Raw genomic sequence first — 288,358 nt, forward strand, 5'->3', positions numbered from 1 at the left:
GCACATTTTAGGAGTGCGGCGGTGCGAAATGTTCCGTAGCGCAACGGAGCCATCTCCGTGACTTTGTGTGGCGCCCTTCGTCCGCTACTCGCAGGTAATGGGGCGAAGCGAGACTGTATTGCCGCCATTTTACAGCTCTGTCTGTCACCACGTACGGCTCGTATGAGCGTGCGGTCGCTTGTTCCTTGTTAACACCCCCTTGCGTGTGTAATTATAGCTTCATTATCTGCCCTCTGGATGTTTCTCAGGCGCGTTTGAAGCAGGATGATGACCCTATGCCGGCAAAGTATTTGTAAGGTCGCCATTTTGAGGACCTATTAATTTCCTCAGAAGTACTGCGAGATTGCCACCAAGCACCAGCTGCAAGCTTATTACACAAGGGGGTTCTCAATGGTTTTTCTTCATATCCGGAGCAGTTGTGTCTCTGTTCTACCCCACCGTTATTCAGTGGCTGAGTCATTGTGAGTGAAAGTAACATTTCGTGGTTTTTTTTTTTTTGTCACAACTTTCTTGGCAATATTAAAGGGAGAACCAATGTTGTTTTGCCTCTCTACGTGGGTCCATATGACTCATTAGGCTCAACTAGTTGTGTTTTTTGAATCCTTGACTCGGCCCTGTGGGTGAAGTGGTTATTATCCTGACGCTCTTCGGATGCCTCTCTCGGGTTGCTGATCGACTTGGCTATCCCCGTTCGCAGCTGGCCCTTACCTGAGTGTTGCACTTAATTATAATTTAATGAGGCGCGTGAAAGGATCTTCCTCTGTCAACTCGAAACCCAAGTGGATCTTCATCAAAAACTCTCAGATTTTTTCGGAATTCTCTAAGTTGCACAATCTGGAGGCTCTTCGAGTGGAGCAGGGCGGTACAGAAATGGAGCCTACACAGGTACCACCTGGGAAGGCAAATGTGAAGCATCTTAAAAAGGATCCGCCTACCCCTCCTAAACCATCTTCTCCAGTCTCCATGGAACTACTCTTACAGGAAATAGGAGCGCTTCGACCGTTTGTTGAGGAGACCAACGCCAAATTACAAGTCTTGTCCAATAATTGGTCGCAGTTGGATGTTAGACTTACAACCGTGGAACAAAATGTTTCTTCCTTCCAGGATACCACTAAGCATGTTTCCTCTTTACAATCCAAAGTGTCCGCCTTGCAAAAACAGACCGAGGATTTAGAAAATTGAAACAGACGGAATAACCTTCGTATTTACAATTTGGCAGAAGGACTTGAGGGTACCGATCCAATTGCTTTCTTTAAGTCCTTCCTTCCTAAGGTACTCCATCTTCCAGATGACCTTGTCCTGAATATACAGCGGGCTCACAGACTGGGGCGGATCACGTCTACCTCGTCTTCATCACAGAGACCACGGGGAGTCATCTTGTATTTCCTGGAATACACAGACTTACTTAGGGTTTTGTCTGCAGCCAAGTCTCTTCAAAAGGTATCCTGGTCTGGCGCTACATTATTTTTTGCTCAAGACTACTCCAGAGCCACTGCGTCACGCCATAAAACTTTCCTGGATATGAGGTCTGCCCTCCGATCTATGGGTGCTCGATATGGCCTGTTCCACCCTTGTTTGTTTAAAGTAACCTACAATAATAAGACCACTTCATATGAAGATCCCATTCGCTTGCAGAGCTTCATCAACGCTCATAAGACGGACCTTATGGACTTTGCGGGGCCATCCTCTTCGCATGGTTCTTGACTCTTCTCATTCTTTCATTCAATCTGTCGTTTTCCTGCTTGAAATGTAATTGCTGTTTTTCTATATCTTTAGGTATTAACTTCTCGTTTTTCATTTTTGCATTAGAGCTGTTACCATTGGCTTAGCAAGTTATGCTATACTTGTTGTGTCCTTATTGCCTGGATTAGAGTTTATCTAACTATGGTATTATTTCTATTTTTACAGTTCAATTTATGGTTGACGTGCCCTCTTTGCTCTCCAGCCTGGTCCTCGTTGGATGTGTCGTCTGTTGCCCATGTGGTTCCACCTTCCCCCATCCTCATTTCTCCTCGTTGTAGGTATGTCACTTGTTTTGTTTCTTGTTTTTTGTTTTACCCTACCGCTTCGATTGCTCTCTGTTCTTGGTGCCTTTTATAGCCTCTCCATCTCCTCTTTGTCATTGTGGTATACCCTTAGTTATTTCCATTCTCTATTTCTTTCATTCCTGGTCTTTTCGATTCTTCGTTCTTACCTTTCTATTTCCCTTTTTTCTTCTGCTTGCTTTAGCTTTATGGTCACTGCTGTTTCCATTGTATATTTTTATATTATTTAAGCTGAATATCTTTTTCACATTTTTTCTAATCTGTTTTAGTATTATATGGTGCTATTATAGTGACTCAGACTTCAGTCCCAGAACATTAATGTACTTTTTTATTGATTGCTTATGTCCCTGAAAATTGTCTCAAGGAACGTTAGGGGTCTGCACTCTCCTATCAAAAGACAAAGGGTAGTCACTCATTTGGCCAAATTAAATATCGATCTGGCGTTTTTGCAAGAGACTCATTTAGTGGATAGCGAGTCCTTAAAACTGAAAAAAGGTTGGGTAGGAGAGGTATTTTTTTCACCTGGGGATGGCAAGCGAAATGGAGTGATGATACTTTGCCGTAAAACACTTCCTATTTCACTTATCTCGCAAGAATCGGATAAGGATGGTAGATGGCTCAATGTTAAACTGCTTTTCAAAGATGTACCAGTCTCTCTCTTTAATGTTTATGGCCCCACATGTGGTGACTCCTCCTTTTGGTCTACGTTAGCCAAACAACTTACGCACTCCATGGAGTATAACTTTGTACTGGCTGGTGACTGCAATCAGGTTTTCGACCCTTTCATTGATAGGAACTCTACAGTTCCCTTTATCCCCAATAAACCTCATAAATCTTTTGTTCACACGATTTCTCAGCATAAACTTTTGGATGCTTGGCGCTTATGTAACCCTACCACCAAAGAATTCACTTTCTACTCTCCTACTCACCATACCCAGTCTAGACTTCATTATGTTTTTGTGTCGCATAACATATCCCAAACGCTCACTTTCGCTGAAATTGGCCCTATATTGATCTCTGATCACGCTCCTGTTCTGCTGGGTATCGAGATTTTACCCGTGTCCTCGGCCCCTAAACGCTGGCGCTTTAACAACACTCTACTCACAAACCCAGATTTTGTTGCCTCTTTTACTAGCTTCTTTAATGAGTATTTCGACCTAAATTATACGGATTGTTTACCATTTTCAACTATATGGGTTGCTTTTAAAGCGTCGGCAAGAGATTTCATTATTGGGTTTGTTGCCAAACAACGCCGAGCTGCACGCGCACACGCTAGGGCACTTCTTCAACACATCAAGAAGCTAGAACATTCCTATTACACTTTACATTCACCAGCTTCTCTAGAAGCTCTGGTTAGCGCTAAATTACAATTCAATAAAAAAATGACGCTTCACTTTTTTTATTAAAATCCAGCTCACGGTTTTACGGAGGCAAGTGTTACGATTCCGTTCCCCAGTTCAACTCTCCTCAGGATTCTGGCGATGCAATAGGGGTTCCACCTCTCGACACCCCCAACTCCTGCACTAATGGCACGGATGGTTAGGGTGATCAAGTGAGGGAAGGGAAGGAAGGGAACAGCAGGGAGTAGAACCTGTAAAGGAAAGACAATCTACTAACACGAAACAATAATAACGAAATTGCATGTAATTCTACTCTCTTACATTCTCACTAATGGCTACGCTCTGGAATTCTCACTGCCAAGAAATCCTTCTTGGAATATACGCACATACAACCATAAGTAACACCAAGAACACCAAACTGTATTCTTCTTCACATATATATACTGTCACTTAGCACCGCTCACTTCATCACACACATTCATTCATGGCATGACTGTAATTGAGGAAAAATAAATAGTGCCCCTTCTCCTGCGTGAATCATTAATGTCAGGAACATGTTGCCCAATAAACTTAGGATAAACGGTTTGCTGCGTTCATTGGCCTCACACAGCGTTTTTTGTACAGGTTCAGAAACAACACCCCCCTATCAGTCGTGAGTTCAAAACAAAAGACTTCGGAGCTATGGTTGCCTCAGCCTACACACTCCTATGAACAAAGTCTCAGACCAGGCGTGTAGGTAGATAAAAGTTCACTCCTACACCCTAGAACAACATGGGTGGAAACGGGAACCTCGGGAAAGGAACGTAATGTATACTGTCTCAGACCAGGCGTGTAGGTAGACAAAAGTTCACTCCTACACCCTAGAACGACATGGGTGGAAACGGGAACCTCGGGAAAGGAACGTAATGTATACTGTCTCAGACCAGGCGTGTAGGTAGACTAAAGTTCGCTCCTACCCCATAGAACCAAACGGGAGTCTTGCGAAAGGAATTTAATGGGTAACGGAACACTCCCCCGCCGAGTGCGAGAACACACTTATCTGCTTTGCTCTGCCGGGAGCTCCAGGACCCGGTTGGCTCAGACGTATCCTTATACTTCAGGAACGAGGCCTTGGAAGTGCACCGGCAAGGCAGCAGAGACCGGAACCAGCTTGGTCTCGCGCAGCAACGGAGAACCGGCGACGGGCTCTCTTTCCTCTCGGGAATCCCGGAACGGCTCGATTTCCTGAATTACGCACGACGTCCTGTGCGGGCGTCGGTCCTTATGAACACGCGACTCCGCCCCCATCCGGTCCTTGCGCATTCTGGGGGTTGTAGGCCACGCAGGCGCGCACAACCCGATCCCTTACAGCAAGAACAAGGCCGGCAAAATACTAGCTAATTACTTAAAGATTAAGCAGAACAAATAGAATATAGAATCTATCTACGATACCAAATGTAACTTATGTTTTAAGGATGCTGATATTCTAAATGAATTTTCCATCTTTTATAAGTCCTTATACTCGTCCGAGACACATCCCACTCCTGATATCCTTTCGAGTTTTTTCTCTGATTTACCAAGACCTCGCCTTTCTCCTGCAGATTTGTTGTCGTTAGACTCAGATATCACACAACAAGAGTTACTGTCTGCTCTCCAACTCCTTAAAAAAGATAAAGCTCCAGGTCCAGACAGTTTCACTGTTGAATTTTATCTGCACTTCTCTAAACTTATTTTATCTAAATTATTTTCCTTAATCAACTTTTTTATTTCTCACGGTCAATCCTTTGGCTCCTTTTCCGAGGCACATATATGTTTGATTCCCAAGGAAGGCAAAGACTCCAAATTTTGCAAGAATTATAGGCCCATTTCTCTAGTGAATATCGATTATAAAATCTTCTCAAAGGCATTAGCGATCAGATTGGATTCCTAACTACCAGGTTTACTGGGTAAGGAGCCATCGGGTTTTGTAAAAGGGCGCTTCATCACAGACAACACTCAGCTTCTTTTTAACATCTTATCCAAATCTTCCCGTATGGATTGCCCCCTGGCAGCAATCGCATTAGATGCGGAAAAAGCATTTGACAGGGTTGAATGGACTTACTTATTTCATACCCTTCATTGGTTTGGCTTCGGTCCTAAATTTCTCTCTCTGATTTCTCTCCTCTACTCCAACCACCGTGCGGCAGTCTGTGCCAATGGTTTAATCTCCCCCTTTTTTGATTTGGGTAGAGGTGTTCGTCAAGGGTGTCCTTTATCCCCTTTCTTATTTAATTTAGCTCTGGAACCCTTTCTGTCCAAGCTTCGTCAGAATTCCCGCATACATGGGTTCCAAATAATGGATCAACAAGTTAAATTCGCAGCTTATGCTGATGATATCCTGCTTTTCATTTCCAATCCAAATGACTCGCTTTCTGCTTTTCTGGCTGAAGTTCGGGCATACTCCCTAATCTCCGGTTATAAGTTAAATAATGACAAATGCAAAATGTTACCCCTGACGAAATACACTTTTAAATTAGATTTTGCCATTTCAAATTTCACGTGGAATCCTAATCACATTAAATATTTAGGATTATACATTACTCCTAGCATTTCAGATACAATTGCTCTATGCATGAAGAAGTGCACTCAAAAAATCTCAGATTTAACGACTAGATGGCACCCCCTCCATTTGTCATGGTGGGGTCGCTTAGACACTATTAAAATGATGTTGTCACCTATAGTGCTATATACTATATCTAATATACCAGCTCCAGTCCCGGTAAAATCAATTGATAAAATTAATTCTATCCTCTCTACATTTTTATGGAACAATAAAAAACCCAGAATGTCTCTAAAAAGATTAATTTGTTCCAAAGATGAAGGTGGAGTCAATTTTCCGGACTTTCGTGCTTATCAGAAAGCATTCCTTCACCGTCAGGCATCGTTTTGGCTCCTTGACCTCACAGATGCTTCCCCTCTTTGGCTCTCAATTGAACACCTTTTTCTATCTCCCTTTTCTTTTCAGGAATTTTGTCTTTTTCGCGCAAACCACAAGTCGCGTCTTCCCCTACAATTAAATCCACATCCAAACTCCTTCAGCCACTTATCCCCCCTCCGCTACATACTACAGACGCCTTCCTAGCCTCAACCATCTGGCACAATCAAAAAGTGCTCATTCAAAATAAACCTATTTACTGGAAGCCTTGGAGGCAGAGAGGATTGATCTGGATCCACCAGCTATTTCCCATTCCCTTTTCTTGTCCTTTGCCTCACTTTGTCGTACGTTTAATCTGCCTATTTCATTTGTTGCCAAGTATAACCTTTTAAAGGAGGCCGTGATGTCCACTTATCTTCATATATCCAATACTTCAGCTTCCTCCAACACCTCTGACCCTCCCTCACATTTGTATGTCATGTTAAAAAACACTCCTAAAGCTTCCACTATCTACAGTCTTCTACGTGCCACAGACACCATTAGGCAGAAATCTAAGGTAGAAACAGCGTGGGAGCATGACTTCCAAACCTCCTGGCCAGTTTCCTTATGGGAAAAATTGTGGGTTAAAGTACGTAAATCTTCTAGAGCAGCCAACACGACTCAAACACTCTTTTTCATATACAATAGATTGTTACTGTCACCGCATGTTTTAAGCAAGAGCTTACCAACTGTATCGGATGTTTGCTGGTCTTGTTCTTCCTCCAATGCTGATCTGTATCATATGCTGTTTTCTTGTAGTTATGTTTGCAAATTTTGGGAACAAGTATGGACTCAAATTAATTTGATTTTTGGTGTCAATTTTCCTTTTTCTTTTATCAATCTTTTTTTGGGAAGTGTCTCACCAGTCTGGGAAAGCATTACGTTAAATGTTAAAATTCTTGATCTGTTATTGGCTGTTGCTTTTCAACAAATCACTGCTAACTGGAAAGATTTTACGCAAATTTCTTGTAGAACCTGGTGGTATGCCGTCTGCCACAACCATAGGTGAGATACTGCTTTTGTTTTTCCGGTCACCCTGGCAATGAAACGTTTGGCCTTATGGTCACCTGTTACGACGTTTCTGGATATGCATGCTCACAGGTCCTCTCAGCCACAACCTTCCCAACAAAAAGTTCTCAAACCCTCCTGATCCCCTCCTTTCGTTCTTATATTTTACTCTTACTCATTGATTTTTCAACTATTTATGTACTAGTTACTTTTGTATTACATTACACTGTATTATTCATAAGTCTGATTCATGTATTTGTAAAATGTTTTTCTTGGATGCACTGTTATGAGGTCTTAATTTGGCTGTTTCTTGGCACCCTTATAATTATTAATAAAGCTTTTTGAACTAGAGGATGGATAAGAGATCTAAGGCTGAAAAGGACAAACCTATTGTTGCCCAGTAATAACTATTTGTCATACGTGACCAATGCCCATGACCTTTTTTGTGTTAATAAGATTAAGATGCAGCATTGTTCATCACCTTGTAGCTTTTCCTACAATGCGGTCTTATCCGCCTGAAGATATGTTATATCTGTGCGACAACAAAAGCAAGCAGATTATAACGCACTTTATGTTATTTTGTAATTTTTATAACAATTTTAGATGTTTTTATCTGAAGCCATTGTTTGTCACCCATAACATCAGGTCACATAAAGAAGGTATGACATTTTTGATGACATTAGGTGACCCCCTGACTTGTTATAGTGTTGCCTTGTTTATCTTGAAAGCAGTCAATATGAGAAAAACCTTGAGAATCTAGCAGATAGGAAATGACATGATTTTATAGGATTTTAGTATACTAGCATCAGATTTTTTACGAGTGATTATAATTTCCTGCTTTGCCAGTGATGTACTAATATGAGTTGCTATGGTTTAAATACTAGAAATGAAATGACTTTATCAATTTGATTGCACCCGTTTAAAAAATACGTTTTAATAATTTGAATGTACTTTTATGACCATCTTTTGATAGACAAATAAAGATTAAAACTGAACTGAAACACAGATCTCAGTTCAGCTTCATACCGACATCTATGTGAATATGTAGTGAAATGAATCATCTGCCAGTTCAACAAAACCTGCTGAGCTACCAAAGATAGATTGAACACCGTCTGGCTACTTCATTGATTTTGACACCTTTTCTCTGGATCCTAGTGAACCTGAGTCACCACGAGCTTCTATTTCCCTCAAAGAAAAAATATTTAAACTCTACTTTTGGCTTAAAAATACTTACTTTGTTTCTCCCTAGCTACAGCTCTGTATGGCAATTGATCTACTTTTCTCAGTCCTTTGGATAGGTGTAGTGACTGTCTTTTTCCTGCTCCCAAATGGACATTATCTCCCAGAACACTCCGCAGTACAACATGTGAACTTAATCCTGGAACCACATACATCTTCTCATCATGAATGAAGAGACCTGTCCTTTGTGAACATTAAAGCAGTCCTGATTCCTGAAATAATAGTTTGGGATAGAGTTTCATATGATGTATTTGCTCCCTCTGAACTTTTGAAAATACCATATGTAATTAAAATGTATTTGAATGATATTGTTACCTCCAGTAAATTCTCTGATGATTGGGACTTTGAAACTGTAGATAGTATGGTGTCTGATTTAGAAAAATCTATAGCATTCTCTAAAAATGAATCTGATTTTGATACAGTGTATTGTTACCAACATTATGGACATCATTTCTTGCACAAAACAAGTATCCCACGCAATGTTTTTACTTCCAATCAATAAGATCATCTCCCAACACCACCGAAAGGTAGTTCACAAACTTTTGCACAAAAGTTTGCTTATTTCTTTGGGTTTGACACTTCAGACCCGATCTCATAATATTATAGGATTGCACCTACACCTGCAAAGAAAAATTTGCTCACTAACACAAAACAGATATACTCTGCTTCCTTTATTCCCCAGCTGTCGTTGCAAGGTTTCGACTTTTGGAGGGACACCATAGACACAAAATCTGTCTGATGGACTAAAGATTGGCAAGTTCAGGGAAATGAGGCATTATTTAGAGCCTACATCATACCACAGCAAATTATCTTCCTGAACGACACAGTGCAACAGACTTCCTGTCTTGGACTAGCCAAGATCAAGGACTTGAACACACCTCTGATTCCCTCACTTTCACACTTTGAGGGATGGTAAAACTATACACACCATAGCGAGGATACACTAGATGATATTACACATGAGGGTTCATACAATTCCTCAGACCCCTATTGGAAGGGATGGTTGGTTTGACCTATCAACACAAATAGGTGTCAGTCAAGATTCAGGGGTACCACCGAAGGGATTTGTATCCATAGGCCTGACCAATGTTATGTACAATGAGAACATCCAGGGGTGGTAACATCCTACAGTGTTGGGAAGTTATGCCTAGAGTGGATGAGAACCTCAACACTGTACCAAGGGAAACAGCACTTGTCTTTACTTTCAGATGACATGGATCTAACAGATTTTTTGCTAGGTCCCCGGAAAACACGTAGCATGCGCTTCTTGTAAGCTATTTACAATGAAGTATGGAAAATCTCTCAACAAGAAGCTGCAGAGAGATTGATTGAAATTGACAGGGATAACTTAGAAAAGGCTTTGGCAGTGGTTGACAATGGCACCACCACACCAACATCCAGGATTTATTCACTGGGCAACATTGTTTTTTCTGCAATACATATCATGGATCAGGATCTGTCCATTCTTCAACATAGGCAATCGCAGTTGCAATCCATTCTATTTTTAAGCTGGACGCTACAATCATTGCACTCTGGTTACATGCCCTGGAGATATATCAATAGTACGTCTCTGTTTTCAGCTTATTATCTAAAAGAAAGGCAGACAACAATGGCACAAAGAGATGCAAAGTATTTAATGCTACACACTGAAAAATTGGACGAATTACCTTTCACCGTGGATGAGTCACTTTCCACAGAATGGTTAATCCATGGCTATATTACATTGCCAGTCACAACATTCCAATTTCAATATTGTTTACAGTACCGTAAAGTAAACAGGTATGAAACATTGGGTAGGGAATAGATACATGAATCTTGGGAACTACCTTACAGATTTTGATGCATGAATGGGGGCACTGAAGTCTTTCTCAGCAGTTCAGACTGTGATAATTCATTAAGTGTGTCTCTAATTTGTCAGGTTATTATGCTTCACGGAGCTTGTAATGTTTCAGTTGCGGACCTATCATGCCACTTGAAAGGATTCCTAGCTGCTGTGACTCATCCGGTGTTCAAACTACTCTTAAACACGAGTTATTTGATGTTGAATGATCAAGGTTGTTGTGGGATGCTACCAGGCATCGCCCACCTGGTTACGGCAAGTTCCAGGGTTACATGCTGCATGCAAGTATTGTTTTCACCGACCCACACTGTCAGGGAGGCACTGCTATGGCCTTTGTTGAATGTTTCCCTTATACTGTTTGATTCTCTGACCCGACTAAAAGCCATACTTTTACAGAAGGAGGTGGCCTTAACCTCAGCTCGAGAGACTTGTTATCTCCAGGTTGCAAGGTCTTCAGCTGAGATACAGGCACTAGTCTGAACTAACTTCCCACTCTATTTCGGGGAAATGGTACATCATATCTTTGACATGTTTGATACAAGTGGGATACTAAACCTATTTAAGAACTTGGGGCCCGATTCACAAAAGTAATCTGAGCCAAAATCCTAACTTTACGACTTTCTGTATTCTTTGTTGTATCACTTTATTCGATTAATAAAATATCAATCATAAAAGTTACAAAAATACATCACAAGTTAATATTTAAAAAGACCAGAAAATTCATATCAGCAATTGGTCAGTTTTCTTGTTCTCATAGCTGAATATAAAAATGAAGCAAAGCTAAAACAGGGCTAAAAATAGATCAAGCCAAAATACTACATAAAAACCACATGGCAGTATAGTTAAAAACCCATCCAGAACAAGGGAGCTCGGTAAACAAAGCTCACAACAGTTTATTAAGCTAGTTTTCCCTTGACAAGCCTTTGCCTTATCCTCCATGCATGTCCTAAAAACTTTGCTGTACCACAGGTAACACTTGGGATAAGCGTCTCATAAGTTAAAATGCGTAAGGCCACCCGGTGGGATGAACAGCCCAAATTAATGCAAACTGGTTTTAGCCACCTAGACCTCGCTTGGCTGTATGCCCTACAAGCAAAGATAAACTGTGCTATAGATTCCGTGGGGCAAGCACAGCCCGGGCAGCCCCCGTTGTTTCCAGACTGGCCGCTCCAACCATTCTGGAAATCACGGAGGGGAAGTGTGCCATACCTAAATTTTAGGTAGAGCACTCTGTCCCCCGGGGACTCGATGAGGTCAAGGAAGGATTCCAATCTTGGGGTAGGCTTAACATCCAAAAATCTCTCCGACAGAATACCATTATGATTTTTGATGGTAATAGCAGAAATCCAGTCCCACTAAAGCCTTTTCACTAAAGGTTTGGGCGGGGGCATCTGGCTCTCCCAAGCCTGGTCCAGACCAATTTCGACCACTAGTTTCTTCAGGTTGGACACCCAACCAACCTTGTGGCCTGCACCCAATCTTATCAGTTCATTTAGACCGGATGCATAGTGGCTTAGGTCAGAGGACCTCATAAGCCGGGTCCAGTATAACAGAGGGCGCAGCCTCGCCACTTCATTAATTGGGTGTCTCCCAAGGTCATGACGAAGAGGGATTAAAGGGGTGGATGGGGGGAGCGAAACTAAGTCACGAAAGAATTTATTTTCTGATTTTACTAATTCAGAGAGATTGTCAAACCCCCAAAGTTCCGCCCCGTATAGGCACCCAGGCAGAGCCTTGCCCTCATATACTTTGATAGCTGGGACTACAGGTCGACTGTAGGAGAGTCTCTGGTGCCTCGCTATGGCCCCGGAAATCCGTTTGTGGTTCAGGACCATTTTGGTCAGATGGGGTGACCATTTTAATTTGTTATTCATCCTTACCCCAAGGTAATCAAAGGCCTCTACTAGCTCCAGCGGGCTACCATTCAAATTGAATTTATTCCTAAAACTTTTAGATGGTGCCAGAGCCATTAGCTTGGTTTTAGCTATGTTAATAACCAAGCCTCTGGCTACGCAGAACGAGGTGAAACGATCGAGGAGTTTCTGCAGGCCCATAGGGCTCTTGGAGACCAGGAGGGTGTTGTCCGCAAATAGTAGAGTTGGTATTTTTTCCCCGCACAGGGTTGGGGCATCGGCCGAGTCCTCACTCAAATGGTCCGCCACCCCATTTATGTAGAGAGAGAACAAGGTCGGCGCCAAAACACAACCCTGGCGTACTCCTCTCTGGACAACTATTTTCTCGGTGAGCTGGCCCTGGCCCCCCCACCTTACTCTGGCAAAGTTGTCTTCATGCAGACGCTTAACAAGAGACAAGATCAAGGGAGGGATTCCTAAATCGAGCAAAACTTGCCAGAGCTTGGAACGGGGGACCAGATCGAAGGCTGTTTTTAAGTCTATAAAAGCCAAATACAGGCTACCCTTCTCGATGATTACAGTTTTCCAATGGATCAGGCAGAGTCTAAATACCTGATCCATTGTGCCAACACCACATCTAAATCCAGCCCGAAAGTGGGACAAAACACCCTCCTCATCCATCCATCCCTTCATCCGTGTAAGGAGGACCCTGCCAACTACTTTTTGAATGACATCGATTAGACTAATCGGTCTGTAGTTGGCAGGATCCTCTCTATCCCCCTTCTTGTAGATGGTCACCACCTCAGCCCCTTTCCAAGATTCGGGTACAGGGTGGCCTATTGCTATAAGGTTTAGGGATCTACAGATAAATTGAGCCCAAAGATTTTTTTCGTGGATCATGAGGTCACCCGGGAGGCCGTCGGGACCGGCTGCTTTACCGGGCGCAATTGAAGCAATATCTGTAAGAACCTCGTTGAGGCCGAAAAGCTCGTTCTCAGATGGGGCTACAGGGGGCTCTAATTCATGCCCTTGCTCATGCGGAATAAGCCCTGCATCACCCATGTATAGTTTCTGGAAATGCTCGAACCAGTCTCGCCCCGAGATATGGTTCGGTAATGGATCAGCCCCCCTCCTTGTGCCAACATTAATAAGATCCCAAAATAATGTTGCATCCTTCAGCAGGGCAGCAGATTTAAGTTCTTGCCAATGAGATTCTTCCCATGCTCGTTTGGCTAAAGCAATAGACCTGTAGTATAATTTTCTTGCAGACAAGATATTGCTCTGAACCTTGGATTTTAGGGCTTTCGAGAGGTCCTGCCTCCGTGTTCTGCACTCATTGGAGTACCACGGGTTTTCGCCCTTAGGAGGTGGACGCTTACCACCCCGAGATATTTTAGCCTGGAAGAACTCACTTATATTGTCCACGGTTGAAAGATATATTTCCTTGAGCTCTGAAGAATGCGCAGGAGAGGGGGGAGTGTCAGGAACATCATTGAGTAATAAGATGTTATCATTAATGATCTTCCTGATGCCCTCCAATGACAATTCGCTTTCGGCAACCTTATGCCATTTAAGGCGCCGATTGCAGTTGGAGGGGACAATTTCCCTCATCCGGGTAGTCTTAGTGCTAACAAGCTTGGTAGAAATAAGGGCAGGATTGCACAGAAAGTGCATGGACAGGGGGTTATGGTCGCTTTCGCATCTTTGGACCACTTCCATGTCAATAAGGTCCCCCCAGGAACCGACATCCAGCAATATGTAATCAATGCGCGAGGGCACCTTGGTTCTGGTGAAGGTAGGGGCTCCCATTAGATCAGATTTGGACCTGCCATTGGTTGCCCTCAGATTATGCTCAAGAGTCAGAGCATTGATTTGTATGGCTCTAGGAGACCATTTCTTAATTGGTGGGAGACCTAGGCAGGGGATTTCCCACTTGGCATCCAGATCCCTGGTGCCCTGGATGTCCTCATTACAGAGTGGCTCAAAGGTACAATTTAGGTCTCCTGCGACAATTATGCCTGCGGCAGAGGTGATGGCCGTAAGCTCAGTATCCAAAGTGGATATGATGGGGCTTGCTTGTCCGCCCGGGGTTCCTCTGGCATATACGTTGAAAATCTCCAGGCCAACTTTACAGTCTGGCCCAGCAATGGAAATATGGAAAATATCCTGGGAAGAAGTTGCAAGATTTCTAGCAGACCAATTCAAATGAATGTTGACCCAGTCAAGGAGTCCCCCCGATGGCCTGCCTCTGGGTGAACTGCTGGCAGGGGCATGAAAGGTAGTATAGCCTGTCCTATGAAAGGGGACTAGGCTCCATGTCTCCTGGAATAAGAGAATGTCAAATTTATTGATAAAGTCGTTCCAAAGGGGGTCAGCGAGATTTTTTTCCAGACCCGCAATGTTCCAGGATAAAAGATGGAGTGATCTTGGACAATTGGGGGGAGTATCTTTATTTACATCCACCACCTCACATGAGGGAATGGCTTCTCTTAATGGTTGAGGGGGAGCCAAACTAACACTACTAGCCCCACCCAAATCCATAAGCAAAGAGTGATCTAAAACAGTGCTGTCCACTTGGTGGAGGCATTCCGGGACAGGAGAAGGGTTATCTGGGTGGTTAAAAATCAGTCAATCGACCTGTCTGAGACCTGAATCACCGGACTCGTGCAAGTGTGATCAAGAAGGGGAGGAACGGATTTGGATCGAGGAAGACTCCGGCGGAGATGTCCTAAGTTCCAGTAATAGAAGATTTTCTGCTAGGGAAGGATCGCTGAGTTCGATCTCAAGGCAGTCCGCCTGAGCATCTACCCTGGTAATCCTATTTACTCTAAACAGATCGTCACGAATGATGGATCTACACCCCCTTACATAATGCAACCAATGAATGGCTTTATTGAGTAGTGAATCCCTACATTCATAACCCCCTTGGCTGGTTAGTTTGGGAACGTTGGTCATGTACACCTTGGTCCTAATAGATCGGTGGTGCGGACGAGGGCCAAAGGTGGTTCTATGAGGGGGTGGTACGATAGATGGTCGGGGCAGAGAGAATATGGTATGGATGTGATGATCCATTGACATAGATCTAGTGTCAGGTACCACATTCCGAGCCTCACCTCTCGTGATGTCAGCATAAGATCCAGCCTTAACATTAGTGGCCTTCTTCTTAGCAAGCCCCCTTATACTATGATCTTGGGATGGGGTTGAACAAGTATTTAGGGTATGATTTGTGTGCCCCTGTGTATCCCTCCCAATGGGTACAGAGGCCTCTCGTGATGGAAGTGCAGGGGAGGTCATGGTTGGGGAAACTTGACCCTGGGCTAGGCTGTCCAGCCTCACGGTCAGTAGTGCCACCATATCCTCCAACTTCTTTATCCTAGCCAACAGAATCGACTCGGAATGTCCCGCCTCAGGACCAATGGCTGTCCTTTCACTTGGAATTGATGCCATACATTCCTCTGGGGCCAATATAGTGGTAATGCTAGTGTGTGGATCGAGAGGAGAGAATCTGTTTGAGCATAGGATGGGAATGGGAATGGGAGATACCTGGGCTTGTTGTTGCACCAACCCTGATTCAGATGGTGGGGATAGAGGACTGGGCAAAACGGCATCCACAAGGTGGTCGTGTGTTACCGATAGGGGAACTAGCGTGGACTTGTTACTGCTAAGCTGGTTAGTAAACATTGTGGGGATGGTTTTCCTGCGTAGTTTATTACACGTTTTACCTTCCCTCTGTTCCCCATTTCCTGTATCTTTTTGGATGTCATCACCGAGTGCCTCCTCACAGTCGTTAACAATACCCTCAATTCTCTCCAAGACACAGTTGAGACCAGCATGTAAATTCTTTTTAGCTTTTTTCCCTTTTTTTGTGCCAACGACACCGCCTCCCTCCATGACTTTCCTCCTCCCCATAATCAACCCGCACAAAAATATTACAAGCTGGTATGACGCAAAATACAATATCTTGTGACTCTAATACACACAAACAATAAAACGGAAATTGCTAAAAGTTTAAATGCATAAAACCAAATACTCACAAGATATTTAAAAAGATTAGCGCTCAAGACAATATGAGAGTGTGGCAACAAAGGGCTAAGCCCCAATGAAGAACAATTGTGATGGTACAAGTAACCTAGATTACAACAAATAGGCCCATCCACGATTCAAGTTCAAAGTGCTGCAGTGATAACATCTCACACCGACCAGAGTACCTGTATCCGAGCACATGCGAGAGGGACGATGATAGGGAGGGGGCCCAGCCCAGCCTCATCCGGCCCCTGACGGCCCCAGACGGCCCGCCCTCTGCCCGGGCTCAGCCCGGCGTCGCCCGCGCGCGTCCCGCGACGCGGAGGCAGCGGCGTTCTTTTGAGCGCCTCGTGGCGCAAACAGGGCGTCTGTGGGTCCGGTGGCGCTTAGACTGCTGGGGGGTGTAGTCTCTGCTCTGTCCCCGCTCTGCGGTCGCTGGTGTGGATGGCGGCGGCGGGGGACTGCAGGACGGCAGGTAAGCTGCGCTGGTAGTAGCTGGTAGTGGCAGCGGCTGGTAACTCCTCACATTGGCCGGATTAGCACAAGGACTTTCTGTATTCACAGAGGGCATTCAGGAGTAGTAAAGTTAGGATTTGGTCTCAGTTAAACTTAAGTTTTGGTGTTGGGTTTAACTCAAGTAAAACTTAAGTTTAATTGAGACAAAATCCTAACTTAAATACTCCTAAATGCCCTTTGTGAATACCGAAAGTTGTAAAGTTAGGATTTTGTCTCAGTTAAACTTAATTTTTGGTCTTAAGTAAAGCTTAAGACTAAAACTTAAGTTTATCTGAGACAAAATGCTAACTTTACTACTCCTAAATCCCCTCTGTAAATACCGAAAGTCATGAAGTTAGGATTTTGTCAGATTACTTTTGTAAATCGGGCCAATAGGTTCTGGACAGTTAAGCACCTTTCAGACGATCTTCTGAGTTGTTCCATCATTGATCCTCTCTATATTGGGAAGCATTTTTGGAGGGCTTCCGCTGGACCTACTACTTGTAGTGGCTATCCTGGTTTTAATTATCCTGCTACGCAATAGACGTCCCAAATTCCAAAGTGATGGACGCTCTTGGAGCGACATTGCTGTGAACGCCTGGTACTCCATCTGGGCACACCTCGACTTCGGAGACTAATCGAGCATTGGTTTCTGTCATTCAGATCAGTCTGGGTTGACTGCTGTGTCCTGCCTGTACTCCGCTGCCTATTCTGTGGATATGAACGCATGTTGGACCACTGTCTAACACTTCCATCGGTTGCGCCTCCGGTCGTGGATGTGCTGCTGGACCCATTAAAGGCGCATGTAGTGCAGTGTCCTCAGCATATTCCAATTCTGATGTCGGCATTCTTAGAGCCACCATGAGATGCTTCAGCTCCAGTTGGAATGGACACCGGCTCTGTACAGGCATCAAGTGCTTCCTCAGCGGCATCTGTGGGTGCTGCAGATCGGCGCATATAAAATCTCCCTGCTTCCACGGATAGAGTAAGCCTACAGTCACACGCACAAACACACTTCATACGCTAGGGCCCATCACACTAAATTCACACTATTACTCTATCCACACCGAATATAGGAGAACCAATCTGCATCTACAATGAGGTCAATGCAACCTAAATGATATTGCCTTGAGTCATGATTTTAAACATAGGAAATACATCTGAAACTCAATAATTGACAAAGAATAAACACTCGACACTGAAATTCAAACAATGCTTGTTTATCTAAATTAATTCAAATGAAAAGTCAATCATTAGCAATATTGTCATTCTCATAGTTACCTATTCTAGCTAAAAGGGTCAGGACAGGTCTCTCGGTAAAGTCTCTCGAGTTGCCGTCCTTAGCATGGGTAACATCCAAACGCGATGATCACCAGGAAAGAATGAATGAACGAACGAACATGGACCCTCTCTAGTCTAACATATTTATAGGGAATGTTGCGAACTAAAGTTACAAACAAAAATTAGATATCCGTTGAGCCACTGAGCAGAGCGAGCAGGAAAGGAAGTCTCTCAGTTACATTTAGAAAACCTCCGCTCAGGAAAAATCACAAAAATAAAAAGACGGAAGAAGGAAACTCGAGTTTGCAAATGTTACTTTCGTAGATGTTCTTCCTTGATATCTTAGCAAAGTCACCGCAGACTGGACAATGTTCATTGTGCTTTATCCTTGTCCAAGGCCAGCTGGAATCGTTCCTAGAGCTACTGTCCTCACGGAAGATTTTCTAACCAGGCAAAGGCTGTGGTCTGGTGACTCTCGACCATATTCAGCAAGGCCTCCCATCAAAATTCATTCACTCGAGCGCAGGCTGTAAATGGCAGCCATCTTGTTTAGGCCAAAACAGACCATCTTAATTAAAAGAGACACAAAACAACGTTACCACAGCATAATGATAAAACAGTGTTAATCCCCACTAATACCCTTAAGTGTATGTAATTATCTAGCCTCTTGCAACACAATAAAGCATTAGTACACGTTATTTCAAAAGCGTTTTGTGCTTTAAACAAATAGCACTTTGCAACATTCATTTAATTAAAACCGCACATTATTATTAAGCAACATATATACATTCCCACATGTAGTTTTCTCTCATTAGTAATGTTGGTTAGTCCGACTTCAACAAAACAAACTATGAATTAATGATTTTAAATTAATAATTTTAGTCAAAACATATAAACGAAACTGGAGCTTAAAACTCGATAAATTTTCAACAGAAAACTCTGCTCCAGCAATCCCCCCTTTGGTGATATCTTATCACCACAAAAACCACAAAACCAACCCAAAAAACAAATTTAAGTCCCAATTTTTAGGAGAAATTGAAAATGTCTTTTATGACACAACATTAAACACCAGACTCCCTCACATCATCCCTCTTTGTCTCCAAGTAAACACTCTCCCTCAACTCTTCTAATTCTATTTCTTGTGGATCTCTCCTTGATCTCTTTTGTTTCTTTTCAGCCTTTTCTCTAATTATTCTCTTTTTCCCTCCCCTGTTTTTACAACACAAACACCCCAATCTTAGTAACAATAAAGCAACAATCACACAAGTCAATGGAAATAATATTTTACCTATAATGGTACTACCTATCTTAGCAATAAAACTCTTAACAGCAACTATTTTATTAGCTATTTTAGTCCAGATACTTTCAGCTTCCAGGGGTACTAATTCTTCATGCAAATCAGTAATATTTTTAATATAGACCTTTAGGTCTTTACTTTCATCAGGAATGTAAGTGCAACAATGTTGAACTTTCAGCATTCCACAGACCCCACCCTCCTTAGCCAATAGAATATCAAGGGCAAGTCGATTTTGCATAGACATGGCACGTACGGCAATCATCTCCGTATTTACCAAAAGAAACCCCCCAGCGGTACTTGTCGATAAGCGATCCACCACTGTTGACAGTTTCCGAATTCCATATGCATTTAAAGAAATTCCCACTGCTGGAATTAAAGCACCAAAAATATCACCCACTATCTCTGACCAAGTTTCTCTCTTAAAACGTGTTAGTAAATTAATGTGTTCTACATCTTCTATTCTATCTATATGAAAAATCTTTGGAAAAAGCAGGCCCACATAACACGTGCCATACCAATGGTCAGGCAACTTGTAATAAGCCTTGTTCCCACAAACATAATACACTCCTGGGAAAACTGGATCTTCTCCACCTTTAAAACCCCATCCTGTTGCAATGAAGTATGTATCATGACACTCACTAGTCCCAACAAAATATGTATCATATTGAGATTTCCTTCTGGTAATGCATAGTTTACCCTTCTGTGGTACATCCAAAGCCAAAGTTGGACTAACTCCATTCTTCAACTCCTTTCCCATCTCAATGTCCCAAATTGTTTCACTCACTTTATTTTTCCCTGCCTTTTCATGCATACTCATTCTCCTTTCCTCTACCATGTTTAGGAAAGCTTTCTCCTCTTCTTTCAAACTGCAAGTTAAATTGTTCTTAAAAATATAATCTAATGTTAATTCTTCTTTTTCAATAAAAATCTCACCAAAAATGTTAGCTTCTTTAGCTGGATTTAGCTTTTTATTTATAGGCAATTGCCCAAAAATGTTATCTTTGTTAGACATCTCATAATCTATTTTCCCTAACAAATAAAAAACACTACTCAACACACTACATGAAATTCCATACATAGCTGGTAAATGGTGACAAGTAACACCCTCTGAAACGGATGCAGGCAATTGCATACATACGTAGCAATCCCTAACTTCCATTGTCTTTACGTATTCGTACAACAATTTTGAAAAAACATTACTAGAAAAATCATTAATTGACCTATCTTTATGTATGTAAATGTTACTCATTCTAGTTGGAACTACTTTCTGTAAATTTTTCTCTACATTAGTCACATTGTCAGTATGTACTCCAAAAGTACCTATTGTAACTCTAAAAGTAACTAATAAAGCTAATACACCCCATAATAGCATTAATAATCCAGTACAGCAGCAGCACATTCTACACCATCTTTTCAGAAAGGCACATCTACTTTGATTAATTTCAGTGTTAGCCATTTTACTACTTTGACAGTGTCTTTTGACTTAGCCTCTTCTACGCCACTACTGAACTTTTAGAATTCTATATTATTCCAAACAGCCAGTTTCAGATTTTCTCTTTTCACTTTTTCCAAGTGACTCCTTTAGTTCACTCAGTTTGGATTTTCATCACTTTTCACTTCTTCTTCAGCAACATCAAATTGTATCAGATCATCAACAACATCCTGTGCATCTGACTCTTCTCCAATGTCAGTCAAGACTACTTTCAGGATTCCAACAGTCTTCTCCTCAACCACTTTACGTATGGTCCCCTCTGGATTTCCTTGACTTTCTGCCTCTTCACCTTCAGACAGTGCCACGTACGTCCATTCCGGTGACCTATACTTCTGGTTAGGTTTTCTGATTCTCTTGATTTCCTCTGGTTCTTTTGTGACCTTCTGTTTTTCACCTTTTGCTTGATTCTGACTCGACACCTCGTTCACCTGTTCAGCTTTTGATTAATTTACTCGTGTCAGTCTATACCTCAGTCTCTTTATCTTGTTGTTAGGCCAAAGATCTCCTCTTACAACTCTCTTCGGTCTCACTTCTTTATTATTCCTTTCTCCAATCCAAGTTCTCTTTCTCAGAACTCGACCCTCTGATTTCTCATTTTCACTCTCATCTGATTCTGTTTCATTTGCCTCTTGTTCGTCAACAGGTTTTTTTGCGCTCCACAGTCTTTACCACTACTGATTGAGATTTCCCTAATTCTGTCCCTCCTCGGGTCTCCGACACGCAATCTTCTTGCTGTCTACTTGTCCCTTCACCTAGCTCATCAGGAATGTTCCCTACACCTCCTCGGGGGTCTTCCGCAATCTGTCCCTCTCTATCTTCTTCTAACCCTGCTTCTTCAGGTGTAATCTCAAGTGGATTTTCAACCTCCTCATCTGATTCAAGAGTAGTCTCTGTGAAATTGCTCTTTTCTCTTCTGTTTTCCCCACTGCTTGTTGGAACTTCAGGCACTCTTACAGAATCCGATCTATCTGATCTCTCCTCTGAGACTCTCAATGTTTCCCCTGAGACCTCTCTTGGAAAGAAAGAATCACCTGACTCTCTTTCTCCTTCACCCCTTTCAGGATTCTTCTTTCTTCTCACTGGTTCAGTCTCTGCATCATCACTCGAATCTGACTCTTCAAAATACTCCTTACCAGTCCCTTCTTTTGGATTAGGAACTCTCAGAGTATGACTAGCATGCACCCAGTTTTTCACACCGGCACACATCACTGCAGTTGTCGTAGTCAGAATGACTTGTCTTGGCCTTCCCCACCTTGGAACCAAGCAATTTCTTCTTCTGTGCACCTTAATCCTTACCCAATCCCCTGGACTCAGATCATGGGCTTGTTTCTTCTCAAGTGTGGTAGCGTCTCCTCCAACCTGGTGAAACACAGAATGAACTGCGTCAGCCAGGCCTTTACAGTAATCCAAAATCATGTCATCAGTTATTGTCATCAACTTGTTGACAGGCGCAAATGCATGTCTCATCGCACGTCCCATTAAGATTTCGTGCGGACTCAAACCTGTGGTTCTATCTGGTGTAGACCTAATGGTCATCAGCACTAGAGGCAAGACATCAGGCCATTTCATTCCAGTGGCTAAACACATGTTACCAATTCGGTTTTTTATTGTGCCATTCATCTGCTCTACGACGCCAGAAGCCTCTGGCCTGTATGCACAATGTAGCTTCTGCTGTATGCTCAATGCTTCACAAATTAAACCCATGAGCTCATTGTAGAAGTGTCCACCTCTGTCTGACTCAATTGTCACTGGGAACCCGTACCTAGGAATCAACTCTCTCAACAGTAATTTTGCAACTGTTATTCCATCATTCCTCCTAGTCGGATAGGCCTCCACCCATCTTGAGAACAAACAGACTACCACTAGAACATACCTCAATTTGTTCACTTGGGGCATTTCAATGACATCTATTTTCATCCTGGTAAAAGGACCTCCTTCTCTGCCTATTTTTCCTAGACTCACCACTGTCTTTTTCCCAGTATTAAACTGTTGACAAATCAAACATCTTTGACAGATGCTTTCTGCAATCAACCTGAACTTTGCATTGTACCAGGTCTGTTTAAAAGACCTTATCATCGCATCCCTTCCCAAATGTCCCTGGCCATGATACATTCTTGCCATTGTCGACAGCATTGAGTATGGCATGACTGGTCTACCATCTCTATAGATCCAAACATGATCTGTCTCTCTTGGGGCACAACCTGCCTTGATCCAATCTCTCAATTCCTCATCTCCTGCCTCATCCTGCAACTGTTTCACTTCATCCCACGTTTCTAGGACATTAGTAAACATCACAGAACAAAAAGACATTTCCTTCTCTCGTGCCCTATTAATCGATTGATTTGTTTTCGCACAATACTGCGCAATATCATTGGCAAATCTATTACCAAGAGTAACAAAATCATCTCCTTGTCCATGAGCAGCACACTTCACAACTGCTAGTTCTTTAGGCAGCTGTATCGCCTCAAGCAATTTTCCAATCACTTCAGCATTCTTTATTGGAGTCCCACTCGACGTCAAGAAACCTCTCTGTAGCCAAAGCTGGCCAAAGTCATGAACGACTCCAAATCCGTACTGACTATCAGTCATCACAGTCACTCTCAAATTCTTCCCAATTTTGCAAGCTTTAGTCAATGCCACCAATTCAGCCACTTGAGCAGATCTCACTCCTTTCAAAGGCGAAGCTTCCATAACTTCTGAAACCTTGCACACTGCATATGCTGCACTCAGCACACCATCATCAGTCCTCAGACATGATCCATCCACAAACAACACATGATCACTCTCAGGCAATGGTAAATCTCTTATGTCTGGTCTTGGTTTTGTGCAGTAATCAAGCACATCCAAACAATCATGATCAACATCATCTCCAACATTCACATTTTCAGCATCCGGTAGAAGTGTCGCTGGATTCACATTCACACATCTCTCAAGAGTCACATTTGATGCTCCCAAAATGATTTTCTCATATTTAGTCAATCGACTATGTGACATGTACTGAGTCCTGCTTCTTGTCAAAAGAATAGCCACATCATGAGGTACGAATACCCTTACAAGATATCCCATTATTATACCCTCACTCTGTTCCAAGCTTCTGCATGTAGCAGCTACTGCTTTCAGACAACCTGGCAAACCCACAGCTACGGGGTCAAGTGTCGATGAGAAGTACGCAATCGGCCTTCTCAGTTGTCCATGCTTCTGAATCAATACTGAAAGTGCACACCCATTTCTCTCACTGCAGTACAACTCAAACTCTTTCTCATAGTCTGGCATTCCCAAAGCAGGGGCTTCACACATTCTGCTCTTCAGCTCTTCAAATGCTGCCATTTGTTCACCATCCAGTTCCAATGGGTCTCTCACCTCACTTTTAGTCAACTTAATCAGTGGCTTCGCTATCAGGGAGAAATTACTTATCCACTGACGACAATAACCCACCATCCCCAGAAACATACTCACTTCTCTCTGGGTCATTGGGGCTCTCATTCCTCTGATAATTTTGATCCTGTCATCAGTTACCTTTCTCAGACCCTTTTCAATATTGTGTCCAAGATAATGCACCTCTTTCTTGCAAAATTGCAATTTGGCTGGAGATACCTTTAACCCTCCATCTGCCAGATGATTCAGTAAAGCTAGGGTATCTACTTCACAAGCTTCACGTGTCTTCGATGCCACAAGTAAGTCATCGATATACTGCACTAGTACTGAGCTTTCAGGCATGATCAAACTCTCCAATGACTTCTTCAATAACTGATTGAATATCGAAGGACTCTCTGTATACCCCTGTGGGATACGACACCATGCTAAAATACGCTGGCCAAACCGGAATGCAAAAATCGGCTGGCTGTCATGATGCAATGGAATTGAAAAGAAAGCATGACACAAATCAATAACTGTGTACCACTCAGCATCATGAGGAATCTGATACAATATCACTGAAGGATTTGGCACAATGGGACAACATGCCACCACAATTTTGTTAACTTTTCTCAAATCCTGTACAATCCTGAACTTCCCATTAGGTTTCTTCAGCCCCATTATTGGTGAATTACACGGGCTACTCAGTATTTCTCTCAAAACACCCTGCTGAATCATTTTGTCAATTATAGGAGTAATTCCCTCAATTATTTCTGGTGTCAATCTGTATTGAGGAATATTAGGATAAACAATCCCCTCTTTCACTGAAATCTTCACTGGATCTACATTATTCATCAATCCCACATCTTCTCCAGTAAAATCCCACACTGCTGTTTTCACTGTGTGTCTCAACTCCTGAGGCAAATCATCTGGATTAAACACAGCATATGTACCAACAATCTCACTCTCTCTATTATCTAGAGTCATCCGGTACAAAACATCCTCATCTGGTGTCTCAAAAGCTATTCCATCTGGAGTACAAAAAATTGTACAATTCAACTTGCACAATAGGTCCCTACCTAATAAGTTCACTGGACTAGTGTCACAGACAACAAATCTGTGCATGTCTGAAAATGTCCCTATACTCACCCTTACTGGTTCAGTAAGACGAGTCTTAATCTGTGTATTAGCTACACCAACTACTTGGATTGCTTCGCCCGAGAGAGGAAGATTTCTAATATCTGCTGACCTGACAGTTGATCTCGTCGCTCCTGTGTCTACCAAAAAAGTAACACTCTCCCCATTTATTTTCCCATCTACAAATGGTCCTGCCTGGTCTATTTCTAGAGTTGCACCAAGTATGCACTCTTCCTCCTCTCTTCGGCACCGTCAATAGTCCCCTTCAGACTCACTCCCCTCATTCTTTAACCAGTACTGTTGTACCAGATTAGAACGTCTCGGTTTGTTTACCTGCTCATCATTGTAGAATCCTGAATCCTGGTTATACTTTTAGGACCCTCTATTCTGCGGCAAGGGCGGTTTTGGTTCTTGGCTCTGCTGTCTGACAACCTTCTGTTGTTGCTGCTGTTGATTACACCCCTCGTTCTGCACCTGTTGATTCAATGATTTATTCTCATTACTCACTAATGGTGGATTGGTACACTCGGATCTCCAATGCCCCAATTGTCCACAGTTGTGACAAGGGAACTTCTTTTTGGCCTCCTCTAAATTCCCCTTTCCTTTTCCCGCATATCTGGGTCTAATTCCTGGATTATTTGCCTGTTCCACCAACTGTGCTTCTTGTCTTTCAGCAACCTTCACCTGTGCCCACATTGCCTTTTCTTTCAGCTTTCTCTGTTTGGCTTCAATCTCATCACTGAAGTACTTTGCATGTCTCAGGATTTCATCAATCTTTTTACTCTGCCAATCCACTGTATGCTCACGTATCCTTTCACTTATTTCAGGTCTCAGGCCATATACAAATCTGTATACAAAATGACTCAAATCCTTGTCACCCAGGTGTTCATCTCCACTAAACTGTTTAAAAGCCAGTATCAGCCTTTCGTAAAAAGCATGAACTGATTCTTTTGCTTCTTGATGTGTTCGATCTATCTTAACCCAGTCTGTCTCTTTCGGTGGTACTTTATTTTTCAGGAACACAATAACCTGATCATACTTTCTCATAACCTCTGGATCTGGTGCTCCTGTTTTCGGATCTCTTGGATACTCCTTAGCAGGCCAATCTACAACTATTTTACACTCAGCCCACAAATCTGCTGGAACAATTATATCAAACAGACTATTCAGGTCAATCCACAGCACTTTTGACAATTTCACAAACCTATCTACCTGCCTATACCACTCGACGGGCTTTTCTCTCAGTCGAGGGAAATCATTCGTAAATGACAAAATATCCTGTCTAGTCCATGGGACATATACATATCCACCTCCAGGAATCTCTCTCATAGGATAAGCATCCACTGTTTTCTCTTTTTCTCTCATGGGAAAAGCTGAATAAGTCCTATCCACTGAATCTTCCCTTTTCTTGTACCATCTATCCTTCCACTTTTCTACATCACCCCATTTTCGCAATAAGGCAATCATTTCCTTAATCTGCCCTGTTCTACCAGCACCATTCAGATTCTCAATATCCTTGTCTGTAAAATCCATCCTGTAAGACTTCTGCAAAGCTTTCACCTTATCCATGTCAACTCCTTGTTCACTCGCTATTGTTCTTAACCTGTCATGTGTACTCTTAGCCCTCCAGGTGATACTCTTACACATGAATAACAACTCCCCATCATGATGGTTTTTTAGTATATCTGTAGGAATTGTCCCTGCAATAAGCTCCTCTAATTCCATGCGCAACCTGGCTACATCAATTGCTTGTGAATCTTTATCTTTCTTTTGAAGAACCTTCAACCAATCATTCAAATCCTCAGCTGTTATTTCAGTAGACTTTTTCACTGCACTCACTTGTTCTGTCATCCTCTGTGGTTCCAAAATCGTTCCTCCCAAACAACCAGTATTCATTCCTGAATTAGGCTGTACATCTAATCCTCCACAACAAGTATCTGACTGTCTCAAATTATTTCCTCCCGTTCTCGTTCCTGATTCCTCCAAAGAGCAAGTACCAACCAGACCATTTCCAACATAAGGAACTGTCAAACCATTTTCACCCATTCTTTCTTTATCAAAAATAGGCACAACCGGACCAATAGTTACAGGTACCGTCACTGCTTCAAGATTTTTCGTTAGCTCTCTAATTTTCTCAGTTAGTTCAGATGTCGTTCTGGCTAATTCTCTTGTTTTCTCATCACTGACTCCTCGATTCTCTTTCTCTCGCTCTCTCTCTCTTTCCCTTTCCGTGAAAGAGCTATCACTTTTCAGATCAGGTGTCACAACTTCAGTTTTAATAATTCACAAAGTATCTCTTATTGGAGTAGCAACTGGCGTGCTCTCTTCTGGTTCTGGTCTATACGGAGGTGGTCTCTTGTAAATCATGTCATCCAAGACCTCATCCTCGTAATCATTAGCTCCATATCTTCTCACTTCTGCATCAGACACCTTCGCTGCACCTTTCCTCCCTTCCGCTTCTTCAACTGTCCTCATAGGATATAATCCCTCTGACATACTAGCATCTCGCCATCTCCTCATGCGATCATGATGAGTTTCACGATCATATTTCCTCCCAAAAAAGTACCTATAATTATTTCCACTCCTCTGCTTTTCTCGCTCATGCACCTCATCTTCCCATTCCACCAACGCTTCGAACTGTGTCGGCCTTGGTCTAGGCTCTAGACACATCATCTTCTCCCGTAAATTTCTCAACACGGCCAAATTAAATGAACCATGTTCCGGGAACGCTAAGACACCATCTTCCTTAGTATACTTAGCCCAGTTATCTAACCAAATACAGGTATGATACCCATATTTCGCAACCATGAAGGATGCAGGAGTTCTGGTCGGAGGTAGCAATTCACCCTCTCTGGTTATTATGCTCTTATCCTTGTCGAACAACCTCTTTATTTTACCGAACAAGGATTTCTTCTTCTTTTCCTCCGGTTGGTAATACATTGTAATGTTTACCAATATTTTCTATTCCCTTCCTTGCAGTTGCGATCTTTTGTCCAATAACAGCGCGACTCACACCAACACACCAATCCTGGAGTGTCTACGTCACTCTGTACTTCTTCCAATCCCTGCGCGGCTCACACTAACGCACCAATCCTAGCGCGAGCACTGTTCTGATTCACTACCCAATCAGAGCGCGGTCTGTATGACGTCAGCAGTCGCTGCAGTCGCTTCTGCTCCTCTCTCCTGTCACTCGTCTACCCCTCCTTTACAAAGCCTTTTCAGTAGACTTCGTTTCAGATTCCACAAAATCTATTAGTTACAACACATAAACATCTCCATTGTCTGTTTCGCTAACCACAGAATAGTAAAAGAAATCTTTTTCACAAGAATCCCGCTTTCTCTAGAACAGCGCTTACCTCTGCTCCACTACGGAATAATTACTCTTGTTGACACAGTAGCACATCCCTCTACTCTGCCCTTCTAACATGCATCCATTAACTGTTTCCTCTAGGACTGCTCCAAAGAGTCTTACAATCAATTAAATGCTCATACATTCACGCACTTTCACACCAGAAAATGTAGCATATGCACACAGAATCCTGCCTTTCCCGAGAACAGCAAACAGTCTGTCCCACTACAGAATTATAACACACGTTAACCAAGCAGCGCTTACCTCTGCCCAGTCCTTCAGACAAGCTCAGAAAATACCTATTACTCCTCCCGTGATAAGCTTTAACGGCAAACGTTACGGATCTCTGGGACTTATGACCAGAGTTTCACAGATAACCTTCGCTACCATACGCACTCCTTTTATACTGAAATATCTCCAGTAGTAACACCCGACGATGTCACTGATTCCAAACCCAGACAATGTGACGCGCAACTTCAATTGTCACACGTTTTCCTGCATACATACAGGTAATCTCAACAATCCCGTTTTTCCCGAGAGCTTCACACACTTCCCTCTGCCCTACTACGGAACTGCCACCAGCTTCCAAGTTCCAGAAGCACTATATAAAACTCAACACGACGACTTCAACATATAGTATTAGTACATATCCCAACATCAATCAATAAATCAATGAATCAAAAGCCAATGTACAAGCAATCTAATCTGATCAAGACAATAATCAAACCATCATACTGCTACCAGGAAACTGCTGCAGATCGGCGCATATAAAATCTCCCTGCTTCCACGGATAGAGTAAACCTACAGTCACACGCACAAACACACTTCATACGCTAGGGCCCATCACACTAAATTCACACTATTACTCTATCCACACCGAATATAGGAGAACCAATCTGCATCTACAATGAGGTCAATGCAACCTAAATGATATTGCCTTGAGTCATGATTTTAAACATAGGAAATACATCTGAAACTCAATAATTGACAAAGAATAAACACTCGACACTGAAATTCAAACAATGCTTGTTTACCTAAATTAATTCAAATGAAAAGTCAATCATTAGCAATATTGTCATTCTCATAGTTACCTATTCTAGCTAAAAGGGTCAGGACAGGTCTCTCGGTAAAGTCTCTCGAGTTGCCGTCCTTAGCATGGGTAACATCCAAACGCGATGATCACCAGGAAAGAATGAATGAACGAACGAACATGGACCCTCTCTAGTCTAACATATTTATAGGGAATGTTGCGAACGAAAGTTACAAACAAAAATTAGATTTCCGTTGAGCCACTGAGCAGAGCGAGCAGGAAAGGAAGTCTCTCAGTTACATTTAGAAAACCTCCGCTCAGGAAAAATCACAAAAATAAAAAGACGGAAGAAGGAAACTCGAGTTTGCAAATGTTACTTTCGTAAATGTTCTTCCTTGATATCTTAGCAAAGTCACCGCAGACTGGACAATGTTCATTGTGCTTTATCCTTGTCCAAGGCCAGCTGGAATCGTTCCCAGAGCTGCTGTCCTCACGGAAGATTTTCTAACCAAGCAAAGGCTGTGGTCAGGTGACTCTCGACCATATTCAGCAAGGCCTCCCATCAAAATTCATTCACTCAAGCGCAGGCTGTAAATGGCAGCCATCTTGTTTAGGCCAAAACAGAACATCTTAATTAAAAGAGACACAAAGCAACGTTACCACAGCATAATGATAAAACAGTGTTAATCCCCACTAATACCCTTATGTGTATGTAATTATCTAGCCTCTTGCAACACAATAAAGCATTAGTACACGTTATTTCAAAAGCGTTTTGTGCTTTAAACAAATAGCACTTTGCAACATTCATTTAATTAAAACCGCACATTATTATTAAGCAACATATATACATTCCCACGTGTAGTTTTCTCTCATTAGTAATGTTGGTTAGTCCGACTTCAACAAAACAAACTATGAATTAATGATTTTAAATTAATAATTTTAGTCAAAACATATAAACGAAACTGGAGCTTAAAACTCGATAAATTTTCAACAGAAAACTCTGCTCCAGCATGGGAACTGGGGAAGATCACCTTTGCTCCATTGATCTGATCCAAGAGGTGTTACAGGGACAGTCATCTGCGAAAGCAAGCAGCAGTGATGTTGAGTCCCCCACACAGGACACATAAACATTTGGCTCTCCGTGTGCTGGGAGGCATTCGGCCTCTTTTCTAAAACAACCTAAAATGGAATTTGAAACATCATTTTTGTTTTTATTATTTCCTCGTTTGCTCTCACTGAGCACTGTGGCTTTCAGCGTGCTCAGTTGGTCTAACAGTATATTGACTATTTAGAGGACTCGTCGAAAATGTTTTTTAGTCATATTTTAGATATGTTTTTATGGTTTTAAAGCAGGCATATTTTAGCATTTGTTAGTTTTGTTGTCCATTTGGATGAAGAGTGGGTGTTATGAGCCCCTAATGTACCCCAATATAGGCCTAGGTAGTTGCACAACCATTTACCTACATTAGTCCTACCTTGCACTATATAACAGTTCTGGCACCGACCTTTTACCTAGTTAGGTGCTGAATAAATGTTGTGTGGTTTTCTCCCACAACTAGCCTAATTTATTATGTATGAGGATTCTTAGTATCACTGCAGGATTACCATCTTCTGCATAATAACTCTGTATAGGGGTTCACCGCTATCGTCATCCTTAGCCGCAATGCCCAATCTACCATGACATATCTAGGTAGAACCCCTGAGGGTACCTTTTGGGTATATAAGTTCCACATCTTCGCTGGGCAAACCAGAGGAGAAAAAGCTTTGATGCAGACACACTGACATGAGATGCTACAGTCCCTGAAAGCAGACACTCCAGCACACAGTAGTCTGACAACCTTTGTGGGGTGTCCAACTCGAGACTAAGATGGGGTCCTTCGCTCTCTCACATCAGGTAATGGGGTTGGCTCTTTCCTAGGGGGATTCTTGGCTATACACCTACATACATGCTAGGTACACATAGGTACATCTAGTTGGGGTTTGCATCGTAGGAGTACGTATTATGACTGCCAAGTATCTATATGCCTGCATATATTCACTGTCCGCAGTAGAATTCTACCTTTTATTTACTCTGTTGGTGTTTGTAATCATCTATATCTATTTTTGTCTTAGCACAAGTATTTTATACTAGAATTACGCTGGTTCAATAAATACTTATTGAAAACGTCCCCACTGTTTGGTCTGTGCATCTCTCTGAGACAAAGTGACCATGAGTGACTGAGCAAAAAGTATTGTACTGTTTCCATGATCCCTGAGGGGTCAGGGTTGTCGTGTTTGATAGTTACCAGCACTATTCTCTCCTTGTTAAGATTGGGGGGGCTCATAGTGGCGCTGTGATCTAGCTGGTCTACAGACTAACATGGTCTTTGGGGGTGTCTGGAATCATTCTGGACACCAGTCCCTTAGTTTATGATGCCTAAACATGCAGATCCTATATAGATTTGTAGTAACTACACAACAAGCGAGACCAGAGGGGTAAACCTATTAGAGAGAGAGAGGAGGTGGTTTAAATGATAGCTTGCAGTTGTATCATTTCATGTTCCCAGGTGAGTGATGTTACTGTGGCTGTATGTTAGTAATCCAGGAGCCGTTGAAGAGTAAAAAAAGCCCTATGGCAGTGCTCGGATAGCTTCCGGAGAAGTTGGAGTTTGACTGAGTAAATGTAATAGGGACCTGACTAAGCTTGGTCTATTAAAGTTGATAAATATACAGCCCCCCTGTGAACTCTTGGCTTGTAATCCATCAAGATAATGTTTTTGAAGCAGTCACTTGTCCCATCCGAAATGCTTTGTAGTCAATGCAACAATTTATTCAAAAGAGAAGTGTATATTTTCATGTGAGGATGTGCCAAAGTAAGAACATTTTCTAACATGAAGATATATAGTGGGCATTTGTCTCATTACAAAACTTCTCATTCACTGTACTTGGCCCCTTACCAGATGATTCTTTCTGAGTGGACTGTGCACCACTTTCCCTATGTGGAATTAAAACTTTGTTTATTAGAGGTTTATGTTGTTTAGAGCCATCTGAGCCCATTTGGTCTTTGTTATTGACCTCCGAGTCTCCTCCCCTGACATGTAGCTGTGTATAATTATGTGGAATGGAGTTTTGAGCTGACAAAGGTGCAGAGCTGCTTTGGTTACCCAGTTTAACCTCTGACCCTTCTCCCTGGACTGATTGCACTAATCTTGGTATGAGAACGGGGTGAGAGTCGAAGTGTGGGGTGGCCCGTCGATTATTTTTCTTGAGCTCTAGCTCAATACTATCAAGACGCTCCAGGATTGGGTTTAGCCTTGGATTTAAAGCGGACTCCTGCCTCTTTCTCTTGCCAGACATATTTTGGTTGATTGGTGGTGGTGTGACCACCATGATTTCTGGCTCCAAGGAAATGGGGTGGTCTAGGGCCCAGGGTGAAACAGGGATCTCCAGTTTGGGCAGATTTTATGATCGTCCTTCCTGATGTATATCCTGTGTGACTGTGAATGCGGGTAGGATTCTTAAGTCCTCGCCTACATTTGGTGGGATAGACACCCAAATTCCAAGCAAGTCTGGCGGGGATGATGTTTTGGAGGATTTAGAAAGTGTGTGCTCTGCCAGCTCAATTTCTTTACTAATAATACCAACTTCACACACCAAAACAGCACCCATGGTTGTGTTTGGAGGCACTATCACGGTCCGGGCATTTGTATTGGTGCTAGTCTTGCATTTTCCCTTTTGAGGCTTAGGCATGATGCAAATAGAGTAAAAAGGTGAATAAACCTGTTTGTTATATGCAAGATATATCACGCAAAGGCTGAAGGATACCTCTGCTTGTGTGGGGGGCTTCGCGTTGGTGAGTCTTTTTTCCATCACCACCACCCCCACAAGAAGGAAAAGCTGTGGTTGCAGTTTGAAGTATGTAAAAGCAGACATGCAGATGGTAACTGGGGCTAGGACACACTGGAGATGGAAGTGGAGCTGGAGCTTAAGCTGTGAAAGTCTCTAGTCTATAGTTTTTGGGCATCTGAAGCCTCCTTGACACTCCTTTAAGGGCTGATGCCCCCCCCCACAGTGACCATTCACTAGGCCAGAGTTGCTCCCTTATGACCAATTGCGGTCCTCAAACTGCAGTGCAAACAGCCAGCACCCGGCACCACCCAGCTGAGCCTGAATTGTCTCTCCCTGCCATACAAACAAATCTACCCCCTCTGAGAGTGGATCAAGCTCAGTAATGGTGCTGTAGACATTTAAAAAAATGATGGTGCAGTGGTGCTATATCCATATCAGCCCGTATCATGGGTGGCTGGAATGGACAGCTTCAAGGGCCACTCGACCTAAAGAATGAACAATAGCTCTTTGTCATCCTCTCCACTCCGCTGCTTCTGTGACTAGTGTGGGCAGGCATGAGCACAAAAACAGGGGGTGGGGTCACTAGCAGTTGTCAAACACTTCTGGTGTCACCTGCTAAGCAAATGTTGTTCTAAATGTACTGTTTTATTTACCACATCTTATAAATGCAATTGAACAGAAACAACAAAAGAGATTAGGTTCTGCACTGTGTGGTTTGCTGCAACGTTTACATATGATAGCACTGCAAAACATTGTGCTTCAGGCATTCAAGATCTAGTCGTTATATGTAGTGGAACAGTGCTAATTACTCAGAGCACTCAGTAAGATGTACAAGAGTTTATAATGGTCATCCTGGGAGTTTTAAAAGAGAAATACATCAGTATTATGGACTTATTTGGACGAAATACACATGGAACAATGACTGTGAAGATTGCTCTTTTATGTTTAGCACTGAAATACATTCTGAGCATTTTCTGTACTTAACATTACTGCATTCCAAAACAGTGTCTATTGTCAGATTGATCAAAAAGGCTAACCCAAATATGACCTGGCCAAATTGCAGATCAGATATTATGTCTACATTGCATCTACAAAGAAGTGGAAAATACCCTATTTGAATGATACAAAGATGCAGAGCAAATGACTCTACATTTGGAAACCAAAATTACAAACTTCAAATCAGGACAAATATCAATTACTGGAAGAATTAATACTACTTTGGCCATTATCTTTCACAAAGGACTTAATATGACATCTGGACTCTACATTGTCTAGTTAAAGAGTGAAAGTAATGGACGGATTGGAATGACAGCAACCTTAACTTCAAACCAAAATTGCCTTTCAAACTATGAAATTCTTACCTTTGGTTTCTTCAAACAAAGTTCAAAAGAAGATTACTGTTTTAGAAGTGGTGTACGGTATTTGTTTTACATGGATCATCAGCCATCATGCGGCCTACCAGAGGTGAATTTTTCAAAGGTATCTGCAAAATTCAAGTGTGGTTTATATTAATTATTAGTAATGTTCCAGGTATAATAATCATTTTTAAGATTGGTTTAGATTAGTGAAGTAATGCAGGTAAAACAACTGATTAACAAATTGTAGTAAGTGCAATGGATAGAGTCACTTATTTATAGTGATATACTGAGCAGTTTTTTTCTACAATCTGTGTGATTGTTTTTTCTCTGTTCATGGATGAATCTTCATACAGTGCATCATTTATGGTGTACAAGTATGAAAGCTGAGAACAGTAAAAAAGGGAAAATTATATGTTTTACTATAATGTGATATACTGTTTCAGCATAAGTAATGTGTAGAATTATGTTTTGGGAATTTTGTAAGTGTAATACTAACTTATATTTCTATTATTTTTCTTTTTCAACAGTGTTTGGAGTGATAAGTCTTTAGATGTGTCAACATACTCGTAACCCCACAAAAATATTTATTTAACATACTCGTGGAGCGGGTCTTCACGCAAAAAGAGCACTTGATATGTTTTGCCATCAGTTTCTGTTGCCAGGAGAGGATGGTGAAATACTCCTATGCAATTGATTACCCTTTGCTGTGGTGTGGCAACTGATCCTTCCTGCCATCAGATGCCATTTTCTTTGCAAATTCTATAAAAAGCAACAACACTAAGTTTAGAAAAAGAAAAGAGCAGGTGCTGAAATGTGAATAGGCTATTTTTTTAAATAATGTTTGTGATTGTTTGTTCCTACTGTTGAAGAATGAATCTTTAACCAGTACATCGATTATGATGTATAAGTACAAAAGCTGAGAACAGTGAAAAATGGAAAAGAAACTCCATTACTATTGAATAAAAAATGACTACTATTTTATTCAAAGTATGAACTTAAGCATTGCAAAAACTAAAAATTAACACATAATTGTGCAAAAAGTAATACTAACTTATATTTATCTTCTTTAGGTTTTAAAATGACACCATCTATTGGAGTAAAGTAATTTCCTAATTACTTCTTTCTGTGTAGTTCCACAAACTAACATTGGCAAGATATACACCATGGTAGAGTCTAATTGAGCCACTGAGACATACAGCCATGCACTGATAGAGCCACTCATATACCCAGCTACTCACCTATTCAGCCACTCACACATCCACTCACTCACCAACATAGTCAATAACACATAAAGATACTTATCCATACTTCCACTAATACATAAACTCACTTTCCCATTCACATACCCAGTCACTCACTCAAACAGCTAGAAACATATGCAGTTACTTACCCATACAGCCACTCATACACCCATTCACTCACTCATACAGACATGCACCAGCTGACTCACTCATGCAGTCAGTCATTCATCCGCTCACTCACCTATATACTGACTAACACACCCAGTCACTCTCCCATGTCAGCACTGACACACCCAAGCACTAACACATACAGCTACAAACACATCCACTTAAACAGCCACATACACATACTCACTTACTCACCCATACACCACTAATGCACTCACTCACTCATATAACAACTAACATACCCTTTTGCTTACCCTTACAGATACTAACTCATACAACCACTCACACACACACACTCTAGGACCCATACAGCCACTCCTGCACCCACATACTTACCCATACAATCACTGACACGGCCACTAAATCACCCTTATCGATACATACTCACCTACTCACTCACCCATACCCTACTCACGTACTCTCTAATTCACCCATGCAGCAATCATGAACCCATTTACACACCCATATAACCACTGAGACACCCACTCCCACTCATACTCTACTGACACACCATTACACTTACTCATAAATGCACTAACTCACCCAGTCACTCACCCATACAGCCATTACCACATGCATGCACGTGCACATTGACTCACTAACACATCCATATATACACTCAGTAACACACCAATAATCATAACAAGACGTATTCACACTGTTACAAACATACATTTTACATATAATTTTTCTTTCCTAAACTGGAATGTGTGGTTCGGAGAAGAACCAATTTTTTCTAATGTTTTTAGTGTTTGTTTGTATTTTCTATCAATTTTGAGCGTTTTTTGTGTTTTTTTGTTTCTTCACAGGACACTGGAAAACATAGTGCTGTTCAACAAAATGCACTAACATTCAACAAGTGCTATAATGGCAAAAAAAAACTAACACATGTGTGTGTTGATGATCTGAACTAGAGCAGGGATTTATTGCTCACCTATGTTACTTCTTTGCATTTTGGACGACATTTACTCACATTTGCAAATTCTGGCACAGTTATTGCAATGACCAGAATTTCTTGAACAGCTGATGAGGTGCTTGCTTGTGGTTCAGCTCCAGCAGATATTACTTGCTGTCTCATCTTTCTTTCTGTCTCTGCTCATGCCAGATGGTTTGAATATATGGTCCTGAGATGCTTCATCACAATAGAAGTACTGCATGAGTACTTCTTGTCTGTTCCTCTGGAGAGGGTCTTCTTGCAAATATTGCAGTTTACTTTTTTTGGCAGTAACTTTTTTTCCTCTGATGGTATTGATAAGAATTACTGCACAGTGCTTTCTTTCTTTGGCCTTACTTCCTCCTCCTCCAGTAAGGAGATGCTATGTTCCTCTAGGTGGTCTTGCGGAGCAGATGTCATCTTTGTCTTAAAAAAAACAAAGTAAAAAAACTAAGTAAAAACAAAATTATCAGTGGTAATACAGAAGTGTGAAAAAATCACAGGCACTCCTAAAAGATGGAGAAAAGGAGTGGGAGCTCCCTCTATTAAGGATGTATGACGTTACAACGCATGCTGTTACAACGCATGCTGTTACAACGAAAGTTTTACAACGTGAGCGCATTGACAACGCAGGACATTACAACGCAAGTCTTTACATCGACTTGCACTAGATGGCGTGCTAACATTAAAAAAGTGTAATTTACTATTCCAACTCCAGTCCACGTAACAGTAGGGAAGGTGTTGGGATAGTAAACTACACTATTTTTAATGTTAGCACGCCATCTAGTGCAAGTAGATGTAAAGACTTGCGTTGTAATGTCCTGCGTTGTCAATGCACTCGCGTTGTAACAGTTTCGTTGTAACGGTAGTGCGTTGTAAAAGTTGCGTTGTAAAGGTTGTTCCCCCTCTATTAATCATTGAAAGGTGTTTCTACCTATTAAATCCATTTGTTCCTGTGTCACATGGGATCCGTGATGTGTGGCAATGATGTTGCAATGCCATTGTGAATTCTGGAAATGTATTTAAATGAACTTTAACATGTTTTTCTCAACAATAATACAACTTTTAATACTTTATTATTAAACAATACCTTTGAACTTTCTATCTATATGTTCAAGTCCTATAACAAAAACACGCAGGAGCTGCGTCTCTCGGGCAGTACCAGAAATACATGCCGGAAAGGGTCAGAACAGGATTGTGGCTCCCAAAACGTTTTTTCCAAAAAACATTGACAAACACCAGGAGACGGCCCTCATGAGAGAAGACTGTCTCCAGAACTGAATTCAAAACTGAACACAGGGCAGGTTAGAACCCCAGACAGTATTAGTGTGAGAACTGGCAGCAGCCTCTCAGGAAGTTACTCTTGTTTTTCCACTTCTGCGTGGCAGCCCGATTCACGAGAAAGCCCACAGCATGATCAGAGTAGTCAGGGGAATATAGGTATAAGGAAGATATTTATGGAGTTTATGATACAATGAACAACCCTCCTGCACCAGTATTCCTAACCTGCCACCCCTGTCAAGTGTGTTTGTACCATTCTTGAGGCAACACTAACCCTGGGCGTAGTGGGCGTAGTGGGGCTACGTGGAGCATCACGGTGTGTGCCCAAATCTACGCGCACCTGCACACTCCGTGTAGCCCCACTACGCGCCGCCCGCTTGCCTCCTGCCCTCATTTTAAAATTACTTAGAAAGTTAAAAATAAAGAAAATTACTTACCAGAGCTGCCGCGTCCCGGGGCTCCATCTTCCTGATTCCTCGCTAGCTTCTTCCTCACAAATGCGCACGGCCGGGCGCCCGGGCATGCGCATTTGTGAGGAAGAAGCTAGCGAGGAATCAGGAAGATGGAGCCCCGGGACGCGGCAGCTCAGGTAAGTAATTTTCTTTATTTTGAACTTTCTAAGTAATTTTAAAATGAGGGCGGGAGGGAGGCAGGTGGCGGGCAACACTGCTCCGCCGTGGCGTGTGCGTAGTCTGCCTGCTACGCCTACTTTGCGAAGCACGAAGTAGGCAGCACTACGCACACTCCGCGGGCAGAGCGGAGCACTGCGCCCACCCTTAGGCAACACCAGTATACTTAAGTGCAGTAACTGGTATTGAATCTAATAAATGGACTCTGAACATCCAACAAAACCTTTTCAATGTGATTGAACAGTACAAGGGTCTCTTTTAACATTATCACAAAGGTAGACTTAATGTACAGGCATGTACAAGTAAATGTGTCTTTTCTATAAAATAACATTAGTTAAAGAATACCCCCAATGTAAGACAAATTACCATATTATCACATAGGCCACAAAATATCATGCAGCACTACGTTCAGCATCATGTCACTGTGTAAAGTGTTGCCATTTAAAAAATTCACTTCACAGTTATACACTATCACTGACATATTTTGGTAATGATAGCTGCAGTGTAAAGAAGATAAAGCTTTGGTGCACACAAACATACACATATACCTAAATAGATGCTAACACACCAAGTGACAGATGCAAAACCACTAATACACCCAATAGCGGTGCCATACAGCCCCGTGTGGAGAGGTGTGGTGCAGCGGCTAGGGAAGCTGACTTGGGAGCACAGGGTTCATGTTTCGATCCCTGGCTCCAGGGGCAGCTCAGCTCAGCACCATGTGACTCTGGGCAATAGTTCACTTGAGACCCATAAGGATGAGTAGTTTGTGCTTTGCAAATACGGATTCACATACAGCCATTTAAACACACATTCAAAGACCCATACTGAAAATTACCACTTTGATACCCATGCAGACACTTACACAGTCACTAACACACACGCACAGATTGCTCACACATGCACTCACAGACCTATATAGCCACTAACACACCCACTCTCAAATGTTCAAACTAACACTCAGGAAATTAAAAAATATACCCATTCATACATGCATACAACCACTCATACACCCACTCACTCACCCTTATAGCCACTCACATACATGCTCACTCTCCACTACAGCCACTCACACCTACTCAGGTATATACACACTTAAACTGCTACTCACTCACCCTTATATGCACTTTCACACCCACACCCATTCCCTCACCCAGACAGCCACTAACTTGCCCATACACCCACTCACATTCCTATGTAGCCTGCTACACAGCCAGTAAGTCAAGCCCATACAGCTTCTCACACACCCATTCACTCACACATAGAGGCATTCACAATGCTACTCAGCTACCCAAAGAGCTACTGACATACCCAACAACACATCAAGACAGCCTCTCACACACCCACTCTCAAGCCCATGCACCCAGATAGACACTCTCTCACACACTTATACAGACATTCACAAAGCCACTAAGATGACATATATCAGAAATATTAGAAAGCTTTGGTGCACACAATATTACTCATACATTCAGACATTAATAACCCAGGTCATATATAAAAGCACTAATCCATCGAATAACAGAACTATGCTGCCACTTACACAACCACGCAAATACCTATACAGCAAATTACCACTCTCCCAACCATACATGCACTTACACAGTCACTGCATACACATGCCTATAGAGCCACAATATCACACCCACTCTCAAAGGTTCGAACTTACACTCAGGAAATAAAAAAAGCCTGAGAAATTCACTAAAAAGCCCATTGTTACAGGAATGTTTTAGTTATAAAACAAATCCTTAGAAAACTTGAAATCCACTAAAAAAAACAAAGGTTACAGGGACGTTATAGGTAGGCTCAAATTTCACTCGTACAAACCATTGAAATTCAGCAGTTAGAGTTACCTGAGCTAACTATAATTTTCACCCTGCAATGTACTCCACACTACCCCACATATTGCACCACTTATGACATGATCAGTGGCATCACTGATGATATCTACAATGACATCACTGATGACATTATCCACAGAATCAATCACACGCCTACTCATACAGCCTCTAATACACTCACTCACACACCTTCACAACCAATCACATACCCATTCACAGACTAATACAAGTACTGTTACACACCCAGTCACTCACTCATAAAGCCACTCAAACAGCCACTCACTCACCCATACAGCTACTAACAGAGGTATTCACTCACCCAATCAGCCACTCAAACATCTTTTCACCCCTCCCTAAAACTACTTGCATACCCACTCACACATCAGTATAAGTACTCAGGCACCCACTCAGTCACCTATACAGAAACTCACACACACTCACCCATACAGCCACTCAGTCACCAATACAGCCACTCACACACATATTCACTGACACACTCACCCACTCATACAGCCAGTCACACAGCCACTCACCCACTCAAAATGCAACCAGCACACCAACTCCCACACCCATACAGCCACTCTGACTCTCACTCCCACACTGATACAGACAGGCATTATGGGAATCAGATGACATTTATTATAAACAGTATAACTTATTATTAGTACAAAAAGGATAGTAATTGAACTTAGGACGTAGCTTACTATATATATTTAAGTCTCCAAAACCTTTACAAAACACACTCATTAGTTGACATCATCCGCAGATGCATTCACACATCCACTCACACTCATACACAACCGCTCAAACACCCACTTACACACCCATCAAAATGTTCACAAATTGTCTCACACATCCATAGAGCCACTCCCACACAAATTCCCTCACCTATATAGTGACTCACACAGACACTCATTTACCCATACATCTAATCACACACCCACTCACACAGATACCCCCAGACATACTTACAGACCCATGCAGACACTCACACCCACTTGCAGTCCCACACAGGTACTCACAGACCATCATAGGCACTCACACATCCACTCACATACCCACAGACACACTCACTCACATACCCACTACTACACTCACACACCCACTCACATGCAGCCACTCACACACCCAGTCACCGACTTGTACAACTATTCACTAACCCACTGACAGATCCATACTGCACTCGCATATCTACTCACTGACCCATACATCAGCTCACAGACACACTCAGTCACCAATACAGGCACTCACACACCCACTCATTTACCCAAACAGCTACTCACTCACCCGTACATCCACTAACACACCCACTGCCTCCCTTCTACAGCCCTTATATTAATAATATTAAAAATAGTATGGTTAATTGCTAGTACAGAAATGAAACAATAATAATTTAACTTATGCAGTAGCATAGCATACATCTTTAAGTCTCATGAACATTTATGAAACACTAACACTCACTGGATGATGTCATCAGTGATGTCATGAGTGACGCCACTGACTATGTCATGAGTGATGTAATATGTGAGATCATAAGCAGTGTATTGCAGGCGCATAAGTTATAGTTTGCTCAGGTAACTATACCTGCTGTAACTGCTATATTTCAATGGTTTTGTGCAAGTGAAATTTAGCCTATCTATAACATCCCTGTAACCTTTGCTTTTTTCAGTGAATATCTAAGGCTTTTTAAATTGTATTTCCTAACTATAATGTCCCTGTAAACTTTCGGATTTTCAATTAACATATATATCTACATACATATAAATATATATATATATATATTTATAGATATATGTATATATACACACACATACACATATATAAATGTATATATATATGGGTGATTGTGTGTGTGTGTGCGTGTGTGTGTGGGTATTCTGATTCCAGTGCAAAATCAACTTTTCACAGGGACTGAAATTATCCCTGAACTTGTAATCAGAGCCTATGAACTGTTTGTGGCAGCAGAGTGTTCCAGGGTCAAGAGAATTCATCACAATGATTTCTCTGTGGTTTAAAATATAGCCAGGTTAGTTTCACACAAGACATTCTTACACACAAAAGGCCATGCTAACTTCTTTTGCTGGTAAGATCACACAGGATCTTAGTACTAGGCTGCTCCAGCTGTGCTTAAGAATTAAGGATGGTCTGTCCCTGCGCCAACTTTGGCCATATTGAAAGCACTGTTGTTAGATTGCAGCTGGTCCACTAAATAGCCTAAACTCATTATAGAGTCTTAAGGAGAGAGATTTGTCCAATTACTTTACAGTGCAATTCTGGACAAGGGAGTGTTTGGACTTGGGAAGGAGTTTTCGTGGGTTTACCGGCAATCTTCAGTGATCAAAAGCTTGCCACTATATATAAAACAGATGCTACTGCATGGACCGCTTCACTGTGATATCTCTGCAGCAGTAATATAGCTCTAAAATGTGACCAAGATTTTTGCAACAATTCTTTCACACCTGCATTACACACAAGCAAACACTAGTAACCAATGTCTGAAATTCCCTAATTCTAACTAGACAAACTATCTTTACCTTAAAAGCTGAAGGGTCATTCTACCCTCTGAAGCAGCACTTGTTTTTGCTGATCCCAACAGTAATGGGTAAACCTGGTGTATGGATTAGGTAAGAGCACATGATGGAGTACTGAATTTGGGAGTGATTTATAAAACTATGAATTCGAGGGATTGGGGGTTAAATTATACTTCATATGAAAATATCTGCCAATAAAGATGTCTTGAGGATTAAACGAAAGAGTAGCATTTTATTTCCAGGGTGTAACCGATCTAGTGCCCCTTGCTGAATTCCCACTCATCCACCCAGAATAGCAACATATGACTGTTTGCAATCAAGTGTAACCATGAATAAAATCCCAAGAAAAATATAAGGTTTGTAAACTGAGGAGCTATGATGCATTGAAGAACATGGCACATCCAAATGCATATACTATAAACTACTGTTACATTATTTATTTCTCACATAAAGGGTTATTATGTATTGCTTATTTTTTATATACTTTACATTAAGGTTTTAGAGCGCCAGGGGAGTACACATATCCATGGTGCAGATTACTTTTTTAACAGCTTTAAGTTTGCCAGCAGTGTCACAAGGTCAACGCAGTGTATACACACATCAGGAATATACATCATCTTTGTTGTTGTACAGAAATATATACACGTCTTACAATTTCCGTGTGTTGTTGTCATATTCAGTTGAAAATCTAACTTTTGGGGGCTATCCATAGTTTACACTCATTGATGCACTTCTATGCACTAATCATTACTTCACTTTCTCAAACAATGTTAGGTACACAATAGTTCAAAACAAGATGTTAAATCCCTAGACCTGTTGATTTCAATCTGTGGCTCCTTGTGGCAATGGGGTTATTCCTGCTATAGGTATCAGGTTTGGGGAATGGGCAGAGGCGGCCGGCAAGGATCTGGGTGAGGAGTAAGGGGAGAGTAAGAAAAAACAAAAAAACTAAAATACGCATCTTGTCACTTCGTCTCTCCCATGTCGTCTCTCCTCCGCATCCTGGAACAACATAACCAGGAAGCACATCCAGTCTCCCTGAGCCAAACACAATGCTGCAATACAGCGTTGTGATTGGTGTGAGCGCCATGGTTTGGTGCTCAGCCAGGAAATGGAGTCCTGGGCATGTTCTCCAACCAGGCTGTAATGCAGCCTGGGTGGAGAACATGTTCACTGCGCATGACGTTTTGGTCGGCCCGAGGTGTCCGGCCAAAGTGTCATCGCACATACAATGGGCCCACCACTCCTCCCCTGGCCTACTCTGTGAGCAGAGCAGACCAGCCCCGCCCACCCAAGACGCGGCAGCAGGAACAAATAAAATGATAATAACATAAAGTTATCACTTTATATTTCCTTTCTTTCACTGCTACTAATCAGTGGGGCGACGCTTCTCTGCCTTAGCGGAAGAGCTGCCCCTGGGAATGGGGTGGAGGTGAGCTCACCAAAGATGTCTGTCTCTTGATATAAGTTTGAGAAGTTGTCCATTGTCTATCACATCGAGCTAATTTGACAATGAATATTTCTGACTAAACCATCTAAACGGGGCAAAGGGATCTTAGTAATCAGTGTCATGAGGAAGCCATGCACCAAAACATTTTAAAATCACATGACACCTTCGTACAGATCAAATGCCTATATTTATACTCCCTGTCTACGAATAGGAACAACATCCATCTGCCTTTATAGCTCTGTACTTTTTCTGCTCAGTAACTTGCGCCCTGTGATTTTTTTTCCTCAAAGTCCCCAGTGGTTTCTGAAGTCCTCGTTTTAAAACTCCTTCTATTTTTTGTACGTTATTGGCACAGTCTCACTTTCCTTCATCCCATATATTCTTGAAGAGACAAAATGAATGTAGGGCACTGGCGTCTAATTATCTAACAAGTATCAGAACACATTCAATGCCACACGGAGAAGAAAATTAGATATATACAATTACATGGGCTACACAGTAATATCATTTTCAGCGAGGTTTTGTCCACCAAGGAAAAAAAAAGTAACACAAGAGTAATTTCCTTTTGTATCACGCCCTTGGCAACACAGATGACTCTTAAGTAATTGTGTTGAATAGTTTTAATGAATACCCAGGAGAAACTGCAAAAAAAGGATAATACATAATTACAATCACACCTCCAGTACGCAGTAGATTTCATTATGCAGTTTGGCACTAATTAGGCACGTAACCCTGTTTTCAGCAAGAGAGATATCATATCCTCGCTGATTATGGGCACAGATTAAACAAGGCGTGGGATCATTGTTGCAAATATGCCTTTCCATACGGCCTTTAACAAAGCACTAATAGAAGCAATGCCTTCTTTTTTTATAATCCATTGATCTATTTTAGTATTTCCTGGCCATGTCTCCTAGTTTGAAAATGGCTCAATTCGTTGTACGTTTGATGCATTAAATTATGGTTCTTGCACCGAAAGAGGTCAGGTCCCAAATGCCCGAACGTAAACTAAGGCAATGGTAAGTAACTGTGACACGTAGTCGGTAAAATAATATAAGACTTTTGTAGTTTTTGCATAGATTATACAAGTTTGGCAAATACATCTAAACTGGGACAGGAGATGAATGAGTTTTTTGTGTGACTGCAATAAAACTGGGAAATCACACAAAAATATTGGAGTGAAAAAAAGAGTAGAAAAGGAGTGGTCGGATGAAGGAAATGCAAAAAAACACGTCGGAATTGGAAGATCAATTAAAATAAGAACTATTCACAAAATCCGTCCTCAAATTCGAGTCTGCATTCACACCTACTCAACACATTTCTAATTCTAAGAACTGCTAAATTCAAGTCATGGGCAAACTTGGCTTTGCACGGAGTGGCTCAAGGTGTACACTCCATGCGGGCGCATTGGGCAAGTGCGGGAGTGAGGCAGCTACATCAAACGCAGCCTCATTTATATTTTCCTTATTGTGGCCTACACTCAAATCAATTCAAATCAAATCAAAGTAATGTTTATTCAGTTTCAATTATTAAAACCATAAAAGCATATGTTCAAAAATGAGAAGAATCAATCATTGCAGGGCACACCAGGTTGGATAAACTTGAACTAGTAGGAATACGATAATGCGATAGTTCCAATACTACACAAATAGTACTAGATAAAAATGCTCCTGGTTAATACAATAACCACAACTCTTGAAATATAAGATGATCAAACAAAAAGCAGACTGGTATAAAGTGAATGATGCCAAGAAGAATTTGAGAGGAGCAGACTAGTTAGTCAGAACTAGACCTTAACCTGATGGCCGATAAAAACAAATTAAGCACATAAAAAACAGTGTTCCCCAGAAGCATTTGAAAAAAACATAAATGCAGCCCGCAACAATTTTAAAAAACAGGATTAAAAAGGACTTTCTGGGGGTACCATAAAAACTGCAAAACATAAAGTGAACCATGTCCTGTAGAGATTGTCCATCGCAGCCACAGGACGGCAAACGTTGTCCCTTACTCAGACCCCTAGGGTGGGCAAGGAGAAGGTGAAAGAGATCAAACCGGATCCTTGTCAGTAAGAATCTATCATATGAGTTTATGAACCCCAGAAGATACGGCTCCACCAGCTGGATGGTTCTTAGCATGATAAAGCGACGCACACTGGGCTCCTTCTCTTTCCTCAGCGCGATCTGCTGCGCCAAGAAGTCTGCCTTAATGAGGTTTGGATCCCTCTTTTTCGTCAGAGCAGGTTTAGTGAAGAGATTGCCTCTTCCCAAGCTCATTAAGCTCTGTTTGATGTTTTTGAGCCATGGCACATGTAAAACGTGATCAAGGACCAAACAATTTTTCAAATCCTTTTGATTAGTGATAACCCCTTCTTAGCCCAGATAACCAAAGAGACACTGGGCGATAAGCTATCAGGCCGGTGATATATACATAACGAGCTCCTCATGAACAGTGAAAGAGGGGGTGCCCTGGGGAAAGGATAAAAGCCATATCAGGAACTTGTTTTCCACAATTTGATGATCATCTAAGGCAATGTACCCGCAGATTGCATTGCCATAATTGTGATACACTTGGCCCTGTAAAACTCTAATAAGGCCCCCACCAGTCTTATTCCAAGTCTATCTCGATCTTGGGACCAGGGTGGATTCTACCTTAAAAGTATATGGCCTACTGGGGTGGGCCCCTACTTGCATGATAAATCACTTAGAGTTATTGACCTTCAGGTCCTACTTCCCCGTAAATTGAACAAAAGAGTTTAAAAGCATTAGCAGTGCCCGTTGCATCCTAGCCATCAAGACGGCATCGTCTGCGTACAGCAGAACTGGAAGACCACGCCATCCCACCTGAGGAAAGTCTGCCTTGATCTCTAAAAGGGTTCTCTCCAAGTTAATAATGTATACATTAAATAATAAAAAAGGGAGAATGAAGCCCTGGTGGACCCCACTCTTGGTAGGAAACAAGCGTGAGACCTTCAAGTCATCCGAGTATCGCACTGTCGCCTTGGTATTTCAGTGGAGATCTTGTAAAAAGAGGACTATGCCCTTATCCACCCCAAAGATATCAAGGTCTGCCACAACTTGTATCTGTTCACGCAATTAAATGCGGAGGAAAGGTCCATGAAGGCCAAAAAATAGTACTGGACCTAGCAACTGTATACTCACCATCATAGAGAGATTAAGACACTGATCTATCGTCGAGCGTCCAGAATGGAAACCATATTGAACGTCTGACACAATGTCATTTTCTATGGCCCAGTTCAATTGCCTTTCTAACAGGACCCATCTGACCACATTAACCACAGCGTCCAGCAGGGAGATGAGCCTGTAACAATGGGTGCTATCTCTGTTCCCCTTTTTAAAGACCAAGACAATGATAGAGGTGGCCCATGAGGCCGGGGGGCCAGACCGAAAGTCCATGTTAAGAACCAAGGAAAGCACGGGAAACCAAAACTCCAAGTCAGACATATAAAGAGCGGGAGGAATTCCGTCCAGTCCCGATGCTTTATTATGCAACATAGCCAGTATTCCCTGCCTCACTTCATCCTTAGAGACTGCCAGGGCTGACTTTTCAATATCCAGCCCGCAGGGTGAACTCTGAATCAGGGTGCCCCCAAACATGTCCATTAATGTTGCTGACCCACTCATTCCATGTGATGTGTGCATCCAAAGCATTTACTGTACCCACACCCAGAAAAGGACTTTTAACAATGCTCCCAAACTTGGAGCTACTCCTGAGTGTGCTGGATTCCATGAGCTTACTCCAGGCCTCCGTCTTTAAGGCTTCTTTGCATTTTCTAAGGGCTACTTTATACTGTGTTCTACACATTCTAACTAAGCCTCTTTCTCTAGGAACAGCATGCAGTGCTTCCTTGAGCCTTCTGGTGACATGAAAGCGTTCGGAATCAAATCATCTTGGTGCCCTATCTCAATGGGTTTTGGAGGATGAGACCATTATTATGTAAGCAATAGATCGAGATATAGATTCAAAAGCATTGGAAATTGTCAGGTCCAGCTTCAACTGTCCAGCCTGACATATCTGAATCTCATTCTGACATTTAATTAGAAGCATCTCATGAAGAAGGCCAGGGATGATCTGTGGTCATTTAAACCTTTTGCCCCCATCTGTGGCTGTAGTGCACCTTCTGCCCCACTCCTCTTCTTTAGGGCCAGTAACGGTCAACTTGCTTTAAGGCAAAGCGGGTTATGATCGCTGCAAGTACTTGCTTTGACAGAAAAGTCCGCTATCAAGTAAAAAAGGGGGTTGGAGACAAGAATAAAATCAATAAAAGAATCACTGCCATGCCCTTTAAAAGAGGGAACAATCCCTCTGAACTAAATCCAATTTGCCCATCGCTGATTGGAGGTCAAAATCACACAATAGGGTATTTAGGTTTTCCCCCTGGGCACTGTGTTTGAAATGTGTGCCAAACTGTCTGGGACAAGAAGAGCCCCCTGGACCCTTTGTTCTTAGATCCCCACAAGGATGGACATTAAAATCTCCCACCAAAACAGTATTAGGTGTATAGCAAGTGGAGGCATCGAAACTAGTCAAAAAAGCTGCCTAAATGCAATAAATTACAAACATCAGGGAGGGGCAAAGTGGCATTATAAAAATGTAGAAGTAGTAATCTGCTAGACCCTCAGGAAAATAACAAGGCCTGCAGGCAAGGGTTCTGTATTCATTTCAACAATAACTCCTTTGAACCTATGTGAAACATAAACTGCAAGTCCCCCATTTGGTCAGCCAGCCCTTGAGGGGGTTGCGGGCATGGTGAAGAACTTGTACCCTTCCAGGTAATAGGGGTTGTTGGTAGCCCAGGCCTTCTGCAAACAAACAATGTCAAACATTTGGACAAAATGATACCACTCTGGAATTATAAACTTGCTCGCCACTCAATACAGACGGAGAATTTGAGGTAAAAATACAGTTTGGATTTGCAGATTATCCTCATATTCTTGGTCTCTCCGCAGTTGCCATAAATATGTGTTTTTTACACCAAATATGGTGGCATTTTGGAGTAAAAAATAGGACTAATGTGTGGAGAAACAACAAGCACTGTTTTTCCTTACATTAATCTCTTCCCACCTTTTCATGGAAAAAGCAAAGATTTCCATTGAGGTCAGAAAGCGCATTTTTAATCTGCCTGCTTTTAGCTGGCTGTTTTAATTTTGGAGGTAATGCTATCAATTTATGCGAGTTTTGAGGGCCTCTTTATACAGCGCACATAGATTTTGATATTAGACCCCCACCAGTGTCGGGTGTCTTTAGGGGTGCAGGAGGGGCAAAGGCTAGAAAAGGGACACAGGAAGTATCAGAAAGCTCAATTTTTCAAATGACATTACTGTACAAACGAACGCGCTGTCATAGCGACCACAAAGAAGGTGCCTCTGAGCCCTTTCATTTAGACCAAACGGTTTTTAGCCAGAAATCAGGTTTGAGTTTCTGGATCAGCTCAACTTTTCAAGGAGATACAGTGCAAGAAATACAATACTGAAGTAAATGGCGCTATATCTAAATATGAACTTCCTATCAATCAATCCATCAGGGTTGGTAAAGTGCAACTACTCACCCGTGAGGGTCTCAAGGCACTCAGGAGTGGCTCAGTTGAGTGCTGGGGTCATCCAAAGAGCCAGGTCTTAAGGTCCTTCCTGAACTGGGACAATGTGGGAGATTGCCTGATGTGGAGGGGGAGGGTGTTGCAGGCTTTGAATGCGAGGTAGGAGAAGGACTTTCATCCCGTCCCCTCCTCTACACGTTATCTCCCTTCGCATTTGTAATTAAACTTCAAAAAGCAACATTCCTTACCAACGAAAACATCTTCTGAGTCCTGACAGGGTGTAGCAGGATCAGTGGTGGAAGTGGAAAACATTTACTTCGGGAAACCGATAAATTGGAGGTCAATGTGTGGTAGAGGAAAGGGGGTAGAGTCAGGCAGGATGGATATTGAAAAGCAGAGTCTGACAGCCGACTTCAACATTTATTTAAAAAGCCCTCTGCTGCAAAGAAAGTGGCAACAAGGACATACATGACAATAAATCTGTTCTAGATTACTTAATTGGCCACAAAGAGACTGCATTTTAAAATATCTTACAGGGTTAAGATATCTGCTGCAGAGATCATTCTGGCACATGCATCAACAATGCCATTTGCGATTCCTTATTAACGAAAAATAAGGATTCGCTATTGGTATGCAGAAATATCGTTGACAAGAACATCAATTTTTTACAGTAAGTAATATTGCTTTCAAGAATATCGTTGTTGTTTCTATCGTTTTCAATAAGATAGTTGAAAAAAATATTCTTTTTGTAATTATCTATATGTGTTGTAAATAATATTTTAATTGTGTGTTTTATATATTGTTTGTATGATCATTGTAATGTTAAGTTATTTATAATTTTAATTTAATTGTTCACAATAATTTATAGTTCTGTTGCGGTTTGTGAGGTTTGTAGGGGTGCAGGGTTGGAAGTAAATTAAGTATAATTAATTCATTAATACTGCAATTTTGAATTAATATAAATAATTATATTTATAATTAATTATGTAAATTATGTATTTATTTTTTAAGTTCTATTGTAGGTATGGGTTGTTGAATTTACAGGGGTATAGTGTGGGAAGTTAATATGAATGTATTCATTAGCCCGTCTGAGCCCGTCCGAGACCGGACAAGGCCGGGCTGGGCATCACCTCTTGGCCTTACTGTTTAGGATCATCCACATCGGTAAGGACATATTTTTGTTGCATTAATTGTCTGTCCAGAGTTCCATAAAAACAATGGGGAAGAGAAAATTAGCCTTAGACAATGTGAAGTCTACGGGGAAAACAGTACCTATTACAAACTATCTGAAAAGTGCTATGGGAATTTGAAATGATGTGATAGTCCAAGTAGAGGAACAATTGGCGTCTACTAAAACAGCTTTAAACGTTGCACAAAGGGAAGCAAAAATCACACTCGAGGATCATGTCGAGGATGATAATTCTGTCCCATAGGATATTGGGGGAGGAGCCCAAGATCATGATCAAGGAAATAGTAGCAAACAAAGTGATGGCCATAATAACGCCAATGTTAATCCTCAAAAAATTGCAGGCCCATGTGTATTACACTCTTCATTGGAAATTTCCACAGCATCCGATGCTCCTGATCACTCCTCACCACTGGCTAAAAGGAGCAAACAACACTCTATTTTGGCAAAGCCCAGCCCTAAGACTAACCCCAAGAAATCCAAACAAAAAAGAGGGAAAAACCTAAATCATGATAAAAGGGGTACAGGAACTGGGAATGGAGATTTGGACTTACATTAAATGTGCCTGGTATTGATACCCTTATTAAGAAATTGCATTGGAAAATTGACTCTATTGAACGACGTATCATGTCTGAAATTAAATCTGTACAAAAGGACCTTTGCCATTTTACTGAACTGATCATAGATCTTAAGCAACAAAACATCAGTAGACCATGCATAGAAGCCCTGTCAAAGAGAGATGCTGTCAAGCAAGCAACATCGGCTACATGTAAAGCAATTGACAATGAAACTGGGAAGGTGGCATCTGATAAACACACTGTGAATCATGAGGTGGGGTCATCAGGTCTATCTAGCCAGAGTACAAATGATAAAGGGACAAATAGGAATCCTCAAAAAAATCTTATTAATGAGCCCGGTTCAGAAACTGATCGTCAGCCAAAGAAGCTCCAGGGTGCTTCTTTGAATTTACCCCCACAGGCTACCCCCATGTCATTGTTTTAAAAGTTGTTACCCGATTAGCTAAAAATTGTATAGATGTATGGGGATCCTTGAAAAATCGTGTGGTTCATTGGTCCATCCAAGGCTATCCACAGTCCGAACGATCATCCGCCCCGGCGCATCGAGACTCTTTCGAGCTCTGACCGAACACCGACAGCCATCGCTTGCTGCCGCCCATTCCTCTCCCAACACGCAGAAGCATTCTCTGCTTTGTATTCAGCCTGGTTGTTATTCCTCCCTGACGCGACCACGAGACTTTCTTAAGCTCTGTCCTATTCCGGCAGCCATCGGTTGCTGCCTCCCACTCTTCCCTTGTTTGCATAATCGATCCCTGCCTTGAATCCAGCCCGGTCGCTACACCTTCCTGACGCAACGACGAGCGGTGCCACCTGCTCACTTTAAGGCATATCCCGCAACAATAATCCCACCACCGTGCCATCCGTTGGTCATTCGAGGATTGAGCACCACTGCTCACGCCCAGCGCCAGCACGATGACGCCTCGTACGCTACTACTTTATTGAAGGCGTATAACTCATATCAGGCAATTTTTGTAATTTGTAGTCCTGAGGATGATCCCACTGTATTAGGAGCTAGGGATCGAAACGTCGACTTTCCATAACAGTACCACAATGTATCCACTGTAAAAATGTATTGTGGTTTCTGTTGGTCTGAGCTTACTTGAGTTCTTTATTGTATTGTAAGCCTCCCTGTTTGCTCCCAAAGTTTTTGCCTGCTACTTTTTTCTTCTTCTCATTTCCTTTGATGAAAACTCGGTACAGGATTGTGCCCTTGTTTCATTGCTTTCGTGCTTCATTATCTTGTTTCAAACCTTTTGTAATTTTCAAAACAAATGTTCCTCTGTCCGGCTGGACACAGGAGGAATGCACATATGTCTTATCTAAGTCTGTGTGGAAATAGTTACATTATTTATGTTTAAGCTAGGGACCTTTGTTCTTTTAAAATATATCATTGGTTCTCTGTCAATACCCATTGTAGTACTGGAGTTCTATCTCGGGAAATAATAATGCTTAGGAGAGTGGGTTGGGTGGGTAGTACAGAAAAAAAGTTGTGAGGGCTGTATTGTAGTAAATTTTCAACAACCAGAGTTGGTGGCTCGCTTGTTAGACGAGATTGCTATGAAATAAAGATGGTCTAGAGAATATGTATATAAAACAATTACTGCAGTACCCCTTGGTTAATTTTATAGATCTAATGCAGAGCGACACCCAGAACCCAATAAGGTACAATATTGTTCAGACAATGATATAATTCCACTCATGCCAAATAGATTTGAACTCCTACAACGCTGCAGTGAAGTAGATTGACTACATTTAAAATCCACACCAATCGATGAGCCTCAGTTGCCTGTAAGAACTTTGGAAGGCCCAGCGGTATTAACACCCTTAGATGCATCCTACTCAGAGGAAGAAACATCTTCTCCCCCCACTAGTCTCCAGAACGTGCTAGCTGACTGTAACTTCTTCTCTCATTTTCCTAGCTCAGAAAGCGCGCTGGTGACCGAAAATACATTGTTTGGCACTAATAGAGAACTCAACCTTTCTAGTAATTGCCTTTGTAAAGATCTGGTAGATTGTCAATCACTAGGATTGTTACAATTCCTTTCATGGAACATAGCAGGGGTCAAAAAGAAATTATCTGAACCCTTATGGTTAAATAGCATACAAAACCGTAACTTAATTTTAATCCAGGAAACCTGGTTTATAGAACCTTTCCATGTAAATGGTTTGAACACCTTTTTTACTAAAGCTATTCCATCTAAGGCTGGAAGAGCGAGTGGAGGCTTGGCCATATTACTCTCCATAACCTCCCCTCTAACTCCAAAGAAAAGTTTTACTGATTCACAATATTTCCAGTTTCTACTACTTATTGTAAAAGGAAAACAAAACATCGTAGTGGTTAACCTCTACAATAATATTTTTAACAACACTAGAGCAGGCATAATAACCATGCTTGAGGAGGAACTTGATATCTTTCTGAATAGGCTGGAGGATGACTATATTTTGATATGGGGTAGAGATTTTAACATAGAATTATGTAAGGTGTTGGCAATGGATCAATGTGGCCTCATGGACAACTCAGAGGACCAAATTACCCACTTTTTACACACCCCCTATGGTGAATCACTTAATTATGTGATGTATAAATATGGGCTGGAAGCAATGAAGTTGGGTGACAATGATGGGGTTACTGACCTATACACTTATGAGGGGGTTAGATCTTCATCATGTATTGATCACTTTCTGATATCTAGGAATAGTAGGCACTTTGTGAATGATTGTACTATTGTACATAGCCTATTTAGCGATCACGACCCCATACTGTTAACATTAAAATTGAGTTTATATTCTATGGAAAAACAATGCCCTCTGGCAGTCGATATAAGAGCCCAAGGCGAAAATGGGACTTCTATTAAGTGGTCTTGCGTTAATCCCGTCCTTTTTTGGGAAAATTTGATTGAAAATAGTGACCGCGACATTAACATTTGTTTAGATGAATCTTCTGATAATGTCGAAGTTGTTATTGCTTTTAATAATATTACAATGGGCATAGACAAAACATTGAGATTATTAAATACGAAACAAAGGAACAACAAGGTTTTCTGCCCACAATGGTTTCATCAGGAATGCTCGAAATTGAAAACAGCCTGGAAGGATGAATTGAAAGTTAAACCTAGAAATGGTGAACAGATCAGAAACCTTAGAAAATGTTACAAACAAGCTTTACAGGCCAGGAAAATAGAGATAAGAGAGATGGCTTGGGAAAACCTGGTCCAGGCAGCCGAAACTAAAAATTCTACTCTGTTCTGGAAAACCATAGATCAACCCCTTTTTAAAGATGAATATTCGGCAGGGATTGATACTGTGGTGTCTCCAGAGGACTGGCTGTTGTACTTTGAGGGAATTTTTAACCCCACAAAATGTTGCAATAATAAGGACAAGGATGATAACGTAATCTTGCTAACTTTTGGCAAGATTGATATAATTACTAAAGACGAGATTAGAACCGCCCTACACGATAGTGCAAGTGGGAAGGCGGCAGACCCCGACAGGGTTCCAATAGACATTTTTAAATATAACATTGATTTCTGGTATCCCATTTTATAAAAAAATTTAAATGCTGTTATTAACGGGGCGTTGCCCGTAACATGGGTTGAAAGTGTGATCATCCCAATTTTTAAAAAGGGCAATAGAGCTAGTGCTAAATGTTATCGACCGATTTCCCTCCTTGACTCCACATTCAAACTCATGGGCAGAATTTTACTTGCTAGGCTGGAGTGTCGGGTGAAGGAGGGGAACATATTAACTGAAACACAATATGGTTTCAGAAAGGGAATCGGATAGATTTAACAATGTATAAACTTGGAGCTACTCATAGGAAAATACACACGTGCAAAGGAGGGTTCTCTCCACCTTTGCTTCATTGATCTTTCCAGCGCATTCGACTTAGTAAACCATACTATGTTATGGCAAACACTGGAAGGGATGGGTGCTCCAACTAATATCATTAGTCTCTTGTCTCAAATTTATGTCCATTTAACATCAAAGATACGATACGGACCAACAGGGGAATGCACAATGCACGTTAAAGTTACCCGAGGGATTAGACTAGGTTGCATTCTTGCACCACTTTTATTTTCATTATATATTAATGGAGTTGATTTTTTGCTGCAGGGTCTTAAAGCTGATGCCTCTATTGTAGGTAAACGCGTAATGCCTATCTTATTATATGCAGATGATGCAGTCCTGATTTCCAAGACTGCAAGTGGTCTTCAGCTTTTGATTGATAACTTTACAGAGTTTATGACTGATAAAGAACTAGCAAATAATCTATCTAAAACCCTTGTCGTGACCTGCGGGAAATGTAAAACTAAAAGTAGTACCCACTTCATAAAAGGTGCACCCATTGAGAGGACTTCAACCTTTTCTTATTTAGGATTACTTTTTAATTGTAAAGGTACTTGGAATGCACATATTAATCTAAGCAAATTGAAATTTTTAAGGACAAGTGAGGCTATTTTTAGATTCTCACAAAAAATAGGTAATAAGCCTGTGAGAGAGATTTTAACATTTTATGGGAGTAAATGTGTATCCGGGGTATGCTATGGTGGTGCCCTCTGGGGAATGGCAGATACCTCTATATTGCAAATGATGGAAAATAAATGTTTGCGTAGGGTGTTATCAGTCCCTAATTCCACTGCTACTTATATTGTCCATATAGAAACAGATGTTCCCTTTTTAAGCAATTTGATTAGCGTATCCACCATTAATTTATGGCATCGAATTTGGACGAAGGAAGAAATCCATTTTACCAAGGAAATAATATATGATTGTCCATGATCTCTTGATTGAGTGTGACGTGAATCCTGTTTTTAAAGACCCGTTGATTATTGAGAACTTTAGTAAGGGGGAGCTTAAAAAGAGACTCCTCGGGTCTAGGAAGATAATAAGGGAAGCAGGGTATGTACTAAATCTAATGTCAGATCATACTGTGAAGGGCCCTTTTCATTAGGCACCCAACCCTATCTTATATTTATTAGGAATACCCGACACAGATTTTATCTGACTAGACTAAGGCTACGAACATGGCATTTTCAGATAGCATTTCCTAAGATGGGCAACTGGAGTGCAAACCTTCCAATGTGCCCCTGCGATGGTAAATCTGCCCAAAGCACATTGCACTTTATACTGTTTTGCAACTTTTATAGGGATCTTAGGAAATCATTTCTGCGCCCAATTTTGTATTTCCATTAAGTTGTACTCCTATAAAACCGCTTTTTATTTTATATGTAAATTAGATCATGTTACGATATTTAATGCGGTAATTTCCTTCACTCAATTAGCAATTAAGCAAAGGAAAATGCTTTCATATTTGGAATCACTTGTCTATGAGACTGATTAGTTGATCAAATGTTTTTTTTTTTTTTCAAGTACCTTTTTAAGATCATCGTAATTCTATGTACCCCACGAAATGTTACTGACTAATATGGTGTTTGTACATCAAAAATGAAATATGTATCCTTTTTAATAACTCTTTTTATAAGGGGATCGTAATATGAAGAAATGTTTTATTATGTAGAATGCTTTTATGGATAATTTATATACCGAGTAAAGCCTGTTTTGACTTTGTATTCATAGTTAATTATACATTTTTTAAATTAATTTTTAATTATGCAAATTATGTAATTATTATATTTTTAAGTTATACTTTAGGTGCAGGTTGTTGGGTTTGTAGGGGTATAGGGTGGGAAGGTAATTAAGTAACAACTGATTATTATTAATTTATTTATAAGTAATTATTTAATTGATAATTATGTAAATTGTGTAATTATTATATTTTTATAGCAATATTTTAGGTACGGGTTGTTGAGTTTTGTATCGGTACAGGGTGGGAAGTTAATTAAGTAAAAAATAAAAAAAATGTTGATTGTTTTTATTTTTTTATCCTCATTTCACCACCCGGCTCTAATAAGCCTGAGGAGATACCACCACAGCTTCCATGCCTGGTTTATCCATTTACTGAATGTCTCTCTGCCCTACTCCTACCTTGTTCTCAGCAGTGGGGTATGATGTAATCATTGGACACTCAGCTTTTTGCTTGCCAGGCCAAAAAGAGGCTCCATCTTCTATCAACTGAAGCATTTTTGTGAGCTAGTTCTAGGCCACAGTACTGTTGGAGGGACAGTGCCAACCCACCTTTTACAAATTTTCTTCTATGCAGCAGAATCAGAAAGAATGTCAATGATGCTTACTACTTATGTATCTGAATAGAGAAGTCATTAACCCAACCAAATAATATCGAGGAGCAGCTTACATTAATTTCTTGACTAAAGTTTTTGGTTAGCTGCTATCTCCCAATAGGAACTTAGTGCTGGGCAATTTGAAAACATGTGCCTATCGTCCGCCTCCACCTCACTGCACTTCTTGCATGCCTGCTGCCCAAGGGGTATTTTGGTATTTCACCAATCAGCCCTGTGAATAGTAAACAAATGATTCATTTTTAATGACCCAGCCTTGACCGTAGAATAAATCAAAGAGAAAGATGCTCGCCTTATTTGTTCATTTAATATCCCAAATAGATCTTTTCCCCAACGTCTATATGGAGGTCCTCGCCTTTCCATCCAGCGTGGCGATATTTGTCCTGTACCACTGGGACACTGCTTTCTTAAGTTTTGTCTTAGTCCCCACCAGAACAAAAAAGGCCTCCATGTCTGGGCCTCCTGCCCTTACAAGATTTGACATGGTCCACCAGGAAGTCAGCTGTATATATTTAAATTTAGAAAACTTCACCATTTGCCAAGTCAGAAAACTCCTTCCAGGATATCAGGACCTCACCTCTCCCGAAATACCCCAAGTTAGATTATTCCCCCTTGATGAGGGCAGCTCAATTTATCCTTTAGCCACTCAGGTATGTCATACGCAAGACTTCCCTAATGTTTACCCAAACTCTTATGGCGGCCAGTAATACTTTCAACCGGACCTGCTTGAAAAACTTTGATTCTTTAAATTTAAACAGGAAATTAAGTGGCTCCACTTGTTGCAGCATAACTCTAAAAAGGCAACCCATGTAGAAGTTATCGAGTTCACCAGCCAATATCTGACAATTCTTAAATTAGAAGGCGTAATAGTAATCAATAATGTCCAGGAGAGCCAATGCTCCATGCTCTAACTTTCCCCTCAGCTTCTTTCAGGCTATCCTCAACCCCTTAGAAGCCCATATAAAAGTACAGACCATACCCTGTATCTTTTGTAATGAATGCATTTGAAAAGATATAGGTATAGTGTTAAACAAAAATATTAGCTAGGGAGAACCAGCATTTTAACCACATTCACCCTCCTGTATATTCCAATTTAGAGATTCACCCATTTTCTAAGAAGTTAACCTATCTCGCTGACCCCAGGAGGCCACCATCCCCGTGATTTTAGCCATTCCAATGGGGTCACAAATTTAGATCTTTCTCATTAATATTAATGAGGTAAGTCGAATTGCGACCCACTAGGAATCCGTATATGAAAGTCATAGACTTTCATACATTGGAAATTGTGAATGCCTAATTCCGATTCTCAGAAAATCGCAATTAGGTTCTCGTTATTCCGAAATTTGATACATGTGGCCCTTAGAAACTCTAAAATCAACTTCCATTTATTCCCCCATCTTTTGACTGTCCTGCAAATGATTTTACTGCTGATATCCCTTACATACTTTATAAACCAACCTAATTGTATCTTGGGGACTATTCTTTTATTTTTTTTCCCACATGCTCTCCACCCTTGTGCTCCACCTTGAGGATCCCCCTCCATTATCTGGCACCATCTTCTCACCTTCAGGGTTGATCCCTCAGAAGGACAATAGTGAAAATGGACACAGACTTTAACCGGAAACATGGAAAAAACAGCAATTGGCAGATGTGCCAAGGCTTCTTAACCACCTTCAATCCCAACCCTGCCAACCAGGGGCAGCTAGCAACTGTGAAAACCAGTGGGGGGCAGCGCGCTGTAAAATTCACCGTTATATTGTCTTTCTCCTCTCCCATCAATTACATTGAGCATGAAGGAAGTTGTTTTACTTCCTGCATATGAATCTAACTAATCAGGATTGATTAGAGCAGGCTAACCCTGCACTCATTTTGAGGCTGGGGGCCTGTGTCTGCAATCCCCTTGCTGTTTTAAAGGACTGGGATTGCAGGCTTTGAAGTGTGCATGACAGATTGGCTGGATGTGGACAGCTGGCCAATCTGTCATATGCAGTGAGTAGTGATCCTGCAAAATGCAGGCCTCTGCCTGCCCGCCCCCACCATCACGATTACGCTAGCACCGCCAGCGGCACACAGAATAATACAATGGTAATAACCATTTTATTATTCTGTGTGTACCTGCTGTGCTCACAGTGGGGGGGCAACGCTCCTCCGCCTTAACGCCGGAGCCACCGCTGCTGACAACCTATACTATGCTACTCCGGGGCCTGCCTGCATCTTGTGTATTAGATCTTCCGCTTCTTCCTTTGTTCTAAAATATGCATCTCATTTCTCCACATTATTTTTAAGATGGCTGGGAACTTTAAGTGAACTGTAGCCCCATAGGCCTCTCAGGACCCTAATCTTCTCTCCAAGCTCCCACTTTTTCTCTGTGGTTCTTCCTTCTCACACCCGATCGAATCTGAAAGCTACTCACTGGTGCAGTAGGCAATCCAGTATTTCCTCCTGAAACCTCGCTCCCACCTCCCTCCGTTCAAACCTCATTATACGGAGGTGGTTACGCAGACATCAATACATCTAATACAATGTCACTAGTATTGCTATCACTGCTCCATATTTCTCTCCAGATTCTCCAATGTTACCCTCTTTCCACTTCCATGATTTGTAATAGTGTATATAATTCACTCCCTCTATCTTATCTGTTCACCATCTTTTCTGCTCTGCATCTCATCCACATCTGCAAACGTACGGACTGCTCTTTTCACTCATCCCTGCTACCTCTCTTTTTTCTCTTGCATGAGCAGCGAACTCCCAAGCATTAAGTGCTTCAAATGGTTTGGGTCTAGGCTGCGGTTTCATCTCATATAAAATTCTCCTCAAATTCTCAATAATTTTCAACTTAATGTACCGTAGTGTGGAAACACCAATGCACCTACTTTCTCAATGATCTTCTGCCTTTGTTCTAGAGAAATACATATGTGTAACCCTACACTCATCGCCATTTTTAGTATTCATCTCATAAATCGGGATGGATCAGTAAGTTGCAGGTTTAGGTTTATTTCTAATTCTCTAATTAACCTTTTCATTAACACATTTTCAATGAATAAACAACCCAACTAATTTCTGTAGTTATTCAATTTCAATCTTTATCTAATTAATGCAAATTAAATCATTCATTTAATCAAGTCGCCATTCATATTTACCTATTCTGGCTAATTGTCGTCCTCTATGTCAAATCTGGCAGTCTCGCAAATCTATGCCCATCAAATTTAGTAAATTCAGTTCATCGGGAGTTTGGGCATTAATTCAGTCCGTCAAAGATTCAGGGAAACAGCTGTCCTGCAGTGTCACCGTCCTCTCCGTCAGCATAACGTCAGGAAATCGAGAAAGGCCAGAAACGAACCCGCGCCAACCTCTCTATTCTACCATAATTTATAGTAAAAATCATTGACAAATTGTAACAAAAACGGGTCTTCAGTTCCTCTGATTGGTCAATCAAAATCGTTTGACAGGGTTCACACCAAATAATGTCTCTGATGTAATTAATCTTGCTTGTTCTGGTTCTTAAAGGCGTTTAATTGTTCTTTCTGAAAAGCTTGGTTGCTTCCCGGGATGACCTTAATGGGTACAGTCTGGTTAGGGTCATGACGAGACGACTGTAGCTGGCGTCAGCGCAGGCGCACTTAACCCAAGCCTCATACAGCGTTGACAGTCGGGTTAGGTACCAGAGGCAGCCATTTTGTGGAAGGCCCAAATGGTCAACTTAAGCAAAAGAAACACAAAACGTAATTAATATATAGAAATGACTAAATAAATGTTATTCCCTTTGCGAATACCCATATGTGTGTGTATTTATCTAGCAATAAGCAACACTCAAGCGGTTTTATACTTACAAAATAAAGCACAAATCACAAATACATCACAAAAGCAACATATAACATGCAATATTCTAATTGTCTATCATTAATATGCGTACATAATTTAGTTTACGATTTAATAAAATCATGCAAAGCAGCCCCACGTGTATTTCAGTCATTAATAAGGTTGATTAATAATTTCCACTTCAATCCATTAGTTCGATTATAATTAATTAATTAATCTAATTAGTAAACATGCAAAATGGGGAGGGTATACAAAATTTTTGCATTACCCGCTCCAGCACATACACCACAAGAATTTAGACACCCAATCCTTAGGATTATCTTTTAAAAGGCACCAGGTCCTGATAAAATTCTGGAAGCTCTTAACAGCAGTGAAATTGATGTGTGGGGTCCCTATTTAACAGTTCTTTTGAATGCTATATTGAAGGGGGGCTTCCGTTCCACCTACCTGGCTGGGGGCAGAAATTGTTCTCTCAAATAAAAAAGGCTGCCCATCACTTCCATCTAATTATAGGCCTATAAGCCTTATTGACTTTTCCCAGAAGCTATTCAGCAGAATGCTCCTAGGAAGGTTATAATATAAGAATGGCCAGATGCCAAGGACGTTCATACCCCTCCATGCTGGCTTAAGGAACAGCACTAGCTCGCTGGATCAGATCTTCAGCCTCCAAATGCTTTTCTGGAAGACGGTTGTTTTGTTATGTGTGAGGTTTTATGCAGTGTTTGTAGATCTTCGTTCTGCATTTTATCTCGTTCTGAGGCCCACCCTCTGGCAGGTGTTAGCTGATATGGGTGTCTCTAAATACTTACTGTTCAACATAATAAGACTTCACAAGCACAATTATGCCCATTTGAGGTGTGTTCAATCAGGCGAGCTGGCAGACCACTTACCCATCACAAGACGGGTCAGGCAAGGTTACATTTTATCACCTTCCCTTTTTCCAATCTATGTTAATGATCTGACTGACCAGATTCTCCAAGTCTCACATGCATCAGGGTTGCTGCCCTCATGTTCGCAGATGACACTTTATTACTATCTAAATCACCCATGGTGTTGCAGAGGCCTCCATTTTCACTTTTTGCACCAAGAGGAGACTGGAACTCAACATCACAAAAACAATATACCTGGTACTCAATCCTTTTGGCACCACTAGACCCAGTCCAAATCTTAAACGCTCTTCTTTGGAGTGTGTGCACAATTTTGAGAACCTAGGATTGATCCTTACTGAGCAGCTGGACTGGTGTCACCATGTTGAAAGGTGCAGACTTAAACTAGAGCAATATACTGGTGGGGGGGGGGTTGTTGAAAGTACAGAGAAGCTCCAAATTCTGACTAATTTCCCTGGTGCTGCAAATTTATAAATCACAGGCCATGGGAGTCCTCCTTTACAGAGTGGAGTTCTGGAGCCAAAAGGATGCAGTGGTCCTTATTCTAGTGGGAAATTGACTACTGCAGCAGCTGACAGGCTTCGCTGTCAGCACCCCATTGCTCCAATTCAGGTTAGATATGGGCATTCAGTTGCTCTCAGAAGGGATAGGGATGAGGCCAATCTTCTAATGGAGGAGGCTCTGGGCCACTCCTAAGCATGTATCATACATACAGGGGTTTGTAAGAAGTTTTGAGTCTGCCAAGTTCTGACAAATTCCCATGGATTAGATACATTAGAGACACACTGAGAAAGTCAGGTACTGGCAGTTTGAGGGAGGACCCGATGACAGTGGGTATATAAGTAAGAATACTATCAAAGCCAATTATGGCCAGAACACAATGATCTTAATGCAGTCACAACCCTCCCTCTGCCTCCTGAGTGACACTTTCCTGTTGGTGAAGTATGAGCTTAAGACAGAGTGGTCCCTTGACGAGATTGAACCTGCGGCAGCTAGGAAACTATACCTCCATGTTTCATTATGGCATCCTTCCCCTGCTCTCTTTCACCTCAGACTAGGGTTGACCACATGAATGAGATAGGTGGGCATACCCCTCCTTTGATGTCAGTGAGGAAACTGTGGATCATGCACTGTTCTTCTGCCCCTCCTATGTGAAGTGTAAGAAAATAGGGATATTCCCAGTATGCCGAAATTTTGGGGTTAAAAAACATGTTGAAGCTCTTTGTATTTTGAGACATGACATGAGACAAAGCATTGTTTTTGCTGTCTCTTGTTACCTTTTGACAATGAAGAGGATATCACAACAGCACAGGGTGCTCCCAGTTTCTCTGCTCCCCCTTATGCACTAGCACTATGAGACATTGTAGTTTATGACTGTATCTGTACACTATTAAAGCATTGGGTGCCATTAGAAACTTTGTTTTACACTATGCACCATGAAAATCTACAGACCACACATGCTTTTGTTTACCATTGTGACTCATTACTGAGTTTATGAAATTTTTTGGCTGCATCAATTTTATCAAATACTTTTTAATGTATGTTAGATGTAAGCAGGTTTTATTACTCTTCTCTGTGCTTGTTTGATCTTAAATAAAGATTTGATTTGAAATTTTATAAAATTATTCAAAGGAAGACTAAAGCATCTTACAATATTGGTCCTTAAAAGTAAAGAGCATATCAAAATCTCTGTTGCAGCAATGCAAAATATAAGAAAAAGAACTTGATGACTAAATTAATGATTTTGATACTTCTCCCCATATATGGAAAAGATTTTCAGCATCTAGCAAACCTTACACTAACCTAATAATAGGGGAACCCTATTGAATCAAGATACCAATAAAGGTGTCAGCATCAGAACCTCAGTAGAAGTAAAGACTCATGCAGTGGCAGCTCCTCCCACTAAAGCGGAAGAGCAGAGCCCCGCTGCTTTTCATAATGAAAAAAAGGGAAAATAAAATGATAATAACTCGATGTTATAATCATTTTATTTGTTCCTGCTGCAACATTGTGGCTGGATTGGTGGATCTACTCTGCTCTCAGAGCAGGTGGAGGAGTGGTGGGCACTATGTAAGTGTGCATGAATGTTTGGCCGACCTGCAAACATTCATGCTCACTTTGCATGTTCTCCACCCAGGCTGCATTACAGCCTGGGTGGAGAACATGCCCAGGCTCCCATTCTCTAGCTGAGTGCCGAACCACAGCCCTCAGACAAATCACAATGCTGAATTGCAGCATTGTGATTGGCTATGGGGAGCCAAGGAACCCAGATGCTTCCCTCTTCCTGTCTGCAGAGAAGAAGACAGGAAGGGATGGAGGAGAGGTGGTGGCCGGCCGGCCAGCAGGTAATTGATTTTTGTAACCTCCTTTCCTCCCCCTCTTCCCCCACCCCACTGCTGCTTCCTGGGAGCAGCTGTCACGGGACTCATGTATAAAGTAAAGCCATACGATCAGAGAAGTCAAAAGATGTCTGTACTTCTCCAAGTCCAAAGAGAATCTGAGTAAACTCAAGGGGGGTTCACTAATTAAAATGCACAAAGAACATTCAAGAAAACATGACCTCATACACATTATAATACATTTTTCAGTACCCAGAAAAGATCTTGGTGTCTCAAACACTACTCCCATTTTCCAGTCGCCTCTTCCAAGGCGTCCTTTGTTCCTACCTGCAACTGATAGTACCAACTGGTAACACTCCCTTTGCTCTTCACTAAAATCATTTGACCTTGCCTACTCTTCCTCTACTCTCTATCTCTGTAATACAATGTGTTTTTCATTAACTAACAAATGCCTTCTTTCAACACATGCAGAAGAGAGAAAAATATGCAGAGAAACAACTTTCACATAATGGTTAAATGTCTTGACTGCAAGCTTAAGGCCCACAATCACGCTAACTTAACAATTCTCAGTAAAAAGTTTATAATGAATCGAACTAAATCGTATGATACACTTATATATGGCACAATAACTAATATGTGTAAATTCAAGCAAAAATGCCAACTGGTCACAATTCATAAAGAAAGCATCAAATGCACATGTGATTCATTCTCACTAATCCCTGATGCATGCAGTGTATTGAAAGCATTTTAGCGCACCACCTTACAATCTAACCCTATCGAAGATTTAATATTAGCAATCCAGATGTCTCTGAGAAGGAACATATTTTAATATGCACACACACACACATATATATATGGCGGTCGCCAGTAGGTAGTTATAGTTAGGACCTATTTTTCATAGGAAAACCGCAACATTCTATTTGGAATAACTTTGGCGTCCCCAATGAATCTTGGCAAAATTTTCAAAACTTTTGTCCAGCTCCGTTCTGCTCCTATCCTGAAAGTCGCGGGATGATTCGTGTAGCGGGGGCTGAGAAAAAAGGGGGTCCCAAAACGTGTTTTCCCCATGCAATTTCCCATAGGACCTTTAGCCGCAGCTACAGCCCGAACTGCTGAACGGAATTACACCAAATTTGGCAGAAAGGTAGACCTTGGTTCAGAGTCGTGCCTTTTAGTTAAATGGTGTAAATCTGTTCAGTAGTTCCTGAGAGAATCAAAATCACATATATATCTGGGCGGAGCCTAACCACACATCTCATCGTGAGATCTGATTGGCTGTCAGTCCTTCATCCAAGAAGTGTTGGCAGCCATCTTGGGACCAATATACATGATAGCACCTCATTAAAAAGCATTGCAGTTAATAGAAGGTTTTAAGACTTTAGTTACATTATAAATCACTTTTTGATGGTACCATACTCATTTTAGGAATTGTGGTGTGTTCTAAGGTGATGTTACCATGTGAAAAAGCCTTCTGCTGTGATATCATGAATCATGTTTGAGAGAAATCTATTTTCTCAGGCTTTTCCCACAGAGGTTTGGAAGGTGATCTATAAGCTAAACTGAGAGCATATTTTCTGTAAATTCACATTATCTTTCTCAGTCATGTGAGAATGAAGTCTGACATTCTCAGTAAAACATGTACATCCAACAAGGGCAGAGACTGTTAGTTGATTCCTTTGTGTTCTACTGCAGCTTCCCAGAGTGTTCTAAAGAACAACTAGAGCGCTAACAGTCCTACTTATGACAAACGTATTGCACACCTGAAGCCATCTTGATTGGAATAAAGTGGTAACTCATTTAATTTAAAAAGGAGCAAAATGAGGGAGTTCATTTTGTCATAGAAAGTATGATTAGGGCTGCAGAAAGAAAAATTAGGGCACATTTTGAGTGACTTCTCAAATCCTCTTCTATTTCATTAAACATTTCTGACATGCAGACTGAAACATGCAATTTTAATACCAGCAGCAGACTTCAGTGGTGAGCAGTAGCTTTACTACAGTGATCTAATCAGCAACTAGAGTGCTAACATTCAGAATTTATGGCAAATGTGTGACATATCTGAGTGCCTTCTTGATGGAATCAAAGTAAAAAACTGAAAGCATTTCCTACTGAGGAGACTGCAGTAAATGAGGAAATTAGAAAATTTCATAACAAATAAATCTCCCAAGAAGGCCACCAGAGACAAAAGAGCCCAAATGCAGCACAAATATCACTCAGATGTAGCCCACATGTAGCCCAATGACAGAAGTGTGCAAAACACTGTTTTTGCAGTTTTATATAGTGCAGACTTGTCAGGTATTGGAGTGCTTTACATGAGCATTGGTTACATCACACAAGATCAAATTCATTTTGGTTGTAGACATGGGGAGATTTAGTGATTTGACCAAAATCACAGAATGTTGAGCTGAAGCAGAAACTCCAACCTGGTTCCCCAGTTGCAAAGTCTGCAGCTCTGGAAGTAACACCACATCCTCTCCCCTAAGTGCAACATTTAATCAAGTGGTCAACTGGATAAAAAAAATAAAGATAACAAATAATATAAAAGAGCTTTGTCGCTATTTGAAAACTCAGAAAATATGTCCTCATTTTAGTTTTTAAGAGCACTTACCATAATTTTGATGCAAATAAGACCCTCTCATATATGTAATTTCTAAAGGAAATGCTCTAGGTATTACAGTTTTGATCAAGATGACGTCAGGCGTTCCACACTTTTGTAATAAATATAGAATGTTAGCAATCAAGTTGTTCATTAGGATACTGTTGAGAGGCAGAGGCCAGGTGAACGGACTCTGAAAATTGAAGGCAGGTAGGAGGGTGCAGAGGCAACAATTTGACCACACTGGGCAGGCAGGACGGGCAGTGGCAGCACAACAGACTATGGAGGGCAGTGGAAAGGGAGGCAGGGGAAATAAACCAACAATACAGGACTGGCAAGAAAGGCTGTGGCAATATAATAGACCATTGTGGGCAGAAAGAAGAGGTAGTGGTAGTACAGCCATACATGCCAACAGGAAACGTCCAATGTTTTTAAGCTCAAATGGACTTTATTTGATCTGTCTCCTGTCTACAATCTCCTCTTTTTCAATGTAACTCAAAGGGGAAAATCAATACCCCAGTTTTTTTTTCAAAATCTCCCTCTTAGCAAGTTCAAAATGTTCGCAAGTATGGAGGACAGGAGGGACATGGAGAGGTGCACCAAACTGACCCTACTGGGCAGGCATCAGGGTTTGCAGCAGCACAATACACCACACAGGGCATGCGGGATGGGAGTGCAGCACAACAATCCATAGAAAGCAATAGGGAGGGGACAGGACCAAGCACATGGACAACAGAGAACAGAGGGGAAAGAGGCAATGGTAGCTAGCTGTCCATGATGGACAGACAGGAGAGAAAGCTGCAGCATAACAGACCATAAAGGGCAGGAGGGACGGATCAGGGGCATTACAATGGAACACACAAGCCAGGAGGGAGGGAATAGGGGTCTGCACATGGAAACAGAGGGCTGGGGGCAAGGGGGAAGGGCAGGAGCAGCAAGATGACCATTGAGGTCAGGCAGGATGGGCACTAGAAACAAGACACACCATGGAGAGCAACAGTGAGACTATGATGGCATACACACAGACCATGGAGGGAAGGTGGGAGGGGGTCAGGGGCAGCTAGCTGACCACACAGGGAAGGTGGGAGGGGCCATGGCAGCACAATGGCTATGATGGGCAAGAAGGAGGGTGCAGGGGCATGCACAAAGGACCATGGAGGATAGAAGGGAGGGTCAGGACCTGGGCACAGACAAGAGAGTTCAGGGGAAGGGGCCTCACAACAGACCACGTGGGGCAGGCAGGAGGAGCAGTTGCAGCACAACAGACCAGGGAGGGCAGAAGGGTGTGGCAGTAAAATGGACCATGGAGGACAGGAGGAAGGGGATAGGGGCATGGCATGTGGACAGGCAGGGTTGAGGTGGCAGAGAAAGGTTATAGTCATCTGACAATGCTAGGCAGGTGGGAGGGGAGTGGCAGCTCAACAGAACACTCAGAGTAGATAGGAGTGGCAGGTCCATGGAACATGGTGGGCAAAAAGGATGGAGCAGGGGCATGCACAAAGACATCAGAGGGCAGGGGGAAGGAGAATAGGGACAGCAAGCTAAGCACAGCGGCTAAGCAGGAGGTAAATGATGGGGCTTAGAATTGGGCAATGGAGGGCAGGAGGAGGGAATGGTACATCATGCTAAATGGAATGCAGCGGCAGCACATCAGACCATGCATGGCAGGAGGGAGGAGGCTAGTCCATGGATTCAGACAACAGAGGATAGGGAGGAGGTGGATGGGGCAGTAAACTAACTGTTCAGAGAAGGTGGGTATTAGGAACTTTATTGTTTTTAAAATGTGTGTCTGTGCGAACTACTTAAAATATGAACAAGTCTCACTTTTATTCAGGAAGAAGAGGACGTTTGTGACTGTGACTCCGGGCTCACTTGGCAGAAACAGCCCCTGACCCTCCAACCCCATCGCAAAATGTAATGCCCATGAAAAGGGTAGGTGAACGCAGTGGTATATAGAACATAGTCCTGAGAGCACGATTGAAAATGAAAACTAGATATATTGTATGGTATAAACTATGCACCAAAAAGTATGATATAAGATTAACCGGGGCATGAAATATAATATGCAATACATTGTGCGCAATGACAGATTCATTGGAGAGCGTGAGATAGCACAGGCACTAGTGCGTGCTATGCGATATGCACCTTGGAGTGTAATATGCACAGGGCAGTGTTGTGCAACCTAACTAGTCTCTAAAGATGTAATATAAAATATGTGCTGGGGAGTGTAACGTTGCATATGCACTGTGACAAAGATATGGATCCCAGATTGTAATATGTATGGCATAGCGCTGTGCGTTATAACATAGGCATTGAGGAAGGCACGTTAAATGGGGCAATATAACCCGTGCGAAGGAAAGTGTGGCATAACATTTTCACGGGGTGGTGTTACAGTGCACATGGGCTAGAGAGTGTCATAGCATACGCACTAGCTGGTGGTATACAACACAGACGTGTGTGGCACTCGGCGGGCACTGGTGGGTGTAACACAGCATTGGGCTCAGCCAGGAGCGCGCTGTGACTCTCAAGTGAGGTTTGTCTCCTTTCCAGAGAGTAAAATAAAAAGTATTATACATCCGGCGGTGGATGTGTCTTTTATTAACCGTGAGGGGGGTCTCTTGCATAGTTTTGGTAAAATTTTTGTCGAATCCCCTTTGAATGGCTTGGTGTGCATGTGTATTAAATGTGCCCGTCAATAGCTACCCATGTTTGTATAAATAAACGACAAGGGTGTCTACTTGGAGAGTACCCACCGGTGGGGGCGCCAGGATTAGGCACAGTAGGGCGTCAGACACGTCAGAGCTTCAGTAGCGGTGTAAATACATTCCACGTGGAATCATTGTATGCATAGTCACCTTTTAATAAATATCACGCAAATCGTCATGGTGATAAGTACATACGGTTTGTCCAGCATGTCCTAGGTGTGTCTATAAATATATATTTTTTTAAAATAACAAAAAACAAAGGCCGGCCCCGGGGGAGGAGGTCCCTGGGGCCATAAGTGGCCTGAGGGGGGGGCAACGCAGCCCCCTCCTAAAGATTTTTTTTTAAAAAGGCCATGCCCCGGGGGTTGGGGTCCCCGGGGACAATTAAGGCCTTGGGAGGGGGGCCACGCGGCCCCCTTACACATTTTTTTCATTATAAAAAAGTTAGGGGGCAGGCCCTGGGGGATGGGGTCCCCAGGGCCAATAAATTAGAAAAAGAAGGGGGGCCACACAGCCCGCCTGCTTAAAAAAATTAAATATATAAAAGACCGGCATCGCACCGGAGGCCACGCCCCCTCCTTGCAGCACTCTGCAAACGCGCCCCCTGGCCAGTTGTAAGTTGGGGAATTAATTCCCCTTCAATACTGAGGGTCCCTGAGGGCCAACTAACCCAACAGGTATCTCCAGTATGCGCCAGGGAGCTGCGTTGTAGACAGGTGTTCTGAGGCCACGCCCCTTTTTACACCTCTCTGCAACGCAGCTCTGTGGCGCTTACTGGCGGTACCTAGTGGGCTAATTCGACCCTAGGGACTCTTAGGATTCAAGGGGACTTAATCTCTCAATTTAGAACGGCCACAGGGTGCGTTTACACAGTGGTGAAGGGAGGGGACGGGGCCTGAGGTGACGTGAGCAAACACGCCCTGTGGCGTGTTTTAAGTTGGGGAAATAATTCCCTTTCAATCCTGAGGGACCCTGGGGGCCAACTAGCCCACCAGGTGCTTCCAGTAAGCGCCACTGCTCTGCGTTGCAGAGAGGTGGTGCAGGCCGTGCCACTTTTTACACCTCTCTGTAATGCAGCTCTGTGGCGCTTACTGTAGGTACCTAGTGAGCTAGTTGCACTCTAGGGACCCTCAGGATTCAAATGAACTTAATCTCCCAACTTAAAACGGCCACAGGGCGTGTTTACACAGTGGTGAAGGGAGAGGACGAGGCCTGAGTTAACGTGTGCAAACACGCCCTGTTGTCGTACTTTAATATTCGGGACCACGTAGGGAACAGGGCCCTACCCCTGTCTATCCTGGTATTAGCGAACCGCAAATGGTAAATGCGGCATGTACGAGTGCTTTTCTTATCGTTCTAGCTATGAATGCACTGTGTACACGTTATTCTGCTGCACTACGCGGGTTCCATTTTGGAAGCAGTGGCCATCTTGTCATTGCCCTCACATAGGCTATAATGGAGCAAATACGGGCCTCACAGTACATGGGCTTCTTCTCTGACTTCTCTGTGACCTGGGCAGCTGGCTCTGCTGCCCCGGGTCAAACTGGTCTCACGAGCTCCCCTTCCTCTCTCCACCTGTGATTAGCATCAGGGCTTGACCCGTCATAAAACCCTTTCATTCTACACAAGCCCCTGGCTAATCTCTTTCGCACCTGGCTGTTCCTGCTTTATGACTTGGTTCCCAAAACAGGAGATGCTCATGTTTATTGGGGGGATCTGTTTACATGTAATGTGGGATCTGAACCTTGTTGTGTAAATCATTGTGGGCTGGCCGAACTGGAATGTGGGATGGTCATCATGACTCTGCCTTTTCTTTGTAATGTACACTTACATATTGCCGTATCATAAAACCTAGGAATGTATGCTTGAGGCAGGAAAAAGGGTATTTAAGATGAAGTCCATTCCTATGATTTTCAGCAGTCTCCTGAGAACATACACGCTGGTGTACTTCTAGGATACCTGTCATTGGTCTGCAGCCAATAAACGATTCTTTGACTTCACCCAGAAGACTCTGTGTTTCTGTAGGTCCGGAACAGGGTGAACCCAGAAGTCATAGGGTGTGTGCCCCTGCACCGCTGGGTCTAGAATACCCAGTACTTCAGTTTGGCGCCCAACGTGGGGCGATTTCAGCGGTACCAGTCCAAGCCAGAGGTTCGTGAGGAGCTTCGTGTGGAAATTCTGGAGGAAGGCCGCCACTTCATCGACCCCTGCATGTCGACGTGGTCCGAAAGTCTTTTCTGCGAGGTTCTCCGCGTCCCGACGGCTACGAAGGACTGCTGCCCTGATTAATCGACCTGTTTTGGACCCTTGACGAGTTTGAGAGAGCGAAACAATCGAGAGAGTCTTCTGGTGACGCCATCGATTAGCAATATTCAGTTAAGTATACGTGGAGCGTCTCCCATTTGTTTTGGTATCCTTCGGGATCGTTTGGTTTGATTTGGTAATAGGTGATTTGGTGTTTGCAAACCCCAAAGCCAGAGGACTCGTGTATTCACGAGAATATCGTAATCGATAATCCTTTGACGTTTGGATCTAGACTAGTGAGCGAAGATGCCTGGTTCTAGAATATTTGGTAGAATATTTTGTTTGGGTTGTGGAAGAGATTTCCAGCTGGAAGAATCATGCCCGGTTCCTCCGGTTGGAACTCCAACTTATGAGCTCTATGTAAAACATGGCGTAGGCCCCATTGCATATAACGAAGTATGGATCCACTACACCAGAAAAGACGGTGTTTTAAAATGGCCCCAAAATGGTAGTTTTGATACCGATATTTTAGATAATTTGGAAATTAAATTGTTTAAGAAGAAAGCCCGGCCGGCGATGTTTGACTCTTTCCGCTTATGGCGAAAGGAAGCCAAACAGAAGGAAATTAAGCTAGCGAAAAAGAATAAGAGAGAGAGAGGTATGTCAGTAATGCAAGCAGCTGTACAATTTAAAGACAATGAAGAGGAGCAAATGAATGAGCAATTGCACAGGCAGCGTAAGTTAGGGATTGACAAATGTTACCCAGCTTTGCCACATTCTAAGCAGGATGAGTCAGAAGAAAAGGAGAAAGATCCCTTGATGTCGCATTTGTTGAGTTCGCCACCCCCGTATGCGCAAAATGCCACGGCGCCTCCCCAGCTTGTGAATATGCCTCCTCCAGTCAATATGCCGCAAGCTTTGCCGCAACCGCCAGTTGCTTTGCAACCAGTTCCTATTCCTGTAGCGCAGTCCTCTCAAGCGCCTCCGGTAGTGCTTCCAACTGCCCCCGCACTTCCTGCGACTTTGCTTAATCCAGCAGCTGCCTCCCCTAACACTCTTCCTTGCACCACTCCAGTACCCGTTTCTACATCCTCTTTTCTTCCCTCTGTTTTTCCCCCTGTTTCCGCTTCAACTTCCCCTTCAGCGCGACAGCGTTTAGCTAATGTGGTTACTACATTAATGTCGCCCCTCTTTGAGTCGTCTGGTGCGACTCCTGGTTTACGGCGTAAGCAATTGCGTAGTCAATTGCCTAACCCTGATGAGAAAAAGGTAATAGACAGCATGGCGCGTAGATGGATTGTTTTCCCTTCATTGTATGATGTGGAATCAGTTGTCAGCGTTTTCCATCAATGGGATGCCCCAAAACAGAGATATGTGTTTGAGAAAATGTGCGAAATTCTCTGTGAAGAATTGGAGGATAGTGGTAAAAATCCGAGCCCGCAGGAATTGTGTAGAGTGAGGTTTGATTTTGGAACTGGTATAATCGTGGACCGCGAAGTAGATAAAGCAGTTGCAGTTGTATTGTCACTTAGGAATGACGATTGCCAACAGTCATTGTTTGAACAAGAGATCCTTGTGGGGAAAAAGGCAAAAGCACGACAATACCCTATGAGAGAAGTTCCCCCGGTATGGAAGGAAGCAGTCGCAGCTGCCGGTGGTAACCCCGCTGTGCCAGCGCATTTCCAACGTGTTTGGGTACATGTTCCATGGAAGCGCTCTGAGGTGTTAGCGCTTAAGCAGACATTACCCGATCCCCGTAAAAACCCAGCAGGTTATTATAAAGAGTTGTCACAAACAGCAGGATCATGCGTTATGAATTTGGCAGACATAGACATGTTGTTTGGTAATGTTGTTCCACAGCCTCTATGGGGATCAATACGTAATGCAGATCACGATGCAGAACTAGGGGATACATGGGCTAACATTATTGCTGCTGATACTAGACAAACTGGTGGCGCGAAACCTGAGCCTTTAGTAGCTGAACTGCCTGGTAGAATCATCACATATATGAAGACACTAATGCCTGCAATGCGCGTAAATTGGGACAAGTTATCTGCGTGTAAACAGAAGAAGGATGAGACAGTGTCAGACTTCTTTACTAGGTTTGAGGAAACGTTTATTGACCACAGTGGGCAGGATATGAGTACTGAGGGTGGCCAACGGTTATTTGTGGATAAGTTTGTGCAGAATTTACTTCCTGACCTGTGTAAAAAGTTGAAAGATTCAGAGAGTTCTTGGGCTGTTTCTTCCTCAGCGCAAATACTGGCTACTGCACAGTATTATGAAAATAGAGATAAAGACGAGAAAGATAGGACAGAGAAGAAAACAAAGGAATTAAAGACAAAGGTCCTTTTACAGCAGGCCTATCCACCACGTGGAGGTCAGAGTAATTATAGGCAACCCCAAGGTGTTTATCACCAACCCCAACAATTTCAGAACAATCAGCAAATGAATGGGTATTATCAACCACGTGTCCCTGTAGGTCCCAACCAATGTTCATACTGCAAAGAGGAAGGTCATTATAAATATAGTTGCCCTAAATTAATGCAACGGAACGGTAATGTGTATGGCGCTAGAGGTAGGGGTGGTCAGCAAGCTCCTAGAGGCAGAGGGCGTGGAAGTGTTCCCCAGAACGCGCGTCCTCTTCCGCCCCAAAGCGCCATTAATAGCTTTGATCAGCAGGCTAACGCGATTAGTAATACGGCCCAGTATTATAATAATGATTATTATGTGGAGGACGGTGATGCAGAAAATAATGATTACTAGGACAGCCATAGACAGAGAGAGGGAGTTGTTTCAGTGCCAGTGGATCAGAGTGGACCGTATGTTGATGTGACTACAGCAAATGTAACGGAGCCTTTTCTGCTAGACACTGGTGCTGCAAAGAGTTCAATCATGCATTCAAAACTCCCTGGCGCACCTTTGTCTGGCGATATAAATGTTTCAGTAGGTTTTTCTGGCGCCCCAGTTAGGAACCCGATTTCTAGTCCCATGTCACTTTCTGTTGGACCTTGTGAGCTGAAAGCGCCCCTGATCCTGACAACAGGTTGTGGTGAGAATTTGCTGGGATTAGATTTGTTGAAAAGATTGCACGCTACACTGTATTGTTCTCCTTCAGGAGTACAACTTACATTAGGCAAGAAAGTGATTTCCCCAATGTACTTGTCTAAAAACACAATGGCACCTGAATTGTCATCCCTTCCGGATGCCCTTTGGGCTACTGGTCCCAATGACGTGGGCCTCTTGGAGATACCGCCATACGTGGTGACTTTAAAGACTAATGTCAGACTGCCACGTATTCCCCAGTACAAAATCTCTAATGAAGGCCAGAAAGCATTGTTAGACATTGTCGGCGACTTGATTAATAAGGGTGTGATTGAAGAGACAAGAGGCAACGTTTGCAATAGTCCGATTTTACCTGTCTTAAAACGAACGGACCCTTCACAGCCACCTGTTTACAGATTTGTGATTGATCTTAGAGAGGTTAATAAGATTGTTGTGCCACAGTTTCCGGTTGTCCCTGATATAACTGCCTTGTTAACGATGATTCCAGCCTCTGCTGCATGGTTTTCAGTGATTGATTTAAAAAATGCTTTCTTTAGTATCCCAATTGCAGAAGAGAGCAGAGACATTTTTGGTTTTAGTCTGGGAGGCCGAAGCTTCCGCTTCAAACGCGCTCCCCAGGGCTACTGCGAGAGTCCATCCATATACAGTCAAGCTTTGAAAGCGCAGCTTGATGCACTTGTCTTACCTAGTGGCGCTATCCTGATTCAGTACGTGGACGATCTACTAATCGCCGCGGATACTGAGAAGATCTGTAAAGAAGCCACATTGTCATTGTTGCGCCATTTATCCGCTTTTCATCACAAAGTGTCTCTCTCTAAGCTGCAATATTGTCGACAAGAAGTGACCTACTTAGGTCATCTCTTATCGAAGGAGGGAAGGAAACTGACCCCAGAAAGAATTCAAGCCATTGCACAGTTGAGTGTGCCAAAAACACAGAGAGAAGTGCGTGCTTTCTTGGGCATTACTTCATACTGTAGGCATTGGATTCCTAGTTTTTCTTTGTTGGCAAAACCTTTAGTAGCATTAACATGCAAAGACACACCGAATCCTATCCCATGGTCTGAAGAGTGCCAGAAAAGTTTTGTGGAATTGCGCGATGCATTGTGTTCAGCACCTGTGTTGGGCACTCCTGACTATAGCAAGCCTTTTACATTGTATGTTCACGAGAAAGATGGATGTGCGTTGTCAGTGTTAACACAGCCTTTTGGCGACAGACCGCGCCCATGCGCGTATTTTTCATCCACCTTGGACCCTGTAGCGAGGGCATTGCCAAGCTGTCTGAGAGCGACAGCTGCTGCAGCAATGTCTATCCGACAATCTGCTGGTCTGGTAATGGACAACACATTGATCGTTATGGTCCCACACGCTGTAGACACATTATTAAATAGGACCAAGACACAACACTTGACTAGTGCGCGATTATCAGGGTATGAACTCACACTGTTAGCGAATCATATACACATAAAAAGATGTAATACGCTGAATCCAGCTACGTTATTGCCAATTCCAGCAGATTCAGATGAGATTGAGCAACATGATTGTCTGTTCAGAACAGAAGAAGAGACGAAAGGGAGAGTAGATTTAAAAGATACTCCCCTGACTGAGTGTGATGGTACTTTATGGGTGGATGGTTCATGTTTTAAACTCCCTAATGGTGACACGACTGCTGCATATGCTATCACGACTTTACACACGGTCGTGGAAACTGCACGAGTGCCACATAATTCGGCCCAAGCAGCAGAATTAATTGCCCTCACGAGAGCATGCGTGTTGTCTGAAGGAATGAGAGTTAATATATACAGAGATAGCCAGTACGCCTTTGGCGTGGCTCATAATTTTGGACGACTGTGGAAAGAGCGTGGGTTCCTGACGTCACATGGAGCTAAAATTCAGAATGGCAAGTTGGTGAATGATCTCCTTGAGTCACTGACCCTACCGTTGCAAGTTGCGATCATGAAATGCAGTGCGCACAGGAAAGTTACAGATGATGTTGGACGTGGGAATGCGTTTGCTGATGAGACCGCGAAAGAAACAGCACAGAATGTGAAGACTAGAATGTATGTTGCAGGCCCCGCAAGATGGGTTAATGATGTTGGAATGTGTGAGAACACAATAGAGAGTGTGAAGTCGCTTCAGGCTGAAGCCACAGAGGAAGAGTTAGGCAAGTGGAGAGAGAGTATGGGTAAGTTGGATGAGAATGGTTGTTGGATTGATCTGACAGAACATAAGCGATGGTTGTTGCCTGATGCATATGTGCTTCCAGTGGTTACTATGGCACATGGAATGGCACATATCAGTACGAAAGGTATCTGTAAGTTGTTGGCTCCAGTATGGCAGAATGCTGGGATTCCCAAGTGTGCAGAGAATGTGGTCAAGAATTGCATGGTATGCTTGAAATACAACCCTGGTAGGGGAACCCCAACTCCAGCCGGTCACTTTGCACCCCCATCATGTCCATTCGAAGTTTTGCAGCTGGACTTTATTCACATGGAAAGATGCAACAACCTAAAATATGTACTGGTGGTTGTTTGTGCTTTCTCAAAATGGATAGAGGCTTATCCTCTGAAAGATAACACTGCCCTATCCACAGCCAAAGCCCTTGTGAAGGAGTTTTTCCCTAGGTTTGGAATGCCAAGAATGGTGTGGTGTGATAACGGAAGTGAGTTTGTGGGTAAAGTGATGAAGAATGTATGTGAAGGGCTAGGGATAAAGCAGAAGTTCCACGCTGCAAATCACCCCCAATCGGCTGGACTAGTAGAGCGCTACAATGGAGCCTTAAAGCTCAAGCTGGCCAAAATCCAGGCGAGCACCGGTCTTAAATGGCCTGACGCCCTGCCTTTAGCACTCCTGTCCACCAGAATGACCATACACTCACGAGTGGGACTTAGTCCCTATGAAGTAGTCTTTGGCCGCCCGGCCAACGTATGGGGTGTGCCAAGGCCTACGAAGTTCAGTGAGATTGAGCATCCAGTACTGCTCGATTACCTGTATGATTTGACTGTTAAACTGCGTGTTTTGCACCAACAGGTACATGATACTCTTCCCCAAGCTTCTGAACCTCCTGGACACCCTATCAACCCTGGTTCGTGGGTCCTGGTCCGGAATTTCCAGCGTAAGGGCAACGACGAGCCTCGCTGGATCGGCCCTCATCTTGTGCTCCTGTCGACGAGATCAGCGGTGCGAGTAAAAGGAAGGAAGCATTGGATACATGGTACCCACTGCAAAATAGTCCCCTTGCCTCTGCCATATGACCAGTGGGTCAAGGAGGGTATCGCCGACACTGAGACAGACACTGTACCTCGTTTTGTACCATTCAGTGACGCACGCCTAAAAGACACAGCTTCAGTCCAAGAGAGTGACAATATTCTGCAGGAAGCTGTGCCACCATCAAATCGACTGGACACCACTGAGCCTGAACTTTTGTTCCAAGACCAAACGGCACTTGGCCGTCTCCGCTATAATTTGAGACCCAGGCCTATGGACAAATAAAGATTTCCTTACTATTTCCTTTTTGGACACTTTTTGCTCTCCCATCTGAAGGACTTTCTTGATTTTTGTTTTTCGAACCACCATCCGGGTTCTGCCGCAGGGTCGCGGTGCCAAGACTTTGGGGTACAGGCCGAAGACGTTAGGTCAACGGTTCTGGTTGGTCTAGGGCGTTTCCCTGGACTGACAGGCGTACTCCTTAGCAGAAGAAACTCATCCGCCGCGAGCGGCCCGAGTAGAGGATGGAGATTTTTAAGATGGAGAGACCGATTGAGGAAATGAACTTTAAAACCAGAATGTGTAGAATTGTAAAAAGTAAATGTTTTGTCTTTTTGTGCCTTTTTACACTGTGTAGTATTATGATGTTTATTGTAGGATTTGTGTTTTTCTCCACTCAAAAGCCCATTGCACCCACTGAACAGCCTATACCTCTTTCTACTGCCTCCTCTCACTCTTTTCACCCTTTGCCTGAACACGAACAGACCAGACGATCGGAGTTTGTAAATAACTCGTTTATCCAGCTCTTGCACCAGCACCAACTAGTAGTGAATACGACCAATTGCTGGGTGTGTGGGTTAATGCCACATACCATTAACAAGGGTATTCCTTATTTGGTGCTGCCATATAGTTATAATGGATCGTCATGGGCATTCCAGACCATGTTTCTCTACGCCCTAGAGACATACTCCCCTCGCCAACCGCGTTCCATCAGACCTGGTACAAATAATAAAGCCTTAGTGAGAGGAATTGCCGATATGAGTAGGGATATTGATGCATACTCATCCATTCCCAAAGAAGAGTTGAGACCTTATGTAGGATGGAACGCGACGGGGTATAGTATTAGTCTGGGTGAAAGACAGCGAAAAATCTCATCTCCAATCTGGGTCGTACCCCACATGGGTCGGTTCTGCTTACAGGGTAATGGTCAGAACCCTAGAGCTCAACTGGGAAGAAGTGACTGCACTGAAACGTACACGTTCCCGTCACAGTTTTCCCCTGCGTTTTTAACTGCCAAGGGTACATATTTCATCTGTAATGACCGAGCATATACATGGTTGCCCTCTGATTTCTCGGGCACATGTTATATTGCGAATCTGCTACCGCCTACATTTACTGCCGCCTCCGACTATCACAAGACCAGAGTTGTGAGAGGTGTGATTAGTAAGGAGGACACTGCCGGTCAGGAAGCGGGAGACTTCTTCTTGGGTTTCCTGCCGTTTTGGGGACCTATGGTCAATAGTAGGAACCTGAGACAGCTGACTCGTGTGGTTGAATCCACCGTTAATGTAACGGCTGGTGCCCTTGGTAATTTGACAGCTGAGCTCCAAGCGGATCGCCTTATGACTTTGCAGAACCGCATGGTTCTAGACGTTATTCTTGCAGACCGCGGTGGGGTATGCAGGGTTATCCAATCCAGTTGCTGCATTTTCATACCAGATAATGCTCCAACAGTGTATCAAGCCATCTCCAAACTCCATAAAATATCTGAATCCATACACGTGGATAAGGGAGATTGGTCACTGGTGGGGTGGTTCTGGGAACTGATATCTGCCTGGGGTTGGAAAGTTCTGATGGTCATTGGAATGATCTTAGCCATTCTTTTCCTGTTCTGTCTGTGTATACAGTGTGCTCCTGCGATATGTGGCCTCTGTGCTACCTTATGTGTAAGGAAACCTGTATCGAGGGACAAGCTAAGTAATAGGATGATGCTACAGCAACATCTCCATGACTTCGTGAACATTGACCTAGACTCGGATTAAGATGAGTATAGTGATTGCCTATGTAAGGGCAAAAGGAGGGTCTGTCGTACTTTAATATTCGGGACCACGTAGGGAACAGGGCCCTACCCCTGTCTATCCTGGTATTAGCGAACCGCAAATGGTAAATGCGGCATGTACGAGTGCTTTTCTTATCGTTCTAGCTATGAATGCACTGTGTACATGTTATTCTGCTGCACTACGCGGGTTCCATTTTGGAAGCAGTGGCCATCTTGTCATTGCCCTCACATAGGCTATAATGGAGCAAATACGGGCCTCACAGTACATGGGCTTCTTCTCTGACTTCTCTGTGACCTGGGCAGCTGGCTCTGCTGCCCCGGGTCAAACTGGTCTCACGAGCTCCCCTTCCTCTCTCCACCTGTGATTAGCATCAGGGCTTGACCCGTCATAAAACCCTTTCATTCTACACAAGCCCCTGGCTAATCTCTTTCGCACCTGGCTGTTCCTGCTTTATGACTTGGTTCCCAAAACAGGAGATGCTCATGTTTATTGGGGGGATCTGTTTACATGTAATGTGGGATCTGAACCTTGTTGTGTAAATCATTGTGGGCTGGCCGAACTGGAATGTGGGATGGTCATCATGACTCTGCCTTTTCTTTGTAATGTACACTTACATATTGCCGTATCATAAAACCTAGGAATGTATGCTTGAGGCAGGAAAAAGGGTATTTAAGATGAAGTCCATTCCTATGATTTTCAGCAGTCTCCTGAGAACATACACGCTGGTGTACTTCTAGGATACCTGTCATTGGTCTGCAGCCAATAAACGATTCTTTGACTTCACCCAGAAGACTCTGTGTTTCTGTAGGTCCGGAACAGGGTGAACCCAGAAGTCATAGGGTGTGTGCCCCTGCACCGCTGGGTCTAGAATACCCAGTACTTCACTGTGGCGCGTTTTAAGTTGGGGAAATAATTCACCTTTAATCCTGAGGGACCCTGGGGGCCAACTAGCACAGTGGTGCTTCCAGTAAGCACCACTGCGCTGAGTTGCAGAGAGGTGGTCTAGGCCATGCCCCTTTTTACATCTCTCTGCAACGCAGCTCTGTGGCGCTTACTGGAGGTACCTTGTGGTCTAGTTGGACCCTAGGGACCCCCAGGATTCAAGGGGACTTAATCTCCCAACTTAAAACGGCCACAGGGCGTGTTTACACAGTGGGGAAGGGAGGGGACGAGGCCTGAGTTGATGGGTGCAAACACGCCCTGTGGTGCATTTTAAGAGGTAGTTTTAATCCCTCTGCCCTATTATATACTAGGGGTTTACAGAGGAGGTCATGCTAATCACAGGGGGACCCCAATGCATAGTGTTCCCTAGTGTATGTAGGTGTTTTCACTGTATTCTGAGTGTCTTTTAACATAGCACTGGCTGTAGGACTGGTTAGTCAGACTCAGTTACCACCAGTATCCATCTGAAAAAGTTGAGCGTACAGGATGATTTTGCAACAAGGCTTCTTTCTGCTCTTCTGTTTGTTCTTTCTGCATGTTATCCTTCTTCCTGCACTTTTCTTCGTCTTTGAGGACTTCTGTTGCTTCTTTCTGCATTTCTTTTTTTTCTTTCTGTGCATTTTTTCTTCTTTCTTCACATGTCCTATCTCTGTAGGCATAGTTAGAAATTGGCATTTAAAAAACCTTTGAAATTCACAGAAAAAAACCATAGGTTTCAGGCACATTATAGTTAGGAATTAGCATTTAATAAACTTTAGAAGTTCACTGAAAAAACCATAGGTTTCATGGGCGTTATAGTTAGCTGGACTTTTCACTCGTACAAAACCATTGAAATTCCCCTGTTATAGTTAGTTCAGCTAACTATAACTCGCGCGCCCGCAATGCACTGCTGATGACGTCACATATTACATCACCCATGACATGGTCAGTGACATCACTCATGACATCACTGATGACATCTCAAATGACATCAATGATGACATCATCCTTGTGATAGAGTGGCAGACCTCCTCTTACCCTAATATAATCTTTGATACACACATTCAAAAATAGAAACTAACATTTTCAAAACAATGGACATACCAATACAAGTTACAACAACCTATTCAGTAATTCTAAGATCCACATACACATCCACTCATTCACCAACAGTCCTATACAGTCACTCATACATGTACTCACTCATCATATGTACTCATACACCTATACATCCTGTTACACAACGCCACTCATCAATAGAGTTACTCACACACAGTTACTCATGCTAATAAAGAATCAAACATCGATTTACTTGCATATACAGTTATACACACACCACCACACTTACTTCTACAGAAACTTACACATACTTAGTCTTTTAAACAGTCACTTATAGAAACACATACTTATTCATACATGAACTCTTCCAATCTCTCACAGATACTCACTTATATACACCAATAGTCACATATACTAGTTTAAAACATATGTAGTTACTCATAAAGACACTATTGAGACAGTCATTCACTCACTAACACACCCATGCACACACTCATCCACCCATACAGTCCTGCATACATGCTGTCTTCAACACATACAAACAGCGAGTCACTCATTCATGCACCTATGCACTACGTAATACCCCCTACCGAACCATACAGACACTCAGACACTCATACTGATTCTCAAAAAGCCAACTAATAACCTATATAGACACTCATGTAGCTACTCACCAACCCATGCAGCCACTTATACACAAAGTGAGAGACTGATACAGATATTTACATATTTAAACATTACTCACTAAGCCATGTATTCACTAAGATACACTTAATTAGTCAGTTATACAATCATTTTTTCATAAACAAATCATCCATTTGGACACTTATATACCCATTTATTCTTCCATCAACCTTGAGATATACATATATAAAACATATTTAATTTTCAGAAAAACACACATTCACTGCATGATGTCATCAGTGATGTCATCAGTGATGTCATTTGAGATGTCATCAGTGATGTCATCAGTGATGTCTCTGACCATGTCATGAGTGATGTAATATGTGACGTCATCAGCAGTGCATTGCGGGCGCGCGAGTTCTAGTTAGCTGAACTAACTATAACGGGGGAATTTCAATGGTTTTGTACGAGTGAAAAGTCCTGCTTACTATATCGCCCCTGAAACCTATGTTTTTTTCAGTGAATATATATATATAAAACATGCATTCGATTCTGTACCTTCAGTACACTATGTTTCATTAGTATTATTATGTCAAACGAGTACATAAGGCCAAATGTAAATATATATGTGGCTTAGCCAAACGTCGAAGGATGGAGCCAAAATTATGCTACTCCACAGGTAAGCATTAAATCCTATCTCCTCACAGGTGAGTATATCATTTCAGGACTGTGGTATTGTTAGTCTTGCACATCTTACTGTAGAGTGTTTTGCTGCATGTGGTTTGATTGCTGCTTGCCAACCATTGTGCTCTATTAACCCTGAATATAACTTACCCGTTTAGGTTGTTCACTCATACCACTCAGTGTACCCACCCAGGTGCAAAAATCTAGAAACAGTTGTGGTGTATTTTCCTCAGAAATATTCCTACCCCCACAAGTAAATGCCATAGTAATGCATCTCCAAGAACTTCAAATCGAATCTCTCCTTGTCTTCTGCAGGGCTCAGGTCAGATTGGTCAAGTGCGAAGGTAAACCAATCATTAAAGAAGGTCTTTGACTCAGGAATGCTTGCCACCCTTCACAATGATCCCAGTCGTAATGATAATATGTTAACAATGTTCATGTAAAGCTTTACATAGTACAAACGTTCAATGGGGCTTTTCCATACTTTCCCAAACCTCAGTATAAAGGGGCTTGAATACAGACATCCAAAAAGTAGGCCATACCCTACTGACCATACCCAGTGGACCAGCACACAAATGTCATATAGTCGTACATGCCTACATGCAGCGCTAGGGTCAGCCATAAAACATGTCTATTGAAGTCAGATAACTGTGGTTGTCACAGCGGTTGAAAGTGACCACTGATGTACACATCAAAGCCTGATGAATCAAATATATACAGCAAATGGGAAAGCTTTCATTATTTTACATCATTTTACACCTCCTTTAAAATTCACAATGTATATTCATGCGAAAAGTCAGTTTCTAATGCAGCTTTAAGACCGAATTGTATCTGTGTAGATGCTTTCTAATACAGCTTGGAATATTTCACCAAATGTATTCTTCATGAACTTCAAAGAAAATGTTACAAAATAAAGCATACAGGAGACATTTTACTCCCCTGTTTCTCTATATGTATTCAACATCTATAGGCAAAAGGAACTTAATTGAATAAGACCAGTGCAACAAACCAAAGAACTATATCAACAATCAATAACCCACATATACAAAATGAATGCACCAAAAACAATGTACGGCTGTATGGAGTAATGAAGGGGATATTAATTTAGGGACATAGCATTATTTTGAAACTTTAATTTGTAGAGGTTAGATGTATCTTTTTCTGAAAATAAAGTGCCTATGGGCCATATGTACTAACATTAGTGCTCGCTATTACCAAATTGCAAATCTTTGCTATTCACTATTTGGTAATCCCAAACACTAATGCCTTTTTTTCCTTTCAGAAACCTTTATTCTGGTCATTACGGCCATAAAAGTATGCAATAGAAACAATAATAACAATACAAGAAAATAGACATAAAAGGTAATCTAATAAAATGATGTCCCGATCTGTAATAAGGCACTGACATAGTTCCAAATCCGGCATCTTAATAAAGTGCATGTAAAAGATAAATACTGTGCAAAGGACAATGAGTATGAAGAACACAACTGTGCAAATAGTTTCAAAACGGATCAAACAGAGGAGTTAATTGAAGCAGCAATCAGAGTCATACCTTTAAGATACAAACTGTATACACACATATAAAAAGTAAAACTAAATTCATTTTGAGGTTAAAACAGTTAAAAATTTTAAAATACAGGTTAAAACCCTAGAAAATTACAACGATGTGCTGCTGCAACTAAGGTAACGATTTTACAAGTCATGCACCTACGCCGCATTGGCTTACAGGTGTCAGACCTCAAAACTCTAAATGCCTCAGCACAGTGAACAAACCCTAATTTGCTGCACAGTTGGACAAGCCAGCGCTTCTTTATTAATGTATAACTCGGGCAAAACAAAAAGACATGAAGCTCCTTCTCTTTCTCCCAATTGCAAGCTGGGTATTCTCTAGGAAAAGAGTGTGCCCATTTGTGGGTGAATACACGGAGCGGCAGAATGCCCATTCTAAACTGGACATACAGTTTTCTCGCCAGAGATGGCTGGATATCATCTAAAAAAGATTCAATTCTGTAATCATCTTTTAGCAATTAAAATTGGGCCGTCAGTTGACCTACAGAGGAACATCCCTGTACAGCGACAAGCTTGCTCGAACGGTAAGCTTTTACCACTTCATAGCGTGGGGTTGCAGCACATGCTTCCTCAGGGTTGCTCCACAATGTTGGTTTTCCCATCTTGGTGCATTTATCCTTTATATGTGCAAACCAGGGGATTTTTGCTACTCCCGAAAGGCTCAATATCTCTTTTACTTCTGTTCTATACGCTGCCAATTCCGGAGTCACCCACATTCTACGCCAAAAAGTTAGGAGTCTGAGGCCCAACTCCTCCTTAATTGGTCTAATTCCTAGATCCAACCGCAGGGGAACAAGGGGGATACTAGCAGGGAGACCCAGGATCTGCCTCATAAAATTATTTTCTACCTTGCTCACAGGTCCTCAACAGCAATGCCGCCAGAGTTCAGCCCCATACATTGCCGCGCCCCTGGCTTGGGCCTTGTAAATCTCAACTATGGGCCCAGCAGGTTTAGAGGTGGAATTTCTAAAAAATTTGGCAATACCCCGAGAAGTCTGGGCTAGCCTAAGCTTTGCTTTAGCAATTTGTGGGCCCCACTCCATATTTTCTGTCAGTGTGACCCCTAGATATTCAAACACTGACACCCTGTCCAAGATGGTACCCTCCATCCTAGGGTTAGGGCAGCTTGTCTTGGGCGGGTTGGAAACTATAAACTTTGTCTTCAGGGTATTGATCTCCAGCCCCCTTTTGCCACAAAAAGTGGCAAAGCTGTCCAAGACCCTCTGAATGCCCATCGGAGACTTTGACAGTAGCAAAGTTTCATCCGCAAACATCATTGCGGGGACTTTGGCACCTGCAGTTTGGGGGCAGGTACGAATTGTATCTGTGTAGATGCTTTCTAATAAAGCTTGGAATATTTCACCAAATATATTCTTCATGAACTTCATAGAAAATTTAACAAAATACAGCATACAGGAGACATTTTACTCCCTCTTTTCTCTATATGTATTCAACATCTATAGGCAAAAGGAACGTAATTGAATAAGACCAGTCCAATAAACCAAAGAACTATATCAACAATCAATAACCCACATATACAAAATGAATGCAGCAAAACAATGCACAGCTGTATGGAGTAATGAAGGGGATATTAAATTAGGGACATAGCATTATTTTGAAACTTTAATTTGTAGAGTTTAGATGCATCTTTTTCTGAAAATAAAGTGCCTATGGGCCATATGTACTAACATTAGTGCTCGTCATTACCAAATAGCAAATCTTTGCTATTCACTATTTGATAATCGCAAACACTAATGCACTAAAGTGTGTTTCACACTATTTACGATTCCCAGTGGGTCGTAAATAGAACTACCTTATGAATATTAATGAGGTAGGTCTCAGTTTGCAAACTCACTGTGAAGCGCAAAAATCACAGTGATGGTGGAATGCTGCGGTCAGCGAGCCACAATGTCTGTGACTGCTGTTAAAATAATGTGCTAGAAGACACACTTTCTCAAACTATTCGTATTAAGAATTGGCATCAGAAAATAAATTAATTAAAAAACTCTAAAATTATGGGCAAGATGTACGACTGTTTTTTGCGTTCGCAAATGGGAAATCGGCCCTTTTGCGACCGCAAAATAGGTCTGCCCTATGTACAAACCCTATTTTGCGAGTCGGAAACCTATTACCGACTCGCAGAATAGGGTTTGTAACTCACTATTAGGAAAGGGTAAGCCAAGGGCGTTCCTTCCTAATAGCGAGTCCAAATGGCATGTACCATTGTTTTGCGTCTGCACTTGTGGTTGCAAAACACTTGCAGCTTACTACCTAGTCCCTCGCAAACGGAAAGGGGTCCCACGGACTACTGTCTACTCTTAAAAAATGAAACAGAAACGCTTCATTTTTCTTTTTTAAATGCATCCCGTTTTCCTTTGAGGAAAATAGGCTGCATTAAAAAAATGCTTTATTTAAAAAGCAGTCTCACAGACATAGTGGTCTGCTGACCTCAGCAGGCCACCATCCCTGGGAGTACCAGTCATTTTCAATGGGGCCGCAAATTCCACCTGCCTCATGAATATTAATGAGGCAGGCAATATGCGACCCCATTAGGAATCGCAAACAGCGTCTGGGACACTGTTGTAAATTCCATTTGGCGAGTCGCAAAACGACGCAATTTGCTACTCGCAAATTGGAAGGGTCTTACATCTGGCCCCTAGTCCCTTAACCAAATTCCTTTCAGAGTTGGACTGAGAGCTATAGTCAACCATATAAAATGATTTTAAAGCTAGTCCTAAATTTGCAACACGGGTGAAGGGAAACAAGGAAAACTTGACTCTTTCCTCAAACTCTCCGGGGCAGATTTATGTTTCCTGGCGCATCCCTGCAAATCAGCAGGGATGCGCCAGGAAACATGCGTCACGCAAGTTTACCCTTGCGCCACCACAGATGCACCGCATTTACAATGCAGCGCATCGTGGCGCAAGGATAAACAGATGCGTGACGCATCTGATGGCGTAAGGGCGGCGCATTGCTGGAGTCGCGTCGCAAGCACGACGCAACTCCAGCAATGTTTAGGGGCTGCCCATACCTAACATGCTGCGTCATGCCTTACGCCTGCTTCAAGCAGGCGCAAGGTTTTGACGCAGCAGCGTCGGAAAAGTGACTGAGTGAAATCTTGTAGATTTCACTGCGTCACTTTTCCGAGGCTTTTTCCGATGGAACGCCCACCCTGCATACATTAAACCTGACGCAAGTTTAATGTAGCGCAGGGCTTTACAACGTGACGCATCTCCCTAGATGCGTCACGTTGTAAATAAGGCGCAACATGGCGCATGGTTTACGCCGCCGCTGCGTCACAAAAGTGACGCAACGGCGGCGTAAAAGTGGCGCAAGTCTAACATAAATCTGCCCCTCCATACTTAATGAACTCAAATGAGCCGTTTCAAATCACGCTTTTCCATATCTAGTCGTAAAAACACCAATCTTAGAGGCACCAGTGAGATGGCAGAGCGATAGGTGCTCTATGATCACCATGCAGGAGCATCGGGTACCTCCCCACTTTAGCTGCTACAGCGGGGGTGTGGTTCTTTATGGGGGTCTTCTGCCTGCAGCTTTACAGAATCAAACTCATACTTCACTCAAGAAGGGGATACCAGCGTCCGACCCAAGCTCTGTGAAATGAAACAAATACAGTGAAGGGGATGGAGAAAGACACATGAGAAATGGGGGGAAAGGATGAAGACGATAAAGGGAGCGAGGAAAAAAATAGGATGGCTAGATAGAAAAGGGAAAGAGTGAAAAGAAAGAAGGATGAAGGAACGGTGTGAAGGCTGATGAGGGAAGGATGAATGGATAGATGGGACAGTGAAAGGATTGGTGGGTGAAAGGATGGGTCGGTGGACAGGGGAACGGGTTAATGAATAGAAGAAGAATTGTAAATATTAGATTGTAAATGGATGGATGGATAAAAGGATCAATTGTTAGATAGAAGAATGTATTGATTGATGGGTAAGCCAAAGGATGGACGGGTAGAGAGCTGTAAAAATGGGTGGATGCATAGATGAAGGATGTGTACACAGATGGATGGAATCGGAAATTGATGGATGGAAAGGTGAAAGATTCAATAAAGGATGAAAGAATGAAGGAATATCAGAATGAAAAGGTGAAATGGTAGATATCAGTGGGAAGATTGAAAATTAAAGGATGAATGGATAGATGCTTCAACGAAAGAGTCAAAGGTGCTCTTCTTGGGGCCTGGAGGGGCTGGGCTCACTTGCTTCGTAATATCAGAGCTTGGTCTCAATATTCTGGCCACTCAACTGTCGCCATGGTTGTTTATAGATTGCTGCTAAATGCATGCATTCTCAGAACTGTAGCTAAGGAGGAGAAGAACGAAATGCCACATGCAGTGAGGCCAGCTTGCTAAACAAACAGCATGGTGCATTAGACACAGCCTAAAGCGCTGGCTCCATGGCGCCTGAGCAATCTTAAAGTATGCTATTTATTGCCATTTGTGCAGTACACACGTTGTTATGGCATTGCAGGACTTGCAGTAATCATAGATGACTATCAAACACAAGAGATGCACGCAGAAAGAGGCCTGACCATAAAATAGGGATGGGGAGCAGAGCATCAACCCCACACATTTGCAAAGAGTAAATAAATGTTTAAAACATTAGATGGGGGAATAAGAAAAGGAAAGAATATGGAAATGGAGATACCATAATTGAAACAAAACCACAAAGAGGGAAAAAAGGGAGTGGAGAGGAAAGAAAAAAATATATAATTTATAAAAAAGGGGACGAAAAGACAGGAGCAGAAGGTGTAAAAAAAACACACAAAGGCCGCCACTATATTATCAATTAAACAACATACATTGTACAAATAGTGGACAATCTTCAGGCTGTGATTTTTCAGTGCTAAGCTTGAGTGGGCCGTAGAGGTGGGAGGACTCAGAAGCCCTAAAAACCAGTGAGCTTTATTTACACATTCTTTGTCATGAGCTCTATCAAATCTGGAATGACATTTTCAACAACAAAAATGCTGCTCTTCCTTTCTTAGGGTGCACTACTATACTAGAAGCTTCTACGAGCAAAGTGGGAACAACAGGAGCGCACTTTGAGAAAGAGTGATGCCTTAGTTCTCTCTGAAACTTAGTTCTGCATCTTTCTTCTTCCCAGAGGCTTTGTCTGCCTCAGAGGGGACATGGATCTGCCATTGTCTGTGTTGCTGTGAGTAGATTGTTGAACGAGAAGCCACAGTGCAATGGAAGCCAGAAAATGACTTGCAGTAATCAGACCCTTATCTCCTCTTTTGTATTACTTGTTATTTTGCTGGGTGGATTTATTCATTTAATAAAAAAAGAAAATGTATTTAACTGCAGACAAAACGCACTCTCCGACACATGTATAAGACAAGACAGTTCTCCATCTGTAAATAAAAGTGTGGGCGAATGATTATGCAGCAAGCACAAAGACATTATTTGAAGAAATCCTGTGCCTCTGTCCATAATGCAGCAAAATGTAATGTCCAACAGTGTCTCAGGCACTGTTTGCGATTCCTGATGAGGTCGCACATGACCTGCCTCATCAATATTCATGAGGCAGGTCGCAATTTGTGACCCATTGGGAATGGCCAGCACTCGCAGGGATGGTGGCCTGCTGGGTTCAGCACCACCATGTCTGTGACTGCTTTTTCAAAAAAGCAAGTTTTTTTTATTGCAGCCCATTTTTCTTAAAGGAAAACGAGCTGCATTTAAAAAAGAAAAGTGAAACGTTTATGAATCAATTTTTAAAAGTAGGCAGTGGCCCGTGGGACCACTGCCTGCTCTTAAAAATATTTTCACATCCATTCACAAAGGGGAAGGGGTCCCCTGGGAACTCTTTTCCATTTGCGAGTGGCCTACTAACTCCTCAAAGTAGGTGGTAAACTGCAAGGTTTTTGTAATCGCGAATGTGGTCGCAAAACAAAGGTACATACTAGTCTGAGTCGTTATTAGGAAGGGACGCACATGGCATACCCCGATTTCCCGTTTGCAACTGCTAAAAACAGTCGTACGTCTGGCCCTATGGACCTGATGTACCAGCATTCCATTTTGCGAGAAGCAAATTGAAACGATTTGCGACTCGCCAAATGGAATGTACAACAGTGTCTGAGACACTGTTTGCGATTCCCAACGGGGTTGCAAACGACTTATTCATTAATATTCATGAGGCAGGTCACAATTTGACTTGTGTATCCTCTGAGGCGGAAGCCGGAGGACCGTGTTCCCACTGTTTTTAAAAACTGCACTGTTTTCACTTGTGTTAATTTTAAAAATAAAACTCAGAGCTCACCTGCTTGGAAGCGCCGACCTGAAACGCGCTCTCACAGCCCTCCACGACCACCCCTGACACAGCGACCAGCGCTGACTCAGGAAATGCCCAAAGGCGGTAGCCACGCCCACTGCGAGGCCACGCCCACCCCCAGAGACTACAAATACGCTAATCACAAGCGGACTTGACATTTGACTTGTGTATCCTCTGAGGCGGAAGCCGGAGGACCGTGTTCCCACTGTTTTTAAAAACTGCACTGTTTTCACTTGTGTTAATTTTAAAAATAAAACTCAGAGCTCACCTGCTTGGAAGCGCCGACCTGAAACGCGCTCTCACAGCCCTCCATGACCACCCCTGACACAGCGACCAGCGCTGACTCAGGAAACGCCCAAAGGCGGTAGCCACGCCCACTGCGAGGCCACGCCCACCCCCAGAGACTACAAATACGCTAATCACAAGCGGACTTGACATTTGATTTGTGTATCCTTTGAGGCGGAAGCCGGAGGACCGTGTTCCCACTGTTTTTAAAAACTGCACTGTTTTCACTTGTGTTAATTTTAAAAATAAACTCAGAGCTCACCTGCTTGGAAGCGCCGAACTGAAACGCGCTCTCACAGCCCTCCACGACCACCCCTGACACAGCGACCAGCGCTGACTCAGGAAACGCCCAAAGGCGGTAGCCACGCCCACTGCGAGGCCACGCCCACCCCCAGAGACTACAAATACGCTAATCACAAGCGGACTTGACATTTGACTTGAGTATCCTCTGAGGCGGAAGCCGGAGGACCGTGTTCCCACTGTTTTTAAAAACTGCACGGTTTTCACTTGTGTTAATTTTAAAAATAAAACTCAGAGCTCACCTGCTTGGAAACGCCGACCTGAAACGCGCTCTCACAGCCCTCCACGACCACCCCTGACACAGCGACCAGCGCTGACTCAGGAAACGCCCAAAGGCGGTAGCCACGCCCACTGCGAGGCCACGCCCACCCCCAGAGACTACAAATACGCTAATCACAAGCGGACTTGACATTTGACTTGTGTATCCTCTGAGGCGGAAGCCGGAGGACCGTGTTCCCACTGTTTTTAAAAACTGCACTGTTTTCACTTGTGTTAATTTTAAAAATAAAACTCAGAGCTCACCTGCTTGGAAGCGCCGACCTGAAACGCGCTCTCACAGCCCTCCATGACCACCCCTGACACAGCGACCACCGCTGACTCAGGAAACGCCCAAAGGCGGTAGCCACGCCCACTGCGAGGCCACGCCCACCCCCAGAGACTACAAATACGCTAATCACAAGCGGACTTGACATTTTGACTTGTGTATCCTCTGAGGCGGAAGCCGGAGGATCGTGTTCCCACTGTTTTTAAAAACTGCACTGTTTTCACTTGTGTTAATTTTAAAAATAAAACTCAGAGCTCACCTGCTTGGAAGCGCCGACCTGAAACGCGCTCTCACAGCCCTCCACGACCACCCCTGACACAGCGACCAGCGCTGACTCAGGAAACGCCCAAAGGCGGTAGCCACGCCCACTGCGAGGCCACGCCCACCCCCAGAGACTACAAATACGCTAATCACAAGCGGACTTGACATTTGACTTGTGTATCCTCTGAGGCGGAAGCCGGAGGACCGTGTTCCCACTGTTTTTAAAAACTGCACTGTTTTCACTTGTGTTAATTTTAAAAATAAAACTCAGAGCTCACCTGCTTGGAAGCGCCGACCTGAAACGCGCTCTCACAGCCCTCCACGACCACCCCTGACACAGCGACCAGCGCTGACTCAGGAAACGCCCAAAGGCGGTAGCCACGCCCACTGCGAGGCCACGCCCACCCCCAGAGACTACAAATACGCTAATCACAAGCGGACTTGACATTTGACTTGTGTATCCTCTGAGGCGGAAGCCGGAGGACCGTGTTCCCACTGTTTTTAAAAACTGCACTGTTTTCACTTGTGTTAATTTTAAAAATAAAACTCAGAGCTCACCTGCTTGGAAGCGCCGACCTGAAACGCGCTCTCACAGCCCTCCACGACCACCCCTGACACAGCGACCAGCGCTGACTCAGGAAACGCCCAAAGGCGGTAGCCACGCCCACTGCGAGGCCACGCCCACCCCCAGAGACTACAAATACGCTAATCACAAGCGGACTTGACATTTGACTTGTGTATCCTCTGAGGCGGAAGCCGGAGGACCGTGTTCCCACTGTTTTTAAAAACTGCACTGTTTTCACTTGTGTTAATTTTAAAAATAAAACTCAGAGCTCACCTGCTTGGAAGCGCCGACCTGAAACGCGCTCTTACAGCCCTCCACGACCACCCCTGACACAGCGACCAGTGCTGACTCAGGAAACGCCCAAAGGCGGTAGCCACGCCCACTGCGAGGCCACGCCCACCCCCAGAGACTACAAATACGCTAATCACAAGCGGACTTGACATTTGACTTGTGTATCCTCTGAGGCGGAAGCCGGAGGACCGTGTTCCCACTGTTTTTAAAAACTGCACTGTTTTCACTTGTGTTAATTTTAAAAATAAAACTCAGAGCTCACCTGCTTGGAAACGCCGACCTGAAACGCGCTCTCACAGCCCTCCACGACCACCCCTGACACAGCGACCAGCGCTGACTCAGGAAACGCCCAAAGGCGGTAGCCACGCCCACTGCGAGGCCACGCCCACCCCCAGAGACTACAAATACGCTAATCACAAGCGGACTTGACATTTGACTTGTGTATCCTCTGAGGCGGAAGCCGGAGGACCGTGTTCCCACTGTTTTTAAAAACTGCACTGTTTTCACTAGTGTTAAGTTTAAAAATAAAACTCAGAGCTCACCTGCTTGGAAGCGCCGACCTGAAACGCGCTCTCACAGCCCTCCACGACCACCCCTGACACAGCGACCAGCGCTGACTCAGGAAACGCCCAAAGGCGGTAGCCACGCCCACTGCGAGGCCACGCCCACCCCCAGAGACTACAAATACGCTAATCACAAGCGGACTTGACATTTGACTTGTGTATCCTCTGAGGCGGAAGCCGGAGGACCGTGTTCCCACTGTTTTTAAAAACTGCACTGTTTTCACTTGTGTTAATTTTAAAAATAAAACTCAGAGCTCACCTGCTTGGAAGCGCCGACCTGAAACGCGCTCTCACAGCCCTCCACGACCACCCCTGACACAGCGACCAGCGCTGACTCAGGAAACGCCCAAAGGCGGTAGCCACGCCCACTGTGAGGCCACGCCCACCCCCAGAGACTACAAATACGCTAATCACAAGCGGACTTGACATTTGACTTGTGTATCCTCTGAGGCGGAAGCCGGAGGACCGTGTTCCCACTGTTTTTAAAAAACTGCACTGTTTTCACTTGTGTTAATTTTAAAAATAAAACTCAGAGCTCACCTGCTTGGAAGCGCCGACCTGAAACGCGCTCTCACAGCCCTCCACGACCACCCCTGACACAGCGACCAGCGCTGACTCAGGAAACGCCCAAAGGTGGTAGCCACGCCCACTGCGAGGCCACGCCCACCCCCAGAGACTACAAATACGCTAATCACAAGCGGACTTGACATTTGACTTGTGTATCCTCTGAGGCGGAAGCCGGAGGACCGTGTTCCCACTGTTTTTAAAAACTGCACTGTTTTCACTTGTGTTAATTTTAAAAATAAAACTCAGAGCTCACCTGCTTGGAAGCGCCGACCTGAAACGCGCTCTCACAGCCCTCCACGACCACCCCTGACACAGCGACCAGCGCTGACTCAGGAAACGCCCAAAGGCGGTAGCCACGCCCACTGCGAGGCCACGCCCACCCCCAGAGACTACAAATACGCTAATCACAAGCGGACTTGACATTTGACTTGTGTATCCTCTGAGGCGGAAGCCGGAGGACCGTGTTCCCACTGTTTTTAAAAACTGCACTGTTTTCACTTGTGTTAATTTTAAAAATAAAACTCAGAGCTCACCGGCTTGGAAGCGCCGACCTGAAATGCGCTCTCACAGCCCTCCACGACCACCCCTGACACAGCGACCAGCGCTGACTCAGGAAACACCCAAAGGCGGTAGCCACGCCCACTGCGAGGCCACGCCCACCCCCAGAGACTACAAATGGGTCGGCCATACCAGCGCAGCGGACGAGCGCAGCGGGAGCGCCGTTTGCGCGCCGAAGGCGCGCCCAAGGCAAGCCCGTCTGCGCCCGTCCGCGCACGACCGGGCCCAGGGCCAGAACCCCTGCCTAAAACAGCCAACCCAAAGGTAAGCTACTCACGTAGAGAGTTACTAAGTCTTAGACCCCCAACCTCCTCCTGTGACTATGTCCACGATCTAAATGGACCTTTCACCCGCTGCTCCCTCTGTAAACCAGCCCATCTCACACTCCCCACAAAATCTCACAAGCCCGCCTCCCTCAAACTCGCTTCACTAAATTGTCGCTCACTTCCTAAACACGCGACACAGATTAACCATCTTATAGAAGACCTGGAGATAGACATCCTTTTCCTAACGGAAACATGGCTCGCTCCACATTCACAATCAGACATGGCACTAGCAACTCCACCTGGCTACCTAATTCAGTCCCTACCCCGCCCCCTAGGCAGAGGTGGTGGTGTTGCAATCATTCACCGGGATTATCTTCACTGTAAAACCAGTGATGCGCAGATTCCCGAATCAGAAAGTCTTCAGTTTACCTTCAAGCTAAACCCAACCAACTCACTAACAGGAATACTGGTGTACCGTCCCCCCGGCCCCCCAGGTCCCTTCGCTAGTTCCCTCCTGGACTCAGTAACAACCCAGGCCCACTCTCTATCGAATTTCATGATAACAGGTGACCTGAATATTCATCTCGATGACCCGGTAGACTCGATAGCTAATGACCTGATCTTAGATCTGGCAGCACTTGACATCCGCCTCCTTAACTCCGGAGCCACCCACATCAAGGGTCATCTATTGTACCCGATGTTCACTAGCTCCCCCTCGATGCAAGCGAAGGAGGCTTTTCCCCTTCCTTGGACAGACCACTTCCTAGTCTCGTTCCAACTACCTGGAACCTTCAAGAAACCTCAAAAACCGCCCACATACAGCAGGGACAGGACCTGGTCCAGACTCCCCACTGAAGAATGGGCCAAGATCCTAAAAAGGACCACCCCTGCATACGCGGAAGATCCGACCATCTCCGATAAAAAATTCAGAGAGTGGATCACCTCCTCCCTGGACTCAGTGCTCCCTCTGGGAGGACAAAAACGGCAAACCTGGTTCGGCCCCCTGGTATACCACGGACCTCCGTCTACTTCGCAAAAACTGCAAAAAAGCCGAACGGCTGTGGAGGAGAAACTGGCAGCACGCCAACAAAGAAGCCTACCAGAACACAGTCAGGCTCTACAAAGAAGCCATCCGACTCGCCAAAGCCTCACACTATGACAAACGGATACAAGAATCGTCCAACTCAGCCAGGGAATCTTTCCTAATTGTAAAAGAGCTGCTCAAAGTACCCAACACTCCCTCCTCCATCACCCCTAGAGCCGACCGAAGTAATGAACTAGCTACTTACTTCAACGACAAAATCACCCGTATCCTGGCCTCCCTCCCACCCCCCGGTCCCCCCAGTCACATGGATAGCCGTTTATCCCTCGACCACATCAAAAGCAATCTACGCCCCACACTGCCAACATTCCGACCAGTAACCTGCCTAGAGGTAGAACGAACCTTGACGAAAATGAAAAGCGGATCACCTCTGGATCCAGCACCTATCAGGTTCCTTAAAACCGTAGCCTCAATCATCGTGCCTACGGTCACGGAACTTATCAACAGCTCGCTTGCCCAGGGATCTATCCCGGACAGCTGGAAGAGTGCTGTGGTAAAGGCACTTCAAAAAAAACCCCAGCTCGACCCAGCAGACATGTCAAACTATCGACCTATCTCACTCCTCCCTGGGATTAGCAAGGTAGCTGAGAAACTGGTCAACGGACAATTATCTCAATTCTTTGAGACCAACAACGTACTTAGGCAATCCCAGACTGGATTCCGCCCGGGTCATGGCACAGACACCGCCCTTCTTGCAGTCATCGAGGAGGCAAGGCGCATACTGGATTCAGGAGGGTCGGTGGCAGTGATCCTCCTGGATCTGAGCGCAGCCTTCGATACAGTCAACCACCGTGTCCTTTTACATCGACTGGCGGAAGCAGGACTTACCGGGACGGCACTCAGTTGGATTGAATCCTTCCTCACAGGACGCACGTTCCAAGTGTGGGACAACAATCACCACTCGTCCACCCTTCCACTTACAAGCGGTGTCCCTCAGGGCTCTTCCCTGAGCCCGACGCTTTTTAATGCTTACATGGCCCCCCTTGAGGACGTAGTTACTCCTTTTGAAATAAAAATGGTAAGCTATGCCGACGACACTCAGCTGGTCGTCTCTTTAGCCCAACTGATCGACCACCCAGAAAACCTGATCAATTGTCTCATAGAAATCCACAATTGGATGAGTAACTCATCATTAAAACTTAATGGGTCAAAGACGGAGGTGATGCTCCTGGGGAAACAATGGACGACCATCCCCCCAGCACTCTGGCCCGACGTGTTCGGGGAAATTTCCCCCCCGAAACGTGAAATTAAGACACTCGGGGTGTGGCTCGAACCAGAGCTGTCTATGAAGACACAAGCAGCTAAAACTTCGGGCACCTGCTTCGAGCTTATGCGCACGACCCGCAAGATTCTCCCCTTACTGCCACCCACTTCCAGGAAACTGCTCATCCAGGGACTGGTACTGTCTCGCCTAGACTACAGCAATTTGGTCTACCTGGGAGCCCCTGAGGCCACCCTGACGAAACTCCAGCGGACACAGAATGCTGCAGCACGCATGCTAGCCAACCTCCCCCCCAGAATGTCCGCCAAGCCGGCCCTCAAAGCTCTGCACTGGCTCCCTGTGCGCCAAAGGGTGCAATTCAAAGCCATGTGCATGACGCATAAGCTGATCAACGGATCTGGCCCGGCGATCCTTAGCAACATGATCACCCCCTACACAGCATCCAGATCCCTACGATCCCAGAATGAGAACCTGGCCAACACTCCTAGATTCAAAAGGACTCGTACAGGAGGTCGACGATTTTCTGTTCAAGCAGCTGCTGGATGGAACGCTCTTCCTCGCCCCGTCAGACTGGAACCCAACTACATGGTATTCCGAAAAAAGTTAAAAACTCACCTATTCCCGAAATAGAGTCCCTCAATAAATGTCTCTCCCCTCTCCCTTCCCCTCTACAGGATCACAATTCTTACAGCGCGGGGATGCCCTTGGGTCACCAGGCGCTTTAGAAATCGCTATTAAATTAAATTAAATTAAATTAAATTTGTGACCCCATTAGGAATGGCCAGCACTCACAGGGATGGTGGCCTGCTGGGACAGCAGACCACCATGTCTGTGACTGCTTGTTAAATAAAGCAGTTTTTTTTAAATGCAGCCCGCTTTCCTTAGAGGAAAACAGGACACATTTAAAAAAGAAAAGTTAAGTCTTTCTGTTTCATATTTTAAGAGTAAGCAGTGGCCCGTGGGACCGCTGCTGCCCTTAACAAATATTTTCGCATCCATTTACGAAGGGGAAGTGGTCCTGTGGGGGTGCCTTCTTGTTTACGTGCAGCTTACCACCTACTTGAAGTTTGTGGTAAACTGCGAGTGTTTTGATACCGTAAATGCGGTCGCAAAACAATGGTACATGCCATTCTGACTTGCTATTAGGAAGGGACGCCCTTGACACGCACCTTCCCAATAGCGACTCGCAAACATTATTTTGCAAGTCACTAACTCGCAAAATAGTGTCTGTAAAGACCACCACCCTTTTTTGCAGTCACAAAGGGCTTATTTCCAATTTGTAACCACAAAAAACAGTCATACATCGGCCCCTATGTACATCAAGAGTTTGAAAAACCTGTTTTCCTCAGAAATAGGAATTTGAAAAACTACAGGCCATATAATGCTGTCTTGTAAGTGGATCTTTGGTAAAACCTTTAGGTAAAAAAACAATCTGGTCTTAAAATGTTCTTATGTAAAGGAGTAAATAAAAGGTAGTCTACAAAAAAAGCTCCCAACTCCCGAATCCTGTGAACCAATTTAATAGCTATAAATCGACCTTAAACATCAGGAAGGAATGAGACACTGACTCCTTGGGTTTGAGAGCTCCTTTCTGCAATGCTGATAATACCTATGGCAAAACCCATGAGGGAAGAATGGAATAAACAACTAATCTTCTGTTTCTAAAACTCTTCTAAAGTCACTAACTCATTAACTTGAAATGTTGCTGACCATGTCTTACTGAACTCTGTGATTACTGTCCATTGACCTCTCAAAGAACGAGATAAGCTTCAGACCAAACATCCCTTAATATATTGAATATTCTGGGGGTATTACAGCATATACATTTTGTTTTCAACACTGTTTCCAATGTTTTCTATATATCTCAAGAGTCACTGGACACCTAGATTTTTGAAAGTCCATAGAGGCTTCACAGGGGCAACATTTTCTTTGGAGACATAACTACTCTATCTCCAGGCTATCAAATGAAGTTGCGTCTGTGTTGCTTCCAACAGATTTGGGAAAAAGAGAAACAATATATGGGTCGGCAGGACCCAAGGTTGTTCTACTGAGTACTGCAGTGAAGCCACCATGGTGCAATCAGCATGATTGATACTGTCATGTCACTAATCTTCGCCAACAAATTTGAAAAGAGAGTATAGCGTGGAAAGGTGTAAAATAGACTCTGAAGCCAATGGAATGGCATTTCATTCACTTTTCATAGATTGTCCTTCGGACAAAGACATTTTGAAGAAGGCCATGCTTGTGGACGGCTAACAAATCTGTCATGGAAAAACCCCTTATCTGTTTGATTTGTTAAAAGTCTGGGTGGAGATGAAAAGTCACTGGTGATGGAAAACACTAACTCATCATATCTGCATGGTTATTCTCCCTCCACAGAACATTGGCTAGTGGCCAAAGCTCCAGCAGTCTCCCAACAGACACACCTCTCTGGCTATCCTGTTCAAGGACGGGGAATGAGTCCCCCTTGTCTGTTGGTGTGACTCTTAGACACTTGATTCTTAGCATGGGCTGTTTTTGACAGATTCAGAAAGGGAGCAGAGATCGATGGATCGGTAGGACCCAAAGTTGTTCTTCTTAGAACTGATACAAGAAGGGAAGCCAAGGGTGGCTTGGCTACCATGGTGCAATCGCGATGATTTGTACTGTCTCGTCCCTGCTCTTCACCAACATCTTCAGAACATAGTTAGACATGTAAAGGTGACTCTAGGGCCAATGGAATGACATTACATGCACTTACAAAGAACTGTCATTTGAATGCACAACACAAATTTAGAAGACTAGCATGCTAGTGGCTGGTAAACAGACTGACAGAGCAACCCATCTCATTTTGATCGCTGATAACTGTTAGGATGGATATGAACACTCACTGATGATGAAAAACATTGAAAGATCCTACAGATGTACTTCTTCCCACAAACACAATTCTCTGGTTGTCCTGCTCAGGGACAGGGATTGAGTCCCCTTTGTCTGTTAACATGACTCCCTGTCCCCTGATTGATGGTATGAACAAATATATGTTTCCCCTCTATCAGGGGATCATTGTGAAATAGATCCCTCTGTATGACGGTTAGCTCCCTCCCATTTGAAGATAAATGAGTCTCAAGCTATATCCATTCCTCTTGTAACGCTTGGTCTAGAATGCCTAGCCCACACCCAACATGACTTGCATTTGTCATCTGTACAGCTGGATATAGGAAACTAGATACACCCATTTTAACAAAGTTTCAAGATCTAACCACAATGCTAGCTTCTCTCTAATGTCTAAAGTCACCATTTGGATCAATCATTCATTCGTCGGAGACCAATAGTTCATAAGATGATGTAATTATGGTCCGAGGTGCATCCAAGCCCATGTTACCACTACTGTTGTGGCTGCTGGCATGTGACCCTGAATTCACAACCACTGCCAAGTCATCAAATCAAGTGAGAGGACTTTGAAACATTTTCCAGATGCTTCTGTAATCCTAGAATTTTGGCAATCAGTAGGAATACACGCCCCAGATCTGTCCTGAAGAGGGCTCTTATGAACTTACATTTTTGCACTAAAGACAGGAGGGCTTTGTCGTGTTCAGTAGAAACCCATGTTGTTCTATGCCTGCACAAACTTGCTTTGTATATGGTTCAGTATTAGAAACAGGAGAAGCAGATATAGCAACTAATCATCTAAATATGGAAACATTTTAATATCTAGATTATGGAGATGTGCAACTGAAGGGGCTAGTACCTTTATAAAAACTCTTGGTGTGGATGCTGATCTGAGGAAAGGAAAGAACTGCAAACTAATAGTGGATATTTCACATTGTGAATATCAAGCATTTTCTGAGAGATGGAAGAATTTGATTGTACCAGTATGCATCCTTCCAATCTGGCACTGTTAGATAATCCTTGGGTGGCATAAGGAGTAAAATGGAGCAAAGAGAGGACATCCAGAAAGGGTAAGCAAACACTCGTTTTCCCCACCTGGGGGCAGATTTATAACGGACTTGCGCCACTTTTATGCCGCCGTTGCGTCACTTTTGTGACGCAGCGGCGGCGTAAACCCAGCGCCATGTTGCGCCCCATTTACAGCGTGACGCATCTAGGGAGTTCTGTCACGTTGTAAAGCATGCGCCACATGTGGGCGTACATGCACAGGGGGGGTGTTCCGGGACAGGAACGCCTCCGAAAAGTGGCTCAGTGAAATCTACAAGATTTCACTCAGTCACTTTTCCAGCCATGCTGCGTCAAAACCCTGCGCCTGCTTGAAGCAGGCGTAGGGATTGACGCAGCATTGTAACGATAGGGCACCCCCGAGCCTTGCTGGAGCTGCGTCGCGCTTGCGACACAACTCCAGCAATGCGCCAACCTTCCGCCATCAGATGCGTCACGCATCTGTTTATCCTTGCGCCCCGATGCGCTGCATTGTAAATGCGGCGCATCTATTGTGGCGCAAGGGTAAACTTTCGTGATTTATCTTCCCTGGCGCATCCATACTGATTTGCAGGGATGCGCCAGGGAACATAAATCTGCCCCATATTTTCTGTACAAGAAAGAGGGTCAAATAATGGCCTTTAAACTCTCCTCCACAAGGAACTGTTTCTACTGATCCCTTGATTATAAAGTTTTGCATGCTCAATAAGAGTGATGATCTTTTTACAGGTTACTGGGGAAGTGGTGTTCATTAAAACACATCTTCTTCTGGAAGTTTCATAGTTGATTGAATGACCTCTCTGAATTATCTTTAGTAAACATTTATCTCTGATATTGTCTTGCAGTTGACAATGGATTAACTTCAGTCAACTTCCCACTGGAATATCTGGTGGTATAGTCATGACTTTGTTGAGGGAGGTGGGAGTGGGTTTGAAGAAAGCAATTTATGTAGTTGGGTTTTCTTGTAGAGAAAGACCCCTGTCAACAAATCCATCTCAAAAGGGCGATGACTGTGAGATACAGCCTAAAATGAAACTGTATAAGAAATAAACACTAAGAGGAAAATGCATAGCACTCTTTAAATGTCAATTTAACCATCTCATCTATCTGCTCACCATGCAACTGCTTTCCAAAAAAGGGAGATGTAGACGTTGACTCTGTTAAGCTGCCTCCATCTTCAAAGGAGGAAGCCAAATATATCTGCATGCAGTTGTTATAGCAACTGTATCACATGTAGACAAACAGATATTCTCAAAAGTCAGAACTGATAAGGAAGGAACTCGCTGTTCCATTTTATGCCATGAAAACTATCAATCAGCACTTAACCTCATCAAGCAACACCATCATCAGAGTCAGGCATGATCATGCCTGACTGTGCCATCACAACCTCACTCAGCTGTTAAAGCAGTGGAAGAGATGAAACAGAGTTAGTTCTGAAAGTGCCATAAAAAGGATTAGAACATTGAAATGTTGGGAGCGCCATTGAAGACAATGGAGTAGCTCCGGGCTTATAATGCCTGATATTAGCCTGGAGCTCCAACATTCCAATGCTTGTCTTAAAATGGGGGGTCTTTAGTCGGCAGTGGCGTGCACCCTGTCCAAGTAGGGCCCCTTCCTTTTAGCCAGGTTAAGGGGATAACACACCCAAGATAACTCCTGCTCACCCTATTGGTAGCTTGGCAAGAGCAGTCAGGCTTATCTCAGAGGCAATGTGTAAAGTATTTACACCATCCCGCCTCGTCTGCATGGTGGGAAGAACTCGAGTTTCTTTATTGACAAGATCCAAACTCTCCAAGCTAACTTCGACGTCGGCGATAGCCTCTCTGTAGGGAACACACACCTGAACTGGCTGCCTCCGGCTCTGCCATCTACACCTACATTGGTGGCTTTCACAGCCATTACTCCGCCTGACTCGTTGGCAGTCCTCAAGTCTCTCAAATAGGGATCACTGACAGACCCCTGTCCTGCTAGACTTCTGTCTATGGTCGCAGTGACTGGGAATCCCGTGGTAAAAAGACTGATCAATCTGTCTTTCTCTGCAGCCACGGTGCCTACAGCCTGGAAACAGGCCAAAATTGTCCCATTATTGAAAAAACCTACTCTTGATCCCACCCTCCCTACCAGCTTTTTCCCTATTTCTCTCCATCCTGCTGTGGCAAATGTATGTGAAAAATTGGTTAGCAAGCAACTATCCAAAAAGGTCTACTTTGAGCCCCCTTCTCTTTAACATATATGCCACTCCCCTGATACAGATGACTGAGGAGTTTGGCGTCAAGATCATCACTCATGCTGATGACATCCAGCTCCTCTTCACATGGAAGAAAAATTATTTCCCCACTTCCTTAGCTAAATCCTGTCTGTCAGCAGTCTTTTGATGGCTTTCCATGGCCCAGTTAAATTGCAACGAAGAAAAAACTGAGATCATTATTTTTTGGAACTTCTCCCCTCAGTTCGGGAAATTGCTCTGGCCAGATGACTATCCCATGCCAACCTCCAAGGGTCAACCCACGAAAAACGTAGGAATTTGGTTTGATGAGAAGTTGAACTTCTCTATTCAGATCAAGAAGCTTAAAGGTCAGTGTTTTGGCACTCAGCCACGCATCTTCTTGCCCAGCTCTCGAGATTTTACCTTAAAAGAGTTGGAGGGAGCTCTCTTGCTTTCAAGGCAGCTTTGGCCTGGAACCTTCTTCCCTTGGACCTCCGCACTGTTCAGGACCCCAAGCTCTTTAGAAAAAGTCTCAAAGCTTTTCTCTTCATCTAGTATTTTCTTTTTCCGCCTTTCCTTCCAACAGGTTCGCGCCAGGGCACTCTTTGAGTAGCTGTGCACGCTACACATCCCATAAACATAAACAAAAACATTTGTACATAACACACAGTAACACAGTGAAAACACCATAAATGGACACCACGCAAGTTTAGAAGAATAAAGTATATTTATCTAAACCAAATGAGACCAAAACGACAGCAATCCAAAATACATATCTCAAATTATCGCTTTTAAAAGGTAAAAACAATTTAGACCATATACAACTATGGATGCGTCACTTTTTGTACAAAGTACCTCGAATGCATCAAAATCACAAAGCAAAAACAGGTGCACAGGATGTGAGGTGCCTGAAAGCAGAGCGATGCGTCGGTTCCTTACATACAGGGAAGGTGATGCATCAGTTCCATACTTGTAGGGAAGGTGATGCATTGATTCTTTGCTCCAGGGGATGTGATGCGTCAGTTCCTTACTGCTATGTAGGGGAGGTGATGCATCGGTTCCTTACAGATATAGGAGCTGGTATGTTGGTTTCTTATTGTGCGGGATTAGCTGGTGTGTCGGTTTCCTTCTGCATGGGTTGGTGAATTGTCGATTCTCCAGACACATGACCTTGGTTCCTTACTGAAGCCCAGCAGTGATGCGGACTTGGCGCACATCTGCAAAGCGTGGAAAATCCAGACACTGAAGGTCAATGCGATGACAAAACATGTGCTGATTCAATTCCTTCAGTAACACAACAGGGCCTGCATCAGAGTTATGGCAACTGTCTTGGACTTCAGAGACACAGTGTGCTGAAATTGGGCTGCGGTGGTTTCTTTGGCCGCTAGCAGGCGCTGCATCTATTTCTTCGGCCGCATGACAGCGGTGCATGGAAACTTATCCCACATGGCATGCTGCATCGGAAAAACAGGCGTTGGAAGGGTTATGCATGGATTTTCAGCAGTCGAAGCTGCAAATAAACTTCAAGGCACCACAATGCAGGTCAGAACTCCCAGCAGTGGAGTTCAAGGATGCTGCAGATGAAGTCTTTGATGGCCCTAAGACTTCTTAACAGGAGGCAAACACACACAAGCCCTTGGAGAAACTTCAAAAGCAGGATACACAGCAAAGTCCAGTCCTTTTCCTCTCCAAAGCAGAAGCAGCAACTGCAGGCCAACTCAGGAAAGCAACACACAGCTAAGGGGCAGTACTCCCCCTCACAACTCTTCAACTCTTCTCCATGGCAGGGATGCTACTTGATCCAGAAGTGTTCTAAAAGTCTGAGGATTTGTGTCCAATATATCTACCCCTTTTGGCCTTGGAAGTAGGTATACTTCAGAAGAAAGTCTTTGTTGCTTACAAGTTCCTGCCTTACTCTCCCTTGGCTCCATAGACACTCCAGGGGGTGAAGACAGCATTTTGGCAGGACAGGCACAGCCCTACTACAGCTCAGGAAGACCCATCAGCCTGGTGATGGCCCATCAGGATATGCAGGGCACACCTCAGCTCTCTTTGTGTGACTGTCTAGAGTGAATCCAAAACAGCCCCTATCAATTTAAACCAGATATTGAGTTCACAATCAGGCAGAGACACAGAATGGCAAAGCAAGAACATGCCCACTTTCTTGAAGTGTCATTTTCAAACATACAATTTAAAAACCAACTTACTAAAAATGTATTTTTCAATTCTGAGCTCAGGTAGCTCACACTACAAATCTCGATCTCTTCCCAATTGGAAGTTGCACTTGTAAGTTGTAACAAGGCAGATCCAATGATAACCTACGCGAGAGGTAGCCTTTCAATAGTGAAAAATGAAATTGGCAGTATCTCACTATTAGGACACGTAAAACAAACCAGCATATGTCCTACTTTTCACATACACTTCACCCTGCACAGGGGGGTACCTTGATACTACCTTGGGGGTGTCTTGCATGTAGAAAAAGAAAAGGTTAGGGCCCTGGCAAGTGGGTGCACTTACCAGGTCGACATGGCAGCTTAAAACTGCACTCACAGAAACTGAAGTGGCATGCCTGAGACAAGTTTACAGGGCTACTCATTTGCATGGCACACATAGTGCTACAGACCCACTACCAGTATTTGATTTACAGGGCCTGGGCACACAGGGACTTACCAGCAAATCAAATATGCCAATCTTGGATAACCAATCAGAATCACAATTTTCGCAGAGAACATATATATGCACATTAGCACTGATTAGCAGTGGTAAAGTGCCCAGAGTCCTAAAGGCAACAAAGAGGGGTTCAGAAAAAGTAGGAGGCAAAAGGTAAAAGGTTTCGAGATAAACCTGCAAAAAGGGCCAGGTCCAACAGTTTGTCTTCATGCTTCCCCCTTTTTAATTTAGAATATTCTACCCTTAGTGGGTGGAATGTTCCAATAGCCTTATAGCCCTTCTGCCTTGGACTATATTTTTGTTAAAGGTCCTCTCCCTTGTTATAGGCCCACAACTCAGGTTCAAGGCCTTTTGCAACTGGTATAGCCCTCTGCTTTGGGCTATAAGCCTTTATTATGATAACTTCTGCAGGCTCGCTAAGGTGTACTAAGTAGGAGGTTACCCTTGCAGTGCTCTACAACATTTACAATGAAATGTACTATTTTACTACTTAAATTAGTGCATGGGCCAACTCATGGAGACAGGATAAACACAAGAAATGCAAAGAGTGATGAGAACTTGAATCAAATTCAGGAAGAGGAGGAGCTCTTTGAAAGAACAGAAAGTTCTTGGAGTTAATTTATTTTTATTTTAAAAGAGGCAGAGCAAAAAATGGGGCATTATTGGCTTCTTGAGAGGAGTGGAAGAGCAAATGGTAAGGACTCTGACAAGGATGGCGGACTAGGAGCTAAGTGGCACACTCAGCCTGGGTCGTAGCTTGATCTCTCCTGTCATTTTCTCATGCATCTATCTGAGGGGGGTTTTGCTTTTGCACATGGCTGGTTTGAAGCAGGTTGCCTGTTCCTAATGCATGTTTGCCATTGTTGAATCAGGATAAGAAGCCTAAAGATCACACATACCTTTAACTTGTCATTCCTGCTCTGTATTGACTAGCCACATGGAAAACAGATAGGTCCAGCCACTGAAGGAAATGAGCCAAGTGTGTTAGACGTTTCATTCATACCAAAGTTCTCATTTAGCAATAAATATCTGTACCTTTTCTCAATTTCTAGAATGTGCTAATGCCATGAAATATCCAGTTACTCTGAATGTGCAGGGGGATGTCGGGGTTGTCTGACCTCACCGCCTAATGACACACCTAAGGGATGTGGCTTCTGCATGGGTATTAACAGTGATCCAATGCAGTAGAACCCTGCAATGGTTATATGTCACTTTTTCTCCTACCATAATTTCAGATTAGATACATTTTTATTTTTTATTTTGCATTACTATAAATATGGCTTAGTAAGTACCTATACCATTTTTAAAGTATATATAGATAATGAAGAATTTAAGATGTGAGGCAAAAAGTTATCTACATATGTATATATGTGTATATATGTGTAGGACCTAGTTTCCATAGGAAAAGCATTTTTACTTGCTTATATCTTTGGTGCCAGTTGATGAATCTTCAAGAATTTTTCCCCAAAAAGTATGCCAGTGATTCTAGTTGTGCATGGAAAGTTTTGGTGTAATCTGTCAAGGGGGGGCAGATAAAAAGAGGGGAAAAGTGTGTTTCCCCTGTTAATTGCTATAGGGCTTTTAGACATGACCACAGATCGAACCACTAGACGAATTACATCACATTTGGCAAAAAAGTAGCTTTTGGTCCAGAAAGCACACTTTATGTTATTTGGCATAAATCTGTTCAGTAGTTTTGGAGATATTAAAGGAAATCCAAATTTGTTTATCTAGGGTAGCGGCTACTTCAGAAATAGTTTGCGATGGTGCACAAATGTGCAAGCCACCAGGATAGCCTGGCCGCAACAGGAGCCGAAAGTTGTAGCCACCATTTTAATTTATTGTGACAGTCCCTGGGGTCAAACAGAAATGGGAAATACTGGTATAAAGGGTCGAGTTGAATGTACACTGACCCCATGTATGGGATATATGGGTGATTCTGGGACACAGTTTGGGCAGAAAACGCATGTTTTTTTTGGCCCACATTGGATATTTGTGAATTCCCTTTAGCGCTCAGCGTGCCCCCTGTGTAATGTTGCGAAGTATATGTGAATATCGTTACAAAATGCATACAAAATTTGCACAATGACAGAGACTCTCTTGCAGTCACAGACCCACACACCCACTCACACACTCACTCACCGACCCACTCAGACACTCATGCACCCACTCACAGATCCACAATCACTCCCACTCACAGACCAACACAAATACTCACACACCCTCTCACAGATCCACTAATACACTTATTAACTCACTCACACACCCACTGAGGTACTCTTGTACCTGCTCTCAAAGCTACTCAGGCACTCGTGCAGCCAATCACAGACCCCCTCAGAGACTCATTCACCCACTCACAGACCCACTCAGATACTCAAGCTGCTACTCACAGACCACTGAAACACTTATGCACTCACTCACAGACACACTGAGGTACTCATGCACCCACTCACAGACTTACTCAGTGACTCATGCACTCATTCACAGACCCACTGTGACACTCAAGCACCCACACACACACCCAGTCAGACAATTATACACCCACTTGCAGACCTATTGAGACACTTATTGTAGGAAAGTAGGATCTGCTTCTTGTGGTTACTCCACTTTTTGCTTGATGTATGCTATTTGACTAGTCTGACTGGGATTCCGCTAATCAGGACCCCAGTTTATCTGCTTTCTCCTAAAACTGTTCTTTTTGTACTATCTATACCCCAGATTGGATACTGGGGTACCCTTGCCAGTCCCTAGTATATGGCACCCATGTACCCAGTGAATAGTTACCATAGTGGTCTCCCATGGGCTGCAGCATGTATTATGAAACCCATGAGAGACCATTCAAATGAAACTGCAGGCCTGCCATTGCAGCCTGTGTAAGTTGGTGCATGCACCACTTACGAAAGATATAGGTTTACTGTATCTAGGGGTCACTGCTCTTAAAACCTATAAGTCACCCCTATAGCAGGCCTTTACAATCCTGAGCGTTACAACAAACAAATGATGGACGGAATGCTGACAATGCAGACATTCTCCCCCAGTCAAGAGATCTGGGTTAAATCCATCGTTCTTTTGCCCACTACGCCACCCCAGTTCAGACATGGCCATATGCAAATCAGTCTGGTCCCTGTGCCTCATGGGAACAGTCCAGCCCGAACTGCCAAGCCATGTCTTCCCTGGACCGGAATCAAGCATTCTAGGACCGGTTTCTGGCTATCAGCCGTCATCAGCCAGGATAGCTTGACTCCAGTGGCGTAGTGAGCACGGGACCCACGTCTGGGCATACCCATCCCATTTAGGGCGAAAAGCGTTACAACAAACAAATGATGGACGGAATGCTGACAATGCAGACATTCTCCCCCAGTCAAGAGATCTGGGTTAAATCCATCATTCTTTTGCCCACTACGCCACCCCAGTTCAGACATGGCCATATGCAAATCAGTCTTGACCCTGTGCCTCATGGGAACAGTCCAGCCCGAACTGCCAAGCCATGTCTTCCCTGGACCGGAATCAAGCATCCTAGGACCGGTTTCTGGCTATCAGCCGTCATCAGCCAGGATAGCTTGACTCCAGTGGCGTAGTGAGCACGGGACCCACGTCTGGGCATACCCATCCCACTTAGGGCGAAAAGCGTTACAACAAACAAATGATGGACGGAATGCTGACAATGCAGACATTCTCCCCCAGTCAAGAGATCTGGGTTAAATCCATCGTTCTTTTGCCCACTACGCCACCACAGTTCAGACATGGCCATATGCAAATCAGTCTTGACCCTGTGCCTCATGGGAACAGTCCAGCCCGAACTGCCAAGCCATGTCTTCCCTGGACCGGAATCAAGCATCCTAGGACCGGTTTCTGGCTATCAGCCGTCATCAGCCAGGATAGCTTGACTCCAGTGGCGTAGTGAGCACGGGACCCACGTCTGGGCATACCAATCCCACTTAGGGCGAAAAGCGTTACAACAAAAAAATGATGGACGGAATGCTGACAATGCAGACATTCTCCCCCAGTCAAGAGATCTGGGTTAAATCCATCGTTCTTTTGCCCACTACGCCACCCCAGTTCAGACATGGCCATATGCAAATCAGTCTTGACCCTGTGCCTCATGGGAACAGTCCAGCCCGAACTGCCAAGCCATGTCTTCCCTGGACCGGAATCAAGCATCCTAGGACCGGTTTCTGGCTATCAGCCGTCATCAGCCAGGATAGCTTGACTCCAGTGGCGTAGTGAGCACGGGACCCACGTCTGGGCATACCCATCCCACTTAGGGCGAAAAGCGTTACAACAAACCCAGACTGGGTCTCTTGACTGGGGGAGAATGTCTGCATTGTCAGCATTCCGTCCATCATTTGTTTGTTGTAACGCTTTTCGCCCTAAGTGGGATGGGTATTCCCAGACGTGGGACCCGTGCTCACTACGCCACTGGAGTCAAGCTATCCTGGCTGATGACGGCTGATAGCCAGAAACCGGTCCTAGGATGCTTGATTCCGGTCCAGGGAAGACATGGCTTGGCAGTTCGGGCTGGACTGTTCCCATGAGGCACAGGGTCAAGACTGATTTGCATATGGCCATGTCTAAACTGGGGTGGCGTAGTGGGCAAAAGAACGATGGATTTAACCCAGATCTCTTGACTGGGGGAGAATGTCTGCATTGTCAGCATTCCGTCCATCATTTGTTTGTTGTAACGCTTTTCGCCCTAAATGGGATGGGTATTCCCAGACGTGGGACCCGTGCTCACTACGCCACTGGAGTCAAGCTATCCTGGCTGATGACGGCTGATAGCCAGAAACCGGTCCTAGGATGCTTGATTCCGGTCCAGGGAAGACATGGCTTGGCAGTTCGGGCTGGACTGTTCCCATGAGGCACAGGGTCAAGACTGATTTGCATATGGCCATGTCTAAACTGGGGTGGTGTAGTGGGCAAAAGAACGATGGATTTAACCCAGATCTCTTGACTGGGGGAGAATGTCTGCATTGTCAGCATTCCGTCCATCATTTGTTTGTTGTAACGCTTTTCGCCCTAAGTGGGATGGGTATTCCCAGACGTGGGACCCGTGCTCACTACGCCACTGGAGTCAAGCTATCCTGGCTGATGACGGCTGATAGCCAGAAACCGGTCCTAGGATGCTTGATTCCGGTCCAGGGAAGACATGGCTTGGCAGTTCGGGCTGGACTGTTCCCATGAGGCACAGGGTCAAGACTGATTTGCATATGGCCATGTCTAAACTGGGGTGGTGTAGTGGGCAAAAGAACGATGGATTTAACCCAGATCTCTTGACTGGGGGAGAATGTCTGCATTGTCAGCATTCCGTCCATCATTTGTTTGTTGTAACGCTTTTCGCCCTAAGTGGGATGGGTATTCCCAGACGTGGGACCCGTGCTCACTACGCCACTGGAGTCAAGCTATCCTGGCTGATGACGGCTGATAGCCAGAAACCGGTCCTAGGATGCTTGATTCCGGTCCAGGGAAGACATGGCTTGGCAGTTCGGGCTGGACTGTTCCCATGAGGCACAGGGTCAAGACTGATTTGCATATGGCCATGTCTAAACTGGGGTGGTGTAGTGGGCAAAAGAACGATGGATTTAACCCAGATCTCTTGACTGGGGGAGAATGTCTGCATTGTCAGCATTCCGTCCATCATTTGTTTGTTGTAACGCTTTTCGCCCTAAGTGGGATGGGTATTCCCAGACGTGGGACCCGTGCTCACTACACCACTGGAGTCAAGCTATCCTGGCTGATGACGGCTGATAGCCAGAAACCGGTCCTAGGATGCTTGATTCCGGTCCAGGGAAGACATGGCTTGGCAGTTCGGGCTGGACTGTTCCCATGAGGCACAGGGTCAAGACTGATTTGCATATGACCATGTCTAAACTGGGGTGGTGTAGTGGGCAAAAGAACGATGGATTTAACCCAGATCTCTTGACTGGGGGAGAATGTCTGCATTGTCAGCATTCCGTCCATCATTTGTTTGTTGTAACGCTTTTCGCCCTAAGTGGGATGGGTATTCCCAGACGTGGGACCCGTGCTCACTACACCACTGGAGTCAAGCTATCCTGGCTGATGACGGCTGATAGCCAGAAACCGGTCCTAGGATGCTTGATTCCGGTCCAGGGAAGACATGGCTTGGCAGTTCGGGCTGGACTGTCCCCATGAGGCACAGGGTCAAGACTGATTTGCATATGGCCATGTCTAAACTGGGGTGGTGTAATGGGCAAAAGAATGATGGATTTAACCCAGATCTCTTGACTGGGGGAGAATGTCTGCATTGTCAGCATTCCGTCCATCATTTGTTTGTTGTAACGCTTTACAATCCTGAGAGCAGGGTGCTTGGTTCTAAGTGAGAGGGTGCCTCTGCATGAGCAAGACACCCATGCAGCCTACGGAGTCCATTCTCCCAAGTTGTCAGTGAAGCAGCCATATGCTATTATAGAGTGGCATTACGTGACCGCGTGATGACCATCTCAAAAATGGCTGCAACGAAACTTATTGGTGTCAAACATGTTGGAATCATACCTCCCACACGTTACCGGTGTGGGAGGTATGATTCCACCCACCGGGAGAGCCCTCCGCTAGGCTCTCAGGGTTTCCAGTACTAGCCTTCAAGTCCCGGATAGCACAAAATGGTTGCTGCTGACCAGAGACACATTTCTGCCCTCCTGCTGCTGAGCCAAGCTCGAGCAGAGGAAGGCAGGACAATAGGCCTCCTGTCACAGGGAGGTGTGTCCACCTCCCAGACGGGATGTAGTGTATTAGGGCTGGGTGGGTGCTCTTGCCAGTGCCCGAAAGTCTGCATGAGGGGCACACTTGGTGTCCCTGTGCATAGTCCAGTTCAAACCAGTCCTGGCAGCCATTGGCTCCCGCTCTGGTGTGAAACTGGACAAAGGACATGGGAGTAACCTTCCCCTGTCCAGACCCTCCCCAGGAAGGGTCCCCTGAATCTTCCCAACCCTTTCCTTAGGGTACTTAAGGGCTTACCTGAGTGTAGGTCCCTAGATTGGTCGTGTGGTAAAATTCTGAGTTGAAAGCACTGCACTTCTACCATCTGGGCACTCAAGACTTTGCTGGACTTCTTTTGGGCCTGACTTTGTCTCCCTTCCAGTCTGCTGCATTGTCTGTGCATGTGCATCATACAGGAAGCTTCCAAGGCCTGTGAAGCATCAAGGACAACTGAAGTAATCTACCTTGGAGTGAAGAAGTCACTCCCCTGCTTTCACATGCACCACAATGAAGACTGCCAGTATGCAGATCCCGAGCTCCTCTGGACTCCGTGGGCTCTGCAACACAGGTGGTGGTTTTCCTCAGCTCCCGGGGCCTGCTCTCCCATCTAACCAAATTTGAGGCCAGTAGTCCTTGTGGGGGTTGCAATACCCTAACCACTGGGTACTGCGTCTCCTTTGAAGTTGCAAAGGATGTTGACATCTTTGCAAGAAGATCTTTGAGCTCCGAGTAGCTCAACCTCGAGCACCTCCAGTGACCAGAATCCTTGGCCACACCACATCTTGTGCATCGTGGCCTGCAACTTTTTGGTGATCTGCTTGATGTCCTCTCGCGACTCCTATTCCTTTTGCGTCTGGGTCCATTTGAGGGTCAATTTTGTTCCCTTTGGACTCCCCTAATTTCTTGGGGCCTGCCCTGACTCCCCTGCTTTTGGTCAATCTCCTGGACCTTGCTGGTCCTCTTCCTACAACTTCTTGACTTCTTGCATGGGTTGTTTCTGCCAAGGCTTTTTGGTGCTCCGCTAGACACCAACCCCTCAGCACTCAAAATCCTTTATGGGACAGCTCGTATCCAGCTCCTGGTTGTCCTCAGCATCGCCTAGTCCCCACAGCCGCAGAGTCAAGATCATCAATCAACAGAAATGCCAAAACTTCGCAACATCCGCGAGCATAATAGAAATTTTCACCCAGGCCTAGTTCTCTTTAATTTATTCTATACTGTAAGATTGCATTCTGGTAAAACAAGCTGCTTTACACTCCTTCCAGACTAAGCCTGAAGGCTGCTCTCCACAGCTACCATTCTAAGGTTGGCTGAGACCTCTTAAATCACCATAAGGGTTGCCTGGACTGGTGCAAGGTGCCCACTTACATTAGTGGACATCATACCATAGAGACTTATTTAGAAAGTGATGTACCTAGTGCCAGCCACAGAATTTTGAATGTGCTGGTGTCCTTTGAATGTCTGTTTTTGTTTTGCGTATTCACAACGTATTCATGAATTTTGAAAAGAAATGTTTTAAAGATATTTCAAATGAAAAGGGACAACCTTTTGGGAAACAAGGTGGCTCTGATAAGAGCCCTTGTGTTTATTATGTGTATATGACAGCTGCACATAAGACAGGATGCAGAGTTTCAAGCTGCTGAAAAACACCATGTTGCCTTTGTCTGTGAAGTGAATTCCATCAGTTCACTAGATTCCAATATTGTCAAAATGCAAGTTGTTGTTGTAGATGGAGCCCATGTTATGGTCTCTGAGGAATGCAGAAACTATTTTATTACCATGTTTACTGGCTTTGTCTATCTGGAGACAGAATTGATTTGACTTCTTCCATTTCTGACTTTGGCATATGTTGGAGTACACCAAGGCAGTGTGAGGGAAAAGTGTCATTATTTGTGCAAAGGTATCCTTCAATAGGATTTCAAGCCCTACCCCAATAGGTGTGCCTAGGTCATTGGCACCACAGAGCACTATCATGAGGTCAGGGGGTTGACAGTCCATGATGCATTCAACCAAAGGTGCCAATTCATGCCACTCTAACCCTCTCTTGCCAATCCAAGTAATGTCCACATTAGGCAAACCCAAGATTTAAAAAGGTTGCCATTAATGGTTGCTTTGTACGAGGGAGGTGTGCCATTCTTATGCTTAGTTTTCACATTTTCTGATAGTATTGAATCTATCTAATAAGAGCACAAAAAAGTATTTGATCAACAAATTCAATTTTCAGGTATGTGAATTAGATTGCATTTTCAAAAAACTAATTTTGTTGAAAAGGTATATGTGTATGTGAGGTTGATAAACATGAGTATGATATGTAGAAAAGTATGATAACTTAATGAGATGATCCATGAGTGGATGTGTGAATGTTTTATATATTTATGTACGGGTGACTAAGTCTCTTTTTGTGTGTGTGATTATGTTTTAGAAAATGGGTTTCTGGTTGGCTAGGGTATGCACCTAAGCCAGGCAGAACCCACCACTCTAGTCAGGGTAAAACATTATGAGTAACACCACCTTATACCCCACTTTATATAAACTTTTACATTAGGGCATGAATTATAGGCTTGGTTCTTCATACTTCCTGGCTACTGGGTATACCACACCCACCCTGGATATGCGAGGAAAACAACACACATCCCATGAATTCACCACCTGTTACCATAGGCTGGCCACAGCGCAACTGCGCTCCTGCTCTGTTCAGTATGGTAATTAGGCACCATGCCTCTACAAAACAGTAATTTGTGGTGTGTATACGTTGAGAACCTCCGTCGAGGATTTAACCCATCCTGTCCAGCAACATCAACTGCCCTCCTCCAAGGTACCTTCCAGCAGATGGGGGAAGGCACACACGAACTGCTGCCGTCAGCGAGGGGGTACCTTCCTGGATCTCCCGCATATGAGACCAACAGAAAGCAAAGCAGCTGCCCGTGGGCACACGCTGCTGCTGCTGATCCCACAGCCTCCAAGTGCACTTGGAAAATAGGAGCACATGACAATGGCCAACTCCCCTGGGGCGCGACACCCTTAAGGTCTTCGGTAGATTCATGTCAGGCGCCTCACGTTGGATGGGCGGCCTCGCGTCATGAGACTGTGCCGCCTCCTTCGTCCACGTCTTCCACTCCCCGGGACTATGCTTTGTCCAATTTCCCCAGAAAGATCCACCACTGATGGGGGCCCTCCTTTTTACCCTCTCAGGCAGGAGGCGGAATATTGGAGCCCCAGAAGCTCTGGTTTCTTCCCTGTAGTTGTACCCCGCCTCCCTCTGGCATCTGCGTTCCTCACTGCTGCTGCGCCTTGATGCTGGGCAGCCCGGGGTCACATAACAGAGCACGGCTGCTGATAATCACCACCACAGAGATGGGGGGAGTTCAACATGGAGAGTGAGAGCACTTCTAGTACTTCAGCTCTCGCCTCTCTTGGCTTAGACACTAAGAGGAAAAAGGAGTACTGCATTCACTGCAGGGCAAGACAAAGAGCTACTCACGCACTTTCACCAGAGTTTGGAGGGGCGCAGAACACATGCTTAGTTTTAAAAATAAGAGGGTGAAAGGCTCAGAGCTCACAACCTGCTGTTTTTGTAACTTGATGAAGGAACAATGCAGTCTTTTCCCTGCACCAGGCAGTAACAACTACTGCAGGCCATCGTACCCCACACAAATTAGGGGCAGTGCTCCTCACATAACTTCTCCAGGTCGCTTCCTAGACAGATTCTTTTCAAGCATAGCAAGTATCCTTCATGAAGTCTTTTCTCTCTCTGAGACTTTTAACAGGAGGCAAACACACACCATCCCTTGGAGATTCGTCACAAGCAGGAAGCCACAGCAGGGATAAAAGAGTAATTGTTTTTCCTCCTCCACAGACAGAAGCAGCAACTACAGGCCAACCCACCCCTCACACAGAAAATGCAGTGCTCCTCACACAGTCCTTCCGCTCTTCTTCTTGGCAGGATCCTCTTGTTCCTGGAAGTAATCTAAAGTCCTGGGGTTTTAGGAGCAATACCCCATTTTGTCATTGTTATCTTTTCTGTAAGGGTCTCCGAACCCAGTCCAAACCAGTCCTATACTCCCTGGTTCAGCATGACCACAGGGGGCGGAGACAGCATTGTGAAAACGGAGACACTGCCTATTCAGGTGCAAGCAAAACTCTTCCCACCTTTCTAAATGCAGACCAGGTCTATACAGTCCAGTGGCGAGTCACCCAGGCAAAGCAGGTCAGACCTCAAACCCCCCCAGTGACTATCTAGAGTGAATGCACATCCCAGCTCATGTCACTCAAACACCAGACGCTGAATACACAAACAGCCAGAGAGACACAAAATGGCAAAGTAAGAAAATGTAACAAGACAATAAGTCCATGAACTCCAAGTTTTTCACAACCAGTATACTTGGGCACATGGAGAGTGATTTATTGAACATTTAGGAAATGGTTTTAAAATTATGAAGGCTGATTTCGGTTTTTGTACAATGTTAATGGGCTTTCCTTAAATTTTAGTTACCCTTGAAGAAGGGCTTTCAGCCCTAAATGCATTGGGTCAATATCTTCATGATTAACCAGGCTGTACTATTAATTCAATTTTGTTGCAAGATAAAGCCTGGCTGGACATGTCTGAAGCAGTTGAAGCTTGGAATGAAGTTGCCTCCATTATAAATTGAAAAGGATTGATGAAACATGGAATAAATATGATTCAGTTGGAAGAAAAATTGGAGTTATGTTTTCACATGAGCAAACTCACTTTAACATTGCTGAGCAGCTTGTAACTGAAGTGAGGTGATGCACCAATTAGTTTGAAAGTAAGAAAATGCCCACTTTCCAAAAGTGGCACTTTCAAACACAGAATTTAAAAACCACCTTTATCAAAAGGTGAGTTAATACATTCTGAGTTCAGAGAGCCTAAACTCGATTTTTCTATCTTGTCCCTATGGAAAGATACACCACATGTAAAAATTTTATAGTACAACCCCAATTATAAGCCTATGGGACAGACAGCCTTTCAATAGTGAAAAACGAAAACACAGTAGTTCACTACCAGGACATGTCACACACACCAGTACATGTCACACCTATCACATACACAGCACCCTACCTATGGGGTTACCTTGGGCCTACCTTAGGGGTGCCCTACGTGTAAGGACCGGTAGGTTTGGGCCTAGCAAGTGGTTGCATTTGCCAGGGCAACATGGTACTTTACAACTGCGTGCTCAGACACTACGGTGGTAGGTCTTAGACACATTTACAGGGCTACTCATGTGGGTGGCACAGCCAGTGCTGCAAGCCCACTAGTAGCATTTGATTTACAGGCCCTGGCACATGCTGTGCACTTTACTAGGAACTTACCAGTAAATCAAATATGCCAATCATGAATAACCAATCATATCACAATTTATACAGGGGGCATATGCACTTTAGCACTGATCAACAGTGGTAAAGTGCCCAGAACCCTTTAGCCAATGAAAACAGGGTCAGAACAATAGGAGGCAAAAGGCAACTAGTTTGAGGATAAACCTGCAAAAAGGGCCAGGTCTAACAATATGTGATTGTTTGTCTGAGGTTCAGTCGAGCCGTGAGAGAAGTTGCCTAACAATGACTTGCCCTAGAACTATATATTGTGCCGGTGTTGTTTTACTGCATTTTCTAGTTTGTATGAACAGCTGCTTTCTAAGCTTTAAACTTATACTTAACAATGTACTAGAAGCTCTGCAAAGCATTACAGCTCCATTCATGATATGCTGCTCGAAAATAATGTTTTCTTTAATCTCTGGAGCTTGTAGTCTTATCTATTCCATTTTAAAAGAGGGCCTCAAGTCATAGAATTGAACGGAAATAAACATGCACAAGAGCAATACATAATGCACAAACCTGTGAAGCTTGGCAACTATCTATTAGATCTCCCTTAGGGTGGGTGCTTGGTAAGTTATAAGGTAGGTTTGTATGTGCTTAAATGGTAAGACATGGCCTTTAGGAAATACAGAGTTACATGTACAGTTTTAGACTCTTAGTCATAGTTAAATATGTAGTGTTTCACATGTAGTAAAAGTTTTATACAAATGTAGAAAGCAGTTTTTACTCATCTAGTCTGTGAGAGAGAAAGCCAGAGGCAAGTAGATATTCAGTGACATACTTATACAGAACATATGTATAAAACAGTAGTTAAATATAACTGGATCCTATGGTAGGCAGTTGGTAGGCTATAGGACAGAGTGCTTTGTACTTAAATGTAGTTTTACGTTTACTTAGTTATATGTGTAGTTATAGACCTATATGTCCAGTTATACATTTAATGTCCCACTCATACTGCAACTCATTTATTTATTAAGAAAAGCATAGAGCTGCTCACCCACCCAGTCAGAAAGAGCCAGAGGCACTTACACATCAGTCACATGCCCATGTACCCCTTATGTATCCAGCAGTAACAGAATCAGTTGCACACACAGGCATATACTCCAGCGCTCACTAATACAGCAGTAAGCAATCCATAATACTAGTTCCATACACATATAGAGACTAATAGAGATACTAAGACAACTGGTCATATAGCTACATAGTTATTTACACATCCACTGACACACCCAGAGAGGGATTGATACGCTTGTTAAGATATATACTCAAGTACTGACACACCTAATCACCCAAGCAGACTAGTAGCCCTTTAAACATGAGTTAGGCATGTTACTGCAGAGCCTGTGTGTGCAGATTTACTGGTAGCTGGAGTTGAATTTAAAACTCATTTCCAAGCCTTAAACCTCCTTTCTCCTAAATATAAGTCAGCCCTAAGGTAGCATGTACACAGGCCATTGTTTGAATGCTGGCACTTCCAGACTTTTCTTATTCCATTATAAATTAACACTACAATTCCCAGAATTCATAGCAAAAGACTTGAGTGGAACAATATATCATGCATTAATGCAACAATGATTCTTCCACACCTGATATAATGGCGGATCTTCCCCCTTGCTATTTGATGGTAAAATGGGACAGACAGTATAAGACAGGTGGTGGCATTGAGATTATTTTCAAAAACAGCTTTTCTTGTCAAATTAAAAATCTCACTATCGAATACTACAAAACATGTTTCTTCTCGATATCCCCGTCATGTAAATTCCCAATGTCAGGAGCATTGATTTACTGCCCTCCAGGATATGCGGGCACCTGCTGCATTAATATCATGGATCTCTTGTCCCCTCCTATTCTTAGAAGTACTAATTTCACCCTTTTGGGTGATCTGAATATTCACTTAGAAGACCCCACCTGTATGCTCAGCTCCATTCTTGAAGATTTGAATGCTCTTAATTTAACTCTTGGTAAACTCACTCCTACGCATGAGGCGGGTCACCTGTTGGATACCATCTTTTCCAACATGGATGGTCTTTCCACAGCAGACCTAATTCCCCTCATTTGGTCGAACCACTTGGCTGTTCCTTTTTGTATTACGAAAACTCATCAACTGACTACTGGCATTACAAAATCTGAAGCCAAGTTCAGGAACTGACGCAAACTAGATGCCCAAGCATTTAACAACACACTTCGCAAATCTAAACCTAACCTAGTACAATGCACGGACATTGACCATTTTTTTGTGGATAGCTGGTTTAAAGAGGACTTAGAAGTCTTTCTTCCTTTCACAGCAAAAACTCCAAATATAATACATCTGTCGGCTCCCTGGTTTAATGACACACTATCTAGAGAGAAAAAGATGCATAGGCTTGGAAAGACTTTGGAGAAAAACCTATGAACTGGAAGCCAAAATCAATTATAAATCTGCAATTAAGAAATATCATGCCCTCTGTAGAGCAGCAAAAGCTGTTTACTATTCAGATAAAATCAAAAAGGCCCAAAACTGCTCAAAAACTCTATTTGAAGTCGTTAAAGAATTGGCTGACCCTGGTAAATGGTCCCTTGCTGCTCGTTTGTCTCAGCCCCATTGCTCAGACTTAGTACAATTTTTATAAATAAAGTGACTACTATTCAAACGCAGTTAGAGGCTAATTTGAAGCCTGGGGCTCTCTATGAGGAATTAGAGAATACTCTCATTTCTTTTTCCATTCAGAACCCACCTTCTCCCCGGGTATGTCTCCGTCAGCTCAAAAAGTGGAGTCCTGGCCATTGCTGGATTGCGGGGGTTTCTTGTACATCTTACGGGCTATTAAATCAGGATCCCCTCTGGATCCACTTTCCCCGGCCAAGCTGGACATCCTTGATAGGGATCTGCTAGAAGTGGTGCTGGATCTGCTTTAGTGTTTGATCAAAATAGAGATATATGCCACAAGCATGGAAACATCCTATGGTTCTCCCATTATTAAAAGAAACATAGGCAAATTACAGACCCATCTCTCTGATGCCTCTCTTTGCTAAATTTTTAGAAAAGCTTGTAAATGCAAGTCTAACCAATTATACTAAAACCCACCAACTCCTCCACCTATCTCTGTTGGGATTCAGAAGGGGATATAGCACGGAGTCTGCCTTAGTAGGGGCCACAGAGCATCTAAGACGTCTTCTGGATGAGGGCAACACAGAAACCTTGATACTGCTGAATTTGAGTGCAGCCTTCGATGCGGTGTCTCACCCTATCTTGACGGACAGACTGAGGTCAATTAGCCTGGAGGGCACTGCCCCCACATAGCTGATTTCATTTCTGAAAACAAGATATTTCTAAGTATTTTCTGCTGATTCTCAGTCAGAGACCTGCACTCTCTCCTCAGGAGTTCATCAGGGTTCTGCACAAGTTCCTTGTTATCTAACCTTTAGGTGCATCCATTAGCAGATATGGTGGAGAGCTGCGGCCTCAGACTGTTCTTGTACTCCAATGACACCCAATGCATTTTTTTTCACTGTCATCCCATCAGAAACCTATAACTAAGAGAGGAACCTAGAGCTTTTGAAACGAGGTCCTGCACAGTGCTCCAAGGAATGTGAAAGACAACTGTGTGTGCAGTTCCTCAAGAAGGGGAAGGGAGGGAAGGAACAAGTCTCTTATTGAATGCCCTCACACACCTGGCAAGGTTTCATGCTTCATCATTGGGCTGTGCTCCTCGTTGGGCCGGCGCTGCAATGCCCGACGGGCTCCCGCGAAGGGGCTCTTTGCCACACAGTTAGATTATCGATTCTGCAACCTGGTTCACGGAATTAGGTGTGTAATTATGTATTATTCAATGATACCCAAGGGATTTCATAATTGAGGCATTGGTATTGCTAGAAATTTAGAAGATCCATTTTTGTTCCTTTCTGAAAAGGGCTTCTTTGCTGGTATAGGATTCAAGAACAGACCAGCTTATGTCATTGGCAGTATGATTTGTCTCTGAAAAATGGGTACACATTTTAGTATTGTCCCTCCTGCACCTGATGTTGTCGGAGATTCTAATCTTTACAGGGAAAGTTGTCATCCCCACATACATGAGTTGGCATGGACATTTGATAAGGTAAATGCAGTTATGTGTATTGCAATTTGTGTGTGTTTTTTGTTGTACCCAAGTGAGATTCTATGTAAATTTGATAGATTTGCTGGCTTTTGTCAGAGGACACACTATACATTGCCCACATGGGTAGTGGCCCATGACCGGTGGTAAGTTCCAGAGTAGGTTGGTAGTGGGGGTTCTCTCCCTGGTCTGGTTCTGATTAAGAGGTTTTTTAGGTTGTTAGTTCTCTTAAAGGCAAATCTGGGTTGTGGTACCGGACAGTCCCCTATGGCCAACAATCTCCAATATTGTTTTATGATCTTTTTAATCATGTTATGTCATTTTGGCAAGTCGTTACGCATGTTATTTGATTGGTGGTAATTTTTTCCTGGGGTCTGAGTAATGCCTCCCTGTTGGTATTACGGGCCCTTTTGCAGGCAGTTTTGACGGGTCCCATAGGGTATTTCCTTCTGGTTAGATGGGTGGTAAGTTCTTGGGCCTGTGTCTTGAAGTCCTCCAATTTGCTGCAATTACGTCTGAGTCTTAGGTATTTTCCATAAGGCAAGTTATCCCGTAATGTTTTGGGATGAAAGCTGCTGAAGAGGAGGGGACTATGGCTGTCAGTAGACTTTTTGTAAGTTTTTGTAGTTAAGCCTGTGGATGAACTATGTATTAATAGGTCCAAGAAAGGTAGTTCTGTTACCGTTGTGTTGGCAGTGATTACCCTGACACCATTAAGGATATTGCTGTCTTGTGTACCTGCCGTGATGAATTACTTCAAAATGTTGTGATTTTCTTGTTTCGTGTTATTTTGTGTTTTTCCAGGTCTCTTCGTTACAGGTCCTCCACCGCCCTTGGACCGCTTCTTATATTGCTGGTGATAAACAATAACTTTTATTCCGCTGGCTTTGTAGTAGTGTAAGGGTTTTTAGAGCACTTTTCTCTGAGACAACGGTCCTGAAGAATTGCCGAGTGACCCGCTAGGGCCAGTAGGCAAGAAACATGTCGACCACACTCATATACTAGTCCCTGTGGATCATTATCTATCCAGACAGGGCCCACACATTTTAATTGGGTTTGCACACCACATGAATAAAATTAATTCCCAACGCCAGTGCTAGACCTATTTTAGATGACTCGCTCACTCACTCACTACACAGTTCACTCACTCTCACGCACCAAACGGCTGTCTCTTAAAAGATCTCCTGCAAAGAGCCCCTTTGCGGGAGCCCGTCAGGCATTGCAGCGCCATCCCAACGAGGAGCACAACCCAATGATGAAACATGACGCCTTGCTAGGTGTGTGAGGGCATTCAATAAGAGACTTGTTCCTTCCCTCCCTTCCGCCCCCTTGAGGAACTGCACACACAGCAGTCTATCCCATCAGAAACACCATGCTGAGACAATTAATTATGGTCTTAAGTGGATTGCCGCATGGATGGATTGCAATCTGCTTAAACTAAACTGCGACAAAACTGAGGTTTTGATCATGGGTAGGAATCCACAACTATGGGGTCCGGAGAACTGGCCTGCCTCCTTAGGCTATGTCCCCACTTCCTCTCCAAAAGTGTAAAGCTTGGGCTTCTGGCTAGATGAAGACCTGTCTATACGTCCTCAAGCTACCATAGTAGCATCTTTTTGCTTTGCAGTCATGAAGTGGGGGGGGGGGAGATTTGTTGGATTATTCCTCACTCAGCAATGAAAGTGTTATTTCAGGCCCTTATTCTTATTGAGATTAGATTATTGAAATGCTTTTTACTTGATAAAGCGGCAACCCGTCGCCTTCAGGTGGTACACAACTCTGCTGCCAGGCTTCTCGCTTGTACCTCAATTAGGACTGTGGCCTCCCCATTCTTCGTGAGCTACTCTGGCTACTGATTGGAAAAATAATACAATTCAAAGCCCTTTGCTTCATGTTCATTCTAAGGCAGGGCTTGGCCCGAAAAATATACAAGAGTTGGTTTCTCCATATATTCCTTCTCGAGACTTAAGATCTGCCAACCAGGAACAACACTAGGTACCTAGAATACAATGGGTACAATTGGGTGGACACCCTTTTCCTTATCTAGGTCTGAAACTTTGTAACGCTTTGCCTCAGTATATGAGGAATTGCACCTTTCTAACGCAGTCCCCCAAACTCTTAAAAACATGGCTTTTTTAATGGCAGTTTCATCAGAAGCACCTTTGTAGTGCTTAGCGCCAGGAAACCCGATAGGTAGCCACACACTTTACAAATGGCATAATATTAATAATAATTAATATGTGAAACATGCAAGCTATGCACTAGATACTCTTTAGGTAGGGTGTTTAGATAGTAAGACATGGCATTTTAAGTCATACTGACTCACATGTGTGCTTAGATACCCTTACGCATAGTTAACTATGCAGTGTTTAACCTATACTAAAAGTTATATACAGAAAAAGCAATCTTTCTTATTCACATAGTCTGTGAGACAGATAAAGCTATATAGATATTCAGTGTGTTGACTATACAGATATATATGTGACTACTGACACAACCTAGTCACCCATCCAGACAAATGTGGCAGAGAAGGGCACAACCCTCACCCTAATTGGCTAATTCAACCTCAAAGAAGATGGAGGAAGCTGAAAAGTGGGATCCACATCACCTGCACCACCTTAGAGGTGGTGGTGGCCAAATGTGGGCCCACCTCCTAATCTAACTAATTTTCCTGTCTGCCCTCCCACCTAAAGGGAATCATGACAGGGGGTTGGCATCCTCCAGTATCTGGAGCTACCTGGGTTGCATTTCAAAAGTGGTAATGCCATTTCAGCCTGGAGGAGGTGAGAAGCTCCTCCGCCTACGGCAGGTATTGTTCCTGGCCTCTGAGACCACTAGATCTCACCCCATGAGGGCAGAAGAATGTTTAGTGATGGCAGGTCGCCGAAGACTGATCAGAGACCACATCAGTGTTTGGTAAGATTTTTAGTTACCCTCTAAGGTGTACTCTGTGTGCATTTATTAATAAATCCAAGACTGCCATCACTGTGGATTTATTAAGACGAGATGTTTGGTACCTAACATCCCTGGGTAAAATGAAGCAATCATGGTGCTGGGGAACTCGTAATGACGTGTCCTGCCAATGTACTCTCTATGGCTTCCCTGTGCACTCACAATATCCAAGAATGAACTTGGATATTGTAGGGTCATATCTGCTCATGCAGATATGTCCACACATCAGATATAGTGCACCCTGCCTTAGGGCTTTAAGGACTTCAATAGGGGTGACTTACCTATACTTCATGTAGTGTCTGTGGGCATGGCACACAGAGAAGTGTGCCATGTTGACTCTTCTGTTTTGTCTGCACCAAGAAACGCAGCCTGCAATGTCAGTTTACATGCTCTTGGTGAGGAGTCTCTAGGGTGGCACAATTTGCACTGCAGCCCTAGAAGACCAGTTTCAGTCCCAATGCCCTAGGTACCAGGGGTACCATATACTAAGGATTTCTAGGGGTTGCTGAAGACTTGCCGATTGTGGTACAGTTTTGGGGAAAGAACACTGGTACTGGTAGGTACACCTCAGTCAGAGTTGCATCAAAAAACAGGCAAAATGGGGGGGCTACTGTAATGAGAACTCCGTTTCTCACATAAGACCCCCCAGCTCACAGGCCAGGAGACAAAGCCAAACCTGAGAGAATCTTCCTAGTCTGTCAGGCAGGGAAAAGTAAGGAAACAGACTGGATTGTTGCAGGGTCTACACTGCCTTACATCCTACTGTGTGTGTCAGTCCCTCTGGGGAACTGGCCTACCTCAAAAGTTTCAGGACCCAATGCACAATGCCCCTTGTCTATTTCTTTAGTTTCCTCATGCAATCATTTTAGTTTGGGGTCAGAGATGTCAACCACTGCTAATTGTAACTCCACCTGGGCAACCTCTATCTTACAGCTTGAGTAACTCCACCATGACCAACAGGCTCAGAGGGCCTGGCTTACTATTTGACATGGGCTTATACCACCATACAAAGAACAGTGCGCCATAAAGGCTAACACCCAGCGGAGGCCATTGGCAGTTGTAAGTACCCAGACCCACACCTTTAGCTCTTCACCAACAGGTGAAGGAACGGGCTTACAGGTTAGTTGGGGTTCAGGTTGCCTGTCTGCTGCTTTGGCGTGGGGGGCTACTACCTTCTATAGTTAACACCCTTTTTCCACCCTTGGTTCTGTCAGCTGAGGAGCCACCAACTCAAGCTGAACAGCTGCCTAACTAGTCAGGACTTCTTGTAGGACAGGTGGGGCTGCACCAGTGCCAAATCTAGAGTTCCCCCCTACTTGGGTATTGCTTCCCTGGCGTACTAAATCTGTGGCTAACAGTTGCTCACCTTTCTTACACTTTCTTGCTCTTTTTTGGGGGGGCTTACCTCCAGTAACTGCAGGTTCAGCCCCCCCAGAATATTTGGCTGAGGACTGGCACTGGACCAGTACCACTTCCTAGCTCAGACAAACCTCTGGGTGGTCATTTCCAAGGAGACAGTCAAGGGGGGGATCTTTATTTACTACAACCCTTCTCAAACTATGTTACCCAGTTATTTGCAGGGGCACTACAGCCACAGGCCTAACAGTGACCTCTCTGGGATAACCCTTTGTCTCACTTGGGATATATTAGTTGGAGAGAATCAGCCCGGCATGCACAACAGTGTGACTGTCACAGGTATCTGTCAGAGCAATGCCAGGGATTCCATTTACCAGTAGGTGGTGGAAGTGTTTACTCCCCTCTGGGATCTTCAGCTCACCTTTTGGGCGAGGGTGATCTCCTAATCTGAGGAGTTATCCACAAAGCTTCACTAGCAACCCCTGAAGGTTTAATAGTGGGTTTGATTTTAGGACAGCAAGGGACCTTGGTCAGGCACCCTGTCTTGTTACAGTTAAGGCACAAAGGGCCCGATGTATCAATCCTTGCGATTCACAATTAAGAAATCACAAAACGGCATGTATGAAAGTATGTTGAACACTTTCTGTGATTATTAGGGGTCACAAATGACCAACCTCATGATTATTAATGAACTAGTCCGCAATTTCTGACCTTCTAGGAACCGCTAAAATCATGGGGATGGTAGCCTGCTGGGGTCAGCCAACCAACATGTCCATGATTGCTTTTAAATAAAGTAAGCATTTTTTTTAAATGCAGCCCCTTTTACTTTAAGGAAAACGGGTTGCATAAAAAAAAGATATATTAAGTTTTCCTTTCCTTATCCAAGAGCAGGCAGTGGTGAGTGAGACATCTGCCTACTCTGAAAAAACATTTTCATTGCCATTCCAAAGGGGAAGGAGTCCCTTGGGGACCCCTACCCATTTGTGAATGGGTTACCACCTACTTGAAGTAGATAGTAAAAAGTGAAGGTTTTGCGACCACATTCATGGTCACAAAACATTCATAAATACCTTTACTATTCAGCATTTGGAAGGAACGCCCTAAACACGCCCCTTTCAAATGCCAAATCGCAAACCCATTTTGTGATTTGGTGACAGGTTGCCGTATCGCAAAATAGGGTTTGATACATGTTGAACGCATTTTGTGCGGTCACAAAGGGGCGATTCTGAAAATTGGCCCATTTGTGAATGCAAAAACTCTTGATACATGTAGCCCTAAGTCTTCTTGGGTCCCTAGTTCTTATCCTGGTACCCACTTTTGTCTTGTGAGGTGTCTAGGGCTCACCCTCCTGTGCAGGTTTTCGGGGGTCTACAGGAGACTCCTTACTTTGATCTTTTTCAGAGTGATCCATTTTCTTTATGGGGGCCTCTATTTGGTCTCTTTCTTTTGGTCATGCCCACCATGTCTAGTTTTGGACACTCTGGTTCTTACCCGGTGATCAGTCTTCCTCCTCATCTCTTAAGGAGAGACTGGCCTCAGGTCCACCAGGTATTGATGCAACATTTCCTGCCCATAATTGCTTAAAAGATATTCTTTCATAATTAAATTATAAAGGCTATCATAATCATGCCCAGTGTTACCTTTTAACTAGCCATTTAGTACATAATTAAAAGTCCATGAAATCCATCCAGGACTGACTGGGGTTTTTTTCAGTCTCCTCAAATTTATATTCCTCAGTGTTGAGTCTAAAGCTGTCAATCAGGGTACCTTTCATGAGATTATAGGACTCTGCATCTGTATCATTCAATGTCAGGAGTCTATCCCTGCATTTACCTGAGAGCAGTTTACACAAAAGAGACTCCAGTAATTCTTGGCTACCTTTCTACTGATGCACGCTCTCTCGAAAGTAATAAATGACTTGGTGATGTCATCACCATCTGCATATTTGGGGACATTCCCTTTGTGGATTTTGTGGTTGAAAGATTCCTCTCTCTGCCTAGTAATGACATCGCTTCCACCAAAGATGGGTCCTAGGCCCATCTCTTTTTTCTTATCTTTCTCTCTGTCCAGGAGTTGAGCTTCTAAAGCCAATCTCCTGGCCAATCTTACTAGGAATAGTTTTCTGTGTCTGTATCACCTCCTCAGTATCATCTTCTCCTGTATGACTCTCCTGGGAATCATCTTCACCCACTGGATGATCTTTCTCATATTATGCCAAAAGCCTTCTAAGCTTATCATTGTTAGCATGAGAGCCAGTTCTAATACCATAACCTTGAAAGAGAGAGCCATTGCCTGAGAGTATGACAACTCTAGCTGAGGTGTCAGGTCGAGCTCATGAGGTTGCCCCTGTGGGTTAACCATTTTTGCACTAAAGTCAGGACCTTTTTGCGAAGTTAAAAAACTTCAAAACTTTTCTTTTTTGATTTTTTAAATTCTAATGACTGGTTTCTAAGACTTACCCAAGGCCCTAAGAGTTAAGTGTAAAAATTTGGAAAATTAGACCAGTCAAAAAATACAATGGCTAAGGGCAATTGACAGAGTGGTATCAGCAGACACAAAGTCAGAGATCCCACTGCTACCACCAATTGTAAGAAGCTGTCTCTCTACTTAGTGTACTACAATGAAGTACACTGTGTAGAGAGTCCTTTGGGTCTCCAATTGGTACACAGGGGAAAAGTAGATAAAACTAATGCTTTATATGTGGTAGTGTGGGTGAGCAGTTAGGCTGATCAGAGGGTAGTGCTAAGCATTTGTTGTAATCACAGACGCAATAAATGAGACACACACTCAAGAATAAATCTGAGACCAATTTGCAAAAATAACACTGATTTTGCTATAATTTTTAAGACCAACAACTTTGTTCACAGGCAAGTACATTCTGAATTCGCCTAGGAGTAGGGTGCTAAAGTTGTTGGTAGCTGGTGTGCTGCGATGAAGGGGGCTCCTAAAAGCAGGCTGCACAGAGGGGCTTACAGGTAGGTTTGGAGGACCCCCAAATGAGGGATAGAGTCACAAGGGCCTCAGGACCACAGAAGAATTGCTGAGTTGTTGGTACCCAGACCAGGCAGGTTCAGCGTGAAGCAAATAGGTCAGCTGGGATCTGTGTGTCAAGATGGGCTTTGCGGTCACGGGAAAGCAGGTTGCAGGAATGATTTCCAGACAGCCGAGCCACTCAAAAAGTAGGTCTCAGGTGTATGAATGTCCATTGATGGGTGCTTGCTGCCGGAGCCGTTGGAGTCGGGATTGAACTCTTTGTCTTGGTGTCAGTTGGAGGTGGTCTGGTATATCAGGTATTGCTACGGCACGGCACGGCTTTGGTAGGTCCTGGTGTCATCTCACTCAGTGGAGGGACATATCTGACCATCCAGAGCAGATGTAACTCATCCTGCTTTGTTGCTGCGTTGAAGTCGCAAGGGAGCAGCAAGTCAGTAAACCGAACTCTGTAGGATCAGTGCCTGCGGACAGCAGGGGAGTTGTACCTCTACTCCAATGGAGTTCTCTGGTAATGTTGAAGGACTGGAGGTTTTCTGGAGTTCTTGGAGGCCTCACAGTAACAGGATAAGACAGCAAATGCCTGTGAATTATCCCACAAACTGTATCATGAGTAATGTAATATGTGAGGTCATAAGCAGTTCATTGTAGGGGCATAAGTTATAGTTAGCTCAGGTAACTATAACTGCTGAATTTCTATGGTTTTGTACAAGTGAAATCTGAGCCTAGCTATAACATCCCCATAACATTTAGTTTTCTGAGTTAATTTCTAAGGTATTTTATTATTCTATTTCCTAACTAAAACAGCCCTGTAAGCTTTGTTTTTTTCTGTGAATTTCTATGTTTCATTAATGTTATTTCCTAATTAAAACTTCCCTGCAACCTTTATTTTTTTGTGCAAATTTTGAAGTTTGTTTACATTTTATTTCCGAACTGTAAACTGTGAACTTTGAGATTGGGTGTGCAAGTGGCTGTATGGGTCTGCGAGTGAGTGTGTGAGTGGCTGTATGGGTCTGAGCTGATGTATTAGTAGCTGTATAGGTGTGTGAGTGGTTTTGTGGGTGTGTGAGTGGCTGTATGAGTCAGTGAGTGGATGTGTTAGTGGCTGTATGGGTTTGAGAATGAGTGTGTGAGTGTCTTTATGGGCATGTGAGTAGTTCTGAGGATGTATGGGTCTGTGGGTGGGTGTTTGTGTGAGTAGCTGTGTAGATGTGTGAGTGGTTTTGTGAGTACCTATGTTGGCGTGTGAGTGGGTTTGTGAGTGTCTGTATGGGTCTGTGAGTGGGTGCATGAGTGGCTGTATGTGTCTGTGAGTGGGTGTGTGAGTGGTGATGTGGGTGTGTAAGTGGCTGTATGGGTCTGTGAGTAGTTGTTTGCGTGTTTTTTTAACATGTATGAGTAGATGTGCAAGTGAATTTATGGGTGCGTGAGTGAGTGTGTGAGTGGCTGTCTGGGTCTGTGAGTGGATGTTAGAGTGGCAGAATGGATGTGTGAGTGGGTGTCACAGTGTTTGAGTGTGTGTGTGGGTATGTGAGTGACTAAGCCAAAAGGGAACCTCACCTGCCCCTTTATTCAACAAGAGTCCGCAGTTTTGCAAAAACGTCTACCCAAATGAACTACTTTTTATTGGCTAATTAGTAAATGCTACCTCAATGGGTAAATGCCTAGTATATAATCTACGCTATGGCTGTGCAATGGAGCGCAAGAAAATATCTTCAGTGACCTTGTGTGCATGTCATTTTGGAAAATCTGTGATGATATGAATCCTTGCTGGAGAAGACAATGAGAGGTCAAGCCTAAGCAGTGCATGCACTGTCTCTTCTAGTCATCCTGTATTCAGTCTGTTTGCTTGCTAGTGGTTAATCCTTTCTCTTTGTCCCTCCTTTTTGTGTTTGGTTTCCTCCCACAGAGCACCACCAATTTACTGTTAACATAATGCTTCTGTGTATATGGGTTTATATGGGTTTATATGGGGGACCATTTTTTCCTTGATTTCTGCTCGTGTCACTATTTGCCCATCTTCAGTGGTTCAGCTTCGGGTTCCGTCACTTAATTTTCCCGTACCGTACAAATAATGATATGAAATGTCTCACACTAAAGATGCTGTTTTCTAGGGAACCTCTTTAATTTTTTTCTGACTTCAAAGTGTGAGAATTTCCCCCAAACCCCTCCCATTTCACTGCTTGTTGCTGTAGCGAGTCTCTGTCACCTGACCTTCAGCAGTCCAACCTTGTAGCACAGTAAAGGGCAAGGCTTTGGCTGCTCCCGTCGCATTTTTTCTCTGATGCTTGTTTATATAATGTGAACTTGAGCTACCCGAAGGTGTTGGAGTGCTTTACATGAGTGCTAGTTACATTGCACAATGTCAGATTCATTTTTGGGGGCATTTTTATAGAGCGCGAACTTGACTGACTAAAAGTAATTGAAACGCTTTTCAAAAACACCAGCAACATTGAACAAGGTCAGGTAAATGTTTTTGTTTTCAGGTGTGTGATGGTTAAGTAATACCAGCGCCACCCCTGTTTATTCATTATTTCCCCTCTACCTGACAAATGGGAGCAGCATTCATCCTTCCCACCTCCTCTCATGTCACTGCATGCCTGCCTCGTTGCCTCACGCTGCTGGCCTCCTCCTATCAAAGCTCTAATTGCAAGATACTTTCACAGCAGCTCCCCAGGGACTGTGAACATTTTTTATTATATAATGTGAACTCGAGTGACCCGAAGGTGGTGGAGTGCTTTACATGTGCACTAGTTAAATGACATAAGGTCAGATACATTTTTGGGGGTATTTTTATAGAGCACAAACTCGACTGACCCGAAGGTATTGGAGTGCTTTAAAAAAGCATCACTTACTTTCCACAAGGTCAGGATCATTTTATTATTTTTATGTGCATGGAGATTAAATGATACCAACGTCGTCCCTGTTTATTCATTATTTCCACTCTACATGACAATAAGAGCATTTTGTTGTTGTTGCTGTGTCCAGTGCTACTATACCCAGGAGGCTGGGGCAGAGGACAGGGCTGTTGGCTTGCTGGTAAACAAATGATGCAAACAGTGTTTTGAATAGAGAACTCTGGAGAAGGGTATCTGGTTTCATCTGTCTTCCTTCCCGCTTGAGAGCGGGCAGGAAAACAGATGAAAACTCCATTCCCAGGGAGCAGGAGCTGTTGCAGTTTACCTGCTCCTGCCTGCTGGGAGCAGAGTTACTGTTTGCTCTCACTTGGCAGTAGCAGTCAAAGCTCCTGCCAAGCAAAATCAAACAGCTATCGCCCGAAGGTGGGTACCTTCGGAGATAGGGAGCCAGACATGGGGAATGGCGGTCCCCAGGTCCATTAATGGCTCCAGGAATTGGACCACGGGACCCCCTCCTTTTCAAATGCATGGCTTTGCCCCGGCGAGGTGGTGGTCCTGGGCTTTTTAAGAGCCACAGGTGAGGGGTTCTCAATGCCCCCCTCTAATTTTTTAATGAAGCCCTAGGGAGGTGGTGGTGTCTGGGGCTCTAATGAGCCTGAGGAGGGGGGTCCATAAAGCCCCCCTCTATTTTCTAATTAAAGCCTCAGGGACGGGGTGGTCTCTGGGGCTCGATTGTATGACAGAGGCATGCATGGCTAAACAACGCATGCCTCTCCTATGATGCCTTAACCATGAATGTGTCTGAACAATGCATTCCTTTACCAGGCATGCCTTTACCATGCATACTGTTACCGCACAATTTCATGGTCAAGGCATGATTGGTATAGGGATGTGTGGTAAAGATCACACCCTGTGACACTTGCCCTTAGCCCTAACAACTACCCTGACCCTCCTGAGCCCTAAAAGTACCCCGACCCCACCTTGAGCTCTTAATACGAAACTGACTCCATGAGCCCTCGAAACTTCTCTGACCCCCCCCCCCGGAGACCCAAGAACGACCCCATCCATTCCAAGCCCTAACAACTACCCTGACCCCCAGAGCTCTAAAAAGTACCCCAACCCCACCCTGAACCTTAAAACCGACCCCACCCCAAACCCTAAAAGCACCCAAGACCCTCCAGCTCTATGAACCCCAAAACCTAGCCATACTTTCCTCACTGCATCCTCTCCTGATCCTTCCTGTTCCTGGACCCGCCCATCTCAGGCTCTCGACTGCGCATTACCTTAACCACACATATGAGTTAAGGCAAATGTATGGTTAAGGCAAGCGTGGTTGCACTTGCGTTGGAACCGCACACGTAGGTCTGCCTGCATTGTTCAGGCAGTTTCTCCTGGGACTCTAATGAGCCTCTTGAGGGGGGTCCGTGTGGCCCCTCTCCATTTTTAGGTAAAGCTCCTGGGAATTGGAGGTCCCCATGGATCTTCAAAGCCTCAGAAGGGGGCTGCGTTCACCCCAACTTTTTTAAATTTCACTTGCTCCTATGACCTCGTTCTCCCATCGGCTAAACTGTAAATAATAACGGGAGTCCATGCTTGTTTTTATTTTTTAGTTTGCCATAAATTTGCAAATCCATCATAAAATCACAGCAAAATTGAAATACAAATGTTTTTAGGTCCAGGCAGGGTCCCTGGGTGACCCCAGGAACAGGCTTAGGGGGCCAGGGTATTCCTGCCCTGCCCCTTCAGTTTTTTTTTAAATTTTTGCTTGGCTTGCTGAGTAGGAGTCCCAAAATAGCTGTCAACACTTCCTGGGTCAAATGTTGGCAGTGTGGCATAAAAACATGAATTCTGATGATAAACTAGAGTACAAACAGGCATTGAAGGCCCATTATACTAAAATCCGGGATGCCCTCTCTCTCGAATGGATTAACCAACTTGCGTATTTCATTCACAACAAAATCGTGACTATTCAAGACTCCTTTGCTAGGGGGCCCTCAGGGGACCATGACCATGTAGACTGTTAAGCCCCGGCGACGTAACCCACCTCTGTCGGTGGCCCGACTCTTGTACAGCTTTCTCTGCTTCAACCTGAAGTATCCTTGGATATCATCAAGAGTCTGAAGTCAGGGTCCCCTACTGACGAATGTATGATGTTACAACGCAAACATTTACAACGCATGCCTTTACAACGCAGTTTTTACATCGCAACATTCATTACAACGTATGTTTTTACAAAGCATGCCATCACAACGCATTTTTAGAAACTACATTAACAATGCATTCCATTACAACGCATACCATTACATCTCATATTCATTTTAGGACAACAGAAGGGTAAGTGTTGGATAGTGTAGGGGTAAAATTTACTATTCCCACTCCAGTGAGTGCAAAAGTAGGGGAAGTGTTGGATAGTGTAGGGGTAAAAATTACTATTCCCCATTACTTACCTTATAATGCGTTGTAATGGCATGAGTTGTAGTGACATACTGTCATGATCCGGGGGCCGACGGCGCAGTTCCGAGGATGAGGACTCCAAATCCCAGCGGCCCCCGCGGCCACCCGTCGGAAGAGACGTCACGGCACCCCGGTCGAGCATAAGAGGCGCGGCAACCAGGTAGGCGGGGCCAATGATTCCCGTCCGATCTTGCGGATCCTAACGGCTTCGAGCTAACTCCCGCATTGTCCAGCAACCCTGACTTCAGTCCAGCCGGCGACCCGGCGTGGATATCTCTGCAACGGACATCTCGACGACCCAGAGGAGGTAAGCAGGCTGCTGTTCCTCCCAAGCGCCGCCGGAACCGGCGGGGCTCTCCCTGGCCCATACTGATCCCTGAGGCCCGGACCAACTCCGGGGACCGGTTCTCCCGGCGCGCCTCTGCATTATCCTTAGGCGCCAACGGCACCTCTAGACTTCCCGGCGCTCCTCCGCCCCCTGGATTTCCCGGGCGTGAGTGGCAGCGCCACCTACATCAGCGGACCTCCCTGCGCTCCTCCGCCCCAGGATTTCCGGGCGTGAGTGGCAGCGCCACCCGCATTCACAGACCTCCTGGCGCTCCTCCGCCTCCTGGATTCCCAGGCGTGAGTGGCAGCGCCACCAGCACCTTCGACGACAACCAAAAGCAGCGGCGGCTCCGGCGCTCCTCTGGCGCTCCTCAGCCCCCGGAGTTCCTGGGCGTGAGTAGCAGCGCCTGAGTCCGCAGGCCGCCTTGAGCCTTTCCCTTCGCCTCCCCGTGAAGGAACGAGGAGCGCGAGTGAGGAGAGCGCCCATAACGCCTCCCACGTCTGCAAACATTCCGAGCAGACTTCAACGGGGAAGTAGACACTCTCACTCTTCGTCCCGTCCGTGCGGTAACGGATAGGGACCCGCAGAGAGATGCCACATTGGACTCAGCAACACCCGAGACCCCTCCAGCGTCCCCGAGGGGACCCTAGCTCATCTTCCGCTGTGGGAAGGAAGGAACCCCAGGTAGGGGGAAGAACTAGTTGGGGGGGGGTGTAGGGGAAGTAGAGAGGAGCCTGTGGCTAAATCCGTCTTCTTGTTTCTTCCAGGTCTCCCTCTCCGCTGTTCCTTCCCGACCTTCCCTCGCCCACCTCTCTCCTCGTCCGAGGGTATTACACGTACACCGGACAGGGGTCGGATGGGCAGGGGGCCCATACATAGCATCGACGTTATCCTGAGGAGAGGAATCACTGGGATCACGACAGAATCATTGGCCCACGGATATTTCTCCTCCTGATCTCGTTGATGCGAAAACATGGCCTCACTGGACAATGTAATGGCCGTATTGACCCAGATCCAGCTAGAACTAGCGGCGTCCAGAGCTGACTCAGTCACCCTGCACGGCCGTTTAGATCGCCTGCAACGCAATCCCTTCGACGCAGGGATGCCATCTCCGGCTACCACTCCGCAGGTAGTAGTGGAGATGCCAGCTCACGTCCCCTTGGCCCCACCGGAGAGGTTTCACGGGGACATCCAGAAAGTACAGGTCTTCCTCACACAAGTACAACTCCATTTCCACTGCAAGCCTAAGCTGTTTCTCACGAACCAGGCCCGAGTAGCATTTCTAATCTCCTACTTAACCGGGGAAGCAGCACAATGGGCGGTCCCCTTAGTACGGCGAGACGATACCCTTCTATACGATTGGGACACCTTTCGGCAGGAATTCGAGCGAACTTTCGACCGTAGAGCAGACACCTTCTCAGCCGACCATGATCTTCTAAACCTACGGCAGACCCCCTCCGATTTCCTAGGATACGTCAACAGCTTTCGCCGCTTGGTGGCCGAAACCGATTGGCCGGAGACGAAGCAGACAGCGATCTTTTACAGAGGGCTCATGGAGGAGCTGAAGGACGTGATCGCCCAGATCGACCCCCAGCCGCTCACATGCTCGGCCATGATCGAATTGGCGTCCAGGCTCGAATATCGCCTTCGGGTACGAAAAGGCGAACATAGACGAAAGGACAAGACATCCTCGCCGTACGAGCAACCCCGCTTGTCGGACGCTACATCATCCGGGCCCGTCCCCATGGAGATAGGGACGGTGAGAGCTTCCCTGACCCTTTCGGAGCGAGACCACCGACGAAAACAGGGCCTCTGCCTATACTGCGGGAAGAAGGGCCATTTCCTGCGCAAATGCCCGGTGCGCCCGAAAACCGGGAGGCCCCGAACGGGTCAAACAACGGCCAGCCTCGTTGAGGGCACCGGCGGAAAACACCCGTGCTTGAAGGAAAGGGGAGGGACGCCTTCAAGCTGTCAGTTCATCCCTTCACTGGAAGCCGATGTCACCCAGGAACCTGACCATGTGTTTATCACCGCACAAGTGACGGTTAACAACTGCCCTCTGGATGTTAGAGCCATGATCGACTCAGGGGCCACGGGATGCTTCATGGATGTCGAGGAAGCAGAGAGACTGCGAATCCCCCTCCGTTCTAAAGACGTTCCCGAAATGGTGTATGCTGTCGATGGCAAGGAGTTGGAATCCGGTCCCATTCGACAGGTCACTCCGTCCCTGTGGGTGACAATAGGGAAAGAACACGGAGAGTGGCTCACCCTGAATATAATACAAGCCCCTCGATGCAGGATCATCCTGGGGTTGCCTTGGTTGCGGCTGCATGAACCCCATATACATTGGGCGACGAACACGGTTACGTTCGATTCTCCGTTCTGTCAAACCCGTTGCCGTCTCATGAAGGAACCACCGGGGAAGGGAGACGGAACCACGCACCATGTGGCCACTGCAGCAGAGAAGGAGGTGGTTCTCCCCGACTGCTATGCACCCTATACCGGGGTCTTTGATAAGCAACAAGCCGAAGAGCTACCACCCCATCGTGACTTCGATTGCCGCATTGACCTGGTCCCAGGAGCCAGCGTTCCGTGCAGCCGGGTGTATGGTCTTACCGGTCCTGAAACCTGTCATCTGAAAGAGTACTTAGAGAAGTACCTGAAACTGGGATTCATACGCCCCTCTAGCTCTCCGGCGGCGTCCCCCCTGTTTTTCATCCCGAAGGCCAACGGTGACATACGCTGCTGCATTGACTACCACTCCCTCAATGCGATGACCATCAGGAATCAGTACCCCTTGCCACTCATCCCCGTCCTCTTGGAACAAGTCCGAGGAGCACGGATTTACACAAAGTTGGACCTTCGAGGCGCGTACCACTTGGTTCGTATACGCGCGGGGGATGAGTGGAAAACAGCGTTCATGACCCGATTCGGCTTATTCGAGTACTTAGTGATGCCGTTCGGTCTCTGCAACGCCCCGCCCGCTTTCCAATACTTCCTCAACGAAGTATTGAGGGACTATCTGGACAAATACGTCGTGGTCTATATCGACGATATTTTGATCTTTTCGTCTGATCCCAAGGACCACGAAGAGCACGTACGATCCGTGCTGGGAGCCCTGGAACGACACCGACTATTCTGCAAACTCACAAAATGTGAGTTCCACGTTACCACCGTTGAGTTCCTTGGCATCCTGCTCACCCCCGAAGGACAGATCATGACCGACCGGAAGGTAAAAGCCGTGGCCACTTGGCCACAACCGACCTCAGTGAAGGAAGTTCAGAGCTTCCTCGGCTTCGCAAACTTTTACCGGAGGTTCATCCAACATTTCTCCCAAACGGTAAAACCTCTAACCAAGCTAACCTGCAAGGGAACCCCCTTCCTGTGGTCACCAGAAGCCCAGACTGCATTCGAGCAGCTCAAGAAAGCGTTTACCTCCGCTCCCGTCCTACGCCATGCCCAACCGGAGCTACCGTTCCTGGTGGAAGCCGACGCGTCCGACGAAGCGGTGGGGGCTGTTCTTTCCCAGCGACAGCGGGATACAGGGCTGCTCCATCCGGCGGCCTTTATGTCCAGAAAACTGAGCCCGGCCGAACTCAACTATACCATCTCGGAGAAAGAACTGCTCGCCATACGTGAAGCCTTCGTGGAATGGCGGCACTGGTTGATGGGGGCTCGTCATCAGGTGACCGTATACACGGACCATCGCAATCTACAATTTCTACGGTCCGCCCGCCACCTGTCGCCAAGGCAAAAGAGATGGACGCTCTTCTTTGCAGAGTATAATTTCATCGTGACTTATCGTCCCGGGGCGTTGAACAAAAAAGCCGATGCCCTCTCACGCCAAAGTCCTCCGTGTCTCCCTACGGTGACTCCCGAGCGATCCATTCTCGCTCCAGATCAGGTCATAGGCAGTCTGAAAACCGAATCCTTTCTACAGGGGGTAAAGAAAGGAATCCAAACCTTCGCCTGGTCATCATGGTTACGAAGCCACAAGGAATGGCGACTTTACCAGGGTATTCCCTTGTGGGGGTCCCGGGTATTAGTCCCCACACTGCGGCTCCGAAAGCTCGTCTTCTCATGGTGCCATGACATACCCAGCGCGGGGCACATGGGAGGGACCAAAACCCTGGAGAGGGTGTTGAGACAGTTCTGGTGGCCTACCGTTCGACCTGATGTATTGCTATGGGTGAAGAGATGTGCGGTATGTGCCCAGATGAAATCCGACCATCAACGACAACAAGGACTGCTGATGCCGCTTCCTACCCCGATGAATCCCTGGGAACGGATCTCCATAGACTTCGTGGTGGGGCTGCCGAAGGACCAGGGATGTACCGCCATCATTGTCGTCGTTGACTATCTCACGAAGATGGGCCACTTTATCGCCTGTAAACAAGTCCCCTCGGCAGGGGTATTGGCGTCACTCCTGTTGAGACACGTGGTGCGTCTTCATGGACTCCCGGTGGGGATCGTCTCGGATCGGGAGTCGCAGTTCACCGCCCGGTTCTGGAGGGTGTGGTGCAAACAGCTCGGCATCCATTCCTCCCTTTCCACGAGCTTCCACCCCCAGACGGATGGGCAGACAGAGCGACTCAACCAAACCCTTAAACAATATTTGCATTGCTACGCCGATAAAGCGGCGAACTCTTGGGTTGATTTGCTCTGGGTGGCCAAGGTGGCTTATAACAACGCACAACATTCCTCAACACACCACACTCCCTTCTTTCTTGCTTCAGGGTTCCACCCCCGGTTTGTTCCCTTCCTTCTCCCCAGGGAGGCGGTGTCCCTTCCTGATTTGCAGACAAGACTCAGCACCATACACGCCACTCTCAAACAGGCCAGGGCCAGCTTACTGATAGCGAAGGCACGCTATAAAGCACAAGCGGACAAACGGCGGAGACCCGCACCGGTGTACCGCAAGGGAGAGAAATTGTGGTTGTCCACGAAAAACATTCGCTTCCGCTATCCCAGCGTTTTTCACCCGAAGTACATAGGACCATACCCGGTGGTGCGACATGTGAACCCGGTGGCGGTGCTACTGCGGTTGCCCCCGCATCTGCGCATCCATCCGGTGTTCCACGTGTCGCTGCTCAAACCCTCTCTGTGCCCTGTGAAGAAGCACCCTGCACCTGTTTGGGTGCACCACGAACAGGAGTACATCGTTCGCCGTGTCCTGGATTCAAAGCTGGTGAGGGGCAAGCTCTGGTACCTTTTGGCCTGGAAAGGCTAAGGTCCCGAGGAGAACTCATGGGAGCCGGCGGCGGCGGTACACGCGGCCCGACTGGTGGCGGCCTTCCACCGCCGTTCGCCCTCCAAGCCCGGGGGCTCCGGCGGTCCGGTAGCCTGGGTGAAGAGGGGTGTGCTGTCATGATCCGGGGGCCGACGGCGCAGTTCCGAGGATGAGGACTCCAAATCCCAGCGGCCCCCGCGGCCACCCGTCGGAAGAGACGTCACGGCACCCCGGTCGAGCATAAGAGGCGCGGCAACCAGGTAGGAGGGGCCAATGATTCCCGTCCGATCTTGCGGATCCTAACGGCTTCGAGCTAACTCCCGCATCGTCCAGCAACCCTGACTTCAGTCCAGCCGGCGACCCGGCGTGGATATCTCAGCAACGGACATCTCGACGACCCAGAGGAGGTAAGCAGGCTGCGGTTCCTCCCAAGCGCCGCCGGAACCGGCGGGACTCTCCCTGGCCCATACTGATCCCTGAGGCCCGGACCAGCTCCGGGGACCGGTTCTCCCGGCGCGCCTCTGCATTATCCTTAGGCGCCAACGGCACCTCTAGACTTCCCGGCGCTCCTCCGCCCCCTGGATTTTCTGGGCGTGAGTGGCAGCGCCACCTACATCAGCGGACCTCCCGGCGCTCCTCCGCCCCAGGATTTCCGGGCGTGAGTGGCAGCGCCACCCGCATTCACAGACCTCCTGGCGCTCCTCCGCCTCCCGGATTCCCAGGCGTGAGTGGCAGCGCCACCAGCACCTTCGACGACAACCAAAAGCAGCGGCGGCTCCGGCGCTCCTCCGGCGCTACTCAGCCCCCGGAGTTCCTGGCCGTGAGTAGCAGCGCCTGAGTCCGCAGGCCGCCTTGAGCCTTTCCCTTCGCCTCCCCGTGAAGGAACGAGGAGCGCGAGTGAGGAGAGCGCCCATAACGCCTCCCATGTCTGCAAACATTCCGAGCAGACTTCAACGGGGAAGTAGACCCTCTCACTCTTCGTCCCGTCCGTGAGGTAACGGATAGGGACCCGCAGAGAGCTTCCACATTGGACTCAGCAACACCGGAGACCCCTCCAGCGTCCCCGAGGGGACCCTAGCTCATCTTCCGCTGTGGGAAGGAAGGAACCCCAGGTAGGGGGAAGAACTAGTTGGGGGGGGTGTAGGGGAAGTAGAGAGGAGCCTGTGGCTAAATCCGTCTTCTTGTTTCTTCCAGGTCTCCCTCTCCGCTGTTCCTTCCCGACCTTCCCTCGCCCACCTCTCTCCTCGTCCGAGGGTATTACACGTACACCGGACAGGGGTCGGATGGGCGGGGGGCCCATACATAGCATCGACGTTATCCTGAGGAGAGGAATCACTGGGATCACGACACATACGTTGTAATGACATGCGTTGCAGTGAAATGCGATGTAATAGCTGCGTTGTAATGGCATACGATGTACAAGATGTTGCGTTGTAATGACTGCGTTGTAAAGGTAGTGCATAGTAATGACTGCATTGTAAAGGTTGTTTTCCCTACTGACCCCTGCCCAGCTAAACTGTTGGCCTCGGTGGTCAGGTCTGTAAACCCTGTGGCAAATAAGGTACTTAATTCCTACCTTATGGCTGGCCACGTGCCTGGTATTTCGAAATGTGCTAAAATTCTCCAGTTACTTAAGAATCCCTCTGCTGACCCCTCAGTGTCAGCAAATTACAGTTTTTCTCTAAGGCCATAGGGTAATATGTCAATTCAGTGATCTCTGACTACGCTGATAAAAAAATGCCACTGTCCTGAAATGGTTTACCTCCTTCCTAGAGGTTAGAAGCAAGGAAGTCTGGACCCCCCCCTTTGCGGACCCTATCCCCAGGCTGAAAGTTGGAGTTCCTCAGGGCTCAATACTGAGTCCTACTCTATTCAACCTATATACGTCCCCCCCGGCACCACTGGCAGAAACTTGCGGCACTAAAATTATCTCTTATGCGGACGACACTCCTGTTTACCAGCGACAAGGGAGCTGACTTTGAAGGTGAGAAGATCAGCACCTGTCTCTCGAAGGTGTTCTCATGGTTGAGAAAGTACCAGTTAAAATGTAATCCAGAGAAATCTGAGGTTATCGTTTTTGGCTCCCCACCGTGGACGACTGGAAACTCTGGTGGCCATCAGACATGTCACCTCCTCCCTCTGCACAAGGCACTGTCAAAAATCAGGGCATCATGATGGACAGCACCCTCTCTATGAGGTCTCAGGTCCAGTCGGTAGTGGGTTCCTGTTTTGGGCTTCTACTTAGAACATTTCTCCCCCTCTTGCATCTTGAAAACAGGAAGACTGTAGTCCAGCCATTGATCATCTCCAGACTAGACTATGTCACTGTCCTGTACCTAGGCCTCCCTGAATATTTGCTCAACCGCTTACCGGTGGTCCAGAATGCAGCTGCCAGAGCGATTCTTTTGCTTAAACCCAGGACTCATATCTTCCCTCACCTCAAGGCCTTACACTGGCTCCCTGTAAAAAAAAGGATCCGCTTTAAGGCTCTGGTACTATTCTTCAAGGCCCTTCATGGAAACAGAGCAGAGTATCTCAGAAGAAGAGTCACGCACCATGTGCCGCCAAGAACCATGAGGTACTCCACTTTGATCCTGGCATCTGTCCCCAGGATACACTGTGCCCGATCCGGCGGCCGTTCCTTTCAGTTCCATGGAGCCCACGCCTGAAATCTTTTACCATTGACTCTTAGGAAAGTGTCCGACATAGCCGTTTTCAGGAAAATGCTTAAAGTCTGTCTTTTCCATAACTAACTCCTGGTCTCCCGCTCCTCGGGGCAGCAAAAGGCCTGAGTCTTTTCAGTGCCAGGACACTCTTTCTGAGTAGCTGCGCGCTCTACAAATGCTCTATCATTCATTCATTCATCAGATCTCAGCACGAGATTTGCGGAGGGTCTGCGCCTCTAGATAAACAAATTTGTTTTCCTTTAATATCTCAAAAACTACTAAACGTATTTATACCAAATCACAAAAGGGCTCTTTCTGAACTAAGAGCTAGCTTTCTGCCAAATTTGGTGTAATTCTGTTCAACAGTTCGGGCCATAGTCATGTCTAAAATCGCTATGGTAAATTGCATGGGGAAAATGAGTTTTTGGACCCCCCCTTTCTTTCAGCCCCCACTTTGTGAATTACCCCAAAACTTTCCAAACAGCAGCTGAACTCAGGTGTGTTCTAGTTTTGGACATTTCATGAAGATTCGTCAAATGGTGCCAAAATAATTAGCACAACAATAAATGCTTTTACTATGGAAAGTAGGTCCCAACTATAACTTCTTATTGGTGACCGCCAGTAGGTAATATATATGTCTGTGTCTGTGTGTATATATATATATATATATATATATATATATATATATATATATTACCTACTGGCGGTCGCCATTAGGTAGATATAGTTAGGACCTATTTTTCAAAGGAAATCCGCAACATTCTACTTGGAATAACGTTGGCGCCGCTTGACGAATCTTTGCCAAATTTTCCAAACTTTTGGCCAGCTCCGGTCCACTCCTATCCTGAAAATTTCACGGTGATTCGACAAGTGGGGGCCGAGAAAAAAAGGGGGGTCCCAGAACGCATTTTCCCCATGCATTTTCCCATAGGACATTTTGACGCAGCTACAGCCCAAACTGCTGAACGGAATTGCACCAAATTTGGCAAAGAGGTAGTCCTCAGTTCAGACTCGTGCCTTTTGCTTAAATGGTGTAAATCTGTTAAGTAGTTCCTGAGAAAATTAGAGGTAAATGTACATATATATCTATGCTCTCGGAGGATCCGCGCACCCTCCCCGCACCCTCCCGAGCATGAGCTGTATGCTAATTGGCTGCCAACACTCTGAATCAGGAAGTGTTGGCAGCCATCTTGTTCCTCGGTAGAACCGAGGCACAAGAAAACTACAAAAAAAGGCGCAAAAACGTGACAAGGGGGCAGGGTAGAAACACCCTGACCCCCTAGGCCTGCTCAGGGGGTCCCGCAAAGAACCCCAAGGCCCCCAAAAATATTTATTTTTTTAAAAAACGGGAGGATGCGCGCTGGATGCGTGGATCCTCCCGATAGAAAAAAAAAATCAGCACGGGCTCCCGCGCTGAACATGGAAATCCCGGGGGCAGAGTAAAAAAAAGTGTGGGGGGGTCCCAATCCCCCCTCACTGCCCCGGGGACCACCACCCCCCGGGGCTCGAAGATTGTATATGGGTGGGGGCTCATGACCGCCCGCAGCCCTGGGGACCGACACCCCCCCAGGGCTTAGTGAACATGGGTGAGGGGGGCTCTCAGCCCCCCCAGCCCCGGGGACCACCACCCCCCGGGGCTTCTGAACAATGGGTGGGGGGACTCTCAGGCCTCCCCAGCCCCGGGGACCGCCACCCCCGGGGCAATTTTAAAATAGGTGGGGGGCTCTCAGGCCCCCCCAGCCCCAGGGACTGCCACCCCCCAGGGCAACTTTAACATGTGAGAGGGGGGCCGCGCTGCCCCCCTCCTAGAGCCTGGTACAGGCCCTGGGGACCACCACCCCCCAGGGCCAGCTCCTGCAGTGTCTTGGGGTGCCCACCCCGGGACACTGCTGTTTGGCAATGGCAGGGCGGGAGCCTCGTGGCTCCCACCCTGCCATTGCAAACTGCTTTGCTTCATTGAAGCGAGAGCAGGGAAACCTGCTCTCGTTTCCATGAAGCAAAGCAGATTGCTTTTCCACATGGGGAGCAGCATGTTAGCTGCTCCCCATGTGGAAAAGCAATACCGGCTCCCGCAGGAAGCAGGGAGCCGGCTGGGACCGTGGGGGGACCCTGGCGCGTTTGCAGAGGGGGAACTAATTCTCCTTGAATACTGGAGTCCCTGGGGGCCAACTAGCCCACCAGGAACCTCCAGTATGCACCAGGGGGCTGCATTGCAGAGAGGTGTAATGAGACCACGCCCCTTTATACACCTCTCTGCAACGCAGCTCCGTGGCACTTACTGGAGGTACCTGGTGGCCTAGTTGGCCGCCAGGGGACCTCAGGATTCAAGGGGACTTAATCCCCCAACTTAAAACGTGCCACGGGGTGCGTTTGCACAGTGGTGAAGGTAGGGGGCAGGGCCTGAGGTAATATGTGTGCAAACACGCTCTGTGGCGCGTTTTAGGATGGGGAATTCATTCCTCTTCAATTCAGATGTCCCCTAGGGGCCAACTGGCCCACCAAGTACCTCCAGTAAGCACCACGGAGCTGCGTTGCAGAGTGTTGTAAAAAGGGGCGAGACCTCTGAACACCTCTCTGTAACGCAGCTCCCTGGTGCATACTGGAGGTGCCTGGTGGGCTAGTTGGCCCCCAGGGGACCGCAGCATTGAAGAGGAATTAATTCCCCAACTTAAAACGCGCCACAGGGCGTGTTTGCACACGTCACCTCAAGCCACGCCCCCTTCCTTCACCATTGTTCAAATATTCCTCTAAAATCAGCCGAACTACGAATTACGATTTACTCACCTGTTATCAGGAGAGAACCCAGGGCTGCATCTTTTAGCCCAGTACTGACCCTGGAAAGTAATTCTAAGCGTACTTACCAGTAACTTGTATTTCCTTCCATAGGAATCCATTGTGTGGTTTTCACCAGAAAAGTTTCTAAGTGTCTATTTTCACAAACTAAAATTATTCCTAAAAAATCGTCTTTATGACTTAAACACATTGTTGCAGCTGGTTACAGGAGATTCACCAGTGCTAGATCCAGGATCCACCACTGAGTAAGAAAAAGTAACGATAACACTACTTACCTGCTAAATGAATTTTCTGCCATAGGATAACATTGGTGATTCTATGTGAAAAAATTTCTAAGTGTCACCTTTTAAAATACAATAATATTCCTTAAAAATCACTACTGTAACCAAAACGCTTTTACTCAGTTCAGTTCAGTTCATAAGGCTTTATTCGGAGCTTAAAAACAAAGTCCATAAAAGCACAAGGCATACATAAAAACTTCATCATTTTAACAATACAATAAAATAAATAAATACATTAAAAACAGTTTAAAATGACAGATTAGGCCTTGCTTTGATAGCCCGCAAAAGGAAAGTGGCAGTATAAAAACATACATCAGGTGGCATATTAAATAGCAGGTTCATAGTGTCTTTTACAGTCCTGACTCCGTATTTTTTAAAAACAGGTTTTAAAAAAGCTAATCGGAGGTTTCCATAAAAAGAACAGAACAATAAGAAGTGTACAGTACTTTGTGCGGTAATATGGTCACATGGGCAAGGACCTGTTGGGTGTTTCTTAATGCATGGAAATGCGACTAGATGATGAACAATACCAAAACGGAGCCTTGTCAAAACAAATCGATGGGAGGGTCTAGAAACAAAACTCAGATATGGTTGAGACCCTATCGTTTCACTAAAACTTCCATAAAAACGACAGGTTATTAAGTTGTCACTAGTCCTCCCACGCTTCTCATTTCTGTGATTCATAAAAGTAGATTTCAGCTCATTTTTGGTAAAACAAGAGGCTGCATGATGATCCTCTAATATATTGAGATCAAAAATTTTAGAAAAACTTTCAGAAACAAATTTTACCCATGGGATCAATAGATACTTATCGGTGGTGAGACAATCCTCAATAATGGCTCTATTTAGAGATGTCTCTTCCTTTATCCATATTGCACGCCAAAGCATAAGCGGTCTAAGGGCTACATGGTCTGAGAGATGTTGGATCCCAAACTCCCTGTGCACCAGATCAGTGGAGGCCGAAGTAGGTAGACTTAAAAGTCTTTTGAGAAAGGTGTTTTCTTCCACCTGAAGACCGCTACTCGATACATGCCCCCAGATACCGGCACCATAGAGAGTAATAGAAAGACACCTCATTTGATAAATTTTTAACATGTCCATGAGCCGTTTATCCCCTAATTTAGAAGCGAACTGAAATATCCCATGCGCACTTTTCGCCATTCTACCCCTTACATAATTAATCTCGTTAGACCAACTACCAGATTTAGAAAAGGTAATACCTAGGTAGTTGAAAGTGTCCACTTTAAAACCTTTTGCCCTTCAATAAAAAAGGAATGCGGCTTTTTACAACTTTTGCCACACTCCATGACAAAGGTTTTAGATTTGTTAATCTTTAACTTTCTGTCCTTAATGAACAGAGTAAATCTGTCCATTAAACGTTGCAGACCGATGGGGGTCCTAGATAAAATAACGGCATCGTCTGCGTAAAGTAGGACAGGAATATCAAAATCGGGGGTTTTAGGGGTATCGGCCGCAACGGTCTTTAAGACCGAATCAACCTCGTTAATAAAGAGTGTAAAAAGCAGGGGAGCCAATACACAACCCTGCCTGATACCACGTCTAATGGGGAACTTAGGGGTACATTCCCCAGCCGAGCCGTAACGTACGCTCGATCTAAGGTTGGCATAAAGCCGGGCCAGGAAGTGAACAATGCCCTCAGGTGCACCCATTTCCAGGAGTTTCTCCCATAAGATCTTATGGTTCACCATATCGAAGGCGCTGCTCAGATCTGCAAAGCAGAGATAAAGAGATCCTTTCTTTGCCCTCGTGTATTTCCCTATTAAAAGTTCAAGATTGAGACACTGTTCTACTGTTCCCCGTCCCTTCCTAAAACCATATTGAGAATTGGCCAGGATATTATTAGAATCAGCCCATTCTTCAAGTCTAACCAAGAGCACCCTACTCATGATTTTCACGGAGGAGTCAAGAAGGGAGATTGGGCGGTAGTTCTTGGCATCACTTCTATCCCCCTTCTTATATATTGGAACTATGATAGATTCCTCCCATGTGGGTGGGACACCGAGGCAGACTGCTGCATTAAACACAGTCGTTAATAACGGGCCCCAGATCTCTGGCTCTTTTTTGTAGACATCGATGGGTACCCCGTCTGGCCCCTGGGCCTTTCCTCCCTTGCTGGCAGAGATACTGGTCACAACCTCAGTGATGGAGATATCTAAGGGAATGGCAGACCAGTCGTTTCGCTCTACATCCAGGTTTATGTTAGACTCAAATATCATTGAAAAATGGGAGACCCAGCTTTCCACGCTGACGTTAGCAGTCAGCTCTGGCATTTCCTCGTTTTTAAGGAATGGGCTGTTAACAGTAGCCCAGAATAGGGAAGAGTCTGAGGTTTCAGCAGCTTGTTCTAAATTATCCCATGCCTCTAATCTTAATTCGGCCTTCCTTTTATTGATTACAGACCGGTAGCTGGCTCTAAGTTCCCTTATCAAATTAATGTCCCTAGGCTTAGCGGCGAGTGCCTCCTTGAGACCCTTAAGTGCATTGGTACTAGCATGATCGAACCATCCTCTAGACCTGCATGATTTTCCCTTAAGATACACTGTAAATTTGGCATCTATGACAGTGTTAATAATTATAAACGTGGGGATGATTACATCCGGTACTTCCTTGTTCTCTAAAATAGCAGTAATATCGTTTAAACAGCTATTAATAATGGAGATCGACAAAATATCTGCTTTACCCCCTTTCCACCTGATTCTAATTCCATTAGGGCGATGGGGTTCAATATTAGCAATGATGTTAGGTTTAGGACCCCTATTCGCCTTCCATAGTACAGCTTCCATAGTTAAACAATTATGATCACTGATAAAATTTTCCACTATCAGAGGAGCTGTACACCACTGGTTAAGGCTGGATGAAATGCAAATAAAATCAATCACAGTGTTTGCATTCCGGCCCGTAAAAGTGGGGATAGTTTCACCAGAGTCCCCTGTCAAATTCTCCAATGGTTCCATATCATATGTCATCAGGATTTTGTTAAGTGATTCTCCGTATATATTGTGGGGGAAATGACAAACACCTTCCCCACAGCAATTAACAAAACCACATGCCCTTTGGACCAGAGGTGGACAGACAACAGTGTTAAAATCCCCTAACCAGATAAAATCAAACATAACATTGTTACCCGTTACTATGTCCGCCAGAGCGGATTCTAAAGCAGAAGCCACCTCATGTCTAGTGTTATCGAACACATTATTATAAAAATTGATTAAAAGGATATTTCTACCCAGCTCCTCAGAAAGCCATAAAACCTGGGAGTGGACCCCGATGGTTACGTGTTTTTTTACAATAAGTGGCACCTCTACAGAAATCAGAGTCAGAAGCCCACCCTTTGCTCTGCCTGAAGTGGATGCCACAGCCGGCAAGTTGTAGGAAACAAAACCAGAATAATTAATGGGTACCAAACTCCAGGTTTCCTGAAAACAAATAATACTAAAATTATTGATAAAATCAGACCATCCTAAACAAGTATCCTTTTGTGAGAGACCAGCAACATTCCAACATGCAATAGTGCACCGGCCTCTATCGTCAAATGCGGTAGGCGTAGTTTGGTCAGTCCTATCCGCAACGCCATTGGCAGGCCTTACAATTCTGCTGTCCGCTAGGGCATCATTTAGTTTAACATTAGAGTCTGTTATACTGATGGTGTCAGCTGGTTCGTGGGCCCCCTTGATCGGGCTACAATTTCCACTTCCCAAGGAAACAATAGCAGGTTCTAAAACCACCAAAGGTAACCCCAGTCAGTCATTACAGTCAAGGCCACTCAGGGGCTGGAATCTATTAAACAAAGAGATACTAGGGCCATCACACATGTTCAGGCCGCTAGACCTCCCTTGAAAACACTCAACGTCAGGTTGAATTCTAAAATCCCTGTAAAAAAACCCCAAAGGGCGCAAGGATATTCCTCCATCCCGGGCCGGAAGAGAAGCAGCTTTAATCAGCACTGTAGATGTAAGTTGGGGGTTCCGAAAGTTAATGACGACACAATCCCCTCCACAAGTCTTGGGTGATTTCCCCACCCAGTTCGTTCTTCTAGTGCTTAGAATATCCCCCGAAAGTGCAACTGGGAAACCGCACTGCCTATGGAGCCAATCCACGGTTCTGTTCTTTAAGGATGAATGTGATTCAACAAAGCCGTGGTTGCTACCAGAGGTATTAATAGGGGGGACATTTGTTAAAACTGCTACAAATGGTGCACAGGACGGTGGTAAATCCGGCTGGGGTCTGCTAGAACTGTTATGACTTAAATTGGGGTCCATATTTTTCCTCGATACTAGATTAAGAGTGGATTTAGACTGAGCCGGCAGCTGCAAAGGGGAGTTAGGTATGACCGGTACAGCAGGGGTAGCTACCCGAGCGTTCTCAGAACTAGCATTATTGCGATCAATCATCATTGTGTCAGATATGTGGTGATGGGAAGACACCACAGCAGATGCTTTCTCTTTGTCAACTACAGATACAGCCTTAATGGTATTTACTGAGCTTATAAGGGTATCCACTAAACCACCCAGTCTAGCTACTTCATTAGTGATTGTAGCGAGTTTAGTCAGTAGGGGTTTAACAAGGAGGTCAAGCTTAGCCTCTAGAGCGTTCAGCAAAAAGTCTAGTTGCCCCTTATCCAAACTGATCGTGGACCCTTCCTGTGACTTAGTTAGGTCATGCTGGATATTAGACGTTGAGGGATCAGTTCTTTTCACGGGGCGATTCCCCCCTCGTTTGGGCTGATTGGTTTTACTGTTAGTTCTACAAGAACGTAATGATCTTTGTGTCCTAGGGGCCTGCGCATTTGGGGTTGGGTCTAGAGACAGATCCACGGCTGATGTTAATTCAACTGTGGGCGTGGTAGTATCTGTATTCTCATTTATAGAATCATTGAGATCACCCAAATTGGGGCTATTTGATAAATTCGTTTGGACACTAACATTTAGGGGGGAGGATGGCTGAGAAGCTGACTCGGTAGGAGGACAATGGCTTAAACTAGGTGGGCCCGGTCGACCTAGGGACTTTCTCCTTTCCTGGTTAATTTTGTCCACCATTTTTACTAAATAATTATCCATAGTGGACGACGCAGCTGCTGGTTTAGCTTTGGGCATTATGAATATTGACTGGTGCACATACAATAACAATAAACACAAACTGGCACACTAATTAACTGCGTACATATGTTAACCAGCGATTACTCAAAGATAGTAACCCACTCCTACCCGCTCCTGTCCCGGACTGTCACAGACTGTCCCGCCCTTGTCCCGGGCTTCTCCCGGCGCCGACCCGCGCGCGGACCCGTGATGCGGGGGCACAGCAGGAATTTAAGCGCCTCCAGGCGCGAAACGAAGTCCGGCGTGTTCCGGGTCCGCCGCTAGGGCAGTAGGGAGTTGTAGTCCGGGGCCGGTAAAAGAGTACAGGCTACCAGGAACCATGCAAGGACCAGCGACGCTGTAGGCACAGCCCCACCACAGGTATGTCGAGCAGAGGTCCGCCCGCTCTGTCAGGGGCACAGCAGGAATTTAAGCGCCTCCAGGCGCGAAACGAAGTCCGGCGTGTTCCGGGTCCGCCGCTAGGGCAGTAGGGAGTTGTAGTCCGGGGCCGGTAAAAGAGTACAGGCTACCAGGAACCATGCAAGGACCAGCGACGCTGTAGGCACAGCCCCACCACAGGTATGTCGAGCAGAGGTCCGCCCGCTCTGTCAGGGGCACAGCAGGAATTTAAGCGCCTCCAGGCGCGAAACGAAGTCCGGCGTGTTCCGGGTCCGCCGCTAGGGCAGTAGGGAGTTGTAGTCCGGGGCCGGTAAAAGAGTACAGGCTACCAGGAACCATGCAAGGACCAGCGACGCTGTAGGCACAGCCCCACCACAGGTATGTCGAGCAGAGGTCCGCCCGCTCTGTCAGGGGCACAGCAGGAATTTAAGCGCCTCCAGGCGCGAAACGAAGTCCGGCGTGTTCCGGGTCCGCCGCTAGGGCAGTAGGGAGTTGTAGTCCGGGGCCGGTAAAAGAGTACAGGCTACCAGGAACCATGCAAGGACCAGCGACGCTGTAGGCACAGCCCCACCACAGGTATGTCGAGCAGAGGTCCGCCCGCTCTGTCAGGGGCACAGCAGGAATTTAAGCGCCTCCAGGCGCGAAACGAAGTCCGGCGTGTTCCGGGTCCGCCGCTAGGGCAGTAGGGAGTTGTAGTCCGGGGCCGGTAAAAGAGTACAGGCTACCAGGAACCATGCAAGGACCAGCGACGCTGTAGGCACAGCCCCACCACAGGTATGTCGAGCAGAGGTCCGCCCGCTCTGTCAGGGGCACAGCAGGAATTTAAGCGCCTCCAGGCGCGAAACGAAGTCCGGCGTGTTCCGGGTCCGCCGCTAGGGCAGTAGGGAGTTGTAGTCCGGGGCCGGTAAAAGAGTACAGGCTACCAGGAACCATGCAAGGACCAGCGACGCTGTAGGCACAGCCCCACCACAGGTATGTCGAGCAGAGGTCCGCCCGCTCTGTCAGGGGCACAGCAGGAATTTAAGCGCCTCCAGGCGCGAAACGAAGTCCGGCGTGTTCCGGGTCCGCCGCTAGGGCAGTAGGGAGTTGTAGTCCGGGGCCGGTAAAAGAGTACAGGCTACCAGGAACCATGCAAGGACCAGCGACGCTGTAGGCACAGCCCCACCACAGGTATGTCGAGCAGAGGTCCGCCCGCTCTGTCAGGGGCACAGCAGGAATTTAAGCGCCTCCAGGCGCGAAACGAAGTCCGGCGTGTTCCGGGTCCGCCGCTAGGGCAGTAGGGAGTTGTAGTCCGGGGCCGGTAAAAGAGTACAGGCTACCAGGAACCATGCAAGGACCAGCGACGCTGTAGGCACAGCCCCACCACAGGTATGTCGAGCAGAGGTCCGCCCGCTCTGTCAGGGGCACAGCAGGAATTTAAGCGCCTCCAGGCGCGAAACGAAGTCCGGCGTGTTCCGGGTCCGCCACTAGGGCAGTAGGGAGTTGTAGTCCGGGGCCGGTAAAAGAGTACAGGCTACCAGGAACCATGCAAGGACCAGCGACGCTGTAGGCACAGCCCCACCACAGGTATGTCGAGCAGAGGTCCGCCCGCTCTGTCAGGGGCACAGCAGGAATTTAAGCGCCTCCAGGCGCGAAACGAAGTCCGGCGTGTTCCGGGTCCGCCGCTAGGGCAGTAGGGAGTTGTAGTCCGGGGCCGGTAAAAGAGTACAGGCTACCAGGAACCATGCAAGGACCAGCGACGCTGTAGGCACAGCCCCACCACAGGTATGTCGAGCAGAGGTCCGCCCGCTCTGTCAGGGGCACAGCAGGAATTTAAGCGCCTCCAGGCGCGAAACGAAGTCCGGCGTGTTCCGGGTCCGCCGCTAGGGCAGTAGGGAGTTGTAGTCCGGGGCCGGTAAAAGAGTACAGGCTACCAGGAACCATGCAAGGACCAGCGACGCTGTAGGCACAGCCCCACCACAGGTATGTCGAGCAGAGGTCCGCTTTTACTCAACTGTTTACAGGAGAGGTCCAAGGACTGAATCTAGGATCCAGTCCTGTGGTTAGAAAAGTAATCCATAAAGTAACTAATTGCATTTGACTAGAAATTCACATTGAGCTCAATGTTGCATTGTGTTGCCCATTGCAACAACTGTAACTACTGTACTTAAAAGTCTATTGCCTATTTGCAAATTATGTAAATTAAAGTAATTCATTCTGAGAAAGTATATTTTGTAATGTAATGCATAATGTAATTATAATGTAATTTAAAAAAAAATATCTAAAAGTAAATAATTTAAAAAATGTAGTAAATCAGTATAAAAAATAACAGTATAACAATTAATGCATTAAAAATTGTCATTTACAAAACCTTTGAAATTCACTGAAAAAACCATAGGTTTCAGGCCTGATATAGTTAGGAATTAGCATTTAAAAAACCTTTCAAATTCACAGAAAAAAACATTAGTTTCAGGCCTGATATAGTTAGAATTTAGCTATTAAAAAACCTTAGAAATTCACTGAAAAAACAATAGCTTTTAGGGGTGTTATAGTTAGCTGGACATTTCACTCAAACAAAATCATTGAAATTCCTCCAATATAGTTAGTTGTACTATCTACATCTCGCGCACCCACAATCCACTGCTGATGATGTCACATATTACATCATTTATGACATGATCAGTGACATCACTGATGACATCTAAAATGACATCACTGATGACATCATCCACGTGACAATCAGATACACCTCATCATACACTAGTATAACCTTTCATCACTCACTGTAAAATACAGAGTGCCACATTTAAAACCAGTGACACACTAATACAAGTTTTTAAACACCCACTCAGTAATTCGTAGCTCTATACACACATCTAATCACTTACCTATAGATTCACTCATACATGCTGTCAATGAACAATAGAACACTATCAAATATACTTATACACCTATATCGACATTACACACCAGCACACATCCTAATCACTTATGAAGTCCTCCTACTCACTTATGCAAACAATGGATCATACTTACTTTTACTTAGCTAATCACTTATAAAAACACCACTTCATCTATTCATATAGATAATAACTCATACTTAGTGTGTTATAAAAACACTATTAGAAGTATACAGTTATCCATACAGTCACTCATACAATCACTGAGTCTTATGTATACTTATTTATATACAACAACTGACACATACACTGGCTTTTATTTTTCTAGTTTGTTGGACAAGTACCATTGAGACATATATTGGTTCATCACCACACCCATAAAGATATTGACTCACCCAAACAACTGCTATAACATGTAGTTTTAACTTCATATTCCTACTGAATCAACTATTCACACATCTTTGGGCTGTCACACACCCCCCACCGAACCACACACACATTCACTCTCCCATACAAATACTCAGTTAACTAATCTATAACTAATATAGATTTTCCCGTAGCTACTAACCAACTGGTGCAGCAGTTTACACAACAACTGACAAAGTGATACAGATATTCACACAGTTTAGTCACTATCCAATATATTTAGTGAGACACTATAAATTAGTCAAGTAAATAGTCAATCACACTGCTACTAAATGCTCCATCCAGAAATTAATATATATATATATATATATATATATACACACTCATTTTTCAAATTGCTATATATATAGAATACATATTTAAATAATGAACCAAACCGCATTCACTGGATGATGTCATCAGTGATGTCATCAGTGATGTCATTTGAGATGTCATCGGTGATGTCACTGACCATGTCATGAATGATGTAATATGTGACATCATCAGCAGTGGATTGCGGGAGCGCGAGATGTAGTTAGTACAACTAACTATATCGGAGGAATTTCAATGGTTTTGTTCGAGTGAAATGTCCAGCTAACTATAACACCCCTAAAACCAATTGTTTTTTTCTGTGAATTTCAAAGGTTTTTTAAATGCTAATTCCTAACTATATCAGGCCTGAAACCTATGTTTTTTTCAGTGAATATATATATAATTATTTTTTTTACCACAGTGCTCGTCAGTTTTCCCGCTCTCAACACAGGGGGTGCCACAGCCACGAGGACGAAACTCGCGTAATCTCACAAGACACAGTTCAAAGATGCTGCACACTCTGGCCATAATTAAAGGTGATTTATTTAATAGTTTCAAGCAAACATGATCAACTGACAAACACGTTTCAGCCTCCTGGCCTTCGCAAATGTCAGTTATTCCCTGCCTAAAAACACTAATTATCCACAAATGCTTTCATTGGTTACCGGCAGGAACTAAAAAACATACAAAAAGGGGACTTATCAAATCAGTCTTATGTTCAGAAAGGTGTCGGCCATCTTAACACTATACAGGTTCATTCTATGGGGACTATGTCCATGACTTTCTCGTGCTCACCAATGGATAAGAAAAAGGCAAATCATCACACAAATAATATCATTGATGAGAGAACAGTTGGTTTGACATGAAATTCATTAATACCATTATAGATAAATCAATATCGCCCCTTGCAATGGATGAACAGTTCATTAATATTTACTCATATTCACTTGGGCTTTCCCTACTTTCATTTCATTGCTGTATAAGAACATCAATCAAGCTCTGTATGAGCCTACTTTGCCCGTCGTGGACTCCCCTATGATATTACACCTATGGCCCCTGATTCTACTCTTACAGTCTTACTACCTTCTCAGGGTGGTTCAGTATACTTTAACTCTGGTTTAATACAAGTCTCCCTATCCAATAAAGAACCACAGTTTCTCTTCCTGATTTAACCCCCATGGTACCCTTGTACGAAGGTCTACTATGAGTTTGGCCTCTAGCTATCTACGGAGTTTGACTCTGTCTCCTCCACTCTCTACTACTGGAATTTGATCAATGCAGTAGTACGTTAATCTGTCGCTCCTGGCTTCATGCATTCTTGAAAAGTGCCTTGCCACAGGATATGTTTTGTCCCTGTTGGTAATTGCCCTTTTGTGTGCAAGATTGCCCTTTTTCGCCAGATGTACCTGTAGTGTCTTCATTTTGTCTATGAATGCATATGAAAATACCATACTCGTTGCCAATAAAATGTAGTGTCTTCAGGGGAGGAAGAAGACACGATCACACAAGAGAAACAGGTAAGCAGGGTTTATTCACCTCAGCCATCGACCGCCCAGATACAACTGCCATTTGATGGAATTTTCATATGCATTCATAGACAAACGTTCCACATGGAACGACGCTAACAAGATATTCTCTACAGCTTAAAGGTACATTACAATGTCGCAGTACCGTACTCCAGATGTACTGCAGCCCACAAGGGCAGGCTAAGCAGTACACCACGAAGTTGGAGTTATAATTCAACAGCTTGTTGATGGGCCTCCTCTCCTTTTCCCCCAGCACTGCATAGTCTTTCTCCTATTTGCCGTTTTTACATGCCTTGCATGTTGTGCAAGGGAAAAACCCTGTAATCATGGGCTTCATGTGGGGTCTATCCTGAAAATGGCTTAGCACTAGGATATCCTTCAGAGAAGTGCTCTTCCTAAATGTGATATCTGGTCTATTCGGAATTAATTTCCCAATGACGCCATCCGTTTGAAGGATATTCCAGTTTTTCTGAATTAGGTCTCTGATCTTCTGTGCCTCTGCCAAGAAGGTCATAATCAACCTCACTTTTGATTGATCGCCCTTGGTTTCCTTGCTGCTAGAGTGCCTGCACGTTAGTAGCTCCTGTCTATCCTTGCAGCTGATCTTTTCCACCACTTCCTGCAATACCTTACTTCTGTAGCCCCGATTGGCAAATCTCTTCAGGGACTCTTTAGCAGTTTTCCTGATAGTCATCTGGGCGGGAAGAGTTGCATTTGAGTCTCAGCAACTCTCCGTACGGTATGCTGTTAATTAAATTTCGGGGATGCTGGCTCCAATAATGTAAAACTGTCTTCCCTGCCGTGGGTTTGCGATAGAGCTTTGTACACAGTTTATGATCAGCAACGAAGACTAGAAGATCTAAGAAAGCAACCTTCCTCTCACTGATGTTGCTCATAAATTTAAGATTGAATTCATTATCATTCAAGATCCTCACATAGTCTTCTGCCTCTCCACGGGTACCCCCTCCACATTTTAAACAGGTTGTCTATGTACCTGGTCCACAGAGCTATCTTCTCCAGCCAAATTTCGTGGTCTTCCTCCCAGGCCACATGCTTCTCTCACCAGCCCATGAATAAATTTGCATAACTGGGGGTGAAGCACATTGCGGTCCCGTGTGTCTGTAGATACAATTCCCCTGCAAAAAGTAAAATGTTGTTATGTAGACAGAATGATACTATTTGTAATAGCATTTTGGTATGTGTTTGGAATTTTAAAGCTCTTGTTTTAAGAATATTTTTTCCTTCAACCACTGCTCGCCTACCTTTTGGCCAACTGAACACCTTAAACTGTGTCTTCACCATACTTTTTTACCGGCTTGCTTCTGCTTTCATGAATTCAGCTTGCTCACATATGCTATGTCCTGAAGATGATCTCTAGTCACTGAGATCAAAACGCCATTGACCCCCTACAATATGAACTCCTTCCATTTTGTATAAACTGTTCTTGAGGAGTTTCCCTGTGGGTTGTCAATGCGATGTATATATTTGAAAAAAGTCACCCTCACTTTTCACATCACGCTTATTGTCACTTTTTTATGTGAGCTCCTGAACTATGTTTTGTTAAAAAAAACATCACATAGTTTATTTGAATTTAATCTTATCCCTGCGTATATACTTCATTGCTTCCTCTAGCATTAATTGCCTATCCCGTAAATCAGACCGTCTGCTCTCATCCCTGACGCAAATTCTAGCGTCTCTCCTTTGGACCATTTTGGCTACAATAGAACCATTGTTTTCTCTAAACACTGGAGCTTACCCAGGACACCCAATTTGCACTGTTGGGGACTGAGGAGGAAGCCTTAATACCCCAGTGGTCCCAACCAGCGCCCTGCCACCATACACACACACTCACACAAAAATATAGGTTCACTGGAAAAAACAAAGGTTTGGGTGATGTTATTGTTAGATGTTAAAATGTTGAAAACTGAACAAACACTGAAAATCACCAGTAATAATTTGCTTAGCTAGCTATATTTTGCACCCCCATCTTGCACTGCTTATGGCCTCACATATTATATCACTCATGGCATGTTAAATGATGTCATTGATGACATTACTGATGACAACTAAAATGACATCACAGCTGTGCGAAACAAGGGTTTTGCTAAAGGGCCTGGCTTGAGATGAGGCCCTGTGGCCAACCCCCTTTGGGCAGCCTACCCCCCACGGGTGCCAAGAGGAACCTTGGAAGGCACTGTAGAACCATTGGATGTGAAGTTTGAACAGCACCACCCACTGGGGTACCGTAGTTCCTCATGAGAGGGTTGCGCTGGGTCTTACTGGAACACTTCCTTATCCTCAGCAAGAAAGAACAAAATAAACATGGGCCTGAGAGGGTGGTCCCTCTGGGCCCCCTCCACAAGTGCTTGGAGGTGGGGGTGCCTCTAATCTGTATACCTACACCTTATTTTTTAAACATTTTTTAAACATTTTCAGGACAATGGGACCAGTCTCCCAATCTGGTTATGGTGGTCACTGCATATTCTTCTTGGTTGCAGACAGCTAATCAAATTGCTCTGTACCGTGATACCTGCCCCGCTGTACTGAAATGGCCAACAGGAGAAAAAGCTTCCTATGCCAATCAGATGTCCCTTTTTGTTTAATTTTTTGTACCAAGGGACTCCCACAGGACCCATTGTCCCGATAAAACCTATCCTTTAAGCCCTTTCAAGCCCAACACAAGCTCCTCTTTAGATGTGAATTTATCAAAAAGGGCTGAGCAGATTTACACCAAAAAACAAAAGCACACTTTATGAGTAAAGTTTGAAGTTTCTGCCAAATTTGGTGCAATTTCATTCAGCAATTTTCTCTGTCAGAGAGCAAAGTTTCCTATGAAAGCTAACATAAGAAATCAAAGTTTCGGTATTTTTACTTTTATTGGCGCCCGCTAGACAAATCAGTGAAAAACACATGATACCTTAATTTCTGTGTGTAATATGGATCTTCATTTCCATTGAGTAGTTCTGGTAACATCATACTCTACAAGACTGAAGGCCAAGTAATTCATAAATGTCAACCAAACTCTGAGATGCCAGTACTGGACCATAATATATGTGGCATCTCTTCTGTATTTTTTCTGTTTTTAGTTTATTTTGGGGAGTTAACTTGAATATGCTTATTTTCCCCAAGTGCAGTTAACAATGGGCACTGGTTAGCATTAGCATTTCCAGACATTGTTTACCTTTCTAGAATGAATTGTAAATACAACAATTGGCAGTGATGAGGGTTAATGTTTTAGGCTATTTTGTGGTTATCACATAATTATGGCTTTATTGAATTTGTCACATATTTTTAGAACATTTAAATTCCCCAAAAATATTGTGTCCACCTTAAATGGATGAAAATAATACTCATAGGAATGTGCTGTATGATTTGAATTGTTTTACTGCATAATTTGATCCTCCCTGATAGATAAACACTAACCCTAATATACTTAACTGTCTGTTTGTTTTCATTTCAAAATAGTGGTAATCATAAATTTGAATAAATCTTAGTTTGGATATGAAATAAAGGTACGGAGAAACTGTGGGTCAGAAACTGTTGTGCCACACCCCTTAGATAACATACACAATATGCTCACAGCTCATTCATTAAGTTATTTTTCAAAGCCTTGACTTTTCATTTCGCAGCCTAGTTGATTCTGGGATTCTCTTCCTTGTTTACTGCATACTCCACAAAAACCAGCCAAACCAGCAACTGGCTGCAACATAAGTCAATAAACAAGTGAATTATACCCATAGGAATCCATGTCAGGCTCATTATCTTTTTCAAAGTTTATGATTGGCCGCTATAACTGCAGGTGTGCATTCATCTTACTGAGTTACCCCCAAAATAACCATGCTGAAGTTCAGAATGCGAATGAGCAGTTAATGTACCATTACATTTTGTATTTATCTTGTAACATTTTTCAATTCTACAATGACACATGTCAAATGTCAGGCTATATGTCATCTAACAAATTGCTGCATATATTTTTAACATGGATATTGGTGATTACTTATATGACTGCAAAGTGAGATGATTTGAAGTGTGAGCTATGCAAAAATCTTGCTTTGGTACAGGGAGTGTGAAAGGAAAGGTTGCAGGGTGTCATTTTTTTAACACAACAAGTGTAAGTACCTGTAAATAAACTGTACACATATTACAGAATTTATCAGCAGTTAGGAAAAGCACAAATAAAGCACATGTTTTAATTCTGAAGTGTGATGGAAACATGGTAATAAGATGAAAACAAATCAAGTTACTTTACTTGATGTTGCACACTTGAACTCAATTTCCACACATTATCGTTTTTGTGCTCTATCATTTTATAATTAAAACTGCTCATTTGCTCATATTTAGAGACCATTTCAATGTAAAGTATGCAGTTTGTAAATGACAATGTGTTAACACACCATGCTTTAGTGATATATTTGTGACAGTGTGCTTCGAAATGCATCAGCTACATACTACAGCCTTACCACTATCTTACTAAATGCATTGGTTATACTTGTTCTTTGTGTGGCACTTAAAGTTTTCACAATCCCTATGACTTTGTTGGTGTAACTTTGATGGCAGCACCCCACCATGAAAATTGTTCCAGCACCTCTGATTAAAGTAGGTTCTTCCCAGCCCTTAAGGTGGCACGAATCTGCAGCTACAGCAGGTCAGATAGCCATATGAGCCACTTTCGAAGGAGGAGTAAATTCTGCTCATGAGCGTGAAAGTGGAAATAGAAAGTTAAGGCAAGAGACATTTCAATGAGTGCTTAATCCAATTTTTAAAAATGAAATCATACAAGTGCATTAAAAAATAGAACGACACAGTTATACAGCAAGGCAAAAATATAAATATTAACATAAAATTGCATAGGAACGTCAAAAGCCGGACCAATAATGGCTACCCCTGTCGAACTGATCTGTAAAACCCATAAGAAACATTAACACATTATAACTGATTTCAGGAGACGTTATCAGACATTTGATTTAAAATACTGGCTCCAACAGTGCCTGCTGTTTAGAAAAGTTCTTCTTCTCTAGCACCACCAAAACTGGAAAGCATGTCATCATCATCATCAGGATGCCAGTAAAATCAACTTTGCGCCTTGTGACAATGATATAAACAGGGGTTTACTAAAAGATTTGCAATGTGTACATCCTGGCCATGCATCCAATCCATACACACTTTACCACTCTTCTGGAAGTTTGACATCTCGCAATCCATCAACACAGATGTAAGGCTGTGGGTTGCCGTGTATCTATCCTCCCGACCTATTTCTTCTCTGACACTCATAGCTTTGTGTTCTGTGTTTATCAATAAGATCAATGATACACAACCCAGTGACTCCTTCTTTAAGATGTGTCTCATGAACATATTGTATGTATGAAAGTCAATGCAGCACAGAGGCTGAACATGAACCCTTTTATTCCTGTTTACATCATGAGCATGGCTCTGGGTTAGTGCCACTGCCAGTATCAATATCAAGTCAATGCTACAGTGCTGTAGTTACACAACCAATGCCACCTGAAGGGATTGTAGCAGGATTTAGCATTTGTATCCAACATCCACAGCCCCCAACATAACGGCAGAAATAATTTGCACTACATCACTACAGGAGAAATCCAACACCAACTGGCAGGCTTAGAGGGCTTAGGGAACTCTGGTCCTCTAAATATACTTGAAGGTCATCTGAATATTTAGGGTGTCAGCCACAGTTAGATGGAGTGGACTCTCAGTCATAAACTGAATGGACTTCCATCTCACCAAACTTGCATTTCTCTGGCCTTTGCATTTCGTGGTTGATGAACCACTGAGATTCTCATGGTAGAACCTTGTCTGCCTCATCCACTGGAAACCTATGACATGCTGGCCCATATGCCACCTTTAAGCTACAATGCTGGTAGCCTAGTCATTATAGAGTGGTGCTACTGACAAAGACTTTCCCTACTCAATCCACCATACTTGGGGGGACTAGAAAGAGCGAATAAACAAAGAATTCTGGGGCATATTTAAAAGCACTTATTGCCACAAGAACATCACTTTTCATGACATTTCTGTGGCGATAGGGGCTTCGCCTTACTTACAAGGTGGTGTTAAGCCACTTAATGTGGCTTAACGCCAACTGCACCTACCTGCGCAAACGCAAACTGCACCTACCTCATTATTAGTCATGAGGAAGGTCGAGTTGTGACCCAAAAAAAAACCTAAATGAAACTCAATGAGTTTCCTATATTAGGAATACTGATTTCCTAATTGCGATTCAGAGAAAATTGTAATTAGGAAATCGGTAATTCCTAATATTTTTACATGTGGCCAATAGACAGCTACAAATTACATACAGTAATCTATCTGGGGGGCAGAGGCAAAGTCTCCAGTGACCAGGCAGGCCAACCCTCAGGGTCTAAATGACCCCCTCTCAGGGCCTCACTGAAGCATCTTGAAACCTTAGCCATCCTTCAAATGGACCTAACCTAGCTTTTCCAAGTACTGAGAAAGACACCTTCTCCTCTGCAAAGCACACTTCACCGTGACATTCACACCATGATATATGAAAACGTCATGAAATGCAGTGCAGCAACTAAAGTTGCTGTGCTGTGTTGCATGAAATGGCGAGAGCATAGTAGGCAAAGATCAAAAAGGAATGGACCACTTGTACCTATATGGTCGGGGTCACTGGTTCTTGGTACCTTTCATAAAAAATCCTCATACACGCACGCAGGTTGGAGGCGGTATATATCTTGGTTCTCCTCCTGATCATGACGTGACAGCATCATCATCGGGTTTGCTATTGGTATGCTGACCTCCACCCGGAGGTAGACCCACTGACGTTACAGTAGAGTCCAGAGACCAAAAATATTCTCTTAAAAAGTGAAGTGCTCAAGTGAAGTGAAATCTAAAATTTCTACATCGCCATTCTTGGAAAAATCTTTTATTCTATGGGGATGTAAAAAAAGTTAAAAGCAGTGATGTGCATATTTATATCGTGTTACCAATCACACGCACTGGTAAGTCCATATGTGAGGTCAACAGGTTTCAGCCCCGTCGTGCCCAGCCGGGCCTGGGGGCTTTCTTCAGGACCTAGAAATGTGGAGCGGTGTTATTTGAACAGCCGTTGGAAGTGGGTTATTATTACGCCACTTGTTTGAAAGGTCAATAGTACCTATAATGTATTAGTGGAAAAAAGAGATAATAGTACATGTGTCAATTGATAATCTCTTTAGGCGATGCTGTTGCAAACACATATTTTGACCATATAGTTGTTAGGTCACTAGTTAAGCTGTTCCACATAACAAACAAACATTATTTAAAAAGAAAAAGAGAAACAAACAGTACACTACGTGAGCATTGGCAGGATTGAAAAACACTGATTCGCATCTGGTTGTGTGAGCGCTAGTTGTCATGAAAGCAGTACTTTAAAAATGTGAGGGTTAGAAGCGAGGTTAAAGCAAAAGTGCCATGTTTTATGTATGAGTCAGATGTGGCACGGGATTCTTAGCATATTAACTGGTGAATTGGCACATGATGTATGCGAGGGGAACCTTCCATTCCATGTCATGTGTTAATCTCCCTATCTGGAAGATACTGGATTCAATGTGGTAACAGTTATAATTGACGAAAAAACGTCATCTTATTTAAATAAGTGAGGCGCGGCGTTTCATAACGTCTATTATTGCCGTATTAGAATCGGACGGGGTTTGCTCCCATTTTTAAAAAAGTATGGCCAGTCACAAGTGGAGCATTGTACTCAAATGGGGCTGTGGGTTGTGGCGCAATGGTTGCGGAGTTTAAGCGCCTGGTGCAGCCTTAATGTATTTAATTGTGTCATTACCTGGCAAGTCCTTTGGCAGGCTTCCGTGGGGTGAGAATTCCCAACCTAATATGATGGTGTACTGCTCGATTTTCCCGGCCTTTCCTTGTGTTAACGGGTGACTAGTGTGACTTCAGTCTCTTTCCATCCAAGTCTAAGGGTTAGAGTAGTGAATGGAGCCTATTTACTAGGCACTTTGACATGATCCGGTGCTCTTCCCCATAGATCAGGGCTTACACACATAGCCTAGGGGATAGATTCGTTAGTATTAGGGATAACCTGTCCTGTAGTGAGGGTATTTCATGGAGCCGTGCTAAATTCAGGCCTGGTAGGCCTCAAACGGGAGAGACTCCATCTTTCTTTCTGCTCCGGCAGCTTGGGAAGCTTCTAGGTCGAGGGTGATGTTTTAGTTATGAGGTGTTATTCGCTTGGAGAGAACCGGTTCAGGCCGGCCCTTATCGAAGGATTGTATGTTTCTTCATGCCGAAGACACTACATCAGGCCGGCCGGATGGGAACGTGTCCTTGGCACGGGGAGGTACAAGAATTCGGTGGGCGGTAGGTTACGGGCTGGAATTTTCCATGAGAGAATGCACCTCCATATTAGTGAAAGTCTGAGGCAGATACTGGCACTTGCTTGTAGTCCGTAAGCGGCACCTGGCCGTTAGCAGAAAAGCTACTACTTATTTCAGGGAAGACAGATGACGAACTGGAAGGTGAAGAAAAACCAAGAAATAGATATTCCAAAGAGAAGAGAGTAGCCGATGAGGAAGAGGTCCCAGTGACTCGGAGAGAGAGAAGGGAGTAGATCCGTGACTGCGGAGGTGTGACTTCCAGGCGAAGCCGAGGCACAGACGAGAAGGGAACCTAGATGACCATTGAGTGCAGGCTACATACGACCAAGGTGATGTCGACCCCTTTTTACTAGAGTGTACAACTTAATCTTTCGCTTTTCTTTGCAGGTTATGATATATATATATATATACTATGTTCTGTGAGTGTGTATGTAGTAACTAAATAAAGTATATAGTTTGTAGTGAATCAACATTTGCTGCGTGTTCTTGTATGAGAGGGTAGCCTATTCTTCTAATCAGTTGTGACTTGAAATGAACAGATGCTAACCCTGATCAGGTAAGTGGTAACTGGATAAGGGAGAAGGGAGTCCCTCGAACTGGAGAACAGGTTGTGCTCAACTAGCGGTCTTTGTGTGATCTGATATATAGTAACACTGATTCCCCTGTCGTATGTCATGGTAATAATAGGATGAGCTCGTGCTAAGGCTGCCGGCTGGGCAGGAAGTCCTGGGTCTGTTTGAGACCGCGAGGCTGCCACTTGTCTGAGGCTGCCATCTGGGCAGGAAGTCCTGGGTCCATTTGGGACCGCGAGGCTGGAGCTGCCGTCTGGGCAGGAAGTCCTGGGTCTGTTTGAGACCGCGAGGCTGCCACTTGTCTGAGGCTGCGGTCTGGGCAGGAAGTCCTGGGTCCGTTTGGGACCGCGAGGCTGCTACTAGTCTGAGGCTGCCGTCTGGGCAGGAAGTCCTGGGTCCGTTTGGGACCGCGAGGCTGGAGCTGCCGTCTGGGCAGGAAGTCCTGGGTCCGTTTGGGACCGCGAGGCTGGAGCTGCCGTCTGGGTAGGAAGTCCTGGGTCTGTTTGAGACCGCGAGGCCGCCACTTGTCTGAGGCTGCCGTCTGGGCAGGAAGTCCTGGGTCCACTTAGAACCGCGAGGCTGCCACTTGTATTATAAGAGGTCTTGATATATATATATATAATAGGAATTCCCTGTCCTTAGGTGGTACATATATATGTGGTTATTTAGGTGTGAATAGGCCCTAGGGAGGGGGTAACGTTCTGGTTTGGGTCAGGGAGGCTCTGTTGAGCGGGTTCTATCTGATCCGAAGACCCAAGCAGAACATTTGGCGTCACGAACCGTTTACGAAACCTGTGTGCGTTGTGATTGTCTTGTGTTTGCTTTCGGCGCGTGCGTGGTTCTCTTTGCATTCTCTTTTTATATATTTGCGTGTATTGTTTTCTAAAAAATCTAAATCTACTTTTAAGTTGCCCGTTGATATTCCCGGATGGGATTCAACGCCTTATGGAGCCTTAGCCCGTGAGTGGGCTGACTCTACTGGTTTGAGTGAAAATTGGAATTCTTCTTTGGAGTCGGCGGAACCGGCTAATGTGATTGCTTGTTTGCAGAAGGCACCTGTATTGAAGGGTGAGGAGATTCCCGTTTTGGGGCGCAGAGGTTGGGTTCTTCTGTCTGCGTATCGGATTCTGCATGAGAGATTATTGAAATTACAGATCTCTCTTAAGGATGTGGAAGCACACTTTGTTGAGGTTCAGAATTCTCATACTTTGTTGCGGTGTCAAAATAAGTTGCTTTCTGACAAACTTGACACTTACCAAACGATTGCCGAAAGGGCGGCTGTGCGGATTGCTCGTTATAAATACAAAAACAGGCGCGGTCGGGTTTCGACGCGAAAGGTGCGTCTAGTCGTGGCGAAAGCTGGACTAGATTGGAATCCTGATGAATGGGATGGTAATATCTGGAACTCGAGTGATTCTCCTTCCTCGGGTGAGGAGTCTGTCAAGCGCGAGTCTTCTCGTTCCCGTCATGAATGTAAGTCTACTTCCCGCACCTCGGAAAGTGTACCATGTGATGGTGCTCGTTCTTCGGGTGGGATCGATGCCCCTTACACTGATTGTCCCTCTACGAGCACTGATCGGGTTCCTTGTGATGCTCGTCCTGCGGTCTCTGCGCATCCAGTTTTTCGTCGGAAGTTGCAGCAGTCTCCCAATGCTCCGCAGGGTGTTTCTTTAGACTGTTTAGAAGACTTTACTCAACAAGAAATTAGTGATATTTTGCAGCGATTTCGGCAGCGGGCTGGTGAGGCCTTACTGACATGGATGGTGCGCCTTTATGAACTGGGCGCTGCTGGTATTATGCTGGATACTGGCGATTGTTTGAAATTTTGTTCTTTGAGTTTGGATTCTACTGTGCAGGATCATTTTCGTAACTATAATGGTGGTGGTCAAATTTCTTTACTCCAATTGGCGACTGAGGGTTGTAATCTAAAATATCCTACTGAATCTGACTGGCCTGTCAATGACAAGCCGTGGTATACCTTGCGTGATGCTGCGCAACGTCTTAAGGAGGAGGTGATGAAAACGGCTATTTTTCTGGGTACTGCTGACAGGTTGCTTGATGGGATGTTGACGTCTTCTGTGCGGAATCGTATTATTCGACGCGCTATTGCTTTTGGGTGAATGCCACTTTCAAAGGTTGCTGACCTGCCGTGAGGGGAACGGCACTTTGTGAAGCTCCTACCTGGCTCGTGGGCTGTTACTCAACGCGTGGGGAGAGGAATACGAACTACATCCCCCAGGATCCTCTGTTGCGGGTGCCGCCGCCTGCATCATCAGGCTGCGCCCGGGGGGTCAAAAGGCTGCCTCAGAACCCGCAGCGCGGGACGCGCGCGGGCAGCGCCCGGGCGAAGCCCGGGCCAAGGGCGGGCCCGTCCTTGCCCGTCTCTGACCGATCCTGACTGGACTGGGCAACATCTCTAACGCTGCCGTGTCACCAAATCCAAGGTAGAAGGGCGTACTCATCTTTGTCCAGTCTTGACAGTGATTGTTGCATCCCCTTGTTAAGCTCCATAGCCTCCCATTCTGCACAGCGAGTATTGTGTTCTAGTGGAGTTGTATTTTTCTCTCATGTCATTGTTTTTTTTAGGCTAACGAATACATTGGCCCTAGTATTGCACGCTTAGTACAAATGGCGTCCAAAGGTAAACGTACATGCGGGGGTGGGTCTGTGACCGGTACACTCGACCATTTCATCACAAGAGCTGTATCATGTCTTGAGCACGAACTGGCTATTACTGAGCGTCGCTTGTCTGTTGAGTTAGCGCAAGCTAGACGCTCTTCTTTGGGTATTTTGGCTGGGGCAAAATCTCCTTTGAAGTTAGCGGTCCAGAATGGGGGTGAATCAGTTCTTCAGGAGAATGTTGGGACAAGTCCTTCCACATCGCACCCCTGCAGTGCTGTGTGTGATGCTCCTGGGGACTCTGGTGACTCTGCGACAATAACTCGCAACCCCCCTATCTCTAATAAATTAGTTATAACCCACCCGCAGACTAGGGCTAGCAAAAGAATTGTAAATCCCCCTAATGCCAAGAGGAAACGAGTAGGGGGGTCTCAGGGAGGTAGGAAGGCCAAACACCCTAATGTTACGGAAAAATCTCCAATGGGGGTTACACAGGGCGAAGTTCCCCCATCTCCTAGTGAGAATATTTCTTGTCATATAGGCCAGCCCCAACCGAGTAATATGGTCCTCGAAATAGAAAATTTTTTCCGTTCTCTGATTCTTCCCGTGCTGGAAAGGGTTAGGCAAGTTAGTGAGAAGGTAGATAGATTAGAACAAACTGTTCTGGATAATTTTTGCTCACTGAAAAATGTTATTAAATTAGCTACCAAGGCATGGGACAATCCTGTAGGGGTGTCCTCTACCCTTCCTACTCCTCCGCAGACATCCTCTAACAATGAAGTAGTGCATGGGGTTTTACCCGAGGTCGCTCCCCCCAAGGTGCAGGTCATTGATAATTCTAATAGTACTAGCCAATGTATTGATAATTTGGGAGATAATCTTCCGAGAGTGCCTAGTACTAATGCTGGTAAAAAGTCTATGAACCAAAAAGGGTCCTGGGAACCTGGGGTCAAAAACAGTATATCGCCTAGGGCTCATATCCATCTGCCCCCTGCCTGTACACCCTATGTTGCTGTTTTAACTGGAGTCCCAGAACTACAGGAAGGTGTTCCGGAATCGTACCAGCAACTAAAGAACAAAGTTACGTTTTGGCTAAATAGGAACAGACCGCTTCCTAACCACCTAGATGGAAAGATCCTCTTCACTAGAAGGGTTAGTTGGGTAGGTCCAAGACCCAAAGATGTCCCAGGGGACTCAATTTTAGTCAACTTTGCAGATAGTCGTACAGTGCATTATATTTGTGACCCCCGACTGGCTTGCGACCAGTCAAAAATTAGGGTGCATGACCTAGGGTTTTTTTATAACTCTTGCCCTGCAGGACTTAGTCCACATCTGGAAAATTGGGAAACAAATGATTTGTGCTCTCCAGTAGCTTTTGCCTGACCGACATCCGGGCCGCAGTTATTCACTACACCCCTTAGTCCGAGTATACTTGTTGGAGGGCCTAAGTTCAACAAACCTCTACGTTACTCCCCTGTTATCGGGGTGGACAAGATAATAGATGTAGTTGTAGCAACCCCTGATTTGTCTATGGGACCAGAATGTGGACTCGTGCAGCTGTGTGCGAACTCTGCCCATGTCCAAGGCCAAGGAAGGGAGGGGGGGTATATGGTTTCTTGGAATATTGCAGGCTTAAAATCAAAGATGGACTCACCGGATTGGCTAGGCTACATAGGCAACTTTGATGTCTGCCTTTTCCAGGAAACCTGGACCTGTGAGCCTCAGTTTCTACAGGGATTTTTGAATTTCTATGTCCCCGCAATCCAGGGTATAAGGGGACGTCCAAAGGGAGGACTGACAATGTGGGTCCGACAGGACATATTTCCAAAGGCTTTTGCAATACCTACTGGGTCCGAAGATATTCAACTAGTGAGGGTGTCACTTGGAACCCTTGGTGATTTGGACATCTACAACTTGTATTTGAGGGACCCTAATAGGACAGGCTCCCAGGTTTTGGCTCTCTTGGTCTCCATTATTGACCAGCACTCAGGTGGGAGGCGAATAGTGGTAGCCGGGGATTTTAATATCACCTTTGAACCGCTCCTAGACCCCGATTCTGGGTGGGGCAATGAAGCTGTGGAAGACCAACTGTGGGGGGTACCAGCTCTTGACCTCAGTCCAATTAAAAGGTGGACTGAGATTATTGTTCAGACCAATGCTCTCTGTTTTGAGCATGGTCTGAGGGCCCTGAATGGGAGGACGCCAGGTGATAAACAAGGGGCGAAGACTTTTGACAATGGTCGACATTCTAGTAGGATTGATTACGTCCTATGTAGCTTGCAATTATGGCAACCAGCTTTAGATATGGTGGTTGAGGTTAGAGTTGAGAGTGACCATAACCCTATCTGTGTTGCGCACAGATGGTGGTCTAGTAATCGTTTAATATCTGGTGGAATGGTTCCGTGCGTGCCTGAGGTAACTCTAACAAATAATATGCGTAGGCTCAAGTGGGGGGAGCTCGAGCATAACACCCTGGCCATTGCCGATATAGATAACAAATTAGTTGATTCTATTGTTGAGCTTGAGGGTTTGCTATTCCAAGATCCAGGCAATAATAAAGTCACTGCATGCCATGAGAAGTTGTTTGCTGAAATAGGTTCCTATTTTACGAAGCCCTTGAGGAACAAGAATAAGGCTCCAACTAAGAAAAATAGATGGTATGACGGTGTTTGTAGGGAATCCAGGTCCAACCTAGTGAAAGCCCTGTCTAGTGGTGTACTGGAGGGTATCCGTTCCGCCAGACTAGCATACAAAAAAGCCGTAAGGATGGCCAAAAAAAACTGGGACGAGCAACACTGGCTGGATTTAAAAAGTGCATGCCATACCCGAGATTCCCGGCTATTTTGGAACATTCTCAAGTGGGGCCATGGTGGGCGCCCTGATAGCCCCTCCAACTATGTCTCACAGGCAGAGTGGGTACAATATTTCGAACCTCAATATGCTTGTAACATTTTGTTTAACTTTGCATGGGTGCCAAATCATGTTTTCTATTCCCAGGGTCCCTTTTGTATCCAAGACGCCAGTAGGGCTTTGTGCTCAGTTACCAGTGGACGTGCCCCCGGCCAGGACAAGGTTCCTTCGGACGTCTTCATTTACAATAAGGGTAACTGGAGCAAGTATATAACCCTATTGGCTAATGCTGTGGCTGTAGGCGCGCCAGTCCCAAAATCTTGGAGGGGGGCAGTTATTATACCTGTATTCAAGAAAGGCGACAGGACGCTCCCGGGAAACTATAGGCCAATTAGCCTCATCGATTCTATTCAGAAGGTGGTAGGGAGGATGGTCTTGAACCAAATACAAGAATGGATGGATGATAATAACATTCTGTCACCCTTCCAAGCTGGTTTTCGGAAACTAACCAGCACGGTGGACCAAGTCTTTTACTTTGTCCAGCTCCACTGGAAAGTGGTGACATTGGGGAATGGCAGTCTTTATGTAGCTTTTGTTGACTTAAGGGCTGCCTTCGATCTTGTACCACGACACCGGCTGTGGGCAGTTCTAGAGAGACTAGGTCTCCCCAAAGAAATTCTGACTATGGTGATGCGTCTGCATGAGTCTAACTATGCTAGGATCCAGTGGGGAGGGGCGGGAGAGGACACTTCTGAGTTCCCGGTTGAGCGTGGTGTGAGACAAGGTTGTACTATGGCACCCACGCTCTTCTCACTTTATATCAACGGGATAGTTGAACTCATGCTCTCTGTTAATACCGACGCTCCAAGGTTGGCTGGTGTTTCCATCCCCATATTATTGTTTGCAGACGATACGCTTATCGTATCCAGAACATCTAATGGTCTGCAAAAAGCCCTTCGCCTGTTTGATGAGTTTTGCCTTGATCATGGTTTAGAGGTTAATGTGGCAAAAACGAAGTTTATGGCCTTTAACCCTCATAGCAGCTTTCAAGGGAAAAGTGTGTCTATGAATGGGCAACCCTTAGAATTAGTGACCAATTTTACATATCTTGGGTTGCAAATCTCAAATAATAATAATTGGCGTAGACATCTGGAAATGGCCTCCCTAAGATTTAAGCAGATAACTGGTGCTTTGACCAGGGAATTTAGTAGGTCATTAACGAAACCAATAAGCCCGGTTTTGCAAGTATACGAAGCAAAGGCCCTAAACTCTGTCCTTTATGGGGCGGAACTCTGGGGCTTTGAACAGCTAGCGATTTTAGTAAATGTGGAGCATAAATTCCTGCGTAAAATTACTGGTCTTCCTCAGAGCACCCCTCTGATCCCACTTAGGTATGATCTGGGCAGGAGGTCCATTAAGGATATTGCAAGACTCCGTCCGGTTCTATACTGGCGGAGGCTGTGGACTACTTCTGAACTTTCCCACTATGCCAAGGGCCTGAATGACATTATAAAATCTGATGTTTTTCACAAAATTGGGTGGCTGAAGAACTTACATGCGTCTTTAAAGGACATGGGTATGGAAGGGTTGTGGATCGACCCAGCTTCTGCCCAGTTTCCATCCAAAAGTTCTCTTAAAATAGCATACTGGGAAAGAATAGATTCCCAGGTACTGAACAAAGCAACTGGGATGTCTGAGAAATTTTTGGAGTTCAAAGATTCCCCCTATTTGGAACTATACTGGGATGTGGTGACTAATGTGGGTGACAGGAAACTTTATTTCCAGTTTAGAGCTGGTTCTTTGCCCCTTAGATCTTTGACTGGAAGGTGGGCCACGAACTCGGAACTGCAATGTCCTGCATGTGGGGCTGCGATGGAATCATCTCCCCACTTTTTGTTTGTTTGCCCGGCACTTGCCATTCCGAGGCGCGTTTGGCTTAGACCAATGTGTAGATTGCTCGGGACAAGGAGCAGCACTGTAGCTTTATGCATTCTGCGTACTAGCTCTTTGACATTTGTCTCTGTTGCTCTGGCAAAATACTTGGGCTGGGCATGGGCATTGCGGAGAAAATTAATTAAGCGCTCCCTTGATGGTCCCTAATGAATTCAGTGTTCGGGTCTTCCCCACTTTTAAGCTGTACCAGGGACAATTTTATTCCATAAAACTTTTTATTATTATATCTTAGTCTGTTGTAATGTTTAATGTTTTTTTAACAAGGCTCTCTTAATAAGCTATTTTATGTATTTATTGAAATGTATGTTTTATATGTTTGTGTCTTTTATGATTGTATTTTAAATCGAATAAAGACTGATTGATTGATTGATTGATTGTATTATTCGTTCTTCTCCTGTCGCCTATAAGCAGGTCATGATGACTTTATTGATTAACCAGACTGGTAATGTGTTATCTACGGTGTTGGAATCGGTGCGCCAACTCGGTGAGTTGGGTGAATGGTTTAAACCTGAACGTCAGTCCTGGTCTGACACTCGTACTCAGGTGAAAATAAATTTACTAGACGTGATATCTTTTCTGGTCTTTTGGCTGATGGTGTGCGTCGGGAAGACATTGATGGTGAGACTACTGCTCGTTTGTGGGAGTTGTTTCGCAAACGGGGCTTGGATCGAAAGGAGGGCGCCCGGCGTGTTCGGACGACTGAGTGTGATCGTGGTTGTTCTGACGGTAGCGGTGATGATGACCGCCGTGGGCGCTCTGATCGTCGTGATGATCGGCGTTCTGTACGTGATGTGTCCCGCCATCGAGAGAGAGACAGGGAGAGAGAGGGGGAAAGGGAAAGGGGGAGAAATGATTATGCTTACAGCAGGCGTAGAGATGATAGGGATCAATCTCCTGAGTTGAGGAGGAGAGAGGATTGTCACAGTTTGGCTGATCGTAACCCACGGTACAATACTGAAGACTCGAACCCGTTCCGTACGGGGAATGGATATGAACAGGATGTACCGATACCTAAAAAACGTGAGAGTCTTTATCCTGATTTGTCCTGGTACACAGAATGCAGTAAGAATGACTAGGAAATAGGTCAAGCTCCGGTACACAGATGGGCTCATAGAGATAATAGACCCTATGTAGATATTGATATTTATTGGAGACATCGTAATATCCAAAGGGCCCGAGCATTGGTAGATACAGGAGCGGAGGCCACTCTTATTCATGGAAAATCAAAGAAGTTTACAGGTCAGCCTTTTACTATTACCGGATTAGGTGGAAAAGAAACCCCTGCAGTTCAAGCTTTGCTTGAAATGAGAATAGGTAGAATCCCTAGAAAAGAATATTCTGTATTAGTGGTGCCACTCTTAGAATTCATAATTGGAATTGACATTTTGAAAGGAATGACGTTGCATCTTGATGATGGGTGTTACCAATTTGGAACGACGCATTATATATCGTCCAGACCTATACGGGTTGGTCGTTTAAGAATGCCCCCCATACAAGTTCCCCAGGCGACCAAAGTGGTTTGTCAAAAGCAGTATCGTATTCCAGGTGGTCATGAGGAGATTAGTACCACTATTCAGGAGTTGGTGGATGCAGGTGTTATAACTCCAGTTACTTCTGCTTGGAATAATCCTGTTTGGCCGGTGCGTAAGAGTGATAATTCTTGGCGCATGACTGTTGATTATCGAGAATTGAACAAACACACGCCCTCTTTGGCTGTCGCAGTACCGGATGTTATTACCCTAATTGAAAGAATCCAAAAACATCCAGGTACATGGTATGCGTCCATTGATATTGCTAATGCTTTCTTTTCTATTCCAATTGCCCCTGAGTGTCAGGAACAGTTCAGTTTTACGTGGAACGGGCGTCAGATGACGTTTAGAAGTCTTCCTCAGGGCTATGTGCATAGTCCTACGATATGTCACCGGCTGGTGGCAGAGCATTTGGCTGAGGTACCGGTTCATCCCCAAATTCAGATATGTCATTATATTGATGATGTTTTGATCCAAGGCGAAACACAAGAGGATGTTCAGACACAATTAGACAGAGTCATTGAGTGTCTGCGTGAGAAAGGTTGGGAAATCAACCCGGATAAATTACAAGGTCCGTCCCAGGCTGTAAAATTTTTGGGTATTAATTGGCATGAGGGGCACCGTGAAGTGATCCCTCAAGTTAAACAGAAGATTCTTGATTTTTCAGTTCCGAGGAATAGGAAGGAAGCCCAAAGCTTCATTGGTTTATTTGGTTTTTGGCGCCAGCATATTCCTCATTTGAGTCAAATATTGGCCCCCTTGTACCGGGTTACACGTAAAAGGAATGCATTTGAATGGGATAAGCCACAGCAAGATGCGTTTAGCCTGGCAAAAGAGGCAATTCAACATGCTATGGATTTATGGCCTGTACGTGATGGTGATGTGGATTTGAATGTGTCTGTACAGGGCCCTTATGCAAATTGGAGTTTGTGGCAGAAACAAGGCAGAAGTAAAGTACCGTTAGGTTTTTGGACCAAAAAGCTACCTGATGCTGGTGAGCGTTATACACCCTTTGAGAAACAGTTACTTGCTTGTTATTGGGCTTTGGTGGATACCGAGCAATTGACTCTGGGACATGATATATTCTTGCGTCCTGAAATTCCTATCATGCAGTGGGTTCTGAGTTCACCGAGAACTCACCGAATTGGGCATGCTCAAGAGGCGAGCGTGATTAAATGGAAATGGTACATACAAGACAGGGCACGTGTGGGCCCGAAAGGAGTTGCTTCTTTACATGAGCAGGTGGCGCGAGCACCGTCGACTGAGATTGAGAGTGAGTGTTCCGTACCTTTAGCGCAGGAGTCTCCTGTTAAATGGGGTAGACCTTTTGATGATTTGTCCGCAGCGGACAGAAATCATGTTTGGTTCACAGATGGTTCAGCGAAGTTTATAGGGACGACACGGCACTGGAAGGCGGTGTCCTATAATCCGGTCACGCAGAAACTGCTGAGCACAACTGGTGAAGGGAAGAGCAGCCAATTTGCCGAGCTTTACGCTGTTTACCAAGTTTTGAAACAAGAGTTACCTGGTACATGTCATATTTTCACCGATTCTTGGTCCACTGCCAATGGACTGGCTGTTTGGTTGCCGACTTGGCATTCCCATAATTGGAGGTTACACTCCAAGGAATTGTGGGGAAAAGAGTTATGGCAAGAGATTTGGGAGATGCTCCCACAGAGTACTGTTACAGTCTTCCATGTGGATGCTCACACCCCGATAGACTCCCTTGACAAATTTTTTCATAACATTGCAGATGAGAAATCTAAAATTGCTGAGGCAGTGGTGGACAGGCAAGATTCTGATATTGCGGGATTGGCGAAATGGGCACACCAGAAGGCAGGACATTTTGGAGAGAAGGCCACTAGCAGGTGGGCTGCTGATCGAGGAATTTATATTCCACTAGATCTAATTAAAAATGTTATTTTACATCGTCCCGTTTGTCAACATATCAGACAGCGTAAGGTACCCCAAATTGTTAAAGGTCATTTACATCGCGGGAAACTGCCCGCTCAAATTTGGCAGATTGATTACATCGGTCCACTTCCCATGAGTAGGAATTGTCAATATGTTGGCACAATTGTCGATACATATAGTGGCTTGCTGGTAGCCCTCCCATGTAAGCAAGCTACCCAATTGAATACCATCAAAACATTAGAATTGATTATGATGTATTATGGTGTGCCATTCCAAATTCAATCTGATAATGCATCCCATTTTCGTGGAAGATTGGTACAGGAATTCTGTGCGGAAAATAATATTGAATGGATATTCCATATACCCTATTACCCGCAGGCCTCGGGCCTGGTGGAAAGATTGAATGGCCTGTTAAAGGACCAATTGCGCAAGTTAACAGATGACAAGTATAAAAATTGGCGAGACTTTCTACCCCAAGCACTATTGATTTTGAATAATCGTCCTTTTTTAAATGCTGAATCTCCACTTATGCGTTTGTTTCCCCCGAATGTTCAGACTATGCCTAATGAAATCAGAGAAACTGTGATGTATTGGGAAATTACTCCCGGAGCTCTGGCTCCATGCAGAGCGACCCCAGGGTCGGCAGGTTTAGACTTGCATGCCATGGATGACACCGTTCTAGAAAGTAAGAATCGGGTCATCATTGCTACCGGTGTTGGTATTCATATACCACCTGGGAATTTTGGATTGATCGCCCCTAGATCGGGGCTGGCTGTAAAAGGCATCCAGGTGCTTGGAGGTGTAATTGACAGTGACTATCAGGGAGAGATTAAGGTACTTCTGCTAAATAGCAGTGAGGTTGACTTACTGATACACCGCACTGACCGAGTGGCTCAATTACTCATTATGCCTGTTTTCAGTGGTGAAATACTGAAAGGCACTGCCCCAACTTTGCTAACTGTACGAGGCCAGAAAGGTTTTGGCTCTACGGATAACCCTGGGGCCAGGGTTTGGGTGCAGTCGCCTAAGAGTCCCCCTGAACAAGCAGAGGTCATTGCCACCGGTCAGGACAATACCATTTTGGTTATGAGGCCAGGGAAAGATAGCTGGGAAGCGGTCCCAGCTGATAAATGTTAATTACGAGAATGATTAATGCCTGTATTTGGTTCTCTTTCAGATCATTCTTTGGACTGTTGCTGCAGGATGTGTCGGTACTGGACTCCTTTTGGGATGGTTCGACGAGAGAGGAGGGATTCCGTCAACCCGGGATGAACTGAGAACCCGAGTGTTGCGTTCCTTCAATGCGTGGGATTCATCATCGAACTTTTGGACACTACTGGCCAAGAGAGTGACTGATGCCCCTCACTTCTGTTTGACACCGATGAGATCTGTACGTGACATTCTGGCGACTTGTCTAGTTGCTGTCCCCGCCTCATTGGAGACTTTAGTTCATATTTTTAATGTTTCGAAGGCTCGTCCCAATATTCTCCTGGGTGATTTTGCTACCCATGTATATTGCCCCTTGTGCACTGAATTGCCGAATGAGCAACTCCCCATCCAGTCCCAAATAATTACGTATAATATCACACGAGGTGATCTATGCTTCTTTCTTACATGTAATCCTAGTGCAATCTCTGAATGTCTACGCCTAAAACTAAAAGGCGCCACTTCATTTACGTCTCATGAACGGACTTTGTGCTTTCAAAGGACACCAACCACATGTGTTTCAGTTCAGAACAATATGACTTGCAATAGTTTGGTAGTTACCCCCAGTCACTATCGTGCGATGTTACTACCTGCCGGATGGCTTTTCTCATGTGGTAATACTTCCTGGCCATATGTCCCTGCAAACATTTCCGGAGGCCCTTGTGCCATTACGAGACTCAGTTTGCTAATGTTTTCGTCACACCCGAATGCCAACTCTCGTGTGCTTCGAGATACTGTGATGTTACAGGAGGATTGTGACTCATCTTTGCATTTATATTCCAAGTCTGAATATCTTAGCCTAGCTGTTTCAATTATTGGTGTTCCTGCTTTGGCGGTTTATAATGCCAAATCCATTGGGAAAATGGCTTGCTGGATGGTGAAATCTATTAATCATACTTCTACAGTCTTGTCTGACTTGCTATTAGACGCCCAGGGTGAACGTAGGGCCATTTTGCAAAATAGAGCAGCCATTGATTATCTTATGCTTAAACATGGACATGATTGCTCGGACTTTGAAGGCCTCTGCTGTTTTAACTTATCTGATCATACACAATCCATTCGTGCACACCTGGATAAGTTGCATGACTTGACGGAAGAAGTTAGAAAACACATTGATCAGGGCTGGTTTGACTGGCTCTTTAATTGGTTACCGGATATACACATGTTACGCCACACATTAGGTGGCATTCTGATTGCTGTCGCTGTTTTGATTGTTATCTGTTGCTTCATTCAGTGTATTCCTTCACTACTTCAATTCTGCACACTTGGTACTAGACGTAGATCAGTTAGCTTTGTTTCATATTATTCTTCCACAGATGTTAGCTCCATTTAATGAATGTATAATAGACTGAAGTCAAGGGTGAAATGTACTGCTCGATTTTCCCGGCCTTTCCTTGTGTTAACGGGTGACTAGTGTGACTTCAGTCTCTTTCCATCCAAGTCTAAGGGTTAGAGTAGTGAATGGAGCCTATTTACTAGGCACTTTGACATGATCCGGTGCTCTTCCCCATAGATCAGGGCTTACACACATAGCCTAGGGGATAGATTCGTTAGTATTAGGGATAACCTGTCCTGTAGTGAGGGTATTTCATGGAGCCGTGCTAAATTCAGGCCTGGTAGGCCTCAAACGGGAGAGACTCCATCTTTCTTTCTGCTCCGGCAGCTTGGGAAGCTTCTAGGTCGAGGGTGATGTTTTAGTTATGAGGTGTTATTCGCTTGGAGAGAACCGGTTCAGGCCGGCCCTTATCGAAGGATTGTATTTTTCTTCATGCCGAAGACACTACATCAGGCCGGCCGGCTGGGAACAAGTCCTTGGCACGGGGAGGTACAAGAATTCGGTGGGCGGTAGGTTACGGGCTGGAATTTTCCATGAGAGAATGCACCTCCATATTAGTGAAAGTCTGAGGCAGATACTGGCACTTGCTTGTAGTCCGTAAGCGGCACCTGGCCGTTAGCAGAAAAGCTACTACTTATTTCAGGGAAGACAGATGACGAACTGGAAGGTGAAGAAAAACCAAGAAATAGATATTCCAAAGAGAAGAGAGTAGCCGATGAGGAAGAGGTCCCAGTGACTCGGAGAGAGAGAAGGGAGTAGATCCGTGACTGCGGAGGTGTGACTTCCAGGCGAAGCCGAGGCACAGACGAGAAGGGAACCTAGATGACCATTGAGTGCAGGCTACATACGACCAAGGTGATGTCGACCCCTTTTTACTAGAGTGTACAACTTAATCTTTCGCTTTTCTTTGCAGGTTATGATATATATATATATACTATGTTCTGTGAGTGTGTATGTAGTAACTAAATAAAGTATATAGTTTGTAGTGAATCAACATTTGCTGCGTGTTCTTGTATAAGAGGGTAGCCTATTCTTCTAATCAGTTGTGACTTGGAATGAACAGATGCTAACCCTGATCAGGTAAGTGGTAACTGGATAAGGGAGAAGGGAGTCCCTCGAACTGGAGAACAGGTTGTGCTCAACTAGCGGTCTTTGTGTGATCTGATATATAGTAACACTGATTCCCCTGTCGTATGTCATGGTAATAATAGGATGAGCTCGTGCTAAGGCTGCCGGCTGGGCAGGAAGTCCTGGGTCTGTTTGAGACCGCGAGGCTGCCACTTGTCTGAGGCTGCCGTCTGGGCAGGAAGTCCTGGGTCCGTTTGGGACCGCGAGGCTGGAGCTGCCGTCTGGGCAGGAAGTCCTGGGTCTGTTTGAGACCGCGAGGCTGCCACTTGTCTGAGGCTGCCGTCTGGGCAGGAAGTCCTGGGTCTGTTTGGGACCGCGAGGCTGCTACTAGTCTGAGCCTGCCGTCTGGGCAGGAAGTCCTGGGTCCGTTTGGGACAGCGAGGCTGGAGCTGTCGTCTGGGCAGGAAGTCCTGGGTCTGTTTGAGACCGCGAGGCCGCCACTTGTCTGAGGCTGCCGTCTGGGCAGGAAGTCCTGGGTCCGTTTGGGACCGCGAGGCTGGAGCTGCCGTCTGGGCAGGAAGTCCTGGGTCCGTTTGGGACCGCGAGGCTGGAGCTGCCGTCTGGGTAGGAAGTCCTGGGTCTGTTTGAGACCGCGAGGCCGCCACTTGTCTGAGGCTGCCGTCTGGGCAGGAAGTCCTGGGTCCACTTAGAACCGCGAGGCTGCCACTTGTATTATAAGAGGTCTTGATATATATATATATAATAGGAATTCCCTGTCCTTAGGTGGTACATATATATGTGGTTATTTAGGTGTAAATAGGCCCTAGGGAGGGGGTAACGTTCTGGTTTGGGTCAGGGAGGCTCTGTTGAGCGGGTTCTATCTGATCCGAAGACCCAAGCAGAACAGATGGGAAAAGAGAGTTGTTAAGCCGCCTTACTTGGTTACGTGGACTCTGCATTGTCATCGTTCCTCTCTCACCTGCGGTAACTGGGAGACTGACTTGTTCTCGCTCTGAGTACGGTGCCCCGAGTGACGTAGGCCTGTTCAGAGCTGTCATTTATCTTCTCTAGGATCGCTATTGAAATAGTGAATAGACTGCGTTGGGGGTGTTAAATGTGTGTGTAGTCTGCACATCAGTAATATATTGTAAGAATATATTAAACATGAATTTATTTAAAAAACGGTTTGTTGGAAGAGTGGTTGTTTTATTACTACCTTTTCATAGAGGTAATGGAAATATTTAAAGAAGGAGGTTGTGGTTTAACCTTCATAGGGTCATAATGGAAATGAAATGATAATTTGAATGGAAGGGTTCGGTGTTAGTACATTACATGAGATACATAGTGTGTGGGATGTTAGAGGTAATGGTGTCGGAAAATCTTTGATTTTGTCATATTTTGCATTAGAGTTCTGTGTCACATTTAAGTGTTGTTCAAATGAAAGGTTAGGCTAGGCTATGCCATAGGATCGCGTTGTTCAGTCCTTGGCAGTTAGTTTGGAGGTGGTGAACCCAGTGTTGTTCTGTTTCAAACAATATTCGTTCTGCGTTATGGCTTTTTGTGGTTAACATCTCAATGATGGTCCAATGTAGCTCATCAACTGTGTGGTTTGAGTCAATATAATACTTACTCATCTTCGTTGCTACCTTTTTGCATTTGGCATTGCTTTTATATTCTCCAATACTTAATTCAACCTTGCGACTGGTCTTACCGATGTATTTTAGTCCGCGCGGTCACGTGATCATATAGACCACGTGCGTGGAATTACAATTGGTGTGTTGTCTTTGAGTCCATGTCAGGTTGGGAGCTAGGTTTAAGGTTTTGGTGGCTGTGGTGAGTATACAGACTGAACATGAGCCACACGGCTAGTGGCCATTGATTGGGTTCATATTCCATAATGCTGTAATACTTTCAATTCTAGTCTTGGGAGCTAGTCGTATGTGCACCAGGGTATCTTTCAGGTTCCTAGTTCTTTTGTTCGCGAATCTTGGCTTAGGCCATTTAAGGATGCCAGAGGTTAGGATTTTCCAATTTTTGTTCACAATCTTTTTTATTGCATTTGTTGCTGGGCTCCAGGTAGTTACGCATGTGAGTATCTCTTCAGAGGGTGCTTTTGGTGTTGTACCTAGGAGGCAGTCCCTCGGTTGGTGTCTAGCCATTTTCCTGCATTTGCGTATCGTTCTCAATGGGTAGTCCCTCATTATAAATTGCTGGCTTTGTTCCTCTGCTTGTAGTTTGTAGTCACGGAGTTTGCTACAATTACGTCTGAGACGCAAAAACTGGCTGTAGGGCAAGTTCTCGCTCAGTGGTCTTGGATGAAAGCTCGTGTAAGAGAGTAGACTATTTCTCGCAGTGGGTTTATAGTATGTCTTGGTTTGGATTGTGTCATTTTCCACATAGATGGTGACATCTAGGAAGTTCAAACGCTTTTTGTCAGCTGAGAATGTGAATTTCAAGTAGTCATCTCTGGTGTTGATCCAATTGATGAAGTTTTTTTCCAGATTACGATGATATCGTCTAAGTAGCGTTTCCAGAATAGTACCTTGGTGTAGAATGGGCTTTGGTTGTTCAATATGTGTTGGTTTTCACAAATGCTTACATAGAGGCCTGCCACTGAAGGCACAAATGTGCTCCCCATGGAAGTTTCGTGGCACTGAACATACAGCGTCCCATTACATTAAAAAAAGTTCTTTGTGAGAGCTAGCCTGCAGCATTCTAAGACAAAGTGTCTGGGCGTATTGTATTCCCATTGTTCAGAGAAATGGATGGTTTCTAGCATTTCAAGAGTTTCACATTGCGGAAGTCTCATATAGAGGCTCTCTATATCTAATCCTACAAGGTACATCTCGTCTCCATTGAAGGACAACCGTTTGAGTTGGTTAAGGAGGTCCAGGGTGTCTTTAAGGTACGTGGATGTCTTTTGCACCAATGACATGAGGAGTTAGTCTGCAAATTGCGAGAGTGGCTCAATTACAGAGCCTATCCCAGAAACGATGGGTCGTCCAGGTGCGGGAGATCTGTTTTTGTGTGTCTTTGGTAAAGAGTAAAAATATGGTACCCTCTGATTTTTTGTTATTATGAAGTCTGCTTCATTTTTCGTAATCCAGTTGTTTACTTCAGCTTCTTCTACCATTAGGTCAATGGTTCATTGTAACCTTGTGGTTGGATCCGTCATGATCTGTTTGTAGTACTTGTCATCTGACAGGAGATCTAGGCATTGTTTGTTGTATCATTCTTTGGTTAACAGTACAATTCCTCTCCCCTTGTCTGCTGGTTTGATTATTATGCCGTTGTTTTCTTTGAGTTGTTCTAGTGCTTTTTGTTCTCCTTTAGTAATGTTGACACAGGTTTTTTCTTTGATGTTGTTCTCAACAGTCTCCACTTCTTTCATAATGTCATGTTCGAAAGTTTGTATCTCAATGGGTACCATCTGATTAGGGGGGCATAATGTTGATTTGCGTCTGAGGTTCATGTCGCTTGCAGGTGTGTGGTCTTCCTTCCCAGCGAAGAAGTCTTTTAGTTTCAATTTCCTAGAAAAGTCGGCAAGTTTACATTGTAATTTGAAGGTATCTAGTGGAGGTGTTGGCACAAACCCTAGGCCTTTGTTTAGAATGTCCAGTTGGTCTTCAGATAGGGTGATGTCTGTCAGGCTGACTACAAGCGGTTCGCTGAGCTGGGTCCTGGTTTCTCCTTGGACATGCTGCGTGTCAGTACTTGGCATTGTTGTTCGGTCCATGTTACTCCTTTCTTTCTTCCTCTTTGGGTGATCTGGCCTCTCCCTAAAAAAGGAGGTTGTTGTGTGTTTGTTGTCTCATGAAGTGGCCATGTGGTTGTGGCCCTTGGAGGTACAGGTCTATCCATCCTTGGTAGTTCGGTATGTATGGTTGGAAAAAAGGCATAGGTTGGTCACCGTATTGCGGTGTATGCCAAGTATTTGGTCTTCGACGTCGTTGGTCCATGAATTGGCCTCTTCCTCTCCGTTGATGAGGGGTGATGTCATCTCCACTCCAATCAGAGTTATCAGTTGAGTTCCCTCCTGTTGATGCGTTGTCAGTCGATTGATCTGGTGCAACGTAGTCGTCTTTTGAATAATTGTGCATTTTCTCTATCGAGAAGCATTTCAGATCTTTGCCCAGTTTTTGTATTTTGTTCTGGGTGATGTAATCTATTGTTTCATTCATCACGTGATTGATTTCTTCTAGTCTTTTTTTGTACACAGAAATGTGCACCATTGATTTCAATTTCGCTTCACTTATTTGGATCTTTATTGTTAGCGCCTCTGATAGTCTTGTGGCGGTTTCGATTATCAAAACTAAGTAGTCCCGCGTACACTTCCACAAGATCGAGGACCAATCCTTCTGGAACGTTAAGTCATGAAGAAAGATGCGGGGTGCACTGTGAACCCTTAAGCCCCTCTGTGCTGCATTGTCGCGAAGATATTCCGTCATAATGACGCAGTGTGTGGCTGTTGTCACTTGTTCTTTTTTCGTCTCGGTTAGATCTTCCCGGTCATTTGTTTGGGCCAGTGTTTGTGTAAGTTCAATCTCTTGTAGCAGAGAGGGTACTGATATGATTGCACTGATTTCCTCATCAGTATAGTTAAGGCCTGGATTGTCTGCCACATTTGTTCACGTAGTGAGTATGTTCTTCTTTTTTTTTGGTATACGGCGGTCTGCGTTGTGGCGGCGTTGGTTCAAATATCCCAACTGTGTATTATCCAGATGTGATATGAGCAGTCTGTAGTGGTAGTAGACTCCCACAGTTGTGTGCTGCTTTAATCATATATAATCAAAGAGGGGGGAGGGAGGGAGCAGCTATGGTCCATTCGGCTTCCATAGAGTATACAAAGATCAAAAAAGAATGGACTACTTGTACCAGTATGGTCAGGGTCACTGGTTCTTGGTACCTTTCATAAAAAACCCTCCAACACGCATGCAGGTTGGAGGCGGTATATCTTGGTTCTCCGCCTGATCGTGAAGTGACAGCATCATTGTCGGGTTTGTTGTATGCCAATATCTCATGTAATGTACTAAAACCGAACCCATCTATTCAAATTATCATTTCATTTCCATTCTGACCCTATTGAGGTTAAACCACAACCTCCTTCTTTAAGTCTTTCATCACCTCTATGAAAAGATAGTAATAAAACAACCACTATTCCAACAAACCGTTTTTTAAATAAATACATTTTTAATATATTCTTACAATATATTACTGCTGTTTGGACTACACACACATTTAACACTCCCAACGCAGTCTATTCACTATGTCAATAGCGATCCTAGAGAAGATAAATGACAGCTCTGAACGGGCCGACGTCACTCGGGGCACCGTACTCAGAGATAGTCCACGTAACCAAGTAACGCGGCTTAACAACTCTCTTTTCCCATCACAGTAGGTTGGGAATTCCCTCCGGTTCCCCACAGAAGCCAGCAGAAGGACTTGCCAGGTAATTACACAATTAAATGCATTAAGGCTGCACCAGGCGCTTAAGCTCCGCCACCATCGCGCCACAACCCACGGCCCCATTTGAATACAACAATGCTCCACTTGTGACTGGCCATACTTTAAAAAAAATTGCAGCAAACCCCGTCCGATTCTAATACGGCGATAATATACGTTATGAAACGCCGCGCCTCACTTATATAAATAAGATGGCACTTTTTCGTCAATTAAAACTGTTACCGCATTAAATCCCGTATCTTCAAGATAGGGAGATTAACACATGACATGGAACAGAAGGTTCCCGCGCATACATCATGTGCCAATTCACCAGTTAATATGCTAAGAATCACACGCCACATCTGACTCATACATAAAACATGGCACTTTCGCTTAAACCTCGCTTCTAATCCTCACGTTTTTGAAGTACTGCTTTCATGACAACTAGCGCTCACACAACCAGATGCAAATCAGTGTCTTTCAATCCTGCCAATGCTCACGTAGTGTACTGTTTGTTTCTCTTTTTCTTTTTAAGTAATGTTTGTTTGTTATGTTGAACAGCTTAACTAATGACCTAACAGCTATATGGTCAAAATACGTGTTTGCAACATCATCGCCTAAAGAGATTATCAATTGACACATGTACTATTATCTCTTTTTTCCACTAATACATTATAGGTACTATTGACCTGTCAAACAAGTGGCGTAATAATAACCCACTTCCAACGGCTGTTCAAATAACACTGCTCCACATTTCTAGGTCCTGAAGAAAGACCCCAGACCCCACTGGGCACGATGGGGCTGAAACATGTGGACCTCACAGATGGACTAACTAGTGCGTGTAATTGGTAACACGATCTATATACGCACATCACTGCTTTTAACTTTTTTTACACCCTCATAGAATAAAAGATTTTTCCAAGAATTGCGATGTGGAAATTTTAGATTTCACTTCACTTTTTTAGAGAATATTTTTGGTCTCTGGACACTACTGTAACGTCAGTGGGTCTACCTCTGGGTGGAGGTCAGCATACCAATACCAAACCCGATGATGATGCTGTCAAGTCACGATCAGGTGGGGAACCAAGATATACAGCCTCCAACCTGCGTGCATGTATGAGAGTTTTTTATGAAAGGTACCAAGAACCAGTGACCCCAAACATACAGGTACAAGTGGTCCATTCTTTTTTGATCTTTGTATACTCTATGGAAGCCAAATGGACCATAGCTTCTCCCTCCTTCCCCCCTCTTTGATTATATATGAGAGCAGAGTAGGGCCATATCTACTAAGAAGGGTAAGGAGGGCCTAAAGGATGGATAAGGAGGGGAATAGAATCACAAACTGCATTTCTAGTTACTAAAGTCTAAAAGGTCCCAAAACAATCATAAATATACTCCAACTCAGACCTAGAGTATGTCCTGCACCAACCACAGCCAACCACTGGAACAACAACATGCTTCCATAGAAAATAATGGAGATTGGGACCCCATAGAATAAAAGTTAAGAGAATAAACTTATTTGGAATTAAAAAAAATTATATATACATTTTATTTAACGTTACATAAATTATATATTGTTAAAAATAAATAAAATGTTATAAATATTTCAATACCATTTTCAAAATTAAAATACATTAATTTTGTACTAAACAATTACATTGAATAACATTCATTCTATAGATAACATTTAGTCAGAAATAAAAATAAACATTGTAATGTTGTCTAATATGTTTTATTAAACCGTTAATTACATAATTAAATGTAATTATTTAATTAAATTATTGTTAGTACACTTTAGGATAATTGTGCTGCAACATTTATTTATTTGTTCTAAGTTAAAAAATTGTATTAAATTGTTTTACATCAATTTTTAGCAATAAAATGTTTTTTATGCATCATTTTAATGGTTAAAATTATTTCCTTTCCCCTAAGCCTTACGATAGGTAGATCTCCACCCTGGTGGTGGAGACCTTTGACTATGGGCCCGATTCAGATCTTGCTTGTAAAGCCCTCTGTACGACTCGGATCCGTGGGGCTTTGTGAGCGAATCGTGCACCCGGAGTCCGAGCGAGCGAGTACGATGCATTCACATGCTTACAGATGCAGTTCGCTCGGACTCCCATTCAACTCTATGGGAGTCTGTATACCGGATGCATAGACAAGCTCCCATAGCGAAAAGGGGTGAGTGGGGTAAAGCGCACACCCCATAGCAGGCACCCATGGTGCCCGCCACACTGTGCATGCATGGGAAGGGTGGACACATGGGTTTCCCCAAGGGTCCGAATCGGAGGGCTCCAGATAATGGGGGGCCTGCTATGGGCCCCAAAAGACTGATTCCGGCAGCCTTTTTGACCCGGACATAACGAATCGTGAAGGCTGTCCAAACCGTGCATCGTACTTGCTCGCTCTGAAACAGAGTCCATTGAGCTGTACGAAGCGTCTGCTTAAAAGTCGTACAGATGAGATTGGGTTGGGAGACGATTCGGTTGGTGCGTACGCAATCTTTGTTTCGTACTTGGTCATTCTGACCTGTGTACAATTCGGTCGGAAAAAAGGGCTACGAATCGGATCCGTAAAAGCCAAATCCGATTCGTAGGCCTTCTGGGTGAGATCGGAATCAACCCCTAAGTGTGAAAAGTTACAAGAAGTAAATTCACACTTGTAAATTTGACATCATCCCTGGTTTTAGTGGGTGGGGACATATATGTCTACACCCAATAGTAACTTTACACTCAGAAAAGGGGATTAGCGAAAACTAGTATAGTTACTACAAAATGTAAGGGTACCTTTACGCATAAGTAAATTTGCACCTGCAAATTTACCTTTGTGAATAGGGCCCATCATGTTTGAGGGACACACACATCTATTATAGAGAATACCTTTTAGCACAGTATAACTTGAGGAAGCAGTCATTTTATTTTTAATTTATTTAAAAAGATGTAGAGCTACCATGAGAGCCACAATATTAATAACACAAAATCACACAATCAGTACATCCTTGAAAAGCTTTTAAATTATTTTTAAACAACCCATTTCATTGATTAGGTTAGCAATAAATTGCACTACCTCGTTCATCGAGAAAACCCTGTAGTTCAAAAACAGTGGTTTCAATAAGCAGTAGCGATTGAAGTGCGACCGAGGGCAGACAAATAGGACATGGATAAGGACTTGTGGGTAGACCATACAAAAATCGCATTATATGTCTTCTTGTATTAAACCTTTACAGGCACCAGTGACCAGGTTTAACCGCAAAATGTTCATCTGCAACAATAATACAAAGCTTTAAACTCAATAATCCAAATTCTGGGTTAGATAAGGTTATGTTTGTGCTTCAAAACAAATAGAGACAGCAAATCTAAATTCCTATTTACCAAACTCAGTGACATATCATTAACTATCAAACTACTCTTGATATTATGGTTCAAATAACTTTTCAATTAGAAATGAGACATTTCCTCTATATCCAGCATATGGATTTAAAAGTGCCTACGTGTCTGAATAAAGTTTTTAAAGAGAGGAAAACCCTTCATGTTCTGCCCAAAACATTCTATACGTAAAAGGGCTCTTAAAGAATTTTCCATATAACGTAAAAGCCTGTGTCCCCAACGGATGGTTACCGCAAACCCTATTTGGGCAATAAGTACACCACAGTCCATATAGGGTAAAAGGTCGCTTTATTTGGACAGGGATTCAGCAAAAGTAATTTACAACAAATTTGATAAAGGCCTCACTAATACAAAAATCTAGTTTAACACCCCCTGCTGCCCTAATTCATTCCCCACGAAAAATGTTTCCAACATTGTTCCACCAAACCTCCTCCCCAACCCCTTTCATTCACCCCCTGACTACCTCCTGCCTCATTCCTCGGTCATCTGTTTTCCTTCTCCCCATAAGCTACTCTGACTACCCCAACCCTTCCTGCCTGACTCAATCTCATCCAAATCTGCCACCTGGAAAAAACCCTGAACAGGCATTTTTTCCTGTCCCCCTCTTCAAACTTGATTCTTGGTTAAAACTATGAAGTTCACTTGAAATGCTGCTACAAAATTTCACTGTCGCTGAAACAGGTAAATACATATTACTCACTGGCTATTAGCCAGGATAAAAAAGTGGGAGAAAAACTGCCTTTTAACAGCTCTTTCTTTTTAACACCAAGTTTTTAAACCTAGCATATCCGATAACTTTTCTTTGATATTCAGTAAATATAACTCATTTGCTATAAAGGAAAGATGTACCCCGTCCGGGCGAAAAAAATGGAAATCTTCTTTAGTGATATCTGTATGAGCCAGCCAATTTATGCCATTAATACCACAGAAACTGTGAAGTTCTCTATTTACCTTCCTTCTGGCCCTGTCTACAGCCATAAACTTTTCCGCCCCCTCCAAACCCTTCTAGGTACAAGAGCAGTGAGGATTAATTTTGTACTGGGCCAAGATCTGGTTATTAATTCTAAATTTGCTTTCATTTCTATCAATAACCCTAGACCCGAAAGTTGTACAATATCATCTTCCCCTAGATGAATAAGTGAAATATTTGGACATCTATTCACCAAACGTAGTTCGCTCAAAAATGGCACCAATTGACCCCACTTCATACTACCTTTGCCCCGCCAATCAATTTTCATATCAACAAAACTAAAACCCAGATTGTGTCCATAATTATTCCTCTCAGCTTGCTTTGATGCCCATTTTATGAAGGAATGTCCAAAAATCCAAACGTTTGCCATGGATGTAGATGGGCCCAACAAACTACCTAAAAATAGAAACAATGTTAGAATATATGAAAACATATATAATTTATCTAACTCCCTAACATATCTGAAACAACAGTTGGAAGACCACCGGCCTAAATGTTTTAATTGCTTGAACTATAAACATCTACTAGCTGCCTCTGAAGCTGCACCTATTCAGAACAAATGAGTACCAACGTTGTCAGGATTATTACCTAATAAACTCAAGGCTTTTCTTAATACTGATAGAATCTGTGATGCTTTTAAGCTAGAGCCATCCTGATGTTTGAAAATAAATATAGATGAGGCACCACCTACTGCTTTAAAATCAAACCAAGCTTTTACTGGGCATAGAGGTCCCCCCAGCTTCCGTAATACTACTGTAGCTCCTTTACCTGTTTGATCCGTTTTCGATTTTTCCAACAAAATCCGTAGAGACAGCGTGGTTATTAATATATTTGATATTTTAAAGCCCTCAATATCGGATCTGCACAGTAATTCCGAGGTCCTGAAGGCTCCAAAAAATAGCCAAACCATACATAATTTGCCTAATAAGAACTCAAAATTCGAATAACAAATTGTGGCAAAATATGAATGATATTGAATAACAATTTAGGTGTTATGGGCTCTCTCATAAACTGTCCCTGTTTCTTTATTTTTGCCCAGCCTTGCAAAATTCTTCTGCCCATCTCCCCAGCTGATGACTCGTAGCCCCAAAAATATTTTCCAGAAAAAGAGAGTCCCGCTAGTTTGCCTGCAATTGTGGTAGCAGAAATAGTTCGGTCTATGTTGGCCATTATGAAAATGAGGACGTCCGCCCTACCTTTTTCCAAACCCCTCTTATTGCAGAGTGTAAAAGAAGCACCTAGATCTACAAATTTGTACCAAACTTTTCTATAAGCAGTTTATGTGCTGGTAGCTAAGGAGTTTTCAACAAGATATTGTATTTTCAGGCTGCTAGGTCCCATACCTCTTGAGGAATCTGGGTTTTCACGAAGTCTACTCTGGGCACCAAACCACGGAATCCCAGCCACTTGGGAATGAGATCATGCATCTGATATATTATTATCGTCCCTGGTATATGTTTAACCTTAAAAATTATATTGTGCATTAGGCAACCTAACATAAATCTTTGTAATAACTTTAGAAGAAGTCTGTCTTTAGCCTTTTGCCCATTCACTAAATCAACAACAGTTTTATTATCAACGTGAAAAATTACAGTTTTGTTTGATAAAATCTTACCCCATACTGATAATGTGACCAGCAGAGGAAAGAATTTGAAAAAAGCTATACTTATTTTTTCAGAAATCCATTTAAAAGGCCATTTCTCTGCACACCATTTTCCTTCCCAAAACTAGCCTGAAACCATTGGACCCTGATGCATCAGAAAAAAAATTAATTGACCATATAAAAGCCTCATCCAGTGACCAAATTGTAATACTATTGTACACTCAAGAACATTATCCAGACCTCAAAGTCTGCTCTTATGGCAGCTGAAACTCTAATCCGGTGGTGAGGTAAAGTGACTCCTGACATGGCAAAACCTAATCTGCAAAAAGATCAACCAATATTCACCACTCTGCACGCAAAGTTCAAAGGTCCCAATAGACATTGTATCTCATACAGCGTTAACTTAGGAGATACCTTGGCATGCACCAAGATGACTACCATTTCTTTGACTTTCTTGACAGGTAGCGTTGCTTCCATCTTGACTGTGTCTATCTCGAGAGCTAGGAAAACCTAACAATTGGAGGGACCTTCAGTCTTTTCGTCTGCTAGAGGTACACCCAACTTTTTGGCCAATGATTTAAAAAACTGAAGAGCTCTGCTACATTGCTGAGTGCCATCAGCACCTACAAATAATTTCTAATATATGATGTTACTTAGCAGACCATTACTTCGCAAGTTTTTACTACAAAGTTTTTACATCGCAAATACCATTACTACGCAAGATTTAACTGTGCATGCTTTTAGTTCACAAATATATTTTGTAGTACTAAATATGCATTTACTTCGCAGTATATTACTAAGTATACAACTTCTACACATTTTTTACTCTTTTACCCTTACCCTCATACACTACATTACCCTACACTAACCAAACACCACTACACTACCCTAAAACACTACCCTACACTACACAAACACCACAACACTACCCTAAACCCAAATACACTACTCTACACTATATAAACACAACCATACAACCTAAAAGACAACCCCCTGCACCACCGCTACCCTAAACCCAAATACACTAGTCTACACTACATAAACACAACCCTAAAACCTAAAAGACAACCCCCTGCCGGAAATGTTAGAATGGAACATACTTTCTGGAAACCCTCTGGTGAAGGATAAAATAAAGTACCTGGGAATAGAGTATACAAAAGATATAGAAGAGATCGCCAGCATAAACGGTGCTAGAATTCATAAAGATGCAAAGAAACTTCTCAAGGCTTGGTCAGGTTTCAAATATCTTGCTTAGGGAAGTCCAATTTAATCAAAATTAATATACTGCCAAAACTTACATACCTATTTAGTTCTATCCCGTTAGATTTTAAGACACAGCAGATAAAAAAGCTGCAAGGGGAGCTATCTAGCTTCATCTGGGCAGCTAAGGGGGTGAGAATAGGCTGGGAAAAATTAAGACGAAACAAGGCCCAGGGAGGTATTGCCAGCCCAGATGTACTTGAGTACTGCAGAGCCTTCCAGTTCAAAAACATAAGGAGACTTCTGGATAAATGGGAAACATGTTCAACATACTTGAAAGCCGTAAACGGCCCTGACGGGGATCATTATCTCTACAAATTTGGACACCCCAAATACTTCAAAAAGATAAAACTAAAGACTTTGAAATCAGCAGCAAAAACCTGGTATGGAATAAGGATGACGTTAAAAATCCCCTACTACAGCAAGTGCGCACCAATCTGGGATTCCCCGGGCCCCCCGACTATCTGAAAGACGGACTAGTGACCCCCCTGAGGGATGGAAATAGAAACTACTGGGGCCAGTTGATAGAAAATAACAAAATCATAGAATGGGAGACCCTGAATGAATGGACTCAGGGATCGCTAGCCAGATTTAAATACTACCAATTAAATAATTGGATAAAAGGTATAAAGGAAAAATTGCATGGGGATGACGACAATGAGCAAAAACTATTGAACAAAAAATGTTTTAAAAAGGAAATTTCAACCTGGTACTGGGCCCTTATGAGAGCTGGCGAAACAGAGCCCTACATGAAATCTGGGGAAAAGCCAAGCCAGGTCTAGACATTTCATACTACTGGCAAACCTCAATGGAAATTTTTGGGCGTGTAGTAAAATCCGCCACATTAAAGAAAAAAACATCTTTTCACGGTGCATAGATCGTATTGGACCCCAAAAAGATTATCAAAGTTCGACAGCAACAATGCAAAAAAGTGTCCTAAATGTGGAGTTGAAAAGGCAGACGACCTCCACATGTTCCGGGACTGCATCCAATTGGAGGAATTCTGGGAACAGATTGGTAAGACCCTCTTGGATGTTTTGGAACAGCGCATAGAGGTAAGCATGGAAATGGTTAACTTTGAGATTTACAATAACACTCAACCTCCCAAAATGACTAAGGACTAGGAAAACATCACTTTCTTACTAACATTGTTAGCCAGAAGGGAATTATGTATCAACTGGGTAAAACCTTCATCACCTTTACACAGTGAATAGCTAAACTTCATACTAAGGTTTTATAAACTAGATAAGCAGGGGAAGGATAGTAAGAAAAACAAATTTTGGAATATTTGGGAAAGATACATCCACTTGAACGTCAGGGCGTCCAATGATTAAGGTAAAGGTAACAACGATTTCAATCCGTCCCTTGAACTGAGTAGTCAGAATGACTAGCTCTCCTCCCCCCACAAATCGTGTGCCTGAAGATGGACAAAAAGGGGCCCCAGAGGACAAGGCTAGCTTTTCCCAAACGAGCCACCGTATGGTTGCAGGGTATTTGGTATAGAGCGGATAAAGGGGCCTCTGACTCCTCCGAACTTCAATAAATATTGCTTGATGAGGACTAAAAAAAAAGACAACCCCCTGCACCACAACACTACCCTAAACCCAAATAAACCACTCTACACTACATAAACACAACCCTACAAACTAAACAACAACCTCCTACACGACCACTACCTTAAACCCAAATACACTACTCTACACTACATAAACATAACCCTACAACCTAAAAGACAACCCCCTGCACAGCCACTACCCTAAACCCAAGTACACTACTTTACAACACATAAAGACAACTCTATAGCCTAAACAACAACGCCCTGCATGACCACTACTCTCAACCCAAATACACTACTCTACACTACATAAACACAACCCTAAAACCTAAAAGACAACCCCTACACCACAACACTACCCTAAACCCAAATACACTACTCTACACTACATAAACACAACCCTACAACCTAAAAGGCAACCCCCTGCACTACCACTACCCTAAACCCAATACACTACTCTACACTGCATAAACACAACCCTAAAACCTAAAAGACAACCCCATGCACGACCACTACCCTAAACCTGAATACACTATTCTACACTACATAAACACAACCCTCAAACCTAAAAGACAACCCCCTGCACAACCACTTCCCTAAACCCGAATACACTACTCTACACTACATAAACACAACCCTACAACCTAAACGACAACCCCCTGCATGACCACTACCCTAAACGCAAATACACTACTCTACACTACATAAACACAACCTTTAAACCTAAAAGACAACCCCCTGCACCACAACACTACCCTAAACCCAAATACGCCACTAAACATTACAAAAACACAACCCTACAACATAAAAGACAACCCCCTGCATGACCACTTCCCTGAACCCAAATACACTACTCTACACTACATAAAGACAACCCTATAGCCTAAACAACAACTCCCTGCACAACCACTACCCTAAACCCAAATACACTACTCTACACTACATAAACACAACCCTACAACCTAAAAGGCAACCCCTGCACTACCACTACCCTAAACCCAATACACTACTCCACACTGCATAAACACAACCCTAAAACCTAAAAGACAACACCATGCACGACCACTACCCGAAACCTGAATACAATACTCTACACTACATAAACACAACCCTCAAACCTAAAAGACAACCCCCTGCACGACCACTACCCTAAACTCGAATGCACTACTCTACACTACATAAACACAATCCTACAACCTAAACGACAACCCCCTCATGACCACTACCCTAAACCCAAATTCACTACTCTACACTACATAAACACAACCCTAAAACCTAAAAGACAACCCCCTGCACCACAACACTACCCTAAACCCAAATACTCTACACTACATAAACACAACCCTACAACATAAACGACAACCTCCTGCAGGACCACTACCCTAAACCCAAATACACTACTCTACACTACATAAACACAAACCAAAAACCTAAAAGACTACCCCCTGCACCACAAGACTACCCTAAACCCAAATACACTACTCTACATTACATAAACACAACCCAAAAACCTAAAAGACAACCCCCTGCACGACCACTACCCTAAACCCAAATACATTACTCTGCACAACATAAAGACAACCCTATAGCCTAAACAACAACTCCCTGCAAGACCACTACCCTAAACCCAAATACACTACTCAACACTACATAAACACAACACTAAAACCTAAAAGACAACCCCCTGCACCACAACACTACCCTAAACCTAAATACACTACTCTACACTACATAAACACAACCCTACAACCTAAAAGGCAACCCCCTGAACTACCACTACCCTAAACCCAATACACTACTCTACACTGCATAAACACAACCCTAAAACCTAAAAGACAACCCCATGCACGACCACTACCCTAAACCTGAATACACTATTCTACACTACATAAACACAACCCTCAAACCTAAAAGACAACCCCCTGCACAACCACTTCCCTAAACCCGAATACACTACTCTACACTACATAAACACAACCCTACAACCTAAACGACAACCCCCTGCATGACCACTACCCTAAACGCAAATACACTACTCTACACTACATAAACACAACCTTTAAACCTAAAAGACAACCCCCTGCACCACAACACTACCCTAAACCCAAATACGCCACTAAACATTACAAAAACACAACCCTACAACATAAAAGACAACCCCCTGCATGACCACTTCCCTGAACCCAAATACACTACTCTACACTACATAAAGACAACCCTATAGCCTAAACAACAACTCCCTGCACAACCACTACCCTAAACCCAAATACACTACTCTACACTACATAAACACAACCCTACAACCTAAAAGGCAACCCCTGCACTACCACTACCCTAAACCCAATACACTACTCCACACTGCATAAACACAACCCTAAAACCTAAAAGACAACACCATGCACGACCACTACCCGAAACCTGAATACAATACTCTACACTACATAAACACAACCCTCAAACCTAAAAGACAACCCCCTGCACGACCACTACCCTAAACTCGAATGCACTACTCTACACTACATAAACACAATCCTACAACCTAAACGACAACCCCCTCATGACCACTACCCTAAACCCAAATTCACTACTCTACACTACATAAACACAACCCTAAAACCTAAAAGACAACCCCCTGCACCACAACACTACCCTAAACCCAAATACTCTACACTACATAAACACAACCCTACAACATAAACGACAACCTCCTGCAGGACCACTACCCTAAACCCAAATACACTACTCTACACTACATAAACACAAACCAAAAACCTAAAAGACTACCCCCTGCACCACAAGACTACCCTAAACCCAAATACACTACTCTACATTACATAAACACAACCCAAAAACCTAAAAGACAACCCCCTGCACGACCACTACCCTAAACCCAAATACATTACTCTGCACAACATAAAGACAACCCTATAGCCTAAACAACAACTCCCTGCAAGACCACTACCCTAAACCCAAATACACTACTCAACACTACATAAACACAACACTAAAACCTAAAAGACAACCCCCTGCACCACAACACTACCCTAAACCTAAATACACTACTCTACACTACATAAACACAACCCTACAACCTAAAAGGCAACCCCCTGAACTACCACTACCCTAAACCCAATACACTACTCTACACTGCATAAACACAACCCTAAAACCTAAAAGACAACCCCATGCACGACCACTACCCTAAACCTGAATACAGTACTCTACACTACATAAACACAACCCTCAAACCTAAAAGACAACCCCCTGCACAACCACTACCCTAAACCCGAATACACTACTCTACACTACATAAACACAACCCTACAACCTAAACGACAACCCCCTGCACGACCACTACCCTAAACCCAAATACACTACTCTACACTACATAAACACAACCCTAAAACCTAAAAAACAACCCCCTGCACCACAACACTACCCTAAACCTGAATACACTACTCTACACTACATAAACACAACCCTAAAACCTAAAAGGCAACCCCCTGCATGACCACTACCCTAAACCCGAATACACTACTCAACACTACATAAACAAAACCCTAAAACCTAAAAGACAACCCCCTGCACGACCACTTCCCTAATCGCAAATACACCACTCTACACTTCATAAACACAACCCTAAAACCTAAAAGACAACCCCCTGCACGACCACTACCCTAAACCCAAATACACTACTCTACACTACATAAACACAACCCCTCAAACCTAAAAGACAACCCCCTGCACGACCCCAAAAATTACTGTCCCACTTGCCTCTCTCTCGTCGTGGTCCCTCGTTTCACCGTGCTTCCTCTATTTTCCTGCTTTAGGCGTCGTCAGAGCTGCACGTCGTTGTTTGGAAATGGAAGCACCTCCTTTACCAAACAACAATGTTAATAGTCAGCAAAGTTAATTGACATTGCTAAGTAACGGTATATGCAAAGTAGAAGCATGCAAACTTAAAGCATGCAAAGTAAAAGATTCTGCTAAGTAAAAAAATGTGTAGTAATGGTAAGTCGTAGTAATGGCCACGAAGTAATGGTAGATTACTGTCTAGCTAATGTGTTACATTAACATGACCTGACCTAAAACTGAAAAACCATTGAATAAAAGAGCTAAACTCTTCAAAGAGGCTGCATGAAACTGCGCACCCCATAGGCAGCACTTTGTCCACAAAAAATTGCTTTTCAATCTGAATACCAAACAATGAAAAATCTAGAGGGTGTACTGGTAATAACGTAAAAGCAGACTTAATGTCACATTTCGCCAATTCTGCATTCATACCTACTTTCCTCACCAGCTCCAGCGCTACATCAATTGATGCAAACTGAACCATTGTATCCTTCTCAGCTATAAAGTCATTAACTGAGAAACCTTGTGGCCATGACAAGTGCTGAATCATACGAAATTCACCTGGTGTTTTGTTTGGCACCACTCCCAATGGTGATACAATAAGATCTGGTAATGGCCATGTAGAAAATGGACCTGCCATCGTTCCTTCAGCAACTTCTGACAAAAGCTTTTGTTTAATAACCTTTGGAAATTTTTTGACTGAATTTAGATTTTCAGCAAACCTGCGGCATCGGGGTCCTTGATATCCCAATATGAAGCCTTCTTTAAACCCCCATTCCAATGTGGCTGCCTTATCTCTCAAAGGATAGTATTTCAACCAAAAACGTTTGGGTATCAGTTAGGGTAAAAGCCCTTGTAATTAGGCTGGAATTAATTGCATCTTCATCTGCCTTTCCCAAAATTTCCCCAATTTGCCTGCTCCCCAAAACACTGCAATATCGCATGCTTGCCTCTCCATTTTAAACATTCATGTTTATATCTGCAGGGGTTCTTTTGGCAGTACCCCCTGTTAAAATTCCAGCATGCTGACTGTGTTTTGACCCAACTACCCACCCCTCCCACGGTGGGTCTGCCAGGAAAAGGCAGATGAGAAACTGCAAGACAGCTTGCTGTATGCATAGTAGGAGTAGAACTCTGGGGATACATCCATTGGACCCATAATTCATTATCGACTTCCCCCCAGAGTTTTTCAGGAATGAGGACCAGCCTAGCTCTTAATTCCTCATCATAATGAAGCCAACCAAAACCCCCAAATTCCATGTGAGCCTTTCTAATAGTGTCTAAATATTTAAAAATTGACACTGATCTATCCGGAAACTTCTTGCAGTAAACACTTGCGAAAATTAAAAAGGCTGAAGTCCATGAATCTATATTCATGGGTACCCTTGGCCTTTTAGTTAGTTCCCAAGCCTCCTCCCTAGATCCCTCTTTTGATTGAATTTCTCTGTGGGGAAGCTGAAAAACATCTACAAATTCCCCTTTCCAGATTTTCTCTTTTGTATTTTTCTTTAAATGAGATCCCAAACGCATAGACAAACCCATATAAGGAAGCCTTATAAGCATTCAGATTTTTGATTTTTCCTCTTTTTTACTTCAGTTTGTATTGTGATTGCATTTAGATTTATTTGAATTTAATAAATCACCCTTCGCTTTGTCTGTTTTGTTTATTACTTCCGAACCAAACAATGCATCAATTTTTTCACAGTGTGAATTGCCCTCAGTTCCCACGCCTTTATCTTCAACCATCACATTGCATAATTTCCGTTTTTTTATACATACTTTGTTATAGTAATCCTCAACTTGCTCCTCACCTGCTCCTAAATACTTGTCCTAATCTCACGTTTTCCTCCTACTTTCACCTTCTTTTCTTGTCTTCTTTTCCGACCCATCGAATCGAAAAAGGAATCCTCAGTATCTTTTTCCTGAAAAATATGAGCTTTGGACAGCTTTTTAGAGAACTCCCACTCCTATATGTTTTGAAAGTTCCCTGCCAAGTTTCAAGGTCGTCATTATCCCTGTTTTTCCCTTTTTCCAACTCAAATGCTTTGCCATCGCCTACCACCCTGTCCACTAACACACTTCTACCACCCCTGCTACTGCTTGGATGTTTGCCATCCCCGACCCCACCATCATAAAACCTCCGATTTACAGCCCTCTTCAGGTTTGACATGAGTTTTTCTTCCACTGGGGCAGGAAAGACCGCATAAAAATCTTCCCTTTCTTCATTTATCACATTGCGGGACGTTTTTTTCCTGCATGTTGCTTTTTCGCTGCACTTGTTGTTCTTCGCCAGCATTATCCCCAAGTTGGTCTGCAAGTCGCTATAACTTGCTGACTCAGGAGCATCCTTTTCAGCTGACAATTTTAATAAATTTTCATTTACCCCGTCCTGAACCCACACCCATTTCCCAGCACCCTCCTTAGTAGTCTGCCCCTCCAAATTCAGCCTATTCTGTTTACTACCAATATCACTCTTCAACTCCAAATTCTGTTTATTTTCACTGTCCTTGATAGGCTGAACTTCCTTGTCTGGCATAAGATTTAATTGTTTATTTTTCCCCTATAAGGATGTTGCAGCACTGTGTAATTTACTGTGCTTTAATATAACATCACCATCTTCACTAGAAAACATATGTGAGAAAGAACTTTCACCTGAAAAACTTGGCTCAGTCTGTGATAAATGTAGCTTCCTGTCAAAAATAGGTATCCTTGTCTTTATTTGACTTTCCATGACAGAGTCCCTCTGTTCAAAATACATTTTTGTTTGGCATGAACCACTAGGGGGCTTTAACATTAGTTTGTTCGTAACAGACTCCTCACCTTTAATAAGACTGGCTCCTTTAAGGGGATTTGCTCTCCCCAAGAGACTGCCTCTCAATGCGCGTGTGCATGATCTGCCCCCCCTCTCCTCACATCTGAACAGACGAGCTGATCGTTGGATGTAAGAGGAGCTGTTTCTACCAAAACCTCTTTATTAGCCACAAAAACTTTTTCTCCTAATTTATTCTTTTCAGGCGAGCTATTGCTCGATGAGCAAACCAGTACAGCTGCGGAAACACCGTCAGCTGATGCCCTTTTTTTTTTCTTTATAGGCCCGCCCACGACTGTGAAAGGACTCCGGGCATTATTAAATCTTCCCGTCCTCCCTCGCAGAGGATTCTAAGAGCCTCCTTCACCGTCGCGACTGACTCAGCCATAGTGACAACAGTTGAAATTATAAAAATTACTGCTCTACAAGCCGACAGTGAAACGAAGCCTTCTACCTTGAAAAAGCGCTCGCCTGACTGAGAATGCAACGCTCTAACCGCCGCATTATAAGCCACATGCCCACCCCGGACCAATCTGCTGCAGATGACCGAGGATTGTACCAAGCTGCCCGAAGCTGCCCGGGGGTGGACATTTAATGAACCCCCAGGAGCCCTCATATATAGCTACACCGTAAACCCATCTCAAGACAAATAGCTTCTATTGGGCTAAAGTGTTTAACTTTAAAGTGCAGGTTTTTAAAAATATTTTACCCTCCATTTTGTGCAAGAAATGCTAGTGCTTTGTACAAATAACTGCTATTGTGTAAAGCAAAGTATGGGGAACGTAAGCCTTGTAAACTCACAATAAATACTGAAAGTGCTTTTGATCAGTAGCCCTATATAAAGATAAAGGTGCATATACATGAGACAGAGCTTTGCTTGAGAGATGCTAGATGTGCTCTTTATCTGCAAGATTGGAAGTATAAAGTTTCCCTAAATAAGGACATGGTTCAACCATTTCCAACACCTCACTTCCCCCAACCCTTTTATGTATCCTAATCTTTTTGTTGTTCTTACCGCAAAATAAAATCACTTTACTTTTATTATTATTAATTTGCAAGTGATTGGATTGCGGCATATTATTGCAAGCAATCAAATCATTATTTAAGACGTTTAGGGGTCAGGTCAATAAGAATTATAATGTCAGCATAGAGTAAAGATAAAATATTTTGATAACCCATCTTTGGCGTATCTCCTCCCAATTCGTTCAGTGGAGTAGGGATATCATAGAAGTACAGTGAGAATCATAGCAGAGCAAGCAAACAACCTAGTTTGAAACTATTTTCTGTTTCTCCTAAAAGTACATGAGATAAAGTGCGAGGATAAAGTGCAATTAATATTTAAAGGAGGGGTTCTGGTATCTTAAGGGCACGTAAATCTAGTCACATGTAGGTCTGTCCAAGCGGTCTAATTTGGTCGGAAAATTGATGTAGGCCATGTAGGTTGTGCTAACCTGCAAAAGATTTTCTGTCGCAATTTTGTATAGTTTTGTTTGTTAGAATTCCTCACTCTTTGTGAACTCCACTATGTTTATAAGGTTTAAAATACAGGTAATGAGAGAATACCCCAACTATGAATATGCCCGGGGGGGGGAGGACTTAAGAAACAAATGAATGAAATGTGAATTTTATTTTTCTCCCACAGATGCCTAGATCAACAATGTGGGGCAACTTGTCAAAATGCGCATTGTGTGTGAATTGTATAATTTGTCTTGTTCAGTAAACTTCAAAAGAGCCAATCCTCAGAATAAATATCATTTTAAATTTACAAATATTACACAGTTTGGTCATTTTTGCCTGGAAGCCTCAAACTCATGGGTGTAATGACATATGGGAGTAAGTACTACAATTTAGGAAACGGTGATTCTTAATGCTCAATCTGAATATTTGCTAATTTTTTGTTAGTGCTTTATGTTTTTTACGGTTTGTTCATTGGTTGCATCTGAAAGAACTCTTACAAAGAACAAAGAAAACAAATCAAGCTAATATGAAGCCTGCAGGGCATGGAGGTCATTTGGGGGTCGCCAGGGGTCGCAATTGCCACTCCTGAGATTTATTTTGTGACCCATGGGACTGTCCTTGAGATGCATACGCCAGAGGGGCCAATGGGCCAAAGCGGGAAAGCAGTCTAGCATGCTCATTCGGAATCTATGGCCTTGCAGTACAATTCTCTCACATACGTTCCAATAATACATTGAATTTGCCTCAATTATGATATTAAAGAACGTTAAGCAAAAGAATGTAATATTAATAATGGGCTCAGAGTCTTTGTACTAATCTGTAATAAAGGAATTAGGTCTGTCCCATCTCCGATCTAAAAACGAAAAAATAATTACGTTGGCGAGTAACATAGAACACTAGTAAAAATTAAATGTAGTGCAGTGCAATGACACATTTCCAAATTATCAGAGTAAGTAACTAAATTAAAATGCACCTGTCTAAAGAATAAAGCATATTAAAGTAGCAAAAATGGTTTGAAGTTACGCTCAGTAAGAGTGTATGCAGAACAGCTGGTACTAACTGACACAGGTTTTCCAAAACAGGAGCACAATATAATGTTACATTTTATTTGAAAATGTGCCCATGACAATTTATAGCTGCACTATTGACATACCCTAGATGTCATCCAGTAAATAATGCTTGTTACTTGCTTTAGCAATACATTGCAATTTTGATAATCTTACACTTTAGCTGAGAGAGCGCTTCCTTTGATAAAATTTGGGCTGAAGGTTACTTACACCTCTTCTGTAATGTCACTAGGGTCAACAGTCATATGATGTTACATCCTATAATGTTGAAGCAAACTCAAGGAGATGATGGACGGAGTGCTGAAACTGTTCAGAGTGCTGAAACTTTTCAGACACTCACCCCCTGTCACAGATCTGAGTTGAATCCATCATCGTTCTTTAGCTCACTTTGCCACAGCAGTTTGGATCAAGCCATATGCAAATCAGTCTTGACCCTGTGCCTCATGGGAACAGTCCAGCCCGAACTGCCAGGCCAGGTCCTCCCTGGACTGGAAACAAGCATCCTGGGACCGGATTTGTGGTAACAACCCTCATCAGCCAGGCTAGCTTTAATGCAGTGGCAAAGTGAGTAAGGGATCTATGTCTGGGCATAATCTGCCAATTTAGGGTGAACAAAGCAAACACAAGGAGATGATGGATGGAGTGCTGAAACTTTTCAGACACTCACCTCCTGTCCCAGATCTGGGTTGAATCCATCATCGTTCTTTAGCTTACATTGCCACCTCAGTTTAGACCCAGCTATATGCAAATCAGTCTTGAGCCTGTACTTCATGGGAACAGTCCAGCCAGAACTGTCAGGCCAGGTCCTCTCTGGACCAGAAACAAGCATCCTGGAACCGGTTTTGGTGTGACACCTTTCATCAGCCAGGCTAGCTTGAATCCAGAGGCAAAGTGAGCAAGGGACCCACATCTGGGCATACCCTGACAACTTAGGGAGAACAAAGCAAACAAAAGGAGATGATGGATGGAGTGCTGACATTTTGCAGACACTCACCCTCAGTCAAAGATCTGAGTTGAATCCATCATCGAGCTTTAGCTTACTTTGTCACCCCAGTTTTGACCCAGCCGTATGTAAATCAGTCTTGACCCTGTTTCTCATGGGAACAGTCCAGCGAGAACTGCCAGGCCAGGTCCTCTCTGAACCGGAAACAAGCATCCTGGGACCGGTTTCGGGGAAACACCACTCATCAGCCAGGCTAGCTTAAATCCAGTGGCAAAGAGAGCAAGGGACCCACCTCTGGGCCCTGGATGCTTGATTCCGGTCCAGGGAGGACCAGGCCTGGCAGTTTCTGCTGGACTGTTCCCATGAGGCACAAGGTCAAGACTGATTTGCATATGGCTGGGTCCAAACTGGGGTGGCGAAATGATCTAAAAAACCTTGATGGATTCAACCCAGATCTGTGACTGGGGGGTTAGTGTCTGAAAGGTTTCAGCGCTCCATCCATCATCTCCTTGTGTTTGCTTTGTACATCCTATGATGTCAACAGAATCAAAGGGTATATGATAACACTTCCCCTAACCCTGGCGTTTTGGTGAATCTATGCCTGTGCTTCAGTGATGTAAAGCAATTATTTTGCCTAAAGACACAAAAATGACTAAAAATGCAGCGAACAGATATGGCAAGAATTTCACACCCTCCATCGACTGTTTAAAGCACCAGAGAATAATACATCTCCTTCAGAGACCCTGACGTTGACTAGCTCCGCATGTGAAATTATAACCATACTAACTCGACTGCCATAAAATCAGAAACAGCCTTTATTTTTCATTCTCCGGGCATTCTGTTTTTTTTTTCCAGAGAGTAAGCCTTGGCGATGATAAACGGATGCAGTTCATCTGTGTTTCATAGCTTATAATGCCCAGAGGTGTGTTTATCCCAGCTGTGCTTTTAGAGCTCACGGTACCCCAGGGGTGCCATGAGCTCATAATGCCCCCGCCTCCTGATGCGACATACTGTTTATTACAGTTGTTGGAGGAAGGTGTTGTGTTCTGGGAAGAACATAGTCATTTTCATTTAATATCCCTTAGAAACATTCAGTCTTCTTGAAGAGTGTGTCCCTGTGAGAATCACTTTTTTGTTGTAAAACTGATAGTCCGTACAAAGTTAAAGCAGCATCAAAGACATTTGTCTGAATAGGATTTGCACTGAACGTTTAAATAATTAAGAGCATCATAGTCATGAATGAAAAATATTGTATTTTTTATCGATTTTCTTCAAACTGATTTGAAATTGTAGGTCTGTAGTGAAGACACATTTTCCCTCAAGGAAGCATTTGATAAACAGATTTTAATTCTAGCATAGTGTATTGATTAGCCTTTCACCCGCCTTCACCCAGAGGAAATACCATACAATTCAAATCTAATCGACATATTTCATTGCAATGTATGCCAATTCTAAGGTCTCAGATAAAGTAAATTGCAAAGGTCTTTAATTGCTACCCAAAAAACTGAAACGTTGATTTTCGGGCTCATAAAGCTTTCTTATTTACAAGCACAATCATACTTAATGCTAGAAATACTCACTTCGGTAAATTCGATTTGCATTTCAAATAAAGCAGCAATAAGGTAAGTGAAAATGTTTCTACAGATACTTTTTCCTTTTTCGCAAAATGTTTGTGTGTAATAGTTTCACTTTCTAAGGCCCTGGGGGATACAATAGTTCTACAGCTGTACCCATTACAATCTGATACCTCGCGGTTCGGAATTTAGGGGCATATTAAGCCAGACGATAAAATTATCGCCGCTTTAGCGGCAGAAAACTACAGCTAAAACGGCGATAATGGGCTTGATAATATGCTCTATGGAATTCCAATTGAAGCCCATGTTAGATGTGAAGGACGTCTAACATAGGCTTCAATTGGAATTCCATAGAGCATATTATCAAGCCCATTATCGCCGTTTTAGCGGCAGTTTACTGCCGCTAAAGCGGCGATAATTGTATCGCCTGGCTTGTTAATATGTCCCTTAATTAGGGGCATATCAACAACAACCAGCGATAATTATCGCTGAGCGCACTTAGCGCTCGGATAATTATCGCCGGCTTGCGCCGATTTTTATCGCTGAGATAGCGTGCTATTAGCAATGCTTATCTCATCAGCGATAAAAATCCTAGCGCTAACTGGCTAAAGTGAGATTATCGCTGGAAACCCAGCGATAATCTCACATTAGCTAGTTGATAGGGACTCACAAAATTAGCCATGATATCCACCTTCCATAGGATATCATGGCTAAGTCAGTCCTGAAGCAGGCGTAAGGAAAGTAGCGATAACAGGGGTTATCGCTACTTTTCCTGACGCTATGCTTCATAGCGTTAGGCTTGCTGATAGGAGAAATGTCGCTTAGCGACATTTCTCCTGTCATGCCAGGTCAGGAACGCCCACTATGCATCTCATTAGAGATACAAAGCTGGGCGTTAGGAATCCTGACGCTAAAGCAAGGTTTCACGCGTTAACGTGACCTTGCTGATTAGGCGATAAAATTATCGCCGCTTTTCGGCCTGCTTGTTGATATAATATCGCCTAAGTTTAGCCCTTTTAAATGGGGAATAACTTGGGGATTTCTCTGGTTTTAGCATCAATATCTTTATGTTGTAATATTTACTGGGCATTTCCCCATTAAATTCAGGCAAGGTTATCCTGCTGAAATTTATCCAGAGTGCAGACTGGTAATTACTTGTGCTGTAATCTCTAACCCAATTGTAATTGTAACCTCTACACAAACAAGCGTTTGCAAAGTGGCTGGTAATCTCAGGAGGACCTCATTATCGAGATTCAAGGGTCTCAATTGATTTCTCCCTTAAGTAATTATTTCCATGTTTATTAGCTGATAACCACAAAAAGGTGTTAATTCAGTTATCGTTTTATTGTGTAGACGGCACCACTTCACAAGGTAAGGGTGAAAGGGGCTTAGAGTGGAGATCCACTTTAATCCTTAGCCAGTTTCCTACTGAAATCTGCACATTTCCCTGTTACAACAGTCTATCCCTGTGGTTTTCCAAAGACATCACCATCACTGTGTTTCTCAGGGCTCTATCTTATATGATCGACTCCACGTGAAATAAAAACACTGAACAATATATTGTATTCATAACCATACCTGCAGATCTTAAAGTGCTTTAAGCATAACAGTCTAGTTTTTAATGGATATTCCTTGAAATTGTCCAACCTCATAAGAAAAGTTCACTTTACCCCATATGCTGTCTTCCAACACTACTCTAACTACTGTAACTCCCACCCTCAACCACCACTCTTCCACTCTTTCTCCCTTAATCTTTCAACTCTTTATGTTAGACCTGCCATCCCTAGGGTGATCTTCCCTCAATTTTTTGCTTTTTGTCTCCACGTTTTGCTGAATCTTTTTGTTGGCCTTGTGACTCTTAGCACTTTACCACTGCTGACCAGTACTAAAGTGCTTGTGCTTCATCCTTAAAAACGTGTGTAATTGGTGTATACATGATTGGCATATTTAATTTACCTGTAAATCCCTTGTAAAGCGGTGTACCATATACCCAGGGCCTGTAAGGTAAATGCTACTAGTGGTCTTGCAGCACTGTTTGTGCCACCCACAGAAGTAGCCTTGCAAATCTGTCTCAGGCCTGCCACTGCAATCCCTGTGTGTACAGTTTGCTTCCACTTTGACTTGGCATTTAAAACAACTTACCAAGCCTTAAACTTCCATTTTCCTAAATAAAATACACACCTAAGGTAGGCTATAGGTAGTCCTAAGGGCAGGGTGATGAGTAAGTAAGTGGTAGGACATGTACTTTCTGGTTTGCACGTCCTGGTAGTGAAAAACAGCTACATTTGTTTATCATTACTGTGAGGCCTACCAGGTCAACCAGGCCATGGGACAGAGACAGCATTAGTAATGGTCTTGGACGAACATAGAATGCGGGCAGACAGAGGTCAGTCAACCGTTTTGATTCAACTGGACATGTCTGCCGCATTCAACACGGCCAACCATATAATTTTACTGAGGCGGCTTGCGGAACTTGGGCTGGAAGGCATGCCTCTTAACTGGGTTCAGTCCTATCTGGAGAATAGGCAACAAACTGTGGCCCTCCCCCTTTTCTATCTAAAATTAGAACGGTTCAGCATGGGGTCCCACAAGGGTCTTCCATTAGCCAGATCCTTTTTAATATTTATCTAAGACCACTGATTCCCTTCATTACAACTTATAACATCAAGCTGGTGAATTATGCAGATGACACGCAGCTCATCTTGTCTCTTGAAGGCAGAGAGTCTACATCACTCAGTAACTTCCACGAATGTATGCAAAAGTCTGCTAGATGGCTCACGGATAATTCCCTGCAGGTTAATGGTGGGAAAACGGAAATATTGCACTGCACAGTGAAAAAAATCCCACGTCCACTTCCAGATAAATTCTGGGCCATTTAGGTAGACACGCCTCCCACATCAGCGGTAGCTGTGCGTAATCTGTGGGTAGTTTTCGACAACAAGTTGAGTATAGAGAAACATGTAAATAAAAGAGTTGGAACCTGCTTCTCCCTCATCAAAGCCCTGTGGAAAATCCTGCCAATGTTACCTTTGTCAGCCAGGGCTCTAGTAGTTAGAAGTGTCATCCTGAGCCTGCTGGACTATTGTAACGCCCTGCTCCTCGGTGCACCCAATTTCCGCACTGCGAAACTACAAAGAATACAGACAATAGCCGCAAAGTTAGCTTTAAAGAGGAGGCGAGGTGATTCTGCATCCACGGCTCTTAATGATCTTCACTGGCTCCATCTAGCTCAGAGAATCCAGTTCAAAGCATTATGTAATGTGTTCAAGGCCCTTCATGGATTTGGACCTCAGCCACTGCAGAAAAATTTGTCTGGCACTCCCCATCACGAAATCTTCGTTCTTCCACTGCTCACCTAGTCTGCACTGCCAGAATTAGAACCTCCAGATATGGGGGGGGAGAGCTTTCTGCTGTGCGGCTGCACACCTGTTGAACAATCTCCCGCCCAATGTCAGGCAAATAGAGGAGTTCCTTCAGTTTAGGAAAAAACTTAACACTTACCTCTTCCCTAGGATGTAGTGCAGGCAACTCATGTGGTGGGTAAATTATGTGCTTGTAAAGGAACCTCTGTCATTTTCAGCGTCAGGATACCCCAGGGGTGATAGTACGCTTTAGAAATTCTGGTTACATTGCATTACATCTCATAGGTTAACATTGAGAATTCCTTAATGTACTTTAAGCTGTCATTCCTGTTCAGATAGGAGTAGCCAGGTCATGTTTTATATCTTTGGATTGGTAATGATAAATCCTCCTTTGTACTAAGGCTGTATTTAACATCACTGTTTCAGAAATGCCACTTTTGGAGAATGGATATTTCTCTGCACTTACTGCTGTGTGCCTTGCACCCTGTCTCTAATACATACCTGGGTTGGGTGACAACTACACTTGTGCATTCCCTCTAGACAGCCACAAACACAGGAAGGCTTGGTGTGTCTGAGTACCCATCTACATACATCTGCATTCTGATGGCCCTGCCTTGGCAGGATGGAAGGGAGGGGCTATCACTTCACAGAATAGGTAGTGTCCGGTCCTCAAACAAAGGCTTGATTTATCCCCATAGATAGCCTGGCAGACAGGTCTGGATTTAAAGGATACCTGTGCACTTCGAAAACCACTCTTTGAAGTCATCCCCACTTGAAAGGCACTTTTGGGTATAAGTACTGGGTCTCTGACCCCTCAAAAGCAGACATAACTGGACTTGCAACTAAACCTCTGCCAGAAGAACTGCTGCACCGCTTAAAGGACTCAACAGGACTGTTGATTTGGAAGGTCTGGTTTTCTGTTTATTGCCATGCTGTTCTCTGACTTTGCTGAATAATAACTGGACTCAGCCTTTTCTCCAAGTGTGCTCCAAGGACTTGTGGGCTTGATTCCTGTGCTTGGTTCACTGGAAAAGGACCCAGACTCTTGCAACATGGACATCGACGTATCTCCTGTCTGTATGTCGCAGAACCGGCGCATCGACTCGGTTTGCAGGAGTAAAATCATCACTTTGCTCTGGGATACAATGCAGCTCCTCGATAGCCCAAAGCATTGGAACCGTGTATCGCTGTTACAGCAGCTTGGAGAGATAAACACATCCCTCAACTGCAACTCCTCCCACCACTCAGGCCCAAGAACACCTATCAGCCTGGTGATGGCTCATCAGGATACACCTCAGCTTCATTTTTCGTGACTGTCTAGAGTGAATGCACAAACAGGACCCTGTCCGTCTAAACCAGAAGTTGATTCCAAAGGAAGGCAGAGGCACAGGATGGTTGAACAGGAAAATGCCCACTTTCTAAAAGTGTTAATAAAGGAAGGCTTGGGTCCTTGATGCAAACTAGATTGGACCTCCTTTAACTTTTTTAACTGACAAAATATCTAGTTGCCACAATTTTTTTACCCACTCGAAACAAATGGACCAACCTTCTTATTTCATTAGCCCTTATGATTTATTTCTCTTTTCTTTTTGTACTTTTTAAAGTTTTTTGTTGCATTATTACATGTCTCTGCAAAGGGCAAAAGTTTGTTTTAAAACAAGAAATACAAATGTACACATCAAAACACATTTTATATTACAACAATACAAAAAATCATATAATGACAAAACAACATATTTTTCTCTGTGAAAAAACACAATGTGGATAACCTTTCTTTGACCAGTCATTCATTCAAAACATGTTAACACTTGGTGGAGTATTCCATTCGTGTTGCTATGCATACTATATCCTGCCAGTGTAATGAGCCCTGGGGCCAATAGCTCTAAATGTTATCAATGAGAAAGTTGATGTGTTATAAACCTCTCTCACACAATTTTAATTTAATTGCGAGTGTTCTTTCCCCAGAAGCATAGGCCAAAGCGTTTCAAACCCCGACAGTTTAGGAGTTCTCCTCAGGACCGGGACTTGGTCATTTCTGTGAAAGGTAACGTAAAGTAGTGAATTAGAGATTTATCAATTGTGACTTAACCCTCTTAATTAACTCCACAATGCTTTCTATTGCCCCAGCGTACCTCTATTTTTTGTGTACTGGGTCGTAAAGCCTGTTCAATGTGACTATCCCGAGTTGATACTTAAGAAAAATCTAAATGTAAATTTGTAAATTTGATACTTGTATAGCGCACTACTCACCCGCAAGGGTCTCAAGGCGCTTGTACGAATACCGCTGTGGAACCCATCCTGGCTTTCCCTGTGAGGCGTCCATTCCTGGGCACCCCCAAGGTGGAGGCCAGGCATCCTTAGTGTTGTGGGGGCCGTTGTGGAGATTAAGCAAGCTATTGCCCAGAGTTGCAGAGTGGGACTCCATGATTGGAATAGGCACTGAGGCGAGAATTATCAGGTCCGTGGAATTTTTTTGAGCCCAAGACCCGCCGAGGTGGGGAATTGAACCCTGGTCCCGGGCTAGACCACTGCATCAGGGTCTGCCGCTCTAATCATTGAGCCACACTTCTCCAAAATGAATTCCTATGAAAGGAATATAGCAAAGTATTAGTCTGTGTTGGAGATGGCCTTTTTCGCAGGGTTATCCCTAAACTTTTTGCTTCTTCCTCCTATTTTTTCCTGACCTGACCTGGTTTTAGGACTCTGGGCACTTTTCCACTGCTGATCAGTGCTAAAGTGCATATGCTCTCCGTGTAAAATGTGTTATGGATTTGTGTTTCCATGATTGGCCTATTTGATTTATGTGTCGGTCCCTAGTAAAGCGCACTGCGAGTGCCAGAGCCCATAAATCAAATGCTGTTGGTGGGCTGCAGCACTGGATTGTGTCACCCACGCAAACAGCCCGTAAAGTGTAACTCTGGCCTACCATTGCAGAGCCTGTGTGCAGCCTGGGGCTGCCATGTCGATTTGGCAAGAGCACTCACTTGCCAGTCCCTTAACCTTCTCCTTTCTACATGTTAGTCACCCCTAAGGTAGGCCCAAGATACCCCTGTGGGCAGGGTGCATTGTACGTGAAAGTAGGACATGCCCTGGTGTATGTGGCATGTCCTGATAGTGAAATACAGCAGATTTCGTTTTTCACTATTGCAAGGCTACCCGCTCCCATATGACAGAATAGGCAGTTTGATTATAACATCCTATAATCCTAACTGACCCAGGGAACATGGTAGAAATTCGAGTTTAGTATGCCTGAACTCAAAATGATAAAATACATCTTTTTGTGAAGATGGTTTTAACATTCTGTGTTTGAAAATACCACTTTTAGAAAGTAGGTATTTTCTTACCTAACCATCCAGCCGGCCTCTGCTAGCTTGTGTATTGTCTGTCTGGTTTGTGAGTGACAGGGGCTGGGGGAGACTCCAAGAGACAGGGTGAGTCAGTACAGGGCTGAATAGACCTATCTGCATGTAGATGGGTGGGAGGAGTAGCACCTGGGTCTGAATAGGGCTGTGCCTGCCTTCCACAATGCTGGCTCCACCTCCTGTGGTGCGTCTGAGTATCCTGGCCCACACTGACAAAGGAAGAAGGTGCACACTGGCAGAATGCACCCAGAACTGGTTTGAACTAGGTACAGGACCCTCTGCCTGCAGATAACAAATAATTTGCTAGTTTAAATATTGGGGCCCAGACCCCAAGATTTCAAAACTCTTTTGGATCAAGAAGACTGCCAAGAAGAAGAGCTGGAGAAGCTGTGAGGAGGAACTACCACTTTGCTATGAGCTTTGCTATGTTGGCTTGCAGTGGCTGCTTCTGTCTTGGGCAGTGAAAGGACTGGACTGAACTTTCTGCAATCTACTTTTGTGAGTTTCTCCAAGGGCTTGAGGTAGAGCTTGCCCCCTGTTCAAGAAGTCTCAGGAAAAGCAAAGACTTCAAGCTCAACACCATCTACGACGCCGCTGCCGACTCCGTGTCCTGAAGGCACTGCAGAGGGCACCTCCGCAATGCCACACCGTGACCCTGATCTCTCCGACGACACCTGCTGATGCTGCCACCGAGCCGCCTCTCGCACCGCGACCTGTGGACACCACACTCCGGCCCGCCTCGCTTCAGGACGACGCCTTGGTATCCCCAACTACGCTGCTCCAGGCCGGAATCGACGCTGCTGCTTGCACCGTGGTTCAAGGGCACTGCTCGTAAATTTACACAACATACCACCCTCATCCCGCAACGCAGCCTTGCCTACCGATGCCGGTGCTATCGACTCCAGTTCGTCAGTCGACTACAGCGATCCAGCCACTACGACGCCGCTGCTTGCACCGTGACTTGTCAGCACCGTGATGAGCACCGCCTTCATCACACACTGCTACCCTGGTCTCACGACGACACCATCTGATGACGACACCATCTGATGCCGCCACCGAGTCGCTGCTTGCAACGCGACCTGAGGGCACCGCTGCACTTTGCACCACAGCACCTGACGCCTGCCAACGCCAGCACTCCTGACAAAGAGGAGTTCTATCTGCAACGCGTGTGACTTCAAGGGCCCCGACGACTCCTGCACCGACCTCTGGAAACTACGCCTGCAAACGCCGTGTGTTCAGAAGCTCAACGAGAGGTCATCGATGCCCTAAATTTCTGAAAGGTACTGTTTGCGGGTGTTCCTGATGCTGTAGCTGGCCCGCGATTCTGCGGTCAGCCAGAACGTTTTGGATTTGTTTGCTCACAACGCTGTTATGGCCCCGGACAGAGCTATCGACATCAAGGAACTGTTTTACAAGGTTATTTTGATAACCAAAGATTTTTAAGTACTGTGTTGTGTATTTACATCGTTTTGGTCTTGTCTTAAGTATATAAAAATATTGGATATTTTTCTAAACTGGTGTGGTGTCCGTTTGTAGTGCTTACACTGTGTTACTGTTGGTCATGTGCAAATGCGTTACACACTGCCTCTAGGATCAGCCTGACTGCTCATGTCAAGCTACCAAGGGGCTGAGCAGGGGTTATTTTAGGAGTGTAACTCCCTTACCCTGACTAGGAAGAAGGGTCCCTATTTGGACAAAGGTGCAAGCCCTTGCCAACTAGAGACCCCCATTTCTAACAATCTGGTAATGGTTTAAGGCTGTAAGCATGTTTAATTGGGCAAAACAGGACCGAGGACTGTGTTTCAAAACTTTTTTTATATACGTTCTGAATATGCCTGGACCCAGGTAATTTTAACAATAATCCAGTATTATAAATAATTTCACTCGCCTTGTGACTTGAAATTTGGCTGTTGATCCTCTTTTAAGCCAGCAATGATTTTCTCCACGCCTAGAATAAGAAAAAACATACGTTCATTCGAATAGTGTTGCTGTGTTCCCATTCCTAATGCACTTGTTTCAAAAAGCTGTTCGCTCTTTCACACTACGTGCCGGATTAAACCACTACAAGCGCGATTTTTATCCAGAAACAATGTATCAAGTCCGCAATTATATTGAAACACTTACCTTCAGCATTCCATGTTGATTAGTCGGTAGTTCAAAGTTCCGGCTTCGATCTTGGAGCTGCTCGGTTGTGAGCTGCTTTTTGGCAATTGAATTGACAAGGGATTGTAAATCAATTACCGATGCTGACCTGTCTGGATGGTGTGTGTATTTTTACCTGATCTAGTGTGTTGCATGTTGGGTATTGTGGTCCAGATCTTTCCAGTTTGTAAAATGTTCAGTGCCTCCAATAAAAACGATTTAGTAGTTTACTCAATGTTATAACCTGCTGATTTCAGAAATTTTGTTTAAACCCCTCATTGCGGTATTAAACTTCATGATCAGGTACGCTTCTTTTCTAATTAACAAAGTCTCTGGGTCCCGCCTCTTGGACTCTGCTTGATGACACCAAGGACAGTCCACGTGAAATCTCTTTTAGTGTGACCTATCTCTATGAAATGGTTGACCATAGGTGTCGCAGAAATGCTATTCTTCATCCTTGAGCGATGTTGAACCATCCTTTGTTTAACCTTCTGGTTTGTTTTGCCTATATACATTTTTTTGACAGGAGCAGATTATTGCATACACCACGTTTTTTGCTTTAAATTTGAGAACTCATTTAGCCTCCTTTGTATTTGACCATCCATGAAAATAGAATCCTCAATAGTAGAACTGCACACGGGGCAGTTACCACATTTATCATGACCCTGGATAGGTTTCAAATTCATGAGAGAGCGCAGGTTGTCTGGTCTTCTTGTTTGGACATCAGTAGAACGAATTAGTTGTTGTCCAATGTTTGTGTTCTTTTTCGGAGCAAATAAAGTTAGATCAATTCCTTGAACTGTTCCTTCAATGAGGTGCCAATTATTGCTTATGATCTTCTTAAATGAATTGGTGTAGGGGCCATACGTTGATACGCACACCAAACGTTCCATAGATTGTTTGCACTTTTTAGTTAGTAGATGTTCTCTATGTGTATATCATGCCCTCTTCATGAAGTGTTTCAGCAGTTTATGTGGATAACCTCTTTCTTTTAGTTTGTTAATCAATGTATGGGTATGTAGCTCGTAGTCTTCTTTGCGGGTGCAATTGCGCCTGACTTGCAGAAACTGGTCATATGGAAAATTGTCTTTAAGGTTCCTAGGATGAAAGCTTCTGTAGTGCAAGACATTATTTTTGTCTGTTGCTTTCATATGCAAAGTAGTAGTTAAACCAGTCTGGGAGGGTCTGACCTCAACATCCAAGAAAGCTAGACTTGTACTATGAGACAAGCTGAATTTGATATTGGTGCTCCTATTGTTCGGCCAAGTGTGGGATTCTATGAGGGTTGCCTCGTTCCCATTCCAAATGCACCAAATGTCATTTATATATCGATGCCATTGTACTATATGACCACTGAAGGGATTGTTGTTATATATATGTTTGTCTTCATATCTTTCCATGTACAACACTGCCATTTCTGGAGCAAAGGGACAAACCATCGCTGTTCTCTTGATTTGTAGAAATAAATCATCCTCAAATTTAAAGAAATTCCTTCTGAGGGACATTGTGGCCAGCCGCAAAATAAACTGAGTTGGTACTTGGTGTAGTCTTGGTCTTTTCTCTAGATAGAACTCAATCGCCTCGAAAGCTTCATCCTGAGGAATTTGTGTATACAGGGAGGTTACATCCAGTGTTGCTAAAATGTTTTGTGTGGGATCAAATTCATATCCCTCCACTTTATTTATTAATGAAATTCATTGTATCACTTAAGTATGAGGGGACATCATGTAGAAAAGGTTTCAAAAAAGTGTCCACATATTTTGAGAGAGGCTCCAAAATTAATTCACAACCAGATACAATGGGTTGTCCTAGGGGGGTCATTGGCATCCTTGTGAACTTTAGGTAAAAATTACATTACAGGGATTTTTGGATGTTTCTTTGTGAGATATTCAAATTCTCTGGGTCCTAGGATACCAGTTTTTAGTCCCTTGTCCACAACCTTCTGGATTTTGTTCTGAATTTCTTTTCAAGGGATGTACGGAATACCTCAATACCAGATTGGATTCAACACATGGCTTCTTCCTTCCAACAGATATGAATCCTTAGACCAGATGACAATGGCCCCGCTCCTTATGGGCCGGCTTGATGACAATAGACTTGTCTTCCTTTAGTGATTGGATGGCCATCCTTTGTTCCCGTGATATGTTATTCTACACAAACACGTTTTTATTCTCAAGTTTACTCAGGGCCGACAATACCATTTGCTCAAATGCTACCATCTCTCTGGGGATATTGTGGATTGGTGGACATAAATTGGAGTTATTACGAAGGCCTGAGGGTTCTGTTCTTGTTGTGTCTTCTTTCTTTCTGAAGAATGTTTTTAACCCTATCTCCCGAAATAATTCCATGGCTTCCATTTTCAATTTGACCAAATCAGAGTGTACCCAGGGGACAAAGGTTAATCCTAATTCTAGAACCGATGGCTGTTCTTTTGTGAGAATTGTCTTGGACAAATTTATTATGTAAGATTTTTCGAAGGTTTGTAATATTGGAATCTTGTAAACATCTCCCACGGCTGTGGTTTGTAATGTTCTTTGTTCTTTTACTGTCCTCCGGCTAAAAAAGAAGTCTTTCTTTGTTGGTTCTGATTGGGTGTCCCCTCCCCTAAGTTGGAGTCCACTTTTGATTCTGATGATGTTTCTGACAATGTCAAGAATCTTCTTTTAGAGTGTCGTTGATACTTGAATTAGACTCTCCTGTAGTCTGATCTTGTGTAGAAGTCTTACTTCAGATACGGATAAACTGTTTCTTTATTGAACGTTTTTTTATCCTTCTCATATTTGTTAGATTTGAAATTTATAGTGTTGTCCTTGAAGGAAGAGATTTCCTTCTTTATCTTTTCAAGAAGATTTTTGGCTTCTGTGACCGTATGATTGTCTCTGATAGATTGTATCTGAACCTCAATTTCTTACGCCTCCTTCTTGCAAATCCTCTCTGTTGTCTCTATTGAATGTACCATTATGTCAAGTGTCCATGTAGTTCAGTCCTTATGTGCCTTTTTTGTAACCTTATTAATTTTTCAGAAGTGTTTTGTTGTTTTACTGAGATACTGAGAGTGATTGTGGAAAAAAGGGTAGGATTAGAAACAAATTTCTGTATATGATCCTCTGTAAAGGAAAGTGTGTCCTTCTCTGACATGTCTATGTACCTGGTGTGCCTAGTGCGACAAAACGAGGTGGGATCACCTCCAACTCTTTAAATTGGTTAGTTATCCTAAGAGCCTTGCGGACATCAGTCCGCTCACAACTCGTTAATAAAGGAAGGCTTGGATCCTTGACACTAACTAGATTGGACCTCCATTAACTTTTTTAACTGACCAAATATCTAGTTGCCACAATTTTATTTCATTAGCTCTTTTGATTTATTTCACTTTTCTTTTTTTCTTCTCAAAGTTTTTTGTTGCATTATTACATGTCTCTGCGAAGGGCAACACTTTGTTTTAAAACAAGATATTCAAATGTACCCATCAAAACACATTTGATATTACAAAAATACAAAAAATCATATAATGACAAAACATATTATATTCTGTGAATAAACACAATGTGGATAACCTTTCTTTGACCAGTCCTTCATTCAAAACATATTAACACTTGGCGGAATATTCGATTCTTGTTGCTATGCATACTATATCCTGCCAGTGAAATGTGTCCTGGGGCCGCTAGCTCTAAATGTTATCAATGAGAGGGTTGATGTGTTATAAATCACTCTCACTCAGTTTTAATTTGATTGAGAGTGTCCTTTCCCCACTTTCTAAAAGTGGCATTTTCAAACACACAATTTAAAAATCAACTTCACTAAAAGATGTATTTTTAAATTAAGCCTGGGCAAAGCACTACGCTACGCTCACGTAGTTTGCGAAGTTCGCGCTACTTCGCACTACGCGAACTGCACGTAGCACAGTGCGAACACGCGTAGCGTAGTGTTGCGTAGTGCTGCGGTCATTTTTTGCTTGCTCGCGGTCCTCAACGTCAAGTTGGCGACAGCGAGCAAGCAAAATGACATCCCGGCGAGACTTTTTCCTTGTTCGCGATCAGCAACATCAAGCTGTGCTGCAGGCTCAATAGTAGCAGTTGATTTACATTACTTGGGCACACAGTGTGCACTTTACTAGTGACTTACCACTAAATAAAATATGCCAATCGTGGATAACCAATCAAAATCATCACAATTTCTACATGCACCACTTGCACTTTAGCACTGATCAGCAGTGGTAAAGTGCCCAGAGTAGCTAAATCAGCAATAATGAAGTCCAGCACACAGTAAAACAAATACAAGAGGTAGAGGCAAAAAGATAAGGGATACCATGCCAAGGATGCCAGTTCTCACAGACACTGCAATGGCAGGCCCGAGTCAAGTTTACAGGGCCATTCATGTGTGTGGCAGTACCAGTGCTGCAGGCCCACTAGTAGCATATCATTTACAGGCCCTGAGCCCACAGCGTGTACTTTACTAGTGACTTACCAGCACATCAAATATGGCAATCATGAATAACCAATCAGAATCATCACAATTTACACAGGGACCGCTTGCACTTTGGCACTGATCAGCAGTTGTAAAGTGCCCAGAGTACCTAAACCAGCAAAAACGAAGTCCAGCACACAGTCAAAAATTACAGACGGTAGAGGCAAAATAATAGGGGAAACCATGCCAAGGATGCCAGGTCTAACATATGGAACCAACATATCTCAGCCCTGCATATTTCCATTAAAAGACAACGCATTGCCATCTCTCTCTGGAGAAGAATTGATGAATCCTTGACCTGCAGGACCAACATCGACGCATCTTGCAGTTGCGACCAGGAAAGGTACTTTGTTCACCAGTGCCGATGTGGGTCCTGTAGCCGGTTGGCACACCATAGCAGTCAGCCTGAACTTTTAATTTGTCATGGTCCAGCGCAACCTCAAGTAACCCCTAAAGCGCTATTTGCTTCTCAGTGTTGTTTTTCACTTATTGTTTTGACATTTAATATCTCAACTTTTGTACATTGGATTTGTGGTCATTTTGTGCTTCTTTTGTTAAGAACATAACAATCTATTATTCTAAACCTGTGTGCAGTCTTTTTGTGGTGTATTCATTTTGTTACTTTGTGTGTGTATTGTATTGTATTGTAATTACATTTATGTAGCGCTTACTACCCCTGACGAGGCGTCAAAGTGCTTTTTCGGCAAGTAGCACGTTACTCCGGGACCCCTAGAGGATTAGTGTTGAATTAGTATAGTGAAATATGAAAGTAATTTTAAGTGGTGACTAAGTTAGTCAGTTATTTGGATTCGGAAAGATCGCAGAAGGATAGAGGAGGAAAAAAGGTTAGTATTTAGATAGCGCTGGTTAGCCCTGATGGGGTGTTGAAGTGCTTTTTTGGGCATGTAGCACACTACTCCGGAAACACATAAAGGATTAGTGGTGAATTAGTATGGTGAAATATGAAAGTAATTTGAGTGGTGGATATTAGTCAGTCATTTGGAGTGAGAAGGATAGCAGAGGGATAGAAGGGGAAAGAAAGTTTTGCATGCATATAGCAACTGTTACCCCTGATGGGTCTTGAAGCGCTTTTCTGGCGTGTAGTATGCTACTCCGGAACCCATAAAGGATTAGTGTTGAAAATTAGTATAGTGAAATATGAAGTAATTTGAGTGGTGGATATGTTATTCAGTTATTTGGATAAAGAAGGGTAGGCGGCCAGATAGAAGAGGGAAAGAGGTTTGTATTTATATAGCGCTTGCTACCCCTGATGAGGGTTTGAAGCGCTTTTTTGTCGAGTAGCATGATACTCTGGAACCCATAAGGATTAGTGTTGAATTAGTATGGTGAAACATGAAAGTAATTTGAGTGGTGGATATGTTAGTTAGTTAGTTATTTGGATTGGGAAGGGTTGGGGAGGGGTAGAAAGGAAAAAAGGTTTGCATTTATATAGCGCTTGTAACCCAGATGGGGTGTGGAAACGCTTTATTGGTGAGTAGCACGCTACTCTGGAACCCATAAAGGATTAGTGGTGAATTAGTATAGTGGATTATGGAATTTGGGAAGTGAACATGTTGGTCTGCTATTTTGATTGAAAAGGATAGTGAAGGGATAGAAGAGTGAAGGATTTGGATACTTTTATTCTTTTTGAGGTCATAGCAGTAGGAGTATGCTTTTGGATGAGTAAAAAGGGGTTTGGAGGGGAAGAGTCAGAGGGAAGAGTATAGAAGGGTTTATTTTTGGGGGATCGGTATGGTAAAAGAGGTATCAGATGATGCAAGGAGGGGGAGAGTAGGGGAGAGTCTAGCAAGGGCTATTTTGGGGATCATAGTAGTGGTATGGGTTTGGGATAAATGAGAGAGTGGATGTAGAGGATATATTGATAGATGTATAGGCTGAGAAATAGGGTAGTGCATTGGAAAGAGTAGTAGAAAGTAGGTTGAGATGAGTCAGAAAGTTGGGCTAGAAGATATATTGAGAGAAGTATAGGCTGAGAAATAGGGTAGTGCATTGGATATGCTTTTTCAGGAGAAAAGTAACCAACACACAGATCCAAGTACATGAAAGGTACATAGATGCACAATGGCAGCAAGTACATTTAGACCAAAAATGCATCATATAAACTCCCGTTTTCAAGTGTTATTGTACTTTAATTTTTTGTAATTGTCTTTCTTAACAACATAATTATTTTACATGTTTATACAAAGCATTACACAAAGATAGGAACATGTCGATAGTGAAAATAAATGCTTATATACAGAGGGATATGCAGTAAATTTATGTTTGCGTATGGTGCTTATGTGGGGAAGAGCCAATTCTTGAATAGTTTTCTGAAGATAAGGTGGCTGTCGGTGGATCTTATGTTGGGGGGTAAAGAGTTCCATAGTTTGGCTGCTTAAACAGAGAAGGATGTGCCACTCATGGCTTTTTTCTTGTATCTTGAGATTTTGAGGCGAGGTGCTCCTTTAGAGTGGAGGTTCCTTTGTTGACTGTGTTTGGTGATTTTATTCCTGATGAAGAGTGGTCCCATTCCATGTATTGCTGTGTGGGTCATACAAAGCAGCTTTATTATTATTATTATGTCCTCATTTGGGAAAAATAGGTGAGAAGACTTTAGGCAAACCAAAGGTTTATTCATGAATCCCCCTACACAGATAATGATGCCTTCAGGTTGCTAAGACCCCCGGGGATCCAACGAAACCAGTTACTAAGATCCTAATGGAGGTAAGTGTAAAGGGTGGGAGAGCCTCAACACCACAGAATGAGTGCACTACCTCCAATCTCACTTATTTCATAATCATTGAACTATTACATGGTTGATGTCAAATAACAAGATATAATTATATCAAACCATATTCTCCTAATCATTCCAATTCCTCCATATTCTGCAACTTTTCCTTGAGAACCTAGCCAGATCCAATCTATGAATCTGCCTCACCGAGGCAACCCAATCTAATACTACTGGTGACTGTGGTGTAATCCATTTTAAACAAATTTCATACCTGGTGAGAAGAAACAACAAAAATAAAATAGAGGCCTGTGAGCTAGACAAATTATAACTGATGCACTCCTCTGGTAGGACCCCAAAAATAACCAGGCTTGGCCTTACCTTGATCTCTCGCCCCAGGACCTCCGAAACTGTCTTACCTATGTCTTGCCAGAAGTCCTGGATAGAAGGACACTGGCAAAACATGTGCAAGTCATCCTCATCGTCAGAGTCGCACTTTGGACAAACCTTCCGATGATCACCTCCTAGTTTGGACAATTTCTTTGGGACCCAGTATGGCCTGTGGAGTGTGAACAGATGGTTCCTCTTAAGATAGGCAGCTTTGACCACATAGTCATAAAGTGCGCATCGATACTTGCCATAAGTGTGTTACGTTGGTCAAAGGCAGGTCTCTTCTCCAGGACTCCTCCATAGGTACTAAAAGGAGTTCACCCTTAATCAGAAGCCAATACTATTTAGAAACCTCCTTCCATTGAGATAGGGGGCCTCAAAGAGAAAGTTCATGTTCTGCATTTGCTTCTCCTTCTTTGTCCAGGTGTGAAGCCCAACTAAATAATTGGTAAAACTTAAATCTTGAGAGTCTCTGATGAGTAGAATTGTACAGTACGTCCCACAGACTTTTTTTCAATTGGCCCCAGTTCAAAATACCTTGCTCCCATAATACGGAAGATAGACTATCTTTTAAGCAGGCTAGAGTACCTGGGGTATTCCAAATGGGGGCCCCCGCACTGTAATAAAGGATCTTCACGGTCTTCCTAATTTGAAACCAAACTTCACAAGCCGAACTTAGAACCTTAAGTTTAAATTTTTTTAAGTATTTTGAGTGCCCAAACTTAAAAAGACAGCCATCACCCCCCCCGTGGGGTATTTTTAGACATGGCTAGAAGCAGGGGAGGAAAACAGGAAGAATTAAATAGGAGAGGTCTTACGTTCTTCAATTGAAAAGCAAAACAATAAAAGCGCAGATCAGGACTAGCTATTCCCCCCTCTACCTTTGGGCATCTCAGCTTCCTCCATGCAATCCTCACCCCCTTATTCACCCAAAGAAAACTATTTATTGTCCCTTGTACTTCTTTCACAGAGGACTGATCAAAGGATAAAGGAATCGTATTAAAGATGAAAGTGAACTTTGGCAAAATTGACATCTTAATGAAATTGGAGCGGCCCAAGATGGTCAATGCAAGACCGCTCCAAGAGCTTAATAACATGACAGTTTCTTTCCTTTTAAGGTCTAGATTTACTACGGCCAGCCTAGTGATATCATGTGTGATGTGTATACCTAGATAACGGATTTGCTGTTTAGTTGGTACAGTACCTGCAGGTGTATTCCATGTCATAATCTCTGTCTTTTGAGCATTAATTAAATACCCTGACACCCTTCCAAAATGTACCAGTAGTTTCTCCAGGCAGGGCAGAATAGCAGGAGAATCCCTAAAGAAAACCATCAAGTTGTCCACATACAAGGCGACTTTTTTCCCCAATCCTCCTTTCTGATGGATGGAAAGATGTTACTAACCCTAATACTACAGGCCAGGGGTTCTATATATAGTTCGAATAGTAATGGGGAGAGAGGGCATCCCTGTTTCGCCCCCCGTTCTAGCTTGATTGATTTGGAAAGATTGCCATTAACAATCAGTCAGGCAGTAGGCGTTTTATAGATGTTGTTAATCACTCTGACAAAGTGGTCCCCCAACCCAAACCATCGGATCATATAGGTTAAAAAAGGCCAGTTCACTCGGTCGAATGCCTTCGCTGCCTCAAAAGCGAAGATCGAGAGAGGCTGATTATGGGTGGTAGCTATATAAATTGCCCCAATTAACTCATGAGTTAGTTCGTGGAGCTGATGGCCCCTAGTAAGTCCCTTCTGGTCCGAATGTATCAAAGAACTCATTACCGGGTTCAACCTCCCTGCTAGAATTTGTGCAAAGATTTTATAATCACAATTCAGCAGGGAGATAGGTCTATATAACTCACAGTTCTTTGCATCTTTGTTTGATTGGAGGATCAAGGAAACAGCAGCCTCATCCCAGGACTTGGGTATTGGATTGTTTTTGGAGAAAATCCTATCAAACAGAATCACAAGAACCGGGGCAATCTCTTCAACCAAGGCCACATAAAGTTAATTCAGGATACCATTCGTTCCCGCTGCACAGCTACTCCTTTAGTGTAACAGGATTGTGTTGTATGGCAGGAGAAATCAATCCATCTCTGCTTGTCACAGATACATTCCCATTCCTCATGAGTTAAATTATTCTCCTGAAGGATTATAATATCAAACTTAGATTGGTGCAGATATTGGAAGATTCTCTTCTGTTTGCTTAAAACCCTTAGACGATTAACATTCCACGTTAAGATTTTAATTGATGTTAAAGAAGGGGTTAGGGTTCTAACTGACCCGTCGTTGTAGATTTACTAAAATTATAGCCAGCCAGCAAGGTGAGTTGTTTAAGGAACAACACACTTTTATTTGAAATATCCTGTCTATTTAACAAATGAGGACTTTTTTAATTTCTCTTTTCCCTAATTTGCTTCCCACCGAGTGCGAAAAATAAAACAATAACTTCCTCCAGCTGTGGCCTCCTCCCTCCCATGCAAACCCTGCCTGACATTGACCTGGGCTTGATGATGTACCGCCCTGTCAAGCTCCCTCCCCTCCCCTCCGGAAATACTTATAAATAGCAGCAAACATCAGCCTCAACCCTGAGCCTTTATTTTATCTATAAAAGTCCCCACCTCTTTCGGATCTCTGAAGTTAGTCATTTTATTCTTCCACATTACTTTTAAAAGAGCGGGGAATCTCAGTTGCGCTGTCGCACCTAGGGATCTTAAAATTGGGATGAACTTCCCCTGTTCCCATTGTCTGTCCTGGGTAATTCTAAACAGATCCAATCTAATTGGGAAAGACCAGTCTCCCTTAGTATAGGAGCCGGCTTTGATTGCTTCAGATAAGACCCGCTCCTTCTAAAGAAAGGTTTTGAAGTTAACTAAAATTATTCTAGGTGTTTTCCTACTAGGATTTTTTTAGAAGGGGTCCCGGTGAATTCTCTGAATATCAGCGTCAAGGTCTAAGGAGTCAATAGTCGGGATAAACTCTTTTAACAGGCCTATAAAAAAATGTTTAATGTTACCACCCTCCAGACCTTCTGGGACATTAAGAACTTTAATGTTATTGTGCCTGCTGTTGTTTTCAAGAGATTAAATTTTATCCAACACTGATTTTCACCACTTTTTAAGGTTTGGATTTCAACCCGATTTGCCTCAACATCCCTATTTAGGGCCTCAACAGAGGCTTCCATCAGACAAATCCTCTCTGTAATGGTGGAAATTTTCACCTCCAATGCTTTGCAGGTGTCTTGGATTTTGTGCCTGATTTTTTTTCGAAATAGCAAACTTACTCCTAATCTCTGAGAAAAGATTTCGTAGCACCCTTATCAACTCAGATTGATTAGATCCATTAAGATCAAGAGGATTATCATGGAAAGTGTCAGGAGACGACTGAGGGGCAGATGGTAGGATCTTCAGAACAGTCTCCCAGGACTTGATATTCCATGTATTGCTTTGTGGGTGATACAAAGCAGCTTGAACGTTAATCTTCTAGCAACCAGTAACCAATGCAGGGATTTCAAGGCAGGTGATATGTGGTCTCGCGGTTTGATATGCAAGAATAGTCTGGCAGCCGAGTTCTGAATCAGTTGTAGTCTTTTTATGGTTGTTAAAGGTGATCCGTGGTAGAGGCTATTGGCGTAATCGAGTTTGGAAAGAACAAGGGATATGGTAGCTTGGACCTTGTGTGGAAATCCCAAATGAGGGAAAAAAAATTGCAGCGTTTTTATAGTGACAATGCTTGATCCTGCTAGTTTGTGAACTAGGGCATTCATCGATAGCTTGGAGTCCATGGTCATTCCTTACTTCCTTCGATACTTTGGGTGGTGTTCCCAGTTCATCAGGCCAGGCAACAAGCGGGTCCTAATGTTTCCAATTGCCACACGTGAATAATTCCGTTTTGGAAGCATTCAATTTGAAATGGCTCCAAGTCATCCACAGATCCACCGCTTTGAGACAACTGAAAAATGGGATTTTTCCAATGTCTTTGGGGCATTCCAGCTGAAGGAGTATTTGCGTGTCATCTGCATAGATATAGCATGTGGGGTGAAATGTATTGATCAGTACCGGTAATGACTTCATTTAGATGTTAAAATGCATGGGTGAGATGATGGAGCTTTGAGGGACCCCTGCTTTTGTGGATTATGGTTTGGACGAGAAAGGTGGGGTATGGATGACATTAGTTCTGTTTTGAAGGTAGAACGCAATCCAGTTTAGAGCAGTTCCCTCTATGCCGGCTTCATAGAGTCTTTGTTTCAGAGTGTCGATGGTCAACTCTGACAAAGGCAGCCAAGAGGTCCAAGAGAAGTAGTGCAGCAACCCCATTGCGGTCTACTGCATTTTTCAGGTCATCCCAGATGGCAAGGAGAGAAGATTCAGTGCCTCTTCCCAGACGGAATCCTGTTTGAAAGTCTAAAAGTATGTTATTCTCTTCAATGAATTGTGACATCTGGGCGAACGCTGCTCTTTCTATCAGTTTGCCCTGGAAAGGTCCATTTGAAATGGGTCTTTATTTGTCAGGGTTCAGCGGGTCTAAGTTTGTTTTCTTCAGTAAAGGGCGTATGTGTGACTTTTTGAGTTTTTCTGGAAATATTTTGGTAGTTAAGGAATAATTGATGATTCTTCTTACTGGAGTGGCAGCAGAGGTTGTTAAAAGAATTGTCTTGAAAGTTTGTGGTGGACACGGGTCAGAAGGGCTGCTGGCAGGCCTGCTTGCTTTGACCAGGTCCATAAAGTCATTATGTGAGATGTGTTGGAAGGAATGGAGAGGCTGGGTTAAAGTATTTTTGGATTGTTGTTTTGTACAAGGGTTAGTGCTGGAGCTTTGTTTCCGTTTTAAGTATGAGTCCAATGTGTCTGCTTTGTCCATGTAATGATTTGCCAGTGTGTCTGTGAAATCCTGAGTAACAGGATGAGTTCCTTCAAGGCAATTTGGTTTGTGAAATTCATTGAGTATTTTATAAATTCTTTATTTGCACATTCAGAATTTTGAATTGTATCTGAATAGTTCCTTTTCTTAGCTTTTTTGATAGCTGACTTGTATAATCTGTTAATTTTCTGTAGGTGAAGTTTGTCTTGTGTGTGTTGTACAAATACTTTGCATATGCCTGTTTGGATAAGCCCGACTGCTCTGTGCCAAAGTACCAGAGGGTGACCACAGGCTATCGTTTAGTGTGTACTTAGCGTACCCTGTCTAGAGTTGTGCTTCTTGCCTGGCTTGCCGTGCATACCTCAGCCAACCAGGAACCCTAGTTCCAACACTTGAGCTAACTGGTGTTTTAGCATTTCATTTCCTAGCAATCTCACATCTCAACTTCTAATTAGTGTTTAAATTAAATACACAAAGCCTTTTACTGAATGTTCAAAACCCGAATTTCTTGGATACAATAGTATTTTAAAGTCCTTCATTAGTCATGGAAATATTAGTGCCAAAAAATTACATTTTATTTCATTTAGACCCACACTATGAGGTAGCTCCTCCTTTCGTAACTAGTAACACATGTTTATAAGTCATTTGTTGAACCTCCAGATCTCAGTGATTTCAAAATATTTAACAGTAGCCTGCTCTGCTCCTAGAAATTGTGTGAGGTCATGTTTATTATACCTGAGTGTCATGACAAGGAAATCTGGGTTGATAAGCCTAAGAATACTTCAACAAGATCTTGTAAAACACGTTCCCATGATGCTGTCTTGATTTCCTTCAACTACTAGGAAGAAACTCTTCTCAATGTTGACAATGCCACTGAATATGAGACTTTGTGCCCCTGATGATGCACTTTCACCAACAACATTCTAATTTGTTACGTGCTTTGGCATGAAGTCTAATGGGGGTGTAAGACTTCAACCTTAGCAGCTTAATCATAATGGGGCCCAGCTTATTTGCGCTCCCTGCAGCTGCAGGCAGCTAACCCTTCAGTTGTGAACAGTGTAGCAGGAGTCACATGTTATCACAGACTGAGATGCAGCTTGTCTTGATGTGCCACCAAGGTTCTTCAAATACTTGCAATCAGTGCTCCTAGGTCATTTCTACTGCATCATTGCCCCAAGCAAAAGGCTTCTCATTGGTCCATGCAGAGGTTGCCATTGGGGAGTAAAATGCAGACTTTTTTACTCTTGTATGCAGAGTAAGGAACAGAGCCATGGAGTTGGAGCCAGAAGCTGATTAGCCATGTGCACAGGGAACATTTTGGAGCAGGCAGTGCAAAAGAAGCATGAATACAGCATTCACTGCTTCTCAGTGCTTTATTCTGTATTGGCTCATTCTACCCAGGTCTTTTGTTGTCTTTCACACTGATCTTCATTCTGCTAGTATGGCATTTTGTACACAGTAGTATGGTTTCAGTTTGCTATTCCCCTTCTAATATTTTGTTTCTGTCCCTTTCAGCATTATCTGGTGTAAGTCTTTATTAGCCTACCACCATGTACTTTTCTGCAACAGACTTACCCCATGTTTTTACTTCTGATTCCCTACTACTATGAAGTTGTTCTTCAGTGCATCTTTTGATACTCTGATTGTGTAGCTTCACTACCTCACATTGAAAGTGTATTTCTAAATTGTATGGGTAAAAGACATACTAGACATACTAGTAGAAGGTGGTATAAAGACATAGTGGAGGGAACAAGAGACATAGAAGGTGGAGGGGATGCAGTGTAAACCTAATTCCTGTCATATTGTTATTACAGGCTCAAAGCTTGCATGCATGACATTGAAACTCACATATGACTAAGCAGTAAACTACATTGTTCTTTTGTCGATACTTATGTTGCTAGTTCTCTTGACTTTACATTTTGCAATTAACAACTGAAATATTGTCTCGATTTGCTTAGTATTTTTGCCTTTTTACATTTCTCTGTAAGCACTTTACATTGTTGTTGCTTCTAGGCTTTAACATGGAGCACTTGCTAGCCTAACTTTTACCTTCATTTCCTCTCCTTCACTGATCCACAGTAGCAGTGGCCATTTTGGGCAGTGCCTTAATAATTCCTACTGTGCTGTTAGGTGCAGGTCTGTGGGAGCCTATTTAATCCATGCCACCGCATGAGTGGTCATTCTAGGGGATTTTGATACTCATTTAAATATTTGGGTTAAAAAAACTTTATTTAGTGCCTCTACATACAGCATAATACAAATAAGAATTGATATAATACATAGTCACCAACTAAGATCCTGCATTAGGAACCTTGAAGCAAACTTTAACGTCTATATACATTTTGCAAGGGAAAGGAAGGGGAGGCCTGACAAGTATAAAAAGAGAAATGTCCTACATATGAATATAATAACAAAGAAAAACAATGTTCTCATACACAACTTAGTATAAATAAGCTAAATAGTAACTGCATAATTAGAACCACAAAATTGTACTCAATTGCACAAGAAGGACAGAGCGATAAAATGTTCATGGAGGATAACAATTTTTAGACAATATAGGAATAGTATTTAACACAGCATCACTAACCTGGTTAAGATATCTAGTAGGAGGTAACCATATTAATTGGGCAGTATGAGAGTATAGATATTGAATATTAAATATAGTATTCAACTTATGATGTGAGCACACCGAACCCCACCACACCTTGTATGATAATTTCGAGGATGATTTCCATTTAAAATTAAAAACAATTTGCTGAAAAGAAATTGCTAGTAAAATATCTAATAGTTTATCCTTAGTGAAATCTGAAATAAGGGAATTTGTTAAGTACCTAAAAAATTATAAAGAATGTTAAAAGGGTAGTGTAGATTACAAATCTTTTTCATGTGGGATCAGACCATACACCAAACGGAAATTGTATTGGGACAGCTAAATAACATATGCATAAGGCCTTCCTTAGGAAATTCACAGGGCCATTATTTAGCAGAAATATCTGAGGAAAACCTGGACCATTGTAGAGGTGTGAAATAAAGTCTATGGTAAATAAAAAATAAGGATTGAGTGATACTAGCCGATCAGGAAATTTTGTACATCTGCTGCCCATATCCTATTCCAATATGAAACAGTCCATGTAACCCCCAACTCCTCCTTCCATAAAAGCTCATACTTGGATTTGGTTTGGAAGGGATTTGGAAGAGACAGACATTTATTAATAACCAATGCCCTAGGACCTGTTTTTAGGAAATCAGGAAGTCCGGAGAACAAGGAACTAATGTAGAGGAACGCTGTAAGGAAAAATAAACATCAAGAACCACATTCATCAGTGCTAAAAATGAGAATAAAAAGATTTGGAGCAGTGATAGAAATTGAGGGAAGATATAGGAGAATTAATATGAAAAAGTTGAGAGACCCACATAAGACCGTTGTCCTTCCAAGTATGCCAAAAGAAAGGACTTTTGTTAATTTTAATTAAGGAATTATACCATATCGACAATCCCAGGAACACAGACGGAATCAGGTCAATTTAGGGAAACATATATTTGATGAAAGAAACCATCTGCTTTAAAACCAGAGAATGAAGAAATGACTTTGTAACAGAAAAAGACAACACAGGTAAACGGAAGAAGAGAAGCTTTTTCAAGATCTAGCTACAATGGAAAAAAAGATTAGGTCAATTCAGAGGTCCAAATGGAAGCTTGATGTGAGGCAAAAGCTCTATGATAGCAATAACATTCTGGAAAATGAACTACCCCCTCTGATTTTAGCTTTTGTAAAGTTGCTAAAGCTACTCTTGATTTTTTACTATGCCATAACATTTTTATAAGTATTGAGTTAATTAAAAAAAAAATCGTTTGGAATATGAACTGGTAACATAGAAAGCAGATATAACAAAAGAGGGGAAATCATCATTTTATTGCCAGGGTCACATGGTGCTGGGCTAATCTGCCGCCAGCGATCGAACCGTGATCCCCAGATTCCGGAGGCAGTCACCCTGGCCATGGCGCCACACCTCTTCCTCATCAACATTAAGCGGAGTGTGGTAGAATATAGTGGAGGACAGTGGAGGATAGTGTTGTAAACTGTATTGTGGTACAGTATATTTTGGTATACTGAAGTGGAATAAAGTGGAATTAGGTACACTTGAGTGGCGCACACTGACATGGCATATGGTGAAAGAGAAGTCTTTGAAAAATGCATTGGGATTTTGCGTGTTGGGACCCCCCTTTTATCTTTGGCCCCAGCTTGATGGATCACTCCTAAGCGTTCTATGCACAAACTATGCAAAAAAAGCATTTTTGGGGAAAGTTTTGGGAAGATTCATCAAACAGTGCTAAAGTTTTTAGCAATACAAAAAACACATTTCCCCATGCATTTTTTAAAGACTTCTTTAGAAAGCACTACCGCAAAAACTGCTGAACAGAATTATGCCAAATTTGGCAAGAAGCTAGAACTTTGTACGCAGTTTGTGCTTTTTGTGAGGTGATGTTATGTTAATATGTTCAATAGTTTTTGGGAAATGAAGGTTTAAAAATATTGATATATCTGGGTGGTTGGATCCACTAGAGGCTAGCGAAAGGCTCGTGAGAGTGGCAATTTAAAAATGTAGTTGGCCCAGTGAGCTTTTTTTCCCTTGGCCAATTCAATACTGCAGGAGTAAGACTCCCATGGGAGTGAGTGCTCTAATTGGCTACTGGAAACATCAGAAAATGTTGCTGTCAGCCATTACAGGACTCAGTACCCTGTCATGAACTTAAAAAACAAAAGTGATATAAGGGGGCAGGATAGGGATACCCTAGCCCCATAGGCCCCAAGGGGGGGACCCAAAGAGACCAAAGTGAAAAACATCTGGCAATTTTTGCCACAAGTCTGTGGGACTCCCACAGGATTGGGAAAAAATTAGAGCTGGGGCTCCTTTGTTAAATTAAGGGGATAGGGGACGCGCTGTCCTCCCTAAGTCTTTATAGGCAATGAGTTACTTGAAATAACTCTAACTATAACATCTGAATTTCTATAATTTTGTGTAGATAAAATCTGGACCTAACTAAAATATTCCTGTAACCTTTATTTTTTTAGTGAATTAATGAGGTTTTTTAAAATCTATTTCCTAACTATAAAATTCCTGTAACCAGTGAATTTCTAGTTTTTTTTTGTTAGAGTTAAGTAAGATGCCCATCACAATGCATGGTGAGGGGGTTCAACTCTGGGTCTGGTCTGGAAATGTGCTGGCTCCACCCAAGCTGGCTGTTCCTGCACCCCTCCTCCTTGCCATCCCATGTCCAAGTCCATGACCCTGCTTCCTCATTACAGCCCTGTAATGGCCATTGGCCTACCCTTCCCGTCTGCCCTAAACAGTTAGCTTGCTGCCCCATCCACCTCCACCCTACCCTCTGTTGTCCGAGTCCATGCACCAGCTCCCTCCCACCCGTCCTTCACAGTTCGATGTGCTCCTACTGCCCTCTATTTAGCTTGCTATCCTGACCACTCTTCCTGCCCTCCGTTGTCCAATTCTATGCCCCATCTTTGCCCTCCTGCTTAGCCACTGTGCTCAGCTTCCTGCCCATACCCTCCTTCCCAGTGCTCTCAAATGTCTGTGTGCATGTCCCTGCTTCAACCTTTTTGCCCACCATGTTTCATGGACCTGCCATTGCCTCTCCTATCTACTCTGAGTGTTCAGTTGAGCTGGCACAGCTCCCCCACCTGCCTAGCACTGTCAGATGGCTGAGACCTGTCCCTGCCACCTCAATCCTGTATGTCAGAGTTCCATGCTCCTACCCCCTCCCTCCTGTCCTCCATGGCCCAGTTTGCTGATACTCCCTCCGGCCCTCCATGCTCTGTTGAGCTGCAACTGCTCCTCCTGCTTGCTGTGCAGGGTCTGTTGTGAAGCTCCTTCCCCTGCCCTGTCTTCCATGGTTCTTTGTGCATGCTGCTGCTCACTCCCTCCTACCCACCATGGCTGTTGTGCTGCCACTGACCCTCTTGCTTGCCATGGATGGTCTACTGTGCTGCACTAGCCCCTCCCACCTGCCGTGTGTGGTCGGTTTGCTGCCAATGACTCCTTCCCACCATCCCTCATTATAGTCTGACTGTTGTCCTTCATGGTGTTTTGTGCTCCCAGTGCCAATCCGGCCTGCTGCTTGCTGCTCCTTCCCCCTTGCCCTCTACCCTCTATTTTCCATTTGCAGGCCCCTATCCATTCCCTCATGCCTTGTCAGGCCCCTGCCCCCTACCTCCTACCCTGCATGGTTGGTTAAGCTGCAGCTGTCTCTCCTGTCTGTCCGGTATGATCAGCTTGCTGCCCTTGCCTCTTTCCTCTCTGCTCTTGTCGTGTGTTTTCTGCATGGCCCATTGTAGTTTTCCTATGTTAGCCTAACTGTGCATGTTGTAGGCCTTATTTTTCTTTCGCATATATTACTATATAAACACGCCTGCTTTTGTGCCAAATTGTACTTTCACACAGAAGCTGCATATGTGTTTGTGTTCTCTTCTTTTCCTGGGATTTACGTCCATCTGTGTATTCTAAGGTACAGGGTCCGCCAGTAATCCCACAGATCTTTGATAGATAATCATTTAGCTTCAGTAGCAGGGGAGGGTAATTCAGGGTTCTCTGTCCTATAAAATGACAGGTTTTTTTTATGGTCTATGCATTATTAACCATGTGTTTAGCATGTGTTTGTTATCCAATTGTGGCATGTATATGGCATTTCAGAGCACAATAGTTTAAATAAATATTCTAAACTTCCTTTGTTTCTCCTGGTTATCTAATTGTGGACAAGTATGAGTGAAAGACCAAAAGGTTGTGTCCTGTTACCGTGATCCCTGAGAGGGTGGAGAGTGTTGTGCTCTGGGATGCCAATTAGGAGGGCAAGTGAGGCACTATAGCTAGTCGGACTCAGACTTAGAGAACCTGTGGGGGTATGGTGTCTCAGTCCCTACATACTGATAGTCCATGGTTCCAAGCATAGTTCAATTCCAGAGCAAAATCCCTGCAAAATGGTGCTGCCAACATTTGGTCTGGTACTTCATCATCATCCTCAAATAACTTTATTCGGTTATTTGTACAAAACCATCCAAGTATACAAAAGATAAAACATTGTCTATTTACAATTAAACAAAGTATAAAAACAAGTCCATTTCCAATAGCTATTATGAAGAGGGCTATAAAAATGACCAGCCAAGCATGCATCAAGATACATTGAATAACAACTGTAAGGCACTGGTACTTACTTGTGGAAACCCTGTGTAATGCTTCTACTTGTCCACAATATCCTTGCTCCTTTTCTCTGAGATGTCCGTGTGTTAGGGATTTGTCCTCCACAGTTTTTAGGCAACACCTAGTTCTGTTGGCTTTTAAAGCTTGAATATTAAAAGATTTTATAGCCCTTTGAATCCCTCCTTGATTAATTATGGCCCAGCCCATTGTTATTCCTATTAACAGCCGCCCGGCAGTTACTCAGCATTTCTTAAAACATGGAGTTTCTAATGCTGGAGGTCTTGTGATTTTTGCTGTTGAGGTGGACCCAGCTTTCCGCTTTGATGTTTTTTACTTGTGGGTCATATGCCCGGCTTTCGGCGCGTATGATAATTCTTTTCATGAATACATTATACCCCAAGTTCCTAATGCCTATCGACCATATGCACTTACGGGAGCACCAGACTTGGTTCAATGGCACCCTTCCCCATGTGCTTAGCACTGCCCACATGGGCCCTTGAAGTACTGACCGGGCCACATGGGCGGCACTAGCAGGTTATAAGCCCTATCCAGCCTGGTGCAGACTTGCGCTTTACATAATGTTCTTGTTGTCTTGTATAAAAAAATGTCCGGATTCATTGCACGTGCCTTACTGGCTGGATCATCTAGGATTGCCCTACAAGGACAACCTCAGGTATCAGCAGCTCATGTTATAAGTCCTTTATTTGTTTATTCTATTCTGGGCACACATCCGACAAATTGGGAAGAAATAAAAAATTTTATTGCCCAAAACATAGATCAACTTGAAGCTGTGTTCCCCCTTTTGGGACCACAAGACATGCACAGAATAATGACTATGTGCTTACCCAATGGTCTGGTCTCCCCTTTAGCTGACTGGGACTCTTTTTGACACAGTTTACACTCTCTGTAATGAAACTCCCTCAATGGCAGTTCTACCGAACGTCCTCAAGCAAATATAGAATGAGCATGGGGCAAGTCCTGCCCTGGATTTGGGGATGAAACTTGTGGGAGAACTCCCCATTGTCTCTGAAATTATTCTTTCTTGTGTTAAAGATGAAGCAGCACCTTTGACTTTATGCCAGCAACTTGCCAAGGTGGCATTAGCCGACTGCGAATAGGGGTAGCCTGTCATTATTGCTAATGTATATAAGTCCCTATGGCGTAATAGATTGGGGACCAGACCTTCAGTATCACTGTTTGCCAACCCTAGCTGTGACAACGATGCCACACCTGCCAGTGACTTTCCTAAGAAGCCATGGGCTAATTCTAAACAACAGCCAAAACCTAGACCAAGCAGAGGTTTTCCACCATCTGAATCCTCTGAGAGGAGATACGATTTTCGTGATCGCACAAAAAATTAAAACTCCTGATAGCATCAGATTCCTGATACCATTCTCCTCATTCCTTTCAGGGATCATCTGATCAACAATACAATAAAGGAGGGCGATCTGACCGCAGACAAGAAGAGTATTTGAAACCAAAAAAGAGAGATGCAATGCTCATCTGATGTGAAGATACAGAAGAAGTATAGACCTCCTCCATATAAATCCCTTTTCAGAAAAAGAAAGTTGCTGCATTACCTGCTAAATATGCCACAGACAGTGAGAACTCTCCTCCTGAATGGGAAATGGGCGGCGACTCTCTTCAACAGCGGGCAGATGTCACCATAGTACGCCGAAATCTCCACCAATTTCTGGTAGCAAAAGCAACTGAAACTTTTATTACAGTTGAAACCGCAGACAACCCCAGACCACCTCTATGACTTGGATATTCAATTTGAAGGTGACGTCAAACACACCATTAAAGCAGTATTTTGGGACCATTTAACTCTATCCAATGACATTCTCTCTGCGGAGATTGATTGGGCCCCGTCATTTGTTCTTGATTGCCCCCAGGGCAAGGATGTCATACTCTCTTCTTTCTGACATCTTATCCCTGATGAAGTTGAACAAGCATATACATCTGAATAGGCCCTTGCATTGACCTCACTCCTTATCGTAATCATACTGGTTGGGATAAGGATTATCCTTATCATGGTATTCCTATATGGTCCACACCTCAGGTACAATCACAGTATCCTATTAAACAGGATGCAAACGCACCTGTTAAAGAAATTCTTTCCCAGCTGGTATACCTGGGAGTAATTGAACCCTGTCTGTCTCCGATGAATAATCCTCTTTTTCCTGTTCTGAAACCAGTATATTCATTTGCATTGTCTTAGATTATAGACTTATAGACATTTAAATAGTCATTCACACACCATTGCAGTACAAAATACACACAGTATGTCCCTCATTAATAATGTGCTCTGTAAAAATTATGAGACCACTTTGGATTTCCAATGTTTTCTTCAGTCACAATTTGGCTCCAGAGAACCATTACTGCATTTAGCACCCTTGGTTTTCAGATGCTCTATGCATGACTCCCAATGGGATATAAGAACACCCCAGTAGGTTTTGTGACACAGATGACATAACATTGACCCTGACGCTCTGTCCTACATGGATAATATCTACTTAACGGACGCTGAATTGAACTCTCATTTAGTGAGAGTGGACAGCATAATATTGTGGTTTGCGGGCCTTGGGTACAAATTTTGCTTTTCTCTGTGTCCTCTTCTTAGGATATGAACTTACACATGAGGGAAAAAGTTTAGCCCCTCATTTTCTGGAAAAATGTGCTCATTCACAGCCTCCTGGTACACTTACAAAATTGCAGTTTCTGCTGGGATTTTTTAATTTTGGAAGGACTTACATACCAGATTATGCCCAATGTATTATACCTGTTTATGCCTTAAACTGCTGTACAGATGGCCATCCTGAAGGAACAGCCACTTGCTTAAGGTCAATGCATTATTGTTGTATCTTCTGTGCCTCCCCTGGAGGTTGTCACAAAAGCTACCATTCCTAATGTGAATGCCCTCCACCCTCGTTGGATACAATGGGCTACGTCCTTAACAGCCATAGATGTAGACTTCGTCTTTGAACCTTCTTTGCAAACACAAGACTTTTTGCAATATGAACATGTCCTTTGCCTTCTTCGATTCTACCCCTTGACCACTATACATCCATCATTTATACTGATGGGTCTGTACAACCTGCTATAGGTTCTAATCAGCAATATTCTGCTGCATGCACCATCATTCTTGGCACTATCTCCGATGGCATCTTTCACCTTCAAACTACTCACACAGTCTCTTTGGGACTGCACTGTACAGTTGGCTGAACTGAAGGCTTTACATCTTGAAATTGAAAATACAGACCCTAAATTCCCCACACTTATTGTGTGTGATTCGTATTATTGTGTATTTTGGTGACAAAATTAATTCAGAGATTCCAAGGGTAGCACAAGCAAGCATACGTTGCTTTGGGTTAAAATGGCAGATCTTAAGGATAGGTTGCCACAAACTCATGTTATACATACATTGAGACATCAACGTGTGGTAGCACATGCTGTAGGAAATGCTCTGGCTGATGAAGCGGCTAAATCTGCAGTAGCCACAGCTAAAATAGCTGTGATCACACCCTCTAGGACTTGTTTCAACTATTATATTTTGGTTGCCGTAAATGCCTTGAATAGTGGCACCCCTTTACCAAAAGGCTTTCCTTCTAAATATTCATATAATTTAAATGACCAAAATGTTCCTTTTGCAACAATTCCTGACATTTGTGATCACATGATTCCCAACCCGGACTGCAGACATCATTTAATAGCTGCCACCATTTCACTAATACAGCAAAGATATTGGTTGCAAGGTTTATACCAACAACCAAAAAATATGTTTCTATGTGACATTTGTCAGCAGAATAAAAGCTCTACTATGTCTCGTTCATCGCAGACACAACTCTTTATTTCTAGGCAGCCTTTCGGCTGCATTTATTTAAATCATTGTGGTCCACTGATTTGAGATACTCCGTTCACATTTATTTTGGTTATAGTTGATTCTTGCTCTAGATTCCTCTGAGTTTGGCCACAGTGCTCAGCTGAAGCTCGAACTGTTATTAAAGACTTGCAGGTCTTCATCAGGACTTATGCCTGTTGAGTATTCCACTGAGACCAAGCCCCGGCTTTCGCTTCTAAAGTGTACAGTGATTCGATGAATTCCATGGGTGTAAAAGTGCATTTTTCTTCTCCATATAGACCCGAGGGTAATTCTATTGTGGAGAGAATGAACCATGACTTAAAGCAGTCCTTAACGGCTAGAGTATTAGGTATGGAGCGTGGTTGGTTGAACCATCTATATGGGGGTTCAACAAGCTTTAAATAAACTCTCAAAAAGATCTCTGGGTGGGCAGACCCCTTATGAAGTGCTTTTTGGCATCAAGATGTATGTTTCAGACCTTGACGGTCTGGACGTTGTGGCAGCAACTGCAACCCATGACGTAGATAACCATTGTGCTGCCTTACAGGACCTACAAAAGGTCTGTGATGCTAACGCAAGAAACGATTTGCCTGCTTCTCATCCTTCGACTTCTGATGATTCTCTTCCAGTTTCCGTCTGGCTTCTTAAAATTGGAGATCTGATTCAAGAAAAGGTGGCCTTCAAAAAGAAATTTGGTTGAATGTACTGTGCTCTTTTTCTGGTCCTTGGTCTTCAAGGTACACAAACTGTGATTTTACCACCTCTTCCGGGTTATAATTACAAGTGCTTTGTCTCCATTGAACATGTCAAACTATACCATGTCGCAAATACTTCATAGTATGCCACAGATTAGTAATTCTTTTCTGCAAGACTTTTCTTTACAGCCTGTGAGCATCACCGATGCTGATACCTCTGGGCTGAGGGAGGAGAAGGGTGAGCCCTCCGCCGACAACTTCCTTGACACGATACCTGTTTCTACTCTCACAACTTCTACAACAGATGTCATCAGAGTTTTTCAAGTCCTACTGCTGAGTCCCAACCTTTTGCGTTCTAGATGAATACCTCTGGGTACTATATGGATCAAGATGATTTTTCTTCCTAAAGTTCTTCTATTTTGAATCCACCTACAGCCCAGATATGTGTTTTAATTTCGTGGTTAAAAGCCACTTATCTAGTCCCTCCTTGGACATATGTCTGGATCATACCTTCCCTGCTTTTCTTGTTCATGTGGATTGGATTTTTGACAGTTTTTTTCCTACTAATCAATGGCCATTACCTCCTGGAATGTTCTGCTGCAGAACTGGTTAACGGGGTGTTAGCCTCCCATTCTTCACTGCATAAAATGAAAAGAGCTTTGTCCCTCGTTCACATTTCAGCCATTCCAGTGACTAATGGGATTGTTTGGGATAAGGTTCCTGCCTACATATTTGGTCCACCGCAGATCCTGCAGATAACATATGTGTTCAGAGTTTCTATGGGTGATGAATCGTACTTGGGTTATATTCAGATAATTGTGATGTTGATACTGTATATCCTGTGCTTTCTGAATTAGAGTATTATACTGTTTTTGAATCAGAAGATTTATTCCTCAACTCTGCTAGTTACGCTGAGATGTTCACTACCACCATTATTGACACAATTTTCTACAATGAACTGGTAGACAGCTTTCTCAATTTTATTTTACACAATAGGACCATTTTTACAACTACCCCTAGAGAGAGTTCCAAAAAGCAAAATTATAAATATACATACTTTTTGGGATATGACACTTCAGACCTCATGTCATATTATTTTTAATTAACTCCAACACCACCAAGAAAATATATGCTTACTCAAACTAAGCTTATATATACTGCAATGTTTGTTAATCAGTTGGCCTTTAAGGGTTATGAGCCTGTTTAATTTCCACACACATGATTTCCTTGAATGAAACAATTCAGCAGACTGCTTGCCTAGGATTGGCCAAAATTAAAGAATTGAATGTCCCGACCATTCCTTCCGTGCCTGCTTTGATAATTGGCAGAGTTTGAGAAATTACACAGAAGAACATTTAAATAGAATTGTGCAGAACAGCACATTTAATTCATCATTTTGGAGTCCTGGTGGATAAGTATTGCGGCCAGTGGACATAAATGGTTGCCATGTTAATTTTTTTTATTCCTCTCCTGGGTCTAAATCAAATAGACATGATCCTGGATACTCACAGTGAAAACATTCTGGTATTATTACCACTTATTCAGTAGGAAAGTTGTAAATAATGGTTGGAACATTCTACACTGTCTGCAGTAAAACAACACCTTTCTCTCCTGTCCCAGGACCTGAATTGATCAGATTTTCTATTAAGTCCCAAATCCCCTCGCTCTAAAAGATTTATATATGATACCTATAATGAAATTTCGAACATATCCCAGATGGAAGCTGCTAAATGTCTCCGACAAATTGACCAAGACAATTTGGACAAAGTGGCCTAAGCCCAGATCTCATGACAAGATCTGATTGTCTGTCAGCACTTAAACCAGGAAGTGCCAGCAGCCAACATGGAAACCAATATACACAAAACAACCCCCTTGATATGCATTGTAGTGAATGGCAGGTTTTGAGGGTCACGTAAAGGAGAATGTACAAAGTCTGATAAATGATTTTAGTTAAATATTAATCATTTGGTGATGGTACCATACTAATTTTAGGAATTGTGGTGTGATCTAAGGTGATTCTACCTTATGAAAAAGCCTTTTGCTGGGATTTTATGGATCATGTTTGAAAAAAACATTTTCTCATGATTTTCCCACAAAGTTTATGGAAGGTGCTCCAGAAACTAAAATGAGATCATATTTTCTGTAAATTCACACTATCTTCTGCAGCCATATGAGAATGAATTCTGATATTTTCAGTAAATTGAGATTTTTCTAGCCTTGGTGTCAAAAAGACTAGAATATTATGCTGTCTTTTCTTGCTTTTTATTACCAGCAGTACAGCAAGAGAAAAAAAAACGACATTTCCCAGAAAACCTGATAACTACAAGCAATGATATCACAATAGAACAACCAATAGGATGTTGAATAACCCAATAATTATCTTGAGTGAGAGCAACAAGTCCTCTATTCTTGTAGCGAGTCAATCAATATGAGGCATGGAAATAAACAACAACACTAAATATAAAGTAATCAGCATAGTCAAAAGGTCTGCAGGCAGTCCAAAAGGAGGTGAGGAACTCTGTTCCAACCAGGACGAGATGATCCATGGATTAGTGACGCAGATTGCATCAGAGAAGAGACCCCAACCAGAGTAGATTAAGGAAGCAGAAGCGGAGTGAGGTGCTGGAACTACAGAAGAAACAAACCAGGGAAGGTTAATGAAACAGTTTCTGTTTCGTTATTAAAATGTACCCTTTTTAACACCACAGCTAGGAAAATCTTAATTTTATTACAAGAACGGAGGCTACTATTATGCTTGTTCAAACATTGCAAGAAAAGAATCAGAAACATGGGAAATTGATTTACAATTGAAAGTTCTGAGAGAATTTGTTCAGCCAATCTGTAGAATTGAGAATGTCATGCAAACTAGCATCTGCCCAAAGGCCCCAGAGGCCATAGCTCCTCCGGCCAAATGGGCACCAAAGGAATCAATATTAATACCAGCCAAAGATACTATTGATTTTACTGGGTGGAATGTTGCAGCACAAGCGTGGTATCGTTTTATTATTTGCTTATTTTCCTTACTACTCTAACTGTACTGGGCCCTTTTTGTTTAGACAGTCTGTCGCATTTCCATTTACAACAGAGGCAATGATCATCTGACAAATCTTTCTCCGCTGATTGTAGGGATGGCAATTAGGCTGGCCAAAACATCACATTAGCTATCCAATGAGGACCATTAATTGAAAGCTAACTCACAAATTTGAGATCATATTTAGGTACCCCACTTTCAAAACTATGCTGTAGAAATAAAGAATAGCAATGGGGAGACTGAATGTCCTCAAGAAGTTAAGTTGGACTAGAATTATGCAGACCAACAGTTCTTTAATAGCAACACAGAACAAAAGAAGTAATACTTGATATTCTGTCAGAGCTCACTGATTCTCCCTACAATGCATTCAAGACATCAGTAAAATAGCACAGTTTGAACGGAAGCAACAACATGACTCAATATTAGACTCAGGCAGGTATTTGATTAATTTGGGTATTGTTAAAGATTCAAAGTTATTAGCAATAAGAAGTCTTTGAAGAATTTTGGTTAAGAATATCACAGCTTGCATTAGGCCACTTAGGTATTTTAGACAGCGTTAGTCAGGTAAAACAAAGTAAAGTAGTCCAGGCTGGACTGGTTATGAAACATATGCAGGGACACAGGGTTTGGTATGAACTCACATTTATTACTAGCATAAACGGAGTATCATAGTATAATTCTAGTAATAGATCCGGTGCTCACACAAAAAGTAAAAGTGTGTGAAGTGAGGGGTGTTCGTGACATTAAAAATTACATCGCATTGACAACAACAATATGCAAAACTCCAAGATAGTTAGCAATAGTAGTAGAGTTTTGGTTGTAATGGTCGACGGCGTTTCGATCTCATGAATGTGAGATCATCATCAGAACGAGACAAGTATGAGCAGGTAGAAAATATTAAGAGGAAAACCAGAAGTCAAACAATGGTCCCCAGAAGAACAGGTAAACTAACAGTTAATCTTAACAATTCTAGGAATCAATGCCTATGTGTTAGTCGTCATTAGAACCAGTTATGGAGAGCTTACTGGTTATTAAAATCAATTAATTATAGCTACGGTGCTAGTTACTGAGCAGACAGGTATAAAATTAGTGGAGTTAAGAGGAGGATAGAGTCAAGCCATGTCTACACATGGGCGAAATAGCACATAAAAGAATGGACATGAACTCCATGGTGAGTGTACGCGCTAGAAGTGAAAGTGACATCAAAGTAAAAGTGGTGGCTTGTATTATATCTCTATTTCTCTTTTTCACTTTCCCTTTATCACGATTGCGGAGTGACTGAAAATATAGGGCCTGACGAATGCCTGTTGGCAGAAACATGTTGACCTTATGAACTAGGGTATATCTGTTGAGTCCCTAACCCTATGACCACCAAATAAATTTTCAGTGGACCCAGGTAGACATTTTTAAACCACACTCTATTACTCTATTTGCACTCTGCCCCTCATTCATCTGTGCACTAATGCTCATCTTCATAGAAAACACCTCTGCTCCTCCCCTCTGGGTGTCGTACCCCACACCATGGTGTGAGGAGGGAACCCATATGATGAAGCATGTCACCTAATGGTGAGTGAGGGTTCTTGTCCTGAGGGAACTCTCCCCCCCTTTTCTTCCACATAGTACTCTCTCTTTATTCATTCATCTTTTTTCTCGTTACTTAAAACATATCCAAACGTACTTCTCTGTGATTAGTTTTTCTCTTGTGGGATCAGTACCTTCTGGCTTCCTTAGATCCCCCAAATAGATCCCAAGTGTGTATATAACAAATTTAGGACTCCATACTATTGTTTGGCTTCACAATTGGCACAATATCGCTGAGAAAGAGAGTGCATTGCCATTTCCATGCTATGGCATTTTCAAGTTGGAGATACTTAATAAGTTGAGGGGAGTGATGTTTGCAATGAAACCTTTACCTAGGCATATACAGTTTGTGGCACTAGATACATATATGTATGCAGCTCATGATAAACAGATAGATTGCTACCAGAGAAAGATGAAGAAAACAATGCAAGCTTATTAAGAGGCACATTGGGATACTAGGTTAAAGAGATGGTGGGTAGACATGATTGAGTGAGAGAGATCATATCCTGCACCGATGAGGGATGAGGATGCGAAGTATAAGGACAAAAAAAAGAGACAGATGGAAACAATGACAGTGACAGTGATGATAGCCTGTTGAACAGATTGTTAGCTGATCGTCCACCCCTCTATAGTCTACTACAGGATGGAGGTAGGCCAAACCTTGATGAGACTGTTAATACTGAGAGTCCATCAGCACCAGTAGCCCCGGATGCTGGTGTTGTGGGAGTGATATCGACAGGAGCAAGGTTAACATAAAGGAGAGAAGAGGTGGGAACATGTGCGATGGGGGGCTCAGATCATTGTAACCTTAATGCTGCTTCGAGGCTACGGGAAGCTCTTACAGTGTTGGTCATGATGGAGCCTATTGTTCCCATATGACCTAAACTCAGCAAAAAATGAAAATCAGCTATATTATCTGGGTGCTGGAGGGAGATTTCAAGGCATACCAGCAACTGTTGATGGGGGATTTGTCCCTGTGACTCCTGTTAACTCAAATTTCCTGTATGTAGCGATGGCAGACTCATCTGTAGATCAGAATGGCACTCACATTCTGAGTCCCCTACTTGGAGAAGCACTGATTTGGACCTAACAGTATGGAGGACACTCGCTAAAGTACAGAGCAGCATACATAAAGAGAAAGGAGTGACACAGAGAACCTCCGGCAGTCAGTACATTTCTGATGTTTCAGATTTAGAATCTTGGCTTAGGGAACACAGTAACACCAAGGAGCATCAGAATATGCAGTTGAGTCAGGGTACCATATATTCTGCAGTCAAGGCAAAATTGGTGGATGTGGCAAAGATGAGGGCAGAGGTAGATGAGATAATTATTGTCAATGTGGCACGTGGCTCTTGATTAAATAGAGACATATGAACCTGATGAATTTCTGTTTATGGAGAAGGATGTTACCAGGAGAGCGAGACAGGTGCATGAGAAGTTGACTGAATTGGCTCAGAAATATGATGTAGATCTGACCCAAACGAAGATGTTGCAAGGGAATCACCGACTTGCTTACAGTGACCAAGAAATAGAGGAAACGTTGGTGCCCATATTAAAAACACACATTCTGGACTTGGTAATAGGAATGACAGCATGGAGTATGTAACCAAATGGGAAGAAAGGTATTCAAAGAAGAGAAGTGCAAAGAAGGTTACAGGGGAGTTGCCTCCTTTGAGAGTGGCAAAGCAGGAGTGGGGGAATAATCACTATGGGACATACCTAGCGGAGATTGTGTGCATGTGCCTTGGAGTCGAGGTGATCTTGCTGCACTCACAAATTAATTTCCAAAGTGGAGGGAAAAACCTGCTGAGTGGTATGAACAGGTTGATCAATTTGTGAAGATTTTGAAGATCTTGTGGATTGATTTGCACACGTTGTTTGAAATCATGATCACTGGTGACTTGTGGTCTAAATGTAAGATAGTCATAGAATGGCCTGAAAAGGAACCAGATAGGGACCCAATCACTCAAGGTCCATTGCCGATGGTAATGAAGAAATGTACTCAGGTGATCATGTGGTTACAATTGAAAATAGCCCCACAGGATATTGATTTAGTCACAATTGATCGAACGACCCAAGAGCCCAAATAAACTATTCATTCATACTATGAAAGGCTGTTACATGCTCTCAAGCAGTACAGTGGTATAGCAACCCTTGACCCAAAAGACAAGGGACACTTTGTGTCCACGTTCATAAGAGGTTTGAGGCGTGATATTATTCTCATGATACAACAACATTTGATTTGCTGGCAGAATAAGACCATGGATGAAATTCACCGTTTTGCTGGATATTGTAGTGAGAAGGTTGACTCAAAACACAAGAGAATGAAAGAGAAATTTATGTTGGTACAAATGAGGGATGGCCAAAAGGGAGGACAGGCACAGGGACCTGCTGGAAATGTTTCTTCTGCACAGGGAGCTCACCCGGTGGGAGTTCAGATGCAGACTAATTGAGGGTTGCCAGGACAAGGAAGAGGTAGAGGGGTCCCCATAGATCCAATGACAGGAATTGATGTCTCAACGTTGAAGAAGTCCACAATGTGTCATTTTTGTAATAAGGTGGGGCATTGACAGCGTGAATGTCGTCTCAACCCTGCAAACCAAGAGCAAACTGGAGGATTTAGTCAGGGACAGAATGATGTGGCACAGATGCAGACTGTCAACAAGCCAAAATCACTTTTGATTGTCCAGCTGAAGTCACACTTTATCTGATGAATTTTATAATCTGAATTGTTACTTGTATTTTCTTTTAATTATGAGTCATATCTTTACTTTTCTTGGAAATATAGTTTTAGGTAAATTCATATGGGCAAATTGTACATGCTATGCATCTATGGTTCTTTTATAACTGCTTTTGGTACAATGGTTTTTTATCTCCGTGCTTTTATGGCTTTTATAGGCTGGATAAAGAATCTTTGATGATGATGATGACTATCTAGAACTGCAAACAAATAATGAGGATCTTGCTCTCGAATTGGTAAATCAGAATCTATATGTCACCATGTTTCCTCTACTGACATTGGAAGATATGCATTTAGACCTTAGGGACACCATCTCAAAGGAGGTGTGGAATTTCACAGGTGAAAAGATAGGACTCAAAAGAGTTGAACCAGTCCACATACAGGTTAAGCCAAATGCTGAATTCCCGAGAATACCACGTTATACTTAAGGCTCCGTGTTTTTACTGATTTTTACAGATAAATACAGACAGAAAACCCTTTCTTTTCTTGTCTGTATTTATTTTTAAATGTGAATAAAAACAGAAATTGGGTACTTTTCCAGTGATTTTAAATACACTTTGCCATGACTGCCAGGCCAATAACTGTGTGAATTGATAGGTAAAAGTGTTAGAAAAAGAACTTTCAGTAAAGAGGCTTAAACAATAGTAGATATGCACAAGGCTGATACTTAAATGTGCATATTTTCATTTAAGTGCATTGATTTATGTTCTGTGGGTGTTAAAATGCACGGAAACCTGGCAGGCATTCAAGCATGACTCCATATGTATTGGTTAAATAAATGTGGAAATATAACAGTTTCAGTTTCATTTTTTTCACAAAACCCATAATAAATAGGGACAAATACAGATAAAGTTGACAAATAAAATATGGATAATTACAGACAGAAATGTCAAATAAATAAATACCATGAAACAGGGAGCCCTAATTATAAATTGACAAGTGAAACTGTGGCGGATATCATGCCTGTGATTAACTCCATGATCGAACAGGGCCTTCTGAAGGAGAATCTGGGGAGTCCATGCAATTCCTCTATTATGGGTTTACAGAAGCTTAGCTGTAAATACTGCATTGTCCAAGATATCCAAAAGATTAATAGCATACTGGTTCCTTGTTGTCCTCTAGTACCAAATACATCTGTGATATTTTCCAAATTCCATGTGAAGCCGATTGGTTCACGGTTATTGATCTCTGCCAGGCTTTTGTTCCTGATCCCATTACATGAGGAGAGCCAATTTGTATTTGCTTTCCGGCAGGGAGTCAGTGTTTTAGCATGGTGTTATATCCCACAAGGGTATACTGAAAGCCCATTTATCTTTAACCATATTTTGAAAAGTAATCTTGAGACCCTAGTCTTACCTCGCAACTCAGTTCTGGTCCAACTCATTGATGATCTTCTGATTACATTGAATACAAGAGAAGCTTGCAGAGATGATACCATTGCATTGTTAAGCCATCTGGCTGAAAATTGACATAAAGTGTCCCCGAGTACACAAAATGATAGTACTGTAATGGTCTGCCCTCGCGGTCTGTCATTGCCACCCTATTTCCGTTTGCAAAACACCAGGTAATGGGTCAGCGTTCACAAAGTTTATTAATGGACTAGCTCCAGTACTTCAAAAGGGGGGGAGAGGAGAGGGGTAGGGGAGGTATAGAGTCGTGACAAACTGGTAGAGAATGTAATGTAATGTAATGTAATGAGGTTTTTATAAAGCGCAGGTTGCACTCCAGGGAGCATCTTTGCGCTGTAGAGAAGAATCAGATCCTGATGATGATCCATGCGGAAGGTAATTAGACTAGATTCTTGCACTCCCATTCAGGGAGAGCAAAAATCCAAGTCTTGAGGGCCTTTCTGAAAGTCGCTTCTGTAGAGATTTGACGGAGAGAGGAGGGAAGAAGGTTCCAGGCCTTGGACCCAAGTACTGCCAGAGATTTTCCTCCTTTAGTCTTGAGTCTGAACTTAGGGATGGTAAAAAGATTGGCCGTTTGAGACCTAAGGCATCGCGTGGGGTTATAATGTTTGAACAGTTTTAGTATGTAGTTGGGTCCCTTTCCATTGAAAGCCCTAAAGGTGATCAATAGAATTTTAAATAGCACCCTTTTGTTAATGGGCAGCCAGTGTAAGAGGTTCATTGCTGCCATAGCTGAGGTCCTCTTTTTCCACCCTAGTACTAGTCTGGCAGCCGAATGCTGTACCATTTGTAATTTATGGCGGACTTCTTTGTTAGTCCCTGCATATAGGCTATTACAATAGTCGATGCGGGAGGTGATGAGGGCTACTGCGACCGTTTTCCTTGCGGAAAGGGGAATTAGGTCGTAGAATTTCCTGAGTCCTTTAATGATTCCGAAGCAGGTCCCTGCTACGGCTGTGGCTTGCTGTTTGAAACTCAGGGTGGGGTCAAATTTGATCCCTAGGTTACGGACTGAGGAGGCAGTGCTAGGGGGAGCAATGGCATCATCAGGCCACCATACTGAGGGATTGAAGAAATTATCCTTGCCAAAGGGAAGGATTTCTGTTTTCCCAGTATTGCACTTGAGATGATTCAAATTCATCCATCTGAACGTGGCGGTAAGGCAGCTTTCGAGCCTTCTTTCGGCTTCTTGGGTATCATTTTCCAGTATCAGAATGAGCTGAGTATCATCTGCATATGCAATGGTGTCTATGCCAAAGGATGAGATAAGAGTGATTAGCGGGGCCATGTATATATTGAAAAGTGTAGGACTTAAGCAGGATCCTTGAGGGACTCCAGATCCTACTAACTTTTCCTCTGATCTGTACTGTCCTAAGACCACAACTTGTCTCCTATTTACGAGAAAGCTCTTTATCCAGTTCAATGCGGTTCCAACAATTCCTGCCGCGGCTAGACGGTCTAATAGAATGGCATGGGACACTGTATCAAACGCCGCGGACAGGTCTAATAGAACCAGGACTGCTTTCTTTCCCTGATCTAAAGCTCCACGGAGGGTTTCGGAGGAAAAGATCAGGGCTGATTCTGTGGAGTGTTGGGCTCTAAAACCTGCTTGGTTGGGATGCCAGATGTTATTATTTTCCATGAAGACAGTAAGTTGTTTGTTAACAGCTTTCTCTGTAAGTTTACAGAAGGCTGGGAGTAGGGAGATCGGACGGAGGTTTGTAAGGGTAGCGGGGTCCGGTAGTGCTTTTTTTTGCAGGGGTTTGACTGCTGCGAGTTTCCATTCCTCAGGGACCAGACCTTGGGTGAGTGAAGAGTTTATGATGCTATTGATGAATGGATTAACAACCACTATTAGTGAATGAAGCACTAGCGGAGGGCAGGGATCAAAGGGAGATCCGGATGTAAGTTTAAGGATTTCTGTCTGCGTTTCTTCTTTGCTTACCGGTTGAAAGGAAGCAAAGGTATTGATTTTTAGTCCGGAGTTGATGACCTTGTTCTCCTCATTACTGTGGGGTTGTGGGAAATCTTTGGTCAAGGTTAAGATTTTTCCCTCAAAGTAGTCTGCAATAGTGTTGCAGAGACTCTGTGAGGGGGGGATATCTTTCTGCATAGTTTTAGGGTTGAGGAAAGTGTTAACAATATTGAAAATTTCTTTTTGTTTATTCTTGCTATTATTGATGGCTTCCTTGTAGTATTCCCTTTTGGCCGTTTTAATCGACCTGTGGTATTGGCGACGGGCGATTTTGTACAAGTCTTGGTCATACTCTGTGTAGTTGAGTCGCCACTTTCGTTCAAGAGCCCTAACTTTCCGTTGTTCCTCTTTTAGAGTGAGAGAGAACCACGGGGCGATAGGTCTCTGTTTTCTCCTGGTCCTCAAACAGGGAAGGATGGACTCCTGGCCCTTTATGAGTGAGTTGATCCATTCCTTAAAGGCCTGGCTGTCTTTGTCGGGGGCTCCTGACAGAGTCGGTCTAGATGTGTCAGCTCTTATCAGGAAATCTGGTTGTCCTATCAGATCTTTCCAACGGGGTCCTTTCATGTCAGACCCTGGGTGGTCGTTGGTTTTCTTCTTAGTCCGAGAATGAGATGTTACGGGGAATTCGAACGGAATATAGCTATGGTCTGTCCAAGTTAGTATTTGCGGGTTATCTACTTTAAGTGTTTCAATATTGGAGCAGATGCAGTCGAGTATATGTCCTGCCTTGTGAGTGGCGGAGGTGGTAAGAGTTTTCAGACCGAGTACATTCATAGTATCGGTGAAGCAGATTGTAGCCTGATCCGAGTGGGCGTCTAGGTGTATATTGGCATCTCCCAGGATGGTGAAATTGGCTGATTTGAGGACTAAGTGGCCTATAGCTTCACCGATACTATCAATGAAGTCAGTATGTGAGCCAGGTGGTCGATAGATCAGGGCCCCTGTAAAGGTGAAGGAGTCATGTATTTTTAGAGCAAAGCCAACATTTTCCGCCCCTTTGAGGTCAGGTATAAGGAAAGTTTGGCAATTCAGGGTGTCGCGATAGACAATAGCAATGCCTCCACCCCTCTGACAAGGTCTATCCTCTCTAGAGATTAGATATCCTGGGGGTAAGGAGTTTGTTATGTCAGGGTTACTATTTGGTGTCAGCCAGGTTTCCGTCATAAAGAGACAGTCAAGTTTATTCTCCATTATGAGATCAAATATATGTGCGGCGTGCTTTCCCATAGACCTGACATTGATCAGTCCACATCGTAGGTTCCTAGCTTGTACGGGTGGCTGATTACTTGCTTTGAAGCCTAGACTGTAACTGCAGCACCTGCAGGTCCACGAACCAGACCAGGTGGTCAGGTCAAGGGATCCGGTGCAGGATGTTGGGTCTGGTTTGGTTTTTAGTAGGGCTTCTCTTGAATAGATGGTTTTTTGTGCAGGGGGGGTGGCACTGGGCACGGGCGAGGCGCGGACGGGCGCAGACGGGCTTGCCTTTGGCGCGCCTTCGGCGCGCCGTTGGCGCGCCCGCTGCGCGCGTCCGCTGCGCGACCGGAAGATGCACATGATTATAAGGGAGGTGGAAGGGAAGATGGAGGCGTGTCCACACTAAGGGGGCGTGGCCTGAGGGATCGAGCGGTGATGGCGTGCGAGGTGTGCGAGGCAGGTCCTGCAGCGGCGCCAAGAACCGCCACGAATCCCTGACAAAAGGCGAGCTTGGATCCCCAATTAGTGCCCAGGAACAAGGTAAACAGTTTAAAATGCAATAATATGTGACACTCAAAGTTTAAAAAGCAACTAGCTTACTCCCGGCTTCCGCCTCAGGAGGATACAGTTCTCTGAACTGGTTTTGAAGTCGGAGACCTTAAATAGTCTCGGTAGGGGGCGTGTCCACACTAAGGGGGCGTGGCCTGAGGGATCGAGCGGTGATGGCGTGCGAGGTGTGCGAGGCAGGTCCTGCAGCGGCGCCAAGAACCGCCACGAATCCCTGACAAAAGGCGAGCTTGGATCCCCAATTAGTGCCCAGGAACAAGGTAAACAGTTTAAAATGCAATAATATGTGACACTCAAAGTTTAAAAAGCAACTAGCTTACTCCCGGCTTCCGCCTCAGGAGGATACAGTTCTCTGAACTGGTTTTGAAGTCGGAGACCTTAAATAGTCTCGGTAGGGGGCGTGTCCACACTAAGGGGGCGTGGCCTGAGGGATCGAGCGGTGATGGCGTGCAAGGTGTGCGAGGCAGGTCCTGCAGCGGCGCCAAGAACCGCCACGAATCCCTGACAAAAGGCGAGCTTGGATCCCCAATTAGTGCCCAGGAACAAGGTAAACAGTTTAAAATGCAATAATATGTGACACTCAAAGTTTAAAAAGCAACTAGCTTACTCCCGGCTTCCGCCTCAGGAGGATACAGTTCTCTGAACTGGTTTTGAAGTCGGAGACCTTAAATAGTCTCGGTAGGGGGCGTGTCCACACTAAGGGGGCGTGGCCTGAGGGATCGAGCGGTGATGGCGTGCGAGGTGTGCGAGGCAGGTCCTGCAGCGGCGCCAAGAACCGCCACGAATCCCTGACAAAAGGCGAGCTTGGATCCCCAATTAGTGCCCAGGAACAAGGTAAACAGTTTAAAATGCAATAATATGTGACACTCAAAGTTTAAAAAGCAACTAGCTTACTCCCGGCTTCCGCCTCAGGAGGATACAGTTCTCTGAACTGGTTTTGAAGTCGGAGACCTTAAATAGTCTCGGTAGGGGGCGTGTCCACACTAAGGGGGCGTGGCCTGAGGGATCGAGCGGTGATGGCATGCGAGGTGTGCGAGGCAGGTCCTGCAGCGGCGCCAAGAACCGCCACGAATCCCTGACAAAAGGCGAGCTTGGATCCCCAATTAGTGCCCAGGAACAAGGTAAACAGTTTAAAATGCAATAATATGTGACACTCAAAGTTTAAAAAGCAACTAGCTTACTCCCGGCTTCCGCCTCAGGAGGATACAGTTCTCTGAACTGGTTTTGAAGTCGGAGACCTTAAATAGTCTCGGTAGGGGGCGTGTCCACACTAAGGGGGCGTGGCCTGAGGGATCGAGCGGTGATGGCGTGCGAGGTGTGCGAGGCAGGTCCTGCAGCGGCGCCAAGAACCGCCACGAATCCCTGACAAAAGGCGAGCTTGGATCCCCAATTAGTGCCCAGGAACAAGGTAAACAGTTTAAAATGCAATAATATGTGACACTCAAAGTTTAAAAAGCAACTAGCTTACTCCCGGCTTCCGCCTCAGGAGGATACAGTTCTCTGAACTGGTTTTGAAGTCGGAGACCTTAAATAGTCTCGGTAGGGGGCGTGTCCACACTAAGGGGGCGTGGCCTGAGGGATCGAGCGGTGATGGCGTGCGAGGTGTGTGAGGCAGGTCCTGCAGCGGCGCCAAGAACCGCCACGAATCCCTGACAAAAGGCGAGCTTGGATCCCCAATTAGTGCCCAGGAACAAGGTAAACAGTTTAAAATGCAATAATATGTGACACTCAAAGTTTAAAAAGCAACTAGCTTACTCCCGGCTTCCGCCTCAGGAGGATACAGTTCTCTGAACTGGTTTTAAAGTCGGAGACCTTAAATAGTCTCGGTAGGGGGCGTGTCCACACTAAGGGGGCGTGGCCTGAGGGATCGAGCGGTGATGGCGTGCGAGGTGTGCGAGGCAGGTCCTGCAGCGGCGCCAAGAACCGCCACGAATCCCTGACAAAAGGCGAGCTTGGATCCCCAATTAGTGCCCAGGAACAAGGTAAACAGTTTAAAATGCAATAATATGTGACACTCAAAGTTTAAAAAGCAACTAGCTTACTCCCGGCTTCCGCCTCAGGAGGATACAGTTCTCTGAACTGGTTTTGAAGTCGGAGACCTTAAATCGTCTCGGTAGGGGGCGTGTCCACACTAAGGGGGCGTGGCCTGAGGGATCGAGCGGTGATGGCGTGCGAGGTGTGCGAGGCAGGTCCTGCAGCGGCGCCAAGAACCGCCACGAATCCCTGACAAAAGGCGAGCTTGGATCCCCAATTAGTGCCCAGGAACAAGGTAAACAGTTTAAAATGCAATAATATGTGACACTCAAAGTTTAAAAAGCAACTAGCTTACTCCCGGCTTCCGCCTCAGGAGGATACAGTTCTCTGAACTGGTTTTGAAGTCGGAGACCTTAAATAGTCTCGGTAGGGGGCGTGTCCACACTAAGGGGGCGTGGCCTGAGGGATCGAGCGGTGATGGCGTGCGAGGTGTGCGAGGCAGGTCCTGCAGCGGCGCCAAGAACCGCCACGGATCCCTGACAAAAGGCGAGCTTGGATCCCCAACTAGTGCCCACGAACAAGGTAAACAGTTTAAAAAGCAATAATATGTGACACTCAAAGTTTAAAAAGCAACTAGCTTACTCCCGGCTTCCGCCTCAGGAGGATACAGTTCTCAGAATAACAGTAGAAGATGAAAAGTCTTGGGGCTTTGATCCTTCCTGAGTACACACTAAGTTGAAGAAAGGTAGGGTTCTAACGTCCTTCCTCTACCGTCCAGGTCATCTCCTTGGGAGGGAACTGGGAAAAGAAAGTCAACAATATGCAGAGTCAGGACACGGTCCTAAGGTTTGTTGACAGGGGGGGCACATGCAGCCTTCACTAGTGCTTGCTTCTGTGCAGTGGAGTGATGGAGGGGGGAAACAGTACAGTAGTGCCTGTGCCTGCTTAAAACCCCACCCACCAGCCCTTAAAAAACACCCCAGATGAGCGGACCACTTGCCTGAGCCCACGACCCTCCAGGGCAGTGGGTGGGGGAGTCACAGCCTCCCCTTCCTTCAGGGGAGCACTGTACTCTGGCGTGTTGCTGCCTGAGCGGGTCCTGTCAGTGCTGGTCTCTCCGTCTTTGCAGCGGTTGTTTCGGTCATCTCTCCGTTCATCTGGTCCTTCCTGCTGTGTTCTTCCTCTCGGTCTTCTCCAGTAGGGTCTCCTTTGTATGCGACAACCTTCCTTGTTCCTCCACTCCTTCTTTTGAGTTCAGGTTCGCCGGAAACACTCTTCCGGTCCAGTTGCATGGAACGGAAATCTCGCTTCCAGTTTGGGGCAGTTTGAAGGCCATGTTGGAAGTATCAACATAATCCCCTATATCAATCCTGGATCCATCACAAGTACATTGGACATTGAATTGAGAAAATCAAGAGGAAGGTATCGCCCGAGTGAGTATCGGCGATCATGCAAATAAATCCACCACACACTCAGAAAGAGGTCAGGATGTTTCTGGGAATGTTGGGCTACTGTCGACAGTGGATCCCTAATTTCTCTCTGATGACTTAGCCCTTGCAGACATTGACGCACAAATATGTGTCAGATCCGGTGGCTTGGGATAAATATTGCTTGCTTGCCTTCCTGGAGCTGAGGGAGAGCATGTGTCATGCTCCAGCTCTAGGAATTCCAGATTACAACAAAGCGTTTGAGCTATTTGATCATGAATGAGAAGGTTGTGTTCTCTCTATACTCATGGTAGTGCATGGTAGTGCCCGTAGGCCAGTGGCCTACTTCTCTGCTACGTTAGATCCTGCAGCGTCAGCATTGCCCGGATGTCTCAAATCCTTTGCTGCAACTGGCGTCAGTATTGAACAATGTGAGAGCAATGTGATGGGTCACCCATTGACTGTGTGCTCGCAGAACACTCCAGCGCCGCACGGCCACCAGCCGTGCCGGTGCCCTCTCCCTCTCGGCTCCGCCGGATCTGGTAGCACCCTGCTGCCCGGTTTGTCTTTCTGCGCTATTGTCTAGTTCAGTTCTATTTTTGTGACTTATGACTGCGGTTTTTCTGCACGTTTCCCTGGTGCTCGTTCCCCCTGTGCCCTCCCCGCCCCGCTCCCCGCTTCCCGCCGCCGTTCTTGCGGCCACGCCCTCTTCCTTTCTGGGCCCTCCCCGCTCCCGCCTCCCAGCTGCCCCTCCCTCGCTCCGCCCCACCACTCTCCACTTATGGCAGAGTGGATAACGCGCAGCGGGCGCGCCGATTGTGCGCCGAAGGCGCGCCAAAGGTAAGCCCGTCTGCGCCCGTCCGCGCCTGGACCGCGCCCAGTGCCAGGACCCCTGGCCCCCGCAGACCCCAACCCACCCGCCTGACGTACGACACCGCCACCCTCAACGCACTCAACGCCGGCCGACTCCCGGGCTGCTACCAAGCCACCCCGAGACGGACCCACGGACCCTTCTGCTGCAACTCCTGCAAGTTCACCTGCATCCGTAACTGCACTACTCCAGCATCAACCAAGACTAAGACGAGCAATAGCAGCAGCCATCTGAAATGCATCCTGCTCAACACCCGCTCCGTCCACAGGCACGCCATCGAGCTCTGGAACCTGCTCGACACTACAGCCCCAGACGTCGCCTTCCTCACGGAAACCTGGATGAACGCCTCTTCAGCGCCCGATATCGCCATCTCCATCCCAGACGGCTACAAGATCATCCGAAGGGACCGCATCAACCAGACCGGAGGAGGCATCGCCATCATCCACAGGAACACCATCCGCATCACGACCAACACCGACGACACCCTGACAACCACCGAACACCTTCACTTCCAGGTCCACATCAACCCCAAGACCACCCTCAGAGGCACCCTCATCTACAGACCCCCGGGACCACGCACACAATTCAGCGAAGACATCGCCGACTTCATCAGCCCGCACGCACTCCTCTCCGCTGACTACATCCTCCTCGGGGACCTCAACTTCCACCTAGAGAACAACAACGACCGCAACACCACCACCCTGCTGGACAACCTCGCTAACCTCGGACTCAAGCAGCTGGTGACCACCCCCACCCACTACGCCGGACACACACTCGACCCTGTCTTCTCATCCAGCAAGGACATCGCCTTCAGCCACACCACCGGACTCCACTGGACGGACCACAGCTGCGTCCACTTCAGCTTCAGAAGGACCACGATCCACCACCACCAGCAACAGGTTGCATGCAGAAGCTGGAACAAGATCACAGCCAATCAGCTCGCGTCCTCCCTGAGCATGAACCCCCCCACCAGCACAACGGACCCAAGCCAGGCGGCCACCAACCTCACGAAGTGGATCAGCGACTGCGCAGATGACCTCGCCCCCCTGAGGACCCCGCCTAGCAGACACGGCAGCAAGAAGGCCCCATGGTTCACCGACGAAATCAAAAGCTCCAAGAAGCACTGCCGAGCCCTCGAGAGAACCTGGCGCAGAGACCCAACCCCGGACAACATGGCGGCCCTCAAGCTCGTCACCCGAAAGCACCACCAACTCATCCGCACCACCAAGAAAACTGCATTCAAGGACCGACTGGACAACAACGCACACAACAGCAAGGAACTCTTCAACATCGTCAAAGAGCTCTCCAACCCCAACGCCGGAAACAACGACATCACCCCTTCGCAAGACCTCTGCAACTCCCTCGCCTCCTACTTCCACAACAAGATCGCGGACATACACAACAGCTTCAGCACTCAACCGATGCATGCCACGACCAAACCTCCGCCCCCCACCACCACCCTCCCCGCCTGGACCCCGATCAGCACCGAAGACACCGTCCGCACGATGAACTCCATCCACTCCGGATCTCCGACCGACCCCTGCCCTCACCACGTCTTCAACAAGGCCGACGCTATCATCGCACCCCACCTGCGGGACATCATCACCACCTCCTTCGACACCGCCACCTTCCCGGAGAGCTGGAAGCACGCCGAACTCAGCGCTCTACTGAAGAAGCCTTCAGCCGACCCCACCGAACTCAAAAACTACCGCCCCATCTCGCTGCTCCCGTTTCCTGCTAAAGTCATCGAGAAGACCGTCAACAAACAGCTGGCCGCCTTCCTCGAGACGAACGGATCCCTCGACCCCTCGCAGTCTGGCTTCAGGGCCAACCACAGCACCGAGACCGCCCTGATCGCAGCCACCGATGACATCCGAGCGCTGCTCGACAACGGAGAAACAGCGGCCCTCATCCTCCTAGACCTCTCCGCGGCCTTCGACACTGTCTGCCACCGTACACTAGTGCAGCGACTCAGCAACGTCGGAATCCAGGAGAAGGCACTGGAGTGGATCATCTCCTTCCTCGCCGGAAGGACACAGAGAGTCCGCCTCCCCCCGTTCAGATCTTAAGCCACCGAAGTCACCTGCGGCGTTCCTCAAGGCTCCTCGCTCAGTCCAACCCTCTTCAACGTCTACATGAGCCCCCTCGCAGACATCGCACGCCAGCACAACCTCAACATCATCTCCTACGCCGATGACACCCAGCTGATCCTCTCCCTCACAAACGACCCCGCCACCGCCAGAGCCAACCTTCACAAAGGGATGAAAGAGGTAGCCGAATGGATGAAGAGCAGCCGCCTGAAACTGAACTCGGACAAGACGGAAGTCCTCATCCTGGGATCCTCACCCTCCGCCTGGGACGACTCCTAGTGGCCCCCCGCCCTAGGCAACGCACCCAAACCAACAGACCACGCACGCAACCCTGGCTTCATCCTGGACTCCTCCCTCTCCATGACCAGACAAGTCAACGCCGTCTCCTCGTCGTGCTTCAACATCCTGCGCATGCTACGTAAGATCTTCCGGTGGATCCCCACCGAGACCAGGAAGAAGGTCATCCAGGCCCTCGTCACCAGCCGTCTGGACTACGGCAACTCCCTCTACGCCGGAACCACCGCCAAACTCCAGAAGAGACTCCAGCGGATCCAGAACGCATCAGCACGACTCATCCTGGACATCCCCCGTCGCAGCCACATCTCCGGTCACCTGAGAGACCTGCACTGGCTCCCGGTCAACAAGAGAATCACCTTCCGACTCCTCACCCACGCACACAAAGCCCTACACAACCAAGGCCCAGGATACCTCAACAGCTGCCTCAACTTCGACGCCCCCAAATGCCAGCTTCGATCGACCGGCCACACCCTCGCCGCCGTCCCCCGCATCCGAAGAGCCACCACAGGGGGACGGTCCTTCTCCTTCCTCGCTGCCAAGACATGGAACTCCCTCCCGACCCACCTCCGCCTGACCCAGGACCACCTCGCCTTCAGGAAGCAACTCAAGACCTGGCTGTTCGAGCAGTAGCGGACCCCCCTCCCCCAGCGCCTTGAGACCCTCTGGGTGAGTAGCGCACTATATAAATGCTTTGATTGATTGATTGATTGATTGTATGTTCCCAACTCAGTGGAAATTCTGTTGACAAGAACAAAAATGCAGCACTTGACAAACAATTGGTTGACAAGATATGAGCAATTGATCTCTGTCAGGGACTGTCCAAGTCAGTAAATGAGGGAGCCTGACCCGCCCGCTGAAAGCACCAAGTGGAATCGTATGGAAAGGACCCAACATATAATTGGAAAGTGCAGTGAGGCAGGGGAATGTGTGGGAACAGCATTTCCACACTAATATACATCAAGGAAATGGCTGTAAATAATTCCAGCATGTAACAACAAGGCATGGTTAACAATGGTTTACTGCACCTTTGAAAGTACTCACACAAGATATCTTACCAGCAATGTCCCCGGATCAATAAAAGAATAATGGGAAACCGAATTGCAGGATTTGACACAACACAGAGATTATACTTTCAAATCCGGTGCATTATGGGCAATGCAGAAAACAAGGGACTGCCAGAGAAATAAGTAGTTCATTATGGCACATAAAGTCATGTGATGTTGCTGCTACGTGATGGATGGCCCACTTGTGATCAAGGCTCGTCGGAGCCGAATCACGCCATGGGAGATTTAAGGACCTTAAAGCTGTTGTTGAATTGCTGAAATAAATACCTATTATCGTGAAGGTCTGGTGTGCGGCGAGCTTCTTTGGTTGGATCAAGGAAGGGGATATATATATATATATATATATATATATATATATATATATATATATATACTCCACACTTTCGTTCGCGGTTAATCTCTGCCACTTACGTGATGGCGGGCTCGCCATCACGTAAGTGGCAGAGATTAACCGCGAACGAAAGTGTGGAGTATTGAAGTATTTCTCTGCCCGCTTGAACGTATCGCTACGTATCCACAGAGAGAGGGGTGTATTTCAAAGAAAAGAAAGGAGCTGTGACGGACACGTACGGGAGGTCGGCTGACTTCTCTAACTGTGATCTGCAATTCCTATGTGAATAACTATTACAACCCCGTTTTTCCTCGACGGACCGTTAGCTGATTTGAAGTTTAAGCTGGTGGAATCAAAACGTGACGGGCGCGTCACGTTTTTTCAAGCGTGCGAAGAAATTACATCTTACGGAACTGTTCGTATGACTCGTTCCATACTATTCAAGCAAGATGTTGGCAAACAGGGATGTGATACGACGAGAAGCAGCGGAGCTGCTATTCATACCCACCAAAGATGGTCAAGATGGTGCGTTCAATGGAGTAAGTGCAATTACGAATGAATCACGAAATAAAAAAGAACTATGGGATAAACTTTGGAAGACAGCCAAAATGGAACAGGCAAAATGGTGGGAGGCAACTGCCCTCCAAAAGTATGTCGATTTTGGAAGAGTGCCAAGAGGTTTACGAATCTTTATCACCCCTACCTTCCAAGACCCTGATCCCAACTTAATTGAGGAATGGATGACCAACAATCATGAATGTTCCACAGTAATGCTAAAATTATTGATTAAATATGCACTAAGAGACACAGAACGTTTGGCATTGGAAATGGAAAAGCTATCTGAAGTATTGAAAAACAAATGCACAACCAATGAATTAGAGACAGAAATGGAGAAATTGAAAATACGCTTAACGAAAGCGGAGGAAGAAATTAAAATAAAAAAACAGCGGAAATTTTACCGCGATGAAATGGATTACAAACTAGGTCAAATCCTGACTTTTGGCAAGAAATTCGACCATCTGCGTGAGAAAACAGCATCAAAAACTGGCGAAGTACGTGAAATCACTGTTACTGAAGTAGTCAGCGATGTAGTTCAAACCAGTGCGACAACATCACCACAGCTACAAGAAGCAGAACTCCCAGAAGTGGTACAAAGTAAAACCCCAGAGGGAGTAAAATCCAGCATTTTAAGGGAGTACGACATCATTGCCAGGGGAAGACAAGAATCAGCAAGTCCCCAGGCATCAAGAGGTCGAGGTCGAGGTCGCGGCGCCAGAGGAGGCAAGCGGGGCGCAAAGCAACAAGGAAATATACAAAGCCTTATGGGAATGGTGACAAGGGGCAAAACGGCCACACCATGAAGAACACCCTCACGGTATTGAACCTTTCTAATTGTTTGTTAACTGACGAACAAATTGATGTACTTTCTCTAGGATTGACTTTTTGTCCAACTATGAAGTTCAATTATACCACAAGTAGGATTGACCTATTCTTTTTCACACGTAAATTGAAATTAAAAAAATGGCATGAGAACAAGGCTAAACCTATATTGTACACAACCCATGCTAAAGAACCTATATTATCCATTGGTGATATAGAAGATTTGCACACAATAAGAGAATTGGTGGATGATGATTGGGTAGATGACCCTCTGTACAGCCTAGCTCAGGAGGAAGTACTGATTGACCTTTCGTGTAAAAGCGGATTTAAACCTAAATCTGTTTTTTTACCTCAGATTTATAATGATTCAATAGAGGTATTTGAAAAAGGTGTACTTAATGAATTTAAGAAATTGGCCACAAGTAAAGTCCGATATAACAATAATCTCACTAGGCAACAGCAAATAGCTATCATGGAACTACAAAATAATAGACAGATAGTTATTAAGAAAGCTGATAAAGGTGGAAATGTTGTTGTCTGGCCCCTTATCATGTATTTAGAGGAGGGTAGACGTCAACTCAATGATGTAACAGTTACACTAAAAGTGACAGAAAATGTTATGAAAGTAGTAACGAAATATATGCAAGGGAATTGGAAAAATGGAGAAATGACAATCTAATTTCCAGTGACGAGTACAAATTTCTATATAGCAAATTTCCTAAATTAGCAGCTATGTACTTATTACCCAAAGTGCATAAAAACAAAGATGTTCCTCCAGGTCGCCCCATTGTTTCCTCTATTGGAAGCATGTTTGAAAACACTTCTAAATACATTGATTATTTTCTAAGACCATTTGTAAAGGCTTTACCCTCTTACATCAAAGATACAGGGCATTTTTTAAAGATGATTGAGAAGGTAACATGGGAATCGAACTACCTTTTATTAACATTAGACGTAAACAGTCTGTATACCTGCATACCACATGATTTGGGACTAGAAGCTTGCAGGTATTTCTTAAAAGACCGCCCAATTTGTTATCTAATGCACACTGAGATGATATTAAGCATGATGTCAACATGTCTGAAAAACAATTTCTTCATCTTTGATCATGTGATATATCGTCAAGCCCGAGGTACGGCGATGGGAACTTGCTTTGCCCCCAGTTATGCAGGACTTTTCCTCGGCTGGTGGGAGGAGCAGGTGGCGAGCAACAACATAGCCTTTAACCATCAGGTCGTCCTCTGGGCTAGATATATCGACGATATTTTCTGCATTTGGCAAGGAGATGAAAATGAGGCAGAGGCTTTTGTAGAGTCTCTTAATGACAATAATTTAAATCTCACATTTACTAGCACAATGAACAGGAACGTGATTGAGTTCTTGGATGTAGAAGTCAAGGCAGTGGAAAACCGCTTGGAAAGTCAATTATTCCGCAAAGTAACGGCTGGAAACAGCATTTTGCATGCGGGAAGTTGTCATCCAGTGAATCTCATTAATAGTATACCCTACGGGGAATTACTAAGGGCTAGAAGAAATTGTAGCTCAGGAACCGCATTTGCACATGAGATGAACACAATGAAAGAAAGATTTGAGGAAAGAGGTTATTCCCAAAAAGTTATCAAAAAAGCCTGTGAAAAAGTTATGAAAATAAAAAGAGAAGACTTACTTGAAACCAAGACCAACATAGAAGTAGAAGATGAAACAATAAGATTCATCACCACGTTCAGCAATCAGGCAAATGATGTGAGAAAATGTCTGAATAAATTTTGGAAGGTGCTAAAAATTGATGAAACCTTAAAACAATACTTAGATGATTTTCCTAAAATCACTTTTCGCAGATGTCCTGCCTTAAAAGATGTCCTTTGCAAGAATACTCTACTGGAGGCAGACAGCAGACCCAAGATTCAGGGATTTTTTACTTGTACTACATGCAAGGCATGTAAATACAGTACTAATTGTAAACAGATATATCTATCCAAAACCATGAAACCATTCATAATTAGAAAATATCTGAGTTGCAAGTCTGACTTCTGTGTATATGCATTGATATGCCCGTGTCAATTGATTTACATAGGCAGCACCATCAACAAAGTAAAACTGCGAGTTTTGGAACATATGAGAGCGATAACCAATGAGGACAGGCAGTACCCTATTGCTAGACATTTCAAGGAATGTCATAACAAAGATATCAGTCTATTAAGGTATTGCGCCCTTGACAGAATTGAGATCTCTGAAAGAGGAGGAAATAGAACGCAAGAATTGCGCAGATTAGAATCACGACTGATAATCAAATATGGAACTATGTCCCCTGGTGGGATCAATAAAGATGAAGAATTATCAGTCCATCTTGGTTAAAACAGCAGTAGGTTCTAATATTTCCAATATAACTGAAACTCAATGTCAGCAGATTTGTTTTGATCATCTTTGTTTTGGTGGTATTTTAAGTGTAAAAGAGAAAAATTCTTTTAATTGTATGCATCTCGTCATTTCATTCTGTTTGTATGATATTTGTGGTGCTTTTAATAGGTCTATGAGAACCATTGTATTGATTAGTGCATTTTGGTTTATTTTAATAGGAGACGGAGTGTATGCCTGATGGAGATGAATTACAATGCGACACTTCAGTTATCAATATCACTGTTTGAAGCATAAATTAAAATAGCAGCCCACTTGGGCTTTGTTATTACCAGCAGTATGTCGACCCACTGGGGTAATACTGCATTAACAGTCATTGTATGAAGCATATATCACATGAGTAGCCCACTTGGGCTTGATTATCATTAATATCACGTGGACCCACTGGGTTATAGATTGTACAAATACCTAATTGAGTTCTGAGCTCGATTGTGGTTGGGCTATATTAATTGTCAGTTTATCATTCAATACTTTTTTATAGAGTTGTTGGTGGTACCAAATCGTATTTAATTTAACCCACTTGGGTATTATTGGTTTTTTTGACAAACGAAGAAGACTGTATATCATTTCTTTAAGTGTTTGCATAAAAAGACATATATTTTGGCAAAACATTTAATTCATTGAATTATACCTCAGTAATTATCAATGTTTCAATCTGTGCGTGTTTATAGTGAGTTCATGTTTTATTTATGACATTGAGCTTCTCAAACAGTATATTTGAATGTGTTTTATTAACCATTCCAAAATGGTGTCGTATGTAACCACAAACCTCGAGGCACACCGTAGTCCTTTGTTTGTTACCATTATTATGTTTTGCACTATATCACATGCTGCACGTTAAATGTCTTACGACCCGTGACCAAGGAACTACGGTTCTGAAACGCGTCGGGGATATTGTTTGTCCTTGCTTTAATTAATAAAGCACGCTTTGAAAGAAAATTGGGGCTCGGCGCAATCTTTGAATGGAGAAGGATTGTTTTGGTTCTGGATATATATATATATATATATATATATATATATATATATATATATATTAATTACACACTCAGCAATGCTCCTGCTAGGATCACGATCCCGAAGCAAGTGGCGCAGAATGAAGTCGTAGATATATCGCACACCAGGAGAACAGAATGTCTGCACTCTCGTGGTGATTTGCAGTGAATTTTAATTACTAGAGGTAACACGTTTCGACAGCTCACACTGTCTTGTTCACACACCTGTGCAAGCTGTCAAAACAAGTTACCCCTGGTAATTAAAATTCACTGCAAATCACCCCGAGAGTGCGGACATTCTGTTTTCCTGTTGTGCAATATATATATATAACAACATTAAGATTAACAATAAGGGGAATATAGGGTAAAGCAATTGGGAACTCCACGCGGTAAGACTGAAGCTCAGTAAGTTCCTCACCCACAATTGCTGTTACAGATTCTGACTATGAATACCCACATATAGGACACACATGCAAAGACAGGGTCTGTGGAGCTGATACCTATGGTGATGTTATAAAAGTAACTCAAAGACAATAGTCACAGTACACAAGAAACACCACCTAGGTAGTCAGATGTGCCCACGGATCCTGGCGATCAAACATGAATACACAAGGCGGTAACAGTAAGGGGGTGGAACTAAACACAAGCACAATAGATAAGGAGCTAGCAAGGAGGAGTGCCTAATAAGAAAAAAGGGAAACAACGACACACTAGGCAGAAAACAAATAACAAACATACAAGGAAACTAGAAGCAGACACTAGAACAGGAAGGCAGCAACTAAGGACTGAAACAGAGTTAATGGGAAGAAAAGCAGGAACTGGGACAAAGGAAATACAGGAGAGCAGATTCAACGGTGCATTGAATAGTACTGGTACAGGAATCAAAGAAAAAATGAATAACTAAGGATCAGGAGTCAACGTAGCACTGAAGACAGGGCTAAATCAGGAACAAGGAATGCTATAGCTCAGGAACAGGAATCAAGGAAACACTGAAGGCAGTGTTAGTTCGGGAACAAGGATAGCTATAGCTCAGGAACCAAGAGAGCACTGAGAGCAGTGCTAATCAGGAACAAGTAATTGCTGCAAATCAGGAACAACAAAACGCATGAATCAAGGTATATCAAAAGCTCAGGAAACAAGGATATCAAAAGCTCAGGAAACAAGGCTCAGTCTCACCAGAATACAGCTACAATGGACAACCCTGGATTGAAGGGAGCTGGGGCTTAAAAGAGCTCACAGCAATCACATGCATCAGGTGTGAGCAGGCTAGCAGCGGCCAGACACAGGTGAGCTGAATTCCTCCACCATCCTTGGCCTTCAGGGGTGGAGACAAAGCAGTGAGCAGGGAATACTAGGTAACAGAGTGTGAAACATGAGCAGGCTGTCTTCAAGCATGAGCAGGCTGGCTTCCACAAAACCCGAAATAGATTGGAAATGAATGGCAATTTCCAAGTAGCATCCAAATGATTGGAAGTGGGTATATGCATGAAGGGGAGGGTCTGGGAGCTTATTAGAATGCTGGACAGTCTCACAATTAAGCCCACTGGCGGTGAATACAAAAATACAGGGAGCAACTCGTGACAATCTTGGCTGCTGACAATGTCACTCTGAAGCGCGTTCTGTGTTAAACCCTGCTACCTTGTTCCCTGTTCCATATTCAGAGGGGGAAAAAAGTGAAGACCATGACTGTCGCGATGTCACTGAACTGTGTACCAAACCACGTCCTGACATTGTTGATGAGCCACTGTCCAATCCTGATTATGTTTGATTTGTTGATGCTCATGCTTAAGAGACAGTGAAGGAAATCAGAGAGCATCTTTTGCTGTCTGTTCTGTTTCTGGAGTGGTGGAAGCTGCTTCTTACAAGGTGTATACTCTGCGCAAGTGGGTGAACTCATTGCCTTGACCCGTGCATATTGTGTTTCTGCGATCTCCCGAGTGATGATCTACAGCGACAGCCAGGATGGGTTCGGTGTGGTTCATGAATTCGGACAGTCATGGTCTCAACAGGGGTTCATGACATCATCTGGGTCCCCAAAAAGAAATGGGGAGATTGTGAGACAATTACAGGAAGCATTACAGTTGCCAAGGGAAATTTTGGTTGTCAAGTGCTCTGCACACTGTAAGGGAACAGATTATGTGACTGTCAGAAATCGATATGCAGACAAAATTATACGTTACTGTGATTTGAATGCTTGTACTCTCAATGGAGGATACAGAAACAATTACATAGAGGTGACTGATTTCAACATGATGTTGGCTGTTGCTGAAACTTGGGATTAGGCGAGGTGCCAGCAGGAGGAAATTTCTGAAGAGGAACAGTCAGGCTGGGTCAGAGCAGGTTGTGTGAGGAGAGAGTGTGATATCTGGGTGTCGACTGATAACAGAGCAGTTCTGCCCAACTGTTCACTGTACCCAATGGCAAGGCAGATTCATGGTGCTAGGCATATATGGAGGGATGCAATAGTGAGGTGTTTAGGCAGATATGGTTCAATCCAAGTTTATCAGTGGTTGTAGAAGCATTGTGTCATCGATGTGTAACATGTCAGCAAATAAATGCAGGGAAAATAACTATTGTTACATTGAGCCAGATAGGGAGATCAGGAGGACCTTTTAATAGGATGCAGCTGGATTTTGTTGAGATGCCTATGTGCAATGGATTGAGGTACATTCTGGTTGTGGTATGTATACTCTCCTGTTTGGTTGAAGCCTATCCAAATAGGAGGTGTAACAGTCTTACGGTAGCTATACTGTTTTTGAGAAAACTCATTATGATGTTTGAATTTACAACTACATTGGAATCAGACTGAGGGACATTGAAAATTTCAGATAACTTGGTTCTCGACTACTGCAAAAGATTGGCTGATGTGGTTCGTTCTGTGTCTCATCAGGTTGAAGCAGCAACTGCACCAATGACACAAGATCCCAGGCACAACCTGACTCCCAGCAATTGGGTGCTCATAAAAAGGCATGTGAGAAAGAATTGCCTTGAGTCCCGCTGGTGTAGACTATAGCAAGCGATACTGGTGACTGCGACTGCTGTGAAGTGTGGCAGGGTGCCGAATAAGGTTCATGCCTCGCACACACGTAGAGTTCTGAGCCCCTCTGTTGAAACAACTCCTCTCCCAGAAACATTTACAAATGTGTCAGGACGGTCATTAGAGAATGTTAGCCAAGCTGTAGAGCAGTTGGGAGAGGCTGAACAAGGCTTAGTGCAATCCAAGGGGTGTTCAGTTGAACCAGGTACTGACGTCACTTCTGAAAGACAAATAAAATTGGTGTCTGAGATAGAGTGTGACCCCTACAAAGGAGCTAGCAAAGTGAGGAGGCAAGTGGAGTCGAGATCGTGAGCAGACCTGAATGAGACCTGGCCAGAAAGAGAACAGAGAAGAAACCTAAGACTCACTTCTGAAAGAGAGCTTGCACCAATAGCTGAAATGTCTGAATCTGAACAAAGTGAGGCTGAAGGTGAGAGACTGGGTTTGAGAAAGTACAAACTGGTTAGGGTGCCTTGTCGGAGGTGCTTTTCTCCTGAGTGGACTTATCTGGCTGCCATTGCCAACCAGATTGGCTGATGTGGTTCGTTCTGTGTCTCATCAGGTTGAAGCAGCAACTGCACCAATGACACAAGATCCCAGGCACAACCTGACTCCCAGCAATTGGGTGCTCATAAAAAGGCATGTGAGAAAGAATTGCCTTGAGTCCCGCTGGTGTAGACTATAGCAAGCGATACTGGTGACTGCGACTGCTGTGAAGTGTGGCAGGGTGCCGAATAAGGTTCATGCCTCGCACACACGTAGAGTTCTGAGCCCCACTGTTGAAACAACTCCTCTCCCAGAAACATTTACAAATGTGTCTGGACGGTCATTAGAGAATGTTAGCCAAGCTGTAAAGCAGTTGGGAGAGGCTGAACAAGGCTTAGTGCAATCCAAGGGGTGTTCAGTTGAACAAGGTACTGACGTCACTTCTGAAAGACAAATAAAATTGGTGTCTGAGATAGAGTCTGACCCCTACAAAGGAGCTAGCAAAGTGAGGAGGCAAGTGGAGTCGAGATCGTGAGCAGACCTGAATGAGACCTGGCCAGAAAGAGAACAGAGAAGAAACCTAAGACTCACTTCTGAAAGAGAGCTTGCACCAATAGCTGAAATGTCTGAATCTGAACAAAGTGAGGCTGAAGGTGAGAGACTGGGTTTGAGAAAGTACAAACTGGTTAGGGTGCCTTGTCGGAGGTGCTTTTCTCCTGAGTGGACTTATCTGGCTGCCATTGCCAACGAGGGCGAGTCCCAGACATTGGTGCTGATAATTGAAGTCCTGCTGAAGATTCCAGATACTAATTTGCATGCTCTTCTTTCATTGGCAGCATATTGTCCACCAAGGTTAAGTGCCCTACGATCTCTGATTTTGAATCACGTTGTTTTTCCTCCTTTGGGTATAGACCCAGCATCGGCAGAAGAACAGAATCGGGAGTCGATATATTACAATGGATCGAAGAGCAACTGTGCTTAGAAATTATTAGGGATGTTGAATGAACTTTTATGAACTTTACAGAAAAGTGTTAGAGGAGAAGATTACCTAGACATGAGTGGAGGAAGAATAAAATTAGGGGTTACATCTAGAAGAAGATGGAGTAGGGTTAAGGAAGTCTTACATACTTGTGTACATAGAAACAATATCAAAAGAACATTAAAAGAAAAGAACAAGAGAGAAAATTGCTAGAAACCCTGCTTAAGAGACTTTAGCATTTCCTGCTTTGGTCGAGTGGAACCTAATGCAGAAAAGAGATTCTCTGGCTGCTATTTCTCCACTCGAAATTTAGTCTGAGTCCGCTTTAGAATGGAGTCTGGAAATCCGAACTGTGGGCACGAATGTATCATAGGTACACTTATAACCAGTGTAGTGGTAGTGATAGTAGTACTAATTGTAGAGTAAGTTTCTGGACCTTTGAAGGAGTAGACACATAGTGTTAGTATCCCTGAGGTGCTTACACCTACACCAGAGGTTTCAAAACAGGTGGTCTAGGATCAGAGAGCCGTTTAGTTGCTCAAGGAGACCAGCATCTCCATGTAGAGTTGTCTAAGGGTGATTAAATATTAAACGCTTCTGCTAGGCTTTTATTTGAACATGTAGACACTATGAAAGCTAGTTAAATTTGTATGAAGTTACCTGCATCTGTAGAGGGTTATTACATACCACCACTTACCTATGACCTATAGTATCAGTTGTAGTTTACTCCTTAGCATGTTTTATAAGAAGGGCCTCCATGAATATTATTTTTTTAACTATGATGAAGTACTGTCTGAAGTACCAGTTTGCAAACACCTGAACAATTACGATACAGAGAAGACACTGCTATGCTAGATACTGCTTATGCTCATAGACACAATCTAACCTGTATATTAACTGATATTGAGAAGAAATTCATAGATCAGGTAGAAGATAGATTTAGAGTTGTAGTGAGTGAGGGGAATAAACCTTCCAAATGTCCTCACTGGATGAAAAACGAATTAGGCCATTGTGCTGCAAGGAGTGCAGAACCATTAGCTTTGGATTGGCAGCACAGGGGGAGACTGGGTATTCACCAGGCAGTGTGTGGTTATAGTTCTGTATTTGTGGAAAAGAGGGAGTGTGATCAGCCATTTTTGGTTCATGGCCCATGGAAAATGTTTTTAGACTACACCGCACATATTATACCAGGAGTCTATTTTGTGTGTGGAAAGAAGGCATACTTGAGGTTGCCTAGCAAATGGCATGGTACATATTATTTACCTGTGGTGTTTCTCAAAATATACCAAGAGTAGGATTTGGAAGATTTAGGTGGAGAAGAAAACACTAAACAGAAAAGTGGATCAAAAACGTGGTTTGAGTGCTGGAGAAGTTGTGGGAGATATTTTCAGAGCTATGATACCCAACTTAGTGGTGCTAAATGATATCAAGATTAAAAAAATGTCATCCATAGTTGATAAGCTATCTACTAATACTGATAGATCCCTTTTGCTTATAGATGCTAGAAAGTTTCAACAGTGTTGTACTTATATCCCTGACAGAAGTAAAGATTTGTAGAAGTATGTCAGAAACATTACAGGGTTACATCAAGAATTGAGGGACTTAGCTACTGAAGGTGTCTGGGAGAAAGTTGGACAAGGTTTTGGTACCTTTGGAGGGTGGTTTGAAAATCCAGTAAGTGGATTATCTGGGTATATTGTGCGACCGATATTTATTTTTGCCATCTGTATTATTGTATTGATCTGCATGGTGAGAGGATACAAGTGGTACAGAGTGAGGCAAAGAGCAAGAGTTCAGAGAGAAAAAGACAGGAAGTTAGAGAAGTTACAAGACCAGTATTACAATGATCTGAGGCATATGCAGATGTTTAGACAAGGGAGGATGATGAAAACATCTGTTTAGATCGGTCCATCTGATTAAACATTTTTTCCTAAATGGCCATTTGATAGGCATATCTAATAAGATAGTATGATTAGTTTAATGACTTAACGTCATCAGAGGGGGGACTGATCGAGCACAAGTTTGTATCCTACATGGGGTACCTGTTACGAGTGCAATGTAATCGCTTGTAGTACACACTCACATAATATTAACTGTTATTAGAGAAATTAGATGCCAGACGAAAAGTGAATCGAGCCACAATCTTGTGAATTCAATGCATTTCAATGTAAAGCTTAATAAATGACTCATAGGATTTGTGCTGAAACTTGTAACCAATGTAACCCTCTTAAATAGGCCTCATTAGTGATGTGATCCAGTGATACATCAACTGTATTTTGAATGTTTCTTAGGTTAATGACGTAGTTGAAAATATATGTATTAATATAGCTAGGGAAATGTTCCTAATAAACGCTTATGTTTTTATGTAATTACTAATGTACATAACATGGCAAATTCATTATTTTAGCCTAGTTTTGTAGGCCTGAATCTGCAGTACATTTTGAAACGTTCTCAGTTCTGAAACTATTGCTTAGATTCTCTTGTGCGTTTCACAGAATGTTATATGTTCCCATGTTGGCATTTCAGGTGGACAACGTTTCTTGGTGAACAGCGGTATTGTTATATTAGCCAAGTTGTGGAATGGAGGAGTTACAGTTAGTTTGGCCTGGTGAAAAGAAAAGTTGGAGGGAGGTGCTTTCACATGGTAGAAGGAGAGGAGACCAAGGATGAACTGTTGCAGAGGGGCGTACATGGAGAATGCTGTGAAAGGAATCTACGTCATGGAAAAGTTTTGTAGCTGAGCCTACTGTAGAGATTTCTCACACCTAAAAGCATTATGGGATTTTGCTGAATACATCTTTAAGTATATGATGCATTGTAGAGAGGGACAAACACCCCATTCCAGCTTGCTATCTTGACGGAGAGCACCAGAGTGCTGACTTGTTCCCTTTCCTGCTTGTGGCTTTATGCTGCAGACCCATCTTATGGCGGAGTGACTTCTTAGGAAGGCTCTATCCATTGACATCTTTTCTCTTTTGAACCTTTTGCACATTTGCTTATTTATGGATCCCTTCTCTAGAGTTAGAATAGGGATAGATAGAATTAAATGCTGTATGGTGATGAAGTGCTGTTACAGGGAAACCTTAACTTTTGCTTTCTGATTTCCTGCACAAAAGTCATAGAACTTGTTGTTCTTTTCATGTTGCAATGAGCAAATATTTTTAGAAGATTAGGATTCATTCTAAGATTTGTGTATATCCAACTATTTTTGAAATTGTATTAAATTTTACTAACCTTCCATTGGTTGTCGACTTGGGTTCCTGTGTAGCCTTTATTGTGTTACATTCTGACTTAAATTGATTTATGGAAATTCTACTCCCCTTTACACTTTCATGCTGCTAAAAAGAACCATCGTAACACCAACATTGGAGCTGAACTGAGCAAATGGGCCCAGGTCCTTTCAATAGCTTGCCTGGAAAGAAGAGATTGGATTAGAACAAATTGATCCTAAGGTAAAAAGAAGAGGATGGGAATGTTGAAATTGTCCTGGGGGCTGACAGAGTTCTATGTGATACCCTTGAACCATTTAAATTATCCAGGAATATGTGTTGGGAGAAAGGCATGCATTTAGACAAAGAGCTAATCTGCCTCCTATGGGAGAAAAGCCAGAATTGGAAACTCTTACCTGAGAATTGTTCTCCTTTATTCCCATATCCCCTGGACCATAAACCTCTGGAAAGGTAGGGATAGAACTGGAGTTTGTAGCCAGTGTAGTCTTCGACCTGGGACTGCTGCTCGAAGGAGCCTTTGTTGAGTGATGGTCCCCTTGTGGGATACCGCCCGGCAAAGCGGCTGCTACCTTTGCTGGCCCTGGCAAAAACCTGAGAAGAGAAAATGTTCCTCAGGGAGAGATGGGCTTTATCCATCATGGCAAAGGTGGAGACACATTTCCCAAGTTCTTTGATAAAAGAATCAAATAAACAGCCTTTAGAAAGAGGTCCTTCTTCCTTAGTGACAAGCCTAATAAGCTTAAGGTCTTTTTACCGCAACAAACATTTACACCTCTCTTGCGGAATGTGAGCATTGGCATTGTCTAAAATGGATATAGCCTGTTGGGTCCAATTAGAGAGTATCTGGAACAATCTGCATGCCTTAAATGTTTGCCTCTTCGGTCACGTCCAATGTTTTTTCAGGGACCAACCAAGTCTAAAATCCTTTCTGAACAGTTGGATCAGGTCAACTTTCTTCTAGTCTTTTCCTATTTAGTAAAAAACATTAACATATTTAGATCAATTACATCAGTAACAGTAATGTTATGAGGAAGGGAAGGGTGGGGACATTCTGAATTCAACATAATTATAGAAGATTTATCAAGAACATGGCGAAATTAAAACGAAACACATTCAACCACGTGATGTGGAAGGAACCACTCAATGGAGTTGGGATGATGAATAAGGGAGGGATCAAATATGGGTTCCCCAAGATGGTCAACTAATTCATTGCAAACACAAGGAGATGATGGATGGAGGGCTGAAAATTATCAAACACTCACCCCCAGTCACAGATCTGGGTTGAATCCATCATCATTCTTTAGCTCACTTTGCCACCCCAGTTCAGACACAGCTATATGCAAATCAGTCTTGACCCTGTGCCTCATGGGAACAGTCCAGCCCGAAACTGCCAAGCCATGTCTTCCCTGGACCGGAAACAAGCATTCTGGGACAGGTTTCAGGCTAACAGCCCTCATCAGCCAGGCTAGCTTGAATCCAGTGGCAAAGTGAGCAAGGGGCCCACCTATGGGCATACCCTGCCAACTATCTGTCCATCATCTCCTTGTGTTGGCTTTGTTTGCCCTAAGTTGGCAGGTCTCAGGATGCTTATTTACGGTCCAGGGAAGACATGGCTTGGCAGTTCGAGCTGGACTGTTCCCATGAGGCAGAGGGTCAAGACTGATTTGCATATAGCTGTGCCTGAACTGGGGTGGCAAAGTGAGCTAAAGAATGATGATGGATTCAACCCAGATCTGTGACGGGGGGTGAGTGTTTGAAAAGTTTCAGCACTCCGTCCATCATCTCCTTGTTTGCTTCAACTAATGCATAGGACACTGGGTGAAAAACAGCCATTGTTAGGAGAAATTGTTCACCTTTTCTCCCGCAGCTTATAATTAATAGGATCAGAAGATGCGTCAAAATCATGTGTGTCATGCAAGACATCACCATCATCAGTGTCTTTTAAACGGGATGCTTGAAGAGGGGAAGAAGGAGCAGTGAAAATGAAACCTTTAAGCTCGTGGACCAGTATTTAATAAAACACCTTTAAAAGAATCTCCAAGGGTCACTGCACGTTTGTGGGCCTTTTTTGAGCCAAAAACTGAGCAGCAACTTGCATTGGTTTTTTATTATGTACCGGGTATATAGTAATTATTCTGTAAAAATGTGTACATGGAAAAATCGGTATGAAAGACACCTATGTATTTCTGAAATAGGAACAAAATATAGAGTTTAGAAACAGTAGATATTTGCACATTTCCGAAATTGGGAATACTCATACTAGCATGAGAATTATCAGTCAATTTTTAGAATGACTTCTTTTTTACACAATGTCTTTCATTTGGAAGGCAGAAATGCATCAAAAGTCAATAGGTAATAACAGTTCCTTTACAAATCTGAATTACCCTAAGTCTCCCGATAAAAATGGTACCTCACTTGTGTGGGTAGGCATAGTGCCCACGACAGGAAATGGCTCAAAACCCAACGTGAACACACCACAGTTTCACAATGAAAATTTACCCTTTTTTTGCGAAGTGTCTAGCTGTAGTTTTTGAACACTAGCTCTGCCGGCACCTAGTGAAATGTTGCAAACCTATACATTTTTTGAAAACTAGACATCCAGGGGAATCCAGGATGGGGTGAATTGACTGCCTCCCACCAGGTTCTGTTACCCAAAATCCCTTGCAAACCTAAGAAATTGTCAAAAAAACACATTTCCCCCACATTTCTGTGGTGGAAAGTTCCGGAATCTGCGCGGATTAACAAATTTCCAACCACCGCGCGATCCCCAAAGTTTTACAAGAAAAACAGTACCTCACTTGTGCGGGTCAGCCTAGTGCCTGCGACAGGAAACGGTGCAAAACGCAACGAGGTCACACCACAATTTCGCAGTGAAAAATGGCTCTTTTTTGGCAAAGTGCCTAGCTCTAGTTTTTGAACCCTAGCTCTGCGGGCACCTTGGGAAACCTAGAAAACCTATACATTTTTGAAAACTAGACACCCAGGGGAATCCAGGATGGGGTGACTTGACTGCCTACCACCAGGGTCTGTTACCTAGATTCCCTTGCAAACCTAAAAAATTGTCAAAAAAAACACATTTTCCCCACATTTCTGTGGTGGAAAGTTCCAGGATCTGCGTGGATCCACAAATTTCCACCCACCGCGCGTTCCTCAAAGTCTTACAAGAGAAACGGTACCTCACTTGTGTGGGTCGGCCAAGTGCCCGCAACAGGAAACGGCGCAAAACACAACGTGATCACACCTCAATTTCGCTGTGAAAAATGACCCTTTTTTGGAAAAGCGCCTAGCTCTAGTTTTTTAACCCTAGCTCTGCGGGCACCTTGGGAAACCTAACAAACCTATACATTTTTGAAAAGTAGACACCCAGGGGAATCCAGGATGGGTTGACTTGAATGCCTACCAGCAGGTTCTGTTACCCAGAATGCCTTGCAAACCTAAAAAAGTGTCAAAAAAACACCTTTTCCCCACATTTCTGTAGTGGAAAGGTCCGGAATCTGCGTGGCTCCACAAATTTCCACCTACCCCGCATTCCCCAAAGTCTTACAAGAAAAACTGTACCTCACTTGTGCGGGTCCGCCTAGTGCTTTGGACAGGAAACGGCGCAAAACACAACGTGGTCACACCTCAATTTCGCAGTGAAAAATGACCCTTTTTTGGCAAAGTGCCTAGCTGTAGTTTTTCAACCCTAGCTCTGTGGGCACCTTGGGAAACCTAGAAAACCTATACATTTTTGAAAACTAGACACCCAGGGAAATCCAGGATGCGATGACTTGACAGCCGCCCACCAGGGTCTGTTACCCAGAATCCCTTGCAAACCTAAAAAATTGTAAAAAACCCATATTTTCTCTACATTTCTGTTGTGGAAAGTTCTGGAATCTGCGTGGAGCCACAAATTTCCATCCACCCCGCGTTCCCCAAAGTCTTACGAGAAAAATGGTACCTCACTTGTGCGGGTCGGCCTAGTGCCCGCGACAGGAAACGGAGTAAAACGCAACATGGTTACACCTCAATATCGCAGTGAAAAATGACCCTTTTCTGGCAAAGTGCCTAGCTCTATTTTTTTAACCCTAGCTCTGCGGGCACCTCGGTAAACCTAGCAAACCTATACATTTTTGAAAACTAGACACCCAGGGGAATCCAGGATGGTGTGACTTGACTGCCTCCCACCAGGGACTGTTACCCAAAATCCCTTGCAAACCTAAAAACTTGTCAAAAAAAACCACATTTCCCCCACATTTCTGTGGTGGAAAGTTCCGGAATCTGCGTGGATCCACAAATTTCCACCCACCGCGCGTTCCCCAAAGTGTTACAAGAAAAACCATACCTCACTTGGTCGGGTCAGCCTAGTGCCCGTGACAGGAAACGGCACAAAACGCAACGTGGTCACACCACAATTTCTCAGTGAAAAATGACCCTTTTTTGGCAAAATGCCTAGCTCTAGTTTTTGAACCCTAGCTCTGCGGGCACCTTGGGAAACCTAGCAAACCTATACATTTTTTAAAACTAGACACCCAGGGGAATCCAGGATGCAGTGACTTGACTGCCTCTCACCAGGGTCTGTTACCCAGAATCCCTTGCAAACCTAAATAATTGAAAACAAAAACACATTTTCCCCACATTTCTGTGGTGGAAAGTTCCGGAATCTGCGTGGATCCACAAATTTCCACCCACCCAGCATTCCCCAAAATCTTAAGAGAAAAATGGTACCTCACTGGTGGGGGTCTGCCTAGTGCCTGTGGCAGGAAACGGCGCAAAACGCAACGTGGTCACACCTCAATTTCACAGTGAAAAATTACCCTTTTTTGGCAAAATGTCTAGCTGTAGTTTTTGCACCCCAGCTCTGCGGGCACCTTGGGAAACCTACCAAACCTATACATTTTTGAAAATTAGACACCCAGGGGAATCCAGGATGCGGTGACTTGACTGCCTCTCACCAGGGTCTGTTACCCAGAATCCCATGCAAACCTAAATAATTGAAAAAAAAACCACATTTTCCCCACATTTCTGTGGTGGAAAGTCCAGGAATCTGCGTGGACCCACAAATTTCCACCCACCCTGCGTTCCCCAAAGTCTTACAAAAAAAATGGTACCTCACTTCTGTGGGTCGGCCAAGTGCCCGCGTCAGGAAACGGCGCAAAACATAACGTGGTCACACCTCAATTTCGCAGTGAAAAATGACTCTTTTTCGGCAAAGTGCCGAGCTCTAGTTTTTGAACCCAAGCTCTGCGGGCACCTTGGGAAACCTAGCAATCCTATACATTTTTGAAAACTAGACACCCAGGGGAATCCAGGATGGGGTGACTTGACTGCCTCCCACCAGGGTCTGTTACCCAGATTCCCTTGCAAACCTAAAAAATTGTCCAAAAAAACACATTTTCCCCACGTTTCTGTGGATGAACGTTCTGGAATGTCAGTGGATCCACTAATTTCCACCTACCGCACGTTCCCCAAAGTCTTACGAGAAAAAAAGTACCTCACTTGTGTGGGTCGGCCAAGTGCCCGCGACAGGAAACGGCGCAAAACGCAACGTGGTCACACCACAATTTCGCGGTGAAAAATGACCCTTTTTTGGCAAAGTGCCTAGCTCTAGCTTTTGAACCCTAGCTCTGCGGGCACCTTGGGAAACCTAGCAAACCTATACATTTTTGAGAAATAGACACCCAGGGTAATCCAGGATGGGGTGACTTGACTGTCTCCCACCAGTGTCTGTTACCCAGAATCCCTTGCAAACCTAAAAAACTGTCAAAAAAAACACATTTTCCCCACATTTCTGTGGTGGAAAGTTCCGGAATCAGCCTCGATCCACAAATTTCCACCCACCCCGCGTTCCCCAAAGTCTTATGAGAAAAATGGTACCTCACTTGTGCGGGTCGGCCTTGTTCCCGCTACAGGAAATGGCGCAAAACACAACGTGGTCACACCTCAATTTTGCAGTGCCTAGCTCTAGTTTATGAACCCTAGCTCTGCGGGCACCTTGGAAACCTAGCAAACTTATACAATTCTGAAAACTAGACACCAGTGTGCTTCCAGGGAGGTATGGCTTGCTTGGATCCCCCAACGTTTCCTTACCTAGAATCCCCTGCAAACCTCATTTGTAGCTGAAAAAATCAAATTTTTCACACACTTTTGTGTGGGAAAGTTGTGGCATCACCGGGCTCACTCAAATTTCCCACTACCCAGCGTTCCCCCGGGTCTCCTGGTAAAAATGGGGCCTCACTTGTGTGGGAGGCCCAAGTACCCGCGACAGGCAAGGGCCCAAAATGTAGTGAGGCGACATCAAAATTGCCTATCTCAAAACCACCTGGTTTTGCAAGGGGGTCACTTGGGTTTTTGGCCCGGTGCTCAGCAGCCATCCGGGAAACCTACCAAACCCATACATTTCTGAAAACTAGACACCCGGGGGCTTCCAGGGAGGTATGGCTTGCGTGGATCCCCCAACGTTTCCTTACCCAGAATCCCCTGCAAACCTCAATTTTAGCTGAAATGTTGTGGGAAAGTTGTGGCATCTCCGGGCTCACTCAAATTTCCCACCATCCAGCGTTCCCCCGGGTCTCACGGTAAAAGTTGTGCCTCACTTGTGTGGGAGGCCCAAGTACCCGCGACAGGCAAGGGCCCAAAATGCAGTGAGGCGACATCAAAATTGCCTATCTCAAAACCATCTGGTTTTGCAAGGGGGTCACTTGGGTTTTTGGCCCGGTGCTCAGCAGCCATCTAGGGAAACCTACCAAACCCATACATTTCTGAAAACTATACACCTGGGGGCTTCCAGGGAGGTATGGCTTGCGTGGATCCCCCAACGTTTGCTTACCCAGAATCCCCTGCAAACCTCAATTTTTGGTGAAAAAATCACATTTTTCACACATTTTTGTGTGGGAAAGTTGTGGCATCACCGGGCTCAATCAAATTTCCCACCACCCAGCGTTCCCCCGGGTCTCCCGGTAAAAATGGTGCCTCACTTGTGTGGGAGGCCCAAGTACCCACGACAGGTAAGGACCCAAAACGTAGTGAAAAATGTGATTTTTTCAGCTAAAATTGAGGTTTGCAGGGGATTCTGGGTAAGGAAACGTTGGCGGATCCATGCAAGCCATAATTTTTTTTAACAATACAGACCAGGCAGTTCACTTTACCACTCATGGAAGCTCCCAAAATTTCTTTTGCGTGTGGTACGCTCTAAAACAAGCAGGCATACACAGCCCAGGGTTAGAAGGACAGAAATAACGAGACTCCTTTCGCGTACCTCTTCGCCAACAGACTCTACATCTCCTAGTGGGAAAATCTTTTGAAGATGTGGGAGGAATGTAATCAGGAAAGTGGCGCTCTTTCAATCGAGCCACATCCTCCACCACTCCAAATCTAGGAACACTTGCCTGTTCCACAACAACAAGGCTAGCTATCACAGAGTGCTGAAACTGAAGAAATGTCAACTTTGACGCAGGAGAACACTCCTTGAACACAATAAAAGCATTGAAACTTGCCAATTCGAATAAATGGATGGCCAACTTCTTATACCAAACATAAGCCTTCCGAATAGCAGAGTAAGTTTCCAACCTCTGATCTACTCTGTCAACACCACCCATGTGCTTATTGTAGTCTAGAATGCACACAGGTTTGCACACTTCAGCAACCTGACCCCAAACAGCCACAGGTGAAGTACTCTCATCATGGATGGTAGTCAGCATGTACACATCCCTTCTGTCCACAAATGTTACAGCTAGTAGTTCATCACTACGCAAGGAACTGCACTGCCCCCTCTGAAGTTTTTTGCAAACAAGCTCTTTCGGATAACCTTTACAGTTAGAGCGGATTGTGCCGCATGCAAAAGTGACCACTTTATACAATTCCTTAAATAATTGCACAGCAGTATAGAAGTTATTAAGGTACAAATGGTGGCCTCTGTTAAACAGTCTTCTAGCAAGATCCCACACAATTTTCTCTGAAACTCCAAAAGTGGACGGACAACCTGGGGGGTCAATAGTAGAATCTCTACCAGTGTACACACGAAAAATTAAAAACATATCCTGTCCTACTCTCAGACAACTTATACAGCTTAATTCCATAGCGTGCCCTCTTGCTAGGGATGTACTGCCTAAAAACCAAACGGCCCTTGAACAAGACCAAAGACTCATCAATAGATATTTCTTTCCCTGGAGTATAGATCTCAGAAAATTGATCTACAAAGTGATCAAGAACGGGCCGAATCTTAAAAAGCCGGTCACAGTCAGGGTGATCTCGTGGCAACGCCATAGAATTATCAACAAAATGCAGCATACGTAGCAAAAGTAAATACCGATTACGAGTCAAAACTGCAGGAAATATGGCAGTTGCCAACAAGGGGCTAGTAGACCAATATGAAGCCAAGTTTGGCTTCCTTACCACACCCATCAATAAAGTCAAACCCAAAAACTTCTTAATCTCTTCCAGATTTGTGGGAGTCCACCGGGTAGCTCTAGACTGGGGCCTAAGTTTGTCACTGTTGTCCCTCAAAAACTGTTCAGCATACAAATTCGTCTGCTTAACAATCTCACCCAAAAATACATCATCCATAAACAACTGAAAAAACGGTATAGGCAAAAAATGCTCACAATCCACTCAACACCCTGCATCACCGCTAAAGGCAGGCAACACCGGCTGCACCATGTTTGGATCAACCCAAAGTCCAGCACTTCCAGTAGGAAGCCTAGCAGCCTCAGACTGCAATCCAGGTGCCTCTTGCACCATCGGCACAGCAGTTTCCTCCTCTAAGACAGGCACTTCATCTGCACTGAGAGTTGCTTCATCCACACCAAGAGTACCTTCATCTGCACTGAGAGTACCTTCATCATCCGATGATTCCATGTGGAGAGAAAACTCACTGCCAGAATCTTCCTCTCCCTCAGACGCACTGTCAGTCTCATAATCATGCTCAGTGGAAGATTCAAGAAGCATACCAACCACCTGTTGAGCAGTCATTCTACGGCTAGCCATAATGCTTACTAATAAAGGTAACTTGTCAAACAAGTCAACAACAACAAACACTTTGTAAAATAAGTAAGAAACAAAAAGCACCTTTATCAAAAACACATATATACTCCAAAACAATACCACTCACTTGCCAGAGGCAGCTAAACTACTCACCACCACCTACTCTGCACAGACACAGTATGGATCAACAATATCCCACTAAAAAAGAAAGAGAAAAGAAATTACACATAAGACTATGCAAAACACATCGCAAAGAATTTCATGCTCAAACCACTAACTAAATATGCTGCCATTATGACATCACTTACAAAAAAATTAATTCAAACATTACAATATTACTCATTTGGAGTAAATACAACAAAAAAAAAATTCTTACCAAAAAATGCAACTACCCAAAACTGCAGAACAACCACTGTCGAAACTGGAAACAGGAATCAAAAGCTTTAGACTAGAATAAAAAGGAGAAAAAAACATTAATGTCACATATGCATATAATGCTCTAGACCATCACGTACTGCACAAAATGTATTGCTCCCACTTTCAAGAAGGAAAGATCGATGGCCCGCAGGCAACGCGGTGAGAATCTGGAACTCAGCCTCAGCTCCGGACCACCCACTCTACCCAGTCCTTCAAAACTGACCTCAAAGTTCTCCTCCTGCAAAGACACTTCCAAACTTAATTCACACCCTCTCTATTATCTGAAGGAAGTATTTACATTATAGGACATTCTATTCTCCATGCCTATAGAAGTGCCTTCCCAGTGTGTTCCTGTGTTTTGAGTGTCTGCCATTTATTGCACTTTTATACCTCTACTTGTACTTTGTACTCTTTTGTAACTTGCACATATGTCACTTTTCCTCTTGTAACGTATTGTTTGCTACCTCTTGTATTTTGTTTGCTTTTGATACATGCACAATTACCACCATTGCCTCATGTAACGTAACGTTTGCTCTTGTTTTCTGAGTGTCTGCCATTTATTGCAGTATTTTACCTCTACTTGTATTTTGTACTCTTTTGTAACATGCACACATCACTTTTTCCTCTTGTAACGTATCGTCTGCTACCTCTTTGATTTTGTTTGCACTTTAAAATATTTAAAAAATAATGTGGCCATGAGGGGAGCGACCCTTGACTAAGGCGCCGCTCCCACAAACAACCCCAAACCAAAAAAATGGAAACAAATAAACTGGCGCTAGTGGCCATTCCTGCTGCACGATCGTGCAGCAGGAATGCATAAAAGAGACATTGGGGGCAGAGGCGTAGCTAGAGCTTGTGGCGCACGGGCTATCTCGCAGATTGCCGCCCCTGGGGAGGGGGGGTTGCTGGGGAAAAAAGACAGCGACCACTTGAAAGAGGTCTGAGAGACACGTAGTATCGCCGCTAATAGTTACCTCGATCATGCAAGTTACATGCACATACATGACACGGTCCAAGGCTACACAGCTGAATAAACCGGTGACTGGCAGTACAAAAGAGAACACACAGACTGCATGATCTATCTGGGGGCTCAGAAAAACCACATGTGACATCCATCAGAGAGCTGCGTGAATAATTACCTGGTAATCCCCTCAGCACAATGCAAACATGCACATACATGACACTGTTCAGGGATCTATCATCTACAGCTGACATTAAATGACCATTCATCATGGTCCCCCCATTAAAGCAGTGCGCTTTGTGATCTGCATGGTACATGTTCTTTGCAGCAAGCACATTAACCCTCTGTGCTACCTTTCCCGGAGTCAACCCTTCCACTAGACAAAGCTCCATCTCTCTCTAGGAAGAACATTAATCACCAAAGTTATCATGACATTTTTATTGTTTCTGAAAATTGCTGGAGGCCAGGAAGGAGGCAGCAAGTTTCTTTCACACCATATTATACTTGCAAATACTACACACCCACCCGAAATAAGTACCCAGTGGGGTCACACCGTTCGTATCGCCTAACCTGCTCAAGGTTCATGTGACCTCAGTGACAGAGTCACAGCGACTGGATCACTGTTGCTGTAGGGTGTGCTGCTTCGTAGGCCTGCCCGCAAGACTGGAGATGAACTTCAGTATGAATTGTGGTGGACAGGCCTTCAAGGTTAACCCACAATTGACACCACTAGGGTACACCTGCTTGTGCTAAGACATCAAGCCTTCTAAGGTCTAGTGGGGCCTTCTACGGTCTAGCATGGGAATGTGCACCCTCAGTAGAGTGGTCTGGTGGACTGGTCATGAAGGCTGAACCCAGTTCCCCAGTTCCAAATTCGACAGCTCTGGCCATAGAGCCACATCCTCTCCCCCACTGAACACCATACTTCCTCACTGAGAGAAACTCGCATTGCCTTCAGCTATAACCTAATTGTGCCCGCTATAAACACTTGGATGTGGCTCAATACAAATTATGCACTTGATAAGAGTAATATGCTGCCTAAAAAAAAGTAAAAGCAACCACTCATAGGGAATTCAAGATTAAGTAAAGCATGTGAAATGTAAGCAGACACAACATGGTTACCTTAACGATCTCTCACTCACTATTCACAAATCAGTGAGTGGTTTTACCTGAAAAGTTATGGACATGACTAGAGGGCCCTGAAGGTAACCGTTTCAATCTCCATTGCTAATATCCTTACAAAACGTAAGCAGTATGGTATAAAAAGACCACATCCATAAACACAGAGCCATAGTACACATTGTGTTTTCCAATCCACCCATCAACCAGGTATTGCAGTACCTCCAGCAATGGAACACTTTCCCACCTGGGACCAACAATGCTGTTCAAAGAAAGACGAGAAAACGAAAGTAGGGCTTCACTGGAAAACTCTGTAAAGTGATGCTGATGTATTTGGATGTAAATAAAACCAATCTGGCCACTTTGCAACCCCTTTGTCTTGCTTTATTTAGTTATGTATATATTTTTCATATTTAAAACCTTCTATTTCTCTCCATCCTGCTGCACTTTGGAATTGAAAAATGTCAGAAAAAGGGCATTTCTCGGATGAGTGTTTTTCTTTTTTGGATCCATTTCACAGGGAAGCAACTAAATGAAAGAAGGAAATGGAGGTTGTGAACCGTTTCTTCAAGTCACGGTTTTCAGTGAGTGAGGAGCAAGACAGAAAGAGAGGGAATAATAGGAAGAGAGGTGGGGACAGCTGCCAGCACAAAAAAGAAGAGGACATTGCCCGAGTCCTATTCCTTCTCTGTCCATCCCCGAACGTCCGCTAAAGCAAGCCGAGCCTTATCTGAATGCCTTTGTCCTCTCCCAAAATAGTGCCCCCACCGCCCCACCCTAACTACGCTACTGATCGCCGAAATCCCCCCTCCCCTGCCCCAAAACTCACCTTTCCTCTCCGACGCGCAGGAAGCAAATGGCTAACTGCGCGACGGAGAACAAAGGGGAAACCTCCAATGACGTCAGCGCAGCTCACGCGCTGACGTCATTGATGACGCAGGATGGGGGGCGGGGGGGAGGCAGGGGAAGGTCTTCCCCTGCCTTTCCAGTAAAAAAAAAAAGGATCGACCACTCACGGGGGGAGCGCCAGCGCTTTCCCCGTGGGTGGGTGTCATGACGAGCTGGACTCGTCATGGGCACATCGCGACTGTGCTCCATGACGAGTCCAGCTCGTCATGGGCACAGAAAGGGTTAACAAATTCTGAAGTGTAGACTGAAACATGCATTTTCAACATCAGCAGCTGACTGCCAATTAACTCCCTTGTGATCAGCAGCTTTACTACAGTGTTCTAATGAACAACTAGAATGCTAACATTCTGAATTGATGCCCAAAGTGTGGCACATCTGAACAGCACCTTGATGGAATCAAAATGTAAAACTGATGGCATTTTCTACTGAGGATAAGGCAGAAAGTAGGGAGCTTCATAATAAATAAGACTCTCAAGATGGCCAACAGAGAAAAAAGAGCCCAAATATAGCACAAATATCTCCCAATTGTAGCCCAAGTATAGCTCAATGACAGAAGTATGCAAAACACTTATTTTTATTAGTTTTTTTGCGGCTATAAAGAGCACAGACTTGACCCAAAGGTACTGCAGTGCATTACATGAGCGCCAGCTACATTAATCAAGGACACATTCATTTTGGATTTAGCCATGGGGAGATTAAGTGATTTGCCCTGAATCACAAGATGCCGAGCTGACGCTGAAACTTGAACCTGGTTCCCCAGTTGCAAAGCCTGCAGCTCTGTTCCCAATGTCACCTCCTCTCTCTTAAGTGAACATATAATCAAGTGATTAACTGGATAAAAAAACATAACGATATCAAATTATTTAAAAGTGGTGTGTTGCTATTTGAGAAGTCAGAAAATGTGTCCTTATTTTAGTTGTTTATAGCACCAACCATATTTTCTATGGGAATAGACTCTCTCGTTGAGGATGGTGCAGAGACAACAAGTTGACCACCCTGGGCTGGTGGGAGGAGCAGTGGCAGCACAATGGCACATAAAGGGTAGATAAAAGGGGGCAGGGGCAAAAAAACAACCATGCAGGACAGGATGGAGAGGCTGTGGCACTATAAAAGACCATTGAAGGCAGAAGCAAGAGGCAGTGGCAGTACAACCATGCATGCCAACAGACTTGATTCAGACAGGAGACAGTCAATGTTTTCAAGCCCAAAAGGGCTTTATTTTATCTGTATCCTGCCTAAAATCTCCTCTTTTTCAATTTAAGTCAATGGGGAAAATCAATTTTCCAGTATTTGTTTAAAAATCTACCCTTACCAAGTTTATAATGTTGGCAAGTAGGTACATGAGATCAAGGAGGGCAGTAGGAATGGGGTAGGGACATGTACTTGGAAAACAGAGGGTGGGAGAGAGATGGGTAGGGGCACCAAACTGACCTTAGAGGGCAGGTGCTGCAGCAGCACAATAAATCACACTGGGCAAGCGGGATGGCAGTGCAGCATAACGGACCATGGAAACCAATAGGGAGGGGACAGGGCATGATAAAATTCCTATAGAATTAAGCTCTACTAATGACAATCCTGCCTTGGGCTCAAACATAAAATGCATTTCACAATGTGACACACAGACATTTGGGGCCATATGTAGGTAAAACGTGTTTTGTGATTCTGTAATTGCAATTTTTAGGGAATCACAATTAGAGAATTGCAAAACGGAATGTAGGTAGGATTAGCAAAATCTAAACCTATTCCTTATTTGCGAATCCCAAATTGAGATTCGCAAATAAGGAATACCTTGGCATTCATTCCTATGGGCTAGAAGGCCCATAGGAATGAATAGGAAGACATTCTCAATTTGCGATTCTCAATTAGAGAATCGCAAATTGAGAATGCAATTTCAAGGTTGCAAGGGTGTCAATAGGACACCCTTTTGCACCCCTGAAATAAACATGTGTGCACATGTGGCGCACATACATGCGCTAAGGGCATGTATGTGCATCACATGGC

At 44.0% G+C, this 288,358-nt stretch overlaps 1 long non-coding RNA gene across 1 annotated transcript; it reads right to left on the reverse strand.

Moving 5' to 3' along the window:
- Window positions 1-37,254: 37,254 nt before the first annotated feature.
- Window positions 37,255-216,777, reverse strand: LOC146822691 (uncharacterized). Its single transcript, XR_014961823.1, has 5 exons — window positions 216,689-216,777; window positions 216,453-216,512; window positions 199,912-200,012; window positions 159,509-159,650; window positions 37,255-37,670 (listed from the first exon to the last, which is right to left on the reverse strand). It is a non-coding gene; the product is annotated as an uncharacterized LOC146822691 (long non-coding RNA).
- Window positions 216,778-288,358: the final 71,581 nt, after the last annotated feature.

The sequence above is a fragment of the Triturus cristatus genome, chromosome 5_2, assembly GCF_964204655.1.
Source record: "Triturus cristatus chromosome 5_2, aTriCri1.1, whole genome shotgun sequence".
Taxonomy (NCBI): Eukaryota; Metazoa; Chordata; class Amphibia; order Caudata; family Salamandridae; genus Triturus; species Triturus cristatus.